Here is a 281,335-nt window from a genome sequence, read left to right on the forward strand (position 1 = left end):
AGCTGTACTGATATTTTTAAGGTGTCTTGAAGCAGTCCCCTGCATGAGAAATGTGAGGAATGTGCCATTGCAAGCTTCAATGTCGTATTCACAAGGCTTTTCTATTTTTTCTGTCACTTTGACTAAAATGGCAAGCTATTATTGGGGAAAAAAATGACATCTTTTGTTAAGTCATGTGTACAAGTTCAGAGCATATCTAAAGCTTGTCAAGGAGCATAAGCATTTCTGACAAAAGTTGACCTGATTTTGAGTTAAAATATGGTGTCAGGGCAAATCCAGAAGTTGGGCTGTGTGCAGGATCTGCTCTTACTCCTGAGGCTGCCTGGAGTGTGCCATTCACATGACAATTACACACCATTTTTTTTCTCATTTTTACCCACTTCTTGTATCTCATTTGCTCCAAAAGTAGACTCTTCCTGCAGAAATTAGCAGATTGCATCCAACCCTTTGTAGGGGTAAATTTGATTTGTGCTCTGTGTTTATTTTCAGCACTTTTGTCTGTTCCTCTTTTTGGCAAAGCCCTGCCTGGTTCTTGGCCCTGGGTGCTCTTACATAAACTCTCCTGAAGCCTTGCTCAGGTTTGCACTGCTGGGTTTTCTTTAATGTGATCTTCTGGTTAAAAGCTTTCAGTTCTTGCAATCTGTGATTATTATTTTATATATTTATATATTCTACTCACAGCCTAGAGAAAATAATAACGGCATCTAGGAGCTCGCTGGAAATGGATTTTAAAATAATAAATATTTTTAGAATGAAATATTTTTATTATTAATACTATATATGATATATGATATATATTTTATTTACATTATTTTATATAAAATATATATTTATATTATGTATATACAATATATGTGATATATAAATATTTCTAGTATATAAAATATTAATAATATTTTTTATATAATTAAATATTTTTATTGATAATAATAAAAACAATAAATATTTTTAAATAACACATTAGTGGAATAAGAATCCCAGTAGAATAGAAACTGAAAGAGGGTGGATTTGGGCTTGGTTTTAGAGGGAAATGCTTTACTCAGAGGGCAGTGAGGCCCTGGCACAGGGTGCCCAGAGCAGCTGTGGCTGCCCCTGGATCCCTGGCAGTGCCCAAGGGCAGGACAGGGCCTGGAGCAGCCTGGGGCAGCGGGAGGTGTCCCTGCCATGGCAGGGGTGGCACTGGAGGCTCCACAGAGGGACAATCCACGGCCTCCCTGGGCAGCGCCACTGCTCTGCACCCTGCATGGAGAGCAGCTCTTCCTCATGCTGAGCTGGAACTTCTTGTTTTCATTTATGGCCGTTCCTCTTCATGCTGTCACTGGGCACCACCAGAAAGAGCCTGGCACCATCCTCCTGGCACTGCTTGGAGGAGCTGGCATGGATGGATGAGATCCCCTCTCAGTGTCCTGCACACAGCTCCCACAGCCTCCGGTCCCACCGCTGCCACCCTCGGGTCCCATCAGTGCCACCCTCGGGTCCCATCAGTGCCACCCTGGGGTCCCACCGTGCCACCCTCGTGTCCCATCAGTGCCACCCTCGGTGCCCCCGCGTGTCCCGGCCCCGCTCGGGGCATTTCCGCGCCCCCTCGGCCCCGCCGTGTCCTCTTCTCCCATTGGTCGCTCCCGCTCGCCGTCGGGGCGCAGCAGCCAATAGGCGCGCGGCGCGGCGGCGCGGCAGCCAATGGCGTGCGGCGTGGCGGCAGGGCCCGCCCTCCGAGCGGCGGCCCGGCGGGGTCGTTGCGGGGCGGGGGCGGCGCGGCGCTGGAGCGGCGGGAGCGGCCATGAAGGTGAGGGGCGCGGCCGGCCGGGACAGCGCCTCTGCCTCGGCCAGCAAGGGAGGGAGGAAGGAGGAGGGGGCGAAGCGGGGAGGGTAACGGGGCCGGGAACCCGGCGGGATGTCCGGGCCGGGCCGCTCCTCCCGGCTCGCCCCAGGCCGCGGCCGCCGTCCGCTGTGAGGGGAGCCCGGGCTGAGGCCGAGCCCAGGGGCCCGCGCTGAGTCAGCGGCCGGGCCGGGCCGGGCCCGTGAGGGGCTCAGCGGCGGCTCCCGCAGCCCCGGTCCCTCCCTGAGGCGCCGCGTCCCGCCCGGGGCTCTTGGGCCGTCCCGGAAAAGCTCTGCTCGGTCCAAAGGTGGGTGCAGAGAGGAAGTTTCAGTTTAAATGAATACAAATAAATCCCTCCTATCCCACTCCTGTCGTTCTGCGGCTTGGGTAGCACACCCAGCTTGCACAGGTGTGTCAGGAGCAGCAGGTGAAATCCCTGCCAGGTAACAACACCCTTAAAGCTGAGAACGCAGCAGAGAAGTTGAACGCAGGATTTTGCTCCTTTGAGATGCACATAAGGTATGGGGAGGGACGATACCGATGGCAGCTTGTCCATGAAGTGGAGACTGAAGGTTTTGGTGCAGAAATTGGGAATGTTTTGATCAATTCTCAAGGGAGGGATTATTTCTTTTAGCGTGTTTAATTTGTGTGTTGTGTTGGTGCTTTTCAGCACGGTGCCATTTCTTCTGCAGAGCAATATGGAGAGTCTAGACGCCCTAATTCAATTATCAGTTAATGACCTGAGGGCACAGAAGGAATCCACAGGTGACGTGGGTTAAGGAGAAAATTAAAGCCCACGTAGCCCTGCCTTTCACCTTGAGTGCGTGGTTGGCAGCAAGATAAAGAGATTTTGTGTTTGATACCAACAACTTCAATGTGTCCAAAATGAGTAACAAAAAGTTCCTAAAAATATATATGTTTGGTGCTGACAGTGATGTCTGAACAGTTGTTACAGGCTCTGGAATGAAATAAGTCCAAGAAGCAGGTGTGAAACTCAGGCCAGGGCTGTGGGATCAGATGTCTCATGTCCTTTCATGTGTCCTGCTGCTGCTGTGACCCCGGGAGCTGTGTAAAATGGAACTTGAATTTTGACAGATCCATTTGGTTCATTATTTTATTTTTCTGTTATTTATATGTGGCTGCTTTAAAATGTTTTAGATACATAATTAGCTCCTCAGTTTTGAAGAAATGGTGATGAATGAGAGGAATGATTGTGTTACAGCTTTCCCTTATGAGGAGAGGAGGTATTTTTGAGAAGTTCCAAGTTTTAAACTCAGAGCTCTGCTGGACTGTCATTGGTTTTCAGGAAGTATTTCTGGAGAGTTAATTCCTCTTGCCTATTAAACCAGGATAACTATGTTTTGTCCAGGGAAAATTAATATTAATGCATTTCCACAGTGCTTATAATGGAGAAGTATAAAACAAGCTTTGCTTTGGGGCTGGGATGGGAGCTGCAGGCTGGGGTGAGCTGTGTGACTCTCTGGAGTCAGGGAAGGGCTGGGGAGCTCTCCTGGGGTGCCCAGGGCCCCGAGGCTCTTCCTGCACCAGGGTGAATTCTGCTCTTGAAATACCCACAATGATGAGTGGGTTTAACATTTAATTGGAATGTATATTTGGTGTTGTAACTGAAGTTCCTGTTCTTACCTTCTGTGCTCTGTGGTTGGAAAGGAGATGTTCTGGACAATCCCCATTGTTCTGGCATTAAGTTCCCACAATTGCAAGAGGATTGTGTTCAGTTCAGGGCAAATGGGCAACTTCACCTAGAAATTAGTGTAGGAATCTAGAAATGTCATCTAGAAATTACACCAGGACTTAAAGCACCACGTTACAGAGCTGAAGTGTGTGTGTTCTGGTTGGTTGGGGTGTTACAGCAAGGTTTTAAAGTCTCAAAAGCAATTATTTGAGAAAGAGAACAGCTGTTAAAGAAAAAAGTATGAAAAAATAATTGTGTTTAAAGGAAGTTGTACCCCTCAGTTTCCTGTCAGGGAAAACCTGATGTGATTCTGTTTGCCCCTCCGGTTTTTTCCAGCAGGTCTCAGGGAGCCACCTGACAGTGATTAAACTTGTGACCTGCCCAGCTTGGAGTCCAAATTCCACCTTTTAGTAGAATATGAGCTTTTGATAGGGACTCAAGTGCCTCAGGCTTCCAGGGATAAAAACTAGCACTTTGCTTATGTGTTCAGAATTTCCACTGTTTTATGTGACTCAAAACTGAAATACAATCAGTAGAAAATAAGTTTAGTTAGATTTATTTTAACTTTTGTTAGACATTCAGTAAGGCAACAAAACGAGGTTCAGGGAGATCTTGAAAAATGTTTCCTTGTCAGTGAAACCAGACTGTAATTATCTTCAAGTTTGAGAGCCAGGAATGTTATTTGAGAGTTTTGTTGTGAGTCACGCAGAGCTGGGTGAGCTCTGGATGGAGCAGATCCTGCAGGGACACTTGTGCATTAATCATGAGAAGTTTTCTGCTCTTTGTGCCTGTCCCCTCACCTGCCATGGGCTGTCAGCCACTTCTTCTTGCTCTGCTGTTGCATCACTGCTCAAATGCTGCCTCTGTGTGTGGGGATTCTCCAGCAGAGGAGTGTGAGTGTGAGCTCCCTGTCCTGCCAGGGCAAACCTGTCCCTGTGAGCTCCCTGTCCTGCACAGACAAACCTGTCCCTGTGAGCTCCCTGTCCTGCACAGACAAACCTGTCCCTGTGAGCTCCCTGTCCTGCCAGGGCAAACCTGTTCCCCTGTGAGCTCCCTGTCCTGCCAGGGCAAACCTCTCCCACTCTGGATTTCAGCTGTTGTGGAGCTGCTCTGGCCCATCCTGACCGTGCTGGGATCCCTGGCTCTGGGATTGGCACCCCGTGCTCTGGGTGGTGACAGATGGAGTGAAGCAGCTCCTCACAGCAGCTCCCATCTGATGGGGGCTCCACATCCTGACCCTCTGTGCTGCTCTGTGCTGTTTTCAGGCGGGAGCTACTTCCATGTGGGCTTCCTGCTGCGGGCTGCTGAATGAAGTCATGGGCACGGGGGCAGTGCGTGGCCAGCAGGCTGGCTTTGGGGGAGGTGCTGGTCCCTTCAGGTTCACACCAAGCACGGGCTTCTCAGCTTATCCAGCTCCTGCTGCAGCCAGCACCAACATCGTCTGCAAGGCCTGTGGACTTTCCTTCTCAGTTTTCAGGAAAAAAGTGAGTACGTTTCCTATTGCACTGGATTTTTACACTTCTGAACTCATCTGTGGCATAGTGGGAGATGAGTGTTTTTCTCAGAAACCTGGGGCAGATACAGGCCTCAGGGAGGGACGAATGCCTTATTCTGAGGTCTCAAAAAACTATTGTCAACCAGGATTAGGAGTTAGTGAGTCTGATGTTCATTAGTCAGCAACACGTTGGATCTGGGCTGGCCTGGAAATTAATGGGCTCTTGATTTGTAAGATAAATGTGTTACCTTCAGAATCTTGAACAAAAAGCAAATCAGGTTTTGAAGGTGGCTCCAAACAGTGGTTGAGTACTGGAGTGAACAAACTGGGTGATGAAAAGTTAAAAACTCACAATACAGTATTAGAGTTTCTTTCTGGAACTTCTCATGCAGTTCTGGTTGTTTCCTGACCAGCTTTAGTTCTGCTCAAGGCTGTTGTGCTCCAGCAGCCTCTTCCTTCTTTGGGAGGCAGGTTGGTGGGTTAATGCAGATAAATAAAACTGAGATTATTTTATTATTTCTGTGTATCACAGCTGTCCAGGATTGCTATTTTGCCCCCTCAGTGATCTAATCCTCTGCAGCTCTTTCAGATGAAGCCTCTGCCCTCAGTTTGTGGTGTTTTCTGTTTATGTGTCCTGTTCACATGGCAAGGCTTCGTTGAATGAAGTGTTGTGTGGGGAGGTTTCTGAAGCCAATATTAATTTATAATCCTGAAAACCTTGAGGAGTTTGGGTTTGCTCACAGCAGCTGGAAGCTGACAGCCTTGCCTATTCCATCTTTTGTGTATTGTGAGTGCTTTGAACAGAGCTCTCTTCAAAAGTGACATCTGGGCTTTGGGAGTGTTTCCCTCCCATGTGATTCATCACATGTGAGGTGACTTTGACTTTTTGCAATCACTTGAGGAAGCAGGAGGTTCTCTAAAGTTTGGGGGTTTCCTGTTGTTTTACACACATGAAAGGAGCAGTGACAGTATATTCAGAGGTATTTTAACAGACTATAAAATTGATTTTAGTTTTGTTTGTTGTCTAAACTACAACTCAAGTACTCTATTAGTTCATTCATAATATTTTTCACTGAAACCTCAAATCAGCTTCAGTACTGCCAGAAGAGCGAGGGACTCCCTTGGAACACTTTGCAAAACTGACAGGGCAGTTGTCTGTATGTAAATATTAAAGATTCTGTCTGTCACAACTGCCAGTGGAAGAGCTGATAGGAAATTCTGTAGCCTGGAGAAGCAGAGAGCAGGGCCTGGGTTTGTTTCCTGTGAGCCAGAGCTGAATGGTTCCCTCCTTTCCCCTCAGCACGTGTGCTGTGACTGCAAAAAGGATTTTTGCTCAGTTTGTTCAGTCCTACAAGAGAATCTCAGGAGATGTTCCACCTGTCACCTGCTGCAAGAAACGGCCTTCCAGCGGCCTCAGCTGATGAGACTGAAAGTGAAGGACCTGCGGCAGTACCTGATCCTCAGGAACATCCCCACGGACACCTGCAGGGAGAAGGAGGACCTGGTGGAGCTGGTGCTGTGCCACCACGGCCTGGGGACAGAGCAGGACACGGACGCTGGCAGCCTGCGCTCGGCGCGCTCCCAGAGCTCGGCCTTCTTCAGCCACCCCTTCTCCACCTCCGTGTCCATGGCCAGCCCAGGAGAGCTCCCCAGCAGAAGGGGCAGCACAGGGAGTGCAGCACCTTCACGGGTACAGTGCTTAACGTGTTTCACGCTTTGCTTTATTTTATATACTGTCTTTAATAGTTATGTATCAATTTAAAATAAACCACCAATTGATACAGTTTGGAGGGACAGGAAAAATGCCTTTTGTACCCTGCATCTGAAAGCTGGAGATAATTAGCAAAGGTTCCTGGTTCATGTCAGAAGTGACTTAAACTTGGAATGATTAGTAGCAGCTGGAACTTCAAAATGTCATTTCATTGTCACCTGAGATCACCTTGGAAGGAAGGAAAGTGTTTTGTAAGGGAATAACATGGGTTTTTATCCTGATGAGTTTCATTTTGTACACAGGGACAAACTGAAACATCTGTAAATAATGAAGAAGAAGAAAGTGCAGAAGAGCAGGTGAGATATCCAAAGAATGGATTTTTGGCATGTGACACCATAAAGTGTTTTTATCTCTGCCAACATTCGGCCTCGTGCTCTGGTTGTTCCAGAGTTTGCTGTGTCTAGCAATGAATGTCTGCACACACTGGCTTGAGAAAGAATGAAACTTTAGCCAAGCTGCTGCAGCTTCAGGTGCTCTGAAGTAGCCAGGGCAGTTAAAGCCTCACACGTGCTGTGTTTCAGACCCCGGGGCTGGGCAGGAAGAGAGCCAGGGCCTCCCTGTCCGACATCTCCAGCCTGGAGGACATCGAAGGGATGAGCGTGCGGCAGCTGAAGGAAATCCTCGCCTGCAACTTTGTCAACTACTCAGGATGCTGTGAAAAATGGGAACTTGTGGAAAAAGTGAGCAGACTGTACAGAGAGAATGAGGAGAACCACAAGACACGTAGGTTTATCTTTATTTCTGCTTTCTTAGGACTGCTGAGTTTCTAGTTTCTGGTTTGGTTCTGCCAGTGGAAGAACTTGGTTCTGACCTCTGTCTGCTCTGCTGGAACACCTGGAAAATGTGTTTTAACAATGCAGGGTGCCCCTAGAGTAGCTGAGCACGGCTGTAGTGATTAAACAAAGCTTTCCAGGATTGTGCTGGTTTTTGAGACTTTCCTCCAAAGTTTGGAGAGCTCAGCTTTCACAGTGAGGGTAAAATTGCCCAACTGAGAACTGGTTCCTCAGAGAACTGGAACTTGGCACCTCCCTGTGCTTTGCTGGGTTTCACAGGGCATTACACAGCTGCTGTGTAGCTGTGCAGGTCAGGGCACTTTAGAGCTGGTACTGCAGAATTAAAATCTACAGTGACAAAAGTCCAAGGGCTTTGCTCTCAGTCCACATTTTCATAAGGTGGTTCTGTGGCTGCTGTTCTGCCCTCTGTTCCACACAGCAGTGGAGTCTTTCACTTGTGTAATTTGTCCTCAGAGCCATTCTTGCTTACACAAAACTTGGGAAAAAACTGTAAACTTAAGGTTTATTTTTTTTGCCATGATCTGATGGAATGGTCAGTTGTTGATGGGGATGGTGACTACATGCAATGAAACTTGACAGGTTTTATTCACTTCTGCCACCTTTATGGCCTGCTTAAGGCTTCTGCTTCTTAGTGTGCTTTATTATTGTTGTGTTTAATCTTCTGAGGAAAGTGTTCTGCCAAGCAGTGAGCTCTGACACAGAAAACCAACATGCTCTGAATTTTAATCCAGCACATTATTGTGCAGTCATTACATTCTGAATTGAGAACAGTTTCTTGAGTTTAAAGAATGAAGCCAAATATTGGATGTTCACTTGAGGGGCTTTCTAGTTCTGATTTCTTTGCTTCTTTGTGGAGGAAAATAAATTAATTCATACTGGGGGTTAAAAAAGTTCATGCGAGGGGACAGAGCATGGCTGGGCTGGAGCTGCCCTGGCTGTGCAGGGCCCAGAGCCGTGACCTCCCTCTCTGTTGGTTTGCAGAGGGGGAGAGGATGCAGCTGAACGAGGACGACGACAGCCTGTGCCGGATCTGCATGGACGCCGTGATCGACTGCGTGCTGCTGGAGTGCGGCCACATGGTCACCTGCACCAAGTGCGGCAAGAGGATGAGCGAGTGCCCCATCTGCCGGCAGTACGTCGTGCGGGCCGTGCACGTCTTCAAATCCTAACGCAGCCCTGGCCCCGTGCCCCGGGCAGGGCTCCTGTGGGCAGGGCTCCTGTGGGCAGGCGTGCTGCGCCCTGGGCACTGCAGCTTTCTCGTGTTGGTTAAACTCAGCCTTTTCAACATCCTCATGTAGAAGTTGGTGAAAGGTTTTTCAAGCAGCTCCTGCAGCGCAGGGCTGGGCAGGCCCAGGTGCTGCCCCACTGACCTTACAGCCCCACAGATTGTTGGAGTCAAACTGTTTACAGCAGTTCTTGCTCTCTTCTGAAGAATCTCACCTGTCCTTACGCATTCAGCACTCGGCAAGTGGTCAGCAAACACCTCTGCTTGAGCCTGTTAGCCTGTGGTGTTGTCTAGTGCTTTAGAAGCAATGAATATATCAGTTGATTATTCAGCTTTTCCCTAACGATAGAATGTATCTGTCCCGAGGGCCCGGCTGCCCGCTGGGTCGGACACAGCTTAGGCAGCACTGCCGTGAACTGTTCCTGCACTGAAGCCCTTAAGCAATCTTGCTTTGTGCTGATTGCTCCCTCTGAATGTCTGTCATGGCACGTGTGCTGTCTTGGCTGTTCTCTGTCAGTGTACAAAGCACTCCATCACTCTGCAGGGCTCAGGGGCCGCGCTGGGCTCTGCCTGGTGGGCTCCAAAAACCAGTTACTGAGTGGTTTTTAGTTTAGGAATAAACTATTTTTTTAAGAAGGGTTACTCTAGTAAACCATGTTAGCGTGGTCCTTAATCCGCTCATGCCTGTTGTAACTATGAAGCTGTGATGATTGTACTCCATGTGCCGACAGCCTGATGTTACTGTGAATCCTGCCCAGGGGCACCAGCTCCGTGCTGCTAACGTGGAATGTACAGCATTACTAACCTTAACTGGGGAGGGGAGGCAGGAGCAGGGACAGCTTTTGTTTCAAATCTCTGTTCATGGACTTTCACCCAAAGCCAAGTCACCCAAACCAGCGTCCCAGTATTGCTGCCAGCCCTGGGCCCAGGGTCAGGCTGAGCTTTGTGCCATGAGCTGGGGCCCAGGTCCTCCCAGAGCAGGAATTGTAAGGGTCCCTGTGGGATGTCTGTGAGCAGTGACCTGGGGAAGGGAGCAGCAAGAGGAGGATCCTTGTGACCAAGCATGGCCACAACTGGGATTGGTGGAGCTCACTAAAAAAGAGGTGAGGAAGGACCATGTGTGTTCAGTTACTCTTTAAGGAGAGTTGGTTAAATGTACAGTTTCTTCTTTGATTTCCCATGTGGCAGCAAAGTTCCAGAGCCAAGGCTGTGCTGGCTGAGGGTGCAGGACCCAAGAACTGGACCTGTGCTGCACTGGCACCTGCTCTTATTTTTGTGAATCCTTAAGCTGGCTTGGAAGAGAGAAAGCAGCTCCTCCTCACACAAAACACAGCTCCAAGCTCTACTGGGTATTTTTCAGAAGGGAGCAAACCTCTCAATGGCTTTATTTTTTAGAAGTAACTTTTTAAAGGTACTTAATTCCTGGAGTCTGTCCAGAGGGGAGGCTAATGAAAACAGACGTGCCCTCGGTGTTATTTCCATGCTGCTCATTAGCACTCGAACTCAATAAAGGTGGGTGATGGGCTCTCTCAGCCTCTGTCTCTTTTCTTACCCAGCCCTGGCAGTGCTGGGGGTTACTCAGCTCCAGTGTTCATGTTCTCAAGCTGTCAGTGCTCCTGGAGCCTGACGTGGGCAGATCCCTGGATGTAACAATGCCCTGGAAAATGCTTAGAGCCCCCTGCAGCCACCCCCTGCCCTGACAGAAACGCACAGACCAGCGCCTGTTTTTGTACAATTGTTTATACAAATTCAACAAAGGTAAAACTGCATCAGGAAGGTCTACGAAAACAACACCGTACAACAATGGCACTTATGAATGCAGAATTTTACAATCAGGAAATAACCATGTTATAAACCTTAAATGAGAACTCAACTCACACTTCAAAGAAAGAGAGACTACGTTTGACCATTTATTCTACTGCTGGACTCACTGTATAAATTAATTTTATATTGAGTACAAGAGCTCATGCTACAGAGTGAAACCCTCCTAAGTGCAAAAGCTGAAATTGGAATTTTTTTAAAATTTTGAGAAAAAGGTGATTTCTATACAGATAAAAGTGTTTTACTTCAACTATAATTTACACCTTATTTCCACAACATGCTTATGTCACTTCTGAAGTATACAAAGCAGGATATAAACTTCCATTAAAACATGCTTTAAGTTGAAAGTATGAACCTACTTTTCCTGACCTGGGCACGTTTGGAGATAGATACTGCCTACGAAGTATAGGTTAAGTTCTCGCCTACCATAAGTAAAGATAAAAATTGGCAATCAAAACCGAAACACTGGTAATGCATTCAAACATTGCATAAATAATTTTTAAACAATTTTTGTACAAAAATAGTTCTGCATAATGTAAGATGTAACAAAACAAAACGTGTTAAGAAGGCAGAAATGCAGTGCGTGGTCCACTTAAATGACACCAACTTTTTTTTTTTCTTGTTTTAAGAAATGAAAAGCAGAAATCAAATTTACACTACCAAGCACATGCTGTGGTACTTTAAATAACAGTATTTCTTGGAGTTCAGTCTTCTTCCAGGTGTGAACAATTATCATCAGTAACAGTCGCCTTATGAATTTGCATAAGAGCCAGTGCAGGTCATCCCAGGTGGACTGAATTAGTGGCACAAGTTGGAATTCTTAACATGGGTAGTTTCACGTTGTTCTCTCCTCAACAAGAGTTGTAAAATCCAATCGCGGCATTTTCTGATATTCCAAGTTCCCAACTGAAAATAAAATCCCTACGTGTTCTTAGTCCCTTCCCCCCCGCCCCAGTATTTACACGAGTCCTTTAACTAACTCAGTTTTTGCAGAAGTTTTTCTTCCACCTGCCCGAACTGGACGCTCACGGACATCTCTGCTATGAACTGCTCACAGCCCTCCTTCGTCACCTGCTTGCAGTACCTCAGGTCGATCTGGCAGATGTTCCCACAACGTTTGAAGTAAGACAGGCACTGGTCAGTGACCTTATTGCAGTCTGGGGAGAGCAGAGGGCAGGCATTCAGCACTGATTTTTTCCTGCAGCACGAGGAATCCCCACCAGCTCCATCCCCATCCCCCAGCTGTTGTGTAACCCAAGGGATCATGCCAGGCAGCCCAGATGTGCAGAAAATCCCCGGGAGGATGAGCGTGGATACACCAGCTCCTGGCAGCTGCGGGGCCATTGCCACCAGCAGCACACGGAGGCAGCAGCTGCTGCCAGGGAGTCACAGCAGGAGCGGGGCAGGGCTGGGTCACTCCCCCTCACAGCTCTGGGCCCTGGTTCCCTCCCCCACATCCCTTACCTGATAAATTAATTTCCGTTAACGAGTCCCGCGTGGTGGTTCCGACGGCGGTCAGCAGGTTAATAGACTGATCTGTGACGTGGTTACAGTAACTGAGATTGAGTTTGGAGAGCAGGGGCATGTGCCTGATGATGAGCCGCAGCGACGCGTCCGTGATGTCCAGCCCGGCCAGGCGCAGCTCCACGATGTTCCGTAGCTTGCTCCGGTTGTCGATCTGACCTGCGGGGCACAGGCAATGGTCACTGCCAACATCTGCAGCCTCCGTGAAATGCACCGTGACACACAACACTGCTGCCCTGGGTCAATTTCAGACGCTTTTGCCTGTCTGGAGCTTTGGAGGGAACATCAGCAGGAACACTTGTCTATTTTTGGAACAGGCATGTGGACAAAGCCACCTCCTGATTTCATAACAAAAGGGATGAAAGTAACTGCAGGGGCCCAGCGGAATTACAAGTCGGGAATAAGCAGTAGGCTGTGCAGTGCATGCCAGAAAGCAGATCTGATTTGCTCAAAATTTCACCTGAGCTGAAATCCGGGCGAATGTGGCATGACCCACAGAACTGCTCCTTCCCTGAACTGGAAGAAAGTGTTTCCACACCCTCTAAAGTACACCCGTTGCAGCCTGAAGAGAAGAAAGTCAGACAGAAAACCAGCACAGCGGCTCAATGATGGTTCAGCAGCCACAGAACATCCCTGGCACCCCGGGGCTCCAGCCAGGAGTGCTGCTGGTCGCTGCCTTGAACTCCCCAGGGCAGCACGGCCCCAGCCCGGCTGTGGGGGCTCCTGCCCGTTGGCTCCAAGGGGGGCCAAGCACAGGCCAGGCCCCGGGGCCGGCTCGGGGCTCCGGCTCCTCCCGCCCTTACCTGGCCGGTTGTCCGTGGGCGGGGACAGGAGGTCTCTCATTTGTGCGTCTTTCAGTCCTTCCGCCCACTGCACGTCCAGGGTTCGCAGCAAGGGACAGCTGGAGCTACAAAGTGCCGACACTGCAATCCATGAGCACCCTGATAACAGCAGGTCCCGCAGACCTGCAGACACAGAACGGGTTGGAGCACTGGGACCTTCCCAGGCACATCCCAGTGACCTCCACTGCCCCTTCTTCCTGCCCAGCTCTCCATCTGTCCCCCCACTTGGAACTGCACTCCTTCCCTCAGCCCTTTCACAGCAGCATTCATTACTTGCTTTACAAAAATTATTTTAACTGACCATGTCAAGTAGTCAGAAAAAAAATCTTTTTGGCTCATTTTAACCCACTGATGCTTCATTATTGCACATCTCCAGCCCTCCTAATAGAGTCTACTCCTCTTCTAGTCCCCAGTCCCTGGAGACTTTTCCCAGAGGTTGCAGTTTAGACACAGACTGGTTTGTCAGACAAAGTGGTTTGTGATTTGGTGATGAAAACACATCACTTACCTGGCAGTCTGTTGATAAGCCAACTCAGCTGCTTTTTAGATATATTTGTCCAGCTAAGATCAAGGGTTACAGGCTGTCTCCTAATAATGCCACTAAGCATAAGTGGAGTGATGGATTTACAATGGTTTAAATCTATTTTGGTCCATAATCTTTTGTCACAGCACCTACCCAAAAAGAAAAAAAGCCAACAGCATTTAATTTGGCGCTTGTTTGGATTTTGGTAAGGCTTTAAAAGGTGTCATTAAACAGTAGGAAAAACTACAGCATTTAACTGAAAATTACAAAAATAAAGCCAAGTATTCACAATCCCACACAATGTTACATAAGTTTCAAGTTTCTCCATCAAATATATCCTGCAATAAAGCATGGAACTATTTCCACAGAATTACAAGTGTCAACAACTTTGGATCCCATTTTAAGTCATCCCAGCACTTACTAAAATCCGTTTTATAGCCTGAAGACAAGTCACCGCTTTTTCCTTATGTTTTGACTATGAAGTCTGATTTAAATAATATCCCCATTTCCTCTGTGTTTTCCTTACTTAAAACGAGTAGATTTGGGAAAACAGATCCTCCCTCTCCTGTTGTGTGTTTGTGTTTTCCCTGTCCATGTGGATTATGCATCTTTTTGCTCTTTATGGGTTTCTAAGTGCAACAACACCAAGTCCTGATGAGTGTGCAGGAGACTGCATTTTCTTCCTTTTTTTTTTTTTTATTAGCAAATTTTGTGTTTAAGTAGAAAATACATTTGGCAGGTTTCAGTGACACCAAGCAGCCCACGGAGAAGACTCCACACACATCACCTCACACTGAATTATCAGCCTCTCTACTCTGTGTGTGCTGTTAGCAGGCTGTGCTGGAAAGGAGCCTGTTCCAGTGTGTCTGTCCTTATGCACAGCAGGAACGTGGGACAGGAGTCAGCAGAGCCACCAGGCTGCTCTGAGGGGTCACTGAAACCTGTAAATCTGCACTAAAGCTGCTGCTGCTGCTGTGCAGCCTCAGCTGTGTCAGGGCCACACAGTGCCCGAGCACAAGGGACACGCTGTGAGCAAACAGCACCAACAAAGGATTCCTGCAGAATGTGCTCTGCTGGCACAGGGACAGGAACAGGGAACAGGCTGGCTCTCCACGTACCCTCCACAGGGAGACAATCAGCACAGCCCTTGTGAGGAGCACACGGTGGGATCCTCACTATCTCAGTGGGTATTTAATAACTGAACTGCACAAATGCTGGCAGTCAGGAAGTCCTGGGGCAGAATGACACCAAGACTGAGCCAGGCTGGCTGTTCCAGCAGCAGGAACACTGCGGTGTCTGACTCCAGCACAGGCTGCTCTGGAGCCTGGCAGGCTGACGCCGAGTCTGACACACAGCTCCACCAGAAACGCTGGGATCTGCTGTTTCTGAGAAAGCAACGTGAGACCACTGCCACGTCTGCCGGCCACCCCTCCTGCCTGGGCTCCCCAGAGCTCCAAGACAGCCCACAGCCCTCCCCAGGCGACACCGGTGCCTCCATCACCCGCTGTCCTTCCGTGCCCATCCCACCACACCTCGCGTCCCGCCCTCCTTACCATCTGTTCCAGGTCTTGCAAACTCTCATACAGATGCACAAGTCTCTATGACTGAGGTAGCTAAAGACAGCCATCCAGACTTCCCTCTGCATCACGTGGGCTGCCCCGTCATCCAGGGGCAGCGAGTCCGGAGGGGGGCTGATGGGAGGAGGCCGGATGACGTGCCGCTCCATCTGGATGCACTTGGGGGGCGACAGCGAGGGCGGGGGCCGGGCGATGCCCCGGGGGGCGCTGCGCAGGCTGGGCATGAGCTGGTGGTGCCTCAGCTCCCGGGGAGTCCCGTTCAACCCTTTGCTGAACCTGTGCAGTCTCTCGCTGTTGTTCAACGCACGCTTGGGTTCCTCGTTCTCGCTCTCCGGTTCAGATTTGATGGGTTGGTGGTTCTCATTGGCAAGGCTGTTCTCGGTTTTTTGGATCTCCTGGTTAAGCTCTTTGCTGAGCTCCTTGCTCAGTTCCTTATTGGGAAGCCGCCTTTTCCTCCTCATCTTGAACTTCTTCTTGTCCCTGGGCTCGGCGCCCTCCGTGCTGGGCCCTGCCGTGGGCGAGCTGGAGCGGGACTGGTCGCTGTCCTTGGACCTGGGGGGTGCCTCGGGCAGCTCATCCTCGGGCTCCTGCTTGAGGCGCCGCAGGGGTTTGATCATGGCGGTTCGCTCATCCGGGGCCTTCCACGATCGCCGCTGCAGGGAGAGACCAGGGCTGACTGTGGGAGCTCAGCAGCGCTTCCAGCAGCGCTTCCATGCGGATGCTCCACACAGGAGCCCTGCCCGGGGCCGGGCCCCCTGCCAGCCCCGAGCCCCACCCAGCCCAGCCCCGTCCCAGCACGGCCAAAGGTATCGGGTTCAAGAGGCAGCAGGGATGAGCAGCTCAGCTATTGGCTCACTGGACTCCAGGAGTGACAACTGCCCTGATTCACCTGCAGATTCCTGCTCACTCCAAGGCCTTGCCCATCTCCCAGTGGATCATTTACACACAGAAGATCAGCAGCACACCAGGGACAGCTTTGTCCCCAGCAGGCCACAAGAACCCAGGTTTGGGCCACATCCACTGGGCACCCACATCAAACACTGCCCAAGTGCCCTCAGGCCATTCCCAGAACCTCTGGGATCACAGTTGCCATCCCAGCTGCTGGACACCCACAGCCTCCTTTAGAGACTTCAGATTCTCCTTCACACCCAACCAAACCCCGGCCATCCCCTCCAATCCCTGCACAAGAGGGAATGTGACAGGACCTTCCTCCTGCTCCAGCTCCTGCTCCCAGCAAACTGCTCTGCACTCTTCCCCCCTCATCCACCCTTCTGATTCACCAGGCTGTGTGAGAGACACAAACCGAGGCCTGGGACGGCTTCAAGCCTACTCTGATCACCACATGCAAGAAAGAAGTCAGCAGCTGTTAAAATGAAACAGCTCCAATAAGGAGGTCTGGACTGGCAAGGAGAGGGAACTGCTGTGAGCACACTTGTTGTGTCACAGGGCTCCTGCTTTTGCTTTCCCAATAAACAAACTGGATCAAGGCAGTGGCTGTGTTCCCAAGTTTCAGGCCATGGTGCATGGTGGAGAAAGCTGATCACCCTGCCTTTACATTACCATAGAAAGGCAGAAGTCCCAGTAAGTTATTGACAGGTTAGAATAAAACATTACTGCACCAGGCCAGTGCAGCTCCCAGCACCTCTGTGAATTTTGCACCCCTGTGAATCCCTGCTACTGTGAATTTTGCTCTCTCTCCACCAGAGCAGCCCAAATCCCTACATTTGCCATCCTGCAGCATTCCCACTGTCCAGCCTTGCAGGACTGACTGACTCCCACCCTGGGAGCTTCCCAGGCAACACCTGTCCAGCCACTGATTCTGACTTTACAGCCATCAGCCACTTTAGTCATGAGACACAGTAAACTGGAGCTCTCATTTCTGCCTCTGCAAACCAGCACTTCTGCAGATCCCAAGTACCACATTTTGGAATCTGGTTCAGTGTCCCTGCCTGGCCTGAGAGTCCTGACTGTCATGTTCAGGGCCAAGTTGTCTCCCCAAGTGCTGGGAGCAGCTCCTGCTCTCTGCAGGCACCCCAAGGTGTCCTTTCCAGAGGCTGCCCAGGGTGGCACAGCCCCAAACCAGCCCCAAACAGCTGCCAGGCGCCACCACGTGGAGAGACCTGAAAAGGCTTCCATGAAAAATTGATTTTCACCTTGTTCCTACTCTGAGCACCTTGTAAAGACTTTTCAGTTAAAGTGGGATTTCCAGTATCTTGAATAAAACAAGAGCCATAGCCCAGTGTTTCTGGCCTCTGAACATCAACCTGAGTGTCCCTGTTCAAGCCACTGTCCTGTCACACCAGCAGCTTTTACCAGAGCAACAAAAACTCCCAGTTCCTCTGGGGATGAGCTCCAAGCCAGGAGAGCAGAGCAGCAGCCCCAGGCAGGCCAGGCCCTGTGCAGAGCCCTCAGCAGGGGCTGTCCCTTACCCGCTTCCTCATCGTGGGTTCCTGGGACTTCTCGAATTTCCGTTTCCTCCACAGATGCACCTCGTCAGACTTTCTCCTCAGGATGGAGTCAACCGGAGCCTTCTTGGAATGTTCCTCTGATTTCCTCCTGGGGGTCTCCTCGCAGTCCCCTTTCCGTTTGGCAGCATCTGGCACCTCCTTGTTGTCTCTGTTGATTTTCTGCTCCTTCAGCAGCGAGCCCGGGAGATTTGACGCGTATTTAAATCCTGGTCCGCGCTTTTGCTTGTACGCCAGAAAGACACAAAACACAAACCCAACTTTATACCTTATCCATCTCCCAGCTCTTCACACTGCCACCAGCACTCCAACACTGCTGGGTTGGCCACTTTTTAACTCAAAATTATTAGTAAGGAGTTAGAAGTTTTAATTTTCCTGAGGTTATTTTTCTAACTACACACTTGCAAGTGTCTGTCTCGGTCTGCAAAGAAAAGTGTTTCACTAATTCCAACAGACACTCCAGGTTTTGCATAATTGCTTGTGAATTTTTAATTTCAGGAATTTTCATTGTCAAAATTAACATGCAGCAGTGCACAGAAGTAACCTAAATATTGCCCAGATGCTGGCTGAAGTGTTGGTACAAGTATACAAAAATTACTGTAGAACAGAAAGCTGTGAGCTCATCTCCTTCAACTCACAGAATCATCATGGAATGAACCACATAACCCTGGAATGGTTTGGGTTGGTAGGGACCCTAAAGATCATCCTATTCATTAAGAACAAAACCTGAATTAAGCACAAAATAAAAAACTGGTATTGGGCTGAAGTCTATCTATCAGCTACAGGGAATGCTTAAGATTTTGTATCTCATTCCAGCACCTCTTCTTCCCATTAAACTCACTTTTCCAGTTTTCCCTGCGTGGTTGCACTTTGGACACTCCCAGCAGTTCGGCAGCTCATCGTTCACCACACCATCCGATTCCTTCACCTGGGGAGACACAACACTCACAGCTCAGCTGCACAGGCCTACAGGAAGGTGAGGATCATTCCAAGGCACACTGTAGAGCTCCTTGTTTTCTGGAAGGGACTGCAGCCCTCCCAGGCAGCAGAGGCACCATCCTGCGGGTGCTGGGCAAGCCCTGTGTGCTGCACAGCCGCCCCTCGATGATGTGGGAGGGGGAGATGCTGGCCAAACACATCTGGCAAAGGGCTCAGCCCTGGGCCTTCCATAAGGTCAGTGACAATCCCAATCCACACACTCTGCTCTTTGAACAGCAACAGAGAACTCCCCAAGAGCCCAAGCAAAGCCCCACACCCAGGGCTGTGACTGCACCCTCTCCAAATTCCCCCAGCCCTCGGCTCTGCAGAGCCCAGCCCTGAGTCCCCCAGAGGCACAGCCTGGTCCCTGCACAGGCAGGGCTCTCCCATCCATGTTCTCCTCTGCATTAACCCCATGGGCATTTTTAGCAGCATGGCACCCTGCACTGTAATCAAGTGTTCCTTAAAATACTTTTCTTTCAGGATCAGAACTAGCAGTGCCAGGCTGCAGCCCTCCAGCCCATGGGGATGGTGCTGCCAAGGCAGCTCAGAACAGGCACGTTCATTCAGATGGACACCAGAGCATTTCCAGCTTTCTCACACCCCAGATCCTCAGGCAGGCTAAGGGAGAGGCTGATGACTTCATCACTACCTCCAACACTGACATTCTGCTGTCTGAAACAAACTTATGTTCAGTGTTGTTACACTCCAGCAAAAGCACAGTCCTGCCCTACACAGCTGGAATGCTCCTCTTGTCTGGATGTTCACACAGGAGCTTTCCAAACAGGGAACAGACATTTCAGAAAGACATTTCTGTGAATGAAAAGCAGAGCTAAGATATACCCTCCACACACACACACACACTCACTGATGGCACATTCCCACTTAAGGGTTTCATTACATACTCAGAAATTAATAACTTGGAAAAAAAAGAAAAATATTGATTTATTACTATTGTAGACAACGAAAACCTGCTGCTAGTTAGTGTCCAGACTAACAGCTGGGCACTGGCAGCAACAGTGGCTGCAGGAGACAGGAACAAGCACGGGCAGGGATCTGCAGATTTTTCATGTTTCTCAAACATTTCCTCCTCTCCTCCCCGTGCAGGGAAAGGGAACTGGCTGTGCAGGAGCAAGCCCTTGGATTTAGGAACTGCTTCCTCCAGTCCCTGAGCCAGACAGCAGCCATTCTAGTTTCACCATCCAGTGAGAGTGATGACATGTCAGTCTCTCAGCAAGACTGGAGTTAATAAATAAGTAAATCAAGTGGGCAGAATTTAAATACTGGTTTTATCACAACTGTGTGCCTTTGAACCTTCTTTCCCATGGTAGGTGTAAGATACTCCAGGAGTTGTTGTATACATCTCTGCCTCAGGGGAACAATTCCTGGCCCAAGCCCAAGTTGGGAACAAGTTATTTCCCGCACTGAATATAGAACAAGTGCTGCTGAAGGGAGAGCATTACAGCTCTGTCCCTTCTGTGAAGTTTAAGGAACTGAACAGATGTGAGGAACTGTAAGCAAACTAATTAGACACACACAAACCTGCCACTGAATCTGTCCCAAGCCTTTCAGGCTGGGTGGGAGCCAGTTCTGAGTGTTTGCTGCAAACAGCAGGTGGGTGTCTGAGCACAGCGTGAGGCGTCACTGAAACCCACCTGCAGCACCAGGGCAGCAGCTCAGGCCTGAGCACCACAGCTCCTGCTGGGGACTCCTCTTGTAGGGACATGGAGACCCCAGGATGCTGATCATGAATTCTGGCAGTGCCCAGACTGACACAGGCAGTGAGACACACCTGGGCTGAGGCTGGGAAAGGCCTCTGTATCCCTGCTGCTCTGACAAGGCACCCACATATTCACTTCCATTGTTATCAGCACATTCAGCTGAGATGGAAAAGAACAGGCTCCTAGTGGAGAAAGGAACCCCCTCTCCCTAAGGAAACAGCATCAGATGCTGCACTCAGACATGCTAGCCAGCAATGCCAGCAATTTGAGATGAAGCAAGAAAAATTCACCACTCTTGGTTCAACTCAAGCACTGTGGAACAATGCAGGGCAGTGTTCATCCCAAAATCTCATGAGCTCCCTCTGGAAGCAGCGTTGTGCTTGCGAAATTCACCAAGATCATTTTCATAAGAAACCCGTTCAGCAAAACAAGCTTTTGTGTTGGTGTGGTATTTTCAAGGAAAGGAGGATGTCAGGAAGCTCCTGTGACACTTGTGAGGACATGGAACACCCCACTGTCCCAGCTCTGCAGGTGCTCTGGCACCCAGGGCCCCCTCAAGGCTCAGTGTGCCAGGGCTCACCTGAGCCACCCTTAATGTAACTCCTCAGAGAGCTCCTCTGGCACTGCTGCTTCATGGAGAAAAACCCCCAGAACACGAACAGCCTCACCAGGGAGCTGGAAGAAGATGGACTTCAAACCACAACCAACCTGCCCTGGAGAATAAATCACCCCCTGCAGCAAACTACACAAGCTGTGGGAGATGCATCTTGGAGGGAATTCACTCCACAGGGGAATAAGCCAGGAAAGGACATCTGCCCTGATGCAGCTTATCCCAGTCTCCCCCAGCAGCACGTGTGCCAGACATTCAGCTGGAGATGGCCAGCAGTTCCCATGGTGCTGTTCCCCAGTGGGACAGGAAGGCAGCTGCCCTGGGGCCGGGGCTGCATCAGAGGCTATTTATGGGCTCCATCCTCAGGGCTCAAGGGCTGCAGCAGCATGTAAACATGCCCACAGAGTTCTGCCTTGCAGGAAATCATGGAACCTGGGAATAAAGAGCAAGGGAGGATCTAAGGAAGAGGCTCCATCTTCCTTTTGCTGTTCTCCTGAGCAGTCTCATCTCACCTTCCAAGATGATTCTGAAATTCTACCAGTGCTCCTTTGCCTCAGGAAATAAACAGCACCAGTTACCCACCATTTCAGCTCAGCAGAAGCACTGAGAATTCCAAATCAAAGGCACACAGTAAATCTCCCAGCGCTTAATTGCCAGGAACAGCCAAAGCAGTGCTGTTCCTGCTTACCAAAAACACACTCAGAGCACCATGCATGTGTGAGACAGCAAACAGCCCCTGCCTGACTTCACAGACCTGACCCACATCCTGTGCTAGTCCCAAATGTAGAATGGGGAGAGGAAGTCGTACCTGAGCTGCCACTAGACAACAACTGTCCTCTAATTGAGCCCTGAGGTGCCACTGACACTGCAAGGGCAGAGATGGGGTGCACAGGGCCCTTCCAGCAAGGGCTGGAACAGCAAAAGCAAAATTAAGGTACCTCTGAAAATGAGCAGCTCCTTCCTCTGCTTCATCAGCCCCCAAAGTTTTGTTTTAAGCAGCGCCAAACAAGCAAAGCTCCTTTTCAGAGCCCATCTGTGGCAGGAACTGAGCACCAGCTCCATGAATCAGGGAGGAGGCTCAGCTCTGGTTTGCCAGCTCCCCACATTCTGCTCTAATAAATGACAGCACAGAGCTGGGAGCAGCAGCACGCAGAGCTCAGGAGAAATGAAAGGCCAGGAGAGCTTCACCCCAGGCCTGCACAGAACACACACACCTCTGCTCCCAGACAGCCCAGAAGGGCCCAAACGCTGCTTTTGGGGCACCCTATGTCACAACACATTTGCTTGGGCAAATCACTTTAACCATAAACAAATCAGCAACAGGAAATGGCTGATCAGCTGAAAGAAACCAGCTCTGGAGCAAGGCAGCTTCTCAAGGCTAATGCAGGAAGAGATGCCCAAAATGACATTTTTGTTACCAGCAAAGAATCCAGCTGCTCACAGGACTCAGCCAGCCAAGGGTGAGCACTCCTGCAGCCTGCCACTGGCTCGGGCTGTTCTCCAGAGCTCACTCCTGCTCCAACAGTTGCCCCCAACATCTTCAGAGCCAGCTGTCCCCCTAAGGCACATCTGTGCCTGGACCTACATGAGCAGCCAATTGTTCATCTGTACTTTGTGGGGCTCAGGATTTAGGAATATCTCACCCTGAAGTACAGACAGATTGCTCTGCCTACATCCCAACTCAAACACCTCACCTCCTTAAACAAGGGGCAAAAAGAAAGAAACAAACCCACAAGATCTTCACACACTCCAAAGCCAGGGTCCCAGGGAATGCTGTTACATCAAGGACCCTGCCTGCTGGTCAGGGCTGTGTGTGCCACAGAGCTCACCCTGCTCCTCACACCAACTCTCTGCTCCCTTACTCATTGTCCAAAGATGAAAAGCTAAAACATTCCCAATTTCTGTGCACCACTTTTACATTAAGGTGATAACTAATTCAGCTTTTGTTTCCAACATGTATCACATCCTTGTACTCACCTTAAGGCATCCTGGGTGTATGATTTCATTACAAATGGAGCATTCCATTAGCATGAGATTAAACTTGCTCTCCTCCTCTTCCACAGTGTCCTCTTTCCCAGCTTCTCCACACACCAGACACACAGCAGTGTGAGGCAGCACCGGCTGTTCAGGGATCAGAAAGAACTGATCAAGATATGGCAGACATGGAAACACAGAGCTCAATGTGCATTTACAGTATCCATAATTTATTATGGATAAACTATTGTGCAAACTGACATGAAGGCAAAAAAAAAAATTGTAACAAATTAAGGCTGGGTACCAGATCAAGCTCCATAGGACACGTTTCACCCTGTAGCAACAGAGGCTCAGGGAGCATTACTGGGATGGATGAAAATGCATTTTTGGTGGGTTCCTTGAATCTGTGAGCTGACACAGACATTGGCATGCAAGTCACTTCACCAGTGTACAATGGGAGGGGAAAGAATCACCCTAGACCAGCACTATTCCCATCCATTAGGTTTCACAATCCAAGGAGCAATTTGGCAGCTCCTGTATTTTACAGGCAGGGCAGACAGATGTTACGGGACCTGATCCAGGTCTCACAGCAAGCCCACAACAGAACCAAGACCAGCCCTTTTCCTGACTGTCAGTCCATTATGCAGGGCCCTGCTCCCAGCCTGAGCACTGCAAAAAGCTCTGCTCACTTAGGAAGAGGATTCTCTCCTGCAAGTGTCACAAGTGAGATCACACAGATTTTTTTCTTTCTTTGAGGCAGAAAGGGAACTGCAGCATCTCACATAGCTGTCACCCATGTCAAAACACTGAACGTCACTCTAATTAAAAAGCCACCTTTTTGCTAATGATTAACAAAATTCTGGTCTGCAGCAATAAGGTAAAAACCTCATTACAAAGAAGAAAAGGAAGGACCTGAGCTGCCCACAAAGGGAAGTGCCATTGACTGGGCTGCCAGTCCTTAACTACCACACAGCAGAAGCAGAGATGGGGCTTTCCCAGCAAGGATCTCTTGTGGATGGAGTGAATCAATCCCTAAGGAAATACCTGCACACCAACCCCAATTTCAGCACCAACAGTGCATCCTTCAGCAAGGTTCAGGCAGGGGAAGCCCAGCTGTGTGAGCCATCAGAGCACAGAGCACTTTGCAAACAGCAATACAATCTTTCTTGATGGGAGGGAGGGTGTCCAGGCAATGTCCTCAGTCCCTGGATGGGCTGGAGCAGCAGCTGGGCTGTCACAACGTGTCCTGCCAGCCCCAGTCCATGCAGTGTGTCCCAGGCACTCCTGCTTCCCTTCCTGATGGATGGAACTGGTGATGCAGAGGAGGTTCCTGCTCTCTGAAAAGCAGCACCAGGGGCTCTCTGAAGGCTTCTGAGCTTAATGAAAGTCTGTCTAGTTAATATTGTCAGTGTTATTAACCAAGGCAAGCACAGTCCCAGAACTGTAGGGATCATTACTTCCATACAGCTTCAGCATCTTGCAGGGTCTTTTTGGCTGCAAGCTGCTGGATATTATTACTGCTGAATTGTTAGAGAGCAAGAGCAAAGCCAACAGGACTGCTTACAGAAATGTAAAGCACCTTGAAAGGTACAACACTTCAATTCCTTAATTTTCTGGGCCTTTGCTGCTTTAAGAATTTGTAATAATCTCCCTGATATTTGCACCAACCTAGAAAGTGCAGAGAAGTCACTGTCAGTGCATGTGAAAGTGGAACAAGTAATCAGAGACCCCTGGCTACCTCTGTCCTAACTGAAAGAAAAACTCTGTGCACCCAGAAGAGAAATAAATCCTCACTGGAAGACAGAAAATGACTACATTCAGCTAGAAGAGAGCCCAGATCATCTCCAGAAGGCTCAGCCTGCGTTACTGAGAGTGAAACAGCTTAGTATGAAAGTTTCCTTCATCAGTGAGGATGAGAAAGCACACTGCAGCCCTAATTTAATCCTTCCACTAAAAAGGCAGCATGATTTCACTATTTCTTGCCCCTGGAGAATAATAAATTCTTCATCCATGCTGTTCAATTCATGCCACACTCCAGGAAATCAAGTGTTCAAAGAAAAGACACTTGAGCTGCAAAAGCACTCTGCAGAAAGGTGGATATTCTGTGTACTTTACTGAAAGATCCAGCAGTGCTGAACCCAATCCTCTGTGTCAGGAACAGTGCAGAGCTTGGCACAGAACATGGAGTGAGCTACCAGGAGCAACTACTGGAAACTATAAGTGCTTATCAGTTTTTTATCACTGGTAAGTCATTTAATCCCTCCACTTTGGTCATCTCCTAAGAATTAAAAGAAAAAGCCCCAAATACTAAGTGAAGGGAACTGTAATGAGAGAAATCAGTATAGATAGGGTGATATTTCAGTTATGAATAAACAACATTCCTTTCCTCAAAAAAACAACAACAACAGAAAACCAAACCCATAACAACAGCATAAACAAGACCTTCTAAAGAATTAAAGTAAAAACTAAAGCTGATTTTTAGCCTTGAACAGAGTCACTGCAGACATGAGACCCGAGAAGAAGCTCCACAAGTCAGCATGGCAGCTACAGACTCAAAAGCTGCTTGAACAACTTAATGGAAGATTAATCTGTCAATATTTGTTAAACAGAATGCTATTGCTTGTGACTCGAGAAGCTCCTAAGTAATGTATCACAGGAGCCCAGGAAACTGCCTGCCTGCTTGCCCTGTTCTGATGCTCTTTCCCTGACAGCCATTTCCAGTCCCTGAGGAAGACAAGACCCTGGACTGATGGCTCTCTGCCTCACCCAGACCAGACCCTCTGCTCTATGCCTAAGTAACAGCAAACAAATTGAAATTCAGATCTCTGTGAGCCTGGGGCTGGGGTCATCAACACCGAAATCTTGGAGGCTGTCAGTCAAGGATTTCCCTCATCCTAATTTGTGTGGATAACATGGCATAGATGACTGCAGGGCAGCTTTTCTCAGGAAATTCCAACATCCAAATCAAACACATCTCTTTGTCCTTAGAATCAGAACTTCCTACTCTTCCCATTTTCCCCCATATCCCAGAGTTTAAGGGTGACTTGAGTGCTGATTTTTGATGTACTGACAATCTCCACCTCTACACTGCTAAAAGGAAAGCTGCCCTGTTAAGTTTTAGTAGCATTCTGGTTTAGGATTTGGGGGGGATGGGAGGCACTGGGAAAGGAGATGTGAGCTGGGAGGGCAGGGAGAGCTCCCAGCCCCAAACTGGTCAGCCAGGAGACACAGCAGGAGGAAAGGACCCTGCAGGAGAGCTGCAGGCACACTTACAGCTATGCACTGCCTCATGATGCAGGACTGCTTCATCCTGCCGGGCCCCCCGAACTTCTTCATGTCCTTGCAGAAGTGGCACTCGCCGCACTCTGTCCGCAGGCACGCCTCGCACTTGCGGCATCGCGTCCTCCGCCGCCGCGCGCCCGCCGTGCTCCGGTTGGCAGCGAGCTTCACCGCGGCCGCTGCGCCCAGCTTGCCCTTGGGCCGGCCCACCGCCCTGTTCTGCAAGAGACACACACACTGTGAGCTGGGAGAGACACACACACACACAGGGTGAGCTGGGAGAGACACACACACACACACAGGGTCAGCTGTGACACACACATACAAGTCAGCTCTAAAACACACACAGGGTCAGCTCTGAGACACACACACACACACAAGGTGAGCTGCACATCCAGCTCCCTGCTGAGTCTGTGCCAAGCTGACCCCTGTTAGTGAATTACACACAGAGGTAACACAGGTAACACTCAGCAGATGTGTATGGTCACTCTTAGACATAAAGGAGCTCCACTGCCTTTCCAAGAAAGGATGGGCTGTAAAATGACACAGAAGCCAGGACAAGCCCACGTCAACAGGAGGGCAGGGAAAAGACATTTAGGCACAGCTCAACACAAGATCAAGTCCCAAGTGAGGTTCTTGGCTTGGGTCAATAGATCTGTGCCAGTGCTGAGCTCTGGGCTAGAGGTATCTTAGATTTGTGCTCAGGTTAAGCCAGAAGGACTTCCTCTGCTGAGCCCAAGGAGCAGCAAAAGTGATTTGGTGGTTAGGTGCAGCAGAGAAACACTCAGCCAATGGCTCAAGCCCCCAGTTGTATCCCTAAAAAATCAGGAGAGTATGAACTACTGCCAAGCAATAAAGTAGGAAATAAAACACAAATGCTACAAAACCCTTCCAAGGTAGCTCCCCTCCTATCCAACACCCACAAGTGCTCAAAAATAGAACACCAACTGATGATGGGCAAAGGCTAAAAAGGGCATGCCAGGTCTAGATTTCAATGACCTTTAAGATAGAAACTAAAGGAGCGTGAAAAGATTTGAAACGATTAGGTTAACTGCAACATATTCACTCTGGACATCCAAATTTCGTGTTCTCATCAGAAACTCCCTGTTACACACAGGAACTTACGGCTCAAGCCAGACATCACTAAACACCAAGTAATTGTATGGAGCTAATTATGCAAGAATTGGCTTGGCTCATACTGACCCCTGACAGCTTTCTCCATAAAGATGATAATAACAGGACTGCAAAGTTCATTTGGTTTCGCATTTATACAACTCTTCCATTTTCTGCACATCTCAGCATATGACCAACAGACCACCCAGTTTCACTTTCTGTTTCTGTTGAATTCTGGGCAATCAGCAAGGCAGGGGCAGCTTGGCTGTAAGGAGCCATGCAGAAATTCCACCACAGTTTTTAAAAGAAGAGATGTGCAAACATCTCTTGTACACTTGGTTGTACAAAAGCTTCCCCAAGTGTCCTGCTGTACAACCCTGTAAAGAAGCCACACTGCAGTGTATTTGATCTTCCTCCCAGCTGACTTAGCAAAGCTCCAGTGACTTTCTCTAAGCTGCAGAGAAGTGCTGATATTTTAACAGCCTCATCCCAGGAATCTCAGTGCTGGAAGAGCGAAGTCAGGAGCCAGACCCCTTAAGTCTTCTCTCCTACAGACTATCATTACTGAGGTGGGAGAAAACACTACTTAGTCCATGAGGGTGCAGAAATTTCTTCAAAGTTTTTAATTCCACTCCTCCAGAACAGATTTTGTTCTGTGTGCAGGCTGAGCCTCGCTGTGCTGTGTGAGCAGAGCTTCCTTCCCATCGGCAGCCGCAGCGGCCGCCTGGATTGCAGATCAATGTCAGACACTCCAAAGGATAAATATTTACCTTCTAGACCAACTTTCCAGCCTCTCAAGGATAAAGTCGGGTCTGGCAGGACTGGCTTAGAGGCAACCTAGATAAGAGATAATTTTCTTCCTCAGCATGAATCACTCCTCCATTCTATTAGAGTCTCCTTCAGCTAGGAAGGGAGGCGAGACACGAAGCGAAGGCTGGATAGCAGCGGGAACAAGTTAAACCAAAACATGCACAACAACCTTGGCAGCTCCCCTTGGACAACAGCACATGGAAGATTCTGTGTGAGCACCTGACTCCTTCCTACTGGGAAGCAACATGATTAAGTTTGAGGCAAACAACAGCTATGACACCGTGAGAATGCTGTTTTTAAATGCTTTCAAGGAAAAATCAAACTCTGTACTTTTCCAGCTGAAAGACAACTCCTGCTTCTGCCACAGTGATACGGGCCAAGTCCTAATTCTGAGGACAACAGTTTAAGTGCCAGGACACTGCAAAGACACAAGTGATAAAAGGCATCACTTGAACACAGAATTTGAGAATCCTAAAAAACCCACAAAAGCAGGAAGGTGAAAGTACAAGAACAAGCCTGAAGTCAGACCATACCACACAACCCAGATTTTTTTCCAGACACCACCAGAACACAGCAGAGGTGCAGACCTCCATCTCACTGTATGAAACATTCTTGCCTACCCAAACCTCTTCACTGCTCATTAGCAAATTGTACTAGCTGGGTTTGTACTAATTTACCAACCAACCAATCCTCAATCCAAGCCACGTTTTCACTCCAGGATGTCGCAGCCAGCAAGGCTGGAGAGGCCTTGCAGGAATTCCCGTTCGTATCTTGTTTCAAGGGGCTCCAAAAGTGGTCGCTTAAAAACCTCCACAGAAGAAAATCTGGCCTGGGATTCAAAGGGGTAGAAGGAGCCTCCAACATGGCTTGGGGTTTATTTAGCACATGGCAGACAGCCAGATAAATTCCAGGTCGATGTTAGTGAGGAGATGCTGCAGGATTTCCAGCTCAGACTGCAGTTTCACAATATACCAGGGGCTGGGTAAAATCTCCTTCGAAGTTCCTGTCCCCATCTCTGTACTGCCACTTGCCACCCTCCTAGCACAACTCCATGGATTTGTCTTGCAAATAATGAGCCCATGGCAGGGGATGGCAGCACTCCTTGTGCTGGGTGCCCAGCAAACAGCAGCTCCAGGGCCTGAGGCTCAGGCCTGGCTGTCACACCCACTGGGGTGACACAATCTCACTCCTCTGGAGGGACCCCACCATCTCCTCTCCCAAGGAGATGCAACTCTCAAGCACAGCCTGGACCTGATGACTCTGTAGCCCTCCACAGCTGTCTCTGAGAACTGTAAAGGAAACAAAGATTGTACCAAACTTGAAGATTTTTTCCTCTCTTAACCCTTACAACGAAGCCAGGGAGCTGAGACAGAGCCTGCCTGGAATACCATCACCAGCCACCATGTTCCAACATCTTCACAAGAACTGTGCTCATAACTCCTATGGCCACAGCAAGTCTGCAAAAGAGAGGCAGGGGATGCTGGAGTGCTGACAGCCACTCTGCCAAGCTCTCAACATAGGCAGAGCAAGCAGCTGCTGAAATGTATTAGGATTAATATCTTAAATTCACATCTCTATTACACTGAAGCCTAGGAAGCTGGTGGACTTGCACAGGACACCATGCTGGGTTGTTTGCTTTGGGGTTTTGTTTTGTTTTGGTTTTTTTTGTTGTTGTTTTTGTTTGTTTGTTTGTTTTGTGGGATTTTTTTGGTGCTGTCCATATTACTGCTATGACACACAAAGGTAACTTGCTCCTGTTTCCAAAGCAGACACAGCATTGGGGATGAACGTGGCCCATCACAGGTACTGTTCTATGCACCTCAAAACCATTTACAAGTCATGAAGTTGGGCTCACCCTCCCACACCACAGTGCTTAAACATGCCCACCCCTCCAACAGGAAATGCAGAGATTTTCTGAAGTGTTGGCCTCCTACAAACCCCACCAAATCCAGCAAAATTAGGGCACTTGGTGGGGTGGTCACCAGTAATTAAAGAGTCGCTCAACAGGGCTGTGCAGATCTGGGAATACACTCAGGTACAACACTCACAATCCTAAACCAACCCTAGGAAATGAGCTACCTGGAAGCCTCTCCTCAGAACATGACTTTATCCTGGTTATGGACAAACATTTGGCTGCTGGGCAGTTTCCACTGCCTTCTCACAGTACCTCAGCACACTTCCACATGTCCCAGCCCTGCCCAGCTGTCACTAAGAAACCACAGCCAGGGTCAGAAGGACCAGAGGCACTCAGGAATGGCCTCTGCCCTGAGCACAACCCTGACTGCAACAGGAACATAACCCTGACGTTTACAGCAGCAAATTTCTAACCTTCACAATTACAAAGAACAACTCAGAAGACCTCTGGCAAACAAAAAACACCCTGAACACCAAACTTTGGAGAAAACACTGCAAGAGCCATCAGCCATTAAATGCATCATTAAATAGGTGCTGATGTTCCCCAGCTGCTGTCCCAACACCAACTGGGATCTGCCAGAGATGTCACCAGGCAACTTCACACACAAAATCCTCCACCCTAGAGAGGAAGAGCAGCTGACCCTGCGACCAAGTCCAGCAGGAGGGAGGTCCTGGTTCTCAAAGCAAGGCTGACTAAACCTGCAGCCTAGAAACGAGCTCTTCTGCAACTGGCCTTTACCTGGGCACAGCTCTTATTCCACCACTCAGCTTCAGTGACCTGCTTTAAACTGCTGCCAGCAGCACCAAACCATTATTTCAGACTCCACATCTCCACAAAAAGCCCAGAGACGTGTGGGGCTGTTCTGAAGGGCTCCTCAGGGGGCAGGTCAGCGAGACCCTGAAGCACTTCACTTCAACCAAGTACAACCTGAACAGCTCATGTAGAATCCACAGTGTACATCTCCCCTGGACAACACCTTTTATGTGTGCAGTGCTCACTGCTCCAGGTGCTGTGCCACACAAATACATCCCTTGCATTTGCAAGGCAGCAGTGATTTCCTTCTGTAACACACAGACAAATTCCGATTATTCTCATTTTCTGTAGTTTGACCACATCCTCAAAACCACAACAGCACCCACAGATGAGAATCCAGGCCTTGCCAGGTGCCAGTCCTGAGCTTAGAGCTTTATGTGGCACTGCATCCCAATGCAATTGTTTTAACAGAATTAGGATAGCCAAATCTAACAACCACTTGTTTCTTTAGAAGGTCTGATAAATAAACATTAAAGAGAAGATATTTTTTACAGAAGCTGCATGCATTAACCCACAATTCCTAACTGCTGTCACCTGAAACACCACCCTAAAGGGGCTGGATCATGGGCAACACTGGGCACAGGATACACCACCGGGTGGCACAGCAAAGGCTTCTGGTCAGTTAGATCTACATCCTTTCCCACTGCATTTTTCCATCCAAACAGTGCCAGTTCTGGAGGACAAGACTGCTGTGTGCTGCCCAGGGCAGTGAGCAGCACTGTCCCCTCCTGCTCCAGTGCCACACTCCTCTCCCAGCCTCCTTATGCAGGGAGTTCTGGCATTCCCACTAGAAACCCAAACTGACAATTCCCAGCAGAGCTGCACACCAGGTAACCCTGCATGTACCCCAAAACATGGGTGCTGGCCTTGGCAGGGTCAGCCTGTTACCCTCACACTGCAGGCACTGCACAATCACAGAACTGCTCAGGTTGGAAAGACCTCAGGGATCATCGAGTGCAACCATTACCACAGCTCTGCCATGTTCACCACCAAACCACGTCCCCAAGTGCCACATCCACACCTATTTCTAACTCTTCCATAGATTCCACAACTCCCCTGAGATGCCTGGGAGTAATCACAACCAAGTCAACAGTTCTTCTGTAATAAACCCTTACATCTGTTTAGCAATTAACAGAAACCCTTCTCAAAGGAAGAACTCGGAGGAAGAAGGAAGGACAGGATGATGTAACTGCAGGAATGCAGTGGGGCCAAGGAAGAAGCAAGATTAAGAGAGCAAAAAATCCCATTGATGCCAATAACATCCTTAAAAGCTGTATTAACTGAAGAGCACATGCCAACACCATGGACCATGTCTGACCAAAGCCTATCTACCCAAAAATCTGCACAAGCAAACTCCAGGAGAGCTGTTTTCCTCTCCCAGTGAGTGTTTACAGTTACATCACCCTCCTTCAGAATACACTCCTGCTGGGGTGGAGGTGTCCTTCAAGTCCAAGGTCCCTCATTGAACAGCAGCACCGAAGGGAAAGGGAAGGCACTGGAACTTTTTCAATCCCAGCTATCCCAAACCAGCATTAATCCTCTCCAGATGTTTACTGCCACCATCTCCTCCACTTCATACCTACAAAATCCCCTTCCACCACAACCAAAGTAGCTCCTAGTGACCCTTCCAGGTGACCACACAGAACTCCACTTCTGAATCAGACTCATTTCCCACAAGAAAATAGAAAGAAAATAAAAGTTTATACTTTGCAGGTTCATCTGGGTGTTAATGACACTCCAGCAGCTTTTCTGCCAACATAGCAATGTTGTTTAGGGTGTGATAAACTGGCACATCAGTGCCACTGTCAGTGCCCCTGTTTATTTTCCTCTGGTGGTGAGGAGGCAGAAGTTAGGCCTGGAGGGTGGAATAAGATATATTGGCAAAAACATGCTTTGGGAGATAAGCTCCAGCAAAAGTAGGAGCTCTTAAAAAAAAGACCCCAGTAAGTTCCAGACTCGGGGCACAACACAGCTTTTTTACTGCTGCTTTGGGACAAATCCCCCTGCCCCATCCAGGCAGTTTTCTCTCTTTACACACAGTCAGAAATCAAATTTCTTCACATCAGGAGGAACACAGCAAGCTGGTGGGCTGGGGCAGGTGCTGCCCATGACACAGGACACAGCCCCAGCAATGCTGGCAACTGCCACAAGTGCAGTAAATCCTGTGTGCTGCAGAACCTCACCGTCTTTTTGCCTTCTTAGGTGCGACACAGACCAGGGAAAGAGGAATGAAAGTCAGCATAAAAAATGACAAAACCTGTGGGCTTCTACCCGAGCACTGAAATTGTGCTGTTCAACTGCTCCCTTAGATGTGAAGCACCTGTTACACATAAGGGCTATTGCAGTAGAAAAAGCAACATAATATTGATTTGACATGTCCTGTGTAGAAAAAGAGGGTAAGCAGACATTAAAGCAGGCCTGTATGAAAATACAGCTGGAACTACATGAGGTGTTTTACCACTGGAACAGAAAGGAAAACATTCCACAGCTCTTTGGTACATAGGTCACTGCGTTATAGTTTAGGACCAGACCAAGTTTCTTAAGAAACTCCGAAAGAAAGATTTCCCCTGTCTTGCATTAATTTTTGTTTTAAACTTCTAAGACACAAAAATGCTATGAAAGCCTCAGGTTTTAGAAGAGTTGAAGAACATAACCAACTTTCCAGATTCATCCAGCAAGAACCAGCACCTCCAAGCAACAATTTCACAGCTGGTACAATACAGCTGAGACCAATCTGCTCTCCCAACCATTAGCTCTTTTTAAAAAGTGTGCAGTGATTGCACCAAGACACAGACACAAATGGAAAAGGCCTGGCATGAGAAAAAATTTAAGAAAAGGACTGGGATATTTAACTACTACGTGTGGGAGCACAGCAGTGAACTCAAAAGCAGCACAGGCCTGCACATTCACACAATACTCAGAATTAAGTAAAGACTTAATAAAGTTACTCATGCAAACCTCAGCTCAGGCTCTTGGGCTGACACTGACCAGGCCAGCATAGCACACTGTGCCCCCCAGGGTTCCTGCATCAGCTCTGCCATCCCTGGGGAGCACCCAATGCTCCCCACCACCCCAAATTCCTTTCCAACCCTGTTTTCTACGCGCGATTCTGAACCAAAACAATGTAAAGTTGCTCAAAACAAGATGGGTTTTGGAAGATCGTCTCAACACCTGGACTACATAGAAACTTGTCTCTAAAAAGACAATATCAGGCTATTTTAAAGAGCGAAACACCTCGAGTTAAGAACAAAACTATCAAGTTTATGTTTAAATTACATACACATGTTTAATACTATTCCTGGTGCATTTTTAATTGCTTAGGCAGTTCTTAGAGAGTAAAATACGCAATCTAGAACATATGTTCTGGATTATTTTTCACAGATTACTTCATAAATTCAAGAAGTTTATTCTCCTTCCCCCACAGGAAAAAAAAAAAAATTAAAAAAAGCCTTCAGAGAATAAACCCTGCAAGTATTAATAAAAGTTCTCTTTTCATTCCAGCACACATCCTTCTCTTTCTTCTACATCTCTCGTCCCTGGGAATGGAAAGGAGGCTTTGGCTATAAATCAAACGAAGACAAGGTAGCCAGGCTCAGCATCAGACTCTCCCCCAAGTCCCGCAGCCCTCTCAGCTATTTGAGGAATCTTAATAGGAAAAAAAATAACAATTCTGCCGCGGACAGGGCAGCCCCCGAGAGGCAACAGCCACGGCTCGCGGCGCGTTCGGGGCCCTGGGAGGTGCCGAACTCGCGGTGCCCGGGGCGCCCGCGGCGGGCGAGGCCGAGCGCCCCGGGCCGGCCCCGCGGAGGCTCCGCGGCCCCGCCCGGCGCGGTCCCTGGGCGGGCGGCGCTGCCCCGGGGCCGCTCCCGACCCCACATTGTTCCCGTCCCCGCGGCCGGCGCGGCGCTGCCCGGCCCGGCCTCCTCCCCTCCCTTCCCGCTGCAAACTTCGCCGCCCGCCCCGGACCTGCTCCGGCCCCAGCTCGGGCCCCGGCCCCGGCTCGGGCTCCGGCTCCGACTCGTAGTCCTCCTCGTCGGCGCTCGCAGACATGGCCATGGCTCATGGTGGGCCCAGGCGGAGCCGAGCTGACATGGCTGGAGCGGCGCTGCTGGCGGAGCCCCGCTCCCCGCACACACACACACACATGCAGGAGGAGGAGGAGGAGGAAGGGGGGCCGTGCATATTCATGCCAGGCAGCCAGGAAGGGGCTGGCCCTGCCGGCACGGCCAATCGCGGGCCGCTTCCACACCGCCGGCCTGCGGGGACAGCGGGCACCGCGCGGCCGGGGCACCGCGGCCGCCCCCCGCACACGGCGCGGCCGGGGACCGGGGACTCGGCCGCCCGGCCGGCAGTCGGTCCCCCGGCGGTAACGAGCCCCGCGATGTGCCCAGGGCCGGCGGGGGCGGGCCGAGGCTCGGGTGTGCCGAGCGGCGCTGGGCGGGGAGGATGCGCGGCCGCCCGCGGGGCGCTCGGCGCTGCTCGGGCTGCTCAGACAAAGGAGACGCGCACAGACACACACACACAGACACACAGACACCGCACACACAGACACACACACACCCTGCACCGCGCTACCTGCCCGCTCCCCTCCCGCGGCGCGGAACCTCCATCCCTCGGCAGGAGGAAGGCACCGAGCAAACTTCCAGATTGCAAGCGGCAGAACCAGCGCTGGGATAAGATGAGGCGACCCGGCTGGTGGAGCTGCTCGCATCTGGCCTCACGCTGCTGCTCCTTGTGCAGGCACCCCCTCTCTGACTTGCTCCGAGGAACCATTTCCAGCCGTGCTCTGATCATCCTGCCCCGCTGCTGGGGTTCCACAATGAAACCCCAGTGTGACATCGTACACATCGGTCACCTGGGGACCTGTTCTGGATCCAAAGGTCCCGGGGCCAGCACCTCCACATGGACACTGCCTTGGCCCTCCACAGCTTGAGGGTCACAGGCCTGTATCTGAGTGCTGGAGATTTAAATTTCCCATTGGATTTATGGGCCTGCTTTCAGGGGAAATCCCGATTCCACTCAAGTTGTTAGGATTTTGCCTCCGGCTCCTACGCCCACAACACAGAATTAAACATGAGATTAAATATTTGCATGTGCTGAGCAACCAAGAAGCCATAAAGAAGCACATCTAATGGTCCTTGCATCAGGATTTTTGCCAAACTAGTTTCAGCTCGGTTCCCTGGTCTGAATTACCACACGGCACAACCACTTTGGGTAGTTCAGAAGAGGCAGCAACAGGCAAGAGCTGGCACGGGAGCAAGCAGGAACACAGCCCTTGTGACACCAGGATCCACACCGAGCCTGGTCCCTCAAGTTTAAGTAACAAAGTCAAACTTTAAACACATATTTACAGGCAATTGCTGATGAAGCCATGTGAATCGTGTAATTATGCCCCTTCCTTATTTTCAGTACATTAAATATCTATTGAGCGCTGTACTCCCATCCTTGCCAACTCAAACTCAAATGATGGGTAGGTGATGGTGTTCTCCCCATCCTGCTCATACACCATGCTGGGAGCAAAGCATTTACTCACAACACGTGAAGGGGCTCCCAGGATGTGCTCAGCCTCTGACTCCTCAGGTTTCTCTCTTCCCCCATTGTGCTCCTACACAACCGGGAGCAGGAGCAGACGAAAGCTGAGGCACGAAAGGCATGTGCCTAAGGCCTTAGCTTTCAGAATCACAAGGTAATATCAGAATCCAATGTTTTCTGGAGGAGAGAGGAAGGGGGGGGGGATGCACCTCATGACAGGCCTACAATGTTTTCAAGCACGAGCAAGAACGTGGCTCCAGCCGTGTTTGCGGAGCCACAATACACCTGGCCTGCAGCAGCAGCAGGAGAAGGACAGGTGACATCCGGAAGGAAAATGCTGGTCCCACACCTGCCCCTGGGCAGACCAAGTCTCCACTAGCCCAGTTCCCTGCAAGGCTCCCTCTAACCTGGCTCACACCCGTCTGTCCCTCCGGCCTTTTGGCTCCGTAATCCAGGCGGGAGAAAAAAATAACTTGTGACATCCCCCAAGGACAATCCACCAGTCACACCACGGCAAAATGTCACTCACAGCAAATTAAATCATGACAGAGATCATCCTCCTCCTCTCAACGTGCAGCACATTCCAGCACTCCTGATGCTGGCATTGGCCTCTCCTGGCTGCAGCAGGTCCTTCCCAGTGTATCCCACAGCACGGCCACGCTGCCCTTGCAGCAGCACCACAAGTGACAAGAGAGCTCTAATTACAGAGCCAGGGTTAGGACAGACAGCTCTCACATGCCCAGATCTTGGAATGATTTCCAAACCCTAGGTAAACTTTGCCGAGATGGTGTTTAGAAAAAATGGGATAGGGTATGATATAAAATAGCAAATTGGGAATCAGAAAGGGGGAAACAGCACAATAAAATAATTGTTTCTGATTATAATTGCTCTCAAAAAAGTTATCCTGTACAAAAGCAGCTAACCATTCAAAGGAATATTTAATACACAGAAGGAACTATTAAGAGAGCATTTTCCAGCTCAATTCTTTCAGCTTGTCTGCACTAGAGAACACTAAATTACAACAAATAGTGAGCAACCCTTGTGTGAACAGCATCTAGTTGCCCAGCCTGGTGGAGTTTACAACAGTTTAGAACACAAAATAAGCAGCAGTGACCCCAGTCCTGCCTGCAGTGGCAGAACTGTGTCCCTACTTCAGCTTAGTGTGATACAGTTCAGTAATAAATAACATCCTTAATTACGCTGCTGAATGAGCCATAGTGAAAACTGCATGAAAACAGACAGCACCTTCTATTTTGAACTGTTGCTTTGATTGCACCTCACCTGAAGTCATATATAAGTCTCATCAATATCATAATCTTCTCCACAGAAACCAATTATGTTGTCACAAACTGAGACAATAACCTCAAGCGAAGAATAAACAGCAGGAGCAGATGAGTGCCAAAGAACCAGATTTTATTCTCATGCAAATATCCTTAAGTAGTAAAACCAAGCTGGGGGAGGACAACTACAACCCCTGTGCTGTACTCACTCACTCCTGAGCATCTCCTGTACCAACAGATTGCAGCTGCTGCTGCCAGCCCTGAACAGGATCTGTGTTTTCCTATTACACACTAGAGTTTATGATGCTCAATAATGAAGTGAAATAAAGTTTTTTATGTGGCACAAACACACTTTTGATTTAAGCTTCCCTTGAAACTTTTTATGCATCTTTACAGAGTATTATATTTAGCTGGTATTAGAAAAAATATTTACACAGAAAGAATTAGATCTCAAGTTGGTTGATATGCAAGTCCTTGAAAAAAGAAGTGATTTGAGCTGCTGCTGCTTTTTGCAGGCCAGCACATACAGTTTTGGAAAGGAAACCCACGGAGATGTTTATGAATCACAATTATTGACCTGTATCAGAATAAGAGAGTTACCTAGTAGCTTTCTAAGGTTCATTGTTTCGGTGTAAGTGTCCATTCACATGAAATACGATCTTAACTGTTGGGCCTGGGCAAATTTCATGACACTTTTCTCAAGAGTTTTAACCAATATTTCAGTTGTATTCTCAACACTAGCAGTGACAGTCTGACAGCCTAAATACCCACAATCTCACTACTTCCCATCTACTTCATCTGAACTATGACATAAGAGTTGTCATCAGATGCACTGAGTATCTGTCACAATCTTTTCAATAGAGTCTGATTGATCAACTTTAAATCAAATAAAGTAAAACAGGATGAAATAATATTGACTGCTCCCTCCATGCAATGCTACTGCTCCTAGTTCCCTAAGCAGCGTCCAGCACTGTTCCAGGAGAACCCAAGGCAGCAAGGGCTGTACAAACCCTGCTGCAGGACACAGCCTGGGCCCCTGCAGCAGAGGAGCAGCAGCCAAACAAGAGCCCAGCAAACCCTGCTGACAGGAACTCCTCACTCATAACCCTTAAAACCCAAACAACCCTCCCCAAACCCCAACAACCTGGCTTCTTAAAAAAGTAATAAGTACGACTGCAGAATGGTGAAACATGGACTTCATCTATCACACAAGACAGACTCTTCTCTGCAGGAAGAGCCATGACATGACTGGGACTATCCCCTAGGAAATGGGGGAAATCCTGCCATGCTTCCTTCTTCCACAGAGCCTAATGGCACAAAGCATTTCCACAGCACAGTTTGTGTCTCCAAGAGCCATGTTCTGTCAGCAAATGCAAAAGCTAGAGAAGGAGGTTCCTAAGAAGATAAGCAGTGAGTGCCATGCTGTGGAGGAACATGCAAATAGATGTGAAAGAGTGGATTAACCGGAATAGGAAACCTGCTTTCCTGCAAGAGGCTCAGTGTGCTCTGACACACAGCACAGCACGCTGGGAGAGTCAGCTGTGTCCAACGTGTGGGCAGCAGCCTGAAAATCCAGAGACCAAACCCAAACACATGCTGAGCAAAGGAAAAGCTCAAGTACAGTTTGCTTGTGAGGGCTCATTGCTCATTGTTCTCACCTACAAACTTGACTTGGATCTGTGGGGTAACATCCAGGACTAACAACTAAACCACACCAGGCTAAGACTCACAGCTTTTACTGGAATGTACCCATATATTTTGTTGTATTTATTATTTTCAAAAAGGAGAGCATTGCTGTCCCTCTTCAATCTGGTCCACTGGTGCCTGCAGAAAGTCCAGAAGTTGAAACAAGCCCTCATTTATATTCTCAGCACACTTTCATTTCAATGTGCTGTGGAACTAAGAGGAAGCCATCTTCTTGGGGACAGAACATACAATTCCATTTTGTTCTGAAAAGTGCACACAGGATTAATGTCCAGAATTGCATGGCCTGTACTTCCAATGACAAACGCCTTTCCCACTGCTCTGCCAATGTGCTTGGTCCAGAAACAAAACTATTCACTTTCAGATACGTACCCAAAGCTTGGATTGCTTTGATGTCAAGGTGGTGGAGAGCAAAAGGATGTTGGAAGTCTTAAACCAGGTTCAAACCTTAGCTTCTGTTGGCCAGCTCAGCCATAAATGTAGGCCAGGCTCCTGGGGATAAAATCTGAGATCTGTCAACTCATTTCACACAGACTATCTAAGGAAAAGGTCTTAAGACTACAGTAGTTTTCATCAGCACTTATACTGTCATGAAATAAAGAGAAAGCTTCTGTCTTGAAAAATGGTAGTCAAGGCATAGTTGGGAAAAATTCATATTACTGAATATTTGTGTCTGTGGTAGAAGAATGACAATGGGGAGGAATACATAAATCTTCTTGTATCATACCTGGAGCACAACAGTTGGAAAACAGAAATGTCTGTTCATTTTTTTCCCCAATCCATTTAGATTTCTAGTCAGAGTCAAAATGGCTCTAATTTACCTGTTTGATGTATTAATCACATAAAGGCATTGGTCAGATTTCAAAGCAAGTGGCTGAGAGTTGATAAGAAGTGAAAATATTAAGTCAAAGATGGAAGATTAAGAAGGTGCTCATTCAAGTCCTTACTATTTATAATTACTCCCTGAAGGGACACAATATTTCAAGTACAGCCTCTTGAGGTGAGAAATAATCTGTCAAGTCACCAGGCAAAGGTGTTAGAAAAATACTGAGGCAATAGGCAGTGGAGCTCTTTTGTAGAGTCACGGAGTGGAGTGGGCTGGAAGGGACCTTCAAGACCATCTTGTCCCAGCCCCCCATGGCAGATTCAGTTGGATCCACATCCACCAGACCCTAGAACTGCTCAGGTCTGCACCGAGTTACTGCACAAATGAATCTGTCTGCAGGACTGATGTGTGTAAGAGACTGAAACAGCACTCAAAAATAAACAGGTCGGGCAAGGAGCTGCTGCCTTGCTGGGCAGTGCTGCTCTGGGAAAGCAGAGCCTTGACAGGAACTCCCAGCAGCTTCAGCAGCTTTCCCACCTTGGCACTGTACCTCGAGAAACCTTTGGTTCTGGTGCATCAGGTTTTTTTCCTGCCTCTATGTGTACTTAGCAGGGGAAGGCCTTAGTTCCATATGTGTACAGCTACTGTGGAATTCCCTTAAAAAAATATCCCCTAAACATCAACTATGGGGTTTTGTGTCTTAATAGATTTGTCAGGAGCCAGAACTGGGGTATTTTTCTTGAATGTATTTCATCTCTCTCCTACCACATGGTATCTACTATTCTACAGTGTAAAAGAACACAAATTATTCAAAATTATTTAAATCACTGATTCCAATCACAATTTAAATCAGTAAAGAGAAAAACAAATTTAAATTGATTTAAATCCTCCTTTTCTTTTGTACTTGTGCTATTTTCTAGGAGAAAAGTAATTATTAGCATCTGATAACTATGAAGAAATGCCTGATTTGCAGTAGATTATGAACTTTATAATCAGGACTTTTTATCAACAAAAAGGATTCACAATACACACATATTTGTATATGCAAATCTCCTTGTAGACTACTGGCATTTAAAATTGTTGTTGACACCAAACAGAGTTCAGGCTCTGCTGTGTGGGATCATTTCAAACACCTTTAAGCTGGTGCCTGGCAAGAATGAAATGTGACAGTTTAAATCTCCTCTTTGCTCCTGCACCACTTGGAATGACTGATGGAAAACTTATTTGAATCTCAACCAGAAAAATACACCATACAACAACTTACCCAGAATCTCAACCAGTAAATACATCACACAACAATTTACACCGGATTGTTTTGCTGTCTTATCAGCCTTTATCTTTTTTATCCTTTCCAAGCCTTTTCTAACACCAGATACTCTCGATTTTTACTTTAATTCTTAAGTGCTTGTTTTTAATTATCAGTGTGTGCTTTCTAATACATTTGTATTCCCACAGGAAGTTCCCTGAGCAGATCTCCATGGAACTGGCCTGTCCTAGGGAATCTGGCAGAGTTTTCCCACTGCTGCTGCATGGAATGTTGCTTTCCTGGTGGTAGCCCCGGGCAGGCTCCTGAAGCTGATGCTGGTTTGATGCTGTGCCATTTCTACGTGCTCAGATCTGTTTCAGACACCACTCTGGTTAAAACACTAATTGCTGTAACGAGTCCCTCACTGCTCCTGCTGCTCTGGGTGGAGCTGGCCCAACGATAGCTATGGCAGGAATTCTTAGTAAGCAAGCAAGTAAAAACTGGAAGCACTTATTCAAAGGTTTTCAGGAATGTTCTTTGTCCACCTCACACCTCTCCCCCTCAGCTGAAAGAATTCCTGATATGAAACAATGCTCAACACTTCTGGAAAATCACACTGGTTTCACATTAATCAAAACACTCCATTTTATGCTCTACCCCCTAATTTTTGCATATAATTGAATTTATTGTGTCCACCGATTCTTAGTCCATTTCCTTACTATGTCTTAGCTTTGATCCAATGCATAATGTCACACAAAATTGAATCCATAAATAAAGGAGCTCTGTTATTAAAAACTGGTAGATTTTCTTCTCTTCCCAGCACTTTTAAGGTGAAACACCAAAAAGAGGGAAAATGTTTCCTTGCTGGAAATGGTGGCAGACATATGCAAGTACATAGGGACATCTGTGGGGTCCAGATCTGGAGATGGTGGCTAATCCTGCTGAATTTTATTATTTAAAATACAGGTTCATTCTAAAAATCTACCATCCTTTTCATCACAGCTGTCCACTGTTCTTCTTGTGTGCTCTTCGGTTCAGACTGTGAACAATGATCTGAAATCTAACTTCCAGCCTAAATCTATTTCTGGGATGTTTATATTCACTTCTTCCCATGCCAACATTGTCCATCAGCTTCAATAACTCTTTTCCTGCCCTGATTATTATGTTCCCTGAAGTCCACACACAACAATCCCCCTACAACTCAGCTGGGCCATGCTGAACCAGGCATGTCCTGCCAGCCTCTGCTCTCCAATATCACATCTTGAATATACGTGGTTGTGGAGTCCCACATTCATCCTCACCTCAAAACTACCACGAATGGAACTAGAATAGAGTAAAAACCAAAATGCTCAAATGTATGGTTTTTATACCAGAAAAGACTGAACTGACTTGTGATTTTCAGCTTGGAAATAGAGGAAAAAATACTGAAACACAGTAATGGGGCAAAAAAAAAATCCTTGACAGTAGAGAGATGAACACAGACCTCATTCAAATTTCTCAGAATGCATGATACAGAGGGCATGAAGTGTATTTATGATATTAAAGGACAGATCTGAAACAACATAAGGAAGCACTTATCTACACAGAGCTTAATTAAACTGCAGGGGACACTGGCACAGGATGCTGAGGAGATCAAAAAGATCAACAGGTTCCACAAATTATTAGGTAAATTCACAGAGAGAAAAAAATTCTACTAGGCAGATAAGCAAAGGGAATCTCTGCATTCCTGCTTTGTTCCCATGACTCCTTTAGCAGTGGTGACAGCAGCAGCAGGAACAGGACAGTGTCACAAGGACCTGGGCTGGTGGAACATGACTTTCCTCAGCCCCAGGAATCAGCCTTTTGCTCTGCCTCTCACAGATTAGTTCATATGAGTGAATCTTTCTTTTTCAGATCCATGGATGTGTAGAATTCTCCAAAAAGATTTCTAGTAAAAATAATGGGGCACAAACTGAACTGCTGTAGGACAGAACTCACTAATGACAAATCAAATGCTGCCATCCCAGAAGGGCCCTTTCAATGTGATGCCCACCCTTGACCACCCCAATCCAATAAAAAACAACCTGAGAGATGCCTTCCTTTTTTTTTTCAATAATTACTTTTTCTTCCTGGTTCTCATGTCCTGATACAGAGCTATGAACATTATTTGCACTGCCAATTGCAGGGAAACTGGTGTTTAAAAAAACCAATAATCCAATCAAAGTTTCAGTTTGTGGCCTTTACTAATTAATAGTATTCTGTTAAATAGGAATATTACCATTTTCTTATTAGACTTCTCAGCTATCTTCTTTTTAAATCAACAGGTAAAAATTACATGGAGAAAGAGTATGAACAGGCATCAGAGAAACAGCCACATATTGCAGCACTTTTAACCAGCTCCTGAAAATTACAGCTCCATCTCCTGCTCACAGCCAGTCCTAAATATATTTGGACACACACTCTCATTGCAAATGCAGTGGCTTTAGTTTTGTGCCAGGTAAGAGAGATGAGAATCCAGCTCCCAGTCTGCATTTCTAACTCTTCACAGAACAGGAGAGTCCAAACATATTTTAGTTCTTTATAGCTGCTCTTCATAGACAACTAAAGATCTTTATCACATAAAAACAGAAGGCACTGCCACAGAGTGTAATTGCATGCTGCTGGAGTTGACTGTTTTCTCCCAGAAATAGGAAATGGTTTGAAAAACGTGGTTTCTGCTTAAGCCATATTCTGAGTTCCCTAAATAAAATACTATCCCTAATTCCTGTGCAGATAAATGGGAACTCTGGCACTGCAGGGCTGAGTAACTCATGGGAATGGGTTTGGAGCCTGGGCTTGGCAGGCACCAGCCTCCTGCTCCAGTGACCAGCTGTGAGTTGCCACAGTGGAAAATCAGGTTTAGGGTCTGCTCTGTTCACACCACCCAAAAGTTCCTGTCCCAGGGATGGGGTGGGTGGAAGTTGGTAGGGATGATTCCTTGCTCTTCTTTATCTGCTGAAGAACCCAGCATTTGAAAGCAGTGTGCCCTATGGAGCTTTTCCCAGCACAGCAGGATTTGGACAAAGGGTGGATTTGACGATCCTGGAGGTTTTTGTAACTTTAATGATCCATGACTGCAACCCCCCAGATAACTCTGAGCCCTGCACCAAGGGAGGAGAGGCCAGTGCTGCACAGCCCCCAGCCCAGGAACAGGATGGGGGCTGCTCATCCTCGGCTGCATCCGCACCAGCAGCACTGGGAATGTCCTGCCTGGAGGTGCATGGACTGTCAGCCAGCAGGACAAGCAGCCTTCACAGATCCACCAGCCCCACATTCCTGATTCCTTCAACAGGCCTCAATTAGGATTTCTGTACATGTCCTAAGACCACTGGCACTGGACTGTTGTCTCTTACTGTACAGCTAAAAGAAAAATACAGGTTCTTGCTTCTACTGAAATAGAGTTTTCAAAGGGGGGAAAAAAGGTGCTTAAATGAGAGTAATTATTGTGCTAAATAATTATCAATAAATTATAAGAAGTACAAGCAACTCAAAATAGCTCCATAAAGATGAGTAAATATAATCTGAAGAGGTGTCTATGAATCACACTCCATCTCTCTTATTACCACAAAACAATAATGGTTCCTACATTTTACTACAGAACTTTTCACTGAAGATGCAAGAGATCTTTATAACCATTAATTTCACCTCCCATCTGGGAAGCCCCATCTCCACCAGGAAGAGCTCAGGGAGCAGGAATGTGCCATTCACCTCACACAACACAAGGTGCTGCAGCAGAGCTGGGAACAGGAGCAGACCCCGGCCTCCCATTTTGAGCATTAACCACAAGATCATCAAATGTCACCCAGTTATTCCAACTACTCACTAACCCATTCCTGATCATTGCTTCTGTTTATTTTGCCAGAGAAGCACTCTGTCTGTCAGGGAGCTGCAGAGTGACTGGCAGCCCCAAGTGCTTTGGGAAAGGTGAACAGAGAGAGGCACCACTGCAGGGCCAGGATCCCTGTACTTGGTGAAATGTCCTGCCCATGACAGCTCCTCCTCTCTGGAGTGGGATCTGAGGTGAATGAACACAATTTTTCCTTAAACCCCAGCATGTCAGAGGCTTCAAGAGCCATTCTGCAGCTCTGTGCACGCTGCTCACGTCACACAACACGTGAAAGAAACTGACTTGGGTTTAAAGGGAAACATTATTTGGTGCTTCAAAAATCATTCAGGTTACCAAAGGCACATTCCTTCAAAACAAGTCAATGGAACCAAGCTCGACCTTCCCCAACTTGGGTTACTTACACAGACACTCCCTGTCCCTATTCCCTGACTTTAATCAGGGTTCTCTCCCTCTGCTCTTTGCTTTTCCCACTCCATCCCTTTTCAGTCCTTGCTTCTCTCCTAATCCTGCTCTCTTGCCATTTCTAGTCTCTTCCCCTCCTTTCTTTACAGTAATTTCCATTTTCTTTGAAATGTTTTGGCATTTAATGCTGGCTTTATTCTTCCTTCTCCATCTGCTGCTCTTGTCTTTCTAAATCTCTTCTGGAGCCTTCTCTCGGGAGAAAGCAAGAGAGATGTAACTCTGTTCCATGTACTGCTTCATCTTTCTGGATTTCAGTTCCCTTCTTTTCTTTCATGCCTTGGAATCAGACAATCCTGCTGTCCCTGGAAGCTGATACCAACTAAAATGTCTCCTTGCAGCCCCACAGTAGCAGTACTGTGCTGTGCTGGATCTCCTGCTCCCTCTGAACACGAGGATCTCAGGAGAGCACTGGGAATTAGCTGCCCTTTCTCCCATAAAAACTACAAGACTGCAGAAAGCAAAATTACTGGTAGATTTTATTCCCCTGCCTTGTGCTGAACATTTGTGGGATCTTCTGGCCATGGAGACTTGCTCCACCAGCTACAATCCATTTTCCAAGGGAGTTTCCCCCTCCCTAAGGGTTTTTCTTCTCTGTAAAATCTTCTATTTCATTATCAGGGCTTACACGGAACAAAGGAGAAATAACCAAGCTTAACTACTAAAACTGCTTTTAGACAAATCTCCCCTATATTGTCTTTCCCACAGATTTTCATTTGGAACTCAAAGGCTCAGCTCTAAGATGCCTCTTCCCAGCCTGTTCCCTTGGCCTCTGTTCCCAGGAAGGGAAATAGCTGCAACATGGAAGATGACAAGGACATTTGCCAATTAGAAGCACCACAACAAATTTCTCTTGGGAAATGTGCAGCCCTATCTGCAAGTGTACCTTTGAACTAAAACATAAGACATAACAGAAACTGATCACAGATTAAGCAAGGCAAATATTAAGAGAACTGTGAAAGCATTTTTTCTCCTGTCAATTTTTGTTTATTTCCAAACTTCAACCTAAAGTCTGACTATCTGTGAAAGTTTTCCTTGTATTTGTTATTAACTGGTATGTTTGATATTGTCATACCAGTGGGAATGATGCCTCCTGAATGTTTTTGCTTTCAGAAAGGCAGAAGGAAAATAAACACCTGAAAAAAAAATCCCTTGCAGCCAGCAAGACGGATTTTGCAAAAAAGGGTAAGATTTAAATCACAAAAATTACAAATCCTTTACAGTTGCAGTTACATTGCCAATACACAGAAATAAAATAGAAGAAATGAAGCATTTATCAAGGTTCCAAAATAAAGTGAACAAGAACATTAACAAATGCCAAAGCTTATAAAAGCCTCAAAGCACTCAGATCCTCCCTTCTCTCACAAGCTCAAAAGGGAGTCAGTTGTTCCTCAGTTTTATCTTACATGCTTCCCACACCACCTTTTCTCTGGTCACAGAGATTTTGCTTTATCCAATGCCTAGAATATACTTGACCATGGCATGAGCAGCAGCCATAAACAGAGGAGTGCAGAATCCCACACCTGCTTCTCAAGGTTTTCCACTGCTGTTTCTAAACCAATGTTTTAAACACAGATCATATTCCCATGGATTTATTACAAGCTAAAAGGAAAATATGTATTTAACAAGACCCAATTCCTCTGAAATATGCTGAGCTGAAACCCAAAAAGGGACCAAGAGGGAACATGATGTGCTCATCCTGCCCCACTCTCCTCTGGCAGCTCCATGTTCATGGTCTCCTACCTCCCACCTGCAAACAGCAAATTCTCATGGCTACACGTGCCACACCAAGTTCACCAGCACAAGAAGTGAGAAGTGAGTGAATTATCTTCCCTGATAATTATCTGAAAGGTATCTACAGGGATAACGACAGATTTTCAGATCGAAGCCTGATTTAAGCTGACCGACCCCTTCAGCATTTCTAAAGAAATAATGGATTATAAAAGTAATTCAGTGAAAAATGAAAGTAAAAATAGAAGCGATGAGACATCTTCTAAATAAGCAAAGCTGCTTTTACAGCGTGCTGAATAACTGCAGTGTGGTAAACATACCACTGTTATAAATAACAACCAGCCTTTTGACATTGTTCTTTCGGTAATTATTTCAAATTCTCTATCAGCCCTAACGAAGCAAACCTTCTGGTTCTCCTGCAAAGTGAAAAGAATTACTCCCATGTATAGGAGGAAAAATTAGGATATAAGGACAGAAAACAATGCTTCAAAGCTACAGTGGCACATGTACAGAGCACTCAGGAAGTCCCATAGTGTAAGAGAAAAACCATCTTCTCGTTCAGATGGGAGTGTTCCCTAAGTGACTGATTTGTAGCATTTACACATCATTTAATTTTATACAAAATGCATCAAAATTTTTAGATTTAACCATAATTAGTAAACGATCAAGACATATCAGAGTTTTATACTGGTAAGTAAGGCTCAAATTCTTTTTAAATGGAAACTCTGATTTCTCCCTGCTAAGGCACTTTCTTGTTTTGCTTCAAGTCTTAATCATAAAACCATTAAAAGAAACATTTTGTGTTAAAAATGCTAGCAGCTGCCAACAGATAATACACAGCACTTAGTCAAGATTATAGATAAACACCAGGCCAGACACAACAATGGTTAGTAAGAAACTGTGTCTCATTACCTTTGTGGTCTTCTTGGGCCAGCTGACCACAGGGACACCCGAAATGGCAAGATTTTGGTCATCATCAGCATGCTCCTTTAGTATGTTCTGTTGTAAATGAAAAGGCCTTTATTAACCAGAGAAACATTTTTCCAGCTCAGGAGTGCAGAGGCCTCTGCTCTCATGGCAGAGGACAAGATCTCTGCAAGTTACTTTTGCTTCCAAACCTCCAATTCCCACTGAAACTCTAGCACCTCTCATTAACATCCTAATGTGAAACTTCTTGCAAAACAGGCAGCAAAATCAGCCATCAATCACCTCAAATGTTACAGAATTCTTTATTATTGGTGTGTCCAAGACCGGTGTCTTACCACTGTCACCTCTCTCCCTCAAATCCAGGTCATTAAATCCCAGCTGACCCCACCTCTGACCCTTCTCTCCTAATCAAGGCTACAGAAGGCCTGAGAAGCAGTGAGGCTCTGCCCCTGTTATTTCAGCCATCACAGGCATCGGGTGTGCAGTCTGGAGCAATCCTCAGGTGCCTGATCATTCAGGTGAGCCAAGAATAAAAATGTGCTCTGGAGCTTTTCATCTTTTTGTACATGGCAATCCAAGAGCATCATCACTCCCACTGCCCTTCCTTCCCCCATGATGGGCAGGACAGAGCTGCTGAATCCAGTTCCTCTATGTGACCAGCTGAGGCATTCAGGTTCCTGAGAGATCACCAGGAAAGGATCTGAATGGACAACATTAAGGGAAAAAGATTGGTCTCCCCTCCCTTCCACCCCCACCAAACCCTTTTCTTTGATGCACTGTTCTAGAGATTTTGTGAGTGGGTTGCACAGGCTGACACAGCTTCCACCACTGTGAATCACTCCCATGACCAGTAACCCAACACAGAGCTGGTAAAACACTCCATGTGCAGCTGGGAGCAGTTCACGCTCCCCTCCCGTGACTCCCTACATGCTCACTAATTTAGCTACAAAACTCTTAATTTTGGACTTCAGGTGGCTGAAAAGGAAGAAATGAAAACAAAAAAATAGGAGTCAGAAGGAGGATTTTGCTGTGCTGCTGAAAACTGAAGGTCAAATCAGCACCAACAGGTTAAAGACCAAAAATAAAGAAGCTCCAGTAGAACAAATGAGAACTGCAGGTTGGAAATTACTTCAACAGAATATTTAGGAGATGACCCCAGACAATGAAGTTCAGCAGTGCTGTTCCCAAGTATATGAAAAAAGCTTAATTAGCCAACAACAGGCAGCAGGCTCTGTCAGTCCCCAGTGCAGCACTCTAGTAATTAGTAATTTCACACACTATACAAAAAGAGCTTAAAATACAGTAATTGTTTTAATAGGGAGTGCACTTGGAATTCATCTGTAATCATCCAACTAAAGCCCAGAGTGTGATGGCATGTTCCAGTCCCCAGGAGCCTGGGTTTGGATCAGTGTCCCTGGGGCTGACTCTCTCCCCAGAGCTCAGACAACCTGTGCCACTCAGCCCAATTCCCCAGGCTGTGCTTCCATGGGAGCTGTGCTACACCAGACAGCACAGCCCCAGCACAGAGCTGCTCCTGCACACAGCAGCTCCCCAGCAAGGCTGGTGATGCTGGTCAGGCTGGAAGCAGCACCAGGGACCAAAATAAGCGATGCCACAACAAGCCCAGTTTCATCAGCCTGGTGCTGTGGCTGCACTCAGGGGTTTGCAAAGCTGAGGGGTAAAACCCAGCTTGCCCCAACCTGGCTGTGATGCAGAGTCTGTATTGTACCTGCTCTGCCAGTGCAACACCCAACAACTTTTAATCATTGGCAAATTAACTCTGGCCAAGCTGAAGTGAGAACCTCTTTTCTCATGTCCTTTTCATTTGGAGAGAGATCTCTGCATTAACTGAGCTGTGACCACTTTCTGCAAGTTCAATCCTAAAACTGAGTGCTCTTTTGTATTCTTACTGCAAAGCCAAAATTCTCCAGAACAAGGAGGCAGCTTGAGAGCCATAAACAAAGGACAAATTAATCCCTTTTCACTTTGCTACTCTTAGGTTTGAAAGCCTGTAAGACAGAAAACCTTAACATTTCCACTAACAACTGTCAGAGACTCGGAGTTCAATGGAAAGCACAGTATATTCCAAGAACTTGGCAAGGTAATGAAGGTTTCTTGTTATCATATGTATCAGGTGAAAATATTATCCAAGGAGAAAAGCAAAACGATGGCAGCTTCTCATGTGAGGCAGCTGAAAACAAGGGCTGTCTGCACAGAGCCCAGCACAGAGCACACACAGAGCACACACAGAGCACAGCACAGCCACACTTGGGCTCACTGCAGTCAAGTGTCAGCTCACAACAGGCTGGGGGAGGCAGGGTTTTGTTCACCTGCTTAAAAACAAGAAAAAAGAAGATAAAGAAAAGCCATAGGGCTCCAGTTAGAGGAACAACGTGATGCTCTTCCAGCACAAGGTGGCTCAATTCATTACACTTGAGGGCTGTGGTGACAACAGCAGGTATGAAGGGAAGAAGCTGATTAACTGTATAAGAATTCAGCTTAGCCGTTAATTTCAAAAGCACAGCAAGGAATGACTCCCCTGAAATGCATTCAGTAGAGGGAGGTTTTTTTCTGTCATCAGAATGGGAAGGGGGTAAGATTTCTTGGCAAGAAAAAGTAAGAACATATTTCAGTAGATATCATCTGTCTTGCACAAGAATCTTCTCCTGCTGCCAAGGAGTTGCAGATATTTGACAACCTCTGTTCTTCAAACCGAGTTTCTTCTGCTCTAATGGACTTCCACAGGCCCTTCTGAAGAACAGCAGTGTTTTTGCTCTGAAGTGGGCAAGGTCTGTGGCATTAGTAAGAGGCAGATCTCACAATCCTGTTCCCCAACAGCAGCAGAGGAATTGCCATCCTCTGGTACCGCACAGAAATGTTTTGTGCAGAAATCAGAAGCAGCACACAGGTGAGAATCTCTGGCAGTGGTTTCATGTGTGCCACAATCCAAGGCCTGCTCAGCTTTACCTGTCCTGTGAGGTGGAGTGCAAACTACACCAAGGAGGACAACGGTGATACATCACAGTGACCTCTTCCTCATGCACAAGCCCACCCCAGCCCTGCTGCAACCACCAGGGACTGAATTCCCTGTTTGGGCTGAGGGAAGAACTGCCCTGCTCTGCCTGTTCCTCTCTGCAAATAAGCCTCCCCTGTGCTGCTGCACTCCATCGATCACGGTGATAAATGGGTGCTCAATCTGCAGAGGCAGCACTTGGCACTTCTGGATTGCTGTGTCCCCACCAGACAGGCACACTTAGTTTGGAGCTCAGATGATGTGTAAGGAATTTACACAGGCTTAGTTTAGTTTTCAGTCTCCCTTCTGGTAAGGAAAATAAATTACTTTACTTCAGAAAGTCTCACCTGCTTGACATTAAATAGCTGTAAATAGCTGTGCTTGTGTTTACCACTAAGAGCAGTAATCCAGTCACCCATCCTTCACTGTGCTCCTGCTCAGCTGGGAAAGCATGGATTCTTTGTGAGCTACCCCGATTCCTTCTGTGAAACTTCACATCACTGAATAAAATGGTTTCCTTTCTCCAGTTTAACTCTCCATATCCTGTTTTCTGAAAACATTAATTATCTTCCTGAAGCACAAAGACAGACTTGAATGTCATACAAAAAAAGTTCCTGAGTGTATTTCATTAAGAAATAAAAGTGCTAGAATAAACACTGATTTATTTGCTTCAGGAAGAAACTTGTTTAAGACTTTCCCAGCAGAGCAAGAGCCTTCAGACTTTGTCAGAGCATGTTCTTGCTATGCATTTGTTAAAAATAACTCTCAAATGGGTGCACTAAAAGGGTACTTCTAATAGGAAGCATTATTAATACATCACATGCCTGAAAGTTGGGTTGCCCATGAAATAAACCTTGTTAATACAGCCAAGCACAGTCACAGCACGGGTCATTAGCACAGCTCCTGCAGGATTCCTGCCTCCATTCAGCCACACAGCTGAGTGCTGCTCTGGGTATTCATCAGGGTGAGCTAAAGGGGCCAGGCTCTGCTCACTCCACTGCTGATGCTATCAGCAAACCCCACCTTATTATCTGTACAGGTTGGAAAAGTAGTAGCAAAGTAAGAGAGGACATGATTCAGTGGTCAAGGAGATAAATACCATTCTGGAAAATGGACTGTATTTCTTCCTCTGCCATTATGTTTTTATCTGGTACAGGGCAAATCTTTCCAGTTAAGTTTCCACAGGGTGTCATGAGTTGTGTGCTCCTGCTCTTCCTCATGCCTTGGGATCTGGTGCTAAAGATCAGAAGTCCTGCTCTGCAAAAATGTTAAGCCACGACTGTTTCAATATAATTAAAATCGTCTTTTGCACATATCATTGTTAAATACAATAACTGTCCTGTGGCATGTAAAGCCAGTACCCAAAATTATTTTTATCTGAATCTCCACCAGTTCCCTGTGATAACAACAGCTCATCCACTATGTGTGGAGCAGAGGGTGGGGATCCCTGGGAACCCCAAGGGAACATTGATTCACCCTGTCCAGCTGAGGGGCTGAACATGAGAATCCGATGGAACAGCAAGGGTGGAACTGCTGCATCCTCACACCAAGGAACCCTGGATCCTGCCAGGACCATTGTGCTGGAACATGCTCAGAGGACTCAAATCTGTCACTTGGCAACTCCTCCCTCAGCACGCCCCATCCTTTGAAGGTAAAAGCTCTAAACACACTCACACACTTGGGTTTGATTTTTTTTTTTTTTTTTTGAAGTGAATAAACTGAATAAAACAAACCTCATGCTCTGAGGAGATGGGATGCTTTGGCTCCACTGCATCCCTCCCAGGAAGGAGGGATGGCTGCTGCACCCAGGCTCCCAGAATGGGTCACACCTTGTCGCTGGCTGCCTGTGACAATCTGCTGATGAGCAAAGAGAAGGCCTTGCTGGGAATCCTGGACTCTCCCCTGGCCTGGGAGGCCATGTACTCAACTGCCCCTGACTGCCCCCATTCCTTCAGAGCCCCTGGGAAGGGCATTGTGCAACCACAGGGAGTTATGGAGGAAGCTGACTGCAATTTAATTAATTTACTCTGCCATAGTGACTTCCACTCTCTGAAGACTGGCTTATATGTGGGTCAATACTGTAAAAAGATGGGTGAGAAAGTTCTTCAGCATTTCTTTAGACACTGTTCAAGAAGATGTTTGAGTTTACGTGGTTTTAAAAAGTCTCACTCTGGCTAATCAGTCCCAGACTGGCCAAACATCCAGAGGTGATTCCAGGGGAAACAATCCTGCAGCGTGTCTGATGTTTAGATGTGGTCATGGGCTCTTTCACCAGCAGGGAACCATCAGTATCCAGATGTTGGGCTACATCCTGATGGTTACAGCATGTGCTGGCAAGGACAGAAAGTTTAGGAGCCACAACCAGTTATCACAGGAGATGGAACATCAAGCTGTACACCATAACTGGCAGGTGCTCACTCAATACCAGTTACAGCACAGTATCACCAAAAAGGTGATACTGGCCTTTTTTTAACAATCCATTTGTAGTTCTCCATCTCTGTAGTCAGTGAATCCAGTGCTCTGGAGAGGAATAGGAAAACAGATACTCCCACACAGAGCTTTAAGCCAGATTCACATATGGTACCTTGCTGTGTTCTGGGGAGATGTCTCACAGCACTCTGGAGTCTGGCATCCAGAGAGGGAGAGGATCCCACTCAGAACATCTGCACCAGCCATTAGATGCTGCACCCCTTTCTGGATTGTTAAGTGAAAATTACCCTGGGCATCAAGCTTGAGAAGTAACATGACCTTTCTTTCTGCTTCACCACAAATTCAACTTCTGGTCTTCATTTTGACTTCTGATTAAAAGATGACTGATCCCAGAGCAAGCTGGTGAATCCACATCTGCAGCTTTGAGCAGGTGTGTCCACTTTCATGTACAAAGTGCCTGATTTTGCAAGAAGAGAATTCCTGAGCTCTTGTGGTTTACCAGAACGAGAGCAGTGTATCACACTTCCAAGCTCCAAGATCAGGGAATATGGTTCCACTGCACACTGCACATGTTCAGCCTTCTCCAATGGCTTTGAAGCCTTTCTAAGCAGCTGTTACACCACTTGCACTAAAATAGTACAGGCTCCCTCCCCATTTACCACATAAACACGTATTTTCCCCTCAGATTGTGCCTTACAGAGCTCTTGTGTATAGAAAATATGTAACTGAAGATCCAGACTGTTCACAGACTGAAAATTCACAGAGAAGTTGTGGCACTAGTGAGTACTCACTCCTCACACCAACTCCTAAACCAATACATTGTACCAGTGGAGAATAATTATCAACCTATAGAGGGCAATGGAGGAAAGGAAAATGAAAAAGGTGAAAGAAAAAAAAAAGCAGCTGGAAGTGTTAGACAATCTATCTTCTGAGCTGCAATCAAGTATTTACATTTTGTATGTGTCAGCTAATGAGGTGTACACCAGGGAGACACGAGACCAAAAAGGGCTGATTAAAACTGTAAATATAAACAGATTTTTTGAGGTATAATATTTACATGTGGAACATAACAAGTGCTGAATTATGACAGGATATAAACTTCTGGCCACTACTGTGACAGTCAGAAGGGACTGTGTCACTTAAACCTGGCTGCAAACAGGAGCCAGAGACAGCTTTGGTTCAAGGAATCATTTCCCTGTCAGCTAGAGCAGCCTGACATGAGCTGGTCACCACACACCTCTGCCACCTCTCTGCAGCTGAACTCTGCCTTCTGCAAAAGAGTTTGTGTGAGCAGAGTTTGTGTGGATCACTCAGTTATCACACCCACCTTCATGTCCTCCAGGAGAGCCTGAGGGTCCTCAATGCCTTCTGGAACACACTTCTTGTTCTCTGGGAGGGATTCAAGCTTTTCCACCAGGGCTTTTAAACCCTTCAGTTCAAATTCTGTGAGGTGAGTCCATTTGGTTGAAACTTCTGTGGCTGGAGACCCCGTGGGTGTTTTGGGATAGTCCGTGGGGGTCGTTGATTTGATGCTGTCGTCTGACTCATTAGACAAAGTTCTTTTCAGGTACCTCATTACTGTGGCCTTTTGTTTCCTCCCTGCAGCCTCCTTCCCTTCCGAGTGTGTGCTGTTGGGTGAGGAGGAGCCATCCACCAAGGATTTGGAGTTCTTATCCAAGCTGTCATCCTTCTCCTCCTGGAGATGGGCATCACAAGATTCTTCATCCATGTCTAACCACGAATCTGATGAGTAGCTGTCTGTGCTGCGTTTTCTTTTTGCATCTGAAAGTTACAAAAAGAATGCTGAATTTTTAGCTAGTGTAACCTCACAGCTGAAGCACTTCTGTACCACTGGGGCCAGGTGCTGCCTATTTCAAAGGGCACTGGAGAATGGTTTAGTGAGTATGTGACAGGAATGGGCTTTATTCAGCTGATTTTTAATTTTTTTTTCTTTGAGGGGGGCGCTTGTTTGTCTGTTTTAATGCTGGTTTTCATTAACATCTACTCAGTTCAAATGACTGGGAAACATTTAAGGAAAAATTATGCTTTCTTCAAAGCTTCAGTCCTCTATGCCTTCAATTAGGAGGAGGCAGAGCTCTTAAGTCACACACAATTAATTTTCCCACAAATCCGAAAAAGACCAGATTCGGCAGCTTTACAGCTTTAAGAGGAGAGTTAGCACAGAAGGAGGAGGGGGAGACGATGGCAGAAGGCACGTTAAAATGCTGTACATCATCATTCTTCCAGGAACCCTGCACAGCACAAAATCAACTCCTCGCTACTTTTCCTCTCCGCAAGCAACAAGCTGTTGATAAAACAAGAACCCCCAGTTGTTAGTGCAGGAATACTCAGCACAGGATTTCAACTGGGCTTATTTTATGACAACAAGACAAAACACACTGAGAAACACAGCGACTGTCACAGCTACATGCTACTGGTTTTCTTAATGCTGTTCCCAACATATTTTAGGTACTTCTCAGGAAAATTTAAAGGCAAGTTTCTGAGTCTAAAGATCTATTAATCTTAATTTCCTCCTAAGAGCCCCAGTTGTTACCCAACTCCATGCAATCAAGCAGTGAAAGCAGTGTAGGAAACCAGTGGCCATGGTTCCCTCAAGCACACATCTTTTCTTATTTATTAGACACAATTTCCCTGACTAAGTGAACAACATTGAATGCAGGCTAGCAACAGCAGGAATTTCTGTGGAAAATACAGTTAACACTGGCAACACCCAGTTAAATCAATTTATTACTGGCTGAAATGGGTATGAGATCAAGCTGCAAACAAAAACACACTGCAAAGGAAACAGAAGTCACACAGAAAAAGTGAGAGAACAATTAATGAAAAGTTCCTTTCACAGCTTCCATGCTTTGCAGTAGCTTTGGATTAGGACAATGTGAACCATGCTTAAGGAAGGATTAAATGGACATTAATGAGAAAGCTCAGCATCCGGCTGTTGAACAGAGAGGTTCAAATGCTGGAGCCCAGTTCCAAGCTGGAGAATTCCTGCTGGTCACAGAGACACTCCTTGTCTGTGCTCAGTCTGCACCACCTTGTCACAAGCACACTGGTCAGAGGTGCCACAGGCAGTGTCATTGTCACTGCTCAGCCTGCCTGGCTGCTCAGCCCTGCAGCTCCCAGTGAAAGCCCTGCAGGGCCAGCTCAGCTCTGTGTGTTACTGTCCCACAGACACCATTTGGTCACCTCACACTCCCCAGGGCAAGAGTGCTGCTGCTACAGGGTCTGCAAAAACCCAGCATCTCCATCCTCTCTACTCCTTCAGACAGGCTTGCATTTTTCCTCAAAACCAAAATGGCCACAAAATGACTCCTGAAGGGCAAGTTTAAGCTGAAATGCCTGTGAAAAGATGGCAGCCACAGAAAACAGCAGCTATCAGCAAGGCAGGGTGCAGCTAAATCCAGCTCCATCCACAGGGCAGGGTAACTTCCTCCCTGCAAGCCTCCAAAAAAGCCTCACAGATTATTTTGCGTGCTGAGGTGGTGGCATCAGCACTCCAAAGCAGCTCCTCCTCTCTGCTCTGTGCTAATACACCCCCATGCTTCTCTTAGAAAAATAAACAGGATTAGAAAATATCTTAACTAGAACATTTAAAACCCACTCAGTTATCCAACTTTTATTTCACACTGTTTTTCCTTTGTCCACAGTAGCAAGCACACGTACCCACCTCAAAGGCTACATAATCAGCTTATGTCATTCTCCCATTTTACAACTGAGGAAACAGATGCTTGGGAGAAAGCACGATTTGCTCATTGTCACACATCAAATCTAGGGAAAAACCAGGAGTCAGAATCCAGGCTGCTGGATCCAGGGCTGGAGCCCCCTCCCCTGAGCCACACAGCCCTGGTGAGCTGTTTTACAACTGGCTCAAGCACAAAGCCCAGCCTCAATGGGAGAAAATGCCAGAGCTCTGGCATCAAACAGGAGAGGGTGGAAGCAGATCCACATCCCTACGCTGCCAGGACAGTGTCATCAACAGAAAGTGGTGTAAATCTGCACAAAGAAATTTGTGTTTCTGTCCTCCTATGCTGTGGCTGTGCTGAACAGGAACTAATGGCTGTAACTGGGGCAAAGCACAAGTGTAAATAAGGCCTAAAGAAACGAGGGAGATCACGTTATGGAGGTGTGAATAATTTACTCCAAGTAATGCTCTGGTGCGAGGGGAAAAAGCTTCCAAGAGACATCTCCACTTTTTGTCTCTTGCTCTAATCTGTGGAAACAAAAGGCAGGAGAGGAGTGGAGCACTAGAGCATACTGGGGCCTGCTCCCAGGAGGAGGCAGCACACAGAGGGGGTGGCAGTTCTGTGCTGCCAGCTGCCACCTGTCCCTGCCACCAGCACCAAGCAGCCACACCTGGGCAGGGACAGCAAAACCAACTCCCATCTAAGCCAAACAAACCACCCCAGCAGTGCCCTGCTCTCTGCATGCCTGGCAGGCACTCCATGCCTGGCCTAACTCTCCCCTGGGCACAGGGCTTGCTGCTAGCCTGGAGTGTCCCAGGCTATTCTGGAGCACCAGGGGATTACAGCGCTGCTGCTCCGCCGGATTAAGAGCAGGCTGCTCTCCAAACACAACAACTGTCTGCTGCTGCTGCTAATCTAAAAAAAAAGCACCAAGGGAATCAATAATGGAAGGATAACTTCAAGGTGAGGGAGATTCAATTTTGTGTTTTCAAGTGTTTTGTTGTAATGCAGCATGCCATGATTTTTATTTACTCATTTCAATGAAAACATTGTCTGACAGAGTTACTGTGCTGTGAGCTGAGGCCCTACATAAGCATAATCTGAATTTACTTTGTTGAGAAGTGCATTTTAAGCACTGTATTACCAGGGCTCCACTGACTTGGAGGTTTCTGGTTTATTAAATCTCTCTGTGGGGAACAGTACCTGCTCAGCTCAGCTGTTTCTTCTCCTGAGTCAGTGCTCCAGTGAGCCCCAGGTCTGAACCCCAGTTTCAGAGGGGATATCCAGTCTGGGCTCCCACACAGCTTAGTGCAATAATACCTTCACCCTCCTCATCTCAAAGCAAATAAAACCAGCTCATCCAGACCAGTCTGTGATCTAGCTCAATGAAGAGGTGGAGCAGCACACACTTGACCACAGGACAGAGCATCAGAAACCTTTTCTATAGCAGTTCACTTCCCTGTGGCTCTGGGCAGACACTTAACTTTTCTCACAGTTATCCACTTGTACAAGAATAATTATACAGTTTCCTTCCTTGCTGAAAATCAACTTGCTGGATTACAGAACTTAAAAGAAAGGGATGGCGGTCAGGCATAATCATGAAACCTTTCTGAACTATTTAGAACAGTCCAGTGTGTACCTTGCCATTCCCAGCTCCAAACCCTGCCACTGTGACTTGGGAGCAGCAGTTGCTAACAGTCTGCTAAAGACAGCAATGACATTTTCATTAGCAGAAAAACCCTGAGCATACTGGAAATGTATCCCATTGCTCCACTGCATGGAGCCCCCCATACAGGAGCCACTCAATATACTCAGGTACCTGTCTATCACAAGCAAATCTATTCTATCCCCTGAGGAAGAGGGGAAAAAAAGAGACATGGCTCCTTCACTGTGCCAGAGGGCATCTTTTCTATATCCATCAGGCTTAACATACAGTTAGAGCCATCCTGTTAAAATTTTAGCAATGGGAATCTTCAAAGCTGCAGGCTACAGAGAAAGCACATCTCTGATAGCCCAGGATCTTCTCCCAATTACTCTTTGTCAGCTCACTCTCAACATCCATATCTCACTGAAGGTCAACTGTGGTTGAAAACATCCAGTACAGACTCATTCATGATAAGAGTAAAAATAATGAAGACATATCCATCCTGAAAAACAGCACACATTCAAATCTAGTAGGAAACCCAAATAGGCTCCTTTCTGATTTCAGCTAGCAGGACCAATGTCCCATTTGAGAGAGACAAGCAAAAGAAAAGAGAAAAAGGGATTGTGTGCTTTTACAGCAGGCTGTGATCGCTGTCATGTCGTCATCCCCTGAGTGTTTGCCCTCCTGGGAGAGATCTGAGACAGAACAGCCTCACACACTGCCTGGAGACACAGCCTGGAAATCCATCCTGGCCTGAGGAATGGGGGAGGAAGGCACGGCCATCATCCTCCACCTCATTTCGAGCTGCACTCATGGTTTTATGTAGGGAGTGGAAGACTCCAGGTTTCAGCCCTGCCTCCACAGAGGTGGGGCTTTTTCCTGTCTGAAGCTTTGTGAGTGGAGACATTTAGAAAACACAAATACGAAGAACAATACAAATTGCTACAGCAACATACAAGTATCAGGACAGAGGTATCACAACACAATCACACAAACACACTTTCATGAACAAACTATGTCTTGAAAGTCACTCTGAATTTAACAACCTTCATGTCAAAGTGAATAAATACTATGTTATAAAAACACAGTATACGTTATAAAATGTTATAAAAACATGTTATAAAAACACAGTATGAAATGTATGAAGATATCCTTAAAATCCAACTGCTGATTAACTCAGTTTTCTGTGTTCCCCAACAATGTTCATTATGAAGACAGTAATTTTTTTTCTTTACACAGGAGAACAGAATCCCCACAAATTTTATGAGAACTACTCCCTTGTGAATCCCAGAGACTGTGGGCAGTGTCCTGCACTATCTCTAGTCAAAGTCCTCCTCTACTGATAATCACTTTCTTAACTTCAAAGATCACTACAATCATTGTACCAGAAGCTTTGTAAGGAAAGAAAGCAGCACAACTGGAGGGTGAAAAATAGAATGCCACAGCTCTAGCACCCAAAAGGAAAGGCAGAAAACAGACATTTAGAACAAATTTAGAACAAATTTCCAGTCAAGGAAATTGTTTTTTAAAAGTAGGAGAAACATTTCAAATATTCAAGAGAAATTTCTGAAAATGAATACAAGGATATGAAGATTTTTTTCTTAAACCAAGAAGGACAGCAAACAATTAAATCTACTGAGGGGTTTGAGGAGAAGTTAAGTACTTTGCTTCATTACTCTTTAAGGAGAATAATGGGAAATTCTTTGTCAAGGGATACTCCCTCATGGGAAATCAAGAAATTGCTTGCAGATAGAGAAGTCCCTAAGGAAGAGACAATTTAAGTACTTTTTCAGCTCTGAAGAAAAGCTTAAAAACAAAGAGGTAGGGCTTGGAACACTGATGTCTTTAGGATATCCCATCCCTCAGCAAGTGAATATCAAGATACAGGTTGCACAGAACAAACCAGTTTTAACTCAAAGATTACAGTTCATAGAGATTCGAGTCAAGACACACAGATCAGTCAAAAGAAAAGCAAAGCAAGTATTTGAAACTGTATTATTCACACAGAACAAAGCAATGCAGCTTTGTAAAGATAAATAATGTACCTTTACTCCTTTGAATTTGGTAAATGCCAAAGTGAAAGATCCAGCAGTATAGCAGACCTGGTCTTTTGAACCACAACCCCCACTAAAATAATTATTTTAAGGTTAAGTTTCTGCCAAGAAATAAAAACAAAACCCCAAGTTTCTGACAAAACAAAAGCATATGTCCCTCTCTGCCAGCAACTGAAGCCAGCACAGGTCACAGGACTTTGAGGAAGTCACCACCAAACCCTCTTCCAAGCAGCCAGGCTCCTTTTCCTGAAGCCTTTGGAGCTGGCACTCCTTGGTCATGCACAACAATCCTGTTCCCTCTAGACAGTGGACATCTATAGCTCCCAGTGAGTTATGTATGACTGGAATATCTCCCAGCTAACTGGACTGAGGCACATTTCGTGGGGATCACCAAACTATTATCAGTAATTATGGAGCTGGGCTGGAATTCACACTGGTGATTTAGCTGGAAAAGGTCCCATCTCAATATCCAGAACCATCCACTCTCCACAGCTAATTTGTTCTGAAATTACACGTGGCTGATCTGGCACCTCTGCCCTGCCTGCAGGACCAGCCTCTTTCCGTGCCAGTGCTTTAGACAACAGGAGATTGCTCCTTATTTTCCAAAGAATGCAGTTCTCACTTTTGTCACTGCTTTCTGAAGAGCTGATCCAAAGGGATAATTCATCCTTTCCACCTCTAGGATGATCTTATGAGAAAAATTCCTCTGGACACAGAATTTCTGCTTAATTAACCTTTCTGACCAGGATCTCAGAGCTAAAATGTGAAGCACCCAAATGCCCAGTGACTCAGGAATTCCCCCTGGCCTATCCACACAGATTATTAGCTCCCTTAAATTATTCTTGGTCACTAAAACTCACTGGAGAGTGACACCTGCCTGTAACTTCTTCAATCCCTTCTACTAAGAACTGTGTTCAGAGGTGAACATTTCCCTTCTCTGTCCAGAGCTTGGGGCAGTGCCAGCCATGCCAGGCTCACTCCAAGTGGCACCTCAGGGAGCAGGAGGCACAGAAATACTTCACTCCTCCTCCACACTTAACACTTATCAGTTAAGATTTAGCTGGTGCTTGTGCTATTTTCAGCTATTCTGTGCTTAAAAGCAGAGGGAACATGGCCCACCACCACCTTCCATCAAAAGGAGGAAAAAGAGGCCAGCTCAGCACAGCAACAACTGGACTGGCACACATTGATGCAAAGCTCACACCAGTGCCAAGGAAATGCCTCAGGCACATCTGTCTGTCTGTCCTCTGGCCCATTTTCAGCTCTTGTTGTAAAGGTTTCTTTGACCTCCCTGAACCTGGGAGGTCAGAGATGGGGATTTGTGTAGGTGTTTTCTTGGGTTTGCTTTTCTGCACAACTAGAACCCAGTCACCAGAGAATTACAGGAAAATTTAAGGAAAAGAGAAGAGAAAGAAGGCAGGTTTAGTGACCACAACGTGTTCTGTACAGGAGCTGCCCTACAAAAGGACAGAACATCCACCCCACCAGAGCACAACTGCAATTCACACATTTCTGCTACTGAGGTGCTGTGCTGAACATGGCAGTAAATCCTCAACTGTTTGGCAGATCATCCCAACACAAACATTACTGAAACCAACGAACAAACACATCCAAAAATTATTTTCTGGGATCCACTTGCTAAGGGAATGTTCAATACATACAATTCAAAGCAGGTTGGTACTTCATGGACACACTTAAGAGTCAAAAATCTTCCCCACCCCAAAATAAAGAAATTCATTAGAGAATTTCTCCAGTAGAGTTTCTAATGTGCTTTGCAGAACCCAAAGCAGCAGCTGTGAATGTGCCCTCCAAGGCTTCACTCACCAATGACCATTGATTCTCTCTGGTACTCCTTGCTCAGGTGGCAGCGCTGGGTCACACAGGACACGTATCTCTCCAGAACATACCAGCACATCTCATAGTAGAAAGGATAGCGGAATTTGGCGTGCACCTGCAAACAAACCAACACTGTCAGCCCGGGGGAAGGCAGGGAAGTTTGCAGCACAAGGGCCAGTCATCATTGCCATCGTGTTATCAAGAGCACAGACAGTGTGAGGAGGGGGAGGGGAGAGGGTGGGAGCAGGAGCTGAATGCCTCCAGCATACGGAATGAGGAGCAGCCTGCCTGCCACGACAGCATCATTTCTTGGTTCACTAATTTGTATCCTCTTGGGGTGCTGGGAGAGGAGAGGGTTTGTGGTCTTGTGAAATCATGAAACTGATGGATGGCCCCTACAGAATTATTTACCTGCTGTATAAACATAGGGTGGTCACATACAGATGTTAGTCACTAAAACTTAAAATAAAGGAGTGGGTTTTCATCTCCTGAGCACTATCACAGGATTTTTATCAAAATGGCAACATTACCTAAAATGAGTCAAGCAGGAAATTGATCTTTTTCATTTGTGGTTGTCTCAACAATTTGATTAAAGAAATGAAGACACAAATTCTTTATAACTACACATTAAAGTAAAAATCCCTTACGTGGTTCACCTTTTGGCAGCAAGTTAGCTTTTGCCACAAACAGAGTAAAAATAGAAGAGCAGGATTTTGACAAAAGATCCTGTCAAGCTGTGTACTTTTCCTTACATCTCAGACCTGTTGTTCTCAAACAAAAAGCTGAATTCTCCAACACTAGTTATTTGTAAAGGTATTGCAGATACAAAAGAAAACAAAGAGGGTTTCCTTCCTTTCCAACACAGTTTTCTATCTGTAGAAGGTCACTGTACCACAGAAGGATCTGGGAAGCTCCTAAATGCAGGAAGATATGTGTATTGTTGTGATTTGTTAAAAATGGATGCCATGCATCTTGCATGCACTTGTACTTACACTGTACACCTCTCTCTCCTGGTGGCACAGCAATCTGTGTTTTGCAGGCTCACATGCACTGCACTGGGGTTACAGGAGCTGCTTTAAAATATTCTCTGCATATTCACTGCTCCCTAAGCCCAGAGGTGGCACCACCTTTAGTGAAAAGCTGAACTGCACCAGAAAGGAGCATTACCTCAGAAAATAAACCAAAACACCACCCACCACAGTCGAGCCAAAAGCCCAAATTCTGAACAGAACCACTAACCCAGCAGCTGCAAACTCAGCCTCAGCTCTGCAAACAGGCACTGCCCAAACACCTGCAGGTGATCAAAGCGTCCACCTGAGCACATCAGTGACTTATGGAATGCCCAGATTTGAAACCTGGCCCCAAGGTGGACAGCCAAAGAACTTGCCTCTGTTCCCAGGCACAGGAAATGCAAACACTCTTAGCAGTAAAACAAAATGTAACAAAGTTAAAACGTACTGTATTGTCACACTAGATGTATCACAGTGTAGGATTAAATACTCCATGGCAATTCTCAAGTTAAAATCCCTTAAACTCAACACAAATACAACTGGCAAATCTGAACTGCTTGTTGCTACAGGTCATGCATCCAGCACTACTGCACCTTCCCAAATGTTTCCCTGTGTGGTTTGTTACAAAGCACACATATGAAAAAGGAAGGGAAAAAAGAAAAGGAAAAAAAAAATCAACCAGCCAAACAACAACCCCCTAAATGTGAGAACATTTAACCCCAGGGCCTTTTTGCATTGAATAAAATTTTTCCTTTAGTTTAGTTATTTGTCATAGAGAAGAGATCAAGTCACTTATGACTATTAGGGAACACAGGGGAAATTATCCATGCTAAAATATATGCTAATAAAGGAACTCAAATTTTTCCAAGAGAGCACTGCAGGAAACAAAATTTGCAAAGAATTGACTTACAAACAGGAAGCCGCCTTCCACCCCTCAGCCTTCAAAAGGTTTTCAGCCACATGCCTGGGAATATTAAAGACATCATTGCTCAACATTTGTTGACAGATTCTGAGCTTCACCAAATTTAGTTGTTACCAATGTTAATTCAATGTGAAAGACAAGGCAGTAATGCATGCAGTGCTCCCATTATGTATATCAATCTTTAATATTCAATTTGAGTTCCTAATTGCCTCGCTATCAATGTTCCAACCCACAGCAAATCCCTCCATGCCTCTGTAATCCACTGTTTGCCTGAGAAGGCTTTGCTTTTACAAACCTTCAGAAAGAAGAGCTCTCTACACCATCTGTAGACAGAGATACTGTGCAGAGATCTACAGGGCCTTGTGCCAGTAAAGAGACTCCAACAGTGCTTTAAAAACTTTTAAAGTTTGCCTTATGGAAAAGCATAGAGGAATATGCTCTTTGTAATATCCCTGAACATTTATTAATTATAAGGAATGTGAACTGCATTATGTGCATGTCCATACTCCTTCCATTGTACACTCACAGGCAAATGAACTCTTAAGGGCAGGGGAGGAGGAATAGGAGAAAGAAGGAAAAAAATTGAAAATGTTCTGTGATAAGTTGGAAGTGTAATATCTGAGACAGACACTGCCAGAGGACTGAATTCCCCACCAGCAGGGAAATACACTGGATCATCTAATAGGCATTTCCAGCTCTAACTTCTGTGATTAATAATTTACAATCCACTGAAAAAAAAATGTAATTATTCCTGTACAGCAAGAAAAAAATCCTCTCTGGAATATGATCCATTTCTTCAGTTCAAAGTGAAATTATTTTAGAGATTTATATACCCCTCCAAAAATAAAACAAAAACCCTAAGCAAGTAAGACACACGTTTTCCTGAAAAAAGTCATAATCTCTTCCACAATGCCCATTAAAATCATTACAAACTCCACTTGTGTTTAATCAATCTAATCACAATATTGAGAAGCAATTTATGACTATTTACAAAATAATTAAGCTAGCCACTTAATATGTTATCTTACATTCCAGAAAAGCAAGGGAATAGCAAACACCATCATCTGTGAGTGACCACCTTACGTGTATATTCACAGTGCCCTTGTTCCCACCATGTTCCAGTATTTTAAACAGTTAAATTTAGATTAATTGGGGTTAGGTTTGACACATTCTTCCTCTTCAATACTGAGAGCTGCATCACCCCTGTGCCAAATGATGAATCCCTGCATGGCATCCTGCTCTGCAGCTCCTCAGGCTGGGCTTGCAGAGCGCTAAACAGCCTGGCCTGTTTGACTGGCTGTTAATTGGCCTCCAGGAAAGCCAGGCTGCAAAATGAGAGTCTCTACCAACTGTAAGGCTGGAGAATATTTGTTTACCTCAATTGCACATTAGGAGCTGTTTCCAACAATAGACATGTTTTTTATTACTCCTTAAAACTATTTTTAAATGGCTACAACCCTCTTAAAAAGTCTCCCAGGGGTATGAGGAATTAAGTTAGAATAAGCATGACAAGTATATAAACTAGGCAATTTTATCAGGCTGTAAATCAGCATTACCATTTCAACCCTGTATTTATTCTTGTCTGAGCTAAGACAATAACAACTACACCTAGCATAAAAATGACTTTGAATATCAGCAATCAAAGATGATTAAACATTACATAGCAGGTTTAAACACAGTGAAACCTCCATAAAATTGCTCTGTGCAAAATGAAGAGAGGAAGCACACCTGTATTACACTTTGATTTGAGTGTAGCAAATTACTTTGTCAATCACATCATGTAATTTACTTCTGTGCCATACACAATGGAAAGATCAATACTGATGAGAAACTCATTTGCAGTGAGCTCACACTGGCAAATTTGGGTGAACTACACTGTACTGAGTCTGCCAGACCAGCCAGTGTATGAATGGAATTATTTCAACATAGAAATGACAAAATTTGATTGACAAAGCAAATAATGTATTACACACCAGAATCCTATTTTGAAACCATTTCCCCTTCAAGATTCCTGCACGATATTTTTAGTTGGGGGGGGGGGGAGTGTCATTATTTCTAAATCACAGTATTGATTTTCCTGCCTTCTATCAAACTTCTGTATGCCTTAGCTGCACTGCTTCTATTTTGTTTCTGTACAGAAATTCTTGCTATTCTTCAGCTGTTCACACAGTTCTGGTTTATACATCTGCCCACGAGCACAAGTTTGTGAGCACAGGTACAGCCTGTGCGTAACACGCTGCCAGCACAGCAACATCCAAGTGCTGAAATTGCTTCTGTGAAGTCCTGGATATTCTGGGCTGCTGGCTTTTTTGAAGCACTCCCATATTTTTTGCAAGGAAAATGATAAAGAACTACACAGACTTCAAAGAAAATTGAAACAAAAAATGACAAGAACAAAGGTCTGATTTGGGATCTCAAATGTTGCAGTATCCCTTTCCCAATTAATGGTGACAGGATATTTTTCAAGATGCAGGTACCCAACTCCCATAGCCTCCTCTCAGGATCAGTGTGCCAGTAAATTTTAAGAGGCATTTCAGTGTAACTGGCTGGTTAGTTCACAGAAGTTACCAAAATATTTGACTGTTATAAGGAGTTTTGCCTGCTGGCATAAAAAGCTTAGAAAATCAAAGCTGCACCCAGCTTCCCAAGGAGCAGGGCCTTGAAGCACAGCTGAGCAGCCACAACCCAAGTTGTGTGATCTTGGGTAGCTCAAGTCCTGTGTGATCAAAATGTCCATCTTTATACAACTTAAAGAAAAAAGAGCATTTCCTGCCCATCTTCCCTAAAGACTTCAATGGAAATCACTCATTTCTGGCATTGATCCTCCCTCCCAGTCTCCCCTTCTCCATTCTCCAAGTGAGCTCCTGTGCAAACATCCTCCCCAGCAACAACACACCTGCAGTGACCTCCCAGCATCTATTGCAGGTTCTTATTTACAGTCACTCTGGAAACCTTCCTGTACCTCTGCCAGGTGAGCCCCTTCCTGCTCCTGTCACCAAAACTTTCCTGTCCAAGTCCCTCTGCACTTTCTCAAGACACTTGACACTCTCACATGTTCAAAGCCAGGCTGAATCCACTCTGGTCTCTGCTTCTGTTCTCTGCCACACTCCTCTGTTCTAATTCCCCCAAATTTCAACTTTTGTCTTCATCTCTCTTCCACTAAGAATTCATTTTTTCTCCTTCTCTCCATTTAAGGCACTCCAGGAAACCCACTGCTCCCACCAGTGTTTTTCAGTGTGAAGATCACCAGGCCTTGTAGCAGCTGGGAAGCCAGGGAGGCAGAGATGTACTTCAAAACAATTTGTATTTGCTCCAGGCCTATGCACTCTGACTGCAAAGGAAGCAATTTGGGGTAAAAGCCAACTTGGAGCAAGATTTGTGCCCTCTTGTAGGGGTGAACAACAGTGAACAGCACTGATGTCCACAACACACTATTTTAAGACTTTTTAGTGAAGAAGAATTGCAATTTCCTTCTACTCTGCCCGAATCTCCACTAACACCAGAGCTGGCACCTGTGTCAGTGGTTTCAGCACTGTCTCAGAGTGAGGCCTCCAAAACAGCCCCATCTGGATTGCACATCCCTCTGGTCCATTTTTATATCAGAATGCCACAGTGGCCTTGCACAGGTTATTTAACAGCCTAATAAAACAGAGTCACTTCCTTCAGATCCTGCTGCTTTTTGAAACTCAGTGGATACGATGAGCAGGTGCCCTTTTTATTAACCAAGGATAAAACTGTCACCCCAACAAAGAGGTGGCACAGTAACTCCCCTTACTGAGCCTTTCCCTCAGTAACTCCCCAGCCTTTCCCTCAGGTAGGTGCTCAGGCAGATGAACATCACAATGTTCAGATCAATGTCCCAGCCCAGCCTCTCTGTTCCAGGAAATTCTTGCATGGTATCAAGTCCCTGTAGTGACTGCCAATTACAGAAGATGTCATTTCATACACAACTTCTGCACAGCTTTGTCAACTCAGCTATGGGCAGCAGAACCAGCCCAGTGCCATCGATTCTGCAGGATCATCCACCCCAGGTGTGCACAGAGAGGTGACAAGCAGAGGGTTACCAGAAACACTGGTACAAAGGTCTGTAAAGTGCAATGTGTTTTTGTGCAAAGGGGAAGGTGTTTTATGGAAGTTTAACAGGCAGACAAAAGACACAGAAGGGACACATCTGTGGGAAGCACATGAGTAAATCCCACTAAAAATAACCACCATTTGAAAGTCTCATTACTTCATGTTTACCTCTTGTTTCAACGACTCTGACACGGAGATCCCATCAGTTGTTGTTTGTCAGAGGGGAATACGAGGGAGAGACTGTGACAGATCACAGTCACAAAGAACTGCTCAGTTAAAAAGAGAATCAAGAATCCTTACCCTTGTTCTGTCCTCAATTTCATAGATGCGAAGCTGCATGGGAACATTAAAGCTATGCAGGATATTTCCACCAAACACCAGAGAATCTACTGGAGTATAAACCGCGTGAATCCACCCTAGAGAGGAAAGCAGAGAACTGAGAATGCCTCGTGCTATGCAGCATTACAGAGCAATTTCAAATCAAATTTTAACAACCCTCTGCATCCCACTGCGCTGGGGATGAGAGGTTCAAGCAGTGAAAGGTTAAATGGGATGCTCACAGCCACACTTCAGGACTAGTCACAGCAGAAGGGCACCTTGTGACGTGCAGTCTTACAACCCCCTGTAAATCCGTTCTATTTATTCCCCCAACACTTGCAGTGTTTACTGAGCACACGCAAGTTTGTGACTCAACCACGTCCATGACTAAGAAGTAAACTCAGCCTGTTCCGTGCACTTGGCTCTCAGACTGGCACCTCCAGCATGGATGCAAACCATCTCAGCAGTGGTGGTGGGCCAAGGGCTGTGGAACTGGACTGAGGCACACCAAACCTCCTTCACACTGCACACAACACACCTTGAGAGGTAAAAGATTGCAAATTATTACCAGCCCTCCTTAGGGGGTGAAAGTTTCATCACCCACGATCAACTTCCTGAAGTAACCAAGAAATCATTTTCACTGCAAGCCTCAAGTTAAGGGATTTAACATTTCTGATACTGGAGCTGATGAGACTGTTCTGACCCAATCCTACAAGGGACTGAATTAATTTCGCAGGCTCCAAAGAATCTTCTGTCACAATGAAAATCCAGGCACAGCAATTCAGGCAGCCACACACCAGCTCTTCTGCCTCTGCATTGTTTGCTTGGTCTGTCAAGAGCTGAAGCTCTGGCTATGCAAGACTGTAGCCTCTGATCTCTGCAGTGAAAAAGGAATTGATCCTGCTAATGATCTGGGACCCACAGAGACCTGACACTTTTTTTCCTCTTCTTTTTAATGAAAAGCATTACAATTTATAAACCAGCAGACAGCAAAGCAACATGGGGGGCAGTCAATTTTCTCCTGACTGTGCAGTACTTTCCATTGAAGCTGTGGCAGCTTTCCCTCACTTCCAGATCAGTGAGGGAGCAGGGAAATGCCATTCAGCCTAAAGGGTTTTCCAGCCAGCAGCCACAAAAGTGCTCCTCCACAACAATTTTTCAACCATTAAGGCCTGCAAAGCTCTGTCTGGGAAGTCCTTGAGCCACAGCAGATGGCAGGACTGGGGCTCTCGTTCAAGGGCAGGTTGGTAGGAGAGTGATAGAAAGGAAAAGAAATCAGCACTAGAATTTTCTCCCTGGAAACACAAGCCCATCACTCTGGATATATTTTTCTGAATGGTAGAGGCTGGAGGGGACCTCTGGAAGTCCAACCCCATGACCACCAAGAGGCAGCTGCACAGAACTGTGTCCAGATGGCTCCATGGCATCTCCTGGGATGAAGACTCCACAGCCCCTCTGGGCAACCTGCTCCAGGTTTCAGTCAGTTCAGAGCTCTGACTGCACACACTACATGTGATGCATATAAAACCATCAGGTGGCTCATGGCTCTGGCAGCTCTCAGAATTATTCCATCTTTCCTTCTCTGGTCAGCATCATTTCAGTTACAGAGATCCAGCCTGTTTATTACTTCCAAATCAAGAACAATCAACTAGAAAGGATTTTTTTTTTTTTAATCTAAGGGTAGGGTGGCAACTACACACCTCAACATTATAAATACTTCACAGCTGGAGTAGTTCAGCAGCTCACATGAAATACATCAGTCTGTACTAAGAGCAAACTACTACAAAAATTCATGATCCTTATCCCAGTCTTTGGGAGGGAAAACAGATCCAAGGTCAAGGAAATTGGGGCTACTGCTTTCACTGGGTAAACAAAGATTTTTGTGGTTGGGGGTAAGACTGGAATCCAAATGCTGAGGCAAATCTAGGTCCCCAAACTCATTGGCTGGGTGCTGAAACACAGGGTTGGTCTGCGTGACAATCCACTTTAATTGTCAGGTTTAGAGATGAACAGACTGAAACTTGAAAAAGTGAAATGACTTTCATGGCCCCACCAGTGAGTGGTGGCAGAAGACAGCTCAGAACCAGGCAGTGACCAGCAGAACACTGAGGAGCCCTCAGCACCCTTCCCACAGCAGCTCTCTCAGCACTGTGTCAATGTCCAACCTTAGTGCAGCTGTTATTTTAGTGAAATTATCAACATCATTCAAAATACAATCTGCTATCAAATATTTACAATTTGATTATTAGGAATAACTGGGCTGATTCTTGTCCTATTTGAAAGGTTAAAAGGAGATATCCCCTCATTTAATAATCAATAAAATTAAATCCCATCAATGCAGTTGTTCTTTGGGTGGGTGCTTCCACTGAAACCACACAGTAGCCTTCTCCTACAAACTGTATTTCCTCAGTGAACATTTCACACTGGAGTGCAGCTGGTTTCATTGTTTCCTGGTCTTTCCTGGTCTCTCAACAAACCCTTCTTGAGTTCTCAATGCTACCCCTATGAGATGCTGAGGGTTTTTGTGTTAATAACTGCTAGACTTGTTTGGTAGTAGCCCAATATTTTTGGGAGAAGTGTGGAAAGATCTATCACTGGCTTGAGCCAATGCTCTAACAAATGGTGTTCCAGACATGACAAACCCTGCACAGAAAGAATAATGAACACAAATATAATTTCAAGCATCCATTCTTGCAGAGCTGGTACAGTGCAAACTGAAAATCTTCTGTAAAGTATCTGAAACAACCTCTGGCTCTGTGGAGAAGGCCTTTAACTCCCTACTTGCATTTATAATCCAGGACTAAATATCTTACAAGCAATTAGTACCTTCATCTCCTAGCTGCTGAATTAACTGAACACTAGGTCCTTCAAGCTGCAAGTATTTCTAATAACAAGACTGAAAATATTGCTGTTAATGACACAGTTGTCAGTAGCAAAACCCTTTAAAACACAGCAATAAAATTCATCAGGATTGGGAAAAGAAAAATAAACGAGAGACCAAGCAACAAAGTCATCCTATAAAGTCCTGGGAAGTTCCTAGCCCTGCCAGGGCAGGGATGATTTCCAGGCACAGCTCTGAGATGGGCACAGATGATGCCTGTGGGTGCCCTCAGTGCTGGGGAATCCCAGATTTCCTGCAGTCCATGTGCTCCCACAGGCAGCATCCAGCTCAGCCCCTCTGCAGGACACAGCCCTGTCAGAGGAGTCACCTGCACATAAAATAGATTTTGGTCACTCAGCTGTGCAGCATTTCAGTCACACTGCATCCCAAAATAGCTCCCACTTGCCTGAGGAACGTACGTGCATAATTGGAACTGCAGAGACACGAGCACCAAGAGGTGGATTCCAGGGACACAGGACAAGGTTACACAAAAAAGATGGGGAAACTGACAAGGTACAAAATCCCAGCAAGATTGGCACAGATGTTACAGAGGAAAAAAGCCAACATGAAAATCTCTTGTTCTAATACTAACCAGGCTGTGTGTGGAGAAAAACTGGAGGTCAGCACCAGAAAAGTAGAAGTAGGAGGAAAGAGAGATGAGCAGAAAACAGGAAACAGTTTCCATCAGGGTAATGTATTGTGGAAATGAGCTCTGAGGAAAGAGAAGCTTGCATGGCACATTCAATCCATTCCCACAGCTTAGCTACAGAACAACTCAGAAATAAACTGAGGAGGATGAATGTTCATTGTGACCATTTGCAAACAAAACCACCCATCTTGTTCAGCTCCCCAATTACCAGGGTTTTTAAAGGAGAAGACAAACCCCCAGAGCAGGAGGTGCTGCACGTATGGGGAAGACAAAAGGGCAGCCAAGGGATTTGCTTTAATGCCATCCATCACACCCCTGCCTCACCTTCACCTGTGCTGTTACATTTTGCTGGATGCACTGAGGGTCTGCTGACATTTCAGATCATGTCACCTGTGCTGAACAGCCTGTCATGCCTGCTCCTGTGTGTCTGACTGCCCGCTCTCACAGCACAAACCTCCCACACAGCCCCGACACCTCTGGAGTGAGTTCATCAGCTCTGTCCTCAGTGACTGCTCTGTGCTGCTCACACAAACCCAGCTCCTGCTGCACAATCTTCTGTGTTCAATGGCTTCATGTGAGCCAGGAGATAACACCTCACCTCTTGGGAATTGTCTCACAAACGGAGAAAAATGCCAAAAATTTCATTTTATCCTTAATGCTAAAAAAAGCAATGGAATAATATCAGAACAACTGGAATAAGGACTGAAAAAATCAAGTCAGTGGAACGAGAAATCGTTAATTTTTGTCTGAAAGCCACAAAAAAAAGCACCTGCTAAATATTACCTCAAGCTACAATTAAATCCTACAGATGAGAGGAGGACATTGACTGTGTGGCTTTGAGGACCAGCCATGAGCCAGGAAGATTCTTGCCCGTGGGTGACCATTTATTCCCCAAGCAGCGCCAGTGACAGGAGGTGGAACCAGCTCCAGTCCTGCCCAGCACAGCTCAGCCACGTGGGATAAATGGATTTGGGAGCACAGACACTGCAGTCACTGCTCACAGCCCTCATGTCATGCCTCAATAAGAAGACCATCCACTTAAGGTTTTTCTGAAGTTGATGGTTTTTATTTCAGCTCCTGGCAATCAATAAGTGCTTTTTCCTTCCCAAAACAATCCCAGTGTATGAAGCCAAGCCAAAAACTGAGCAGGAATTCTCTTCAGGAGACTCAGAAATGCTCTCAGCTGATTTACAGTTATGAATTATTCCACCACTCCTAAGATACACTTGAATATTTAGATGTTATCATTTCTAGTAAATCAAGAAGGTAAAATTAACAGTAACAAACATTTTTTCTGAACAGTTAAAAGAAAGATATGATCTCATTATCTTCTGAATTTTATAAAACAAGTATTATTAAACATTGCAAACTTGTTAGAAGATTTCAGTGGGCTGCAAATTCCTACTCAAGGATGCAATCATCCATCTGAGAATAATGAAAAAGAATATTAACTTATAAAGCTATGGGGCAAACAGCCTACAAGCTCCAAGCCAAAACCATGCTGCATCTGTTTCCATTAGTAACTGAACTGATATTTTGCCTTGTGATATTGAAGTTGCCACAGATTTCCCTGCAATTCTACAGCAACTTGGGGTGGAAAAGATGAAATATATATGTCTCAAAAATAAAAAGTGACTAAAGAGGTAACCTGAGAGTGGGCACTGCCAGCAAATCAAATCTCAGAAGAAGAATGACTGCATCATAGCAGTGCCCACAACCAAATCTATCAAGGAAAGATCATGTTTACATTTTTAAAGTGAAGTATTTACTAATTCTGCCCCAGTAGTACAAGTAATACAGCAACTCTCAATCTTAAATTGTTTTTAAGAATGAGGCAGGGCTTGGCATTAGGAACAGAATCAAAAATCCAGCATCACGCTGTCACCTTCCATCTGAAAGCCAACACTCAGAGCAAAAAGCCTCTCCCCTCTGATCCCCCCACAATCTTCTTCATGCGGTCCCCGAGGCTCCAGGCACAGAGATTCCATTAATGTCAGTGGAAGCTCCCAGAATGGGAGAAGCTAAACAGGAACCAAACCCAGGCAGGCAGCTCTGCAGCCCTAGCACAACACCCTGCAAAAAATGTACCAGCCAGAATTTAATAGCCTGTCATTCTCCTGCTGGAAGGGCTCTGTGCCACCTTCTGGCCCCATCACACAATAATCCATCAAACTCTCACTGGCACAGCAGAGGTGACCCAGGACCACACACTCCTAATAGGCAAAATGCCACTGATAACCACTGAGACAGCATCTGAAACACCCTGAATCCCTGCAAATAGCTGCCTGCAGTCCACACAGAACATCTCTTTCTGTCCACTCGCCTTCCCAAAAACATCCATCTGAGAAAGGTCATTATTTCTGCATTTGACTGGAGACAAGAACTCGGGAGCACTCTCAGGTAACCACAATAATTAAGAGAGACTCTAACAGCATGTTTCCATGCCAAAGGCCCTCAAGTGCAGTACAGAGAACATAAGAAAAATAAAGTAAAACAAACAGCTTACTCCTCAGTGGAACACTGCCAGCTCCCAGGTGAAACACAACTGTTATGAAATTGCATGCAGCAACATGAGAAGTTTGAAGAAGAACCAGAAAGGAACATCACCCAGTTGACAGCAGGTCACCCTGTCTGGAGTTTGATCACAGGAATGTTGAATAAATCAGCACTGCAGAAAATGCTGAAAAATGCACCTTGGCTCACTGTGCTGATGATACTGAGCTCAATTCCTCCCTGATATCACAGCTGGGGTCGTGCTCTCAGTGCTCTGCAGGGTTACAAACACCAGCAGAAATCTACTGGTTTAAACTTAATCCTGAAAGGATGAGGGCAGTGATGGAGAGGAAAACACCCTGAGGCCCTGGTGAGCTCTGTAATTATGCCTTCCCTGAGAATGATCCCCATTCTTGTCCAAGTGATTTCTACTTTTGGGGATTTACTGGATCTACTGCTGATCCCAGATTCTCAGACAAACCTTCCATTTGCCAGCACACTGTGATTTCACTCCCTCACTTATCTTCTTAAAGTCTTCTCTACCTACTTCACCCTCACAGTGCTATGGTAAAACAGCATTTCTAGGACTACTCCCAGAAATTACTTGAAAGCAGAAGCAGAGCAGGATATTTCATGGGAAAGGTCCCTTGCTGAAATGTTCCCCATCCACAGCCCAGCTGAGCACTAATTCCTCTACACTTTCTGTGAGCAAACCTGTAATTAGAAGGTATTTCCTCATGGATGAGTTGAGGCTGGTCAAGGGTTTATCAGGCTCAGTTGAAAATACAGGACACGCTGGTTTTACAGACGTCCATAAACAGAATCTAAACACCAAGAACACTTCTAAAGCACATAAAAACCACTTTCAAACATTAACTAACATGATATGTGCACAAACCAGAGCAAAGAGGTCACAGGAATTGACCTGCTTTACACAGCTGCGCTCAATTCACTGACCTGGAACAGCCTTTAATTAGGCATTTCCATACTCTTAAAACAAAGGCAGAAATAATGCCCTTTCACACAAATAAGAGATTTGCAAATAAGTTTTCCAAACAACATACAGCAGAGCAAAAATCCATGAATCTATGAGGTGCTTAGAGAGAAATTATTCATAAATGCTTTTCAAATCTGGCATGGAGCCTAAAATGTCTGAGGTATTGGCATTTCTGTACTTGGGGCTTTCCTAAGAAAACAGACACCCCAGTCAAAAACCCATTTGGAATCACTTTGTGTCAGCCACCATGTTACAGCTGTGTCCTGTCCAAGCTCCCACAACCTTCAGGGTTCCAGCTGCTGGACATGACTGAACTGACACACCGAAACTCTTACTTGTAGGAGGCTTTTCACAGGAGGATGGAGATAAATAGAGGATGCAGTAATGGGATCTAAGCAAACAGCACAGCCACACTCAAACACCCAGTTCAAACAGTTAACAGCACAGTCTGACCTGTTTCAAGGCAAGATCTAATTCCTCTAACAGATTAATTCCTCCACCCTTTAAGTCATTTTTCCAGTCATCTCCCAGGCTGATTCTTACCAAATACTTACAAATGTGCACATTTGTGGCCTTCAATTGATCCTACCACTACTACCCAGATGAGAAGAACACTGTCCCTGTCTCTGCATGACCTGTATTCTCTCTGTTTCTAGGGTTAAAAAATAATAATCCTATCTCCACAGAGTAATTAATTCCAACTGAAAAATTACCAGCCTGCCTTTGTGTCATGTAGAAAGTCTACCTGTATTTACTTCCCTGGTAAGATCCAATAGACAGAGGCAATGTGTTAAATTATTGTAAACAAACTTACAGTCCCATAATAATCACAGAAAGCAAAGTCTGATATAATCTTAAGTGAGGGATGTTACACATTCCACCATCCTTAATCCAACTTAGGCAGGAGCAGACAGGGCTGAAGCATCAGGCTCCAAATCTACAACTATTTGGTGGCTTTGCAGGATGAGCCTGGACCATGCAGTACACAGCTACTGAGGTGGGCAGCAGTGTAAAACTGAGGTGCCTGGGCTGCTGGAAGATGTCCAGATTCAGCACCTCTGAACAGTGAGAACAATGAAGCTGTTTCCCCAAGAAGCAACCTGAGGGAGCACAGCACCTGCTCTGCCATGGACTGGAATCTCTCCTGAGTTCCACCAGGACCCACCTCTGGCTACAGATAGAGGCAAAGAGGCAAGTTACTGAACTGCAGGTGAAGCCTGCCAGAAGAGATCACAAACAGAGAAAACTGTCTTTCCCAGAAAGCCAACAGCAGCAGTCAGTGCAGCTCTGATGAGAAGTGGTGAACTGACAGCTCCAGAGGCCCAACTCCCCTCTCCTTTCTCCCACTACACACATGATCACTGCACACACCTCCTCACAGTACATCTCCCATCAGTCTTAATTTCTGGAAAATGAAGCACATTTAGTCCCTGGCCTTTCTTGTGCCACAGCACAAAAGGAGGTCAGTATGGGGTTTAGGTGTGAAGAATTGTTTTACACAAAGCTGTTAGTAAAGCACAATCCCAGTCATTCCAGGTTAGTTAACAGGGATACCTGAAGGAATGAAGAAGGTGTAGCCTTGTTTCAGCTCAATTCTTTGGCATCGTTCCACCCTGTCTCCCAGAAAGATATCACTTTGCTTTCCTGAGAGAACCCATTCTTCATAAAGTTCTAGATTCTGCAGAGTAGGTGGAATCAGCCAGAAGATCTAAAAACAAAATGAAGATTTAATTATTACCAACAGTCAACAAAAAGAAACAGCTGAGAGACTCCACCAAGGCTACAGTGTGTCAGGCAAATGAGCTCCTTTCTGCATGGAACACTTGTTTTCCAGGTGTTGTACACAGAGGCACACACAGACAGCAGCAGCAATTAGCCCACGTGCTGGAAGTGCCTGGGTAACTGTCACTTGTCATCTCTCCTCCAGAAATATCTTACTCAGGAGCTGCCTGTGCTTTACCTGCAGCTCAGAGCAGTGTGTTGGTACAGACAGGAACAGGAGCTGCACCATGACTGACTGCAGCTCCCACCACACACTGGCCACACTACAACTGGGAAAAACATCCTGAACCAGGAAAGATGGCAACACAGCTCCACATGCTGTGTATTTTAAGGCTTCTGTACCCTTTAATGTTTCAGTTCTGGCTTATTGTGCTGTACACACAAAGAAACGTGGAATCTCTAAAAGGAACAGAAGCTTTAGCTACAGAGACTTGTGAGGGCACTCTGACCCAACAAGGGTACAGCCACATCTCCCTGCAAGATCCCCTGGACCACAGCAACAGCGAGCCCAAAATTGCCACCACCAGCAAATAACACATTTGGGATTTCAAATAAATCACTTGTTTGTTTCATAACAGTGACTGGTGTCCTTCTAGTTCAGTAAACTCCACGTGTATCAACAAAGCTGCTGAAATAGTCTGATCACTGGCTGATACCCTCAAGGAAAAAAAAAATAAGAGAGAAAGAAAAGGGAAAAAAAGAAAAGAAAGCAACCCCTCCACTCTAAGAGGCATAGAGAAATAAAACTAAATATCAAAAAAGGTTCACCTACCTTCCCCCCACGGAAAACGTGATACCACACTGAAGTGCCACCAAAATCAATATGAAAATCAGTGAAGCATCCTTTCACACTCATCAAACAGTACCTGCAAGTAGAGTGAAGGACAAAAATGAATCAGTCTGAAACAGTATTTTTCACATCTTAATTTGCAGAGGTTAACTGCCTGTGCAATGCTGCTTCCACCAATTAAGTTTCTGCATTTACAGCACAGGAATTTGTCTCATGAAGGTAATGAGGTTTTTGCTGAAAAATACATCTCTCCATGTTTGAGTTTGCTGTCCATACAAGAGGAATTAAAGCTTCCAGAGTTAGGGAACAGAAAAACATTAAAAGTTAGGCTCTTCATAAATATTTCCTATGGCACTGCCTGTCCCTGGGGTGATCTGTTTAATGCTCTCCTTCATCACTTCACAGATACAACCTTCAGCAGAAGTTGTACACAAATTGCTGCAAAGTTTTGAAAAAATCTAATTTGCTTATAAATCCTCCTGAATGTTCTTTACCTACTTGCCACTCATGCCATTTTTGCAAGGATTAGGGGGCAGAAACCTCATTTGGCAAACTAACTCCTTTTTGTTCACATTTCTAGGCATTCTGCATCAAAACACATAAAGGACCCAGCTGGCAGCCACACTAACTATCAAATCCACTATTTTTTACGCCGTCTTGATACAGGATTTGAACAATTTAAAGTCTGCATTGCTGGAAAAGACACAAGAGCTGTGGTCTGGCTGCAGGAATCTCCAGCCTGCAGCCACCATCTGTAACTAATGGCCGAATCACAGCCGCCCTCCTCACTGTAGGCACCTTTGCAAACGCAGGAAACACACACCACTTAACCCACTAACCTCTTTTCCTTGTTCCGGTCTCCGTTTCATGGCTTTTTTTTTTTTTTTTTTTTTTTTTTTTGGTTTGCTTTGGTTTTTAAGGGGAGTTATGGAAACACTACCGGAAGGGGATTTGTTAAAAAAAATAAATCAATTTTAAAAAGGGAAAGGATTAAAAAAAAAAAAAAAAAAAGGTTTGATTTAAGTGTGTCTTTTCCTGCTCACATTCAGGTAGGAGAAGCTCAGCAGTATGCAGCCGGCGTGCAGAAGTCCCTGTAGATGATAGGCTGGGAAGGACCTTACCATGTGTCTGCAGCAGGCTGGCAAATCACAGCCACTCTGGGTCCGTAAGAGCCGCTGCCTAGCAACCACATCCCGAGCCGGAGTTGACAGAATGATACGCAATGCTGTCATGAAGACAGTCAATTTGTGGGCTTCAAAAAAGGTCCTGCGCCTTCATCTCACAATTAAAACCTCTCCTTGTGCAATTACACGTCTCTCCTCTTGCCCACTCTGGAATTTTTTAAATTTTTTTTTTTTAATCCTTCAGAAGCAGGAAGAAGCTTTTGCTGCCCCTGGGGTATTTCAGATGCTTCAAAAATCACAGCTAGCCAAGAAGCTGTCTACACTCTCAATATGCTCCATTTCAAAATATGAGTCCTTCCCTCCCAAACACTTTTTTTTTTAAATTCTCCTTTTATGTTTTCTCTACCAAGATGTTGTTGATTACAAGTCAGATAGAATTTAAAAACAATAAAAGAAGCCCAGAAAGGAAGTTGCCTTTCTTCCAGCCAAACTGCAAAAAGTCACAGATTGAATAATTATTGCTCATTAGGAAAAAAAAAATCAGCATAGAAATTCTCAGCTTGTAAGCACTGCTGAGTGTTAGAGGTTCATGTTGTTTTAAAGTAAAAAATTCAAATCCTTATGGAGTCAATTATTTTCAGTTTCCAGAAGGCCAGATATAAAATACATCACACTAACAACAAAAAATTTCTAGACAGTGCAACCTATCAACAATCACCCCCTGAATTAAGATATTCTGGAAGAGCAAACATGGCCTGGGCATTAGCTGGTTTTAGCTGTTCCTCAGTAGTCAATAATCTAAACCTGAAGCAGGCAAACTGTTTATGTTCAGAGAAGTAATAACAGGATTGAATCCTGTCAAATCAAAGCGCTTAAAATTTAGTTTTGTGAGGAAACACCAAAGCAGGTATAACTGTGAACACACAACTCTTTCTTTTCCTTGTTTTTCCTCATTTTCCCCTCTGTTTTCCTGAAACTCCTCTAAACACAATTTCCACTTCAATAAAGGTGATTTTAGTGAGTCACTTATGGCAATTAATAAAAACCTGCAAAGCATTTGGAAAAATAAAGTGTTTTTCTTTCCATCCACAAACAAGCCATGCCTTAATTTATGCTGTTAATCTCCCAGGCCTGCTTTTGTCCAAGCCCAACAGCTCCCGGCCGGCTGAGGAGCCTGCGGGAGGATCTTCCGCCATCCAGCTCTCTCGCTGGCTGCCAGAGTCTGGCACAATGCCTTTGCATTGACCTCTGCAGCTTCCTCTCCCAATGTACACCGCAGTCACATGGGCCCAGCGCACTCCATGCCACTGCTCATCTCAGGCACCAGCCCCAGCCAGCGGCTCCTCATCGCCAACAGCTGCTAATTTGGGGAACCACTCAACTTTTCAGGGTTTTCCATAACAACGGTGGGGAAAAAATAAATAAATGAAAAAAAAAAAAAAAAGGGGGGGGGAAAGCACTAACACAGCATCTACTCTGAAAGAAATCTAGGAAATACATCCCACTGTGTGCTGTGGCCGTGGCGCTCTGGGCCAGGACAGGTACAGCGGTTCCAGGAGCACAATCCCATATCAGGCATGGGGAGACAGCCTGACCAGAGTTACACCCTGAAAACACAAGCAACCCAAAAGATGCCCCAAGTTGAATATTTTCACAACTGCTACCACATCCAACCCCTGCACACTCCACTTTATCTCCCTGCACAGCCTCAGTCAGGGTTTTAAAACACGCAGCTGCTTGTAATCGGTTTGGGGGGAGCTTCCCTTCCCGAATGAAGAGTTTGGTTTGTGTTCTCCACAAGCCTGAAATTTGTCCAGTTAATGTATTGTTATTTTGGAGGAAAGATTTATGATGTGGAAAAAAAGGGGAACTTCCCCCTCCCACCCCCCCCCTCAAAAAAAAACCAAAACGAAAAAAAAACCCACAAACATCTGGGGAAATTTCTTAGAGAAATGATGCGAAGAAATATGGAGTAACCTGCAAACTCACGAGGAAGAACAAACACAGAGATCCAAAAAAAGAGAGGGACATGATACAAATGAAGCTAAACCACTAAGCAAACACAGCGAGCTGGTAACACAGGAACAACACAGACACCGCTCCATAAACCAGCGCAGAGCCCACACTCCCAGGCAAACCCACAATGCACTCGCCACGCATCGCTACAAACCCGCAAGCAAACAGAGAAACAAAGACAGCGAGAGCCGCGCCGGGATGCGAAGGCAGCGGCGGGCAGGGCAGCAGCGGCAGCGTTCATGCACATGGGCCCGGCGAGACGCGAGCGGACGCACAGGCAGCGGCGGCAGCAGCGTTACCCGAGCTCAGCTCCTTCTCCCCCGCAATAGGCACCGCGCACCATACGGCTCTATTCCCTCTGGCATTGCGAGGGCTCCCCTGCCACTGAGCTCAGCCCATAAACCACTCCCAAACCCCAGCAGAGGCTTCTGTTTTTTGTTCGGGCCAATGAGAAAAGTATAGCTCACTCTTCCTTCCTCCCAGGAGCAGCGCCGGCTGGTTGAAATCCCCGAGCCTGAAACCGAATACCACAGACCCATGAGCCAACTGCAAGTGCCAGCGCGGGGAAAGGCGCGGGCCTGGCTGCCCATCCCCGGGCGGGAGCGCCGCTCCGGGCGTCGGGGGCGAGCGGCCCCCGGCAGCATCCCGGCCCCGCGGGGGCCCTTGTGCCGGGCCTGCGAGCGGGGAACAAAGGCTACCTCGGGGCGCCTCGGCCCGCACCGACAGCGCTCCCACACTGGGGCCCTGCAACTGGAAGCCACCAATTGCGCCGCAAGACAAAAGAAACCATTGTCACCCGGCAGGCACCGGCCCGGCTGCCGCCCCCACCCTCGCCTCACCGGGCAGCCACCGGCCCCGCCGCTGGGGGAGGGCCCGGCTGCCCCGCGGGCATGAGGGATGAGCCCCGGCATCCCCTCACGGAGGGCCCCGGCTTCCCTCGGGGTGAGCCCTGGCTGCTCTGCGGGGATGAACCCGGCTTCCCTCAAGGATCACCCCGCTCCCCCGTTAGGGATGCGAGCCCCGGTTCCCCGCAGAACCCCAGTACCGGAGCAGCCCTGCCCGAGGAAGGCCGCTCGGAGCCGGCCGGAGCGGGCCCTGCGCCCTGCCGGGACCAACCTTCGCCCCGTGCCCGTCCTGAGGAGCGGTACCGAGCGCTCCCAGCCCGGGGGAACGAACCAACTCGTCACACACGGTGCTCACCACACCCCGCGCACTTCAAACGCACATGAAAGGCCCGGCTCCTGCCCCGAGGGGGTTACGGTCCGAGCCAGCCACACACACAAACAACACCGAGATAACAGGAGCCAGTTTTCTGCCATGCACCGCAGTTTGTGAAGTGCCTGCAAATCACACTCTCAGACCACACTGGCACCAAAGCAAGCGACAACACTTCCCTCGTCGCACCCTTGCCCGGTCCCAGCCCCAGTGGAACACCAAGGGTATGAGGGGTGGGCTCGGATTTTTAAATTTTTTTCCCATCACAGTGAACTGAACCAAGCCAACAACTCACTGCGAGCCAGGCCTGTCTGCCCCTGGAACAGCACTTTGGTGTCTGTGAGAGCACAACTCATTTCTTCATCCTGTGACAAGGCTGTTCGGCTCCAGGGCCACCACAAACTGTTGTAAACACTGGTGGTTATTTGAGTTACATGTGTGATGCTGCTCCTCCAAGTTCTACCTGAAGGAGGATTTGAGAACTTATGCACTGATCTGAAGATATCACATTTTATTTACTTTGCTAGCTTGGAAAGTCTTAACGAACATGCACTTATTGGTGTAAATTTTTTTGCAGAATTCTATTTATAGAGGTTTTGTATCAAAAGCAATCCACAAATGGCATACAAAGTGCAGACAAGTCTCTCACATGTACAAACCAGTGCCAGGTTGCCTTATGGGACCTGCGAGCTCCCTCGATTCCCTGTCTCCAGAGGCACCCTCAGCTTCTAATTAGACCACAGCTCAGCGGAGCATTTTAGCATCTGCTTAAATCCATCCCTACTTAGTAAAGGAATGAATAGAAAGGAACGGATGGCTGAACAACAGCCTGGGAGAGGGAGAATGGGGCTGAGGACATGCTAACAGAGCAGCATTCCTTTGAGAACAGGTAGATGTTTCACGCAACATACCCCATCCTTAACTGAAGGCCAGCATCATTATAGAGACCTGTTACAGCAGTGCTTAGATATTTAAAGTAATAGAAAGAATTTTGAAGATAAAAAGAATGTTGCAGTGACCAAAGCCTTCATTTTCATTTGTTCCACAGCACAAATATTACCAAGTTCTTAGAAATTCCTGGTACTGTTTAATGTCCTGAACTGTAGCTATTCACTGCCACTGCCTTGCAAATAATCTTGCAAGGCTACAAACACAAAACCCAATAAAGAGGATAATAATTTCAGCATGGCTCTCTCTTTTGATAAATGAAAAATCAAATTAGTACTACTTTTTTTTTTTTTTTTTTTTTTTGGGTTGACTCAGCTGTATCCAGATTGCTTCAGTTCTGGATGAATTTAAACAGAAAAACAAATCTCAGCCTGTTGTGAGCTACCTGAAAATGGTGTTGGTGATATAACAAGCTTCTGCCTCTAAAAGCTGATGTTAAAATATCATTGCCTTTTTCTGCTAGCTCTTGGTTACACTACATCTCCCCACTCTCATCCAGGATCCCATGTCTGCAGGAACTTTTCTCAGGAACTGCACCCTGAGACGTGAAAGAGGGGACATAAACTATTGCCCCACTTAATTCAGTCCTCTAAGGCTCCTGAGGTAAGCAGCCATTACCTACAGGCAGAAACAAAACTTTATTACCCAGAATTTTGGAAGGAGTGAACGGTGCAGGTCCAGGCGCGGGGCAGGGCGCTCTGGTACCCGAGGCAGCAGATGGAGCGTTCTCTAACTTCACTCCCAGCACGGAACTCGACGTGCAGGAGCCAAGACAGACATTTGTGTCTGGTAATGCCATCTGTGTCTGCGAAACTGCGGCGCTCTCGCTGGAGTGCTTTTTGTTTGTAGGGAACATGTTAATGGTGGGGATGGCATACTGCAAACTCTCAGCATTATGGGAATGCTCAGAACGAGAAAGGAATGAATCGATCCCATTTCTGAGCAGCAGTCATTAATAAAGCATATGAATATAGATGATTCACAGAAAAGAATGGGCAGTGTGAAGCAAGTGACTCCACAACTGAACATGATTTCCTTCATAAGGGCTCAGACCCTCTGGGTTCTCACAGCAGTAGCTGGGACCAGTATCTCTACAGGAAAGGGTCAAGTTGAATTCCCAAAGATGGAGAAAGCCAATCTCTTAAGGAGTTCATCTTTAAACCAGACACACTCATGGAAGAGCAATCTCTTTGAGAGTCACTGAGTGCACAGAAACCACGTCTTCCTCAGGACAGCCTTGCCTGAACTGCAGACAGTCAAAGTTCAGAAGGTAATTTTTAGGAGTGGCATCATTTTACGCTCACATCATTCTTACACTCCTGCCAGGGCATCAATGCCAGCACTCAACAGCAGACAGGTTACTGAGAGCCACAGATCTTCATCCTGATCTGGTACAGCTTCTCTTGTGCTCACAGACTGTCACTGTTTGTTACTGGTTTTGTCTTTGTGGCTTCTTGAGACTGATGAGGAGTTTGTGCCAACAGTGCTGTAAATCATCCTTCTCTAGTCTTTCTGTGAGATGACACTCAGTAGCAACATCATCATCTCTCCAGCTGCATCACCCTTGCCTTTAACACTCATGCCTTGGTAACTCCTTTTCCCAACATCAAACCCTATTGTCACTTTTCAAGTGTTCACAGTCTTTCAGTGTTTAGCTTCCCTGTACCTATCACATCTACCAGTTTATCAAGCTGTCAACCTCCACCTTCCCTTTGCCAGTGACAGCAACCTCCACGGCATCAGGCATCTCCTGCCTTCCCACCAGGCCACGCTCCACAAATGGGAAAAACTCCATGTCAAAATCTGTTGATTTGGTACGTCTCTAAAATCCCTTTGAAACCTACCATCTGGCATTTCATGATGCAAGTAGGGGACTGCAAGCATATACTCTGCTTTTTCTGCTAAATTCTGTTAGTCATGTTGCTACCTTATCCTTCAAACCATCTCTGCCTTGCTCTGTTTACTTGCTACATCTTTTTCAGCATCTGGAGTCTGCCTGCTCTAGGAGAGGAATTGTTTCCTTTGCTTCTTACCTTGAACCATCCATGAATCCTTAGGCCCTGAATCATGACTCAGTTTCTTAGCTCTGGCAAATTATAAATAATGTTATTTAGCTGACTAACCACTTGAGAAGCAAGTGCTGCTCTGCTGCTGGTTTATTGTGTGACCTCAGGCAAGTCACTTAGGACATTTCCAAATGCATGGAGACTCCAATCCACACCCAGTTACCCTAATGAGCAGTTTGATCTTTTCAAAATGTAGGAACATCTTTAACTTCCACTGAAATCAGTGGTCTGAGCATAATCCCCAATGCCTGTCACAGTCTCTTCTTTTATGGAGACCTTTACCTTCCAAAATGTTTATTTTTACAGAACAAGAGTAAATGCTACATATCACTTCCTGACTGCACACTCCTTTGTATCTGTTAGTACCAATCTATTTTACAGTTTGGAAGGAGTTCTGAGTGATTTGCAGAACACCAGAGGTCGTTTCAACAGCAGAGCCTGGGATGCTGCCAGCATTCAGTCTGGCCAATAAAACAGAAACAGCAGTGAAGGGCTTCCAGGATTACCTGGTGTTCATCAGCCCTACAGGTCATTGCATCATTAAAGGAACCCCTATCTCAGCTGTACTCATTCCCATGAAACTTGCAGTGCACATTTTGAGGCCCCCAAATAGTTCCTTTTTCCCATCACCACATAAAAAGTTTCAAGGAAGACATTAAAGCAGAAGAAAAAGCCAGGTGAGCCTATGCTTGCCCAAAACTTAGAACTGAGATAGAACCAGGACAAATTGCTCTTGTGTTCAGCCTCAAAACTGCCCTGAGCAGGTCCTGAGCCAAAGATCAGTCCAATCTTTGACCTTGCTCTTGAAAAAGTGAATGGAAAAGCAAACTGGCAGGAAGGGCAGTGACAGTTTCTAGGAAGTCACACACACCCATTAAAAATGGACTTCAAGCTCATTTCACAAAACATTTCTCAGCTAATAATGTCTGTCATTAGCAGTTTAGAACCTGGGCAGGATCTGAGCCAGCCTGCAGCAGGACTCTGACTATACTGTGTGACATATCCGTGTGACATATCCGTGTGACATATCTGTGTGATGTGACTTCCTTGGGCAGCCCTTTCAGAGAATTTACTACTTAAGGTCAGTTTGCCATTTTCAAAAAGAGTTGCTCAAAACTGAAAAATAAAAATGTACTTTTCAAAGATGCTTGATTAAAGACTGTATTCAGCAAAGTTAAAATTATTTAAGGCAGTCAAGAGCAGAACTTTTTAAAGACTTACTTTTTCACTTTGGGGTATTTCATCTCTGAAATTGCATTGGTAGCATCCGTCTGTCTCTCCTTCAAGTGCTGTGGCCACATATTATCCACCCAGTCGACTAAGTCCACCTGAAAGGCCCCAAAATCAACTGTTAGCTCCTGAACACATGGTAGGACATATTCTTGTTGGCTGAAACTCCTCCAGTGACAGCAGCAGATGCTCACAGACAGGGAGAACCTTGCTGTTCAGCAAAAGTCCTGTGCACTCAACTTGTTAAGGGGCAGCATTTCATCACCACAATTCAACCCCTTAAAACACAGGGGGAGGAGAGTTTTACAGTCAGTTTACCTGAGTGCAAATTCTGTCTCATGTGAGCCCCTTCTCTTGTACCGTCTGTGGCATTTTTGTAGCCAACAGCCTAGAAATTGCATTAATGAACATTAAAATGCAAACATAAAAGGGATTATATGATGCTAATATCTTCCATTTCAAGGAGGAAATAGGACTGATTCCATCAATATCACAACTGTATGTGAAAACAAAACTTGCTTACTGCCCTGATTCTGAAATAATTTCCACATTCTGATATTGCAACCCAGAGTTTACACAGCAGGGAACCTAAATCAGGTATTTCTGCCCTATTCTGGACTCAAAACTCTGCAGGATTCAAGGGAATATCTTATACAAATATATGGGAGCTGACTTTGGGTACTGGACTTCCACAACACCCTCTCTTCTCCTCCCATGGGAATGCAAATCTCTCTTTCAGTGAGATCTAAATATTCCTGGTTTTACAAACAACTGTGCACTCAGTTATTTAAAACAGCTATGAAATAACCATTTACACGTGATAACAGATACCTAACTGCATATTTCATTTCTAAGCACCCAGGAAATTTGCACAGATGTTTTAAAAGCTCGCTGAGCACAATGTGTTTGGGAAAACCGGGATCAACTGAACACAAGAAATTCCCCAGAGCACCCTCAAATTGCCCGCTAAGTGTCTGAATGACAGCAAAAATCTGAATGAACTTCTAAATAAGTGTTTAATATTCAAATTTGTGATCTGTGTGTAAAAGAACAAAGTCTAGTTAAGAATTATTTCTACAAATCAGCAATTAGAGCTGCCATCTATCTGTGACCTGTTCAGGCAGAAGTGTGGTGTTTCTATTGTCCTGGGTAAGAGATGTCCCCAGCAGAAAAAACTGCTGCTGTAACTAGACAAGGACTTAGAAATCAGGTAAGAAGTGTCTGAAAACAAAACATCACAGAGCTGTAGTTTTACCCCCAGCTACATGCTAGCACAGCACACATGGCTACATTTCAGAGATAAATGAAATCATCTTTACTGAGAAGGTCACAGTTTCATGCCAGTGACTGCATTGGGAATAGAATCACAAGAGCCCTCTACCTTTAAAGAGTATGTACAAATCTACCCCCTTCTACTACTGCTAATTCTGACATAGCAGTGATTATGCTGATTTAATTATGTAAACATTTATACATTTAACAATTGTGTTCCCAACTTTTTTTGCTTTGGAACCCCCTGAACATTTTTTTGGGTAGAAGGAGTGTTCATACATAATGAGTCCAAGCTTCCTGATAGTTTAAACTTCCTTAGAGGAGGAAAAATACGAGATAGTATTTAATTTTGGATGAAGTTTCCCCTAAATACCTTGAGAGGAACTGTGTATCAGTGCAAATTGCATGATTAACAGCTCATCAGGTACCTAATTCCTGTAAATTAAGTTCCACTGTCAAGGAGACCAGCTTTCTACTGGGCTAAAAATGAGATCCTGCCACTGAATGAGCAGGAGTTCCGGGCACCTCCCATCACCTTGTTCAAACTCCCTGATTTATTTCTGGGAAAAAGCTGCAATAAAGCCCAGCACCAGGGGCTCCCTTACCACGTTGGGGCGCTTGACAATGTTCTCCAGCTTGGTGTGGCTGAACTCCAGGCTGATGACGTTGTAGAGCTTCTCCCGCTGGGCCTCTGGGGTCTCGTAGTACCGCACAAACTGAGACATGCTCATCTCCACCCCCCTCTGCGTGTTCACATCCATCACATCCACGATCCTGCGGCTCCCTGCAACACAGCAGCACCTCAGAACATCTGCCTTGCCTTATTTATGTACATCTAAAAACATGTATGTATGTTATTCAATATATCCATATATATATATCAGTTCTCAGTGACTGCAGGGAAACTGCAGGAAAAGAGGATGAGACCAGTACCACTCCTTCCATGGCTCCCAAGAAGCTCAAACAGTGAGCAAGGAACTAACTTGGAACTAGACTTTTTGCCCAATGTGACACTGAACAGGTCACCTGGTTCTTCACAGAGATGGAGAGAGCAGTTTCCTCCTTTATGTGAATTGATGTGAGCAGAAGTACATTAAAAACTATGAAGAAGTAATACAATATGGTAGCAGGGGGCAGGCAAGACAAATTGCTCTCCAAATCATACTGCAATTTTCTAAACATCCATATGTCTCTCAAGATGCTTTTACTCATGTACAAAAACTATCCACAAAGAGCAAAAACTGCCTTGCATCACTGGATAGTGTAAACTGCTGAACATTCCCAGTTCCAGTGGATGAAAGCACTAAATGCCACAGAGGAGTGAGCCCCCACTTTGGATCTCTCAACAAAAACCACAAGCCTTACTTTCAGCTCCTCGAGTGGCAGACATACAAGTCTCATTAGCACCAGAACGTTGAGCAGCAGTTTTAGTCGAGCCTTCAGCTTTACACAGATTAATCCACAATCTTCTCTTCGGCCAACTGGAAGGTTTCACCTCTCCCAGCAATTTCATCATCCTAATTAGCAGTTCATTTGTGTGTGAGTGAACAGTAGCCCATGAGAGACATGCCTCATTTCCAGGAGAGGATTCCAGCAAACAAACTCGCAATGCTTCCAAAAAATCTCTCCAAAACAATTTTCACCGCCAAAGAAATAACTCAAAATAAATTGCATTAATACAAAATGTAGGGCTGCGATGCACCATCAGAGGGAATTATTAATAATTACAGCACCTGGTCTATCATGTGCTTGGGAGCAGTATTTCAGCAAGAGTAATAGCTTGGATTGCTGCTCTCCATTACAAACATCCTTAGCCCCTGATAGCAATGACAGTGACAGATGTGATAATGACTCTGCAAAGGAACTCAAGATCGTAAAGCTTTGAAATCAAAAAGACAAATTTATATAGTGTAAATCTGGAATAGTCCCACCAGCCTGTCAGTCAAACTCCTCATTCCAAGGCCAAGGAACAGAAGCCCATGCTCGGACCGGGCTTGGGACTGTCTGAAGTGTTGCCACCTTGAGGCAGGATGTGGAGAGTTTAGTTAAGTGTGAAAAAGCACAAGAGTCCTTAAATGTTTGAAACAACATACATAAAATCTAGTTATGGGTTAGAGGGTTTTGTTGTGTTGTTTTTTTTTTTGTTGTTGTTTTTTTGTTTGTTTTGGTTTTTTGATTTTGTTTTGTTTTGGTTTTTTTTTTAACTAGGGGAATGGTCTTTTTTCAATTCCTCAGGTTAGCAGCTTGGGATGGAGTCCTGTTAAACTGGCCCCTAATGAAAGCCATCCTGATCTCTGCTTCCAGGGCCTGGATCAAAGCAATGGCTGCAGCCCAGAGGGGCAGAGGACACAGATACTCAAAGATTGCACTTGAAGGGCTGTGTGGCTGAGCCCGGGTTCTGCCATATTTTAGTCTAGGTCTGATCTCAGCTTTGCTGGAAGCAACCTCGTAGAGCCTCTCAATTATCCTTTCCAAAAGAAAAATCAGCAGTTACCTGATGAATTAAGAGTATGAGGAGCAGTTCAATAGCAGGTTTGTTAAATGAACACGATTATCAATTACAGGCAGAAGAGCTTAAGATTTGAATTGATAATCTCTTGACTTCCGAATTAAAGAGTAATTTGAGGGGATGTTTTTCTCTTAAGCCACAGTACTGTCAAACAAGCCTATACATAATGATTCTTGGAGTGCTGCTCACAGAATTTGAGATGTATAATTACAGGTTCACATCCTGGTGTTCACTGCCCACTGCACAGCAGCTCTGGCTCACTGCCAGCTTTATCTCTTCTGTCCTGAAAAAATTCAACTCTTTCTTCTATCTCCTGTTCCTAGTACAAGGTGAAAAAAAATATCATCTAGGAGAGTCAAGAGCAAGGGAAAGAAGCACACAGAGGCCTAAGAAGTGATGGCAGGCTGAGAGATCTCAGGTCAGGCTGGATTTCTGAGCGGCTCCACACACATTTCACCACAATCCATTTCTGTTAACCAATTCCTAGGCATCCCCTTATCACACTCACTGTGTTCTCAAAGAAGGGACCCCCTCAAGCAAGCCTGGGGCAGCCCAGCAGGTCCCAGCAGTGACCCTGGCAGCCTCTCACCCTCTTTCCCCTGTCCCTCACTTCAGCTCATCACCCCTGACGTGGATTAACAAACCCCTGGAGCCTGGCAGAGTCTCTCCCTGCTGACAGGGGAAGCTTCAGAGCACTGTGCACCACTTCAGCCTCGACTCCCCTGGGTGCTTTTCCAGTGGAGCTCTGCACTGGGCAGTGTGGGATGAGCAGGCACTGCTTCCTCTCTGGCAGCAGATGTGACTCACAGGCAGAGTGGTGGTGCTGGGGGATTTACAGCCTAGAGAAACATCTTCCTCTCCTGCTGCTTGCTCATGGAGCACAAGTGAATCCCCAAAGGATGACAGAGACAGTAACTAAGAAACAAGCTAGTGCCATCTCTGACAAGAGGAACAGACAACAGCAAGAAGGAGACAGAAGAATCAATTGCAGGGATGTTAGCTGGAAAAAAAAATCCATCAGTATGAGCTACAGGAGAACTATGCTTTGCTTAAAACCTTAAAAACACATCAAGTTACTCAAGTTAGCTAATGTATTAGTAAAATCCCCATTAGAATTAAGGTGACAATAGCATATATAATATCAGGTGCCTTTATTTAGAGGCCTAATGGCCAAGACACTGTGAACATTCTCATAGATTGAATTGTATAGCATTTCTATATGCTGTAATATAATATTTTTTTCACATAGAAATGAACTTTTGGAGGAAAAGCAACTTGTGTAGGGTCCCTGCCTCCCACTGCCCACCCTGGACAAGCTGGTTTGGTACAGAGAGTGGGTCTTCTGGGTTTCTTGGTAAAACAAGAGCAGCGGGGAAGCAAACCTTGTCCCCTTGTCAGAGAGAGAACTGCCCTCCAAGAATGAAGGCTACACAGGCATCTTCCCTGCACCAGCAAGTGATTTCCCAAATCCCAGCTCACCAAGCCCACCCCAGACACTTGTGGGATGATGGAATGATGGGCTCCAGCTCTGAAGTCGTTCAGCAAAGCTCTTGTTGATCTCCCCTGCAGAGTCTGCACCCACACTTCCCTTCACGTACAAAATATTTTAACAATTTTCCAGAGAGTGAACAGGGAATGGGAAATTCCGGGACTGTAATCATATCCTCTGTTGTCCAGCAACTGCCATTTTTTATTTCTAACAAGTGAAGCACTGCCTTCCCCTGCCTGAGCTTCAGGTTATCCAAGCTGCCAGACTCCAGCCTTCAGCATGGCCCATCCTTTTCCATGATGCGATTTTAGCATGGATATTTGGAGCAGTGGAAGCAATGCAAACATGAACCACACAGCAGAGTATGAGAAATGCACAGGAGGTGTGAATCAGAGCTGCAAACGACACCAGAGTTTTCTAGGCTGTGGTCTCTTCTCCAGCACAGCACCAGCAGGAAAAGGTGCAACTCCCCCACAGCAGAGGAAAGAGGAAATGTCCTTTCTGTAAGGATGATTATCAAGCCTGTCCATTAAGAGGATAAAGCTACCTCGGGGAATTATTTTAACCCTCTGTGGCTGAATTGAGATCTGTGCTGAAGGTACAATACAGTGTTGACAACCAGAAACCAACCTCCAACGCCGAGGGACCGGCCCGCCGCTCCTGCCTAATCTTTATGCTTCTTATGAGGAAAAAATCCTCGGTTTGTAAAGCAGCGTTTTTGGCAGAGCCTCAGGAAATCTGCCAGCCTCGCTAGCGGGTTAACTGTACCTAAAGACTGAGGCTTTGACTTGCATCCCAGTTAATCCCCCCGCAGCTCCCCGAGCTGGGAGCACGTATTCTTCTGCTGCCCACGGGAGACCATTATGATAGCCCTGCTAACGGGGAGGGATGTGAGCCCGAGCAGAAAGTCCTTCCTCAAGTGGAGCTGTTCCCGACATCCCCTGCATTTCACAGCCAGGGTAGGAGCAAATTAAAGGCGCGTCCCGATCCCATCGCTCTCAGTGCCACCAGAGGGCACAGAAGAACAAAGGGAAGCGAGCCCGGCCACCGCTCACAGCGCTCCCCACAGCTCCTCGCCCAGCGCCTTCCCCAGCGCCGCCGGGCCCAGGAACCGCAGGGCACCATCCCCTGTGCCCTGTGCCCTGTGCTGCCATGGGGGCATCATCCCCTGTGCCCTGTGCTGCCATGGGGGCACCATCCCCTGTGCCCTGTGCCCTGTGCTGCCATGGGGGCATCATCCCCTGTGCCCTGTGCTGCCATGGGGGCACCATCCCCTGTGCCCTGTGCCCTGTGCTGCCATGGGGGCATCATCCCCTGTGCCCTGTGCCCTGTGCCCTGTGCTGCCATGGGGGCATCATCCCATGTGCCCTGTGCTGCCATGGGGGCATCATCCCCTGTGCCCTGTGCCCTGTGCTGCCATGGGGGCACCATCCCCTGTGCCCTGTGCCCTGTGCTGCCATGGGGGCACCATCCCCTGTGCCCTGTGCCCTGTGCTGCCATGGGGGCATCATCCCCTGTGCCCTGTGCTGCCATGGGGGCACCATCCCCTGTGCCCTGTGCCCTGTGCTGCCATGGGGTTACCATCCCCTGTGCCCTGTGCCCTGTGCCCTGTGCCCTGTCCTGCCATGGGGGCATCATCCCCTGTGCCCTGTGCCCTGTGCTGCCATGGGGGCATCCATCCCCTGTGCCCTGTGCCCTGTGCTGCAAGGGGGGCATCCCCTGTGCCAAGCTTCAGACACTGAAAACCTCTTAGAAAAAATTCCTTTTACAAAAAAGCATTTTACTTTTTTAATATTATATATATATATATATATATATATATATATATATATATATATATATACACATTTATGTAATTATAGATATTTATATATAAAAATATAATGTATATATAATATAATGTATATATACTTATACATATGCATTTATATAATTAATATTAATATACATTCTATAGTGCATTATTATATATAAAATATAAAAATTAAATATATAACATATATTATATGTTATATATAATATATATTTTTATATATATATATATATATATATAATTCCTTACACAAAGAAGCATTTTACTTTTTTATATAATTTTTTATAAACCAATGCATTAACCTGCAATACTCCAGGTGGCTGAAAACAGAGCACACACATAACAATTATAGAAAGAAAAATAATACAAGGTCCAAGAAAAAATGGGATGGGATATAACTTTGGTGAACTTTTTCTTATAAAATTTCTTTTAAGATTAAAAATAATTTAAATTATTTAAATGATTTAAATTAATAATTTCCTAAAATGTCTCAACATAAAGTATATCTAACAGTAGCAATATAGAAAAATGTTATAAAAATTAGAACCTTTCAGCCCTCTGAAGCCTCATGATCAGCCCATAATGAGGAAAACTTGATTCCCCTCATACTTTGCAGTTAGGAGATGGAAGAAGACCTTCCACTACACTCACATTACCCATCAACGTGCACTGTGCCAGCAATCCTGCAGCTCCCCTCTGGTCTAGAGGGACATCTGAAGGTGTCAAAGGGTTGCAACACTCCCACACATCTTGTACCCACACTTATGAGAACATCTGAAGAAATATATAGCTATGGTTACATCAAACCTCCAAACATGCGGATATTTATATATATTTTTTAGGTAAAGGCACGACACTTGAAGGTAGTTTTGAACTAAGGTATATTATTACATTAAAGAGTAACAACTGCCATCAAATATTTGGGATTTTGGGTGAGATCACTCATTTCTACTCTGGATGAGCTAAAGCAGAGGATGCTTATTGCAGAAACACAGTGTGACTGTGGGGAGTTACTCTAAAACAGCTGCTCTGCTTGGTTTTTCCACATGGACAATTCATCTTTAAATCCACCTGCAGACAGAGGCTTTGAGATGCCCGACCACACCAACACATCACTTCAATTTCACTTTCATGTCCTGACATCATGGAAATACATTCTCTTGGAGATTATATTTTTGTTGTAATGTTCATTCAAAGCAGATTTATTGCTGTTTATATCTGGACATGAACATGACTGTTTTTAGCAAAACTGTCCCAGTTTAACTAAGATTTTTTAAAAGAGTTTGCCTGTGTTAGGCAAAGGACAAACTTAAAGAGAGCTCAAACAGGAAGTTCAGCTCTAAAAATAGAACTGGTTCTTCTTCCAAAATGGCAAGTCAGCGGACGTGCTAAAGATAGGCAAGTGAGTGTTATAATATTTCATTTTTACTTCTAGGAGGGAAAAAAAAGGCATAATGAGAGAGCATCAAATGCCTTCTTTTTATTTATTTTATTACACAGAAAGCCTAATCCATGGCTCAAAGTTCACTCACCTGGCACTTCTGGTGCACAGAGCCTCAGTGGAAACTAATGACAGAGGTGGAAGGCTGTGTCCATTACAGCTTGGCCCAGCACTGGGTAGTGAGAGCTAAACAAGTACCAAAATAATGTAAAAATAATAAATGTATATAAATTCCTCCACCTTTCTGCAAGGGAGAAAGACAGTGTGAGTTTTCTGCTGGTTCAACTTCCTGAACCACCTCACTAAGAGAAGGAGGAAAGGCTGTGCCAGCACACAGGAGGGGATGGGAGAGCAATGCCAGAAGTGAGGAGAGAAGGAAGAGAATGAGCAGGATGCCAATTTAGAGTTGCTTAATTGGTATGGTAAGAAAAGCAAATTGTTGGGTGCAATAGGGAGCACAAGGAGCAGAGAGAATTCCCCTGGTCACATAACAGGCAGCAGCAGCAAAGCCAGAGCCAGTTTAGATGACAGAGGATGGTCTGGCACCAGAGCTGGTATTGGTATTAGAGGGAGAAGTTTCTATTTCCAGTCTATCAGGAACACTGGGTAAGTTTTAACCTCTGTCTGCCCTAGGTCCTGGTTTCATGATACAAACTGTTCACCAATACTCAAAAACTGATGAGGCTTAAATAATGTTTTTTAAGCGGGGTCAACTCCCTGCTTCTTCCCAGCACAGTTCCACAAACATCAGGGGAAGGATGTGCAGCCAGCACTGGGGCAAATCCCACAGTGACACCAACCACAGCCCAGCTCCCTCCTGCTATTACTGACTGCAGCTTTTCTTCTTAAACAATGAGCTGTTTAAGAGGCACAAAACCAGTGAGTGCTAAATGAAGCAACATCCTCTGAAAGTCTGCAATACAACACTTTAATAGACAGAGATTTTCATTTTATTTATGCACTTCACCTTAACACTGGTGGATGCCAAACTCCCAAAGGGTTCCTTCAGAGCTGCTATAAACCACTTCAATTTTCAATAAATTAGAGCCCTCAGACTGTAGGAAAATCACTAATGGAACCTTCACTTGAAAAAAATCCATTCAGAAACTTTGCTCTCTAGTTACTAATTTTAATTCTGCTCAGGAGAGAACACAGAGCAGCTCCACAACTTTGTAATTCTCCCCAGCCCTGGCTGAGGTGGAGGAGGTCAGGAATCACATGAGGCTGTCTGACTGACACGTGGGACTGCTGGTGTCACACAAAGGAGGGAGAGATTCCATGGGAAACAAAAACCCACCTGCCAAATCCTCCTGGCCCTGCTCACAGCAAAGTGTGCTGCTCTCTCTGTCACTATTGCCTCATGGCTGGAAAGATATCCTAACAACACTTGCTGGAGTCTGGAAGGATTTACCTGGACTTCCTCACAAACTTCTACGGAATTAGGGGGTAAAAAGTTCTGTACAGCACAGCAGCCTCCTCAAGGAAAGAGGGATACAGAGAAAACAGGAGAGGTTGCTCAAGGGAAAAGAAAAAAGCACAAAGAAAAAAGGATGAGCCAATAAACCTCCAGTGCTGTACTTTGGGAAGAGAAACCTGCTTGACAGAATTGGAATCAATCATTTCAATGAAATAGCACATTATATTTTATTTTATTTTAGTCTTATTGTCCATATGTTTTCTCTTTGCAGTACTTAAATTTAAAAATAAATGCAGCAGTTAGGAGACTCTCCAGTTCATACCAACAGTACTTCTAAACCCTTTGTTGACAGACCATTGGTTTGACTCCATCTGAGCTTACAGACACTGGGAAATTATCATTTTCAGTGGAAATATTTATTTGCTGATTTCAGGCCTGACTTAGCACATTTCTCAGTTTAGAGCATGAAGAATGTTGACAGGCCAACAGCATGACTGTGAGCAATTTGGAACTTGACTTCAAAAACAGAGCATTTAAAAAAAATAATGCAAGTTTTTAAAACAAGCTTTGGTCACAAAACAACATGACAGAGGAAACAATTTATTTTTATGAACTGGATGTCAAACACATGTTTCTGAATAACATCTGAGACAAATCAGTGGGGCCCTGATGAAAGTTGCTTTGTGATTCTCCATTTTTCCCTTTTGAAAGTTTGTAGGCAGGTACATAACCCAGCTCCCTGACAACATAGGGTTTGGGCCGGTAGCCTCAGATCAATAGGAATAGCAGTGACATTCAATTATTTTACAGTCACTTGTGAGGAACAGCCAAGTTCAGCCTCCTCCTGCAGGGATCCATCCTTATCTCCTGCTTCAAGGTGCTCTTGGATCCCCTGCTCCTCTCAGCTGTCTCTTGTGGATCTGAGTCCCTTGATGAACTCAGGGTGTGACCTGCAGGGTCCAGAGGCTGAGGTACCCCAGTTGGAATTCTCACAGCCTGAGGAACATGTTTACAAGTTGGTATAAAGCTACACAGACATGGGCCTTCCAAACTGTGGATGTTTCTTTAACTCAGTTTTGTTAATATTCCAACAGTCCCACTCACATGAAAAGCAAAAAAGCAGAACCCAGAGAGCAGGCCACAGATCACTCAGTGAGGCACAAAAACCCCATGAGAAATAAGAGGAGGAATCTTACAGTGATGGAAATATTTCATCCAAGTACCTCCCCTCCCATGAGATCAGTGATGCCTCCTCTCCCCTAGAAGAGCCTGGCCCAGTGTGTTTTGAAAAATGCATTATTTGGGTCCCAGGAGCAGAGCACAGACCTTGTTCCTCCTTGTGCCTCCACACAGGACTGCTGGAGACAGAGCAGTTCCTGACTCCTGACTCAGCTCTCTGCTCTCCCAATTGCCATTCCCATTGACAGCACAAATCCCCACACCAGGGGAGAGCCATACATCTTAATCAAGACTGAGATGCAAGTCTGGGGGCAGACTTTTGCACTTCCTTTGAGCAGGCAGTTTAATTTTGGGAAGTGCTCCTTACAACAGAGCCTCTCTAATGAGTCTCCCTCCTCACTCCTCTGGGTCTCCAATTTCACAACTTCCTTGAAACAAATGGAGCGTTGCTCTATAGAAAAAGCAACACTGAGTCCCTATTCAGCAGAAATGATGGAAAGTTTTCTGAGCTGCAGTGTGTGGCTGCTTTGTCCTTCTTTTGTATCTACAAGGCTAATTTTCTTTCACAGGATGGAGAACTGTACATTGATTAAGACAAAATTTCCCCTACTTGCCTGCAGACCACACTACGAGCCTCTCGACTCGCTTTGTAGTTGGATGTGAATTCAAGCATGATACAATTTTCAGAACAGATCAATTTGAGAGGAGCAGCAAACACGCAGGAGGAATGAACCAAAAAATCACTAGGAAGCAGCTACTCAGGGACACTTCTGTGATTTGCTTTCAGCTTTTTTGAGTAGCTGCTAACAAAAAGCTGAAGCTTTGCACAGCCAGCTGGGGGACCATTGTGCAGACACAGCACAAGAAATGTATGCTAATGAAAAAGGAGTGTTTTACACCTCTCTGCCCTCCCTCCTGCCTTTACCCACCTGACCTGCAGCCACCACCAGCACCACAATTTTCTCTTCCATGGAAACACTGCTTATGATTCTTGATTCAGTGCTGAATTAAATTTATACATGTCTGTGTGTGCACATCCATAAACATGTGTACAGTTTTTAATAGGTATATAAAACATTTTATGGAGCTAGAATAATTATTACCTACAATGTTTATATCTCTTTCTATTCCTTTTTCAATATCACCTGCTTCCAGAAGAAGGGTTAGGGGGCTCTTGTCTCTCTGTGAAGTACCTGGCATGCATATTCCCATTTTAACTGGAATTCCTGGGGACCACAGCAGTGTGTGTATTTAAGAGAACAAAAATGGCTGGATGAAAGATGCAGAGCCTCACATAGCTTATGGCTGTTTGGTACATTTGATGGGCAGCAATCCTTTCTGTCCCAACTGAATTTAAATTATTTACATCAGCCTGCTGTCATTAACTACCCAGGGAACTGGTTCCTCCCCACCACAGTCCCTGCACAAAGAGGCCACAGCTTCCTACATTCACTACATCATTTACAGTTTACAGGAAAACTAGAAACTGAGACTCCCCAAATTCTGATTCGAGCAGATCATCTCACTTTTCTGCCTGGTTCCCACCTGGGAAAACAAGGTCACACTTTTTACTGTGCACCACCACACTGCAGAATTGCAGCTCCTCCTAGAATGAGGAAAATGTTGCAATACTAAACTTCACAAACCTTACTTAGGGCTCTCCTCTGTGGGAAAAAAAAATAAATCTAAACAGCAAGGAAATACTCCTTTGCAGGTCTGGTTTCACCCAGTGATGTTAATGAAAGCTCAGATCCTCACTTCAGTGCACTGTGATGCACTTTGTGAATAAAAAAATGAGCAGATGTGGAACAGCACACAGCATCTCCTCCAGAAATTGTCAGCAGGATGAGGGAAGGCTGACCTGCCTAGCAGTGCCAAGCCCCCCCTACTTATAGGACTTTTCCCTTGAAAATATCAGGGATTTAATGATGTAACTTATTCTATTATCTTGCTCCACTGACACCATGATTATAAACTCATAGTTGAGGCACAGACCTTCACACATATTTCTTTAAACAGTCAATTTGCAACTGAAATTTTTGGCTCAGCTCCTGTTCTTTTGGTGTTTTTAATGAGAAGGCAAATCCCAGCAATAATCAATTGTTTCTTCAGCTACTCCCACCAAAGAAAGCAACAGGATATGTAGAGCCTTGGTTTTCCTTTCACCCTTTGTCTTGAGATCAAAGGCTGCTGCCAGGTCTTTAGGGATTTGACAGAACCACAGGAATCAAATATTGAAGTGATCTATTAGGTCACATCTTGTGCATCATCTCCTTGGGCAGATGAAGATTGGCCTTTGCAACAGTTACTGGAGCTTGCTTATATTTGCTCTTCACTGCAATACCTCAATGCACAAATTGTATCACAATTAAAAGCTTTGCTGCTTTCAACTTTGCCTGGATTCTTTATTCACCAAAGTCTTTCAGTGCAGTTTGTGAGCACAGCAACCAAATATTTCCTACAGTTATGAGCATCAGGGCCCAGTCCAGTCTACAGCATCAGATTTTAATAGCAAATTGCCTGACTGATGACACATCCTCTGCTGCTCCAACACTTTTTTTTTTTTGAATTCTATAAATAAACCCATAGTGAGTTAGTTAAATAAAATCAATCAGTGAGTTGATGTCAGTTGTTAGACCACCCCATGAATAGTCTAAGTCCTGTACTTGCACTGTTCCCACTGACACAATGCCTGGCTGGGCACGGTGAATTCCATAGGACAATGCTGCTGATCCTACAGAAGTGACGGCTGTGGTCACAACTTTAACCTCTTCAGCCCAGAGATCACAATAACCCAAAGTCTCTTTTCTTTCTTACAATCCTCAGCATGTTTGAAATCTCCCCTTTTGCCACCTGCTGGGATTGCAAGCTCCACTTTGGGGGTGCACAACAAATACCTACCCTGGCACACACACAAAACTGCACCAGCCCAGAGAGGGAAGAGCTGGTGCACATCACAGAGCCAGCACCACTTCCACTCATTTTGGTTTTTATTTACTTTACTTAGGTGTGAGTGTAAAAGCTGGGATTCCATAGCCTTAGACTGTGTGCCTGTGGCAAGCAAAGTGAAAATAGGTCAGCTAAAAATTAGAAATAAATGCAAATACATCCAGAGTGGCCACTGCTGTTTAGAGAGAGACACTGTGCTCCTGCAGGGCCTGCACCCCTACCCACAGAGCTCCTGGGCAGACTGGGACAACCCAGGCAGTGCAGGGTCACAGGGGGAGGCACTGCAGGTGCCACAGAAAAGCAGATACTCCTCTAAATTCAACCCATGGTGACCCAAGAAAACCTCTAACAAAGCCCCAATAAAAAGAAGTAATCAGAGCAAGAGCAAGGAGCTCAGAGTGATGAGCTGAGGCACACATCCACAAGCACCTCCTTTCTCTATCTCCCTTCCATGGTTCACAGCTTGCAAAAGTGCTCAGGGCTGCCAGCTTCAGGTTGTGTGATGTCCATGAAGGACAATATAAAGACAAAATTCAAACAAATGACAACATGGAATGCTTTGGTTTTGTGACATCAAAGACTGAAACAATGACTGCATTCAGTCCTTGAATTCAGGACTGGCAGAGGTTGGAGAGGGCCCACAGTGAGCAGGGAGCCCTGGCTTTCAGCAGCTTGCTGAGCAAGGCAGTCACTTTGCTCCTTGCTCAGCCCCAGACAAGCAATTCCCCTTTTCTGCAGAGTACAGAGAGGCATAAAACTCTCACACAGGTACCTGTGTGCAGAGCTGACAGTCTGGGAAAATACACTTTTGCTATTCTGCCCATCTGTGACAGGCACCCCTGCAGACATGACACCAAAGTTTTTGTGGAGATGTGGCAGATGTTAAGGACACTCTAAGAGGGCCAATGACCCTCAATCAAATTTTAAATCAGCTTATGAAGAGATGACAGGGACATTCTGCCCTTCAGAATTAGCAATCAAATCTACCTTATGCAATGAAATTACAAAGCTTAAAAGTTATTAAATTACAACAGAGCTTTACATCTTTCAAGAGTTGTCTCAAGTTCCTGAGCAGGCCAGGAATTCCTTTCCACTTCTCCATTTGTATTCTTGGCTTACAGCCATTTCACAGATGAGACATTTCCAACTGCTGAAATTAATCCATCAGCTCAGGTTTTCCAGAGCATCCAGGAGATGGTTTGGGTGGAGGTGGGAGTCTGGCTCTGGAAAGGAAAGCTGCTGTAGGGCAGAGTTTCACACACACATTGCACATGGTGCACAGTCAGGCACTTGTGTCACAATCAGGAGGTCATGAACATCACCAAACTGAATTACAGCTGCTTGCTGCATTTTTTAAGCCAGGAAAACAGAAAAATCCTTCAAGCAATGTCAGTGTTTCTTTGGAAGTCTGACAAAAGACTAAAAAAGAGACACCTAAGCTAGAGAAACAGCAACCAACCCATCCTTTTTTTATTCTCATTATTACTGCCACAGAGCAGAGTTTTCAATGGGAAATTTAAAGCTTGATGTTATTTCCCTGTGACTTTTAGGTTCTCCTCTGTGAAGATGGTACAACAGTCACATTAGAAATAGAAAGTAAGATTTAGAAAGTAAGATTTCAGCAGAGTTTGGGACCAAAGGCTCCCAAACTTCCCATGGAATTTATGTGCTTTGGGAAAAGCCAGCACTATGTCCTTAAAGGGTTCTGTAACAAATGTGTTTCCCCTGATTCAAAGAAGAAAAGAGAAGAAATGAGAGGTTTAAAAAGCACCAGCAAACTATGATGATGAGCATTTAAAAAGCCAACAACATTTTCCAGACTGTGTTCTCTCTCTATTACTCCCCCACACAGTCAGATGCAGAGTTATGATCATTCCACTTCACATTCACCAACATCCTTCCCTCCCCAGGTTCAGCAAAGGATTGAATAAGTTCTCAAAATACCACACATTGGAAATGCAAACCTGGAGGTTCAGGAAGATCTGAGGGATCTGCCATGACATCTCAACATTTCCAGTGACAGGAGATTTAACAAAACAAGACTTTTATGTCCTTTATTTGAACGTTAGGCAGTGAGTGTAACACATGTAACATAAAACTATAAAAAAACATCAGCAATGATATGCTATAGGAAGATGCTCACTAGTGTTTCCAGAAATAATGAGTAGATAATTTTAAAGTCTGGCATGGAGACAGGAATTCCCCCATGTGCTCTCAGTGTCAATGTGGCTGTTCCACCCAGCACAAACTCCACAGCGAGAAAAACAATTTGCCACAAGAACTCTGATTGTTCAGGTACAACTCACAGATATTTTAGATCTTTTGATTCAAAGTTTCCACCTGTGATGCCAAAAGTCATCAGCTGTATTATAAACGGGCAGGTGACAATGTTCTGGACCACATTTTGGGCTCAGCACAATGACTCCAGAGGGAGTTTGCCCAAACATGATGTTAAAAGGATCCATGATGTAAAATGTGGCCCAGAGCAGGTCCAGGGATTGCTGATCCAGCTGTGAGCAGGCACGCTCTTACATTAAACTTAATGTCAAAGTTAATTACAAATGTTATTTCTGCTCTATTGTTTCATAAATGCAATTTTATTTATAAATATCCTCTCGCTTTGCTGGCCATGTACACAGGAATCTCCACCCCCCAACACTTCAAAGGACATCAATCTTGAGGAAATGCAACTCCCACACTCTGACTGTTACACAGGAAAAACACTGTTGTTATGCAACACTACACTGTTCCAAAACACCTCAACGTCAGACCCTCAGCTCCAGCCTCAGAGACAGAAATTGAAATTTATCAGCCATGGAACAAGTTCAGAAAACTGCAACAGGGTCCAGATAATTACAGGGTTTATACAATTATACAAAGCTCCTCCTCAGCAAAAAGGCTTTTTTCTGTACCTGCAAATGTGCACATGCAGGTATTTAGGAAATCCATAAAATTTAGGAGTTTATTTTGTAATTTAATGCAGATTGACCATCAAACAACACTTCCTACCCTACTTCCCAAACCTTTTCTGCCAGATATTTGGGGCTTTTTTCCTGAGCTTATAAATGGTCATAAATTAAGCAACATTGCTGAGTTGTTTGTGAAGGAAGGTTATCAGAGATAACCCCTCTCTCACTGATAACCCCAAGTGAGCAGAAATGAGGCACAAGTTACTCTCCTTTGTTTTTCTTGCCTACATCTTTTCCAGACTTGATATTCCTATTGACAATAAAACTCAAAGAGTAATTTTTAAAAACACTTGTCTTTCAGAATGCAGCATTTGACCTAATTTTAAAGATAAACTGCTGCCACAGGACAGGTAAATAAACTGAGTTAATTCTAACTAGCAGGAATGCAGTTAAAAATCTCCAAGAAGAACTGCAGCCAACACATCCAACATCCAGCCTGCTCCACAGTGACAACTTCATGGAATGCAGGATCACTATTCAGTAACAATTTCAGATAACAATAAATAACACACCCATCTTCAGTAAAAACAGATTTCAAAGAGACATACAGTGTAATCTCCTAGTCAAGATGTAGCTTTTCTTGGAGTTAAAAAACATTAATTTTGCAAAGATTGCTAGGAAACATTTGATGACAGTCACCAGTTCTCTGGTTTATGTCTCATCAAAAGCCAGGCAGTTTGTGCTCAGCCTCTCTTTACACCCTTCCTTCAAAGCACCACCTTGGCCTGACACTGATAAATACTGAGGGGAGAACACAGGCAAAAGGTGATACAGCTCCAGTCACACCTTTACAAACAGATGCTCTACTACAGATTTAAAAATAAAAAATAGGAACTCAATGAATAGAGCTGCTGCTTTCCAGGATCACAAAAGTGTTTGCAGGACACCTGTTAAGAGCAAAAGCATTCCCTCCCTTCCAAAGGCCAATTATCCAGCATGAGATCCGAGTCCGGTGAGCACAACTACTAATTAGGGTTCTCCCAGGCTTTTTAATTTACAAATTGCTTCTCCATGCCTTCTCCCAGATTCTGAGAGTTATTACAAATGTCTACAAACACAACTGGACAAGTATTTAAAAGCAATTCTGTTCTGTATAGAGTTAATCCAGTGCATTCAAAATAACTCACCCACTAATAGCTTCACATCTCGAACGGTGAAATCCGGGTCAGGCATTCTGTAATTAGCAAAGAAAGCAAAGTTAAATACTGTCAAGATAAGCATGGCTACACTCTCGTTACCATAATAAAGGAGAAATAAATGTATGGTGCTCTTTGTCCATAGTGCAGGAGGTGGAATCAAGCAAGGCCCCTCTCAAGTGTGGACAGTGCAAGTTTTAATGACACACATGACATCTTTGCATTGGCAGTGTACAACAGTTTTTCTGCTCACAATGAAAGAGAAGAGGTGTCTTTTTGAGCACTTTTTATCAGCACCAGAGAGGGAGAGAAGGGAAGGGGTTGGGAGTGATTTCAATAAAATCCTAAATGTTTACAGCTTGTTAAGCAACTCGTGATGCCTCATGTCTGTTCCCCAAGGTGAGCATTATCACACTTGCCAAACTGAGGCACAGAGCAGTAAAACAACCTGCTCAAAGCCACATCATCACAGGTTGGAATCATGGCTTGGAAATAAAATATATTTTAAAAATATTTAAAAATAAAGCCGGTTGTTTTAATGACTGTTCCAAACCTCCTTGTCTGGCAGAAGACATTCCAGCTGTATTTGGTGGGTTGGGAAATTGTTCAATTCAATTTGGGCTAATTCAGAGCTAAATTAAATGGCAGCATAATTGGTTCAGGGATGTTGATGCATTTACAGGATCACTTCTAACACAGGCAGTGTTTTAGGGCATAATGTAATTACAGAGTAGCCTGGTCCAGAAGTGAGTTCTACATGTCAGGGAGACAGTAAAATTCTGCAGCATAGAAACTGGATGGAAAAAGAAAACAAAAACAGTGCTGAGGTTTTAAGGGTGATTGACTTCATTTTACTGACAATATTTCACACTTCACATTGCACAAAAGCTGACTAAGGAATTGTAATGAAAAACAGCCCAGTGGGACGTGCCAGCTCAGTGCTCTGCCCCTCTCATACTGCCCCACATTGAAGATAAACAATTTTCTTCTGGACTTTTGACATTATTTAGTTGAAAATTCGAATAATCCAGCCCATGGGCAAATATGCAGAACAATAATTTTTACTATTACGAAAACACTGAAAGGTAAAGTTAAAAACTACATTTACTGGCATGCACATATCTTGAGAACTACTTGCCAAATTCTCTTTGTCCACTTTCTTTTACCCTTATCACCTTCACTGGTGGGATGCAGAGGCTGGACAGTATCTTTTGTTAGTTCTCTGCCAACCCTCACATCTTTGCATTTGGCTGTGAGGGCCTCACAGCTTTGGAATTCACTCCCTCTCTGGAATGAAACAGCCTGAATCTACTGACCTTCAGGGTTCATTCAGAGCTCATCTTTTCTTTCCAAGCACTAGAAAGTCAGAAATAGGGGAAAAGAGACAGGAACCATTTGTGGGCAACAAGAACATGCCAGGCTTGTCTGCAAATGACACAGCTTGCTTGTGTTTGGTGTCAGAAATGTCCAATAATTAGATAGGCAATCTTTTTCATATTTATATAAATCAAAATAAAAATCAACTGCCACACTCCCTCTTACACAATTAGGGCTGGTTTGCTACAAAACTATGATAGCAAAAATCCCCAAACCAACTGTTTTCTTGAATGTCACCAGTCATTTGGTTTTGTGTTTATAAATCCAGAACAGCAGCAATGCAAGAACTGTGCAGAAATGTTTTTCCCTTGATGTTATGCAATTTTCAGACAAATGCATCCATGAATGCTTCCAAAGATTTCAAATATCATAAAAGGCGGTGAGGAATAGTACAGCAGGGTGACTTAACAGCAAAATGTGACTGAGTACATTGGAGATGTTCAGCAGTCTGTAATAAACAAATTGTGTTGCTGGTTTCCTCAGAGAACAGAAAGGCAAACGCCTCAATCTGCACTGGGTGCATTTTTGCAAATGTTTAAAGATTTGCTAGAGAACCTATTCAAATCCTAATGAGGATGATCTCTGGCCAGCACAGGTATCTGATTAACTACAAAACAATGCGAGATGACTGCTGCTAGATAAGAGATAACACCTCTGCAAAGAGCATTCTCTTCCTGAGTTACAATCTTGGAAACCGCCCTCCAAGAAAAACAGCTTCTCCTCTGCTGAGAGATCACAGCGGGGCTTTCCTGCTTTCAGACCTACAAGTAGCCGTTCATGATGGTCACAAGTACAGAGGGAAGCAATTTGCAGAGTTTCATTGTAAGGATTTTTCCTCATTCCTCTCATTCCTTGCCATTTCAGAGCACCTCCAAGCACAGTAACCAAACTGTTCAGCTCTGTACCCCTGCCAGGCGCAGACATGCAGGCTGATTGCTCAGCACAAGCACAAGTGGAAGCTTGCATCAGCAGATATTCAAAACGTCCAAAGTCAAAAAATCATCTTATGTCATGTATGTTGTGGACCATTGTATCTCAAAAGTCACCCCACAGATCTGGATCACCCAATCCACCACATGATGATGTTCACAGCCTCCTGTGATTGAAGCCCAGAAAAGTTTGTGTCTGCAGGATGAGCTCTCATTTCCACACTCCTTCACTCTGGAGCTGAACTGGTACAGTGGGAACTGAAACATCTTCCCAGTTTTCTTCTTGAACTGAGGGGAATTTCATGTGAACTTCCCCAACCCCAGGAGGAGGATCTGGGCACTGGGAAGGTGCTGCTCTGCCTCCCAAACACTCCCCAGCCTCACTGAACAGCTCATGGCTTCTCAGGAAGAAATTCTTGAAGCTTTTCCCACTTGTCCCTTAGAAGCAGCAGTTTAAAACCAATGCATACAGAGAGAGCCTACTGAGCACTTCTTGTTCAGAGTTCAACATGTAAAACAATTTCACTACATCACCAGAAGCACCACAGCAGCTCCTGTTTGCTGTTATAGTAAAAGGACACATGGTTGTCAAATACCCCAAACTCTGCTTGTCTCTTTCTCTCTTTAAATTATACTGGGGTGCCTTGATTCCTTTTAATTAACAATTGGGACTCCTTGTTCCCCTAAACTGGGAGGTGTTCCACAGCTGGAAACCAAGGTGAAACTGAGCAAAGTAATGATGCTTTCAAAAAATTATTTCTCTTTCTTTCAGCAATAGTCAGTTGCATGATCCTAATTTCCAAAAGTATCAAAGAACATTCATCTAAACTATGGATTAAACACTGATAATGCTTTTAATACTTCTCTTTAAGACACTGTCATAAACAAAGTTGCAGGATTCTCTTATTAAAATACCAAATCCTTTATACTGGATATTAACAAAATGCCACCTCAAAAAGGCTCTAGTAATCTCATATTTAACTAGACATTATTAAATATTTACAAAGCTGTAACATTCTGAAGAGACATAATTATAATGGAAAACGACAGGCATCATTAGAATCCCACCTACAATGAGTGAAAGAATTGAGAAGTCAAAAACTGAAGGGAGTTTGTTCTGTCATTACAGCATACATTGGCTGCAAAAACCTTTGGATTTCATTCCTAACTTTCACTGCTGACATATTTTTGACTGTGTAGTACCATGCTGTATGCACTTAACTTTTACAGACTTCATTATCTGCTTGTTTATAAGTGGAAAATAATCATTCCTCCTCTCAAGGGTGCTGACAGTCTTACTAATTGCAATCCATTTTGAGATCATCAAAAGAAATATCAGATACAAGTAAAAAGCATAATCGTTATTTTATAAAAGCATTTATTAATCACCAAAAGTTGGTTGTAACTTACTTAATGCCCAGTCCATCCTTATTTCTGAAGATGAGGGGAACTCTGAGAGCTTCTCTTTGCACATACTCAAAAGTGAAATCTGTGGAAATGAATAAGAACAACATCCAAAAGCAATTACAATGGTGTTGGCACCTCACAGTTACATTTTCTCAGACTCTCCCCATTTCCCTTTTCTCACCAAAGAACTCCCTATCACCTAAAGAGAAAGAGAATGCATATTTTAGATCCAAACCGGAAACCCAGTGACAGACAATGCTGTCCCAGCTGCTCCCTATTTTTCCTGTTCACTGATGCACATAAAATAGAAGCCAGTCAGTTTGTCAATTAAGGTCTGTGTTGAAACACCCAGGCTGTAATGAAATACCAAATTAACAGTTAAAAGATAATCCTGACCAAATACTGCAAATCGGTCAGGTATTTTTGGGCAAATGTGTAGTTTAAAATGTATGTGTAAGTTTAGATTTTCTAAGTTACACATTTCTACTTAGATAAATACATGTTTCCTTGTGAGCATTGTCTGGTTCTACCAGAGAGGTCTAATTCCATGAACACATAATTCTTTTTATGTGGGGGTTACTCTTGGTTTCAACAGAACAACTTTTAATTAATCAGCAATGTAACTCCAGGAGCTGATAGTCAGATTTTACACAGCTCCTAGCACTTAGGAAGTCTGTGAAAAATGAATTGTGGGGAGTCACAGTATAATACACAATCAAAGTGAAAATTAAACATAAATTTGTCATGTTAACACTGGCCAGAATTACCTTGTTGCTCCTCTCTGAGGATTACCCAGGACTGGCCTTTCCTGGGGATTTCTCTATGCATGGTCTGACACAATAGCAGTGATTTGGGGATTAGGGAGGAAGTTACAAGGCAGCGATTTGGGTGAGCCATGGCTACAAAACCCCACACTCAGTTTGGAGCCTTCTGCCACAGAGAGCAGAGGAATTCCTGCAGCAGCCATGGACTGTTTCTATGGCTCTGCTATTCCCCCATTTTACAGGAAAAAATTACTTTTACAAAGCCTTTCCATACACTGCCTGGCAATGGAAAGCACTGCTTGACTGTCCAGCACTACAGAACGCCCTGCCAAAGCCAGAGCCCACTCCCTGCAGTTTATTCAGGCACACACTCTTGTGCAGTTCAAGTCCAAGACTCTTCCAGCTGTCCACACTCCCTGGGCCAGCACAAACACCTCAGCCTGAGCTGCTATTCCTGATGTTTCTGTGCTCTAAAACCCACACTGAAAGCAAGAGGAGAGCCAGAGGCCAAACTCCCAAGCCTGCACATGTACTGCCCTCTATTTTTACTTTTTCTTTGCTGTATTCAGTTAGTAATTATGACAAGTAGGGATGTAATGTTCCTACTTAAGAGTTACCAAACCAGAGCACTGTAATTATCCATTTACAGGAACATTAAAACTACAGAAACTTTATTGCCACTAGTGTCAAAGTAAGTGTAATGAACCCTCCATTTAACTAAGGTTACCCAGTAAATATTTCTGTGCTAAATAAGTCATCCTTGCCCATAGGCATCCCCATTAAAGCTATTGCCTTTTGGTAAGCAAATAAATAAACTACAGAGACTTTTCACAGACACTGATCCGAGTCAGAAAGTCAACAAACATCAGGAGTAATGTTGGTGGAAGAAGCAGAGGCACCTATGAAACCTTGCAGGCTAGACAACAAGTAGCTACAACAAACTGCATTTCAAGCCAAAATTCAGACCACTTCAAGATGAGTTACCATTGAAAATAAAAACAAGGACATGGGAAAGGAAAAAAAAATATTGCCCAACTAATTCCATGTGTTCATATAACTTGTTTTATTCTTACATACTACTGTCATTGTTTCGACCAGATTCAATTCAACTCTTAGGTTTATAGAGAAAAAAAGTAAACCAATAGTAAAAATAAAACCAGAGCAAATAGCAAGGCAGATCCTTTCTTCCTAATGCCCCAACAAAGCATTTAAATCCCTTGTGGGGTTGAACAAAGCCGACACAGACCACAACAAAATAACAAAAGACACTCATTTATTTTCAAGTTCCCTAGAAAGGAGAGAGCTGCCCAGAGATTTTGGAGCTGCCAAGCCAGGGAAGATGTGGATTGTACTATCCTTAGCATGGAGCAGTGGCAACCACTGGAGTGTTTGGAAGCTGAGGGTAGAATGCAAATTAATTTTCTGGAAAATTAATTAACATTTTCCAGCTAAAAAATAGTTGCTTGTGTTTTGTTTGGAGGAAGAGGGGTCAGGGTTGAGCTTATCTCCTAAACAAATACCTTCCTAAGTAAGATAGGTATTTAATTTCTCCACCACATCAACTTTTCTAAAAGGAGCTTAAAATGCTCATGCAAAACTAAGCCTAGGGGAGAAAAGGAAATTTTCTAAACTCGATTAGTGGTTCCACACAGCTAGAGCAATTTCAGGAGGATTACAGCCAAAACTTCTTTCCTGAGAAAGCCATCCTAAAGAGGCTCCATCAGGCCGAGTTTTGGCGATAGCCATGTGGGATTAGGGATCCGTGTCAGCAGCGCAGCGGTAAATAAAGGTGACCCGCAGCCCCCCGGCCCGCGGATTCCCGGGCAGAGCTTTCCCGTTTCCCCGTGCGCCAGAGCGGGGCTGTCTGGCTCTGCTTACCCTCCGGAATTCCAGGCACCTCAGCAAGCGAGGAGCTTTGGGGAGGGGAGCGCTGTAATTTAATATATGATAGACACACAAAGAAGTTATTGACTTTAAAGTCTCCGAGCCTGGCGAACGGGCTCATCAATCGCACCCTTTCGCAAGAGGGGTCCTGCATTCAGGAGGGGGCGGAGGGGGAGCAGGAATCACCTCTGGCTAGGTGGGGGCTGGGGTTTCGGCCTCTCCCGTGCCAGGAGCTGATTCCTGCCCAGCCCGGTGCCGGCTGGGGGCACGGCGGGGGAGCTGCCACGGATCACCGCGCTCATCCCGCACCGCTCCGGGGCGAAGCCTCCCTCGGGGTGCGGGGGAACGGGCCGGGCACCCCCGGGCCGGGCCGGGCTGCAGGGCCCCACCAGCAGCCGCCCCCGGGTCCCCTCGGGCCGGCAGCGTCACCGGATCCCCGGGCCGGGGCGCGGGCGCGAAATCCGAAGCCGGAGCGGAGCCGCACGTGGAGGCGGCGGCGAGCGCGGCCGGACAGCCCCGGGCCGGCTGGGTTACCTTTGCCGTCCATGGCATGCACGAAATCCCCGTGGTACATTTTACTCTTTAATTTCTCTTCCAAATTGAAACTCCTGATGCTGACAATTTCCTCCACGTCCGAGAGGTCCTCGTTCTCATCGTACCGCCTTCGGCCGATGCAGCGCTAGAAAAGACACAAAAACCAAAGTAAAAAGCATTGTCCGGAAAAGATAAAATCGAGGAAAGCACATGGATCGTGCACAACGGTTTGATAAACACATTCTAGGGGAAATAATTAAGATGGCAAGACACGAACTGAACAAAACCTGGACCCAAACAAGCTCCAACCCCGCTGTATGCACCTTTTCCATCCCGTGACACGGAACTCGGCAGGAATAACAGGTGCTTGGCTTCAGGAAAACTCAAACTTGGGCTGCTGAGCAGGGGCTGGCGCTGGAAGGCGAGCGGGGGACACGTAACTCGCCGACAATTCACAAGCTACAGCACCGAAGCGTTTTGCAATCCCGTAAAAACCCTTGAACGGCGGTAAACGCTCGCTAACGACCCGATCATTCTTTTAATTATTATTATTATTATTGTACGTGAACACGGGCTAATTCCCCGGTGAAGGGAAGGGGGGCGAATCTTCGCATCTGATGCCCAGCATCCAGGTTTCGGTATTTACATAATCCGAGTGTTTCCATAGTCACACCGGAAGCGGCGATTTAAAAACCAGATCGCTTTATGTAACGCCGCGATGGATGCGCAGCCCCCGCGCTCCCCCCGCCGCCCCGCACGCTCCACAACGCCGAAAGCGCGGGGGTCCGCAGCACCGAGCCCAGGGCGGGGGATGTAGGCCCGGCCCGGCCGAGGCCGGTGACGCTGCCCCGGGGAAGCTGCGGCGGGCGCGGAGACGGGGCTGGAGGCGGCGGGGAGCGGCACAAGGTAGGTCCCCGGAGGAGCGGGGGCAGCCCGGTGCACCGGTTGCCGCCGGCGGCTCTGCCCCTCTCCCGGCAGCTCTCGCCCTGCGAACCCGCCCCGCAGCCCCGCGGACACGCGCGGTGGATCAGCGCAAACCCGCACGCACCGGAAAAAATAATGATCCATGATCGTCCCACCCTGCCCGTCCCTCGGCTCCATTCCGCCCCTTCCCCGCTGCCTCAGCCGCGCTCTTGCAAACTAAGTCGCTCCGCTGCCTACGTCCCACATGCATTTCTCCCTTTGCAAACAATTAAGCAAAATCAATTAAAAGGCACGAATAGGAAAGAGACCGAAGCCAGCTACACACCAATCTTCTTCCAGAGTCTTTCTTTGCCTCCATTTTTTTTGAGAGTTTCATCACTTATTTGTCAACAGTTCCTGTCCTGCATATTTGGCCCAAATGGGGAGGAGGCAAAACAAAAGCCATCCAGGGCTCGCTAAAGTTTTGCAATTTTGCACCAGGACTTTTTTTTTTGGGGGGGGGGGAGAAAGGGGGAGGGCAGGGGAGGGGGGCGGCGGCGATGCCTTTTGCAAAGTCCTAAGGAACCATGTTCAGGCGCTGCGTGCGGAGCGGGGCGCAGGCGTCGCAGTGCCCGGAACGTAAACAGCGGCGGGGCCGGGGGGATGGCGGGGGGGCGGACCGGGGACACGGCGCGGTACCGGCCGGGCTGCCCGGGGCGGGCGGGGTTGATGTCCGGGGGCACGGCACAGCAGCGGGGCTGGGCTGGCCGGGATGGGGGGAACCCCGGGGTACCGAGGCGGTACCGGCGCTGGGCTGGCCGGGATGGGGGCTGGGTGAGATACCGGGGCGGTACCGGCGCTCTGCTGCTCGGGATGGGGGGGCTCGCCGGGGTACCGGGGCAGCACCGGCGCTGGGCAGGCCGGGATGGGAGGCTGGGTGGGATACCGGAGCGGTACCGGCGCTCTGCTGGCCGGGCACCGGGGCGGTACCGGCGCTGTGCTGGCCGCCGGCCCCGCCGTGCGGTGCTCGGTCACGAGTGCGCGGCACGCAGGCGCTGAGCGGCGGCGGGGGGACGGGGACGGGGCCCCACAAAGGCGCGGACGGTCCCTGGGTTGGCACCGGAGCCCCCGGGATGTGCCCGAAGAGTTGAGTGGTTCTGCTTAACCGGGGATAATTTGAGCTCCGCGAGTATGCCCGACCCCAACGGCGTAAAGCCGGGATGAGGAGTGGCGAATTAATGCAGCAAACACTTGAAAATAATCTTATAATACACGGACTTGGGTTAATTGCGGCGGTGGCTTCGCTCCGTGCCTCCGGCACACGTGCGGTGCCGCTCGGCGCGGAACGCGCACCCGGCTGGGGCCGGCACCGCTCCCGGCGCTGCACCCACGTGCCCTGCGAGAGCCGGCCATAAAATCCAGAATGTATTGTAAATAGTGCTGAACGGGTGCTAAATAAACCGAAATTGCTCTCGCAATATGCATGTACAACAGGTAGTTAGAAATCGCATGAAAAAGAAGGAAAAAATGCCATAAAGTAGCTGGTGATACAAAAAATCTGCAGGATGGAGATCCTGCAGTTCCTAAAACTATCGGCGGGTCTCGTTTCTACAACACCCCCTAACATCTACTCTGAATTGATGCTGAGCAAGTATTGGGACCATCTGATTGCAATAGCAGGGTCAGAGTGCAGGTTTTGAACAGCCCCCAGGTTCCACAGCATGGCTCCTCTCTGAAGTGACATCCTTTACTTCCCCTCCACATCCCCCAAGAAAGGAACATCAAAGGATACCCAGACCAGGGTCGGGGCTGATGGCTTTGGCAGTGCTCCTCTGGTTTGCTTTTTGCAATCAGTTAAGCATCCTAGGTATTATATGAAATATATTAAGTGTTAATGCAAAATTTAAAACACATTAAAATTCAACTTTGCAGGCCTTGCCGCTGATCTCTTTGGAACAATCCCTATTTTAATGATCTATGGATAAAGGCAGGAGAGGATGGAGTCCTAACAGGATTTAAGGCAGCAAGCTTCTCCTTCTGATTCTGCCAAGAACTGTTTGCAGAATCTTGAAAAATCATGTAATCTTTCTCTAACATCTCCGTGTTTGCAGATGATTGAACTTTATTATGGTATGGAAGTGTTTTATAGGCTATATATTGAAGTGTGGATTCCAGATGTCTGTTGGAGCAAGTGCATTATTAATCCATAATCCTGAGGAGATATATACATATCTCGACCTTTCAGCCAAGATTACTCAATCTTAAAATTAAATACATGTGTACATCTGTAGGATTGAGGTCAGAATACAAGATAAATGGATGTTACTAGAGAATCATCAGACAAAAAACACATCATCCATCCATGCTGCAAAAGTCTACCAAAAGAGACAGAACAGAGACATAAAAGAAAATCAACTCATTTTTCTAAATATTTTTTTTGGACATGGACAATCTGAGACTCTTGGTGTATCAAGCAAACCCACCAAGGCTGTATCCATCACATACACCTGGAAACATCAGAGCACATTATGGAAGTGTGGAAGTAAATGTTTCAGAAACAACACAGTTTCTATCTATAGATCTCCAAAAATAGAAGACACTTTTTAAAGCTTGTTTTAAGACAGAAATTATACCTACTCAGCTACAGTTCATTATACCATGGAAATAATCTGTGTCAATAACAAAAAACTTATCCCAAACTTAAAAGAACTAGGGAAAAAAAAGGGGAGGGGAAATGTGTAGGTTGTGGACGATGAGACTATCCATATCCACAGCTGCATTAGACAGGATAAAAACATTTAGAATAAATATTAAATTCCCATGCTTAGTGCTGGCTGGTGAGCGTTGGGGCTGGTTTTCCTCTGAGCAGATCATGGCACTGTTTTCCAACAGTGCCCAGAGCTGGGCCCCTTCAGGCAGTGCCTGGATGGGACATCCCAGGGCTGACACAAGCCTGGCCTTCTTCACAGTCAGAAATATGGGAAAAACACATCAAAATGCTCTGCTTTTCTGACACTGTGATGTAGTGTCAAAACCACAGCATCAGCTGTGGAAAGGGAGTGGTGGTCACTGAGAAAGTGGCTGGGCTGAACTCTGAAAAAAACACTAAAACTTTTTTTTTGCTGGATGTTAATGTAGCTTAAATTATTTAAGATCTAATCATGCCAAGGCGCTGGATCCTGACCTCGTTAGCTCGGAACTGGGAGCTGTCATTTAATTAATGTTGTACTGCAGGGCTCATGCTGAAACCAGAGCTGAAGTTCTCTGCTGGGGAAGGCTCTATGAAGGCATGGGATCATTTCACCCCATTGAACTTCAGAACAGTTAGTTCCCATTGCACAGAATGGACTGGACTGATCTTAAACCATTTTTTCAAACAGTGCTTATCCTGTAAGATCTACCATTCTGTACTTTCTTTACCTTGAGTTAGGATGGAAGATGAGATATTTAAGTATTTCTCTGTTTTATGAAGGAAGCTGAAATACAATTTTTCTAGACATGGTAGATCAAAATCTTTCCCCTGCAGAAATTCCATCAACTAAATGTTAAGCTCTGCTGCAGATGAGATTTGCAAAGATGTTTCCCTTAACCTCCCTGGGACTGCTGGCAAATTTGTATTTGCCTTTGCAAGTTGAAATGTGTTGTTTTTAATGCAGATCTACCATGACTTCCACTTTGTGGTGGCTTGATTTGGTTGGGTGCAGTAACAGGAACAAATGGAAGTGCTGATTTGCATGAGAAGCTGGAGATCCGTTCTAGCAAAGCTGCTCTGCCAGGGCAGCACCTCGGTGTGCTCAGCACCGGATCACATTAATCACAGGGTACTCAGCCAGCCCATTCAGCCTCCTACAGAAAATACAGAAGTACATTTTTAGCAGAAAAAAAGAACTGTGAGTATCCTTGTGACAGTGTACAGATTTCTCAGGGCTTTCTGGAAAGAAACTTGGACTTCTGCCACCTGCTCCGATTGTGTTCATGCATAAATGATCCAGAGAACGGGTTGACATTACCTCTAATTAGGGGTAATAACAGCCTGCTGCTGAAAGGGCCCGTTCCCTTTCTCCTGCATGTACATCCCTCACTTCTCCTGCTTTGGGTCTGGTGGTGCTGCAGCCACGGGGACAGTCAGTGCAGTGACCCGATCCGGCAGCAAACTCAGCCATTAAGAAAAACAAAATAATATTTCATCAGGACAATCCAGTGAAGTTCTGCAGCCATTTGATCGGCGCGATGCACAGGCTGCAGAGGGCTGAGATGAAGGGAGAGGGCAGGACACACCCTTTTGGTGGCCTTCTGCAATTGCACGGGTCACAGGTGACAGCAAACCTCGGCCCTGAGCCCCGGCGGGACTTCAGAAGAACTCCCTGAAGCATTTCTAAGAGTTAATTAAGCATGGCTGACTCTTTTAGTTTCAGCTCACTCCGGAGTGGCAGTGTAGAGGTGTGTCATAATGAGTGATAGAGCTGGAAATAATTTATCCTGTTTAGTTTGTCCCTCAGATGGAGCTGTAAAATGGACAGAGGGAAAAGGTGCAGTGCTGTGGTCCTCATGTTGATCCTTAATGCATTTTTTCTGTTTAACAAATTCATTTTTCTTTTCTATCTTACAGGAAAGGAATGTTTATTTCAAAGCTACAACACTGAGGCTTGGAATCTCAAAATGACACATGGGTCTGGTTTGGAAAAGGGCATGAGATGAAATGCCTTTGCTGATTCTCCAGGTCCTTTTCATACTGTTTCTCTGAATGAAATACAGACTCAGCAGAACCTCAGTGTTTAATGTTGTTGTATCTTTTAAAGCCCTTTCCAATAAATAGGAATAAGAGTGATGGACAGGAAAATAGAGGAACAGTGAGTTCAAAGAGTCTGTTTTAATACAATTATTTAGAAAGACACTCGAATCCTTGTCAGATGTATGTCTCTTGCAGGTGGTTCTTTTTTTAGAGAAATCTGATTTTAGGGAACAGGTCAAGACCTAGTGCAGTGGTACTCCCTCATGATGTGACAGTTCAACCATAATTTTGCACAGAAACAAGAAGAAATAGTGAACAATCCACACTGGTTATGTACATGTACATAAACATTGGTCATAGCTTACGAGCAGCAATGCAAAATATTTTTAAGTATATAATTCCAGAGGATAGAGACTTAAATGTTTTTCTGAGATGTGGAGGAAGTTCTAGTTACTGTTTTTGAGGGTTATCATATCTCGCAAGAAAAAAGTGATAAAAAAATGATAAATCCCAATTGGTTTGCTCTTAGCCTCAGGCACCAGTGGGAGACATAGAGAATGTTGATTGTGGGGTGGTCTGTTCTGTTTTTTTTGAGGAGGGGGTTAATAATTAAAGAACACCAAAGAAAGAGTAGTGTTTTATAATCACAGACTCATTTAAGTTGGGAAAGAATTTAGGATGATCAAGTCTAACCACAAACCTAACACTGCCAAATTTTAACTTATGCTGGACTTCCACTCAAATGGATCCTACACAGCAGTAGAGAGAAAAAAGAGAAAGATTGTGGCCAAAATTCTGTGGAGTCTGTGATAAAAGCAGAGGCTTTTATGGAAAGACAAAGTCAAACTCATTCTTCTACTGAGGTGTTTTAATGCCCCTGTAGATAAAAATCTCACCCGAAGTTGTTTATAACAAGAGGGCTGTGTTTATTTCCTGAGAAGGAATGAGATCAAATCTACGTGGTACAGGCAATGCCTCTGAAGACTTCAAATCCTTACGATTATTTTTCTTGAATGTTTTCACTACATCTTTTTAAAAAGAATGCCTTGTACATGAAAAGCATCAAGTGACCTTGTTGGTATCGATTGTCGTTCCTTTGTTGTGCTTAAGGAAGTGAAAGATCTTGCAAATCAGAAAGGTGTGAAGAACAAAGCAAAAATGTTAAAGACAATATGCCGTGATTTTCCTACTTGTAAATAAGGTGGAAAATATCAAAACAATACAAACTAACGATGCTTTTGATTGCTAATGGAACCAGCGTGGATTCATCTCCTAGGTGACCCTCCATGTGCCTCTTAATAGTAAAAGTATCCTTGTCGAGTATTATTTATATTGTTAAAGTCCTATTTTTCTTGAATTCAAATTGATAGCAACAGGTTTGTTTCTTACATATCCCTTAAGTCTCCTGATGCACAAATGTGATGTGGCACAAGCAATGTATTACCTCACCTTTTCAGAAATCACCTCCAGAACTCTGCCAAGCATTCACCAGGGAGTTCTGCTCTATGCCTCAATTTTCCCTCTGAAAAACACAGAAAAAATGAATTATGGTTTACAGTGTGTATGTGAACCTGGTAATAAAAAATCTTTCAACACTGGCATGTGTAGGTGTTGAAATGTTCTGCTTAATCAACCTTATCAAGTGCTTGCTGATAAAGGCAGGCTTATCAAGAGCTCTGGGCCTACGAAATGTTGTGAAAAACCTGAACTGCGTGACAAAGGGTTAGCTGGGGCAGTTTTAATTAGAAGAGAGGGTGGTTGTTCTAACCGGTCTGGATCCGCCTGTTGTGTCCGGTCTGGACAGGTGTAGGTTGGATGTTGAAGCATTTTAGGACGGGGCACTACAGAAGGAAGAGGTTGAGGCAGAGCTTTGTGCTTTGTTCTGAGGGACGTTCTGAGGGATCGGGTCCGCCCTGGGGAGCGCAGGGGCTCGGGCACTGGGCTGAGGGGCACAAACCCACCGGAAACTGCAGATTCCTGTCAGCGGCACTCGGGCCGAGCTGCTCACCCGGGGAACGCGGCGGGGTCTCGGGCGGGGGCTCGGGGAGGGGCTCGGGCGGGGTTCGGCCCCACAGCCCCGCCGGGCCCTCAGCGCCCTCAGGGCCCGCGGCTCTCCCGGCGTGGCGCCCCCTGGCGGCGGGTGGCGCACGGGGCACAGCGCCCGCCCGGGCTGAGGCTCGGGGCTGCCGGGAAGCGGCGGGGCGGGGCCGAGGGCGGGGCCTGGCGGCGCGGACCAATGGGAGGCGGCGGGGCGGGCCCGGGGCGGGGCGCGCAGGCTCGCGGGGCGCGCGGCGGGCGCGGCCCCGGGGCGGCAGAGCCGCGCTGCCGCCATGGGGTGTTAGCGCGGCCGGGCCCGCTCCGCCGGAAAGCGCCGCCACCGCCCGCCGGCCCCGCTCCGCCTCGCTCCGCTCCGCTCCTCCGCCCCGAGCCCATGAGCCTGAACGAGCACTCGATGCAGGCGCTGTCCTGGCGGAAGCTCTACCTGAGCCGAGCCAAGCTGAAAGCCTCCAGCCGCACCTCCGCGCTGCTCTCCGGCTTCGCCATGGTGAGCGCCCGGCCTGGCGCGGCGGGCGGGGGGTGCCACGGGCCGGGAGCGCTCTCGCCGCTTCTGCTTCTCCCGCCGGAGCGTGCTGCGGTGAGCACGGGGGGCCCGGGCCCGGCGGGGAGCGGGGCGGGCGCTGCTGCTGCCGCCGCCCCGGAGCGCCCGGCCCGCCCCGCGCAGCGCTCCCGGCAGCTCGGCAGCTTCGGTAGCGCGTTTGTTTTGGAGCGCGTCCTGGCACGAGCTCAGAGCCGCCTCTTGGCTTTTATCTCCGCCAGATAATGCAAGATTTAGTTGATTGTTACGTGTTTAGCCCGTGGAGGATGCTCGGGACCGCAGAAGCCGCGTGTGCCGTGGGCAGCTCGCCGGGTGCGCGGTCACCGCGCCGTGTTCCGGTGCCGGGAGCCGAGGGCCGCGCACGGAGCCCCGCACGCTGCTCCGCTTGCGGGGTTTCCATCCCGCTCCTCTCCCAGCGAGGGCAGGGGCAGCTGTTGCGCTGCAGCTGCTTTTAAATAAACCAAGAAATAACAGCCGATTAAAGTTTGTGGTGCCGCTCAGGCTCATCCATCATCAGTCCTTTGCAGTTGCGAGGTTTCTAGTTTTTGTTTAAGGAAAACTTGATTTTACTTGGTTTGGAATTTTGTGCGTTGTTTAGAAACACTTTTATTCGTAAGTGTTTTCTTTCGAGTTTGATGTGAAGCGCAGTCTAGTTACCCGAATTATGTCACATGCGAAAGTTCCGAATAATTTGAAATACAGTAACTCACAGACTTCCTCATCTGCCCAGACATCTGACATGCAAAGCTGCAAACTGCCCTCAGCCCCCTTATTCAGCTGTTAAAAATGCCTCACGGTTCATAAATTCGCTATTTCACTCCTCTGACTTACTTTATTTTGATTTTTTTTGCCGCGCTGTTAACAAACCGAGTATTTTCAGCGGTTAAATCTGCTCCTTTCCAGAGCCATTGTTCCAATGATGCTGTTGGAAAACACAGCAGCCTGCTGACGGTCAAATAAATGTCAGTGTCCTCCTTCACCGGCTAAAAACAGCGCGCAGCTCCGGGGAGGCGGCGGAGCGCTGCCCGTGACTGACGGGCGGCTCTGGTCGCGCTTCTCCTCGGGGAGCGCACCCGGCTGCAGCTCACACGCCGCTCGGATCGTGGCTTCTCCTTGCTGAGCTCCCGTTCTGCCTCTCGGAGCGGTTTGTGGCTGCTTGAGTCAGCTCTTTACATCGAGAGAGAACGTGGGGAAAAATCTGTTTGTTGGGGTTTATAAATTTTCCTCTAAGGGAGGTCGCATCTCAATGTAAATGCTGTAGGTTTAAGGTCATACTTAACGTCTTGAATTCTTTGGTTTTTCTCTAACTATACGGTATGAGGACTCAAAATCCGTGGAGGTATGAGGTGAGGCTTCTACTTGTTCCTTAATTCAGTTCTCTAGAATTCCAGGGGTTCAGTCTCCTGCTGTTGAAAGCTGCTGCTTATGAATTTGTTGCTTAAGGTATTTCTGGAAATTCGTTCCAAGTAAGAAAATCCCTAATTGCCAGGAATGTTACATGTAAACGTTCATATTTAAGTTTTTCCAAAGAGAAAAATCCACTTATTTTTCTTCCTTTAATAAGTTCAGCATGGAAATCCACCCGTAGTGTCTTTGCTTTTGCACTGACAGACCTAGTCCCAGTCCTCCAGCTAAGACTTCCTAATCTTGGTTCAGAAGAGCTGAGTTAACTTTCAAGTATTTTTAGATGTCTTTTTAAAACTTTGCTGATCTTTTAGAGTTGTTCCTCTGCCTCGAAAAACTGGGCTGTTCTGTCACCCTGTGCATTGTTTACTGACTGCAGTTCTTTGGCACCTGATATTCGAACTGCTGAAATACATTCTAGGCTTGGATCAGAGCTGGCAACAGAAATGAAGGGTCATTGTTCCTCTCCTTTCCTTATCAGGCAAGGAAGAAAGAGCTTAAGTGACACATCCAGGACCACCCAGTGAATTGGGGAATTGTCAGAGGAGGAACGCGCTGGTTTCCATGCCAGCCCCATTGATCCTTGCTCTTTGATTAAAGAGTGCTTGCATCCTGGAGTAGAAGCTGAGTTTATCTCCGTTGAACTGCTCCCTTTCCATGGACTATTTTTATGTCTAGCTGCAGCCATTTTGCAAGGTTGATTCCCTCAGGATTGGTGATGTGCCCTGCTGGAATGAGGCATGCCAAAGGCATTGCTGGGGTCACTGAGGTGCAGTGTGAAACACTCAGCAGGTTTCAAATCCTGAAGTGTTATGTTTCCTGAGAGAAGATTAAAAACCTGTTTTACAATAAGTTTTGCTTCAGAGCTTCACATCAGGATTTGCTACCGTGTGTGAGCTTCAGAAACAGTTGCAGGGCCTGGTGATGGCAACTGATGTGAGAGCTGAGCTCCCCCAGTGAACCTGAGTATTTCCTTCACTCAGGTTTCCATGGATGCTATCATCCAGTGCCGTATGTCTGAGGGAAAATCCATAAAGTTTATAACCTCATTTAGTACACTTTTCCAGTTTATGGAGCCAGCTAGTAGTATCAATCCCCCAAACTGTTAGAGGTAGAGAAAGAAATTGTAGATTGTAGGGGATGTGTAGTGCATTAAAGAATGGAGGATTCATTCCATACACTGGTGGGGGCATCAGATATTTCTCACTTCTGTATTATAACCCAGATATTGTTGCATGATCTTGCCTCTCATGCTTGGCCTTATCTGTTTTTATTTTTTACAGTGAAGAGCCTGCTGGCAGGTTATTTTTGTCTGAACAGTTATTCTGACTTGTTGGCATCATTTTGTCACCAAGGATGCATAACACAGTAGCATGACAATTGTACAATATGGGAATCAGAAACCATAGGAAAGTTGTTAAATGCCACTAGTTATAAAACCAGAGAACTCCACATCTCCTCCTGCCACCAATTAACAGCTGTGTGGAAATAACTGAGTCAGAACTATGGGACTGAATTATACACTGTGGTTGGCTTCCTTATATGTAGGATTCAGAGGTTGATATTTACCAGCAAGCTGTTTTCTTTTAAATACCTCTATGGTCCAAGCTGGTTGGGCTTTGTCTAGATGGGGTAGATATGCTTCAAGTATTGACTATCATCAAAGAACTGTCAACTCTTGCCTTTGAAATATGGCCAGTATGGTCTCCTGAAGACAGCTTCAGTCATGTTCTGCAGAAGACTGACTGCAGAGATAAGTATTTATGAAATTGATTTCCATAAAAACAGTTGGTGCTGAGATAAGGGTAGGTGTGACCTGGGGCCACTGGTGTCAGCTGTACAGGTGTCTTTGTCTAGTAAAGGTCACTTGGCTGTTCTAAATTCTAAAACAGTCTCTGTAGAAGTTATTAAGTGGTATTTAGCTGATTGCTGGTAGAATAGCATGAAACAACGGCATTTTGTAACCTGCAGGGAAGAGTTACAGGCCCAGTTTTGTGGCTTCTGCTTCCACTTAACCTTCTGTAACACTGCTGCACTTACAGGTTACAGCTGTGCTGGAGAATCTTCCCCATGCAAAAGGTTTCTTCTGTTCCAGTGACAAAATGGAAGTTTTGTGCCTCCTTTACCATCCCTGTCTCTGTTATAGTTGAGCAAGGCAGGCAGTATGGAGTGTTTGGGCTCCTGCTGCTCTGCCTTGGAGCAGCTGTGGGTGGCTGCTGTAGTTTGGAGGATGTAAAGAGGATACTGAGCCTCTGGATAATCTGAACTTGCATTTACTAAATGGATTTGCTGTAAGTTACACTGTGTAGAAGAATTACCTCCTCAAGATGCATTTGCTCCAATCACACAGGTATTGCCTTTTCATGTTTGCTAGCAAAATAAAGTGAGATCCTGTATTTGTATTCCAGTGTCAGCATCAGCAAATATTAATGTGTTTTGCCATTCTGCAGCAAACAATAATCTGCAGAGTCAAAATCCTGCACTAATGGATGAATGATGCTTAGTTTCCCTTCTGTATGAAACCAGTAAATAAGATCATTATTTTGACTTATCTGCTTTTAATTTCCGGTGAGTTCTTCTGGCTCATACAGAGCCTCTGTATGAGTTGTTTATAACCCTTTATGAATGGTGCAGACAGTCTGTGAGAGCCTGGCTCTGTGCCTCTGTCTCTGGAGTGAATTGTACTGTCAGGAGAACAGGGAGCCAGCCAGAGGAGCTGATTCCCAGTGATGCTCTGACACTCAGCTCATTATTGAGTTTCCTCTGGGGTCCCACCCATAGCCAAGCAATGATGGATGGGCCTCAAAAATGCAGTTGTGATGTTTGATCAACACAGCTTTCTTTTTAGCCATTCCTGATGTGCTAGACTGTACAAGAAGCAGTCCCAGTTCAGGGTTATATTCCCACCAGCCTGAGCTCAGAGGCATCTTTGTGGGGAAGGGAAGGAAGTAAATGATAAATAATAGCTCATAGATAATACAGATTTACTTGAGATAAGGCATTTTGTTTCCTTTTCTCTACAGCACTGTCTACTGATCTGAAAAAGATGTAAGCCTGTGATTTTAATTTAAGAGCAGGGGCTTTATTTAAGCCCCTCTGGTCTAATAAGACATGGGAGCCTTATGAATAAGTAAGTGAAATGAACTTGGTCAGTATACTGAACTTGAATAGAAGTTGAAGTGCAGATTTTTCTAGAGGGCAAATTGTTAGTTTTCCTGCAATATGGTTGTAATCAGGCTGCTGTGACTCTGAAATCCAGGACTGTTAAAGGCTTAACAGAGTTATGTGCCAAAATTCAGTTATCTTCTCAAAACATCTGAATGCCCACCCTTTTTAGGCTTATGAGAGATTCAGTCTTGTGTCCTGATGTCATGAGTCCTTTAGTTTTGTCAAGAAGCTGTACTTCAGATGTACAGCTTTGTCAAGAGCCGTAGTAAATCTGTCAGTCATATCTGTAGGATGATCTGAAGTTAAAGTTAGCTCTTCTTTGAAGCAGGGATTAGCCCAGATGACCTCTTGAGGTGTCTTCAGCCCATGTTACACTGTGATTACGCAGCAAGGCAGGGCACTTGCAGCTCAGCAGCTGCACGGTCAAATCTGCAGCAAGTGTTCAGAGAAGCTTTGAAAGTGGTGAAGGATAAAGTGCTGGAAGTGTTGTATTGGAAAGTGTGCAGCCACTGACGACAGTTCCTGCCCTGAGCAGCTCCTCTGAACAAGCAGAGCAGGAACATGTCCTGCCTGCAACGTTGGCATGTACCTGTGAGTTCAGGCTTTGTGTGAATTTGGATCATATCAGGTGACCTCATCAGGGCCCTGTTCCTGCAGGTATTGCTTTACAAGAGCAGTTGTGATCTGTTTATTTTGAAATTGCAGCATGAACAAAGGAGGGAAGAACTTCTGACACTTTGTGTCTCTGTTAGAAAACAGGCACAGGCCCTCATGGTGAAAAATGAAACTTTTTGTTTTAGGTGCCTGGCTCAAGCTTGGCTCAGGAAGGAAACTCGGAGTTGAAAAGAGTTGGCAGTTTTTCTGCTAGTTTACATTGAAAGAGTTCCCAAGTTAGCTTTGCTGAGAGTTTGAGGAGACAGAAAACATGAACTGATTTTTTGCTTATGGGTCAGGCTGGGGTTACTCTGCCAGATATGAACACAAGGAGCTCAAAATCAGATGCTTGATTTCATTAGTATGGAGGCGTTGATAAATGGAAATATCAAATGTCTTCAATGTTTGGCAAACTAAATACAATCAGTTCTTAAAATAAAATAAAGTCTTCATCTCGTGAAGCTCTTTAGTGCCATGTTTATGTTATACTCAGAACTAGGATGAAGGATTAAAGTGTCTTGTCATGCTGGATGGCTTTGAGTCTAGGCACAGCAGAAGACTTACAAGAAAAATCTTTAAGTATGAAAATGAATCCTCAGTGGTGAAGGATTGCAATTGTTCTGTGAAAAACACAGGAAGCCCAACATCCCACGAGTACAGTGAGACTTAACAAGCAATCCTGCAGAACAGAGACCTGACAAGCAAATGTTTATCCTCTCAATCATGAAGTTTCCCACAGCTGAAAAATGGTATTTTTAAATCCTCGAGCAAGGACTGTATATGCATTAATATAATTTCAGAACACTTGGAAACTGCTTGCTAGTTGGCTGGGTTGTTAGGCTTATGGCAATAAAAGCTTTCAATAAAGGAATTAAACAATTGGCAAATGGCCTCGAATGCCTGTTGGAACACGTCTGAGCAAAACCCTGGGTTGCCTTAATGTATTGGGAGCATTGGTGATTCAGAGTTCTGCTGTCCTGGAACATGGGTAAGGTGGGATCCAGGACTGGGTTAGCTTGGCTCAGCTCTTGCAAAATAGTGAGGGTTGAATGTTCCTGCTGCTTTTGCAGCTGTCTTTGAGCCCTGGTTTCCATGCCTCCCTGCACCTCTATTACCCATGGATCTTTCTTCCTATCTGCTTGATGTGCTTATATTTCAGATTACTGTCAGGTTTCTTCCTCTGCATTTTACCTGTATTTTGTCTGTTTAATGAGTTTTTTTGAGAAAGAGCACTGAATGTAGGGACCTTTGTGCATTATTCCCTCTTTGGAACTATCCTTTGTCTCAAAGGCAAATTTATCAGGAAAGATCATTTTAGGAGAGCTGTTGGAATTAATGTCACTTATCGATTGCACATATGCACAAAACCACCTGGCACTTTTAAAACCAGCTAAAAGGCATTCTAATTAATTTTATTTGTCAGAATTATTCCAGCTGGTTTTATGAGCTTCCTAGGGCTGTTATTTAATCTGATTTTTGTACTCCTTAGGCACAGGCATGCACGAGATCTAAGGTTACAAGAAGGTCATGGCTGCATGTGGTAGTGGAGGGCTGGAACATCTTCATGAGTAGCCTCATCTTTGGGGGAGCAGTGATGCCTGGGAGCATTGTGTTATCTTTTCTGTAGATGCCTTTCCTCCAGCCTCCAACAGGCTTCTTGGCTGCCATGGGCATTTGGACACTCAGATTTTGAATCTGTGTTCCAGAGTGCATTTAAATACTTGAGTGAAAGAATATAGCTGAGAGCCCCATGGAAAGGGAATCTTTCTCATGAAAGGTTTCTGCACTTTAGAACTTAAACCCAAACATCCAAGGAGAAAGGACCACCGAGGTTGTTTCAGGCAGTCCCCTGCCTTCAGAGCCTTTCACAGATACTTCAAGTACTTCATAAGTAAAGATCAAAAGCTGTGTCTCCAATATAACACAAAAGAAGAAATATTTCACTTAGGAAGTCCAAGGATGCTTTGCTGGCCTGAGCTGAAGGTGGCAAGGTGGTTGTGGGTTTGCTCTACAACAGAACAGTAAGTATGAAAACAGTGATAGCTCAGACCTAAATTTGGACCTAATGAAGAGGATGCAGATTGACATGAAGGAAATGTAAATACAGACTTACTTTGTTTTTATCAGATGATCTTCCAGAAACATGGTGCAAACCTTGAATAACCTATGGTCAAATAATATAAGCTGTAGGTAACTGCATCTCTCTCCCGCTTCCTTTTCAGGTGGCTATGGTGGAAGTTCAGCTTGACCCAGACCACGACTATCCTCAGGGGCTCTTGATAGCCTTTAGTGCCTGCACTACTGTGCTCGTTGCAGTTCACCTTTTTGCACTCATGATAAGTACCTGCATCCTTCCAAACATAGAGGCTGTTAGCAATGTGCATAACCTCAACTCTGTCAAGGAATCTCCTCACGAGCGCATGCACCGGCACATTGAGCTCGCCTGGGCCTTCTCCACTGTCATTGGGACTTTGCTCTTTCTTGCAGAAGTGGTGTTACTGTGCTGGGTCAAGTTCCTTCCTTTAAAGAAGAAAACTGACAACACCCCACAGAGCAACAGTTCTACCATCACATCAGGGCAGGCAGCAGCCATTGCATCCACGTCCATCATGGTGCCCTTTGGATTGATTTTCATTGTGTTTGCCGTCCACTTCTACCGGTCCCTGGTGAGCCACAAAACAGACAGGCAATTTCAGGAACTCAATGAACTTGCTGAATTTGCACGGCTCCAGGATCAACTGGATCACAGAGGTGATGCTGTCACCTCAGCTGTCACCAATTTTGTGTAAATCTGTGCTTAAGAATATTAACCCACTCTTCTGCTTCTGCTTTATGGTGACTCCCTGTGGATGAACTGGTTGAACTGCTGATTACTGTTTAAAGAATAATTATAAATATTGTTCTAACCCTTTAGAGAGGGAAAAAATGTTCCTTTCATACAAGTTTTGCTATCTGAAGGAATGGATGGTGGGGTGTGATTGCACTGCGTGTGCAGCCCTCCTCCTGTGAACACTGTCTCGCATCTTTCTCGTTAGTGCTGAATGGTGGCTGTATAAATACATGGAAAATAACATTGTACATTTGGGTATTTGTTAGGAATGGATAGAGAAGTTGTGGATTTTTTTTCTCTGTTTATCTGATGTTGGCATTTACTAGAAGATACTGCTTGTCCTATCCATATTGCATGGCATGATACAAATTACTTGGGACATGCAGCAATTAGCGCTCGGTTTCAGCGCTAGCGCTGCTCTCCCTGGAAAGCCTGACAGATGGTAGGAGTGAAAGCTTTCCCAGCACTTTCCCCAGTATGTTTTGCTGCCAAGTAATTATTACTTTGCTGATTTCTCCAGTGCCTTTTTGCCGTGGCACTTACACATTTTATAACTTGCTAAACACCCAGGACTAGACTTACTGCGATGTGGTGTGGCCACATGAGTAGGAATGAGACTCGACTCTTCTCTTCCATGGAAGAAAATAAAAGCAATAACTGTTTTTTAAAGTTCTCATGAGCTGGCACATATTATCTGGAGAGATAGATTTGCCTGTTTCTCTTTGAAGAATCCTTTTTTAAAAAGAAGGAACTAGATGGAAATTATCACTGGATAATTTTTTTGCTTGAAAATCAGAACCACTGCTGTTTCTTTTCCAAGCCAAAGTAGTAATTATTTTATACTTTTATACTGAAAAAAATATTTTTAATAAATCTTCAGAAGCAAGCAGCAAAAGGTGCTTTCTCTGTGTTGGATTCCCAAGTAATTAGCTATGCCTTGGTCTTCCTTGTTTAGAAAAGTGTTCTCCTTGCTGAAGTGTTGTATTTAATAACTCATTATACATTTTTGCTTCCAAAGGATCTGGAAGACAACTTGATGTATATTTATTTATGAAAGTAGGTTATTTGTAATTAATACTGCTGCTTTCTTTCAGACACCTCTGTGACAGCAGGGCTACTGTGTTGTTCATTTCCTCTGAGCAAAAACCTCCATTTGGTCTCCTAGATAAGAGGTTTGCCCAGGAAAGATTCCAGCAGTTGTCCTGGGCTGCTTCAGTAATTCTGGCTATGTCTAGGAGATGAATTTTTTTGGAGCACAGTTCTTCTGTAGAGTAGCTTTGGGCTTTCATGGGTAAAAGCTGTTTTTTGAACACAAATTGAGACAAGCCAAAGGGGAAAAAAAAAAAAAACAAACTTAGCTATCACTAGTCACAACTATCCCTGTGGAATAGAACCCTGGGATTTTGCCATAAGACAGGAGGACTGTGACAGTCCAGTGAACTGTGCCTGACAGCCTGGGCTGAACCTGGTCTCTCACACCAAGCTCCAGCTCAGGTTATTCCAACATATTTGCAATCTGCACCAAGTGCCTGTGGAGTTCAGGTGCAGTGTGGTTACTGCTGAAGCAGATGGGAGCTGATCTCTCCCGTCAGCAGCACTGCAGTGCAAAGTGTTGACAAGGTCACCAGTGGTGCCTTTGTATTCTAAAAACATAACTATAAAAAAAAAAAAGGCAAAACAACCTACTGGTCTCTGTTTTTTTCAGCAGCAGTTGTGGTTCACAAGCAGCTTTCCACTTGGTGTTCTCACCTGTGAAGTGAAAGTCCTGGCATACAGAGGCCAAACTGGATTTTCTCAGCTCTGCCATTACATGCTTCAAATATATTCTATTCCTGATGTAAATCTGATGGTGAGGATTGTAGCTACAAACTCACAGGTGTTTGTTCATGGAGCACTGGAAGCATTGCTTTAGTAAAGGCAATAAGGAAGCAGCATTCCAAACCACAAAATGTATTTTCCCATTCAAGACAGAACTTTATCAGTTCTGTCTTGGGAAAACAGGCCCCTAAAATCCCCCACTAAATGAAGAAAACCTGACCTGGTATTCACACCAGACCAACTGATTGGAAGGGTATGGTCAGGTGTAGAAATTGTACTTCTTTCTGTAAATTTTGTATTTAGAAGTTAAATGGTTCTAAATGGAAGTCCAGAAAATCAGTTTTCTGAATTTATTTTGTAAAATTCCTTGCTGTTCTGTATAAGTAGATGAATTTTTCTTTGATTTGTGGATCTTTTACAAAGTGACTAAGAAATATGGGATTTTCATGTTGTTTTAAGACACACAGAATTAGAAGCTAGTGGGACATGGTTATTTTTAGTTTTCTCAAGCTGGTAGGCTCTGAGCTAATGGCACTGTTATTACAGCTAATTTTCTGACTATTTTCTGCACTTTAAGCCATGATATCAAGTATGTTTTTGTCATTTTCCACCTGTGGAAATGGTCATGAAAGTTACACCTTGGGTACCTTTGTCACTGTGTACCCAGGCAGTAACCAGGCACAAACACATGGATCTAAACATTGAGTGCACTTAAAATTTTTTATCCCTTATTTATACTAACTATGGTGTTAGGCATTTACCTCAATAATTTTAAACATTGGTTATTGTATGTCACTTATTTGGGTATAAAATACTTTCATGAAATAAAATATACTCAATTGTTGTGGATTATTTTTTATCTAGAGGCCTAAAATATACTTATTAATTGAAACATGATCTGTTGTAACTTCAAAAGGCATTTGGGGTCACAGGTGTATTGGGCTATGTTTGGGGGGAGTGGAGAACACAATTACTTGATTGTACTTTTTTATATGCTTTTAAAACCCTCCTCTAAAACAAAGGCCTTGAAACCACCAGGAGTGTGATTTCTTAGCAGGAACAATAAGAGGAGCTGAGCAAAGAGTCACTCTGCCTCTCTTCCATCCTTTTGGTGTTTGTCTTTTGGGTTTTCCCCATTAATTTTTTTCCATTTCTTTTCCAAACTAATGGGGGTGGGAGGAGGCTTCTGAGCAAAGCCACTGCAGAGGGAAGTGTACCTGAGCAGCCTTGAGGGAAGGGTGAGGCAGCCTGCAACACCAAAACGATGGGGTGGGTTTGACACTCCAAGGAATAAATAACCCAGGATCATGTTCTTGAATTTTTCTTTTTTTTTCTTCAGCATCTGGTTATTCATTATGGCTGTCATCAAACATTGCCTGGGCCTCTGCTAAAACACCAGCTGGATCTTGTAGTTTAATCTAAATTAAAAAGAATACAAATCAGTTATGCAGTGCAATTGAAGAAGCTTAAGGTTTTATAGATCTTAACTTCTTGAGCATTATTGAGTCTCCCACGTATCAGGACTTCAGCTCATATTGCAGCCTTTCAATTATTTAGAAACAACTACACTCCCCTAATTTTATTAGTGTGCTGAACATCACTTTATCTCCTTGAAATAGCTGTGTGAGTGACTTTAACAAAACACACTCTTGGGCAAAAGTGGCTTTGATTTGCAGCCTGTTAGGCCTCACCTATAATTATAATAAAGGGGGTGGTGGTGACAAAAGTTTATGAAAACCTGAATTCAGTTTTTCTCCTTTTATCAATTACTTCATATTCTGAGATCAACAGATCTCTACCCATTGAAAGCACAATAACAGCAGTATAAGTTGATGTTTTGTTGTTGCTTATAGAGCAGAAGAGATTTGGATCATCACTTGGTCTTCAGGGAGTTAAATAAACAGCCAGACTTGCACATCCTGCCTTAGTGTACCAATAGTTCATCCCAGGCTATTGGATTGTTGAGGCTCTTCTCAGTGACCTTTGACAAACCACATATAATAAATATTTTTAGCCACAGAAGTGCTGCTCCTTTCACTCTTTTTGCAAAATAGAGATTGTTTTTCTCTGGTGGGTATTTGGGGTTTATTATTCCGCACTGCTGTGGGTGTGCCTGGTACTTACAGGATTAACTGGTTCATCAAAACTGTGCTCAAAGGGCCTTTGGCTATAGAAAGCAGATTTGAAAAGATAGAGGCAATGAAGATGTAACAGCTGTGAGCCTTGGAAGGCTGCATGTGCCTGGTGTCACTTTGAACAGCCCTGTCCCTGTTGCAGAGGAAGGTGGGTGGCTCTACCTGCCATGGGGCAGTGCTGACCTGTGATTATCCAGGGTGGTTCTGCTTGCCTCTAACTCAGGGGGAGCTGCCCCAGCCCATCCTGCACTGACCATTTTGTTTCACATCTGTGGTTTGCACACCATGAGGGTTCAAGCTGAGACTCTTAGGGCTCATCTCTCACTTGGATTCACATCTGTTCACTGCTGATTCCCATTTCCTCTTCCTCCAAGGGCACAGTTAGGGACAGGCTCTCCTGTCCACCAAAGTGTTGTGCAAGGACCCAGTGGCTGCCAGGCTGAAGGCCCAGTGTGTCTTTGTGTCCCACCAGTGTGTCTGTGTCTCACCAGTGTGTCTTTGTGTCTCACCAGTGTGTCTTTGTGTCTCACCAGTGTGTCTGTGTCTCACCAGTGTGTCTTTGTGTCTCACCAGTGTGTCTTTGTGTCTCACCAGTGTGTCTGTGTCCCACCAGTGTGTCTTTGTGTCTCACCAGTGTGTCTTTGTGTCTCACCAGTGTGTCTGTGTCCCACCAGTGTGTCTTTGTGTCTCACCAGTGTGTCTTTGTGTCTCACCAGTGTGTCTGTGTCCCACCAGTGTGTCTTTGTGTCTCACCAGTGTGTCTTTGTGTCTCACCAATGTGTCTTTGTGTCTCACCAGTGTGTCTGTGTCCCACCAGTGTGTCTTTGTGTCTCACCAGTGTGTCTTTGTGTCTCACCAGTGTGTCTGTGTCCCACCAGTGTGTCTTTGTGTCTCACCAGTGTGTCTTTGTGTCTCACCAGTGTGTCTTTGTGTCTCACCAGTGTGTCTGTGTCCCACCAGTGTGTCTTTGTGTCTCACCAGTGTGTCTTTGTGTCTCACCAATGTGTCTTTGTGTCTCACCAAGTCCTTGGGGTGGGGATAGGGCCTGGCTCTTCCTCTGCAGTGTGTGTCAGTCGAGGGAAAAGAGGAGCAGAGGGTGTGGGCTCTAGGACACCATCTGCCCCCCTTGGGCCAAGCTGGGAAGCTGCACACACCCCTGTGCCCCCGGGGCTGCTGGGCACTGTGGTGAGCCCCTGACCTGGGGAAAGAGCTGCTGTTGGCCCTGCAGGGTCTGCTCAGCCTCAGCAGCTGGGCTTGGTGAAATCATCTGGTCTTGACACAAATCCCACTATTGTCTGTGCCTCTATTGTCCCCATTTCCTTTGTGCTGCACCAGGTCTCTGAGCAGTTCTGGTGCATGGGAACTGTGTTTTTTCAGATGTAGGCAGGTGGGAGGCTCCAGCAGAGGCTGCATGAGCTGTTAGTCCCTATGGGGCCATTTAGGATGCTGCTGGCCAAAAGACTGTGAGCACACACCCCATGGGGGAAATCTCTTGAGAAGTGAAATGCTGCCTGGAGAGCTGACCCAAGCACTGATTAATACAAACACCAACATTTCCAAGCAATTACCTCTGGGAGTGGAAGCTCAGGAGGGGCTGGAGCCTCTTCTCTGCCAAATTCAACCAGAACTCCACACTTTGGTATATCTGCTACCCAGATGCCTTCTAGCAGCTGTCCCTTATCTGGGTAGAAGAATTTCCCTGGGCCATGTTTCTTGCCGTCTTTCCAACCTCCATCGTACCGATTTCCATTTGCTGCAATTAAATACATGAACAGACCTTGAAATTTGCACCATTGTGTTAAGGGGTTACAAATTAAATCATCAACAGAGCAAACCAGCAGAGAAGATCATGTGTTTGGCTCCTCTTAGTAATTTCAAGGTGGCTGTGGTGCTGTGTGTCATTTTAATTTTGCAGTGCTCCATTTGCTGTGCCACAGAGGGAGAAAATGCTGCAGAAGGAACCCACCTTGCTCACTTGGAACCAGGACTCTGCTCAGCTGCTTTGTTTTCACAGTGATAGTAATTTTTTGCTGACACAAGGAGCCAGTATGCTCAAGGTAAGGGACTGGTCCCTGAGTCACCCTTCACAACATGAAAAATTACAGGACACAAGTTTCAGATTTGTCACTGCAACACAGGATCTCTGGCTTGAAGAGGTTTGCTTGTCTGGGCAAGGAACAGAGCACTGATTGCTGTCCAGTCAAAATAATCTTGATTTCAAAGAATAATTTTAGTTAAGTTTTTCCTCAATGAATTACGGGGTGAGAATTGCTGCAAGAGTCTGAACGGTTCTGGCAGTCAGTTACAGGCTGTTTTTCCAGCTGTACTGCTTCTCTTGGCATTTTTCTGCAAGTTGAGTGAGAGAGGCTTTTTTTGGGCTCTCTGCTGCTCTCCAGGAATCCACCCATCCATCACTAACAGGGAAAGCAGAGCTGCAAGGGGAAGAGAGCAGCCTCATCTATGGATGCTGGTTGAGAAAGGGCATCATACCCATGGTGATGCTGGGGGTTGGGACAGGTCCAGACCACCCTGCTGTCACTAGGAGTCCTCTGCTCACCCCTTTTCCTACATACAGTGTTTCTAAGTCCAAACCCATAGAGATTTCTTACACACAGTGCTGCAGAGATAACTGGGGCCTGCCAGGATGCTGTAAGGGAAGAGAGGAAACCCCAAAAGGCTTCTGGAGAATTTGGCTGCTGGGCTGCTCAGGCAGGGTCTGGTTCACAGGCTGGAGCTGTGGTGATGGTTATCTGCAACTCTGATCTGATTTTGTGCTTATCTGCAACACCAAGCTCCTTGTCCAGGCTGGCAGCAGCTCAGCTTCTGCACTCCAGCCACCAAGTGAGAAACCACCAAAACCACAATCCTGGCTGCAAGGAGAGGGCAATGAACACCCTGAGTGCACTGTGGTGCCTGGCTGCTCCCATCTGCTCTCCTCCTAGAGCACCCAAGGCTGTGCTGCTCAGAACCACGATCCCTGTGGATGTGAAGTGCTCTGGTACAAAGCTGTTGGGGAATGGATGTGGCAGAGGCAGCAGATCAGTGCAATGCTCCCAGCCAAGCTCACCCTCACTGGGCATGCTGCCACTACAAGCAATTTAATCTTGAGCTGCAGCTCATCGTGACCTCCACTGAAGAACTCCTTTTCTTTCACATGGCAAAGCTGCCGGCACGTGGGCGCACTTCCAGCAGCTGAGCTGAATGCATTAAGCTTGTGGGTATGAAATAATTGCTCTGGCTAATTTTAACCAAAAGGAATCCAGCTAACAATCAGTTGCAGGCTAGGCTGGAGGCAAGTGAGCTCTGAAATGGTGTATCAGCCACAGCTCAGCCTGCAGGGGCTGTTAGTTTAGAACTAACAGGGCCTTTGACAGGAACACAGCAGATCAGTGCAAGATTCCCCCTGGAAGCAGGTGCTGATTTCATCCAGATGAGCCATCGGTCCAAAGCGACTTTCCAGGCAGTGCAGGGAGCACAGTCATGCATGTGGTGTGCAGAGAAGGTCAGGCTCATTCCTCCCAGCTGCTTTGCTTAGCTAATTACTAGCCTTGAGATCACTTTCAAGCAAAAAAAAGATAGAATAGATGAATAATAATATGGAGATAATGTTTATTCAGATGTTCTTGGAATGCCATGCCTGGTATTGCAGAGATTGTTGGGATTGTTTGCTTTGGAGGAAAATGTGTTAAACTCCAAGGAAAATAAGGAAAAAAAAATAAAATTTCTGTATTTATGCTGAGATTGGCCCTAACATTCCCAATCCATGATGTACTTGGGGTTATTTATGGAAAAGGATTGTGTACTAATGAAACCCCTGTGTTCACTCAACACAAGCCACTGTCGGAAGTAGACAGAGGGGATGCAGTGAGCTCAAAAAGAAAACTATGTTGCTGTGGGTTTTTTCCTCTGCTGAAAACTGAACTCTTCTTTGGTATTCAGAGCTAGAAAGCCTGTCTGGCAAAGTGCCTGCCTTGAAAAGAGAGATTTGCTCTTCTCTGACCCAACAGTACATTATCTCTAACCCGAACCATCCCAGTCATTTAAATGTAAATCACAGTAAAAGTAAGCTTTCATGCGTGTGGGCTCATGGGCTTGAGCAGTGCCGGCCCTTGCTCAGCCCGTGCTGCCTCCCGCTCCAGCCCAGGCGGGGAGGGATGACACGGGGCAGTGTCAGTCCTGCTGCAAGGCTGCAGCATAGCACAGAAACCCGGCTGGCAGAGACACCCGGAGAGCAGCACGACCCCAGACAGCTCGGAGGGGGCAGGGTGAGTGAGGGTGGTCGGTACTCACGGAGCTGCAGCAGGCCCGGCCCGTTGGGCTGATCCATCAGCCACTGCCCCTCGTAGGTGGAGCCGTCCTTGTAGTGCATCTTTCCCCAGCCGCTCCGCACGCCGTGGCTCCACTCGCCCTCGTAGAGCTCCCCGTTGGGGTAAAAGAACGTCCCCCGGCCCTGGACAGCAGCACAGACATGGCTGGTTAGGAGCTGCTCTATTGAAAGGGGTCAGTGTTCAATTTTGGGACATCACTTTGATAGAATATTCCTTTATTTATTATTCTGACACATGGCTGCTGGCAGCCCAGCTCCGGGGCTGTCCTCGTGTTGAAGGAAATGAGATGTGGTAGTACAGGATTTTTTTTTTGGCAAACAGTTTTATTCCCTTGACAAAACCTTGGGTTTATATCTCAGTGTGTTATTATTGGCACGATTGCTGCTAATATTTAGCTAAAAGTGGATTTTACAAGTATATAAACCTGCCTGGGGATAGGCAGCATTAAAGGATGTGTCTTTCAACAGGGGATTTCATGTCCTTCAACCCTGATGATGTTTCCAGCTCAGTGTGTCCCAGGCTGGGCAGCTCCTCCCCTTGTTGGTTTTACATGTATGTTTGCCATTAGGAGAAGTCCAGAGGTACCCCCTATGCCAAGGAGTGATACCAATAAGAAACATTTCCATATCACTAACACATTTTCCTATTGGAATAAAATGTTCTTTTTTCTCTGAATAAATAATAAAACCAGTTCTGGAAACAACTGATTTTTCTGAGTATTAATTTTATTAAACTGCATGGATGAAAAGGGGAAACTTTTAAGAAGAAAACCCAATCCTAGTGATATTTGGATGTCATTATAAATCTTTCACCAAAGCTCAATTATGGAGAATGTAACCTTAAAGAACAGGAAGGGAAGCTCAGCTCCCTCCAAGAGACAGGAGCCATGGAGCCACACGCCCATTAAAAGCATTGGTGGAGATGAGTTTGATTTAAGAGCAGACACAAAGACAAACACAAGGTTTCCATTGGCAGATCCAAAAACGTTCCTACAAGGATTTTGCACATTACATTGCAGTCACTTCTACCAGATGACTTTCTCATTATGTTCCTTTTAGGAAAGACTGATTAATGCAGCAGGCCTAATTTCCAAAAGAACTCAAGTTATTTGCCTATTATCTGTAAAACTCCCAGAAGAAGGTGCATTTTCTGGCAGTGCTTATAATACAGGCTCCTCTAACTTGTTCAAGGACAAGAGTAGTGAAAGGGATGGGTGGGGAGGATTAAGAGACAGGATGTCAAACTTCCCATCGTGTTTGGCCAAGCTGCAGGTGAGTCTGAGCAGTGACCACTGCTCTGTGGCAGCTGGTGGCAGCTCAGGGCTGAGCCTGGTAACCAGCAGATGGCTGGGGATGAATCCCTCTCCAGGAAGGAGATGGCACTCCCATACAAATCTTGGATTTTTAGTCGTGACCATTCAATTCAGCCTCAGTATTGTGAAAGTTAATATTTTAAGTAATCTTCTTGCACACGTGCACTCAACTCTTCCCCGTGTTTTGGGTCCCACTGCCTCAGTGCTGGCAGAAAATCTCACTTACACATCTTCTGTCATTTTCCCACCAGCCTGTGTACACCCTCTTGTATTCCTTGGTCTCTGGGTCAAGAATGCTGTATGCGCCATAACCGTCCCTCTTCCCAAACTTCCAGTCACCGCTGTAAATTGCTCCTGTGCTCTTCCAAATCTGGGTGCCTTTGCCTGTTTAACAAACAACAGGAGTGACAGGGACACCATCATGGTTAGGAGGAGGGTGCTCAGGGCTGCCCTTGTGCTCCATCCCAGGCACAAAGTCAGGCTTATGTCTGGGATTCAGTTTAGCTTCCCAAGTTGGAACCATCGTTAATCTTGATCAGGGGCTTCTGGTGTGGCCTCTGCTGAATGCAGAAATCTTTCCAAACCTCAGTTTACTGCTTGTAAACAAGTCTGTCCTGCCCTGGCTGCTCCTGCCTTGGACAGGGTCTCCTCCTGCTCTGTCCCCTGCAGCCCCTGCCACATCTTGGGAATAAATTAAGATTCCTGGAACCAAGTCAGGAGCTAAGAGAGCTCCAGGGACTGTGCAGCCAGGGTACATCCCAGTGCATGGAGCTGACTTCAGTTTGCTGTTACTTGGAAAGGATTTTTAAACATCTGTAGTAGAGATATTTTGGGCAGTTGCCCCTGAGTGCATGCAAAAGCTCTTCAAGTTACCTACTAGAAATGTTTCTGCATTTTTGCATTACATATATCAAATATATATTTATATATATGGGTGTGTGTGTTTGTGTGTACATATAGTCCTGCATGAATGAATGCTCTTCCAGGAGCATACAGAGCACACAGAACCACTGACCACTTCCTACCCCTAGGAACCTTTGTAAGAACATCTAAGTTGCTATTTTTTCTCAAAATTATCTATCTTACCATGTCTCAAGTTGTCCAGCCATTCTCCAGTATACTGATCCCCATTTACAGCATATATTGTGTGTCTTAATCCACATTTCTGGGCTTTCCTGTCCCATTCATAAAAGAGAGGGTCTCTAAGCCTCGGGTACTTTATGACGGGCATATTGCTGGTATCTGGAGAAGAAAACAAATTATTAGCAGCAATAAATTAGAAAGTACAAAGGCAGGTACAGGCAGAACAGTATTTGTGAGCCATGCACAGATATACAACAAACAGGGGGCAACTAAAGATACTGAAGTTAACATCCAGAGCTGGGCTGGAGCCCGGCGGGGTGGGATGCTCTCCGATTTTGTCTCCTGGGCTCCCCCTTCTGTCCTGATCCGCTGGACTGAGCCATTTCGAGTGATTTTGCTGCGCCTGTGCTGCGGGTACCAGGGAGCCCGGCAGGGGGAAAAACCTGGGCCTTGGGAGGAGAGGGAGAAAGAAAGGTGCTCTAGGTCCTTGCTAGGAAATAAAAGCTAGAAATTCTAACTAAGAAAATACTGTTAGAGTTCAACCTCACTTCTGCATTTTCCAGCTGTGGGAAATGGTAAACTACTATTTGGAAGGATAGCACTGCCGAATACAAGTACTTATGTGTTCAGAATGAGTCTTGGTTAGAGGACACCGAGGACAGGATCTGTCCCTCGGTATGGTGGAGTCACAGCCCACCACAGAGGATGTTTCTCCAGCGATACACTAGAACTGCTGAGTTCCTCCCTCACTTTTGAGTGCTGCAGCTCCTGGAGAAGGGGGTCTTGCCAATATTTGCCAATGGCTGGGTTTTTTCAGGACACTGTGCCACTCTTTGCTGGCTTGAGCCTGTCCTGCCCTCGCTGGAGAAGCAGAAGAGCCGAGCTACAGCAATCTGTACCACCCTGACACCGGCCATGACCTCTGAGCAGCCCGTGCCTGAGACAAGCAGCCTCTTCTCTACCCCTGCCAGATGGGAGCATCGCTTTCCCACCAACACATCCCACCACTTCTTTAACTCAAAGCTCAGGATTTACAAACCGCAGGGAGGATTCCCAGCTGCGGGGGCAGCCCCATCTGCTCGCCATGTCCTGCGCGGCACAGCCCGCGCAGAGCACCCGAGGTAATGCGGGCTGCCGGGAGCCGCCTTTATTTGCCGAATCCCCTTCTAAATGTACGTCAGCGATGCCAGGTTTGCGTAAGTGATAACGCAGTCGGTGTTCGCCTCCCTGGATGTTTTCAGCCGCCCACTCCAGGGCGCGGGGAGCTGGCAGCGAGAGGCGGGCGGTGCGGTCGCTCCGGTCGCAGCTCTCGGTGCGGAGGGCGAGGCGCGGCTGCTTCCGCGCGCCTCTGCCCAGCGCTTGGGGATGGGGCTCGAACAGACCCCGCGCCCCCCTCCAGACGCTGCTCTGCTGCTTCTGTCGGGTCTCTGGTAAAATGCAGCTTTAGTCTGCACGGCCCTGCTGGAAGCCCATTTTTTTTTTCCATGGCTCTTTTCGGAACTTCAGAGCAATGAGGTGCAGCCACTTTTCTCCACCTTACATCTTTACTTAATGAAGAGCAAGGAGGGAAATACACTGGCTGCTGCCTGTCCCTGGCAGAACCCTGCCTGGCACCGCACCCCCGCGCACCCAGCCTGACTGCCCCGGCCCCGAGGGTGCCCCGGCCGAGCTCAGCCCTTGCCGCGACCCAGCACACGGCACTGCCCTGCAGCGGGGTCCCTCTGCCAGCACCCACCGGCGGAGCGGAGTCACCCCCTCCCCTCCCAGGGCGCTGTCAGCGAGCGGAATGCTCAGGGCGGCTGTTGCCGCTGCTCCCCGGCGGGGGCCGAGCAGGAGGGCAGCGCTGAGAGCGGAAAGCCCCCAGCTCGGTTTGCAGAGCAGCCTGGAGCGCGGCCGCCGCTCTCCCGCCGCTCTCCCGCCGCCCCCGGTGCCGAGGGCCGGGCCGGACACCGACCTGCGCTGGCGGCGGCCCGGGGCTGCCCGCGGCGGCGGGGTCGCCATAGCAACTCAGAGCCAAACTGCAGCGCTGAGGGCCCCGGGCGGACAGCGACGGGCTGGGCACGGCACCGCACGCTGCTCCCCTCCCGGAGCACCGCAGCCACACACTGCGCTGTGCGGATACGTGCCCTGGGCCCGGGATGCTCCAGCAGAATATAAAGTGCTAATAAACAACGAGCGCTTCACCTCTGGTTGGTTTCTCATACGCCCAGCAGCAGAAGGCTGGAAATGAAAGCACTGATTACAGCACCGATGAGTAACAAATAAATCAGCCTTGCAAATGTCAGGAGAAATAGGAGAGAGCCCCTGAAAATGCACATCAGCGGTCTTAAAGGAGAAATCTGAATAAACCTGACACTAATTCCCTCATCCATTACACTTCTTCCACAGCCGTGGTGAGCAGGGATTGCCACTCTGGCCTTATGGGTGTCTGTAATCATCTTCCCTAATGGGTAATTGCCTGTGCACATTTCTGGTATCACACCACAGCTCTTGTACGACTCCCATGAGCCGAATGCATCTGATTCTCATCCTTTCACCACATTTTTTATGCACACCTCTGCAGGCTGTGAGGTAAAAATGTTGAGGCAGGTGGGAAATCTTGTGATGAAACAAAGCAGCTGCCTGTGTAAAGATGAGATACAGCTCAGCCTTCCCTGATGGGTGTTCCTTTGTAATCTGCAATATCTGAGGCATTCAATGGGGCTTAAACGTTGTGTCCATGCTCAGGTAGGACAGAGAATGGATTTATTCCAAGTGTGACTAAAGGCAAATATTCCATTTCCCACGGCACATGTAAGGGCCATGGGGCCAAAGGAGACAGAGCCACTGCCTGGGAAATCAGGTGGAGGAAAATGAAGAGGAAGGAAGGAAGGAAGGAAGGAAGGAAGGAAGGAAGGAAGGAAGGAAGGAAGGAAGGAAGGAAGGAAGGAAGGAAGGAAGGAAGGAAGGAAGGAAGGAAGGAAGGAAGGAAGGAAGGAAGGAAGGAAGGAAGGAAGGAAGGAAGGAAGGAAGGAAGGAAGGAAGGAAGGAAGGAAGGAAGGAAGGAAGGAAGGAAGGAAGGAAGGAAGGAAGGAAGGAAGGAAGGAAGGAAGGAAGGAAGGAAGGAAGGAAGGAAGGAAGGAAGGAAGGAAGGAAGGAAGGAAGGAAGGAAGGAAGGAAGGAAGGAAGGAAGGAAGGAAGGAAGGAAGGAAGGAAGGAAGGAAGGAAGGAAGGAAGGAAGGAAGGAAGGAAGGAAGGAAGGAAGGAAGGAAGGAAGGAAGGAAGGAAGGAAGGAAGGAAGGAAGGAAGGGCTGCTCCACAGACAACATGAGCTGGTGTGGAAATGATGGAGGGAGATCTGTACCAAGGGAAAATACACACAGGGAATTTCTTGTGTTAGATCAGATGAACTGGAAGATGGCAGCTGCTAGCAGGCATTTCCAGGGATGTAGGAGAGAGAAAACCATGGAAGCTGACCAAATTAGGAAATACTTATACGAGAGAAAATGTCTCCTGTTATTAAAAATGAGATTAAGATATCCAGGAAGGATTTATTCATAGTCACTCATATTAATGTGCTCTGGTTTGGGGCAGAGCCTAAGAATGACTGAAGACAATCATTCCTGTGTTCCACCATGGCCAGTTGTAGGGGCTGGAGTGAGGACAGAGGTTTGGGGAGGAAATGAAGAAATCCATGAGGGAGAAGAAAAAAATGCTTATTGCAGCCCAAAATCTACAGCTTGAAATTACAACCAGAAATAGCCCTCTGGAAAAGTATTAACTATTATTTCACCCCCTATATAGCACTGCACTTAATAGAGAGTTTGGCAATTAAAACAATTAGCTAATTCAGACCATTTTACTTGTCTGTTTTTAAAGGGCATGGGCTGCCTGAGGTTTTTGAACTGCAAGTCCAAACTGTGTCACACCTAACCACAGCTTCTGCTAACCAGAAGTTACATACATATTTGAAAAGTAATATACATTTGAAAACAATAAAAACTTTAAAGAGTTAAAATATTTTAGTAACAAATTAAAATTCACAAATTGGGATCAAAAACTCTCTGCAAAAACCTCTGTATGTGGATATGACAGAGGGTACTGCCTCCATTTTTTGGTTGCTTATTTTAAATTCTGCTCCTGGTTTTGTGTGTTTGTTATTTTACTTCTGTGGTCCCAGAGTGGGTTATCAGCACCCTCACAGATACTCCTGCCCCTTCCAAGGAGGTTTCACAGATAACTTATCTAGGAAGAGGCTGTGTGTGATTCCCATCTTCAGTTTTCTTAGTTCAGATATAAACTTTTGAATCATACTTAATTATTTTGTCACTTGATAATATCATTCTGTACCTTTTTTATTACAAGGGTACAGAGTGGGTAAATATAAACATATTCTTCTTACAAAAAAGGACAAAATTAGACCAGCTTGAAGAGAAGTTGGTGATATTTGAAGTTTTATCAGAAAGTTCTTTTCACTCACTCAAATGAAATTTTACTCAGAAAATGTTGTTCCATTTTGAGAGAAGGAATCTCCTTAGTAAGTAGGAAGTGGGGAAATTTTTGTAAGGGGTGTTAGATATATCTAGAATATATAACTCAGTCAAAGAGTGAGATATAAACTCAAAGTGACCCAGAAATGTCCTAACCAAACTCTCTTTTTTAGGACAACAAGGGCAGCTGTTTCCAGGCACAGCATTGAGGCCACTATGAAAAGTAGGATCAAAACCTCAAACTATGATGTGCTAGGAGGAGAATTCAGGTTTTCCTTGTCACAATTCCCCTTTTCCAGCCTTGCCAGCCAAAATTTGGCTCCAAATACCCTTTTTGGCTGTTTTCTTTTCCTTGTTTCACTCTGACAGGCACTGGCCACTGACACCAAGGAACAACAGCAAAACCTTCACCAGGCAGTGCCAGGGCTCCAGTTCTGCTGCTGGTACTGTTGCTGTTTTGGTTGTCTGGCAGTTGATTAAACCTTACATTTATTAAGACTGAAAGGAAGCTTTTCAATCTGTCCATGTAAACTATGCTGTAATTCAGCCCACAGCTCAGTGCAGTGAACTTCACTTCCAGGCTGGACACACTGAGGAGCAAACCAAGCATTGGGAGTTTGTGCATGGAAACGTGCCCAGAAACACCTTTCTGCAGCAAGGTCCTGTGACAGATTATGCACTTTTTAAAATTTTTTTCCACTTTTAAGGGCAGGATTTAAAAAAACATTAATTTTAAAAAAATATATATAGCCCAAGGCCCTCAGTATTCTACATCAGAAACCAATCATTTTTGCACTGAAAGGAGACAGCTGCTCCAAGCTGAGTTTGCTTGCACTAAGCTTGGGGAATCACCCAAGTGAAATGTCCAAACCAACTGAAAACTGTCAGAATCAATAAATTAAATTTATTCTGGGAACTTCGTAGAATAAATAGAGAAAAAGCATTTAGGGAAACATATGTTGGAATTCTTTAAAGGTGAAGAGTGTGACAACAACATACTGTGGAAGTGGGATGCTCAGATGTGTGTTTTATTGCTGCTATATTCAAAAGAAAAGCCAGGGAAGAGGTGGGAGGGTCTTGGACTCCAACCAAGCCCGTTTTGGTGAGCTGAAGGAGCAGCCCCACCACTCTGCTCTAAAGAATTGTCATTAGCAGGATTTAGGAGGGATTGAAGTGAAAGGTTTGAAGTGTAAACTTCACCTGGTGCCTCTGGCTTAAGAGGCAGCCTTGTGGGAAAGCATTTAAAATTCTTCCCTCCTTTTTGCTGGGAGCAGTTATCTCAAGATAAAAACCATGTTGGTTTTACATCAAAACAACCAAAAGTTAAAGCCGTGGGTTATCTGGGATGTTCAGGCACTTAGATAGTCATGCAGACTGCAAGGCTGGAGTCCTGGGAGCTGACACCAGATACCCTCTCCCCACGAGCTCCTGTTGCTGCCGAGTTACAGCTCTTGGTCTCTGCTGAACTACCTGCAACAAGGCAGAGGTTTAAAGGTAAATCATGGTGTTAATTCCTGAAGTCACCCAAAGCTGAGAATTATTTCCTGACCATGGAGTGCTTTGCAAGACTCTTAATATCACTGGAGGCAGATAAATTTGGCCATACTTGAGCTAATGCCTCACTTCAAATCCTTAATTTATTCCTTAATTGAGGGATAAATCCAGATGAATACAAGATGAATCAGCAGTAGGAATCTCCAGCTGAAACATGTGCCAAGTATTTTATTTATCACGGCTTATTGTCACCTGATGTCAGAATAGGGACTCATCTGCATTTAGATTTTGTCCTTTCTCCTTTGCTGTGCTGGAAAGAATCTGCATTTCTAAGACAGGGGAAAAGCATCAAAGGAAACAGCCTCAATTATCTTAAGAGGAAAGAATGAATGGAATTTGCATTCAGGAATAGTCTGGAGGGTGAAGGAAAGGAACTCACATGTGATTGTACAGATATATAACCATGTGTACTCAAACAAAATCTAACACCTAGAGAACAAATAGCCACAATTTCTCTGTGATCCTTAACTTGATTTATGAACTCCATTTCTTAGACACGTTTTCTGGCAATGAAAGGTTGGTGAGCTGGGGATTAATTAAGATAAAGGCAAACCAGAGATTCCATGTTTGCAAATTTGCTGCGCAATGGCCTTAGGTGATCTCTGGCAGCAGAAGACAGCCATTAATACTTGCAAGATACCGTGAAAAATGATCATAAAATATTGAAATTCAGAGGAAAAGCAGCAATCCTCATGTGTTGCCACAGGAGAGGTGTAGGAGCCCTGAGCATCAGCTGCACAGAGCCCTGCTCCCCACCCAGGGCTGAGGGGATCACTGCTACCTCAGCTTGCTTTGGTTCCACTCACAAAGATGTGATTGAAATAATGAGATTATACAAACAGCTACAGCCTCCCAGGAGGTGGGAGAGCTTACAGGTAATTCTGAACTATTTTGTAATGGAGCAAGGTTAAATAATGCAGAGCCAGCTGTAAGGCCAGCCCTGCTACACTCACAATGTTTGTGCTTAACTAAATGTTTTTGTGGTTTCTGTTTGAAAGAAAATGCAGATCTCTTGAATGAATATCAATTAGCATGGTGTAGTTACAAAGTTGAAAGAAATCTTTTGGGGTAATCATTATGCACAGCCACAACATGGGTAAGAATTGTTCCTTGTCCAGAGGTGTAGGGGAGAGGTGGGAAAGTTTGGGATAAATCCCTTGTGTTCTGGGAGAGCTCTGTGGCCAGCCCAGCAGGGCTCTGAGTGGGAAATGCACAACATTTCCTGCCTTTGTATGTGAAACTCACACCACAGCCCTGACTAAATGTCATCAGCCCGCAGAATTCCAGCCCAGGACAAATATTCATATCTGATAAGAGTTTCCTTTTGCTCTTTGAGGTTTACAGACCAGCAGTGAAAGGAATACTTTTAAGGGCTATTGACAATTTATGATGTCTTCTAAAAACATCTTTTCCTGAACTGACACAAGCAATCCTACAAATGTTGAAATGTTTTTACTTTCTGGATTCCAGATCTGTAGGAGCGTGTCAGCACCCCAGCCTCACCAGCAAGGGGTAAGATGGAGCTGCATCTCAGGGGTGGTGATAAACTGAGCTGACAGAGAACTGCAAAGGTGGAGGGAATGTTTTCATGTGGGAAGGAAAAATAACTTTGCTGGCAGGGAATATTCCAACCTTGTGGTGAACTGGAAAGTTCTGGCACGGGTCCAGTGCAGAGTTAATGCTCTGGTCTCAGATGTGATCCTCCTTCGTCCAAAGTAATCCAAAATCCAGGCCTCCTGCAACACACAGTCCTGTCACATAGGATTGTGGACAAATGCTAGAATCCAGGCAAATTTAATACAGACATAACAAATTGCTGTGACATTTCTATTATGTTGATTAGTTTATTTTTCTACTTCAAGATTACCAAGATCTGCCACAACATGTGTTTGATCTCTGCACAATCATGGCCTTACTGGAGAAGCAGCAGGGACAATGCAACATCCCTGGGGTTGGTGGTTCCTAAACCAGCAGAAATCCCAAACCACTGCAAGTTCTGAGAGGGTTTCTCTGGAAACTGAATGCAGCTCATCAACGGCATTTCAGGTGTCCACCCACAAATGTATGAAAAAAATATACAAAATCAAACAGTGGTCCTAGAAAAGGACCAGGGACAGCGAGAACACTGAGGAGAGTCTCTACACCCAAGGTTTTTGGTTGTTTACATGAAATTCAAGGAAACGGGATCCTACATACACTCCTCATGAAAAGACAGCGTTGCAATTGTGTTTTTACTTCACTCCTCCCCTCTCCTCTCTCTTGTATCTTTTTTTTATTGCTTCCTTCCCCTCCCCTTTTCTTCCTCTTTGCCAATTTCTACCCTTGCATCATAAGAAACTCGCAACTCACAGGATGTGGTGTCAACATTTACAACTCTTCCCACCCTGCCCCAGAACATGAGGCCCAGCTCACAACTGGCCAGTCCAGCTGCTGAATGGGTAATTATAGTAAAAATAAAGACATCAGGAATCCTTTTGTCATCTTCTGTGACACCAAAGACCTGTGACCAAGGCCCAGGTGCTGCAGGGCTGAGCTGCCTCAGATTCAGCCCCCAGGTCTCTCTGAGGGGCTGGCCCTGTACAATGGAGGGTTTTATCTCCACTCTCAGCTCCGTGTGTGATGAACCATCCTGAAAGGGCAGGAAGATGCTTCCATGTCACACCACGGAGCACTTCAGGTGCTGCCACAACACAGGGGGGCTCAGGAGAGGGGCAGGGCCTCCAGGAGGTGACCGGGACAGGGCGGGTGGCAGCAGCCGAGGGGACCCCGCCATCTGAGGGGAACACAGGCCTGACGGGGGCCGCGCCTGAGGGGACCACCACGGGAGGGGATCGCGGGCCTGAGCAGGGCCGTCACAGGAGGGGAGCCCGCACCTGAGGGGAGCCTTGAGCTGAGGGGAATCTCCGGCCTCGGGGGCTCTGCGGCCCGAGGCGAGCCCAGCCCGGAGCGCTCCCTCACCTGCCGGGTCCCTCCCCTGAGGCGGGCGGGGGGGGGGCGGGGCCGCGCCCATGACCGCGCGCGATGACGTCAGCGGCGCACGCGGCGCGCGGGCCCGGGGGTGCGGGCGGCGGGCGCGCGCCGGGGCCCGGGGAGCGGGCGCGGCCCCGCGGCCATGCGGGAGCAGCTGGAGCGGAGCCTCGGCGAGTGGCGGGAGCTGGAGGAGGAGTTCCGGCAGCTCCAGGTGAGCGGCGGGGCCCCGCGGTGCCTCCCCCGCCTGCGCGGACGCGGCTTCCCCCGCGCTGCCCTTGCCGGTTCTGCTTCGCATCGCGATGCGGGGCCGGCCCCGGCTCGCCCCGCCCGGCAGGAGCGGGACCGGGGGTCCCCACACCGGCCGCATCTCCGGGGCGGCTCGGCGGGAGCAGCCGGAGGTGCGGGAGGGCTCCCCCAGCCCTCGCCGCGGCCGCGGGGTGCCCGCCCGGAGCGGGGATCCCGAGCATCCCTCCCTGCACGGCCCCGCACACAGCCCGGGCCCCGCTCCCCCGAGCCCCGGCCGTGCCCCGGGTCCCTCTGGGGATGCACCGCGATGCGGTGCCGCGGTTCCCGGTGCTGGAGGAAGGATGGGAGAAGGGGACGCGGTGCGGTTGTGCTGCAAAGAGCAGTGCGGGCAGCGCCTGTCCCGCCAGCAGCTCCTGGCCGGGTCTGATCTCCCGTGGTGGGATACGCCGGGTCCAAGCGCTGTTTTTCCATCTTGCAAAAGTGCATTGAGGGGCAGAAAGGTCTCGGAGTGGGGGCCAAGAGCTGTTCTACAAGATGCTTTTACCTTCAGAAACCTTCCCTTCCTTCCCTGCTTGTCATCAGTGCTGCACCCTATACATGTGCTTAAAATCTTAAAGCCAGTTTTAAAGTACGACAGGCTGTTCTCACTCTGGAGGCTGTTCTAGCCTCTTTTAGACTGTTAAACAGAACGTGCATGCAAAAAAAAAGTGTGATCTCCACATTTAGCTTGTTTCTTAATTAAAACTCAGTTCAGGTTGTACTCCTGTTAGCAGAAACAAGGGTTGGGTGCTGGGGGAGCCCATCTGGAGTGGTTTTGTTGGTCACTTGTTTGCTGTGTGCACCTTCTCGACAAACTCCCTGCCTTAGTCTGACCTAAACCACAGTAAATGTCAGTGATTGATTGTCCCTGCCTCAGTTTCCCCACCTGGAAAAGGAAAGTAGAAACACTTTTTGGTGGGGTGGCAGCTGCTGGTGGTCGAGGTGTGAGCATTAATGCTGTAGAGGTGTGCTCAGCTAAACCAAATGAGCCTCAGTGAGACCTGCAGTGCCTGTACGGGGTTAGTTTGGTTATGAAGGTCTTTACACCAGACACAGGAGCTTGTTTTGGATTGTTCTTGTAAATAAAGAACAGCTACCAGGTGGGTCCTAGCAAGGAGGAGAGCAAAGGTTTGGTTTGTGTGGTTTCTCCACCATGTTTATGCTCTGGGAAGAGCAGTGGGAATTTCCTGTGGTTCTTGGTGTGCTGGTAGGTGAAGCAGCCGTGTAACCCACACTCTCTTGGCACCAACTCTACAAACTCTGTTTTCCAATTTATTATAGGTCTTCAAATTGGCTCAGAGGTCATTGCTTGGTGCTTGGAGAGCCCTTCCTGAGACCTCCCTCATGGGGAAAGGGGTGAAATCCTTGCAAAGGGTGGAAAGGCAGAGCTAAGGGCAGGGAGGGGTGAGAGCAGAGTTTCCTCTCAATGGGTTTGTAGTTGGTGAGCATGTCCTCGTTATGGCTGAGCACTAATTGGGGGCTTCAGGGGACCAATGAGCTGTGATAAAGCAGTTCCTCCCAGGGAGCATCTGAGGCCACAGGCAGGGACATCAGTTCAGCTCTTTAAACCAGAATATGGGGCAGTAGGTTGCTTGAATATCCGTGGGGTTGGGACGGCAGTGATGGCCAGGACGTGCCTAAACCCTCAGCCAGGGATTTATGCCTGGTGCTGTCTTTCCCTTCCCTCCCCCACTCTGTTAGGTCCTCCTTTATTTTCTCTAAGATTTAATCTGGCTGTGAAATTGGAGTGCCTGCTCTGTGATTTAGCCACCATTTGATGGGCATGGAGCAGGATCAAATGGAGGATTAGGGGATTCAAGGATTAGGGGCTTCATTGCAGGGTGGGATGGCAGTGAGAAGCTCCTGAGTGGGAACGCTCTTTAAAGAAGCAATGAGATGAATGTAGAGGATGCTTTTCCTCTTGCAGGAATGCCATCAGTGTCCATTTAAGCCCTTGTAGCTGTACTGGTTTGGCATCTTCTCCTTGTTGCTTGATAAGGGGGTGCCTGTTGTATCCCATAAAAAAACCCTAGTTTCCCTTGGAGGTGAGGGACAAATGCCATGAATAACTTAGGAGGGCTCTTCCTACCAACCACCTCCTCTTCTCCTGCAGGAAACACACAAAGTTTACAGGCAGAAACTGGAAGAAGTCACCAGCTTGCAGACAGCCTGCAGCAGCTCCATACAGCGGCAGAAGAAGACACTGAGGGACCTGAAGCACAGCCTGCAGCGGTAACAGGAGGGTGGGGTGGAGTGGGGTGGGATAGTTCTCTTTCCCAAGGACTGAAATGCTTGGATTGTCTTTTACTAGACAATCTATATTGCAGTGCTAAAGTTGTTCCATCTTGCAGCCAAGTAATTGTTCATTACTGCATGAGAGAGGGAGCCCTGTAAATAAAGACATTTAAGGGAGCTGCTGTGGGTTTCTTCCTTGCTGTGCGTTGCAGGGCTGTGCAGCTTTTGGCTGTGCCAGGTGAGCAATGCTTTGCTCTGTAACTGCACTGGAAGAGCAACATCAGCCCTTGAACCTGAAGGTGTGACTTGCTCCTGGGTAGATTTACAGGAGGGAACTGTCTCTGGCTGCCTGACTGATCCCAGGAGGAGCCATGGGCTGAATTCCTTGTGTGCAGCACCTCTGACACCACAGGCTGCTGGCTCTGCTGCTCACTGCTCCCTGGTTAACATTAATTACTAAAACCACAGTTTGTCAGTAAATCATCAGCTCTGTGTCCTGTTAGATCCTGAAACACTTCATACCTGAAGAGCTGCAGCCTCTGCAAGGGCAGTGCCTGAAACCATGCACAGAGTTCCCAGGGTGGAGAGAATTCCTTCAGAAAAACACAATATTCCCATGCAATCCTGTCACTGAGCTGATGCAAAGAGAAGCTGATTTATAAACCAACTGGTTGAAATAACCTACAGCAACATAAACCTGGCAGTGAAATAAAGTCGTGATAAGCCAAATGGTTCCTCAGAAATACAGGAGCAAAGCATCAGTTCCCAGAGCCAGCTTTTTAACAGCCTGGATTTTATGACATTATTTTCCTTCAAATAAAAAGGAGGTGAAAACATGAACAGGAATATCTTGTTTCTGTGTTCTTGCAGGTGCAAGCCCAGAGCGAGTCCTGAGGAGTTTGCTCTCATTCAGGAGATCAGCAGCCAGATCAAGGAGAGGCAGAATGCCTTCTTTGACATGGAAGCCTACCTGCCCAAGAGGAACGGGTATGTGCTCCACCAGGGAGGTTTGTGTGCTCCAGGAATTTTGGATTTTAAATGTTCACAGAAAAGCTCTTTGTTCCCGAAGGAAAAGGTTGAAGAAAGACATGTAAAATTGGATTAGTCATAAATCTCTTGCTGAGCTGCTGTGTCAGTTGTACACAGAATTCATTAGCTGTGAGTGGATGTAAATGTGTGTGGGCAGTGCAGGTTTTCTGTTAAAATGACAGTAACCTGCACTGGCAAGGGATTGTGCAGCTCACTGTTCCACACTGATGTTTTCCTGGGCTAATTTTTTTGAGGGCTGAATCAGAGCAAGACTTTTCTCTTTTTTAATAATATTTTGTAAACCAATTTAACTTTTCCTTCAAGCGGGGTTGCTAGGACAGAATTATGTCAGTTGTCAAGGACTGTGTGATGCTGCAACCCCTCAGAAGTTTCTAACAAACTTTTCTTCCAAATCCTCCCTGTGTTTGGGTTTGGCCAGTGCACACTGCATATATCGCCCTTAGACTGTAGTGCAAAAAAGGGACCAGGAAAATGAGGCTTTTCAGTAACTTCTGGGAAATGCTGACCAATATTTCCATGTTTAAAGCTTTTTCTGTGGTATTTCCCTCCAGTTTGTATTAACTAAAAATGTCCAGCAACCGTGGCTTTGGCAGAGCCACTGTCTTATCACCTTGCTCAGATCATCCTGTGGTGTTCAAATAAAACAACTTACTTGGGTCTGCTCTTGGCTTTTGTCTTCCAGCCTGTACTTAAATCTGGTGCTGGGAAATGTGAATGTTACTCTCCTGAGCAACCAGGCAAAGTGAGTGAGCCTCCCCACGTGTGTGAGTTTTGGATTCTCTGGGGCCAGCTGTGGGTGTGGGCTGGAGCCCAGAGAGGGAATGGGTTTCTCTTAGACCTGATGAGTGAAATGCTGAGGATGGGTGACTGGACTATGACATGGGGATAAGCTGACATCTTCTGTACCTCCAATTAATTCAATTTATTGCTTGCTTTTAAGTCCAGCTCAGCCTGTAGTCTTAATTGTAAAAGTGTTTGGAGTTTTTTTTGTGCTGAAAAATGGTGCTGTGACATCTAGGCATACAGTGCTCTAGAAAATGGAGATATATATGTATTTTTAAAATCTTGTCATGCCATCCCAGAAACCAGCTCTGATGGACTTAGGGCATTGTGTTGCAGCTGAGACAGACCCTCCCTGACACTGCCTTTCACCACTGTCCACTGCTTTTCCAAGGGTTTCAGCAAAACCTCTGTCTCTGGGCTTGGTATTTGGCTTTGTATGTGGCATGGAAAGGTGAAGCCACATTCCAGTCAAACATCTGTTTGTGTCCACAACTGGCACCTGTTTCCTTCCAGGTTTGCATACAAGGACGAGTATGAGAAGTTCAAACTTTATCTGACAATAATCTTGTTACTGGGGGCTGTTGCCTGCAGGTGTTTTCTCCACTACAGGTAAGATACATTTTTGTTTCTTATCAAGTGTTTTGCATGAAATTGTGCTGGGTTTGAATTATCTAATGCACTGTTAAGGACAGTGAGACAGCTCACGTGCTGTTTAGGCTTTGAGCAGTTGGGCAGCAGACACCTGCTCTTCTTCAACTCTGGCAGGAGTTGTATTTTAGCCAGCTGTTTTTCCTTTTTAAAAGGAAACTCCAACATCACGTTTCCTGATGATGCTAAAAATTGATGTTGTTATTCTGGCATCATGCTGTCATTGGGAACAAACAGCTGATTGTACTTGTGGGCTGTCCCAGGCAGGGACCAACCCTGTGCTGCAGCTCTGGCTAACAACAAAAGCAACAAAAAAGAATTTGTGTGAAATAATCAGACTTGAAACATTACCTCTAGGTTGTGATAAAGTGTCTGAGCACCAACAAGCTTCCATTATCATTTTGCTTAAAAACCAGGAAGGTGTTGGAGCCACGCACTTCCACTCTGTGTCTGAATGAATGCAGGATTGTACCAGCAGTGATGCTGCCCCAAGTCTCCTTGGCTGCCCCAAGTCCCCTTGGCTTCAGGAGTTTGCAAATGGCAAAATAAAGTTTTGGTGTTTTGATTTTTTTGCTTCAGAGCATAATGCTCTTCCATTCTTTTAGTTGATTGGATTGATATAGATCTCATGGAATCTCCTCATTGAATTAGCCTGGAGACAGGCCTCTCTAAATTGGATCATCTGCTGCTTCTGTGGTGCTTTCTCTCCTTGAGCAGCACTTAATTCATCCCTGCATACCTGCTTATCAGCTCAGGATCTGCAGTGTTGGATCCCAGGGTAGAAGGGGCTGGAGCCTGGCAGTGCTGCCTGTGTGCTGTGCTGCTTGTGGGTTACAGATGTTCAGGATGGGACTTTGTGTCCATAGCCTCACTTGGGCAGGTTTTCATCTAGGAAAAATAGGAGTTTTTAAAATGCATCTTTATAATTAACAAGAGGGTTTTTTACTGTGTGTTTTTTGTGTTTAACAGGGTGACAGATGAAGTGTTTAACTTTCTGTTGGTGTGGTATTACTGCACGCTGACGATACGGGAGAGCATTCTCATTAGCAATGGCTCAAGGTACAGTGCCACCTGCACAAACATGAAAGCATGGAATGTCCTTAGGGAAAACCAGGCAGCAAAAGGGGATTCAGCCTGGCACTGAAGCCCAGCAAATCTGAGATGCTGATGGCCTCTCTGCAGAGTCTTGGCTCTCTCCTCCTCCCTGGTCACTTCCAAGGGCACCTGAGGTTTGGGGAGAGAGCAGCTGCAGTTCCTGACAGTCCCCAAGTTATTGGTGCAAGGTGCTGGCTGGGTTTGGTAGCTGTAGGTTGTAGATGTGTCTGGGGTGTGTGTGCTGCCTTGTGTTAGAGGTCACACATCTTTGGCTGGAAATGCCACAGCATCCCTTGTGCTTGATTTGGGGCATCTACTTTGTTGCCATTTTTGGATCATTTTTTGCCAGTAAGGCTGGACTTAATGCTGAAATCCATGTTTCTTGTCTAACTGCCATGTTTTTTACTGCTCAGGATCAAAGGCTGGTGGGTGTCTCATCACTACGTTTCCACGTTCCTCTCTGGAGTGATGTTAACGTGGTGAGTCTGCTCCTGCCTGCTCGAGGTGCTTCAAGCCTGTTTCATGGTGTTTACATCATCTGAGCATTTAAATCCAGTGTGACCATGAAGCTGTGGCCACGGGACGTATGGCAGCGTGTCAGCCTTAATATTTGTTTGATGTTCAGATGTTTTCAATGATAAATACAACACTGTAAGTTTGTATTTACATTGCTGGTTAAAAAAAAAAAAAGGAAAGAAATGCAAACCCTGTGGCTGTAGTTGGGCTGGTGATAGCAAAATCTGCAAATCTCCCAGTTCCTGTCTCTGTACTTAAGGAAACAAGCAGCACTTTGCTATAGAGGAAGGACACCACAAAATGGATATTTGGTGCCTTTACTGAGCCTTGATTAGAGAGTTTAAAGCCAAAAATTCAAGTTACCCCCTTGCAATGGGTGCTGGTCAGACAACCCACAAAATGCACTCCCTATGCAGCCTGTCTCAACTTGGGCATAAACTGATGAGTTAATTATTAAAAATTGTTTTAAAACAACAGATGCTTCTGCCCTGAATCTGTAAGGGCTTGACAGTGGCTGGGGCAGACAGTCCTTGCCCTCCATCTATCCTGAACTGCCCTCAGGATAAGCAGCACAACCACCCCTGTTGCAGTGCTGGGATTCTTGATGCAGATGATGCTGAACGATTTTGCTGCCTAGAGAAAACTGATAAAGGATGAGAGGGGACAGCATTTATCCTTGTTAGAGAGGAGAAACCTAATCAATGAGAGCACTTCCTGTGGCTGTAGCACCTCTCAGGGCTCCCAGTGGGTGGAATGGGCTGGGCACCAGCTCCTGGTTCGTTTGCTAATGGCATCAGGCCTGGTGGAGAAGGGGAAGGGGTGGATGCATTGGATGCTTTTAGCAGATTAATGGAGCTCCCCATGTTCTCTTCCAGGCCAGATGGACTCATGTATCAGATGTTTCGCAGTCAATTTTTAGCATTTTCAATATTTCAGAGTGAGTATATCTTACTTTGCTAATTCAGGGGGTAAAGTCACTTTGTGTCATATGTGCTTAAAAGAAAACACTTTCATTTAGTAAATACTGGAATATTAAACTGTGGGAATATAAAGATAGTGTACAAATATGCAATCTAGAAATATAAGCAATAATTAAATGCTGTTGGATTAAACAATATTGAAGTAGTTTGATACTTACCATATTTCTGAATAACCAATGGAGTGATGTTTTCTCTCTCCTTCTCCAGGCTGTGTTCAGTTCTTACAGTATTATTACCAAAGGGGCTGCCTCTACAGGCTCCGGGCTTTGGGGGAGAGAAACCACTTGGACCTTACAGTGGGTGAGGTGTCCTGCTGGGCTTTCTTTGCACAGATTTTGGGTGCAGTGACAGGAAGGAGAGGGCTGTGTGCCCCCCATGGCAGAGCTGTCCCCTGCCTGGCTGCCTGTGTCCCAAGGCAGGATGGGCAGTGAGACTTTTATCCCCCTCCTCAGGTCCTGTAGGTCAGGAGCAGAGGAATCTGATCTTTGTCAGCATTTGAGGAGACTAAGATGGACGTTTTGGTCATCCCTAACTTTATCCTCCTCTAACTACCCCAATTTCAAACAAATCTTTTTACTTGATAGGAATAGCCCTTATGGTGGTGATCTGGTTGGGAGGAGCTGCAGGTTCAGTCCTGGCTCTTCTGTGCTCACACTCTGCCTCTTCTGTCAACCTTTTCCAGAAGGATTCCAGTCCTGGATGTGGCGGGGGTTGACGTTTCTCCTTCCCTTCTTGTTCTTTGGGCACGTAAGTTGGGTGATCCCCTCCTCCCTCTGTGGTGCAGTTTCTGCTGCTGCACCACCCAAAGGTGCTTTGGATCACAGACGTTTCCAAGGCTTAATTCTTTTTGCTCATAATTAAATTGCCTTTTTTCTTTTCCCCTCTGCAGTTCTGGCAGCTATACAATGCAATCACTCTTTTCAGATTGTCAAGGCACAAGGAATGCAAAGAATGGCAGGTGTGTGTTGGCTCTGCTCAGAAGAAGCACAGAGCAGGGCAGAGGGGGTGCTTGACCACATCCTGGAAGATATTTGGGCATCTGACTGCATTTAAATATCTCAGGATAATGCAGCACAGAGCCTGTTTTGTGTCTGGTAGAGCCCAGCAGTGCTGAATATAATCCATGTTGTAATATCACAAGGTAATAAATGCTGCTTCCTCTTCCCTTTCAGGTTTTTGTGTTGGCTTTCACATTCCTGCTGCTGTTCCTTGGGAACTTCCTCACTACTCTCAAGGTGGTGCACACTAAGCTGCAGAAGAACAAAGACAAGGTGAAGAAGCTGTGACTGCCCCTGTTCCCAGTGTGCATCCAGCAGGGCTGGGTGTGGGACAGACCCTGCCCAGCCCCAGCCAGGCTATGGATGGGCTCAGGACTTGCCTGTCCCCGTGTCTGGTAAAGGACTCTGCCAGCACAGACTCAGTATTAATGCAAGCATGGCTCTCCAGTCACACTCCTGCTATTTATGTATATTTAATATAAAATGTTTTGCTTCTGGGGTTTTTGTTCTGTATATAGAGCAGCATGCACCTGCCTGGCCAAGCACCAGCGTTGGGGGAAATGTGGGATCTACTGTAATTCCAATTCTGGAATGATACCTGACACTTTGCAGTTTTATTATTTAAATTCTGGGTATTGAATTTATTGAGGTTTATGAACACTCTGGGTGGATCAGTAATACAGAATGAATGCTGTTTTTCAAGGCATATTCTCAGTGGCAATACTAACCTGTGTGTACTGTGAAAAGAAAATACTCATCTTTGTACCATACTGCTGCTATATACACTTCTAAAAAGCTATTTAAATAAGAGGAATTCCTCATTTGAAAACAAAATCATGTGAACAAAAGCAGTTTTTAAATGGCAGGGAAGTCTGCTAGCCCTTTTCCAGGGAGACCAGGTCATTTGTCCAGGCCTGAAAGAGCCTAAAATAAACCATTCAATATGCAACTGCCTCTGCCCTTTTTTAGTAACAAGCACATGGCCCTTGGGTTGGTTTTTGAGGTTCTGGAAAGGGGAGGACAGGCTCAGCTCAAACATCAAATACTTCCTTTAGATGCTGCACTTGTACCAATAATGAAGAGAAGGGAAATGCGGGGTCAAGGGGATGGCAGGGGACAAACACTGACTGCTACCTTGCTAAAGTCCTTGTGCTGCTTGATTTGCACTCACCCATTGGAACACCCTTCTTTGGGTGCTGTAATTTCTGTACCTCCTCAGGCAGCTGCAGCACTGAGCTGCCCTGGGCTGTGTCTTTCCCAGCAGTGAAAGGCAGCACAAAGCTCAGCCTGGGCACATCCTGTGGCAGTGTGAGTGGCAAACAGTGCCCTCCTCCCCACAGGATGCTCACCAGGGGACAGACAATGCACCACAGCCTTGAGATGGAGTCATCACTTCTGTTGCTCAGGCTAGCAAAATTCCCTTTGCTGTGTCAGTGTCCTGTGGGCATGAACAATAAACTGCAATTTGCATAATTTCAACAGTTTTCACACCAGTTGGGCTGTGTTTTGCTGCCTTTTACACACCCTGTAAGGTTTTTTGTTTTACTTGAACTCTCAGTTTATGAGATTCAAATTATTGTCTGTTGAGAGCAAACTGGAACCTCATTCTGCAGGGATGAGTAACATGAGTTCTGCAATCTGAGAAACTCAAGATTAAAAAGGGCAGAGAGATTTCCACTGGGGAGCTGATGGTGAATGGGTCACTTCCTGAACGTTGGTGTTTCAGTTTTGTACTGAGTGAGGTGAGGGATGGTTCTTTTAGTGACAAGTGGAGAAAAGGCTGCACAATTCTTCAAGGTTTTTCTATAGTCAAGGATGTGTACAAATTTCCAATTAATTTAATTTCCCATTTTAGGCTCATAAGTATTCAAAAACCTTAATTAAATCAAAACAAGTTAGGAAAAAAATATTTTTCAAGGGTCAAGACCTGTTTACCTGCATGTAAAATAATAATGGTGGCTTGCTCCAAAACAGGTTTGCACCAGCTGGTCATGTACAGTTTGCCTTACACAGAAAGCTTTCAGCAACAGCTGTACTGCAGGAACCTCATTTCCCCCCTCAGGTTTGGTTTTTGATGAGTGCAAACTAAGGATTGTTCCTGCAGTCTGAGATCTCAGTGAAAACCAGGAGATAGGAGGCACATGGACCAGGGTGTGCAGTGGGAGCCTCCCTGATCCTTAGACAACTGACACCTTCATCACAAAAGGGAAAATTTTAATTTGTACCAGCAGAGATGATTTCACAAGTGAATAAATTTTTCCTCCAGTGTGCACCAGGATTTGCATCTGTCTTGTATTAAATAGGCTGTAAATGTTTATCACAAGATTGACTTAACATTGCATGTAGTAGCTGCTTGGAGTACTTCTAAATTTGAGTGCTGTAAATTAACTGTTTCCCATGACACTCCATTATTTAATTGGAGCAACTGATGTATTTCCACTGCTAAATGTATTTCCACTTTCCATTCCAGCAGCAGGCCTTGAAGAACTCTGAGGTGCAGGTCTGTAGAGCTGCTCCAGGGGGTGGTGGATGTTCCATGTGCACTCAGGGGGCAGCTTGAGGCCAACTCCTGCCATTGCCACCAAGAAATTAACTTGAAAATTTTAATATAAAACTTCTTCTGTTTCTTCTTCTGCCTGATAAGCTGCTTTAACATTGCTGCTGAAAGATGTGAGTTTACTACTGGAAAAAGGCAGTAAATGGTAGCTCTAAGATGCCACAATTATTTTGCAGAGGAAGAAAAACTCCAACACTAAGTTCTATAGTAGCAGTTGCTGTTCATTGCAGTTTAAATAGTGAGTTGTTCACACTTAGAAGCAAAAGCCAGATGGGTGAAGGCACACAGCATGAGTTAACTGTGATAAACAGCTTTGAAAATTCTGTGAGAACAGTATAACAAAAGTGCAAAAATACTAAAAATAATTAAAATTTCAAAATAAAAATTATCCTAGGAATACAAACATGTTTTCAAAAAAGTTTTTAAAGTGAAACTTGTATGAAATCTGAATCACTTGGCTCTCGTGCAGTCCAGATCATAACACTGAGCACGCTTTCCGTTTCCTGTGGCCCTTGGCTTTCTTCATGGCACTCAGTGCAATGGTTGTGGCTTCTTTAAAAACATTTTCTATGTTCTCACGACATTTTGCTGAGCATTCCAGGTAAATTTGTGCATTAATCTCCTTGCAAGCTGTCTCACCCTGGAAAGAACAGAAAGGTAAGAAAAGATGTAATTTTGGTGATGAATGGAGGAAGGTGACTTGGGAAGAAAGGGAATTAATTTGTACATCTTTGCAATCTTGAAGAAAGCAGCTGCCTCTGAGTGCGGTGCTAGAGTGTGAGTGGCATTGGTAATAAACTGAAGCACTGTAAATAAACTTGGTGTTTTTCCACTCTGCTGAACCAAAGCCTGGCCTAAGAGTTCAGAGCATTAGAGACTCTTGAGATGCAGAGTCCTGATAGCACAAAAATATTCTCAGTATTGAATTTCTTTACACTAAATGCTGAGGTAGGTGTTTAAGTGAGGATAAGATGTCTTCATGGTGGTATTTTTTTCAGGCCTGACCTTATCTATTCTGTGCTGTCACCTTTAGTAATGAATGTCACATGCAAGGACAGAATCTGCACTGATGCCTTGCCTTGTTTTGCTGGTGCACATGCAGGAACCTTGACTTCTGCTCTGAAGCATCACAAAGGCTCAGCCAAAATCCTGATAAAAACAAAGGGGTGCCTGCATTTCTCAGCCATGCAATGGGAACATGCTTGAATCTGAAATATTTCCATGCAATGCTGGTTGTGTGGAATCACTACAGACAAAGCAGTGATTTCTTACTTGTGATCCTTTTATTGTCCCTGCAGAGCCAGCCCCCAGGTTTGACTTGTGGGTCTTTTACTGTGAATTCCATGTCTGCAACCCATGGCTCACAGACTCTGCAATTATTCATTGTAATCTCTGGGAGTGGGGTCACTTGGGCTTTTGTTGGAGGGGAGTGTATTTCTTCATATTTTAGCAGTTTGTCTCCTTCCAGTTGTTTGCAAGCTGCAGATACTGTTCAGATCCCCTGTGCCTGGCATGGGAAGCATCACCAAGGTGCCCAAGTTGCCATCAACTGTAAAAAACTGAGGTAGAGCATATTTCAGGGAGGAAAACCAACTGAGAAGGCTCACATAGGAGACAAAGTTTGTGTAACATGTGAGTCCTTGAGTTTAACTGCATGAGGCCTCAGCGGACTGGCCAGAAGTGTCTGTTGCTTGCCTGGAACCTCTCATGTGAGGATGATGAAGGGATTTATTCATGAAAACAAGGGACAATCTGCAACTGTTCACACTGACAGGCTGGGACCTCATCTTGCATGCAAGGGAGACAAACTAAAAGGCCCAGCATGGTTTTGTGGTGATGCAGTTGCAGTTTATTTTCCTGCTGTTTAGAAGAAGTGGTGATTCACTCAAGGTCACCGTGCACTTGACCCTGTTCCCTGGACGTGTGGCTCAGTCTGAAAGCTGCTGTTCTTGCTCTGAGGTGAGAGGAGAAGGATGGCTTTGTAGTTTAGAAAAAAGAAAAAGAAAAATTGGAGGACCAGAGCAGAAAGGTCTTGTGTGACATGGGACAAGCTGTTCCATCAACTGTTTCTCCTGTACCTAGGACAGCTATCCAGTGACATAACACTACTCATAAATCTAACTGCTTCATAATACTTAGAGATAATGATAATATGTAGTTTTCCTAAGATTACTTTAGAGACTACAAAGAACACTCTCTCATGTCAGAGAAACCTTGCAGATGTTCTTGCTATTGGCCTTGAAAGGATTTATTTTTAAGTGGGACTTGCAAAACACATTTATTCCAGCATGGTCATACTGGAATGGGTTTCCTAACATCTCCAGTCTTTATCACAGTACTGATCAAAGCATCAGTGGTGGCTGCAGTGTAGGCTAATAACAATTATGAAGGAAGTCCAGCAAACTTGTTAAGGCTTACAAACTTGTGACAGTAATAACCCAGCTGTGAAAGAAGAATGTCATTAGCATAGAAGGCAGATAGTTGTGTCCTTTAAAACTGCTCATATTTCTCTTTACTTTGGCACTACAAATGGGTGGTGATTAGACCACTTCCAAAAACAACTTCCAGAAAGCTCTGTTAGTGCTGCCAACCATTTCTTGATCTGGATCACCTGATTTTGCAGTGTCTGTGATCACAGCTGTGAGGAGCAATGCCATGAGGTGCTTTATCTGCTGCCAGCAGTGTAGAAGCAGTGAGGTTTACCTGGTTGTAGGTGATGGGCTCCTGCCTGGCAGCCCTGAGGCGGCGCAGCTGCTCCTTGTCCTTGCGCAGGTCGGTCTTGCAGCCGATCAGCACCAGCGGGACGCCCCGGCAGAAGTGATTCACCTCAGGGTACCACTGCGGGCAGCAAAACAAAACTTTTACATCTAGTTTTTATTTTGTTGTTTGTTTCCTGGAATCAAAACAATACAGCCAAACAGCATTTATTACAAGTTGCAATTTTAGAGTTTAGAGTTAGTCTAGTGGGGGGGCTCAACATGCATTTATTTACATCCCAGAAATGTTTAAAAGTCCTACCCAAAGTCAGCTGCTTTATAAAAACATAGTGGCATCTGTCTCTATGCCAAAATGTTTATTTACCATCTGTCTAAATTCTGAGGAGCTCCTCTAAAGTCACATTTCAAAACAGAATTTGGACTAAGCCTTGCTTTGTTTTCCTGGTGCTATGTCCAAGAATGCTTTGGAATGTTACAAAATCCCAGCACAGAGAAGTGGTTGCTCTCATCTCTCCCCTGCAAATAAATACACATGTAATGGAAGTAGTCTTGCCTCTAATATGTGCAATGTTGGTTGCGTGACATTGCTGCCAATAAAGAAGTGATTTAATTGCTGGTGTTTGATCTTTTTAGTGAGAGTCAACCCCAGTTCTGAGCACTCAGGAGCCATGGAAAGGTGAGCCCAGGTCTAAGGTCTGTGCCCTGCAGCTCAGTGCAGGATGAGTGTTCTGGGCATCCACACACCCAGGGTACAGGACACTAAAAGCCCCAGCATTTCTAATCTGACATCTTGTCATATATCAGGCATGTGTAATTCATTTGGAAGCCTCTTACCTTGGCTGCTACATTATCATAGCTGGTGGGGTTCATGACATCGTAACAAATTAACACCACGTTGGTGTTCTGGTAGGAAAGGGGCCGCAGCCGGTCGTAGTCCTCCTGCCCTGAAACACACAGCATGGTTTGGGTGAAGAAATCTCTGTCCTGAGCAAGCAAACAATGGGGATGTGTACAGACACATTCTGGAGATCAATAACAATGGTACTATAATTTCATACTTGTAAAATTCCTTCCCTTGAGTACAGGAGATTCCCCCTCACTGACAAAAGGGATGGTTTAGAATACAGAACACATCCTTGGCAGGTTTTAATAAAAACCCTGCTTTGTCCACTTGCTGAGGGCTTAGAATCAGTTCTAAACACTGACTGCCAAATTGGTGCTCAAAAATAAAGCCATCAAGAGGAATATGACAATTATTATTAAATATTTTCAGTTTGACAGTGGCAGTGCCCATAATCATTTGCACATGTGATGCTGTGAGGAGAAGAAACGCTGTATTTCCTAGACAGGAATGGTGAAGTAGAAACCTTAGTGGTAAACTTGCTTTTCCCAGCCTGGTGAGCTGAGAGGAAGCAGTGATTACACACAGGCTTGTACAAGGCATGCTGCAGCATGAGCCAGGCTTAACTGGCCTTTGAAGCAGGACTCCCCAGCACATCTGAGGGAATTCTGCTGAATTCTGGAAAAGCAGAGGATTTGTCATACTTCTGATTAGGGATATTCTAGCACGTGATGTGACAAGAGGAAGCTGATTTGCTTCAGACCTGTACTCTTCCCCTTACAGTAATCACCGTGCCAGGGACTGAAGGTGTCTTGCTCTGAGAGATTAAGTTTGAGAAAGCAGTAATTCCCAGATACAGCTGGCAGCTCAGGCAAAAAACCCAATCTTTTTCATTTAATAAGGAAGAAAGCATGATTTAAACAGTCTTTAGAAGGTGTATTTGTCATCTGAATGCTGGAATCAGGCACGTGTCTGTGATGTACTGAATTTCCACAAGGAGAACTGGGAATGCTGGTCCTTCCCATCATCACCACAATCCACAATCAGAGCAGAAACTGTTCTGCAGGGAAGTTCCACATCTCAAATCTTCATGTTGATATTTCAAATGAAGGAATGCAGAAAATGTCAAAGTGCCCCAGCTTTATAGCAATGATTCCTGCTCTCAGTCCAAAGTCACGTACTCATCACTTGCCAACATTTTTGTCTCCAGTCTGAAGAACTGCAGATACTAGAAGGCCAATAATACTACAATATTTTTCTCCCTTCCTTAATTTAAATGATTGGTTGAGATACATTTTATTCCAAGGCAATCCCTGCTGGATAAGCCATTACTCAGTTTGCCTGAGATGTCTGTCCAATGGGAATCTTGGACTTGGACCATTTTGTATCTGAGCTTCCACAACAGCCATGGGCTCTGTGGGGAGGTGCAGAACAAAGAGGGATTGATATCTCAGGGTTTAATCCAGAAATAATACACAATTGACAAAATTATGCATGTTGTATAAACATTCAGAGCAAAGATTGTACTGCTTATCCCTTCTTATTCTCCCAAACCATCTACTTGTTTGTAACCCATTTGCCATTTTTTTGCTGAGATAATCCCCTAAATGCATTGAATACATCAGGTGCCAATTTTTTTTTCCTCCTAACTTCCTCTAGTGCTGTGTAAAGTTTTCCTTGTTAAAGTTCAGGCCTCTGAGTTTCTAACAACATAACTTGTAAAATTAAAAGGTCCTGTGAGTTGTTGTTGGCAATTGGTGAGGCAGACAGGGTTGTCCCTTAGGGAGAAACATGTTTATTTGCTTGGAATCTGAACAAACCTCTAAATTCACACTCTCCTGGATGGGATAACAGAAAAAGTGTCTTTAAATGTAACACAATATGTTGTATTGCAGGTCAAAAACTATAGCTATGCCCTGGTGAACTGCTCCTTCATCTTCAAATCCATTTGCAGTTATGGGTTTTAAAGCAAACAGTAAATGCATGAGAAAATGCTGTGTAAAACACAGCTCTGTGTGCATTTGGAATGTTGGATACAGAGTGCAGAACAGGGTGGGGTGCAGAGAGCAGAAGGGGAAGGTGAGATGGCAATTGCTTAACCTGTGTTACAGCTGGGTGGTTGCAGCACTCCCAGGGAAGGAGGGGGAAGCTGCTCTTTAGAAGCTCAGAGGCAGCTCCTCAGCTGCTGAGGATGTAACAGGACCCAGATCAGGCTGTATCTAAACATAGACATCCCCCTCTCTGAAAACAATCCCTTTCACCCCCTGTCCTCAAGTGCTGCTGCTGAAATGCAAGAAAGGGCTTGGGAGACTTTTTTTCTCTGTAAATCTGCTCAGTCTGTGGTCAGAGCTAATTTGGCAGAGATTTGGGTATTTTTTCTAAGAGTTTTAAAAAGGAGGAACAGAGGTGAACCTAAGCAGTAACTGAATGTCTATGCAAAGCCCTGTGTGTGCTTCCCCAAACACAGGTAGCTCTTTCCTTTCCCCATTTAACACAAAACATGCTGTGGAGGAGTTGGCTAAGTATCTGCCTGTGTGTGAGCACATCTGTGACCACTCTGTCTTCCTTGATTCATTGCACCAACAGAGACTTTGGGTTTTTTTAAAGAAAAAACTCCACCCAACTGAATTCACCTAAAATTTGCTAATTCTCCACCAAGCTCCCAGTCCTGCGTGCCTCTGGGAGATGCTGTGTAACCACATGGCTGCAGTCAGGCCCTGTGCTGGGGAGGGAGCTCTGCTGGTGGCTGAGGGTGAGCAGAAGTGAAACCCCAGGTCTCAGTCTCATGTACATGTTCACATCTGTCTGCTCTTCCTCACCCCTCTGCCCATGCACCACCAAAGAAGTGCCAGCCTGTGAGCTGCTTGCCAGTTATGTTTTTTCCCTATTCAGTTTAAAACAAATTAGGAAATAGACATTCTTGGCAGCAAGAAAACTGATAGAAGAGGACACTTGGGGCAGGAGGAGGGGCACACATCAATTAAAAATTTAGGGTTTTGTCTTACTCAGGCATGATTTCCTGTCAAAACTATGAGAAATTATTCTCGCATTCAAGAATTCTGGCTTTTAAAATTTCTCTGAAGACCTTGTGCTTCTGTCATCAGAGACCTGAAAAACCTCTCTGGAGGCCTTGCATGTGCTTCCTGTCAGGCAGAGCAAGCACCCACAATGATGAGGCATTGCTTCCTCCCCAGCCCAGCAGTGCTCTGCTCTCTGCTCTGAGAAACTGCTGCACCAGGAATTGAGCCTCTGTCTGAACTGCACCTCGGGCACCGACACTGCCCCCTTGGCATGGCAAAACCACAGAGTTCATTTACCTCCCAGTGCCTTTGCCTCTGCCAAGCACAGCTGGAAGTGGAAACTTTTCATTGAAAAAGCAGCTGCAAAGGCTGCTTGCAGACAGACAAGTGACGTTACAAAGCCTTTACACATTGCAAATGTGCACCACCAACTTCTTGCAACAGCAAGAAGTGTTTGAGGAGGAAGACACAGTACCACAGTACAAAATGCTCACCAAAAATTATTTTTCTGGTACATTTTAGGCTAATCCATTAAGTTAATTTGTTACCTAAATTCTTGTCAAGAAAAGAACATCTTATATTTCTTGTAATGTTTGTTTCTTAAGCTTTTTGTTTGTGTCCTCCTCCCTCAGTAAGTAGGACAAGATCAAATGTTTGAGCTACACAGGACGTGACAACACAAAGAATCTTTCCAACTTTGAACAGCCCATGGAGCTGAACCTGTCCTTTACCTTTCCATGATGCTGAAGTACACCCAGCTCTATTTACTGTTGCTCCAAGCAAGATCCTAAAAATACTCAACTCTTGGTACTAGTCTAACCCTTAAGGAACTGAACATCAGTTTTGTACATTAAAAACAGGATGAGATTAAAATGTGTACTCAAGTGAGTCCTTCCTCTAGCAAAACTTCCAGTCACAGAAGGAGGCTGAAAAGCTGCTTGAATTAGAGTTTGACAGAGTTTATCGATATGAAACATAAAACTATGTAAGCAGCTTTGAAACAGAACCAAAATTCAGGTTTCCCCCCTCACAATGAAATGTCTTAATCCAGGTGACAATCTCCCTGCTTTCTTTCTTGCTGTGTCTTATGGAAAGCAGAAGAAATTTAACAGGAAGGGAGGAGACAAGTGTCAACAGCCTCAAGAAACTTGTAGCCTTGTGGCCATGGTGCTGTTTTGGGAGGTGAAAAATGTTGGGTTTCGAGGTTCCCAGAAGAGAGAAGGAAAGCAATTGCTCTTTCACACCAACCATGGCAGCTCCACTTCCCAAAGTGTCTCACAAGGCACAAAATACACCCCACTGTTCTTCAGGGGAGCAGTGCTTTAGTCCAAATCAGTTTTTACAGCTGTGAATTCAATGTGGAGGGTACACACTAAGAGTTATATGCATAAACAGGGCAATTACAGGACGTGTGGTAATGGTTTTAAACTATCAGATGGCAGATTTGCAATAGATATAAAGGAGAATTTTTTACACAGGCTGCCCAGAGAAGCTGTGGCTGCTCTATCCATGAAAACATCCAAGGTCAGCTTGGACAGGGGCCTGAGCAACCCGATCTAGTTAAAGATGTCCTTGTTCATTTTACAGGTCCCTTCCCACCCAAGCTGCCGTGATGCTGCAGTGAGCCATGAGCTCAGTGAGCAGTGCCTGGGCTGCTGGGGGCTGCAGGGCTGGTGCAGAGCTGAGTTTTGAGACACAAGGAGCTGTGCAGCCCTGCCAGGCTCAGGAGAGCTCAGTGCTGCACTGCTGCACCTGCCCAGCCCGCTGCCACCTGTGGATCCAGCCCCTGCTCCTCACAGCCTGCAACAGACTCCAAAGGCAAATGCAGGAATGTGTGGCATGGGGATTTTAAATGAGAGCTCAGAACTATGTGGCAGGCAAAAAATCCACACTGACAGCAAACAAATATAAAAATCATGAGCGCAGTGGCAGGTTCTTGGTGCCAACACCCTGCATTAAGGAAATTCCTCTTTGGTTGCTCACACCAGATTCCAATCCTTCTCTTTTCCTCTTAGACCCAAACTCTTGCCATCCAGTAAAAGGTATGTTATCCCAACTAAATGGACTTGGAACAGTAACACTGACCCAAGAAGACACATTGACAAATTGGGTGCTCAGGATCTTACTACACTGTAGTAAAAGTTAGCAGTAAAATTCACTTTTAGATTAAAAGCCTTTTAAATTATGTTTTCAGCTATCACTTGCAGTATACAAGAAGGTAAGTGTGTTTTATTACTATTAAAAATGACTGGACTGCATTTGGTTCTTATTTCTCTTGGTGTAAATTTGGAACAACTCCACAGGCTTGAACTGAAACAGATGATTTACACTGAGCTGAAACCCAGCACGTGTCAATTTTAGGGTTCATTTAGGAAAGCAGCTGGGTCTGGGAACTCTGAGTGAAGTTGAACACAAACCATTTCACAAATTCTTCAAACGAACCTGAACAACTATCAGCATTTTCAAATAACTTTTACTGCCATGGCCTTTTGATTTTGAACACAAACCAGCCTTTTTCTCCTTCCCTATTCAATCACACATGGCAGCAGATTAAAATGTTTTCCTGGTTCATTGTATTATGCTTTGCATCTGGGAATTGGGTTTTAATACTTCCAGATATGGTTGCTATTTGATGTTTTCTGAATTAATTAGGTTGTTAAGATAATGAATGAGTCGATGACCAGAACTGACATTAGACAATCAATTCCTTTTTTTCTGGAAGGCACATTGATATGCAACAGGTAGTGGTGGTTGGTTTGTTTGTACTTTCCTCTCTGGCAGTTTTACCTGCAATGCTATGGTTAAACTATGCTGGTAGAGAGGAAATTTGAAAACCCATCCAACTTCACAGTCTTCAAATATTGGGCTGATTTAAGCTGACACTGAGAAATCTGCTGGAACAGAAACTGGGGGTGCGTGCGCTCACAAGAGCAACACTTTACAATTTCTGCTTATTTGCCTGAAGTTACGAAAGGCTGGGCCGGGTTTGGGCTCAGTCCCAGGCCAATGTCCCCGAGCGCTGTCCTGGCAGTGGCCGCACAGGCGCTGCCCTCGCAGCAAAGTGGAGCCCCTTACCTGCGGTGTCGTACAGGTTCAGGGTGACCTCCTTCTTCCCCACCGTCACACTCGTCGTGTACTTCTCAAAAACAGAGGGCGCGTATTGCTGCAAAGGAGAAGGATCTCGATGATCTCAGAGGCCTTTTCCAACCTCAGTGGACTCAGCGATTGTGAGAAGCGGCCCTGGCGGGGCCCAAGCGCTGGGGCCGGCCCCGGCTGCGGCCCCCAGCCCCGCGGGGGAGGCAGCCCCTCACCTCGGGGAAGGAGCCCTTGGCGTACACCATCAGCAGCGACGTCTTCCCGCAGCCTCCGTCGCCCACGATCACCACCTTCACCTCCTTCCTGCCCGACGGGGCGGCCGCGGGGCCGCGGGGCTGCTCCGCCGCGCCCTCGGGCACGGCCCCGTTGGCCGCGTCCATGGAGCGGGAGCGGAGCGGGCCCGCTGAGGGCGCAGCGCGGCCGGGACGCGGCTCCGCTCGCCCTGCGCGCCCGGGGCGGGCAGAGCCGCCCGCGCCCCGCCGGGGATTGGCCGCGCCGCCGCCTCAGGTGCCGCAGGGCCCCGCCCGGGCCCCCCCGGACACTGGGGGAGCCTCTCCCGGAGCCGCGGCCTCATCGCCGGCCCGCGGCCGCCCGCAGGCTGCGGCTGCTCGGGGTCACGGCGGGAAGGCCCCTCAGGGCCGCCGGGGCTGCTCCGCCCGCCCTCGAGGCTCCATCCCCCGGGACCATCGGGCCGCGTCTCTTCGCCCTTCCAGCCACACACGCCATCCCCATTTATTTATTTATTCATTCCCGTTCCATTTGCTCCCACAGGGAGCCCGTCCAGCGCCGCGCTGGATCCCGCCAAGGGGCCGGCGCTGAGGGAGCGCTGCAGTTCAGCCCCGGTGTGTGAGCGGGGCCGAGCGGGGCCGGGCACGGTGAGGGTGGGCAGAGACCCCCGAGGCACCCCCGAAAGGCACCGTGGTGCTGGCACTGCCGGTGACTCACTGCTTGCTTTCCACTGATTTATTGCTTGGGAAAGAACCGACAGCTCTGCTCGTCATCTGCTCACCATCCAAGGTGAGCTGCAATGAAAATAACTGGAATTTCTCATTTTAATTGCAGGGATGTGGTGGCCTCAGGCTTCCATGTGGTGTTTTTGGTACCATGGATCGCAGGGGATCACACAGCTGGGAATGTTTGGCTCTGGAAGGGGATCATAACTGCTGGATTATGTTTGGTTCCAATGCACAGGTCAGGGGAGTGACACTGAGTTTTGGACAGACCCACTCAGGTGCAAATCCACGGCCATTCAGCACAAAAAAACCCCACATTTCTTTCCTGGGAGGAACTAGCACTGTGCTCTATCCTAAGTAAGTTTGTTTATAAGAAATAAAAATTTCCTCAATTTTTTTTTTAAGTGCCACTTGTGGAAATAGCAACAAACCCCTAAGGATATGCTGGGGTGTAGCAAGACCATTTAACTCAACTAAGGAAAAAAAAACAAAAACAAAAAAAAAAACAAAAAAAACCCCACCACAATTCGAGTAAGGCTTTTCATTTTCCCCTGCGCAGTTGTGTCACTAGATGGCCTCCAGACCCAATACAAACACCACTGCACTCGGGCAAGGAGGATCCTGCTTTGTGCACAGGGCGAACAAAAAGCTAGAAAAGGATATTTCTGCAATAGACAAGAAGAAGGACCTGTAATATTTAACACAGTGTCATATAACTCAAATTATAACAATAAAAAAAGCGGTTAAATTCACATCTATTTAAAATTCACCGTTTTCCTATGGAAAAAGTTGATGCGAGCATATAGAAATTGTCAAAAAATGCTTTATGAGCCACAGGCTTATAAATCTTATCTGGAACACAGGAAAAGCCATCAGCTCCTGTCCAGTGTAATGGCTGAGCACATTCCAATGGCACAGGAATGGATGGGCCAGGAAATAGTTTTATCCTGAAATGATTTATTTAAACCTGGCTCAAACCCAGTATCACACTATGTATGATACAATCAGCAGATAGAGTTAACAGTCATCCTGTAACTGAAGAATTCAGGGGGATTTTTTCAAGTCAATTATTTCCATTAAAAGGGGATTTTGGGGGGGGATAAAAGTATTTTGTGGTTCATTATTAATTTGTGAAGTTTTGCTTTTTGTTTTTGGGTTTTTTTTCCAAGTCTCACAAAACAATCTTTACATTTCTCACAGTTCTGTCTCCTTGTACATTCTATATAAAAGTTAAAGAAACTTTTAGATTTGTACACCTTTAGATTTGGGATGAAACAACAAAAAATAAGCAGATTACAAATACAACTGTAAACACTTCTAAGACTGCTTTTAAGTAATGGATGTGCTACTTGTAATGAGTCAACTTATTATGGATGAAATACAAAATTCAGTGTCTCAGGTACTTAATTTTAATTAGCAGCTATGCAGTACTTTAGGCATATCATTTGGGTTTGGACAAAAGCTGAGCCTGTTTTGCTGACTCCAAAAAAAGTAAAATCTAAAATGGAATTGTGCCACTGATTTAAATGGAAGAAGATTCAACCCTCTATTTCTGAAATTCAAATATGATCATTACTAATTGCGAGTGTCCTTCTCTAGTTCAGTTTTGGCCTGTACATTGATTTTGGCACAAGTTCTTTCATCAAAAGCTTCCACATCTGCAGCTCAGGGGTCAATGTGTGTGTGGGGATTCTCAGTGAGCACAATCAAGCCAGGGCATTAGGGGGGTATGGAAAATATCCCTGCTCCAATCCTGGTGCCAATTTGTTGCTCTGTGATCACCAAGGAAAAAGTTAGGAAGGAGTGAAAGGTTGGCACACTGCTTAGGAAAACTGCTGGGAGTTTGTGATTTTTAAAAGATGCTTTAACACTCTGGATGGTATTGATGGGTAATTCAGTTTAGTTATGAAAACACCCAAAACCAGACTCACAGATTAGGTTCAATATTGTTTGCACACACCATCTGCTGCATACTCCTATTGTTGGTTTATTTGGTAACACAAACTGGACAAGAATGGGGACCTGCTCTTCCTTATTGTCATCAGAACTGTGTTTTTGAAATACACTTCACTTTTTTCTTCCCAGTTTACAAAAATTTCAACATAACAACAAATCCCATTTATGTCCAAGGTAATATTCACAAACTTAGTTAAGAAAGTGCGTAACAAGACAGAGCCTTAAATATTTATTTTTTAACATTACCAGTGACATTAATTATTTGTGTTTTCAGCTATGAAGTCCCACTCCAGCATGTACTGAGCAAGAGCAATGCCTTGAAAAATTTACAGTAGGAAAGACAGACCCTAAGGAATGGGATTTACCAAGTAAGTCGGGTGAATCTCTGATAAATTTCAGATGTTGTACAAGGCCAACAATTGCTTGTCATGTGCACCCAGATTCTTACTGAGGGAGTCTCTGCCCCACAGAATTTATCATAGACAGGGCACAGAAGGAAGGGGGAATTATGATGTGGGAGGGCTGAACTATCCCTGCACACAGCACAAAGTTCTGGAGACAGAATCAGTGTGAGAGGAGAAACCTGTGACAAAGCAGGTGTACACTGCTCAAGGTGATTCCTCCTGTTTACAGAACAAATGAACAAAATTGTTTTTCAGTTGTGCTTTTGCTCACAGTGCCAACACTGCTCTGACCCTCACTAAACCCTCCACACAATTTCCAAAATCAAAGCTCCCCAGTGCCCCTGACTTTCAGCTGCTTCTCAGTCTCCATTTCTGCAGTGTTTCTCACTGTTCCTCTCACACATGCAGAGCTCAACCATCTGCTCCTCATGGCCTGATATTTTACACACGTGCCCCCACCCCGAAAAATCCCTTGGGCCACATGATTCACCATCTATTCAAACCTTGCCATGTGCCTGGTTTTTTGTGTAGTAGCTCCTACTGATGTAAATCCCTTGTTCCATAAGGGCTCTCAATTGCCTTTTTCACTGAAGGCAAGGTGGCTGTGACACCTGCCAATCCCTGAGACGTTTAACCCAACCTAAAACATTATTACATTGTTGTTTGGCTGAGTAGGAACCTTTTTTTTTTTCCCCAGTGGGAAGTGCTGCCAGAAAGGCATTAACTTTCCAGACTATTAAGTAATATGGAAAAATTATATTTCAATAAGAAAATTTCCTTTCTGCCTTTTCATGCCTTAGAAATAGTTCCTGTTTCACTTGGCTCAAGTAGCCCCTGCACTAAATCAGTGCCGAAATCTTTGGATAAACTCTAAGTAAAATCTGTCCAAATGCTACCAGGGAGTTCAGAGGGTTGGGAAAGAAAACAGGACAAGGGTCTGCAAGGGGAGGTGTGAGACAAATTAAGACACACAGCTCAGCAAAATCAGGCAGAGAATATTCAGGCAATCTAAAGTGGTTTGGACAAACTTTATTCATAAACCAAACACTCATGACTACCTGGTGAGCAGCTATTTATAGGGAACACAAACTGTTTCTTGGCTCTTTTCTCTGGTAATCTTTAAATCAAGGGTGCCAACTGTATGGGCCAACCTGATACATGCATGGCCAACGTGCTGTGTTTTGAATTTCTTCTTTCATTAGAAACCGAGTTCTTGGCTTTGCAGCTGTGGGGGAAAACCACCCCATTTTACAAACCTGAAGTAAATCATCGTGGTGACATCTCATCCTGATACAGTAGGTGCTTAGAGGCAGTTTCAAGTTTCTGTTGCTCACTAAAGCGTGAAGTCTCAAGCCAAATTCTGTTGTGAAAAATGGATAACATGTGGTTAGGATCATCCCATGCTTTTCTGGAACATCAAACACAATGAGTGATCTCTGAAAAGCATGAAATGAACAGGTGAGTGTCTGCCAGCACCTCTACAGCTCTGCCCCCATGGATCTGGGGATGTGTCTCCCAGATGTGCTGAGCCACAGGCAGGAATTTGTCACCACAGCAATGCTGGATCTCATCCCCTGCCTCTGTGCTGGGAAGGCAATCTGGGGTTTGGTGCAGAGAGAGGGATCCAGAACACCTCATTTCAGGTGAGATCTGCAGTTGTGTTTGCCTTGGGAGCTGGGCTTGGTTTGCCATGGGAACAGGCAGAAGCAGAGGGTTCAGGAGTGAGGCACAGCCTTGCTCTGGCTGACAGAGATCAGGGCTCTGCTACAGATCTGTGTGAAATTAGTCACCATCAGATGCTCTTCTGCATCCAGATCTGCAGCAGAGAACACATCCCATCAGGAAGTAATTTGGGGAAATTTAGGGAAAAGGGCTACAAACAGCTTTGCTTGCAACACAGTGTGTTCTTAGCCAGTATCCAACCAATCCCTTTAGTACAACCTCTAAAATCCCTCTGGCTTAGGCCTTCCTGTGTTTTCATTACCCAACATTCCACCTAACCAGAAAGCATGTAGATATTATTTTTTTCAAAATTGGAGCACTCTCTGCAGTATCTGCTTCCTTCAGATCTCTTTTCCCTTCTCTCATTCCCAAATTATGTAATTCCTTGTGGACAGAGATATTTTCTTTTAATGTACTTGCTAGTTCAGGACTCAAGAGGAGTGTGTGTTAATTAAGATGACCACAGCACCAGGGGAGGAGTTGCATTCAGCTGCTTTAGCTTGCACGGGAGGGATTAATATGGAGTGGGTGAGTCAACTGTGAATTGCCAAATCTGGGTTACACTCCCCAAAATTCTGTTGGAAGACTTCTCTAAACCTGAAATATGTGGAGTAGAACCTTTTTGTGTGGCTGTAGAGAACATCAAGTTTAAATTAACCCAGGTTTGGCTTCCTAAATATGCTTTTCACTATGTGAGCTACAGTGTGGCCTGAACAAGTGTGAGTTTTACAGAGCCATGAGTCAGGCTTTGATCAACACCTCATTTCTGCACTCTTGCACCTGGCCCAGGCAGGAAGCTCTCAAACCTTTTGGACAAGGATGTGAGGAAACTGGGAATGCTCATAGAGGGAGAATAAAAGATGGTGAAGCAGGCTATAAGAGAATGGGCTGTGGGTGAAATAGGGCCATGTTTCTGCTGAGTAATGCATAGCACTGGCATTGACATGAAGTTTGCATCCTCCCTCTGATATCTGTGCAAACTTCCCACAGGAAGGCAGCAATGGCAGACTGAAGAGATTATAAAATCCTCTGTTTATATGGGGGAACACAAAAATTTCTGCCTGTTTTTTGTGGAGTGCTGGATGTATGGGTAAAGCTAAGCTGGAAGCTCTCGCTCTGTCATTGCCTGGCTGGCAAGATGCTCGTTCATAGAGGTGCAGGTTTGGCAGGAGCCAGAGGAGATTGTGGCTTGTCAGAGCATGGCCAGGCAGAGCTCAGGCCCAGACTGAACATTTCTCAGACCTGAGAGCAGCCATAACCTGGCCAGAGCAAACCCTGACAGGAACAGGGATGCTCCAAGCAGGTTAATTAATAACTTGAGGCGCTGGAAATAAAACCAGGTTGTAATTGAGTGGTGTTTGCTTTAGAGCTGTGATTCTGGGCCTGTGCCTGGTTTGTGGGAGCTGGTTGGGCTGACAGTGCAGAGTGGCCTGGCTGGATGTGCTCACTGAGAGCCACCAGAGCGGGTCAGGAAGGTGTTCAAGCAGTGCTGTGGGGTGGTGAGGGCAGGCACAGAGCGCACAAGTCTCAGTGCTGGGTCTGACACACTGCCCTGCCCTGCTCCACACCACTGCCCTGCCCTGCTCCATACCTCTGGCCTTGATGGCACATTTCCTGTGCATCTCACCCTTCCTACACACATCTCACCCTTCCTGAATCTCCTGTAACAACAGGAACATTGTCATGTTCCTCATTGCTCACTGGGATTAACATAGTAGCTCTGATTTGTTGAGTTGGGGAGATTTCCTGGTTAAAACTGTTCTAATTAAACTTAGATCTCTCATAAGGCTAAAAATGCCCCTGTGTGAATGGCAGCTGGATCTGCTTGTAAAATGTCAGTGCCCCAAGACCTTTAATGGTCTTGGGAGTCTAACAATAGTACAGACAGTGCCTGCTCCAAGAAAAGGGCTCCAGGCAAATGGAAGAAGGAAGCAAATACAGCATCCCCACAAACCAGGCATCTTAGACAAAAGTTTTCTAAGTACAGAACACATCTGGCTGTGAATTTGTCAAGTATGTTATTGGCTTGAACTACACACACAGCACCTACAGCAAATAATTTCCACTGTAAGTCTGAGTGGGCACCTCCATTTTCCTTTTAGGATTCAATTTTGGACCTAGGAAGAAGTGTTCTCAGTCGAAAGGCCTCCGAGCAAGCCTGGGCTGGTCACAGCAGAGCAACAGCTGCACGAGCTTAAATTCCTCTCCCCACCCTGCTGTACAAGCCATGCCCCTCAGTCCTGTGCCTGGAGGAGAGGAATGTCCAGCTTTCCTGCCTCGCTGCCAGCTCCATTGGCATTTCCTCTTCCACAGCCAATTGCAGGTTAGGCGCCGACACCGCAAAGTGCTTTTTCATGTGGGCAGTGCTGGTGGAACTGAGGGTCCCTTGTGGCCAGAACTCCCTCAGATGTTCGTGACACTTTTTTCACTCCCCTTTATGCAACACATCAGGCGCTTGTGATAATCTACTGCCACAGGAACCTCTTCCTGCACGCTGCTGACTGCGAGCCCTTCCGGGCTGCTGCCAGGCACTGCCCAGGGAGAGGGAAGACAATGTGGAGGGGAAGGGGTCAGGAAGCAAAGAGAGCCTTGTCCTGCATCAGCAGCTCCCAGGAGAGAGACAGGCAGAAATGCAGCAACAACGGTGAGGGTTTAGTGGAAACTAACTTCAGTTGGAAACTAGCAATGGCCTGCCCTCTTGAAGGTTAAAACAACTAAAGTATCTGGAAAAGATATTTTAATTTAAAACTTAACTAAAAAAAGAAAGGGTGAAAAAAAGCTAAAGCAAATTCAAAAATAAGTCAGAAAATAGACAAAGATAAGAACAGAGCCTGCAGGAGTCAAGTTTGAACAAAAGGCATGGGCTGTGGAAGGAGAAAACCACAAATGGCAGGGGTTGAAATGTAAAACCCACAGTTCACTGTGAAACATGAAGGATGCTGTTGTATTCCACACCTCCTCTTCCTGGGTGTAGCTGCCTCCACAAGGTGAAGGGCAGTAATGAATCAAGCTCCTTTCCTCTTCCTGTATTTTCTATTCAATTATTCGCAGGCTGTGCAAGTTCTGCTTTATTTCCCCTCTCCATATGCCACACTCTCCTCCTGGTTTGGTTTGTTTTTTTTTTTTTTTTTTATAATTCTGAACTGTGCCTTTGGCCTCTCTCCCATTCCTTTCTCTTCGGTGTGTACCCCCCGCTTTGGCAGGATCTGCTGCCTTTGTAACCTCTGCTGTGCACATATGCTGCCTCTTCCCACCCCTCCTGCCACCCCCTGCTCCACCGAGCGTCCCTTCTCCTCTCTCCAGCGTTTTGCCAGCCAGGAACGGAGCGGTTTTGCCATGGCCAGGAACGGAGCGGTTTTGCCATGGCCACGGCTCCATTTCCACGCTGCCGGCTCCTCTCCAGCGATCAAGGGAAGCCGTGCTGCTCCCCTCGCCCAGCACAGGCAGAGGCTGTGCAGCTGCTTAGCAACTGCGAGCGGCTGGAGCTGCTCAGCCTTCACCCACCCTGCAGCCCAGGGCTCGGGGGACCAGCTGGGGCACTCCCCACTGTCCTGTCAAACAATAAATCACGATGCAAATCCTTAACTGCAGGATTGAGAGCAGTGGCAGCAATGTCAAGGGCAAAGCAAAGTCCCGGTCTCGTGTCGCATCGCACCAGTGGGAAGACACTGCTCTCATTTGTAAGCTGAACTCATTCCGTTTGATCTTTGTCATCGGTTTCTGGCTGCAACATTTTATACTCCAGCACTTATAATCAGAATGTTCCCTGTATGTGCTGCATGTGTTAAAATGGCTTCCAGATCCCCAGCTACCATCGTATCCAGACTGTTTAAAGAAGTGTCCAGAGACACAAGTAACTTAATGCATAAATATCTTTTAGATTACTTATTTGTATCTTCATTTCCTTCTGATGCATGCTTTGTAAGTGCCCGGCCTCCTTAAATGGAACATTCTTTTCATTCTTTCTCTTTTATTTTTGTGGAACTGTACTGTTCAGGGGCCATGAAGCACTGAACTGTTTTGTAATTCGATGGCTTTAGAATGCTGATTAGAATTGCCAGCCCTCTTGATTTATTTAATGATTTTTATAAGCTTGAAAGCATTCTAAAAAATAACCTGTTCTACATCCTGATAGGATCACAGCATTTCAATGGCAGCAGCATTTCAATAGGCAAGAAGCAACACAAAACATTCTGCTAGTCAGGTGTTGAAACAGCTTCTTTATTCTTTATAGCTTGAGAAAGATTAGATCTCTGAAAGCACTCACTCTCTGCCTTACAGAGGTGGCTTTGTCATAATACTTGCAGAAATAATATGATCACATACAATTTTAAAAGTAACACCACCCCCACCCCCCAACTATGGCAAATAGCCAACATAGCCATAAAAATTTGTCTGGATTTTAAACACAGTAAATGTTTGTTCGACTGTTGGGTGTCACCATGCATCTCTGCACCCCGGCAGCCAAACACCACAGCCTAGTGATTCCCTGTCATTGTTCAAGGCTCACATCCCATGCATCCTCAGAGCATGCTGGGACACAGGTGAAATCTGTCAGCAGGTTGCTTATTTTGGCTGACAATTCCCTAGACAGATCATCTGCTGTTCTTAGGAAGGAATGAAAAATTTCATGGCAAGAAAATCTGAACAGGCAAATACCCTGTCCATATTCCTACTCAATATTCCTTTGATATTCTTAGCCTGGTTTCCTAAAAATAAAACTGCCTAATGTGACTGCGTTGCTCTATGTAATTTTCCCCCCTCCTTCCTCCAATCTCAAATTTGGCAGGGGGGAAGACGTCCCTAATGTATTTAGGTCTTGAATGAACAGCTGGATACAGAGCATGTAGTGAGGCATCACATCTAAAAAAAATATCTAACAGGACGGTCTCAAAATGTATTTTGTAACCACGCTGCCCCAGACCTCTCCTCTTTCTTTTATGGGTCCTGCAACCACCTGTTCTGTGCTCTGCATTATTTCATGGCTACATAATAGACACCAGGGCAGGCAAGTGTTGCAGTGTGCCCCTGGCTCCCTTCCAGCTCCTAAACTGGGCTTTCTTCCCATGCAACTGGGGTGTGGCAAGGGATGGTGAGGAACCAGACCTCCTCACCTCCTCCTGACACAATATTGACACTGCTGAGGTGTGCGTACACACACCCAGAACCGGGAAACACCCACCGTGCACATAGGTTGTTTATCTGGAAGAAAACATAAAATCATAACCAACCAAGTTTGTAGGTGACACTAAGCAATATCAGAAGGGAGTATCAAATAAAAATAATAATTTAAAAAGGCCATTGCAAGCAACAACGCTGTCTGAGAGGACCAGAGCAAAGCCATACACGCAAAACAAAGAGCGCAATTCTGCAGTACCAGGTTGTCATCCCAAGAAGGAGCAGATCTGAGAGCATTTCAGCTGCCCTGCTGGGAAAGCAGCTGAACATGGGCTGGAGAAATCCCTGTGTGCCTGACAGACACATCTGAGCCAGGAGGGCTCTTGGCTCGGGCACGGTCACTGCCGATGGCTCTGTCCCCTTCTGCCCAGATCAAAAGGGTGACAAACTGGAGCAGGAACAATTACAGGATTAGTAAAGACTGACCCGAGGGGGAGCTCTGCAGCCTGCAATGGAGTGTTTAAATGCTCAGCTTGCACACAGCTATGAGGGGATGGAAATCTGGTCATGGAGCATTCCTCTGCCAAGGAGACTGAGGGACAAGCACATCCAGAAACTGAAAGCAGAAACTAGACAAGTTTAAAAAGGTACTTTGATTTCTAGTCTGTCAGGTGGATTTTTGAAAGAAACAATTTACCCTTTATTTTACTCCCTTCCACAGCCCATTTGAAAAAGAAAATCTGATCTTTATATAAGATGCAGCTATGCTGCAGTTAAATTCTTCCAAATGAGAAAAGGCCAAAAATTCATAAAAATCAAGAGCCCTGCATAATGCAGGAAGTTGAACCAGATGAACCTTGGTCTCTTTTGTCTTTTATAATCTATTAATCTAGTTTTCTTGCACAAGCAGTGGATTGTGACTTTAAAACCTACCATATAAAGGATTCTGTGTACAAGGCAGTCTAAAACAAAATGTTGTAAACAGTCAGGATCATTGTTTGGCAGAACAGCTGCATATTTTTTATTTCACTTTGCCTCTCAATCTAATTTGCTTTTGTTGCAACACTTTGCCAAAGAAATTAAATCACTTCTTATTGATAACAGACAGTGATATAATTAGCATAAGAGTTTTCCACTCAACAATGCCAGGCAGGGACGCTGTGGGCAAGAACAAACTCCTTTGCTTCAAGAATGTGCACAGAGTCACCACAAGCTGTTCAGAGAAAAAAAATCTTCTCCCCCCCCCCCCTTCCCCTGAAAGATCTCTTTATCTAAAGAGTCTCACGCAGCAAACCAGGGTCAATCTAACTCAAGTATGAAAGTCTGGTTTGACCTTTCTGGGATTTAAGCACGCTGTACCAGAACATTTCTCTTTTCAGATACGAGGCTGAAGCCATGAAACCACCCACTCTGAGAGCACGACTGGTCTCAACTGCCTTGGCGACTTTTAAACTACACTGAACATTATAGTCATTCAGAAACTCTAAAAAACGGAAAGAAATTTTCGGCTCAGACTTACAAAAACAACTTCCAGAAGTGCTGAGGACTCACACAACTCACTGGGGCGGCACGGCAGGCTCGCTGTCCAGCGCCTGCTGCCCCAGCAATTTCTGGCCCTGGTTTGCACGTACGCAGCGCCAGGCACACGCGTTAGGAGCTCTCCCAGCTGGAGCACTTCATGGATTCTACCACCGGGAACAGCCGTCCTGGACAATGATTAATCGCAGACAAAGATCAGAGTCCTGGAAAAATATGCAGAGAGATGCAAGTACAGACAAAGCTGTCTAAGCTCCCACAGTATTATGGTCTGGCTGTGTCGCTTCAAAGCTGCGTTAGGCAGAGCTGGTTTGCTTCAGGGTTGAACAGATCAACGTTACAGTTTAAATGCTGGTATTGCTAACAGCCAAATATATATTTAAACATAAATCTCAAATCCCAGGAAAGTTAATAGCCCGATGCTGTTTAAATATGCCTTTTTTAGTCGCTTCACGTGCTGACTTAACTCATTACGATGCAAGCTGCAGAAACGTTTTCACTACAGTTCAAAAACCCCTGCAAACACGAGCCCAGCTCTGCGCCGTACTTTGATCTACGCGTCGCCTCTTTCGGCCATTTCCAGGAAGCTGAAATGCTTTTCACCTCTATTGAGAGATACCAGAGGAGCATTTTAATGGTGTTCAGCTAAGAACAACGTCACCGTTCCTTTCGATTTTGCCAGCAGACGGTCGCTGGGAGCCGCCGTGACCCGGGCCGGGTGTTCAGGGCTGGCTCCAGCGCGGGCCGGGCGCTCCCGGCCGGGCAGGGACCGAGCGGCGGCTCGGGCGGCCCCGGTTCTGAGCGCCGCAGCCCCCGACAGGGCTCGCAGCGCTACAACGCCAGCCTGGCACTGCGGAAGAGCTTTGGTTTTGTTGTTGGTTTGTTTGGTTTTCTCCCCCTCCATGGGAACGTGTTCTGTTTTGTGCGGACGGTTTGTCGCTTGCTCTCGACATAGAGGCTGACCCGGTGAGGAGCGAGGGGGGGAGCGAGGAATGGAGAGATGAGCGCAGTTGTTGCGAAAGGCGCGGGTTGCGGTGCCTCCTTCGCGGCAGCACCCTGCTCCCTCGCAGGGAAACAGCCCTGAGCCTCGGCACATACCACAGCACAGGCTGTACAAACCCACGGAGCGGCTGGTGCTGAGCCGCAGGAGCTGCGGGCAGGGCGCACCCTGCCCGGCACATGCCGCTCCCGCAGACAGACTCTGCCAAGCAGCCACTTACCTTCTCCCTCCCTCAGAGTCCGCAGGACGGTCCTGCTCTAGCCTTACCAGGGAGGCCACCTCTCTACAGTGTTTGCTTTTCCTCCCTGTCCTGCCCTCTGAAGTGGTTGCTCAAGCCAGGCTTTCCTGGCTCACCTACTCTGGGTCTGCAGTAAGCACAAGCTGCAATTCCCCGCAGAGCACAGCGAGGCTTGTGAAGTTCCGAGATAACCCTCAGCCTCCACTCAATGCGAGCTGCAGCAGAATCTGCTCGGGAAAAAAAAAAAAAAAAAAAAATCCACCAAAAAAAACAAATCAGAAGGAGGGAAAAAAAAAAAAAAAAAAAGACGCCACATGTAACACCTCATCGGGCCATGGCGGCTCCACTGCAGCACGGCACCGGCTCCGCGCCAGCCCTGCCCAAGCGGGCCAGGGGAGCTCAGCGCTGCAGGCCGGAGGAGGCAGGGCAGCGCTGCCCCAGCTGGGTGATGGCGGAGGGGGGAACAGCCCAGGAGAGGCAGAGAAGGAAAACAACAAAGAGCCATGTGACGGGGAGCGGCGGCCGCGCTCCCCACGGCGCACCCGCTCCGGGCGGGGAGGTGGCGGCGCCGCCCGGCCCCTCCCGCGGCCAGCGCTGCTGGTCCCCCCCGTCCCCCACACTGCCCGGGGTTTAATTTTTTTGTGCATTTTATTTTTTTTCCCTTATGTGTGTGGGGAAGGGGGTGTTGTTGTTTGTTCCTCTTTTTCCCCCCTCTGCATTAGGCGACTTCCATGGCTTGCTGTTTATAAAGAGAGCGGGAGACTGCAGCGGGGGAAGGGCGGTGTTATTTATAGCAGCCGGGGCTGCGCCGGCATTATCCGAGCTGCCTTTGTCCTCCCGGCCGGCCGCCCCCCCCCGCCCGGCCCGGCTGGAGCGCCGCCAGCCCCGCTGCCGCAGGGCGCTCCCGCCATGTTGTGAGCGGGGAGAAAGAGCCGCCGCTCCCTGCCCAGCTTCGTCCTTGCACAGCCCCTCACAAAGCGCTGGGGGAAGGGGGGCGGGAAAGGGGAAAGAAAAAAAAAAAACACAAAAAAAAAAAAAAAAAAAAAAACACCAAAAAAAAACAATACCCCAAACCCATCATTTCCCTGCAGCGCCCGGGACGCGGAGCGCCGGGAGGCAGCGGGGGGAGAGCCCGCCGCGCCACCGCCCAGCGCTGAGGAGAACGCGGCACCGAAGGGAAGGAGAAGCCATGATGGCGGCTGCCCTCACACAACACGGAGCACGACCGGGAGCGCCGTGCCCGCCGCCGGCCGCCCCTCCCGCCGCCCGGGACACGGTGCTGCCGCAGCCTTTCACATAATAAACCCACCAGAATTCGGCGGGGAGGCCATTTTCGTGGGCTGGGTGGCGGCACTAAAGCACAACTGCTGTGAATATCAACTGCGTCACGGCTCTCCATCTGTAACACTCAGGCTGCAAAGGGTCCCTCACTTGGAAGGAAACTCCCTCATTTTGGATATACTTCCAGACCTCCTTTTTCCCCCCTCTCTCCAAGTCACTGCCTCTCGGTATGAAGGATTTTACAGTGCTTTCTAGGGAGACATCCGCCATTAAGACCGTCGTGAAAAACACCCCCCCATTTTGTTGCCTGTTTTTTGTCGAGCTTCTGTAATTAGACGGATAAAACATGTAAGGGATCCCTACCACCACCACCGCCTTCTCGCCTTTTTTAACATCAACCTCACTAACATCTTACTGTTCACAGGCAGATTTTTTTTTTTTTTTGTGCTTTCAATTTAACAGCCACGTAATGCCTGCAATGGATTCACAGCATCTCTCCGCACCAAAAAAAACCAAACCCACCCAGGGCTGAGGACGACCAAGAGCTTTGTGCAGAGAAAGAAATCAAATCCCTCCCTGAAAACAGACGTTTCAGAGGCACTGTTAGATGTTTCTGAGGAGAAGGAGATCGCCACCGCTTTCAGACGACCATTGGGATCTTTCCACCCAGGACAATACCATTAGCTACAGGCCTGGGCTATTTGTTCCTCTGCAAGGGCAAAAGGGTTTACTTACCCGCACACCATAGTTGAATGCAGCTCTGAAGGTGAAGTTGTTACTCTTTTTTAAAATAATGGCTATATAAGTATATATGTGATCTGTATCACCACTTCTCTCGTAAGTTTGCGAGCCAAAGCGGATCTTGTTAAGATAAGTTACAGATCTTTGTGTGGCAGTGGTCTAGCATCAAAAAAAAAGAGGAAAAAAAGGGGGAAAAAAGCTATAGAAAAAGTCCAGCTATGTTGACTGACCATACACAGGCGAGGACTCCTGCTCAAGGCTTAAATCTACCTTCCTGTGGCAGATTTACTCTGTACATAAAAAGGACGTTCAGTGTTTTTCCACAGAGCACGCAGACACTAAAAATATTCTCAATAGTTTTAGGCTGCACATATCAGTGTGAAAACACCTAGTTAACATTTACTGGTGCTAAACAACTTTTAAGCATATCTTAGCCAGACAGTTCGCTTTTTAAGTAAAATATTTCAGAAAGCATAAATTGGTTTAAAGAGACAAAAACATAAGACATGCAAATGAAGGCTTAGCAATAAGGACCACTTCAGTAACATTAACATGAAAACTACACTTAGCAAGGACAGAACAGATTGGGTACTTACAATGTAAGAGGAAAGAAAGACAAAGAGCTTAACATAGTAAAATTGCCTTATTTTTTTGCCAGAATTCACTATTCCTATACCTATATTTAAAACATTACCTTTTAAGCACCAAAGGAGTTAATAAAAATGGCCAGGAATCAAGTGTTTTAATACAAGAGAGAAGTCTCTCAAATTTATTGTTCAGTCATCAAAGCTGCTTAAAGCTTAAAAACCCCCAAAACAACGAAAAAAATATAAAAAGAATGTATTTACTCTTTTTTTTGTTGGCATTCGAAATTGTTAACTGCTGACATAGGGTGTGCCATGACCTAGTTACACAAGACAAAGATGGATCCCGAATCGTAAGGGTGAAAAAAAAAATCCGCATTACTTTTTTTTTTTTTTGTTAAGGGTTTGAGATATATATATATATATATATATTTAAATCCTCCTTCTTCAGTGAGTCGTCTGGCACCGTGCTAGAGGCTCCCACCACCCCGCGTGGTGTGGATTCACATGGCGGATCCCCCTTTATGGAACAAAGGAAAAGCCCAGTTGGCCATTTCGCTCCACTGCAGAAAAATGGCTGCGGGTCCCGCGGCCTCTCCTTGGCTTCTGCCGCGCGGTGCTTTTACCCCGCCGTCTAATAACTCAAGCCCCATGGAAGCCGCGCTCCCATTGGCTGCGCCCGCCGCGCTGCCGCCGCCCCAGCCAATGGCGCGGCCGCTCCCGGGGCCGCCGCGGCCCCGCGCCCCGGGACGGCCGCGCCATGCGCCCGCCGCGCTCCGCCCGGCCCCGCGCCCGCCGAGCGCCGGGGGCACCGCGCCGCCCGCCTTTAATACCGAAAACAAAATGGAACCTCCCCGCTGATTGGCTGATGAGCGCTCCGGACCTTTAATAAGCAAAGCTGCTCCCCCATCTTCTATCACCCCCTCCTCTGCGTGTGTTGCCACCCCCCTACCAGCTTTCCCCCCCCCCCCCCCCCCCCCCCCGCGCTCTCCGCCGCAGCAGCGCGGCGGGTCCGTGCTCCACCCGCCCCCACGGTCGCCCCGGCTCGCCGAAGTCTTCCCCTAAAAAAAAAAAAGAGAAAAAAAGCGAAAAAAAACCACCCCAACTTGTCCCACCTATAGGTCCATCTTGTTTAGAAACAGTTTGCTCTAAGGTAAATGCAGCGGGCAGATTCCACTCGCCCCCCCGCATGCCGTTAACCCCGCGGCGGGGAGGAAAAAAAAACCCGCGCGTCCCGGCGGCGGCCCATGCGGCGGCGCTCGGCGGCGGCGGGGCGGCGGCGGGCGGCCGCGGGCCGGGGGCTGCGCGGCGCGGCCGCCGTGAATGTGCAGGCGGCGGAGCGCGGTTAGGCGTTCGCGGCGCTCGCAGCGGTGTATTGTGGGATCCCGGCCGCCGCCAGCAGCGAGCACACACACAATATGTGGTGGCTCGCGAAAACGGGAGGCAGGAGCCTGGCGGGCAGCCCGCGCCGGTAACCGGCCCCATGTGAGACGGGAGCTCGCCTTTCGCCGCCCGGAGACGATCGGCCGCCCAGCGCGATGTCTTTCCGAGAGACCAAGGCGGGGGAAAAAGCCAAGCACCCTGAAGATCATGGCAAAAAGCAGAGTTCAAGTGAGATTGGGTCTTTTTTTTTCTTCGTCTTCTTCTTCTTCTTTTTTTTTTCCTCCTCCTCTCCTCCTCCCTCTCTGCCTCTTGTCTGGTTGGGGTGGAGGGGGGGACCCGGTTGGCAATTCCCCCATTTTGGGGCTCGCTTCGCGGTGGATTTCCTCCCTGCCTGGGTGTGTAGATCGGGCGGCTCGTTAAAAAAAAAAAAAAGAAAAACCCGCACCGAAACGAAGATGTCTTTGTTGAATATTTTTTTTAACTTTATGGTTTTTAGTATGGTTTTTCTTTCTTTTCCCCTTCCCCCTTTCTCTCTTCTCCCCCCCCACCCCCCCCGCGTTCAGGTTGGATCAACGGAATGGAGAACAGCACGCAAGCCAGCACTTCTGTCGAGAAAAGAAATCACCATTGGAGAAGTTACAAGTTGATTATTGACCCGGCTCTGAAAAAAGGACAGCACAAACTCTACCGTTACGATGGGCAACATTTCAGCATGCCTGTGAGTGGGGGGCTCCCGGGTTTCCCCCATTGTGTCGTGTCTCCCCTGCCAGCCTCTGTCTTACCGGCGTTTTGGGGGCTGGGGGTCCCTCCGGGTCGTGGTAATCCTCGGCATAGCGCTTGTGTGTGTGGGAGGGGGGTCCTGGGGGGGACACGCACAGCCACCAAAGTTACAGCCACCTGACACTGTGTGTTCAACTGTCAGGAGCCCAAACCTGCGGCTTTTTCCCTGTGTTTCCAATCTGTGTGCATTTCCCAGCAGTATTGCAATTTGACACGTGTGTGTATGTGTGTGTGTGCGCTTTCCCCTTCCCTTGAGACAGCCCGTGCTTCCTCGGGGTTTATTTTTTCTTTTATTTTTGTCTTCGATTTCAAGTCTTGTTATTGCTGTTTCTATGTTTTCTCTCCTCCTCTTCCTCCTCCTCCTTCTCCCAGAACTCGGGGATCGCTCCTGTGGATTGTGTCAGGGATCCCAGAATAGGGCGAATATGGACCAAAACTAAGGAGTTGGAGCTGTCTGTCCCCAAATTCAAGGTACTGCCCTGACTTTTGTTATTACCTCTGGAAACTTGTTTATTTGAGAGTGAAGCCTGAGTTCCAAATAGTTTAATGGACCGTTTAAATGACAGTCATATTTCTATTAACATTGTTATTTAGCAAACTGTTTAACAATAATCCTCTTCTATGAGGATAACAAGAAATCAATGCCTCTGTCTGACGAGATCACTTGAAGGTTTTGGAGCTGGGGCTCCTGGGCCAGGGGGCAGTGGGGGGGGCTCTCTGCTGACAGCACTGCTCAAAATGCATCTTTTTAGCCCAGAAAGGAGCCGGTTCCAATGAATGGCTGCAGTGGCACAGCCTCTGCTCAGCTCTGAGGTTCACCCAGAGCCTTGGAGGTTTTTTTTCCCCCCCAAAGTTTGCAGGATGCTTTAACCCCCTCCCTCCCGTGCCATCCTTAGGCTCCTCCCCCAAGCTCATTAACAATGCCGATTATTTTTATCGTTCCCCGCCTTGTGCCCGTTTCCAGATTGATGAATTTTACGTGGGGCCAGTGCCTCCCAAGCAGGTCACCTTTGCCAAGCTGAACGACAACATCCGTGAAAACTTTTTGGCCGACATGTGCAAGAAATACGGCGAAGTGGAAGAGGTGGAGATTCTCTACAACCCCAAGAACAAGAAGCACCTGGGCATTGCCAAAGTCATCTTTGCCACTGTCAAGGGTGCCCGGGAGGCTGTGCAGCACCTTCACAACACTTCTGTCATGGGCAACATCATCCACGTGGAGCTGGATACAAAAGGTAAGGGGGGCACGTTTGGGCCTCGTGTTTGGGGTGTGCAGAGCCCCTGTCTGACCCAATCCCAGCATCGAGGCTGTTGCAGAGGGCAGGGACCTGGTGATTAAAAATACGAAGGGAGCCGGCAGCGGGTCTGGTGTCTGGGGCCTGGTCGAGTCACGTGGAGCCAAATGTGTTGTCTGTTGCTAAGAGACAGCCCTGTAATTTGCAAAATGCTGCCATCCTGCCTGTCCCCTGCCTCTCCCCTGCCCGTCCCTGCCCCTGCTCGCTGCCCTCTCGTGTCCCCCATCTCCCTGCCCCAGGATGGTCCCTCTCGGCCACCTGCCAGGGCTGCTGGACCCGGTGGCACCTGCGTTTTGCAAACCTGGCGTTTTTGGGCAAGTCCTGGTGGTTCCTGGGACCCAGATCTGTGGGCTCTGGTGGCAGCAGCGGGGCTGGGTGCTGTGCCCTGCGTGCCTGGCATTTCATTGATACTTTGAGCGGGCTGGGGGCTGGCACAGCAGAGTGCACACGCAGCACTGCCAGGGTGTGCGAGTGTACGAGTGTGAGACTGGCTCTTAAAGTGACAGCAGCTCCCTGTGCTGGAGGAGCCAGCTGCCAGCCCCACTCCCGAGCCCTCAAAGCCCCATGAAGTTCCTGCAAGTGTGAAGGCATTGCATTTGGTCTGTTCTCTCTCCTCCAAGCATGCTAGTGAAAAGGCTTTCTAAAATCTGCCTGAATTTTAGAAAACGTCTAAGACTGAGGAGGTGTGGATCACTTGCTGATTGTATTTCTGCATTCTAAAGGTGGCATTTCTAGTTTAAAACTGGCTTGCTGCACTCTTTCTTGGGAAAAAAGGCTGCTAACACCATTTTCTTAAAATGCTGATATTTTTGTTCTATATTTAAAGGTTTCAACAGTTTAGTGCACAACCAGCACAGCAGTTGGTGTGCCACATGTGATAGAGTAGAACAGCATGTTTATTGACATTACTGACCACTGTTAGAAGAAAAATCACAGTAGCAGTTTAATATTTTCTATTGGGAGCTAGGCTTGACCTTGCATGTGTATACTTTGAAATTCTAGTATCAATAATTTTTACAAACAGGCTCCTTCCCTTGCTTTGAAATTTGAAGGTAAAAATCACATTTAAGGACAAATTAACCATTTGCAGATTTAATAACATAAGCTAAAGCTGTTTTGTAAGTGATGGATGTCTTAATGCAAATCATTTTAAACAAGCTGATTGTACTGCCTTCCTCCTTGTTCTCCTCCGTTTATAAACTATGCAGCAAGCCTTGAGCAGGCAGCTGTTCCAGAAAGTTTGTAGCACATCAGGGAAATGAGGGGGGGTTTCTGCTTCTGTTTCCTGGGAGAAAATGCTGAAGTCAGTTTCAAATTGCATTGCTGTTTTGTTTGCCAGCTTTTTGCTCCTAATGTATTTTTTTCACACAGTTGCTTCTCTTTCGTTCTAAGGGAGTAGGACTGTCAATGTGCTATAATCTGTCAGAATCAAGTAAAAATTGTGTTCCTAAAATAGCATCAGCAGGTTAGGACATACTTAAAATATATATGTATCATTTTCACCATTTCTTTCTAGTGTTCTGCTTTGCAAGACGGTGAAAGGTTGTTAAAAACTTTGTTTTCACAGTGTAGCAAAATAAATATTAGGAGGGAAAGTATCAAGTTTATCTGTCTGGTGTGAGCACAGGCCCGGGAATCTGAAACTAATAAATCCAGGCTCCTCATCTGAGACAGGGTTGTTTAAAGAAACTTCTCTGCTCAGTTTATCCATCTACAGACTGGACACAACTAGTAATTACCTGTCTTGGAGCAATAGCTGGGAATCATTTCACATTCATAAACCTCTTTGAAATTGTAACTTTTCCTGCCTTATGTTTGGGATCCAGGAAGAACTATGTAACAATGACTTGATATTTTTTTAAGGACAAGTGAAAATAAGCCTAACACTTCCATATCTGTGGCATTGTAGTGTCATGTGTGGGTGGTGTGTGTTAATATTTCAAGCTTATCTTCAGATTCTTGCAGTGAGAGATCTATTTTGTCATGACTTTGGTTGAACTTAAACAGTTTACATAGATGAGGCTCAGGACTTTGTGAAATGAGATTTGATGCCCAAATAACTTTTTCTGTAGCTTTTGTGCAAGATAAATAAGTCTTTTTCAGGACAGAATTGTGCTAAGAGTTGCTTTGTTTTTGAATTGAACAAGATGATTCACAGGGAGTTTGGGGTTTGATCCTACAGGACTTTCTCATAAAAGTAGTCCTGGTTTTGGGAGGTATTTCCTGAATTAATTTTCTGGGCTCAGGTGCCCAGTCTGTCCATTTTTCTGTGTATTCTTTATCTCTCAGAGCAAAATTCAGACAGTTTCAGGGTCTGGCTCTGTTGCCTTTGAAGCTGATGACAGATTTCTTACAGACTGCAAAATAAGCGGGATTAAGTTTTTGTAGTAATGAAAAATTCAATATTAAGAAACTGGGTCTTCGTAGACTTTAGGAATGAAAAGGCTGAGGCTCAGTAATGCTATATGGGACAGTTTGCTCCTCTGGCTTTATTCTTCGAAGGATTCCACTGAGTTCTCCTTAAACCAGGGGAAAAAAAAGGTTTAATTGGTGTCTGTTTGGAAAGAAAACATGAACAGTTTTGTCCTCAGCATTGCCATGCATTGTGTTTGCATTAGTGACAGGCAGTTCTCATGAGCAAGGTGTGTAGGGAGAGCTTTCTGAAGTGGCTCTGGGTGTTGGCAGAGGCTTCTCCCTTGGGTGAGAGTTTCACTTCTCAAATCTGCAAGCTTTGCTTGGCACTTTGGAGAGGAGGGGAACGGCTGCGCTCCAGAGAGCATGGTAAAGAGCAGAGCTGCCAAGGAGGCTGAGAAGAGGAAAAAGGATTTAGAAACCTCCTTGTCTTGGCTGGAGAAGGGAGTGTCTGACTTCACTTGCCCAGCAGATTATTTTAAAATGATCCCTGCGAGCTCTGAGGTGATAACTGCTCCTCTCTTGCATGGATGGAGTGGGCTGGGAGTGGGGGCAGGGTCATGTGAATGTCAGGAATGTGTATTTTTACATGAATAGTGATCTTTCTGTTTAATCAACTCTTGCATTGTGCTCTGTGCAGGTGAAACCCGCATGAGATTCTATGAACTGCTGGTTAATGGTCTTTACACTCCTCAGACCCTCCCTGTAGGCACTGAACAGGACGTGTCCCCAACTGGGAACGAAGCTCTCCAGGTAGGTGTGCTTGGCTTTTCTTAAAGAAAAACTTTCTAGAAAATCTCAAACATTAACATTAGCATTTTAACATTTTTAATTTATCTGTATTTGTCTTGCTGTAGTTCCAATGGATGTTACTAATTCACATTTAAATAGAACTTGCTCATAATTGCCATAGCAAATGTACCTCTGAATGTGGAGCACATGGCTGGTGTGTGCCTGCTTTTACAGAAAATGCTTTTTGTCTTCGTGCCCTATTAACATTAGAAATTCCTGCAGTTAGGACTGGATCAGATCTGTCCCTGAGATGAGCTTTTCCCTTGAAGTCAGGGGAATGATTTACAGTGGTACATTTGGCCTGGCGTCTGCGGTGTGCAATCCTCAGCACGCACGGACTTCAGCCTTGCTTAAAGGCTGAGGGGTGCAAGGTGGCTGAGCTTCAATAGTGGCATCAATTTTCCAGAATCTTAATTAGTTGCTGGAATCAGCTTTTAATAAAAGCAATGGACAGAATTCCTGTGGGCTTCCAGGGGTCCCTCGATATTTAGGGCACAATTCTCTCAGTGGCTTTGCATGATTACCTGCTTCCCTGTAACCCCACTGGGATGAGAGGGCCAGGGGGAAGGGAAGCCTGTTTGTGTGAAGTTACCAGCCTCTTTGGCTTGTCTGAATGTACTTTGGCTCCTCACTGGGACTTGGGAACTGATTTTAAGACATCAAATTTGAAAGAGATTTGGAAAAGATTTTTTTTTCTTTCTCTCTACTCATACAACTTCTTAAAATGCCATGATTTCATTAATTCTGTGATCAAGTGTTCTCAGGACAGGTAACAGCTGTGCAGTGAACATGAAATCCCGTTGATCTGAAAAAAAGAAATGTCTCCTCCCACCAAAGCACCCCAACAGCAGCAAGGCAAAACCCCAGTGTCCTTTTAACAAAACCATAAAAGAGGTTGGTTCTTCCTTACCTCCCAGCAAGGTGCTTTTAAAGGCAGGGGGGAGACAGGTAATGATTTTGCTGGGAGCCCTGCTATGAGTAGACCCTGACTGCTCATTCTTGCTACTTCCACATCTCAAATAAAAATGGGCAGATTTGTTTTTACTCTTTTTTTCAGGGTTAACAGCAAAACACTTAATTGATGGTATCACCCAAAGCAGTCCCTGCTGTAATTATCCTTAAGATTCTTTCTCTAGATATTATGTTCATGTGTTATATTATTGTCCTGAATTGATTTTTTTCCCAAATACCACCAGAATTATTGCTTTGTGAATAACTTTTAACTGTTTGCATCATGATTTTGACACTAGGATGTGCCAACAAACTTGTTTGCTGCTGTAGTTCAGTAAATTACTCCTGACATTTGCTCCTCCTCTCATGCAGAGCAGCAAAGATCTGACAGTTCTGCAATCCCTGCCTCCAGGCCATACACAAACCCCACTGAAAAACACTCCACAGCACATCTACACTAAAGGTGCAGCAGTGTGGATGTTGTTGAGAACCAGCCACGTGCTTCCTGCTCCTCTCTGTGGGTTTTAGGACAGTTGAGGAAGAAACTTTTTCTTGCTGTCTCTCTGGTCATGGTGTCCAGGGGGTCAAACTGAGAGCAAGTCCACACTACTGAGTGGGTGAGATGTGTGAACACAGCAGGCAGGTGAGAGTTCAGCTTGAGTTTGATGGTGCTGGCATGTTCCAAGCAGGTCATTTTACACATCTCTGCCTTCCTGTGCTTGAGAGGTCTCACCAGTTGACTATCCTGGTGTACTTTTAGGCAGCTGGAGCTCAGTCCATCCTCTCTTGCTACCAGGAAGATTCTTACTGAGCTCCTGCTTTGCATTATGGAAAATTGATTCTGGAGCTGAAGATAAGTGTGGCACTGTTATGACTCAGCAGAGTCTGAGCTGGAGCAGGGCTGCTCCTAGAAACCCCCTGAATGTGCCTGTGAAGTGAGTTACAGAGCAAGGACTTGGCTGCTCTGTAGGTTTGTAGGGTTTCAAACACCATAATCAGTAGCGCTCTGAGCATTTGACTTTGTGGGAAGCTTTAAAATGGTGTTTTTCTGGCAGTTGAGAACTTTTTGTATGTTACAGATGAGTGGTAGGGAGGATGGTGGGCTGGCTCTGCTGCACAGCTTTGGCTGCAGGCTGGCAGTTCACTCATTTGTATGTTTTGATCACCAGAAAAACCAAAAATTGACAATTTCACGTCTCAGACTTTCCTTATTTTCATCCCTGTTTGCAGCTTACACAAGCATTACATAGTTGCTAGCAACTGGAACTCTTCCAGCTGAAAGTGGTGTGGAAGTCTCCTGTTCACCTGATGCTCTTGGGGGTAGCTTACAAGGAAAACTTGTATCTTCTTTCTTCTTCCTCCCCTTGCAGATAAGTGACTGTTGCCTGACTTTTTCTTTTAAATCAAAGAGGACTGTTAGCAGTGGATAATAACCATTAGGTTTGTGTTTTCAAGGATGCCGTAACCTATTTATTTTCTTGCCGTGGAAATCAGCACAAACTCCTGGGTGCTCAACTCCTCTGAAAACCAAACAGATTGGACAGATATGGTTATAGAAGTGTGTGTTGAGGTGCTTTTCTGTGGTGTTGTTGCAGCTGACGGACTCCCTGAAGCGCCTGAAGGACAGCTCCCTCTCCTCCGCGGGATCCTCCGTCACCCCGAACAGCAGCACGCCCTTTTCCCATGACACTGCCTATTCCAGCTGCCGGCAGGACACCCCAAACTCCTACAGCCAATTCACCCCCCAGTCCCAAGGAACGCCCCACACCCCGCGCCTGGGGACGCCCTTCTCCCAGGACTCCACCTACTCCAGCCGACAGACGACCCCTGTGTACCACTTTGGGCAGGACAGCGGCTACAAACCCCGGAGGCACGAGACGAAGTTCACGGACGCGTACAACCGGCGCCCGGGGCACCACTACATGCACAACTCGGCAGGGGTGTTCCGAGGCACAGAGCATCAGTTCAGTACCTTCAAATCCCATCAGCAGGAGCCTGTTCAGTTCTCTCACACTCCTCCCCTGAGCCACTCTAGTTCTTCGAGCTATAAATCTGCCTTCTCCCCCTATCAAGCACCAGCTGTTTTTCCCCAGTCCGAGGAGCAGCAGCCGTTTCCCCAGGCTTCCAGGGAGACAGAGTACAGGAGACCTGCACCGCCTCCCACAGAGATGGTGGTGGAAAGCAGCGCTGCCCCCAGCATCGATTTTGTCCCAGTGAAGGAGAAACCGGAGGAGCCTCCGCCCTTGCCCGACTCGAACTCCGTTCCTGAACCAAGCACAGCGTCCTTCTCTCAGACTCCAGAGAGGAGTGAGACTCCTGGCACCCCCACCATGGAGACTGAGATGCAGCATAACAGTTTAGACTCAAGGATTGAGATGCTCTTAAAAGAGCAGAGAACAAAATTACCCTTTCTTAATGAGCATGACTCAGATAATGAGATCAGAATGGAAGGTAGCCCTATTTCCTCCTCTTCTTCCCAGCTCTCCCCCATCCCAACGTACGGTTCGAACTCTCAACCCGGTTTCAGGGGTCAGACGCCTTCCTCGCGCCCTTCCAGCACAGGCCTGGAGGACATCAGCCCCACACCCTTACCTGACTCTGATGATGATGAGCCCATCCCTGGGACAGCTTCTCTGAGTCAGAATTCCCGGGGGACATCAGAGGCCAGCATGACTCCCATTGATCAGCTGAGCAGGACCTCCAAAACTGAGACCTCGGAGGCTAAAGAAATGGTGCCTGGTGACCAGACTCCAACGTCAGAAAAAATGGATGAGGTAAGTGAGCTGGAGCTGAGTTGTGAGGCTTTGCATGTGTCCCCAGAGCTGGACAGGGTGGGGAATTGCACTTGTCTTTGTGTCATCAGAGTGTGGGGTTTCTGGTGGCTTTTCCTTTTACTCGAGCCAGCTGGAAATGAGTTAGATGTGACACAAAGTAATGGTCTTAATCAATTTGCAGTCTCCAGCTTTCCTTATTTATAATACCAGCCTGCTGCAATTTATAGCTTCAGGAGAGCTCAAGGACTGCACAAGCCACCAAAGTTTGGCCAGTGCTCAGGCTGTGTGAATATCCTGAGTGTTGACAGACACTTAAGCCACTAGAGGAGTTAATGGAGCACTTTCTGCCATTGCCGTGGTCCCTGAGCAGGGGTGTGTATGCAGGCACACACTTGCTTAGCAGGGCTTTCATGTTGCACTGAAGTATTGAGTGTATAGGGTGTTTGAAAGCTCTCCAGCTATTCCTGCCATCTGCTTCCAACGGGAGACAGTTGCTGGGTTTTAATACTCACTTTGCTCAGGAGAGAGGGAGTATATGAAAGGGGGAGGCAGTTGACTTGTGGGGGATGTGCTCCACTGAGTTTTCCAATAATAGAGCAGAGCTTGTTGCCTCTGCCGGGGCATTTGTGGCAGAAGGGGGAGACAGAGCTGAACTGGTGCCAGCAGACAGGAATTATGTTGCATGGTGTGTCTGTTTGGGAGGTCTTTTGCAACAAATGTGAGTATCACTGCAGTGGATGTGTTGGTTCTATTGTGCTGTGTCAAGGAACAGTCAAAATACAGATCTTTGCAAATGCCAGACCTTTCTCCTCAATGTTTATAATGGTCATGCAGGCAGATGAAAGTGCTGTCCCTGGTGTGCCAGAATGCTGCAGTCAAGAGGGCTGGTCTTGTGTAAATGTCCCGAGTATGGTAGATAAATTTAATTTACCCATGAAAGTTTATTGGGGTTAAACTGGCAGAATGGGTTTCCCTCCAGTGGATTGCAGTTGTGAGGTTTTCACCAGAGTAGCGGCTGCATTCGGGAGAGGAGGAGCTGCTCCCGCAGCCATGGGCTTTGCAGGATGCTTCCCTGGAGGGAAAGCTCTGCAGCAGTCACACAGTGTCGGTCTGGGTGCTAAATACTGAAAACAGTGTGACCGTGCTCTGGATATTTTGTTTTTTCTTGCATGCCTTTCCAAACCTGCTTGTCCTTGCAGTTGCCAGTTCAGCCTTTGAAACAGTTCAGCTGCTTGAGTTCTCATTCTTCATCCAGGCTGGCCCAGGCTCCCCTCCTGGGAGGCGAGTCCCTGGCTGGTGGGGCTGATGATGTGTTAATTAGGAATGGAGTTTTGATTCCTTAAGCTCCGGTCTGGCAGGCTTAAGAGGGGCCACTGTTAGTTTGACTGCAAACCAGTGAGGAAGACATCCCTCATCTCCTTGCCTTTCTGGGTTTGTATCTGCTGTCCCTGCACTCGTGCAAGGGGGTTGCAGCCAATTCTGAGTGTGTTTAGGAAGATGGGTAGGTGCCAGCATGGTGTGTGGGGTCAGGCACTTCTGTAGCTGACCCTGGGTTTGGGGAACTGGCTGGGATGGGATATTGTAGGTTGTGATATGGGGCAGCAGCGTGCTGATGTTGAAGCCCATGTTAAATCTTTGTTTCCCCTTAGTGAGATGCTGGTGTCAGAAGTTCACGTTGATGGGTCTGTGATACAAAATTATGTAAGTGCCTCAATCCTCTGCAGAAGTCAGAAGGGTGGTAGCAGGGTCTCCATGCAGGTCATTGCTGCTTTATTTGTCTCCTTCCCCCCAAAAAGTTGATGTTTGTTGTTGGAGCTGTTTATTCAGACTTCCTCTTGGTTACAAATCACACTGAGCTATTCTGACGTGTTTGAAAAGTTGCCTGAGCCTTTCATTGCTCCTTGTGATGCAGAAAAAATGATCTCCATGTGTTTTTGCTTCCTTTCCCCACCCTTCTCCCCACACAGTTTTTGCTTTAGAAAAAGGCTCTTCTGGCTTCCCTCTCTTTTGCTGAAGGAGCAGAGCTGAACAGTGACTTAACATAGGCTGAAATTTGAGCTGCAGCTTTCCAACTGAGTTAGAGAGGGGCATTGAGTCTGTGTAAGGGCTGGAAAGCTGAACCTCCAGCTTCAGCCTATTGTGATACCACTGTTCTACCCCAGTCCTTCACAGAGCCCTCCAGTGAAACAGAGGAAAGGCAGACACAAATATTTCTTGTGACTGTGTGGCTTGGGGAGCTGAGCAGGGGTGATATCTTGGTGCAGGGAAGGCTCATTAACTATCATAAGGAAGCAATAAAAGGCAGAGAGTTTGAACTTATTTACTTAATATTTGCCCCTTCAAGGGTCAGAGCAGCCCCAGGCCAGCTCTCTTTGGGTGGGTGCTCTGGCTGGGAGAATCACAGGATTCATGAGGATGCCAGCAAAGTCACAAGGAAGTTTTTCCTGAGGTGATCAGTGCTTTTGAAGGACCTCCTCCTGTTTCCCATCAAAACAAGCATGATTTTTGTCAATGATTGCTGATACAATAACATCTGCTCTGTAGGTGAAGTGCTGTCAAATCATCAGGCAGATTAACCCCCCCAGACTCACCATAAGTAAAGGAGGTGCAGCCAAGGCCAGCAAATGCTCTGATTTATCATGCAAGACCCTGGAGTTTGATTTCAAGATCCTGTGTGATACTCCTAAGCCAGAGTTTGGCAGGGATTTTGGGTGTGGGAGAGGAAGGGCTCTGCATCTGTCTGCAACACCTAACCCAGCTAATCTCAGAGCAGTGATTAAAGTCTGCAGAGAAAGTCCAGCTAAGCTTAGCCAAGGGGCCAGGCTGAGAGGTGGAACAGTGGGATTTGGGCAGTATGAGGTAAGGGAAGGAGAAGGATCCTTTCCAAAAAGAACAACCTGCCAGGCAGGAAGGCAGGGCAGAGTAGGCTTTTTCAAAAAACTAGAAGATGGCAAAGAAAAAAAGCTGAGCTGCATTGTTATATGAGGGAAATTTTTGAAGGAGCAATGTACAAACTTTCCTTCCTATGTGCTTGAGAAGATAAAAAGGAAAGAATTGCAATAATTTCTTTTCACAGGGTTTTTGCTGTTTCGGAAGTGCAGAGGTGAAGTACGTACAGTTTGACGTTTTGACATCCCATCTGAGCCAGGTCTTGTTTTGGCTTGGCTTGTGGCAGGAAGAGGCCCTGCCTTTGTGCTGGGGAGGGTGACAGGATTGCAGCCAGTCACTTTGCTGTGTATTGATGATGCCTTTCATGTTTCAGCTTATGAATGTATCAGTTTGTGTGCGCAGCCAGTGTGTAATAGGAAGACTGTGTGGTTGACAGTGGTATTTTTCCAGATTTATAAGTACAAAAGCACTTTTTAATTGAGGGATCAGCAGAATCCTGTCCTCCTTGTAGTTTGGCTAAGCACTGAGTTACTGAGGTGGGAGGGACGCCTTAAAAATGCCAGAGATCATCATAAAAATAAAGATCCTGAAGCATGAATGAGGTGAGAGCAGTTCTCCTGCTGTTTGCTGGGAATTTTAGCAAATGGGTTGGGGAGTGGACTGGAAGTTACACAGTACTCAACAGTCCTAGAGACCCTGAAAGCCACTGCTGTCAGCAGCTGTTGGGAGTGTTTTGAGTGCTGTGCTGGGTGCTGAGGTGCCTCTTGCAGGACAGCACCAACATCCCTGGGACAAGCTGTGTGCATGCAGTGGGTCCTCTCACAGCTGCCCAGGGAGGATTTCCCAGCCGTGCTCACACACAGACAAGGTGGGTCAGGCTCAGCCCTACAACAGCTCTGCTGAAGTCCCTGAGGTTACATCTGGACTGAATTTGCCCTTTGTATTGAAGCATCTTTGGGTTCTTGTGTGGTCACGGCCAGAACTGGAAGAAATTTTTGTTGAAGTGTCATATTGTCCCTCTGGAGCCTTAGCAGGATGTGATGACATTCCCCTCAAGACGCTGCCTCGTGTCTTGTGTGGCTCCATCCCCATCCACACTGGGCATTGTTTCAGTGCTGGTAAATGATTGCCCATTCCTGCAGAGCCAAATTCAGCCTTTAGTTGTTCACACTGGGGTGAGACAAAGCAGAGCCCAGGTGTTGTCCAGGCAGGGAGAGGAGCTGCTGAGGGTTTTGGTGCTAGCAGCACCTGCAGTGGTTGCCCCAGGGGCAGCTGATGCCCCTTGGAGCTGAGCTGGGCAGGAGCAAGTCCATCTGTGCCTGCAGGAGGATGTTCTCTCCCTGTTCCCTGCTCCCACCCATGGATTGTGTGGGCTGGAGGCAGCCCCTGGGATGAATTACATGGAGCCTCCTAAAGGTGAACCCAATCTCTCTCTGCTGAGGGATGCTTCTGGGCTGAAGAGCTCAGAAGTGATTTATTCAAGGTAAATGCACATTAAGGTTGAGAAGGTAGATCCTTAAGAGCCAGGAAATTTGATACCTTCGTTTCCACAGTAACTGTGCAAGAGCCCTTGTGCCCATTGGTGGCTGTTAGTATATATAATATATATGGGTACACCTGGGATCCAGTTTACAGCTGGAGTGGGATTTATCATTTCTGGAGGGAGATGGGGAGAGTGGATGGGGGAAATGGTTGCTCTGAATGTAGCCTTTTAATTGAAGAAGGGAGAAAAAACTGAGAGCTGTGATTTATACCCAGTCTCATAAACACTTTTTCAAATTTTCCTGCCTCCTGAGCTCTTGCAAATGCGATCATGCCTGACAGAACCGGTTCCTAATGGAAACTCAAAAAATAGGTATCATGTTATGACCATGAATTTCCAGAAATGCAGCCAGCCAATGCCCAGGCAGCAGAGATTTGGATGACTGCTGTGGTTTTACATGTGAATTACACCAGCCATGCTAAACCTGTGAAATTAAAATGAGAGTGAAGTGCTTAAGCTGTGGGTTCAGTTCTGCCCTCCCTGACCCACACACAGCAGCAGTGAGAAGCCACAGATACTTCAGGGGATCTTGTGGAGTCTGAGCTTGCTCAGAAGAGAAAGGCAGCACACAAATCCCTCAAAAGGTGATTTAAATGTGACACTACAGTGGCCCACTGGCCCCTTTGGGAGCTCAGTGTTCTGTTCAGACACTGAGTCCTGAGGAGGGAGCAGGCTGGGGCAGGACTGCAGCTCTGCATCCTCCTGGAGATGCTGAGGACCCACTCCTAAATAACCTGACCAAGGCAAGGATGTCCAGCAGTGGAAGTGAAGGTTGTTATTTTACCTTTTTTTCAGAATTGATGCTGGAAGACCACAGGCAGGGATTGCTTTCTTGTACACTGATTCATTTACCACATGACAACCTGCTGCTCCTGCAAAAATTTATATGAAGCAGAGGAGTCTGTTCATTTTTGCTAAGTTGTATTTCACTTTTGACTTTTTGTATTTGGCTCTGATGTGATTCTTGGAGTGCTTGCAGAGTGGTTAGCAGAGCAGAGAGCTTGACCAGACAAATGTTCAGTAGAGGAAGGAGCAAGAGGTAACAAGCCCAGTGTCAGTTTTTACCATCACTTTTTCAGAGCAGTGTTGCATAGGATCCACCTGGCATTCCTGATGATACACCCCTCATGCATGTATGCTTGTGGGGGGAAGGAAACCTGAATGGAAAAATATTTGACTGTTTGTGGTTTGGTTTATTTGGATAGCAAGAAGCTCCAGTAGAGTGAGAGAACGTGTCTCTGGTTGATAACAGAGCTGGAAATGGTGAAATGCTGTGGAGTGTAACTGAAAAATAGAAAGCAGGCTGTGGTTGGGAGGCTGAGTGGTTCTTTTGCTCTCACACCGGGCCAAGGCTTTGAGGCTTTTTTATTTTGCATACCTGATAGAATTGACATTGCCATTCCTTTTTATAAATCACTGTTACTGACAATACTCTCATCACAGGCTCAGTTTGTTCTGTTTCTCCACCAGTGACTTTCTGTAAATTTTCAGTTCCTGGCAGACTGACTGTGTATACTTGAACTGCTTGTAAATAGGTAGACCATTGCTTATTTTGTGTTTGTATAATCTGTAGATGCCTCTGCACTGCAAAGTTAGCTCCAAATTAGTGTTTAACCATAGCACACAACTTATGGTGGAATAATATCTTCAGATCTGGGCTCTGCAGACCATCCACAGCTAGAGAGCCACTGACCATCTTCCTTTTGCTGCTTGCAGAGCTCTTCCTATTCTTTACAGCCCTCAGGATTTAGCAGTGACGATATTGAATGTTCAGATGTCATAAATGCAGGCTGTGAAGCCTCACACTGAAGTGACACATTTTCCTCACAGTTTCTCCAACCCATTATCATTCCAGTTGCGTTTTGCATCTGATGCCTGTGAAAAGTGACCAAGGGAATGCAGACAAGTTACTGGATGGCGGCGTGTGTTGCAACATGCAGTGACACTGAGAAAACGTGCCAGTGTGTTAGGTAATCAGTAGAAATATTGAGAAAATAATTGCTGTTAACATATTGTGCTGGCAGCCACCAGAACAGCACTAATTTCTGGGTCTGGTTGTGAAGATGCCGGAGCAGCCGCTGTGTTCTATATGTGTCTGTGTCTGACACAGAGCACTGAGCAGACACTGAGCTCTTATTCAAATTTCTGCTGGCTGGTGCCTTTCCTGGAGTCCTCTAAATAGATACAGTTCATCAGTAGAATGTTTTTTCCATACTGCATCAATTTTGAGGCCCATGACTTTGCCACCCCCCTTCTGTTAATTTTAATTTTCAGTTTGGGGCACTTGTTTGTACCTAGTGAAGATGGGGCAGAACTCAAAATGAAACTTGTGAGATCGTTAAGTCTGTGCATCACATACCTGCCCACGAGGGCTCCTTTGACCCAGACGTGTTATTGCTGTCTCAGGATTTGTTATGAAAGTGCAGTGCTTGCTTTTGGAAATGCCCATTCATCATGACAAAAAGACTGCTCACATTTTGTGCTCCTAAAAACAAAATATTTAAAAAAACAAAGAAGAAAGAAAATGGTAAGGGAAAAAAAAAGTTAAAAATGTTTTTTTATTTGCATAGTGCTAAAATAAGGTCAGCATCTGCTTTCACACATTTCCAACAGTGCAGACAGGCCTCATGGAGTGGAAATAGCAAGGCAGCAGATTGAGGTTTCTCATTTCTCTCTGGGCTGGAAGAGGTTTGCTCCTCTGGCTGCTGCAGGGGTGTTTCTCCAGGAGCAGTTTGAGCAGAGGAAGTTGTTGGTGGCTTGCGCTCCGGCGGTGTCCGAGCACGGAGGCAGCGCCAGAACCGAAACTGCCCGGGCTCTGCTTGGCACCGAGCCTGCAGAGGGGACACCTGGAGCCCACCTTGCAGCTTTCCCTCAACTTTGGCTCCTTTTGGTGGGTTTGGAGTTGCTGGCTGCTCCAAAGGGCTATGTTTGGACTGTGTGTTTCTGTGGAGTTGATAACAGTGTGCTAAGTGCAATTACCACACACCTTTGACCAGCTCGCCTGCATTTTGCCCCATCTCTCTCAGTATCAGGCAGCAAGTCAGGGACATAGTTAGGAAAAAGGCTCTGAGAAATGGAGGGGAGGAAGAGGAGGAGAAACAAAGATGGTCTTGCCAAGGTCGAGTCCTCCCTGTCTCACCTCCTTGCCTGCACCTTCAAGCATTCAAGGTGGGATGTTCTCAGGCTCACTGCTGCCCAGATTCCCTGTGCCACTGAGTGCAATGGCACAGAGCCTGAGGAAGAGGAGGGCTGAGTATGGTGCAGGGTGGGTAAGATTAAGGATGGATGAGATTTTTTTTTTCCTGGGCCTTTGTGCTGTCCTGATCAAGGATTCTGATGTCTGCTGGTTTTGTGGGTGATGTGGGGTGGGAGTTACTCTCTGACATCCAGATTTTTTCCACAAGAACTGTGCTTGGCAGTGAGCAGACATAGTTTTAATGTTATGTCCAGGCAGCCTGTCCTTCTCCTGTGGTGCAGGATCAACATGTGTTGCACACACCAGGGAGACATTCCCTGTGGAGCCTGGGGAGGGATTGCTGAAGCAGGCAGCTTTTTTCCAGATTTCCCTTTTCCCAAAGGAGCTTGTTATTTCTGGTGCCTTGTGTATCCCAGGCAGAACAAAATACACTTATTTGAGGTGATGGCAGTGTTGTTTGGTGGAAGCAGGAGCTGGTGTGATGTTGGCACATGGCTCTGGGGACTGTTTCCTGTCCTTGTTGCTAAGCAGTTGCCAAATGTGGCATTTTGGTCGGCAGATGTGGCTGAGAGTTTCCAGTGCAGATAATTGAAATATTGTCTTTGAAGGATGTAGATAAATGTGAGCAACTGTTATCATGGTGCTACAAGCATTTTGCTATTGTCAGGAAAAAGGTATACTTGGAAAATATGAAAATCCTTCATACTGCATGAAATTATTCAAATTGTAGTAATACATTAAGGGCAATCTACCACTGGAATGTATGCCATGGAGATGTGTGTGAAGGGATTAATTTTGACAAGGGAATCTCAACAAATTTATTTGCTTGTTAATATAGTGTCAGGTGGGATGTATCTCCCAAATTACCTCAGAAAAGTGGTAGCAGCAGATGGGTTTGCAAAGCTGAGGTGTGTTGCAGGTCGGTGGTGAGGGTTTGGTGGCAAGGGGCAGCCCTGATGGAGGATGGTGTCCTGATGCTGGGGTTGCTTTTAAATTCCCTGGGAGCTGGCGTCATGCTGGGGCACCCAGCCTGGCTGCCAGGCACCAGCAGTGAGCTGTGAACCCTCCTGGGTTGGATGTTCAGGCTTCAGCTTGAGCAAGTCTTGTTGCATGACTTCGTCTTGGGTTGTTGCTGGGGCACACGTGCTGCAGTCAGAGGAGGGTCAGTTTTTGCAGTATTTTTGCTATTTTAACTGAGCTGTGATATCAAGAGCATTGCATGGAGCAGTTGTGTTAGTGAGGCACAGCTTCAGGACTGTGTTCAGTGAGATGTATTGATGGTGGTTGGTGATATAATGACCACTGTGCAGCTCTGGTGCTTCAAAAGGTGCTGAGGCCAAACGGTGCTAAGTAATAAATGGTGAGCTGCAAACCACCACAGCAGCTGTTCCTGCAGAACTGCTTAAAAAATAAAAAGATGCCCATGCCTTGCAGCTGGCCACTGGATCAGGGCATGGAATGCATGAGCACAGAGCTGTGCTTGCCTGCTTTTGTGCCTTTCTCACAACTATTTCACAAAACTCTTTAAATAAGTAACCTGGCTTTTTAAGGCTTTGTATATAACTTCAAACTAATGAACCAATCTGAACCAATGCTGCTTTAAAAATACCAATAAAGAGCTGTGTGATAGAGAGGGGTTTAGCTGTGTCTGCTCAGGAATGGGCTGTGCTGATGCTGTGCTGCTGTGAGTTCTGCAGGGCTTCACTCACCTCGAGCACTTTAGCAAAGCTCTTTAAAGCAGGGAGTAAAGAAGTGAGTAAAGAAAGTGTCACCAACATGAGGAGGCCCAGGAGAGCCTGAGAGCTGGAGTGATGGGTCTGAGGAGCAGAACATGGATCACCTGGTGCTGGCTCTGCCATGGACACTCTGCCCTTCACTTGAGCAGTCACCTGTGGAAGAGCTTGATTGCAGCTCTGCTGCAGGAGAGAGCAGGAGAGACCTCAGACTGACTCATGAGTAAGCAAGGAGAAGGCACATCTTTACCTTTCCTTGTCAGTGTTGTTGGGGGTTATTTCCTTTGGGTCTGCAGTGGGTGCCTTGCAGCAGCCTCTCAGCAGCTCCCTGGGTCCCTCCTGAGCAGCAGATTGGCAATGCTCAGCTCAGGAGCTGCTGCTGGACCTTCTTCCACAAACATCTAATCCATTATTCACCCCATCTGCATCCTGAGCCTGGGCACTATCCTGTGACAGAACAGTGCACAGCTGAGTTTTGTTCCAAGTGAAAAGTGTTTTCATGTGTTTGTTTAAACCTCCTGCCTGCTAATTAGGGGACAGGTGGGGGATCAGCACACTTTACCTCTTCTCTCTTTTTTGCATATTTTATGCCTGCACAAATGGCAGTGGGAGCACAGCTCAGCTGTGGGTATTTCCACTCTGGTGCTTTAGAACACTTGTGGTTTTACAATTTATTTTGCATATGGTGAGGATAGTTTGATAGTAAAAGTTTAGTGTCTTCTTGAAGGTCATGAGAAATGTTATGTCCTGCACAGGGATTATTTTTGTTAAGGGATCAGTCAGCAGTTGGCAGCCACTAGGATTATGTTTTTGTCACCCAAACAGAGTGATAGGGGGGAAAAGTTGCATTTCCCTCATTGAGCAGGCTTTGAAAAAGGACAGCTTGGAGGTATTTTGTGCTCTTTGTCTTAGAAAAAGATTTTTATTGTTTTAATTAATATGTTACATTCCTCAATTGATGCGCCTGATTCTATTCTCTCTAACTGCATGCACTTAGCTAAATCCGAGTACAGCAAGAGAAGAAAAATCTAAGCAGGAAATAAAGCAGTGAAAAATTCAAGCTGCCTCCAGAGAGAAGAGAAATGTTACCAAAGGGGAACAGTTTCTTGCTGCCCTCACCCTTACTTTTAAGGAAGAACATCTACTCAGCTGCTGGAAATAGGCTCCTCAGAGTGAAGCATCTCCTGTGGTCTAGCAGGGTTTTAATGCATCTACTGCTTTGCTGGGAAGGACTTGTCAGGTTTGTGTTGTAATGCTCAGAAAATGAGGAGCTGCTAAGCTCATTAGGGTGCCACTCATGGCTTTGGTCCCTGCTGTGAAGGACTCCCAGGCAGGGAGGGTTTGTGTCTCCTGAGCCTCCCATTCCCTGGGGCTGCTCCAGCCTGTGTCCCAGCACACCCAGAGCATGTGTGCCACCTCCAGTGGGGGCTTTGGCCAGAGTGGGTAAATGCTTTTTGTCTGTCAAGGTCCTGCAGGCTGGCTGAGCCATCTTCTCTGCAGCAGTTTTTCTGGGAGTTCAGAAATGCAGCAGATGCCCTGTTTTCCTGTCTGGGTGGTGGTGGCTGTGTCCAGAACAGAAACCCACAGGTTTCCTTGTTTGAAACCACACCATGCAGCCACCATGACTGCAGTTAGGATGATAACAAGGTCCTAAAGACCTTATTAACAGTGTTCCCTCTGTCATGCATATTTCTTTTCAAATAGCTGGTGCTGGGCTAGAACAGAGTGGTGTGGAGGGCAGGTGGGAGTGAGCAGGAGAGCTTTAAAGGATGAGACTGATGAATAATCTAACAAAAACTCTTTTCTTTTGCCCATTCTTCTTCAAGACCCAAAATTCCTTCATTTCTGCCCTCCCTTCTGAGGGGACTCAGTGTTGCACAGATCATGTTGGGATATCCAGGTCTTGCAAATGAAACCACTGTTGGTACTAACCCTGAAATGCAGAGGGCACTGAACAGGGCACTGGCAATGCTGCCATAACTGTGGTAGCCACATGATTTCAGATACTCAGGAGTACAGTGACTGTAGTACTGTGTGAAAGGGGAGGAGTATCACACTGGCCTAGTTGTGCTGATTAGAACTGTTTAAACATGTGTACAACCTATTCTTCAACATGCTGCTATCACCTGGGGAGCTAGACTGTTTTCCATGCCTATCTCCTTCCTTATCTCCTTCTTGGTAGCAAGATCTGAATTCATGGTTCCATTTGACCTAAGGTTTAAGTGTGAGGGTGAGGTCAGGGGCTGGCACGTGAGCTCCTGCCTGGCACTGAACTGAGGGGGATCTGTGTACTCTGCACACGCAGTTATTGCAGGGTGTTTTTTTTTGCTTATAGGTGGACTCTGCTCTAATGTTGCCAGTTCCCTTTATCTTTGATGGCAAAGTACTTTCTGTAGAAATGTGGGTGCATTTCTGCACGCCAGTATGAAGAGCAAGAGTTACAGAATGCTTTGGGAACTGAGTTCTCTCTGTACAGTGTGATTTCTTCTGAATTCCTTGCTTTTCTTTGCATCTGTAGAGAAGGGGATGCTGCCTTGAGCTCTGCATCTTTTGTGGGTGGACAGACCTTAGAATGAAATAATAGCTGAGGTGCCAGAAAATGACAGGAGCCCATTGCATGTGTACCAGTGCCATTCAGTTTTCAGAGAGACTGTTCAGTTCTTCTGTTGTATTTGGCTGGTTAGTTCCCAGAACTCTGCATCACTGAACCTGGGGTCTGAAAAGGGCTTTACCTGGGTGAAGCCAGTCAGGCTGTATGAAAGTCTTTGGGAAAAGCAGAGAACATTCCCTGACTAATTTATCTGCAGGGGGTATTTTCTTGCCACTCTACCATCCTTTTATGCATGACTTAGCCTCCCAGCCGACTAAAGCCTTTGAAGTTAGATTGCAAATAGCTCTTCAGCTGTCCCTTCCCCCCATCTAAAATAGGGAAACCAGAACAACCATTGCTGCCTGCCTTGTTACATGGCTTCCCAATGTTAACACCCCTCTCTTTTCCTCCTTCCTTTCCCTACCTCCTCCCCCCAATAAAGAAACCCTTTTTTCCCCCTCCTTAATAAGATCTACTTAAGACTTGAGGGAAGAGGCCATGGTTCCATGAGATGGTAAATCCAATTTTAGGGTGTTTCATATGTGATGAAAAACGCCGTGGCCACATGACGCTGGCCCTGAATTGGCACACATCACCCTGCCAGTTCCGATTTGTGCACATAATGCAGGAGGCCAGCCTCTCATGGGGCACTCACAGGCTGCCCTGGGCTGGGCTGGGGCCAGGGGCTCCCCTCTCACACTCTCACTGGGTTTTGTGACCTGCCCAGTTGGGTGTTCGTGTCGGTCTCTGCTCAGATCTGGGTGTCTGGAAGTTTCCAGTGTCAGCATTGCTGAATGGGGACCCCAGGGATGTGATGTTGGCCTCTCCCTGCAGACCCCAGAGAGTCTGTGGTGCATGGGAAGCCCAGAGGTGGTGTCTGGCTGCTCCAAATGTCCCTTCTTCAATGGTCTTGCTGACAGTAACCACATCATATGCCATGGGGTTTGCAGTTTGGAGCCTTCTCCTCTTGGGAGGGAGGAAGACCTGAATGAAGCCATCCTCTTTGTGGATGGCTTACTAACAAACAGAGCTACCCCCTCAGCCTAGCTCTCTTTGCTACTTCATCTCTTCAGGATTTCTGCTGAGGCAGGTCAGGCAGTTGTTTTCCCACTGGTTTAATTCCTGGCTCTGAGATTTCTGTCCTAGGAAGCTCTTGCAGTGGGTTCTTGAAATCCACATTGAAGACTGGACTGTTCAAAAACTCAAGAGAATGGGTTTTTGAAAGTACTGAATGATGATTTAGTGTTCTCCCCTTGGGATCACATTCCTCAAGTTTTTCTGGATCAGTAAAGATCTGTTTACCTCAGACTGTTCCACATGGGCTTCCCATCTCCTTCTTCTTGCTTCACCTAGAATTGTCTGTCCTTCCCTGCACCACTTGCTGAATGAAAGAAGTTCTTAGCCTTGTGGCAATGCCTAGCAGCTGCCTAGGTGGGTGTTTCTTACTCCAGGATCTATTTTGACTTCTGGAAGGAAGAATCTGTGCATCATTTCCTACAGCCACTGGAGATCCTATGTACAGTCAGTACCTGTTCTGTTAGTCCTGTTCAATCACTGCATTAATTTTCTCCTATTTTTGATAGGGATTTGTGTGGACCATTTCATGCCCTGTGTCACATCAAGGGCTTTGCTTTGGGAAATACTGATTTAAGCTACTGCTCAGTTCCTTTCCATGGAGATGTTGATGTTATTCCACTGTCCTGCAGGGAGACAGGATGATCCCCTCTGGAGTCTGAAACAGGGCCTGAAGTGTCAAGCCCCATTTCAGCTGCTCAGTGCATGTGAAGGCCTGCAGGAAGTGTGGTGTGGATCTGCATGAGGCTGCATTGCTCTTTGGCACTGCTGTCCATCCTACAGGAGTCATTTTGGCTTGTTTTGTCATCTTGATTCACTAGATTTTCTGATGATGGCCTGGGCTGTTGGGCAGCTGTCCAGCTCTCCTGCTGTCCTTAAAACAAGTCAATTTACTTCTGTTCCTGGTGTCAGGAAATACTGGACGTGAGTGAGGAGACCTTTTCCCTTTGTAAGCATTAGCCCCATGTGCCTTCTCTTCTCAAAAGCCCTTCCTGCCCCACACTGACAGCCCAGTTGAGCTGTCATCCTCATCCTTCCAAATCCCTACTTGTGGCATCTCCCCATGCGCAGGATGGGACCAGCACCTGATGGAGCACATTGTGAGACCCAAGACACAAGATCCCTATCCCCCTCTTCTGGGACCAGCAGGGTCTTCCAGGGAATTCTCCCTCTATCCTTCTGTGGTTTGAGATACCAACTCAAAGTTCCCTCCTGGCCTTAGGAAGGAAAGTAAGAGGCGTAAATTGGGCTGGTGTTTGCAGTGCTGTTTGTTTACAATGAGCACTTGGATATTATTGTCACTTGTTTTACTTGTTGGGCAGCCCTGTAGGTGTGGGGAGCATTGCCTGTGCCAAAGAAGTGCTGCAAGTAAGTGTCAGACCAAAAGCAAACCTGAGCCAATACAGAGTGTGTGTGTTAGGTGGGATATTGTCATCAGAGAGAGCTTGAATTCTCCTTTCAGGTAGTGAGAGGTACTTTGGCAATTGGTACTAGAGAAACTGAAACATCCAAGGAGTGTCTCTCCTTCTGTGAGAAATCCCTGCTCTGTTAGGGCCTTTTTGGTGCCCCTTTTTGTGGGACACAGCATTGAGTCCATCACTCTGATCTGTGTGTTTGTAGCCTTTGCCTGTAAGTTCATTTATGAAATGCTGTATAAATATATAACTATATAAAAACCTTGCAGTCTTCTTTACTAGAGATAGGATCACATGTTGCTGGAGGTATTTTATAATCACTGATTTGTAATATGTAAATATTTCCATTTGCCAATTACCCAGCTGGGCATTTTATTACAGTGCAAACACCAGAAAGCTGTTCCAATTAGGAGCTGCTGTGGTTGCCCTTGTGGGCTCTGACTGCAGCAGGAGGACAGGAGCTCTCCCAGCTGCCCAGAGGAGGTTGAAAGACCTGACTAACCCACGGGGAGGAGGCAGCAACCTCATCCAGCTTCAGTCCAGGCTGCAGAGGTGGTGGGCTGGCCACCACGAGCCACCACAGGCACTCAGGGCAGCACAGTGACCTGGCCAGGCTGGAAAGCTCACCCAGGAAGGTGCAGGCAGCAGTTTGCTCTATGTTTTTGCTGCTGGACTGCTGGCAAACCACCTGGAGTGGCTCTGCCCTCCTGTGCTGCGTGTGTGCCAGTGAAGCACCGCCCTTGAGCATGTTCTTCCCGAGGCAGGGCTGTAATTATGGTTAGCAAAGTAAAAATACTTGTGTGCCTTGTAAATGAGGTGCCCAGTCTGCCTTGTTCACGCCTGACAGGGCGAGGTGTGAGTGCTCAGCAGTCCCTCTGCCATGTCACCATGTCATTGAGGGCTCCTCCTTGTGTGCTCTGCCCAGAACAGGGAGCCTGCAAGCTAAAAGCAGATTACAGATGAACAAAACAATACTCTCTGGAGCCCTTGCTGGGTTTGCAATTTTTGGGCTACAAGAGGTATTTGGTATTTACTCTGTTAGCAGAGTGAATGGTGGGATTCTCTGGGCCAAGCTTGAAAGGAGTTTTTCAGTGAAGTGGTCTTGGAGGAGGAGTTGCAGGTGTCTGGTTGGTGACCTCAGGCTTCATTTTTTTTCTGGATGGTGGCGTAAGAAATGTGGCAGGTTTGAAATCTCTCATTCTATTTAATATGCTCTGCTGAAGGAGTCTGGGAAGAGAATTGTGTTTTAGAGAACTTGAGCTGGTCTCACCCAGGGATCATGGCTGTTTCCCTTGTCAAACACAGAGCACAGGCAGTGAGGAGCCTGGTGTGAGCCCAGCGTGGGGAGCCAGCTGGAGTTGGGATGTAGGAGGTCAGAGGGACCCGGGAGTCTGTTCTTGACTCTGTTAGTGACTTGGTGTGTGACCCTCTTCAGTCAGTTGTCCTCTCCTCCTCACCTCGGAAGGCTTTTCTTTCCCCGCTTTTTTGTAAGGATGAAGTGTGAGATGATCACTTGTGAATTTTTTTCAATGCTTGCTTGGACATAATCCAAAACCAAGTGATGACTGTTTAATCAGGTTAGGAAAACTTTTTTGTCCAAGAGTCCCTTCTTCTTTAAAGTTCTAGCTTTATTGAAAACCATGAAGGCTAATGCCCTTGTACTGTGCTGAATGCCATCGATCCTGCATTTCATTATTTTGATGCACCAGAGCTCAGCCAGGTAATGCCAGAGCAGTTGCTATGTTCAGTGGCACAGTTCCCTACCTCAAATATAACTTGGTACCCAGCAGACTGTTTCAGTGAAATGAGCTGTAAGCTGATGGTGTTTAATAAGTGTTCTGAAATTCTGAGTAAATTCTTTTATCAGATGGCCTTTTAGAAGGAAATGGAAGTTTCTCTGCCTGTAAAAGGAAGGTTCTGAACAACGTGAAGGTCCCAATCACTGCCACTGTGTCAGTGCTCCTCTGGGTCAGGGGATGGAGCAGCTCCTCACTGCTGGAAGCTGCCAGGGCTGCATGCAGATATTGGGATGTAGTTTCTTATCTCTGGAGCAATTAACATTTGCCTGCAAAACGCTGGGTATGGCTCTGAGGTGGGATCAATGCCCTGTAGCCAGTGGCTCTACCCTGTCACTATTCCAGCTGATGGAGTGGCATCCCAGGATGTTCCCTCACTTCACTTAAGAGTCTCTGCACACTCTGCTGGTGTTAAAGGTGGCAATTAACATTTTGGGTGAACAGTGAATGAGGCCATTTATAACCAGTTACGCTGACATGAATCTCTCCCAACAAATTTGCATCATTAAGGAACCCTTGGAAAAATGTGTCATGCGTATAATTAAATACCTGTTTTGCTAACTCTTAATTTAATTAATCCAAAGTAAAGATGGCAGCACAAATTAATTTAGCTGGAAATTGTATTTCTCTCAGTGGGCTGAAGAGAGATTTTCTGGTGGCATTGTAGCAGATGACCTCAGGAACAGACAGGTGAACTCTGGGACTGATTGACACAGGTTTTTTTTTTTACAATGATGGCTGTGACATTCTCATAGCAGTATGTATGTCATCTGTCAGCTCACTTTTTTCTGCTTGTGAGAGCAAAGAGGGAGGCCAGCTAGAAGGCCATTTCTTTGAGAGGACAGCACAGGTGTTTTTCAGCTCTACCCTGAGAGGTATTTGGTAGCAGCCATAGTAAATCCAGGTTCAGACAGGTGAATGAAAAGAAATTCAAATAACAGAAGATCTTTCTATGTCTCCCCTTGCTTTTTCTATCTGTACCTTGATCTCTTTCACTTGGTGCCTGCCTTTTTCCCCCTTAGATATGAACAGTTACAGGAAAGTAATCCGCTTTAAATATTCGTTACTCTCAACTTTCTTTAAAGAAGAATTCCTTGTAGATGATCTTTTGGTTTGACCTCTTTCCTAACCTTGTGATTCTTTTCCCCCTACCCCCTGTGCCTTTTCTGATCCTTTTCTCCCTGCCATTTAATGTCCTTCTCTCTCCCTATCCATCTTGCCTGGGATAGAACTGGAGCACAGACTGCACTGTGCAGGTGGAGGTGAGTTGAAGCCCAGCATTGGAGGAAGCAGGGAATCTGTTGTTGCTTCCTGTAGACCCATCTGAGCACCAGAAGTGGAAAAAAAAGAAAAATATTTCAATCTTTCAAACACTGGTTATTGCTTTAGCAATTCTCATTTCAGCTTAAGTAAAAATTAAGGCATGTATGGATGAAGGAAGCTCTGTGCCCTCAAGCATGGAATCCTGCTCGTCCTGCCTCCTCTCTGCAAGTTCAGGACTGGCTTTTTCTATGTGATGTTTCCTTCAAGAGGGAAATCCCATTTACCAGGTCCAGTCATGAGTACTGAGGCTGATGAGAGGCTGGTGTGGATGGCAGTGGGCTCTGGGTGATGGGCAGGAGCACAAATCTGGTGTGGTGGGACAGGCTGGGGGCTGCTGGTGCTCCAGGGGGGGAGGTTGGGAGGGTGCAAGGTCCTGCAGGAGGCACTGGGGAGAATCTGTGGCTTGACACTGCTCAGTGTTGGTCTCCCCTGAGGCCTCATGGGGTGACTTTTCTCCATATCCCATCAGATGAGATGAATGTGAAGTTGGAGCTGATTTTGTCTGTCTTTGGTAGCCTGAGCACTCCTGGCTTTCTATCGTGAGCCAACCTTTAGCATCATCCAGCGTTTGCAATTGGAGCCAGTGCTTTTAAACAGGGCCTTTTGTGTTCACTTACTGAAAACCAGGGTCTGTTTCACAGGAATCTTGTTTACACCTGCCACAGCCATCCCTTTTGCTCTTCCTCTGCTCCTTTCACTGGAGCTGCAGTGGTTGAAAGTGCAGAACGTCCTTTTATTCCCCTCCATCCTCGGCGTGGGACGTGACCGCAATAGAGCAGCTGGGGAGAGGACGCAGGGTGACAAGTGTGAGCCAGATGTGGGCAGCTCAAGGGCATGATACTACTGGCCTTTGGAAGGACTTGGGTGCAATGGGTTATCATCTCTACTTCTGTTTTAGCTGTTCAGTTTAGGGTTTACAAACAGCCCTCAGAGTCCTCCCTGCATGCACAGATGCACTAAAGTGACTCCGTGGCTACAGGGAAGTCCCCTCTCCATCACCATTACCAGGGGTCAGTAGCTCTTGCTCAGGGTTTGCCAGGTGAATGGTGTCTCCTTGCTGGGCAGTTTGGGCACTAAAGCTCTGAGTGGTTTTCGGGGGTGACCCAGGAGCTGCGGGAGGTGCTGAGCTGGTGCTGCAGCGCAGGAATGCAGGGAAGCCAGGGCGAGGGGAGGTGCCAGGGCTGGAGGATTTGCACAGCTGCTGCTGCAAGCCTCGTGCTCAGCCTGCTCTCTGGTGGTGGCTGCTGTAGCGGAGATGACCTTTGATAAAACGGGAAACATTTGGAGTGATTTGGATAGTTGTGGTTGCTCAGTTTCACACAGTGACAGTTTGTAGCAGAGTCAACTCAGCTGCTCCTGCTTTTGTTTGCACACGCCAGTGAGAAATTCACAGGTTAAGAATCAAATCACAGCGGCTTCAATGTGAAAACTGCCAACAAAGTCTGCTCCTCAGCAGCTCTTCCCAGAACTTCCAGGTTCTCCAGTGTCTGATACTGCTCTTTCCTTTCACACTGGGGAGACTGTTGGGAGAGCAGACAGAAGAGGTACCTGCTGGCACGAAGTGTGGAGCAAACAATAAATATCTTTGAGATCTACAGTCAAATTTGGCTGATAACAGCCAGCAGGTTCCAAAACTCTTGCCAGGATTGTGCCAGAGAGAGGCATTTGATGGAGATTGCTGGCTCCAGGGCAGCAGGAGGGCTCTGGCTGGGAGCAGCATCCCTGCTGTGCCCTGGGCTGGGGAACATGGGGGGTTCTTCACTGACATCAGCAATGTGAGACACTTGTTTGGAGGTTACAGGGACCTGTCCTGTGTGCTGTCATCACTCTAGTCAGAGATCAGCCCCATTCATGTTTCCTAGATAAACTGTCACCCTGTGGATATGTCTTCCAGCAGGATTTGGTTACTGTATTTCCTATCAGGGATGTGACACTCATGCATGTGAATTCTTGGTGCTGGAGACACCTTGAGGACTGAAGTGCCTGTAGGACACAGAGTGCAGGTGTGACCATGTAAGGATGGAGGTAGTTCCTGAGACTTCTTTTGTACGAGACCTAGTCAGGCAGCTTTGAAACTTCAGAGCAAGCTGGCACCCTCTATTTTAATCCAGTTTCCATCCCTTTGGCAGCAGAGGCAGGACACAGTTTTAGCATTTTCTTACAAGTCTGTGTTTCTTGTGTTTAGTAAAGTATTCATTTTGTCTAAAAACACAACATGAGCTATGTCTTTGAATCCCAGCTTTTTATGACTTTGACTCTGATGTTTAAAAGCAATTTAACCAGATTGGGGTTCTTTTTCCCATGTGAATTGCTGTGGTCTAGTCAAGACAACTTTTAGTAGCAGCAGCCTTGTGGAGGAGGTATTGTGTTTCCACAATTAGAGGTTAGGAATTGACAGCAAACGAGCCAGGGATTATAATTGAAAACCAGGATAATTATTTGTGCATGGAAAAACTAAGGAATAAAAACTCATGGTGTAATGTACCTAGGAGTAGTAGATACAAATAAGAGATAATGTATCTTGCAGTGAAGGATGTTTGGATTGTGTGCATTTCACCAACCATGGGAGCAATTCCTCCTGCTCCATAGACTGAGGGTTTTGTTCAGTTGGTGCTGATGCTCTTTTAGAAAGCTTTTACCTCTCTGGTTCCTGAGGTCTGACACGGAAGAGAAAAGCTTCAATAGGCACCAGCTGCACAGTGGGCCCTGTCTTTTCAGAGCATTGCTCGCTTTTCTCCATTCCCAATTAAAATGTGTGTTAAACTTAGCTTTTGTTTGAAGCAGCCCAGCGCTGTGGTATTTAATGTAAAGAGAATGTGCTCGTCACCTTTTCTCTCTCTTTTGTGGCAGGGTCAGCATTCCTCAGGGGAGGACATGGAAATCTCTGACGACGAGACCAACCCTGCGCCCATCACCAGCGCGGATTGTGCCAAAACCATTGTGGTGAACTCCTCCGTCAGCAACACGGCCGTGATGGCCCCGTCCATCCCCCCGCTGCCACCACCGGGATTCCCTCCTCTTCCTCCTCCTCCTCCTCCTCAGCCGGGCTTCCCCATGCCCCCTCCGCTGCCCCCGCCCCCGCCCCCCACGCACCCTGCGGTCACGGTGCCCCCGCCGCCGCTGCCCGCCCCGCCCGGGGTGCCCCCGCCCCACATCCTGCCCCCGCTGCCCCCCTTCCACCCCGGCATGTTCCCGGTCATGCAGGTGGACATGATCAGCGTCCTGGGCAACCAGTGGGGCGGCATGCCCATGTCCTTCCAGATGCAAACGCAGATGCTGAGCCGCATGATGCAGGCGCAGAACACGTACCAGTACCCGCCCTTCATGGCGGGCCGCATGCAGTTTGTGAACCTCCCTCCCTACCGCCCCTTCTCCATGGGAGCCGCCCTCGCCCGCGGGCAGCAGTGGCCGCCTCTGCCCAAGTTCGACCCCTCGGTTCCTCCCCCGGGCTACGAGCCCAAGAAGGAAGATCCCCACAAGGCCACGGTGGATGGAGTCCTCCTGGTCATAGTGAAGGAGCTCAAGGCCATCATGAAAAGGGACCTGAATCGCAAGATGGTCGAAGTGGTGGCGTTCCGGGCGTTTGATGACTGGTGGGACAAGAAGGAACGTCTGGCAAAGGTGAGTTTTCACTTGCTGTGTCCTGGGGAGAGCTGTTCTTAGTGTTTGTGGCCAGGGTGTGGGGTCAGCGGGAGTCTGGAGCTGACTTTAAAAAACCCAAACCCCTAAATTTTCATGTACAAGAGGAAACTGAAGTTTAGCTCCAAAAAACTGAAGTCAGATGCAAGAGGAATGTTTGAAACCACCAAGCCTCTGTCTTGTGTTCCCCACTTTGTGCAATGAGATGTGTGGGTATTTCCAGTTCTGCCCCCTCCCCAGTGCATGTACAAGGCAGCAAAAGCTGAACATTGGCCAAATACACCAAGAGTTCCAGGGATTAGTTGAGAAAGCAGCTTTGCATGAATCCTCTGATCCTTTTCTCACCCAATTTGAAGTGTACCTCAGCCAGCAAGCAGCTCTGCGATCTAATGTGTGGTAAATTTGTCACTACCCAAAAAACCTAACACTGCAGAAAGGTTAATGCAAACCTCAAAATTACTATTGCAGTGAATTACTGTAAAAATAACAGACCAAACCACAACCTGCAAGTATGTCAGTTTTCAGAGCAGTATCCTCACCACCTGTTTGTGTAAACCAGTTGTGTGTCAATCTGGTGCTTGGGAGAGCTCCTTGGCTTTCTGGAGGAGTTGGTCATGCTGCTTCTTAACAGCTGCTTTGTGACAGTGTAATTTACTGTGGCTTAGAGCTGGCTGGCGTGACGTGCAGCAGAAACCCCGTCCCTTCCTCCTGACTAATGCTCAGAGCTTTTCTCCTGCCAGCAAGCGTGTGCTGACAGTCTTGGAGGAGGCCCGTGAGTTTCCAGGGCAATGAAGGAAACAGATCCAGCAAAGAGTTGCAAAAACAGCAACTGAAACACTCAAGAAATTGTTTTAAACCAGACATCTGTGGTGAAAAAGCAGAAGCAAGTTGAGGTAGATCTTCAGGCTCACTGACATCCTAAGTTATGGCTGGATTTGGGGTGTTCTTCCCTCACCTGGGGTTTATAAGCCATTTTGGGAAGGGAAACTGACTGTACCACAGCAGCTCACCACAGTCCTTGCCACAGGTTATGTTGGATGTGAGCAGTGTAATTGAAAATGTGAAATTGCTGCATGGGAAACCACGTGTGCTCTCTGTCCAGGAACAGAGATGCCAGAACCCTTCCTGCCCCAGGGCATGTGTTATTGTTGTGTACAGAAAAACCTCATAGATTTCAGAGCTTTCTGCTAGGACTGAGTACCCCTGGCATTGGAGTGAGACAAGATTCCTTCTCAGGCAGAAGTTGCCTGCTTTTGCAGAAAACAAAATACAAATATTCAGCTTAAACTGAATATTTAACTGTACCTTCCCATTGCTGGTGTCTGTATGTGTGAGGGGGGGTTACTGGGCTCCTTGGTGGCAGCTAGAGGTCAGTTCCCCAAGTGCTCTGGCTGCTGTGTTCCATCAAAGGCAGCTGATTGATTGATTGATTGATTGATTGATTCCAGCTCTGGCAGCTGAGTGACTTCCAAGAGGCATCATGCCCTAGGAAAAGGGTGGGAAGGCTCAAGGATAAATCTGGTGTCCTGGGTCAGGCAGGGTGGAAATTGTGTGGGGTGAAAGCTGTGAAGGGAGCAGGTTGCTGGGGAAGGCAGCACATTCCATGGACCTTTTCTGCCTGAGCTAGGGCAAAGCTTTTCTTTGTTCCCAGATCTAGTGGTGGGTTAGGTTTGAAAGCCTAGGTAAGATGCATTAAGCAGAGTGCCAGGAGTAACCAGGCATCCTGGCCACAGAACGCTGCTGCTTGGATTCCCTGCTTGATATTCCCATTAGTCTTGTCCCTAATTAGCAGGAGAGCTGAGCTTGTGCTGCCTCTTTGGTGATTACAGCCCACTTCAGCCTGTGAGCTCTGGTAGGGTGTGCAGGAGAAACTCTTTGGGGTGTTGTGTCCTGGGCTGATGCAGGTGAGTGTCACCTCCAGTGCCCCTGCTTTGGGCAGAACATCATGTGCCACCATGTGTGACATTCTCCTGGCTTTTCCACCTCTCCACAGCTGCAGAGAGCTGAATTCCTGCTCTTCCTTCACACCTCAGCTCTGCTGAAAAAGGATTTGTTGAGGCTGTGTGTCTATTTTGTAGACCCTTTGGTGTTTCACCTAAATATTTTCATGTCCGTGTTGCCAGGACTGGAGCCTTCTGACAGGTTTTGTGGACTGGGGCTCTGGTTGCTAAGGGAACACAGGGATGTGTGTGATTTTTTTATGCACTATTTTTGGCCTGGCACTCAGCAGAAGGAAGATGTTCCCAACTGGAAGGTCTGGAGTTGCTTTCAGTTATGTGGGTTAGCAAGGGAAGGTGGATAACACATTGTTGGGCTGACTTGCCTAAAGCACACTCAAATTATTTTTATTATTCTATGCAGCTCTAGTTCCTTTCAGGTGTGGGGCACCTTCAGATGCCCTCCAAGAAACTGATGCCTGGGCAGGACAGTGATATTTCCCAAACCCTGACTATTTAAATGATTTCCAGACTTTGTGTCCTTCCCAGGGAACTTCCCCTCTCAAATGTGCCTTCTCTGTTGCAGGCATCTCTCACTCCAGTGAAGTCTGGAGGAGAAGTGGAGGAAAAACCAAAGCCAAAGGATCGAATGGCCTCTTGTCTGCTGGAGAACTGGAACAAGGGAGAAGGGCTGGGCTACGAGGCCATCGGCCTTGGCATCGGCCTGCGGGGCGCCATCCGCCTGCCATCCTTCAAGGTGAGAACAAAACCTCTCTTCCTTGTGCTGCCATCCCCCACAGGAGCCTTAGGAGGACAGACCTGCTAGGTTTGTGCCCCAGAGCCCTCAGGCTGTTCACTCCACTCTGGGGTTGCTTCTGACCCCCCAGGACCAGAGCAAGGAGCCTCTGTTCCCTTTGCTTTTCATCCTCCCCTTGTGTGAATTAGCTGTAGAGGATCTCCCTGTCTTTAGGACACAGCATTTCAGCATCATCATAAAATACATGTATGCTCATGGTGCTTTACACAGTTACTGTTCTGGCTGCAATCTCTGATGGCTTGGTAGCTGAGTCTCAGTTTGCTTGAACTTTGCCTCCTCAGAAGCACAGGGTATCCATTTTGAAAAGCATTTGCATAAAAAATTAAAATTATCTTAAAGTTTGGGGTAGGGGGCTGTAGAGAGCTTCCCTGAAATTAGGATTTTTGAATGCACAGAAGGTGCAAGTAAAAGGTTTGGGATGAGAAATTCTCCAGTCTCTATTTAGAATAAAACTTGCTTTGAGGTTCTTTGAGATGCCCTGGGCTTAGGCTCACTTTCTGTTCTACTACAATCTCAGACACATGGATTTGTCAAGAGTTTTCTCTGTCATCCTCAAAGTACCAGGTGATGACATGCACCATGCTGGTACCTAGGGTGTTTTCATGCAAATTGAAGGGGTAGAGTTTCATTCAGAGTGAAATTCTGTTTGCAAGCAAATAAAGAGATGAAGAGCTGGGAAGTGGCCCTTGGTTTCTGCTGTGACCACAGCAAAGTAAAGAAGTGGCAATTTGCTTAAGAAGTTGATTTCTGCTGTTTCTAAACTTTCAGAAATGCTAATTGTGTCTTTTGTTCAGGTGAAAAGAAAGGAGCCACCTGAAGCTGCCTCAGCAGGAGATCAGAAGAGAATCCGGCCTTCTACTTCTGTGGACGATGAAGATGAAGGTTTGCAAAGTGCATTTGTTTGAAACCCAGGAGCAGATGCAAACCCCACCAAGCTGAATCCTTTAAACTTCACAGCAGTGTGCTCACTTACAGTTAAACACAGAGTCAAGGATCTGAGCCAAACCTGCTTCTCACAGAGCTCAGATCAGCTGGGCCATGGCCCCTCTGGGTTCAATTATCTGAAATTCACTGGTGGGAAGTTTAAGATCCACATTTTAAGAATAACTCATAACCTATTTTAGCTGTGCTGGGCCCCAGCAGAAGGAGCTCAGATGGGTTCATGGGCTCTTTGGGGTGTGCACACAGCTCCCTGGGATGTGATGGGAGGAAGCATGCAACAGTTTGCTCTGCATTTGATTTGAGAAAGAAACCAAAGTTACTTGCCAGAAAAATCTGTTTGAAAATATCTTAACATTATTTCCTATTACCAGGGAAGAGTAAAGAGGAGACAAAGCTTTGAATACCCTTTGTTTTGCACATGGGTTCATGTAGAAGTCAATTCAGATTAACAAGTGGTTGTGAAGCCAAAAAATGAAACATAAAAGCATTAAATTCAGGTTGCCTGTCCTGACCTCACTCATGCTGTTGTTTCCTGTCAGGCTTGGCCACCCACATTTTGCCATCAGCACTGTTCACTGTGACATCAGCAGGTCCCTGTAAGCCTGGGGACCCTCACACCACATGGGCACATTGCTCCTGACTTCCATCTTCCCAAAGAAGTTTCCCTTATGGAGTTAACTCTTTCTGTCCTTTCCAAGGTATTAGATGGTAATTTCTGTTGCTTTTGCTCCTCAGAGTCAGAGAGGGACAGGGATGCTTCTGATACAACATCTGACCTGTCAAAGAAGGACGCAGAGGCTGTGGGGCTGCGGCGGCGACCAGCGAGGCCATTGGAGCTGGACAGCGAGGGAGAGGAGGGAGATGAGACATCAGGGAAAGAGGAAGAGTCCTCCTCAGAGAAGGAAGAGGAGCAGGAGGAAGAGGGAGGCTTGGTGAAAGCAGCACCTGGCAAGGTGTGTTGGTGTGAGGCTGCAGTTTCAGTGCTGTCTGTCATTAAAAAGGGGCCTGGTCATGCTAAGTGCCAAAGTTCCTTTTTCTGGGAGATGAGTGCTCCTGGTGGGGTCTGTCTGTCTGTCCTTACAGAGCTCTGCCAGTTACTCCCTCTTCAAGTTCTCTGGCAGCCTCCCTGAGAGTCCCTGGTGGTTACTGCAGCCAGGGACAGGCTCAGGCACTGTTCATTTTTGGCAATCTGTTTTGCAAAGGAGGAAGAAGAGGAGGAGGAGGATGATGAAGATGATGAGGATGAAAATGATGACGAAGACGAGGATGAAGATGATGAGGAGGAGACAGGCATAGACACAAGTGACAAGGAGGAGGAGCAGGACTCCGAGGAGGGTAAGGAGCTGCAGTGGAAGCAGTGTCACAAGTGTCACCTTTGGGTCAGCTGTGGTCTCCCTTTGCCTTTGTGAGCTGATTTTGTTACTTGTGTACCTCCTTTCACTGGGCAGTTTTACACAATATAATGCAGAGAGATATTTTTAATTAATACCTGTGAGGTTTCTGTGATCCCTCAGTCACTGGGTCCTTTTTGAGCTCTCCAGTCCCTACCTGATCTCAGCCCAACCCAGCCCCAGGGGCACTGGTCTCAAGCTCAGCTAAATGTGTGCTTGTTTTGTGAAACAGGAGTGGCTGGGGGAAGAAGGGACCAGATTTCTGAAAAGGGCAATCAGTTCCTGCTCTGGCAGGTGGTAGTTTCCACTTTTTAAGGCCATGTGTAAAGGCTGCAGAAAATCTTAGTAAAAAATACAATACACCAAGAGACCCAGGTTGGAGATGCCAGGCAGCACCACTACTCACTGTTGTATGGTGATTGTTGTAAGGGACAGGATTTATCAATCTCTGCAAAAATAACTGAATTGGGAGGCCACTCCTTCAAACCCACCTGCTGCTGGTGCTGCTGTTTCCACTCTTATACAGGGGAAGGGATATTGGCCCCTGACTGATTGTTAAAGGCAGAAAGCAGAGCTAATGGAGTTTGTTCTTGCAGATGTAGCAAGTCCCTCGTCTTCCAAGGCTGAAGCTGAATCATCTGATGAGAGTGAGGACTCCTCTGAATTCGAGTCCAGTTCAGACTCGGATGATGAAGATGAGGAGGATGATGATGATGATGAAGAGGAGGAGGAAGAAGAGGAGGAAGAGGTGGCTGAAGATCAAGGCAGAGAAGCCATGGTTGCTGAGCCAGAGCCTGAATCTGCTTGTCATGAGCTTCCTGATGATGAGAGGGAGACTATTTTGGACCTGTATCCTGTGGATGACTACATGGATGCCACAGGCTTGGGACTTGCTGAGCCAGCTTTGGCAGTGAAAGATGAAGGCAGTGAAGAAATCAAGGCAGGGGATAGTGAGTGTGGCCAAGTCCTGGGGGCTCCTGTTGCTGCTGAAACTCTGAAACATTTGGTTATGGAAAGAGACCAGGAGACAAAGCTTGCACTCTCTCCCATCTGTAGGACAGGTATGCCCTTCCATGTCCTTTGGAGTTTTGTTATTATGTTTCCAAGTAAATTTTCTCCCAGTATCCAATATGTATGGGTTTGTATTTCCCTTGTTCTCTTTCTTCTTCCAGTCTTGGCTCTAGGCTAGGGATTATCTGTACAGGGAAAGAGCTCTGTGCTGAACTTTCCTTCCTAGTAAGGAGCTTTACATGAGCCAGCTGCTACTAAAAATACTGTGGTTACTGTATCCAGAATCTTATCCTGGGTCAGTTTAGTTGGAGTCCTAGAGGAACTGAACAGTTGTCATCGTCTGAGGGTGACTGATCGGGTGGTGTGGTGGCTGAAGCTCAAGATAGAAAAGCTGTGGCTGCTAAAACAGAACAGGAATGCCACTACTGGCTCTTTTTGGTTTTAATATCAAAGCAGGATGTGACAGGGAAGCTGCATGGGGCAGGTGAGTGGAGTCTCAGAGTTATCTATGGTTCCTAATATTATTTCTGGGTGGTTTTGTCACCTACTCCTTTTAAATGAGTGATACTCAGTAGTTTTCTGGAAGAAGGAAATTGTCTTCAATCAATACAGAGTTGTACTTAACCCAAGGAAACTGGAAACCTTTTACTAGAACAGGAGTGAGATGCATAAAGCTTGAGTAATTTGGCAACTGGGGGAAATCTAAAAGTTAAAATTGGAGCCAACAGGGAGGGCACATCTAATGGGGCCTGCTGTGGAGCCTTGGGCAGCTCTGGTGTCTGAGGACTGGGCAGTGTTCTGACACTTGGAGAGCTGGAAATCCAATCCCTGCACAAGGTGTCACTCCTTGGCTACTGCAAAATCCAAAAGTCACAAAGAGGTAAAATGTTAAACAGGGCAGGGCAAAACTGGTTTTGCACGAATCCTTTCTAGAACAGGTCAGTGTGCTGAAAGAACATAAATTTGGAGACACTTGCATTTGAGCAACTTGACATGTGTAAGGAGCTTTCCAGGTAAGCTGTGGGAACAAACTCCAACTGCAGCATTGTCCTTGAGCAACCCAGCTCATGCAGGAGTGGCAAGGCTCAGACCCTTCTCCAGCAGCCCTGGTTTGTTCAGCACAGAGAATGCCTCCCTTCCAATTCTCCAAGCATTTTCACCTCCTTTCGTTCTCCCACTTGAAAATGTTATTTTGAGCTGCCTAACAAGATTCACCGTTGATTCCTTTTGGACCTGGCCCTAAGTGGGTAAATAAACTCCAGACAAATGAGGCTGCTGCAGGGAGAGCAGCATATAAATTGCCTCATTGATACCATCTGAGTGTGTCCTCATCCATTACAAGGGCTTCCTGTTTGCCTCATGTGTTGTTCAGGAGTTTTCTTCTATTCCCTTCACCATTCCCTCCTTGGAGAGCTGAGGGTGCTCCTTGGCCCTGCAGTTAGTTTAGTTCCCACGTTAGGAAAGGTGATAGCTCTGGGCTCTGGCAGCTCTCCTCCAAAGTCCTCACTCCACAATCCACTCCTTCCTTTAATCTCTGTACAAAAGGTTGTCAGGGCTTTTGAAAGCAGAGAAACCTTCGTTCTGGTCTGTGTCGGAGTTAATCCTCAAATTAATAGTGTGGGTTTTTTATGGTCCATTAGGAAAGTGTGTGGTAGTGTCTAATTACTCTACACTCTGTGCCTCCAAAATGTAAAGCACTGGAGCTTTAAAGCCTCCCAGTGGAATTGAGCTGTATTTTAATTGTGGCATCTTCAACATGTCTTTACTAGCAAGTGGCAAGTAACCAAGTGGAGGCAAAGCTGCTGATTCTCCTCTCTGTTCCCCTTTCAGAGGAAGAGTCCGAACCCACTCCCATGCTGGAGCCAGAGGTACAGGAAGGTCCAAAGCCTGAATCTCAAGATGAGGAGGCGTCTCTCTGTATCTCTGCTCCAGGAGGAGTCTTTGGGGAACCTCTGCCCAGCAAAAGCAGCTTCTTTGGCAAGTCTGAGGAGAGCAGCTTGGAAGGCCGGGTCAAAGCGGAGGAGGAGGAGCGGCTGCCGCGCACGCCGGGGCGGGAGGTGCTGATCCACCCGGACACTGAGACTGTCCTGCTGCCAGCCCACAAGGTGCCATCCTCCATGCTTCCCTTGCCAACCACTCCCGGCAAGGAAGAGCCTTTAGTCCCTCCAGAAAAGTTCCCTGAACAATTAATGGTGACCAAAACATCCGTGGAGGAGGAGATTCCCAGGACTCCCGGGCGGGACATTTTGGCCAAGTCTTCGCACCCCTTGACGAAGTCGCAGAGCACGGACACTGTTCCAGCCACGCCAGGAAGCGATGCTCCCCTTACAGGCAGCAGCTTGACCCTCAGTTCCCCTCAAGTCCCAGGGAGCCCCTTTTCCTACCCATCCCAGTCCCCTGGCATTAACAGTGGCATTCCTCGGACTCCTGGGAGAGATTTCAATTTCACGCCTACTTTCCCAGAGGCTGGTGCTACCATTCCTTGCCTTCTGCCTGGCAAGAAGCAGTCAGAGGATGAGCTAGAAGAGAAAACCTTTAAAGAGCCTCTTGGTGCTTCCCTTACGATCAGCATGAACAGTGTTCCTTCCCCTATCCCCTTTGCCAGCCCCCCGCAAGCAGATTTCCACATGGACATGGCTTTGCCACCTGATGAGCCAATACCTGTAGCAGCCCTGCCGTGCGTGCATGGAGATGGAAGAATGCCCATCGAGGAATGCAAGGCAGAAGTAAAACCTGTTTTGCTCTCCCCAGAAGTACCCCCTGGGGCTTCTATCCTTCCTCCCCCACCACCACCTTCTGTTCTTCCCAAAAGGAGGCCGGGTCGGCCGAGGCGGTCCCCACCTTCTGTCCTGTCTCTGGATGTGTACTCGGGCAAAACCATAGAACCTCCTCCCATGCCAGTGGCCTTGGTGGAAGGTGCCGTGGGCAAAGAGCTGCTGAGCGGACATCCTGATGCCTACTACGGACTGAAAGACCCTGAAGCCGTCACCCTGGACTTCAGGAATGACGGTTTCCACGAGAAAATAGCAGCTGAGACAGTTGCAGAGAAGCTGCCATTCAAGGAACTGGAGAACCAGTGGAACGAAGACTTCAAGGAAGAGGAGGCTCACGCCAAGCCCAAGCGCCAGTGGCGGAGGCAGAGGAAATCCGAGGAGCTGCCGGTGATCCCTTCCCCCGAGTACTCCCCGCCCCAGCCGCAGTTCAGGCCGCGCTCCGAGTTCGAGGAGATGACGATTCTGTACGACATCTGGAACGGGGGCATTGACGAGGAGGACATCAAGTTCATGTGCATCACCTACGACCGCTTGTTGCAGCAGGACAACGGTATGGACTGGCTCAATGACACCCTCTGGGTTTTCCATCCTTATATCCTTTCTCACGGTGTGCTGCACGTGTGAGATGCCCGAGAAGTTGGTGGTTCCTTACAGGAATAGAGATTGTTTGGATGAGCAGGGAATTTTAGACTGTTTCATTCTCTGAAGCTGCAATACAAAAATACTGCAGAAGTGGCTGTTCCTGCTGCACATTCAGTCTGGAAGTGCAGGGACAATCTGTAGGCACCTCTTCTGGGGAGGTTTCCTTCCTGGTTTGAGAAGCTTCTGTCTGCATGTAACCAGACTTTTTTTCCAGCTTTCCTGTGGAATTTCTAGTCTGCACATACAGAGCTTTCACTTGGAGCTAAAACTTGCTGTAAAAATCATCTCACCATCTGTGCCCAAAACAATGAGTTAGTGGTTCTAGCAGCTTTAAGTTGCTTTGAGGTTGAAATACTGATAAAATCATAGCTTTCTAAGTGGCACATCAGGGTTCTGTGTGTGTGCACCCACCAGTAGTGTTCTCCAGAGCAGAGCCTAAAAGACTGTTCTGAAAACCTCAGAACTCTCCAGTACTTTTTTCAGGAAAGATGTCCAGGTTTATGTGTTGAAGAAGACAAACACACCACCTTGTGTGTTGCTAGAGATTGTGTGAAGTTCAGATATCTTCATCCCTTGCTTCCTGCAAGACAGGATAGCAAAACCAAAAAAGCCCAAACCACCTAAAACAGTCAGTGATAACTAACAAAACCCATAGTGAAAATAAATCTCTTTCCATCTTGATAAGGATTATACTGTAACAGCAAAATTACACTCACTTTTTAAGCCACTTCCAAATCACCTTGAGTTCATCGTGTGTCACACTGCATGGCAAGTGTGAAAGTACCTGCAGGCTCCTCTGCTTTGCAGCCAACCCTCAGCACTCTGGTTTTGAGGCTGTCACCTCCTGGTTTTTATGGTCCCTCTGCTTCAGTGTTTTGGTGTCAAGGATACATTTTCCCTCACAGCAAGCATTTTTGGGTCAGTCTCGATTGTTGTAGCTTTCATGGCTGTGTTTGTGGGGTGAGCTGGCAGCAGTACAGCTCCACTGTCCTTCCAGGAGACAAAGCTCTGAAGGTTTGTAGTGTGTGTCTGAAGGAGCTGATGTCTCAAGGCTGCTGAGAGCAGCCCCTCTCCAAGGCTCTCCAGTAGTAATGTTATTTTTTACAACCCCACAAAACCTTCCCAATTTTCCAGGCTCCAGGTGTTAGCTCCATGCAACTGTAGCGAGTTTAGTCTGATATCCACCTCTGGCTGTGTTTCTCCTTAACCTCTTGGCACCCACCAGCTTTTCCACCCCCAAGAAGAAGAAGCGGGATGACGGCATGCGGGAGCACGTCACGGGCTGCGCGCGAAGCGAGGGCTATTACAAAATTGATAAGAAGGACAAACTCAAATACCTCAACAATAGCCGAGCTTTTGCAGAGGAGCCTCCAGCTGACACCCAGGTGAGGAATCCAGCTGTGAGTGGGGTTTGGTTTGACACTGTCACACACAGCAGGTGCTTCCTGCCTTTTGGCAGGGAGGGAGAGGGAGCTGTTTGTCTCCTTGATTGTCCTGGGGATGTGTGGGGAGTGTTAATGTTTGATGTCAGGTGTTCTGTGGTGATGTGCTGTAGCACAAGGGGCTGCTCACAGGGAGCCTGCAGGGTGTTGGGTCAGCTTTGATCCCCCATTTGTCCTCTCAGGGTATGAGCATCCCTGCCCAACCTCACGCTTCCACCCGGGCTGGTTCCGAGAGGCGATCAGAGCAGCGCAGGCTCCTCTCCTCCTTCACTGGTAGCTGTGACAGTGACCTGCTCAAGTTCAACCAGCTCAAGGTAAACACCCCCTGCTGCAGATCCTGGACCCAGAGACATCCTTTCCTGGTCTGTGCTGTGGCTAATTCAGGGTTGGGTTTTGGGGTGTTTTCTTCATGCAGTTCCGGAAGAAAAAACTAAAATTCTGCAAGAGCCACATTCACGACTGGGGCCTTTTTGCTATGGAGCCCATTGCAGCTGATGAGATGGTGATAGAGTACGTGGGGCAGAACATCAGGCAGGTAAGCTGTGGCTGAAATCTGAGCAAAAACCAGCCCTCGGTGAAATCCTTGAGTATGACAGCAAGGATTGGGGTCCTGGGTCGGAGGTGTCAGCTCTGTGGGATGAGCACAGGTTGGCATGGTTTGGAGCTACAAGGGTGGGAATTCCAACAATCCATGGAAACTGGAGCACTCAGGAGAAGCCTCCTTAAGAAGCCCATCCTGAACTTCTGTGTTTCCAGTTGGGTGTGTGCTCTCTTGGGGTAGTGGGGATCTTACAGAGCCCCATTGCCTGGCACAAGCAGAGCTCAGGGGAGCCTTGTGGAGGTGAGGTGGCTGCTCACAGGTGTCCTGAGCCTGCCTGGCTTTCTGCAGGTCATTGCTGACATGCGTGAGAAGCGATACGAGGACGAGGGCATCGGCAGCAGTTACATGTTCAGAGTCGACCACGACACCATCATCGATGCCACCAAGTGTGGGAACTTTGCCAGGTTCATCAATCACAGCTGCAATGTGAGTATCTCTTCTGGCCTGTCCTTGTTCCCTGGCATGCTGACAAGCCTGGGGAGGTCCTGCCAGCCCTGACTGGGGTGCTCAGAAGTGGCAGGGGGCGCAGGGTTGTGATTAAATGTTAATGAGCCACAGCAGGTCAGAGCAGGGTCTAAAGGAGTGTAAAGAGCTTGGAGAGACCTGAGGAGTGAAACATGCAGGGAGACTGAGTGCACTCAGGAGCCCTTCTGGCTGTCTCAGGGAACCTGATGGACACTGAGAGAGCAAATCTAACAAATATTTCCTTAAAACATAGCAAATTTCAGCTGTGGGAAATTCAGCTCCTTCTAGTGTCCGCATGGGAAAATAATCCCTGCTGTTTCCTGCTCTGCTCCGTGCTGCAGTCTGCTCTCAGACTTGCCTGGCCAAACTGTTAAGCATTGAGCTTCTCTTAACCTGGGACAAAATTGATGGAGCATCATCCAGGCTCTTTTGCTCCACAAATGAGCAGAATGTGGATATTTTGGAGCAGCACAAGGGGGGCTGCTCTGTTTTCTGGCTTCATACCTCCCTCTTGAGTCCAGGCTCTGAAAGTGTGGCTGGGGTTGTCTCGGGAAAGGGCTGCCCTGTTTTATTTTATCTTGAAATAATTGTATGGAGGCTGGAAAGCTGTGGCACTCTGAAACCTGCATCCTCACCTGTTGTGTCACCCTTGCAGCCAAATTGTTATGCTAAAGTGATCACGGTGGAGTCTCAAAAGAAGATCGTTATCTACTCCAAGCAGCACATCAATGTGAACGAGGAAATTACCTACGACTACAAGTTTCCAATTGAGGATGTAAAGATCCCGTGTCTCTGTGGCTCTGAGAACTGCAGGGGAACCCTGAACTGAACTCGAGGTTTCTCATCACACTTGCACCTTCGGCCATGTCAAAACTGTGGTAACCAGGTGTGGTTGCACTTTGCCAAAAAAAAGAGGAAAAAAAAAACCTACAGAAAAAAAAGGAAGAAAAAAATTTAAAAGCAAAAAAATACTTACAAAAAAAAAAAAAAAAAGAGGAAAAAGAGAAGAAAACCAAGCAAGTTTCGCACTTCTGCCAGGATCCTGAGTGAAAGCAAAAAGCGCACACGCTTACGAGGACTGTTCATGTTTCAGGTGCTTTTTCCTTTTCAGATCCAACACGCACACAAAAAGGTGGCTACCTTTTGTGGCATGGTCTATCCAAACACTAGCTTCTCTGTTCAGTCCCTGAAGTAATGCTCCATAATGGGATAATGGTACCTTTTTTTTTTAAATTGTTCTTATAAGCCTTCATTGTTTCATAAATGCTGCTACCTTTTTCTCATCAGTTTTCGTTGGTTGAAAAAGACATTCAACGTTTAAATGTGAAGCAGAGACTGAAAATGCCATATAGGGTTTGTTGGGAGCTTGATTGGCTGAAATTGCACAGATTTCTCAGAGTAAGCTGTAAATAAATGTAAGGTTGATGTTACAGAGCAAGCCAGAGGCTTGGGGGTGTGTGAGTGAGTGAGTGAGTGCGTGAGTGCTTGCGGGTGTGTGTGTGATGTGTCCACAGTGGGACTAGAGCTGATCTGTCCTGCCTTTTCCTTAGGGATGAGCCTGAACAAGGCCCCTCAGCCAGACCCAGGGCAGGGTCAGGTCAGCCAGAGCTCAGCTCCCCTCCTTGGGCTCCCCTCTCATTTTCCATGCCATGCTGGTCCATGGGGGATCAAAACCTCTGCAGCTGCACATGAGAAACCCTTGGGTACTTCAGTCACTAGGGAGAGGTGGGGTCAGCTGTGGCCTTTGGGGATGCCCATTCCTTGGGGATGGGCTTGTCTTGCTTGCAGGAGAGGCTGACAGTGAGTGGAGAGCTCAGCCCCTGTTGATGCTGTAGAAATCCTGCCCTGCTTGCAAGCAAAGACTACAGCCCACGTTTGTAGCAGGACTTTGTTCCTGTGGGTGGGAATCAGGCTGATGTGTGACTTGTATTCATTTTTTCTCACTTTCATCTGCATTTCCCTGCCCTTCCAGTGTTTTACAGGGAGTATTTGCTCTGTCCTTGGATGTGGGAGATGCCTCCTGTGATAGGAGCAGGCTGTGCCCTGCTGCTCTCCTCCCTCTGTTACTCAGTAACTTGGCCAGGGGTGGTCCTGTCCCTCCAGAAAATCATGGTAGAAATGTCCCTGAAAGCAATTCTGTCCCCCCCATCTATAGCATGCAAATGAATTGCTTCTCTACATTTGGAAGGCATGTTTTAAAATGATTTCTTAATATATTTTGTCCTTGTAGATGTGCTGAGGTGAAGGTTGCAGGTCTTCAAGAGGTTCCATTTAAAAATGGGACCAAACACCAAAAAAATAATTATTTGGATGAGATCTGGAAATGTTACACCAGCATTCAGGTATAGACAGGATCAGTTTGCATTGATTCAATTTGCATTGAATTTCTCCTGCTTTAAAAGTAGAGATTAGTTGTACTAAACCCTTTTTAATTGGCTTGTAAGGGGAAGCTGCAATGTCATTCTGAAATGGAAGATTATCTGCATAACTAAACACCTTCTCCCCACAGAGCAAATTGCACAGCTGTATTCTTGTGTTCTTTCCAAACCCCCCTCGGAGGTGACAACCTTGCAAAAGAGGTTCCTGGAAGTTTTTTCAGCTGTTCCATGGAATTGCCAGGCCTGCACTGCAGTGTGGAGTTTGTAATGTAGGTTAGACCTCTGCTCTGTATTTCTCCTCCAGACAAAAGGGCTGAGGGAGCAGGAACACACAGAGGGCTGCAAGCTGCCTTAATCCCACCTGTGTTCCTGCCTGAGGGCAAGCAAATTGGCTCTGAGATTGGACAGCCCATGGTCCATCTCTGCTTTTCTTTCAGTTCTGTTTTGTTTCTCCTCCTTCTTCCTAAATCTCTCCAGCTCCTGGGTGTTGGTGACCCAGAACCTAAAATCATGAGAAGCACAAGTTTCTCTCTCTGAATGTTGGTTGGAACTGCAGTGATGGCATTTGGGAGTTAAGCCAGCTGCTCAGTTTAGTTTGGTTTTTTTTGAGTGAGATTCAGTGTGTTGGTTGGCATCTCCACAGCTTGGCCTTTGACTGGCAAGGTTTTGGAAATGCACAGAAGTTTCCTGTGTGTCAGAACTGAAGCCCCTGTCCTTGGCCTTCTCCCTCTCTGCTCCATCAATCCAGTGCATCAATAGTGGATTTGTGGGGGTGAGGACACCCCAGCTGGCCCAGCCCTGTGTTCCCAGCACATCTCTGTGCCCTGGCTGGGAGCAGCCCCTGCAGTTTGCCTTAATCCTTGGGGAGGAAGGTCCCTGTCACCTTCAGGTCCTGTGTTTTAGGAGCACCAGAGGGATTTGGGTGCCAAAGACCATGAGCACCTAAATCACTTGGGTACTTCTGAATCTGCCTGTAATTCATCCCCTTTTAGGATCCCAGACAAATAATGTGAGTTTTTAGAAGAGCTGATCTCCCAGCACTTCCCCAGGAAGGAACAGAGCTGTTGAAGCCACAGCACTTCTGAAAAATCATGTCTGGTCTCAAAGCCAAACCTGAGAATTCTCTTTTTCCCCATAAATCTTGGCTTGCTGAGTCCTCCCTGGGAGATTTTTGTCTTGGACTGAGAAGCTTCCTGACCTCCAAACAAATCATTTTATGGTGAGAACTCCCTGGCCTGGTGCAGTGATTTCCATGGGTGCCCTGTCCCTGCCAGGGGAGCCCTGCAGCCACAGATGGGTGGGAGAGGCCTCAGATCCTTTGCCTTGTGCCTGGTAGGGCTGGGGTGAGAGCAGGGCAGGAGCTGTGGTCGCTGTGGTTCCATTCAGCACAGGCTCCCTGGGAACAGTGACAGGGACAAGGGAGCCTCAGCAGCACGTGCTGCTTACAGGGACTCTGCTTTTGTCCACTGAAAAACCCATCCCCACATTTGTTGTCACTTCAATTTGAGCCCAAGACAAAAAAGGGAGAGACATTTACAGTGCTCTCTGCAAAATTCCATCTCCCTGGGAGGAATGACCCAAGAAAAAAGAGCAAAATGATGGAAATAGAATTTAATTGGTTTGCAGCTGTGGGAGTGGAGGTGCAGGTGCCTCTGTGCTGGCAGCCACAGGAGCTGGGGGGCTGGAGGGCATGGGGCTCATCCTGCAGTTATTTATATTGTACAGAGCAGCTTATTTCTACAAGGACAGAAAAAACAACCATCATTTTAAAACCCCAACAAATACAGTAGTTTCAGTTCTGGTTTTTGTGACCTTTTTTCAGGGATCATTTCAGTGCATTTCTGTACAAAATAAAAGTTTAAGGAAAAAAAAGGATTTTGAAGTATAAAAAATGCATTTTCTGTACATAGGCGAACTCAAGAATCTTCTCTTCGAACACTGTTTCTTGTAGAAACATGTTGAAATTTTTTTGCTGATTTCTTTGTACTTCAAGAGCATGTAAATAGTTTATTAAAAGTGACTATTGTAATTTGGAGTTCTTTTTAAACAGATTCCAGCTCTAAATCATGTCAAGATGGGGAGGAAGAAGGACTGAGTATAGCAAAGGAGCTGGTGGCATTTACAGCTTGTGTCAAGCTTTGTATAATGTAAATTGTGTATAAATATGGGGTTTTTTTGTCAAATAAATAGATGCAATTAGAAGCATTAAGAAACTGAAGACAAAAAATTGCCAAGTCAAGGCTTCTTCTTTCCCCCCTCCCTCAGTCTGAAACCTTATGTGCAAAATCTATTTATTTCAAGCGAGGAAATGTGTACAGTCTAATAGACACCCTAAATTGTATTTAAGCAAATTAGCAACTGGATTTTTTCAGTTTAATATTTGTTTTGTTTTTATGAGTTTCCTCAGTTGCCACTGTAGGATTTGTCCAAGTGCAAACACATCAAGAAGGACACTCTAAAACAATGGGGCAGTTTTGAAGCAAAGTGGAACACCCAGCTCCCAATTCTTGCAGTTTTCTGGTTTTAATTCCCAGCGTGGAAATCAAGGGCCTCCTTTAAAAGTAGGCAGGTCAAATTGTTTGCAATAAATTTAATTTTTTTTTTCTTAAGTTCCTTTAAAAAAACAACTCTGCTTTGAAGATTTAGAATTTCTGCTTTTTCTTTGGTTAAGCAAATTTATAAATTTAGGGATGTTTTGTGCATATAGAATCTGTCACCAGTATGTATCTTGTTTTGAAGAAAGTGTTTTTGTTGTGGCTGTGTCATGCTGTATATATTTGTTCATATTTTTGTGAATTGAATACTATGTACCATTGTATTATAGTAACTTTTATAAAGCAAACCATAAATATACTGACTTTTCTTACAGAAAAATTATGTTGTGCTTAATATGTTACCTGGGAGCTATGAGAGCTCAAGGAGGCAGATGCAGAACAAGAACAGTGTGAAGAACTGATTTTCAGCAAAGTTTACTGAAAATATTAATTCTGGTGAGCAGGAAATGAATTTAAGCAACATTGTATTACATGAAAGAAATATGTGAGTGATTCTAGTCTGTACATTTTGTCTCAGTATTAACAATGTTGAGAGCCTTGGAGAGCTGAAGCAGAACTCTCCTGACAGTGAACCAGGAGTCCCAAACCTGTCCAACTCTGCAGGTGAGGGATCCCTGCTCCTCCTTCTCCCCTGGATTGCTCTGATTTCATATCCTTTATTTATTTATTTATTTTTAACTTTATGGAGGCAAAAGCCCTTAACCACCAAGTGAGGGGTCAGTGGTGTGTGAGGTTGTTGTGGCCAGAGGCTCTTTGCTTTCTTTCTTTTAAAATCAGTTTATTCAAATTGCCAGGAGTTGGACTTGGGTGATTCATGTGGGTCCCTTGCAGGATATTCTGTGATTGTTTGAAATCTGGATTAGCTCTGCTCCCTGGGACCCAGGGAAGGGGCAGCTGGGGAGTTTGGCACATGTACCCCCAACAGTGGGGGGCTGCTGCTGGGGGGTCAGGATGGCCTCTCTGAGCTTTTATTCACAAATAAACACCTGGAGCAGGGCCAAGGGGAATGGCTGATGGAGGAGGAGGTGGAAGAGAAAGGACAGAGGCTGGAGGAGACCTCAGCTCAGCTCCTGCATTGCTCAGGTGAGCACAGGGCAGGGCTGCAGCACAGCCACTCCTGGGGGGCTCAGCCTGGGCTGAGGGCTGGGGCTGCTTGGGGTCTGAGAGCTCCCCTGCTGGGAAAAAGGGAACAGGGGGCTGTGGAGGGGCTGTGCAGCACCCCAGGGTGTCCTGCAGCCCCTGGGAACACAGGCACTGCCCAGGCACTCAGGCCAGGTCAGAAAAGGGATTTATTGCTTTGGGGAGGAATTCCCCGTGCAAAGGACAACTCCAGAGCAACACCCAGAGGGGACTTTGCACATGCAGTCAGGATCTGAGCCAAGGAACTGCTGCCAGTGCCAGCAATTACTGCTGGAAACATGGGAGAAACCCCAACCCATCATCAATGCAGGAATTTACAGGTATTAGAGCAAGACTCTGTTGCCTTGGGAAGGCTGAAATATGTAAATACAATTAATTCTCATTCCAGAGTGTTGGAGCTACCCTAAAACCATGTTTATTCTCAGCAATTTCAAATTGAAGATTGAGTCTAAAAGCAATTAAACCAAAATCTTACAAAAGGAGATGTGCAGAGAGGAAAACGCCTCCGTGCTGTCGCAGCTTCCCGTGTAGCTAAAATTAAAACTTTGGGTAGACTGAATTTGAGCACTCCCAGTTGTTTCTTCTGTCTTCCTCTGTAGCTGCATGTCTTTGGCACATGCCTTAAAGCTGCCCTTTTGTTAAGAATTCCATGGTTTGGATCAGATTAAGCTGCTTTTTGAGAGTGTGTTTGCTATTTCCCACACCCCATCTCCCAGGAGGTCACAGAAGGGCAGTGCCAGGGCTGGGCTGGGAGAGCTGTTGGGTCCTTTTGCATTGTCCAGCTTGGCAGTGGCTTCCCTGGCTTTGTGGCACTCCAGTCTGGGCTATTTACCAAAACGCGGGGTGTTTCCCAGTTCATTTGGGATGCAGCTCCTTGGGGATGAGGGTGGCACTTGCTGCCATCCCCTACATCCTCCTGGTCTCCCCATTGGGCTCCAGCACAGTCAGGTTTCCTCTGGCATCCTGATCCATTTCAATGGCCTCAAACAGAGACTTGAAGTTGCCAGCACCGAAGCCCTGCAGGGGTGGCACCGTTAGGGACCAGGGCTGGGTGGCCCTGAGGGCTCCTGGCCAGGACCAGAGGGACAAACTCAAACCAACCTGGTGGTTGTGCCTCTGGATCACCTCCAGAAACACCGTGGGTCTGTCTTGGACTGGTTTGGTGAAGATCTGCAGCAAGTAGCCTTTTTCATCAAAATCCACCAGGATTTTCAGCTCCTGGAGAAAAGAAATGAGGGGACAGCTCAAAGACCCACAGAGGAGCGGGTGGGGCTCTCTGTGTCACTCACATCCCTGCAGGGACTGTGGGGAGCTGCTCCAGCCCTGGGCAGGCCTTTCCCCCCTGACTCACCGCCAGCTTGTCAATGTTCTCCTTCACTTTGATTTTGGCAGTTTTGAGCCTCTCCCGCAGCACCTGGTAGTAGCTGGAGGGCACATCCATGAACTGCATGCCCCTCTGCTTCAGGTTGGTGATCTGCAAGGCAGGGGAGACCCAGCAGGGCTCAGCTTGGGAGGGGTTTGTGCCAGGAGCATTTCCTGGCATGGGCAGTGTCAGGAGATGCTTTCCCATGGCATTGGCCAACCTCAGGCAGGAGAACCTGTCTCATCATTTCACTCTGGCACCACGAATGGGCAGGCCCAAGGTGTCCTCCCCAGGCACTGCAGAGAGCTGTGCAAGATCATTTGTCCTGCTCTGGCCTGATGCCTTGGTCTGGAGAGGAGCCCAAGCCTGGGTGCTCAACCCAGACCTGCCCCAGCTGAAGGTGGGTGATGGGCTGTGGGGCTCAGCCTGGGCTGGCTGTGTCCCACCAGGCACCCTGCAAGGACAAAGGTGCCACCAAGGACCCTACAGACCCCAACTGCTTTAAGCTGGAGGGACAGGCAGCTCACAGGTGCAGCAGGTCCCTTTGACCCCTGGGCAGTTAAGGCTGGTTGTAAAACAACCACAGCACAAAGGCCATGAGCTCTGTGTCCTTGTGCCCTGACAGGGTCATGGTGCACCCTGTGATGAGCAGCACCATGCCCAGAGCCAGGGCAGGGAGGTCCCAGGGCAGGGGTGGGTCCCAGGGCAAGGAGGTCCCAGGGCAGGGGGTTTGAGGGCAGGGAGGTCCCAGGGCAGGGATCCCAGGGCAGGCAGGTCCCAAGGCTGCACTCACCGCTGAGATGATGTCGGGGGTGTTCAGTGCGATGTGCTGAACTCCAGCCCCTCCGTAGTAATCAATGTATTCCTACAGGGAAAAGATGTCACCATGGCAGTGACAGCACAGCTACAGCTGTGAAGGGATGGTGTGGGCTTAAAAATGTGCAGGCAAGATCAGCCCAGGGGCACCACACGATGACAGACACTGTTGATGAGATGGGGTAAACGGGCTCTGCCCAGCAGCTCCCCTGGGGTTTGTCAGGCCCAAGCAGAGCCAGGATTCCTTTCTAGCAGGCACTTCAGCACAGCAGCTCTGCTCTGGCTCCACATCACTGACCCTTGGTCCCTGTTCCTTGACCAAGGTTCCCCTGGGAGTGGAGGCAGCCACACGGATCAACCACCAGCATCCACCCACCTGAATCTGGGATTTCTTCTTGCCAGGGGCTGGCTCATTGATGGGCATCTTGATGGTCTCCTCGTAGTTGGTGACCACGATGGAGCGCAGGGCGCTGAACTCGGTGTGCAGCTGCTTGTCATCCACTGACCAGAAGCGGTGGAAGAGCAGGTTCTTCTGGTACCTGCCCAGGTCACCAGGGCACAGTCAAGGCCTTGCTCCATCCCCACAGAAATGGAGCTGTGCTCTGGCTTCATCAGCCCTGGCAGGAGTGGTGAGACCAGCAGAGCTGTGCTGCTGCTCCATCCCACCCCCACCAGCTCTGCCCACCCTTACCAGTCCGCCACTGGGACCATCTGGAGGTCAGGCTGGTTCCCCACAACGTGATCAACAAAGCTGAGCTTGCCACTTGGTCTGTGGGGGGAGACAAGGGGGGTCTCAGCCAGGCTCAGGGGTACCCCACAGCTCAGGGGGCTCCAGGGCAAGGCAGTGGGGACCTGTCCAGCTCCTCGGTGGGATATCCCACCAGAACACAAAGGCAGAGCCAGGCAGGAGCCTCTGGAAAGTACTCACAGCTTGGGCAGCAGGGGGTCCTTGAAGAGGGGTGGGTGGTACCCAGGGAGGAACAGGCCCTTGTAGTTGAGCTTTTCTATCAAGGTGTGGGTGGTGTCACCGTACTGTGAGGGGGCAAAGTGGTTGTGTTGTGGCTTTGTTTCTGCAGGGGCCTCCCAGGTGCAGGCAGCTCCATGGCCCTGCCCTGCCACTCACCGTCTGGATCACTGCGAATTTCACCTTCCCAAATTTGTCCTGCTCCACCCACGGCTCCTTCACCACCACAGCACCACGCTCCTTGGCTTTCTGGGCAGAAGGAGAGAGATCCTGTCCTGCCACAGCTCCCCCAGGCCAGGGGGAGACATCCCCAGGCCCTCCTGCCTCCCCTCACCGTTTTGGGGGGCTGTGTGGGAGGGGACAGAGGGCCTGCCCACCTGCACGATGAAGTCACAGTCCTCCACTTCAAAGGCCACGTCCTTCACGCCGTCCCCGTGCTTCACCAGGTGCTCCCCCATCTCTGCCCGGAGCAGGAACAGGCACAGGCATGAGCAGAGCTGCTTTGTTCATTTCCCACTGCATCCCCCCCAGTGGCACCTACCCTCATTCCCTGGGTTCAGAGCGGAGGAGAAAACAAACACGATCTGCCGAGGAAGAGGAGCAGAGGTGAGGATGGAGCCACAGGTGATGGTGTTCATGGTGGGTCTGACACCACCTCACCTTTCCCTGCCCTGGCAGTGGCACCTCTGTCAGGGGCTCCCTTACCTTGTCCTGCTTGATGACATGTGACACCACCTCCCTGCTGCCGGTCTCCAGCCCGCGGTAGGCCAGCTCCTCGAAGCCCAGCTTGTTGCAGTAGTAGGATGCAGCCTGTGGGCAGGGAAGAGTCCCTCTGGGTGAAGCTGTGGTGCTGGTGGCCCACAGGCCATGGAGAACAGCCACCAAGGCAGGTGCAAGTCACACTTGTGTGTGTGAGAACAGGCAGCAGCTTCTCTGCCTCCTCCAGCAGCCCAGGGGGAACAGGCAGAGGCAAGGGCCAGGATTGAGGAAAAAGCCCAAACTCAGTGGGAAGTGCTGCCTCCAGAACTTTCTGTGAGGGCTGCCATGGAGCAGGAGACATTTCTGGGTGTCCCTGTTCTGTGAGGTTGCGTGAAAAGCAGCTCAGGTGTGAAGCACAGGGGTGGGGGATGGAGACCAGGGCAAGGTTTGGAGATCAGCTGCCACGAGCCCACGCAGCTCTGCAGGCTGGTGGCCACAGCTGGCCCTGGCCATGTGCCCTGGTCCATGTCCCATGTCCCATGTCCCATGTCCCACCCCCAGGAGCCGCCCCTCACCTTGCGCAAGGGCCATCAAGGCCACCAAGGCCACGGGTGCCAGGCCAGGGCTGGGCTTTGGGACACGGCACATCCCCGGCCCAGGGGCTGCCGGGAGGAACCAACACCCCCCGGGCAGCCAATGCCGGCAGAGCCCGGCCTGTCCCGGCCTGGGAGGTGTCCCCTGGCTCAGCTGTCCCCTGGCACTGCTGTCCCCTGGCACTGCTGTCCCCTTACACGTGTGCCTGGCAGCTGCAGCCTCTCACCTGCTTGGCATTGCCGACCCAGAAGGTGATGGAGTGGAAGTGGATGAAGCGACCTCGTTGGGGCTGAAAGGAAAGGAAAATGGAGCTGAAAGCTGCTGCTGCTGCATTTCCTGCAGCACTGCTCGGCTCTGGAGCAGGGGGAAGCACCAGCTGGGACCTTGAAAATGCATCTGCTGCAAAAGCATCTGAATTAACTGGTGGAACAGCCCCCAGATGGTGATTTTCCAAAGTGCTTTACAGTCAAGTCCCGCTGCAGGATCCTGCACTGCAGGCTGGAAGGTATAAAGCACTGATTCACTTTTGCCCACAGCCACAGTCCCAGTTCTCCCAGTGCTCCCCACAAGTGGCCATCCCAGCGAGCTGCCCACCTGCAAACCTCACTGTGTTGAAGATTAATTATTCCACAAAAGCTCTTACACAACCACCAGCACCAGGACAGATCCCCTTTGCTCCGTTCCCCACCACTGCCTAAGCTGGCACAGGACACCCAGCACTGGAAACACTTTAACAGTGAAAAAGGAGGCAAAAAATGCAGCATTTGGAAATAAATGTTGCATGGAATGAGGATTCAGCTTAAGGCTTGACTTGACTGGTAAATATCCATCTCTTTGTCACTCTCCTCCCAAACCAGAAATTTCAATGATTAATACTAATTTACAACGAGGATCTTGTGTGGCCCAGAGCAGTTTTACTTCTAATTTCAACAGGTAATCTAGGAATTGACACAATCTGCAGGAACACGACCGATGTTTCACACCAGGCAGAAGGGCAGGACAGGGACACAACTCTTACCTTTTCTCCCTTGTCTGTGTAGGACGTCTGAAAGAGAATGAGAAAAGAGGGACATTAGTGGGACAGGCAGGTACAGCAACCCCCAGGGAGCTGAATCCAAAGGTCAGGCTGTGAGAGCAGCTCTGCTGTGCCACGTCCAGCACAGTCACTGGAAAATCCGAACTCAAGCAGAGCTTAAATCTCCAAAAGTGTCCCGTGCATGGAGCCCCCGACGTCTGAATTAATTCCCATCTGCTGCCCTCACCATTTTTGTGACCTGGCGATGCGATGGAAGCAAAGAGAGCTTCAGAACGGGGCGCTTTCAATATAACGGGACGGGGAGGCTCCTCCTCGGCCCCACCTTCTCCCAGCACCAACCCAGGGAAGCTTTGGGCCGGGAGCTGCCCAGAGCGGGGCGGTGGGTGGCTGTCACCGGGGCCGTGTCACGGCTCCTGCAGCCCTGCGGGGGCACCGAGTGCAGCACGTGAGGCTCTGCGGAGGGTGGGGACCCTGCTGACCCCGCAGCCAAACCCCTGCCCCGCGTGTGTCACCGGGCACCGGGGGTGACGCAATTCGGGCAGCACATCCCCCGGCCCGCCCGCTGCCCCTGGGGACATTCACCCTCCCTGGGGACATGTCATGGGCAGCGCTGAGCCGGGACAGCCTGCAGAGCCCGGCTGGTGTCCGGGCACGGGGCCACCTTCGGCCCCGGCGAGCCCAGCGCTGCAGGGACCCCAAAATGTGGGACAGCAGGAGGAGGGGACAAGAGATGGCCCTGCCGGGGAGACATCAGTGCACAAACTCCACCTGGCTGGGAGTGGTGGGAAGTCGCAGCCACCAGCAAGGCCGGAGGGGATGAGCACGGGGGGATTGGGTGGTGCCAGCGGCACGGAGGACAGGGGTGGGGGTCTCACTGTGACAGGGCTGTCCCCTGTCACACTGCCCGGGACATGGATGCCACACTCGGCAAATGCTCTGGGCCACAGACTGGAGAGGGGCCAGCAGCAGGGACAGGGACATAACATCGTGCACCTGGCTGTGTCACCATGTCACCATCAAAGCTGCTTAACTCACTGGTGGTGACACTGCTGTGCCACCACGTGTCACCATCAGAGCCGCCCCATGGCACCACCAGAGCAGCGTGACCCAGTGACGGTGACACCGCTGTGCCCCCCCATGCCAGCGGCACAGCGGTGTGCCGCAGAGGCAGTGACGCGGCTGTGCCACCCCGTTATTGCTATCACTGTGTTCCCGCCGTGTCCCCGCTGTGTCACCCCCGTGTCACCGCTCTGTCCCCGCCTGTCATCGCCTCACGGGCCCCGCTGGCCCCGCCCCCGGCCCCGCCCCGCGCCCGTCCCGGCTCCCGTCCGGCCGCGGCCATGGCGGATCCCGGCGGGGGCCGCCCGGTCACCGTCAGCGATGTGCAGCAGCTGGTGCGGCGCAAGGACGAGATTGAAGCCCAGATCAAGGCGTGCTACGAGCTCCTGGAGGGGGTCAGTGCCCGGGCAGGGCCGGGCCGGGCCGGGGGGCGCCGTGCGGGCCCGCGGGCTCGGCCCCCTCCCAACCGCCGCCTCTCCTCTCACAGCAAAAGGGCGTCGGGATGCACGAGCCGCTGGTGGACGCCGAGGGCTTCCCCCGCTCGGACATCGACCTGTACCAAGTGCGCACCGCCCGGCACAACATCATCTGTGAGCGGGGAACGGGGAACGGGGAACGGAACCGGGCGGGGGGGCCCTTCCCGGGACCGGGCCGCGCCCCATCCCGCGGGATGAGCCAGCGAAACCGGGATGTGCGGGGCAAACGCGGCCTCTGCCCGGGAACGGGCACCGCGGAACCGCGGAGCTCTCTGGAACCCCCATGGCGCTCGTAGTAATTCCTCAGAACCCAGGCCCGGGGCTGTTCTGAGCCTGTTCCCCAGGTTCTGCTCAGCGCTCGGAGCTGCCGCCTGGGCTGAGTCAGTAAAATGCTTTTGAACACGTGTTGCTGCAGCAGCACTGAAATTCTGCCACTGCTGCAGAGCCATTTGGGATCTGTGAAACACAACAAAGCTTTTCTGAGCTGTTTGTAGAATAAAATTTGGATAGGAAGCAGCTTCATATTTATTTCATCGCAGACGTTCCCAGTGCCCATCCTCAGGGCAGGTGACTTAATGGAAAGAAGACTTAAGCTGCTTACTGAGTGCTAAGGGATCACGGGCCTCGCAGCCCTTCGGCCTTTGCATGTTTACCAAAATTTGTAGGGTGGTTTTCTCTGTGTCTTTTACTGATAAACATCTGCTGGGCTGGCACCAGGCCCCAGCAGATAGAGCAGAGGCTCTTGCTGAGATCAGAGACAGCCAGGGCACTGCTCTGTGTGACTGCAGGGGGAACAGCTGAGAGCCCTTTGGGGGAAGCCTCTCCCGCTCCCTGTGTGCTCATGGTGTCACCCACAGGTTTGCAGAATGATCACAAGGCCGTGATGAAGCAGGTGGAGGAAGCTCTGCACAAGCTGCACGCCCGGGAGAAGGAGAAACACGCCAGGGATGAGGCAGAGGCCTTGGCTGAGGCCATGAGCCAGAGCCAGAGCCTGCCCCAGGCCTTTGCCAAAGTGAACTCCGTGAGCCCCGGCTCTCCCGCCAGTGTCTCGGTACGTGGGGCACAGCTCATGGGGAAGGGTTTGACTGGAGCCAGACAGCTCATGGCTCCCTCTGCCTCTTGTTAATCAGTGGGAATAAGCTGGGGCCTTGATTAGGGTGTCAGCCCCTTCTTTTTATCATGTTGGGATGTCCTGTGAAGGGGCTGGTCACTGTACAGGGATGAGATGGATGTTCATTCTCTGAGCTGTGTCCTGGCACCACAGCTCTTTCCACACCTCACTGACCATTCCAGCCTCAGTATTTTTCCTCCCATGAAACGGAACAGAGGCATGAACACTCACCTCTCCCTGTGGCTGTAGTGATGTTCACTTGCCTGAGTATGATGGGTGTTGTAGCACATATCTCTCCCTGTGGCTCGGTGAAGGGTGATGCTCCTGTGATATTACTGTCTTTGGAGAATGCAGATGCTCATCTCTCTCTATTTCTGTCCAGGGACTTCAAGTTGATGATGAGATTGTGGAGTTTGGATCTGTCAATGCAAACAACTTCCAGAACCTGCAGAACATTGCCACGGTGGTACAGCACAGTGAGGGGGTGAGCTCATTCCTGCTGTGGCCGCATTCTCTTGCCTGTCTCTGTTAGCCACAGCTCTTTCTATGGAACTTGGATCTCTGGAATCATAATTTCCCTGTCAAAAACAGTGTCAGATTCAGTCTGTGCAGTTGTAGCCTTGCTCTCTCACAGCACTGAGCTATTTGCTCATCAATGGAAGAGCTGAGAGGTGAGAGTATTGTTTGTTCTCCCTGGGGACTCTGCAGCAGCATTGCTGTGCCACCCTCGTGGCCTGGCCAGAGAAGCTGCCACAGCCATTAAGTGCTTGGTGGTGGAAGTGAGGGATCTCCTGGAGATGGACTTCACACAAAACACTCCCTTCTTTCAGTTATGGCCACAGGAGGGGGAGTGGGCACTGCTGCAGAACAGTTCCTTGGGCTTAATGTTCTTTGTGTGCTTCAGGAAAAGAAGGGAGTTGACTTTGTATGGAAAAGTGAAACATTTTGGTTATTTTTCTATTTTTTCCTCTCTTTCAGAGACCCCTGAGTGTGACAGTGATCCGTGGGGGCAGAAGGGTGCACGTGGGGCTGACTCCAAAGCGCTGGGCTGGGAAGGGCCTCCTGGGGTGAGCTACTGTTTCACTTGGGAGGGAAGAAAGGCTTTCACCAGCTCAGGGCACATTTCCTGAGCAGGGCCAGCCCTGGCTGTGTCACTGCCCACTGTGACAGACCTCACAGGTGGGCACCAGGGAGCTGGAGGCTGCTGGTGCTGCACAGGGTTACAGGGAGTGGAGTTCCGTCAAACATGAGCACAGGCAGGAAGGTCTCAGTGGCTGGTTTGTCTGGGAAGCCAGTGGAGGAGGGTTGTGGTGGGTCTGAGCCATCCCATGCCAGGTCTTCTGTGCCTGTCTGAGAAATGAAAATTTAATATTTCCTCCTATCCTCTTTTTTCAGCTGCAATATCATTCCTTTACAAAGATGACCATGGCTGGGAGAACAATAAAGCTGAAGCTTGTTCCTGCTTTCTGGACTCTGATCTGGTTTGAAAATGTGGTGTTGCTGTGACCTCTGGTGCATGGAGGGTTCTGGCAGACTTCTGCAGTTCAGAATTGCACTGGTTGTCAGGAGGAACCTGCAGAGCTGCAAGATGTGGCTTCTCATCTCCTCCACCTTGTCTCAATTTAGAATAAGGCTCTAGAGAGACCCAAATCGCACTTGATACATGCTCCAAAGAGCTTGAAATGCTCTTTTTTGGTGATAACAGAGCATTCCTTTTTTCTCCCCTTTAAAACTCCTCACTGAATATCATGTAATATATGCTAAAAAGTCCTAGAGCACTTTTTGATGCCTGTCACAGTAGATGACAGACAAGAGATATGCAAGTTTGATACTTCATCTTCCCATGTTGCCACAACTTTTAAAGTCAGTGAACATACTGAAAGGATTTTTGGAATGCCCAGTTATTTAACACAATGAGGTGAAGAATAGGGGTTATAATTCTACTTTTGGAACTTCTAGTACTTTATGTAGTCATGATAAGAACACTCCTAGCTTCTCTCTCTATTTTCTTTTAATTTTTAAAAAATTTGTTTATTTGCAGGATTTGATTTTGGGGTGTTTTCCTGGTTCCAGCCAGGACAGGGTTTACTTTTTTGTGCCTCCCATTCTCCTCTCCATCCTGCTGCAGGAGCAGTGGGTGGCACAGGGTCTGGGGTGTTTTCAGTGGGAACAGTAAATTGGGGAACACCATTCCTAAACTACCACAGGTGCATAAAAACTGTTGGAAGGGATTCTGGGAATGACTGGATTGTTTAAAGCGTATTTCCAGCTGAACTTTCAAAATAGTCTCCCAAAACAATAAAACTGAGTATTGCCTCTCTCTGTTCTCATAGAAGTCATTATTTGGGGCAGCCTCTCCGGGTCAGGGAGATAATGGGAGCTGATAACAAATCTCCTTTCCGCTCCCAGCAGGGTGTGAGGCTCTTTCTGGGCAGAAGGAAAAACAAATTAACTTTTGAAATTGTTATTATTTGAGCTTAACAGCAAGGCTGAGGTAAACAGCTGGGAGCGTTTGGAGCTGATTATCTGCAGGGATGAAGTGAGAGCCTGGAGTGAGCCCTGGGAGTGGCTGCCCTGTGCGAGTGCCTGGGGACTGTGAGGGACTGGCAGGGCTTGGGGGATGATTTTTCTCACTTTGACTCTGCTTGTCCTGCTCAGGGAAGCCACTGAAGCAGAGCTGCCTGCAACTCCTTGTGGGGGGCATCGGGTAAAGATCCCCCATCCCATTCCTCAGGCAGGGTGAGGGTCCGGTCCTGAATGGCTCCGGCGATGCCAAGAGGGGCTTTGTGACAGCCACGAGCGGGATTTGGGCTTGGGCAGGGTGAAGGGCTGAATGTTCCCTCCAGCGCTGCCTCTTCCTGGCAGCCGGTGAGGATGAGGAGGGTTACCCCCTCTCTCCCCCCATTTCCCGATGCAGCCGGTGAGGATGAGGAGGGTTTCCCCCCCGTTTCCCGGTGCAGCCGGTGAGGATGAGGTGGTTCCCCCCCCGTTTCCCGGTGCAGCCGGTGAGGATGAGGAGGTTCCCCCCCGTTTCCCGGTGCAGCCGGTGGCGCAGCCGGTGCTGCCGGTGCAGCCGTTGCCTGGGAACGGCGGTCGCAGAGGCGGAGACGCGGGGATCGCGGTGTCGGTGAGCGGGGGGGTCCTCGGGAGGGTCTCCGGAGGGTCCCTCGGGACATCGGGAGGTACCGAAGCCTGGAGGGGTCTCGGGAACGGCTCCGTGCGAGCGCGGTGAGAGCCGGCGGCCGCTCCCGAGCTCCCGTCCCGCCTGCCGAGGCCCGGGGAGGTTTTCCCAGGGCCTCTTTCCCCTCCCGTAAAAGTTTTCTGTGCACAAGGGTTCGGTGTTAGCTCAAATCCAGAGCCGTGAAGCCGGAGATGAAGCAGCTGCCGCCCAGGAGCAGCTCTGTGCTCACAGGACTGTGATAAAACCCATACGAAAGGGAAATTTCCGTGCCCGGGCAGCCGAGGGAGGGAGCCTGAGCTCAGCTGCAATAATCGCTGGACTGGGCTGGTTCGTGCCCGGTGTGGGAGCTGAGAAGGGGCTCTGGGACCCATTCCCAGTTTCCCCTTTTCTCCTGCTGTGCCCAATTCCAGGTTGTTGTGGAGCCAAATCTGGGAGAGTGTGTGTGTGGAAGTATTTCAGAGCATCTCCACACCCCAGCTCCCTGGGAGGAGGGTGAAGCTGTGGATGGATGGTCCGTGTGGAGTTACACTGGAGTAACCCACTGAGGGAGGAGCAGCAGTGAGCCCAGAGAGATGTCCCGGGATGTGCAGCCTGATGAGGTGAGGGCAGCACCATGGAAAGTCCTGTTTGAGACAGGGTCTGGGGTAGATCCCACGGGAAACAGAGCCCTTGGGATCTGAGACATGCTGGGGTTCATTCCCGGTAGCCACAGGGCAATCCCCATACAGCACTCACCAAAACCTGTCCTCCTTTTCAAGGCTGCCCTTGCTGCTGCCAGGGAGAAGAAAAAAGCATCAGAGGGAAATGAAGAGTCACCATTCTGTCCCCGGTCATCTCCTTTAGGTATGGGGATCTCAGACACCCTGCCCAGCACCCGGGCTGGGAGCCAGGGCACCCTGGGGAAGGCACTGCTGGGACATCATGCCTGGAGGGTGCTGGAGTCCCTGACCCACCCCAGCACTGTCTGAGTGCCAGGCAGCCATGTGCAGCCCTCTCTCAGGCTACAGGGAGAAGCACACCCGGCACAAAGGCTCTGCCAGCATGGTGTGGGCAGCCACGCCGGGGATGCTGTTCCGGAAGAACAGGGACAGCAGCTTCTACCCCCTTGTGAGTACAACGGGCACAGTGCCACCAGGGTGCTCCCCATGGCACCCAGCACTCCTGCCCTGCTCTCCTCCATCACCCCACAGACCCCGTGTGCCTTTTTTGTCCTGGCTGCTGAGAGCAAGGAGCTGTCTCTTCCCTGCAGGACCTGTCCTGGGTGTTTGGCTACAACAGCAGCCTGGCTGTGCACAGCCTGATGGACGGGGAGCACCGGGTGCTCCTGTATGTCTCCTCCCACACAGTGGTCATCCACGACATCCTGCAGAACAGGCAGTCCCACCTGCAGGTCTGGCACAGCCGAGCATCTCCCTCCTCCTCCCTCCATCTCTCTGGTGCCCTGTGCTCAAGGGTCACCTATAGCCAAACCCAGGAGCAGCCCATACAAAAGGTAGGAACAGAACAGCCCCAGGTTTGCAGCCTCCAAGGCATTTTGCTGCTTTCCTCCCCCAGGGCCACACGAATGTCATCTCCTGCCTGTGTGTGAGTGAAGACAAACGCTGGGTTGCGACTGCAGACCAAGGGCCAGATGCAATGATCATCGTGTGGGACTCCTACTCTGGGTAAGCTCCCAGGAACCTCCTCTTTTGGAAACCCCCTGTGCCCAGTAAATCACTCAGGACTGACTCCAGTCTCAGCTGAGAGTAAAATGGGAGAACAGAGGGACAGACTAAAAAGCAGCAAAGGAACCAAAACCAAACCAAGTCCTTCATTGTCCTTGTATCACCCACACCCATGGGACACTGAGATGGGGCTGAGCTCCCCCAGACCGAGTACATCACATCTCCATGCTGTAGGATCTTCAAAGATCCCTGGTGAGTTGTTCCCCAGTGCTTGGGAGGAAGGGATGGAGGGGACACTGAGCCCCAGCCCGTGGCAGCACCAGTGTTTGCAGCCTCCCTCCATCTCACACAGAGCAGGGTGGGTGGGCTGTGCCACAGGCTTTGCCAAGGGACTGCCTGGCACCCCCAGTGCTGCCAGGAGCACCCAGGGGATCTCTGCTCCACAGGGTTCCCGTGCGCACCATCTTCCAGAGCCACGCGGAGGACGGGCTCTGTGCCATCGCCATTTCCCAGGATGCCAAGTATTTGGTGACCATTAGTGCTGCTGCTGTGCAGGTAAGACAATATCTCCTCTTTCACAGCTTTGCAGGATAGAGAGCTGGGAGTTGTTTGCAGTGCAGCACAGGGGAGGTGGGGATTCACATGGGGAGAATGGGTTTGCAGTGATGCTTTGTTTTTGCTGAGCCATTAGAAGACAGACCTGGATTTCATTAAAGTGAATGCTGCAGAGTTGAGAAAATGGATCTTAATTTGGGATAAAAGCTTCTGACTTCATCACTTTCATCTAAGCCATTTCTAGCATTATTTCCTGAAATTAAGCTTTCTGCTGCCAGGCTGGGCTGGGTTTTAGCCTGCTCCAGTCTTTTAGGCCACACCATCCCCTGCAGTGGGGAATGGGATTCACCTGGCTCCCCAAACCTCCACAGAGCCATGGGAGCATTCCTTGGATTCTTCTCCCCTTCTCTTTCAGAAAGTTTCTGTTTGGAGATGGACTTGGCTCACAGGGGAACCCACGTGCAGCACAGAACTGGACCCTGAGTTTGGCTATCAGGTGAGTGACCATACCAAGGGGGGCAGAGCTGGGCTGGGCAGCCCCATCCTCACCTGGTACCCCTGGTACCCCCATGGGAGGCCGGATCACACCTCTGGGGCACCTTGATCCAGCAGAGCATCCCAAGGGCTCACCCCTGTTCCTCTAATGCCTGACAGGCAAGGGGTGTCTTTTGATTTCAGTTCAGTGCAGCTGGTGAGGTGGTTATGGATAAAAGCAGTTTTGGATGGAAGAATAAGCAGAAAGCATTGCTCAGCTTGGTGCTAATGCAATTCTTTGAATTTCAGGATTATGTCATTTTTAACCCTCAAAATCCCCATGAGTTTGTCAGCAACAGCAAAAGCCAGGTGATATTTTACCTGTGGGTAAGTAGGGACATGGGAAGTCGTGTTTCTGGTGCTACAAAGGAGGTGGCAGGGGGGCTCAGGGGCTGTGTGTCTGTCCACAACTGGGTTCACTCTGCAGATCTGTCCCTTCCCAGCTCCCTGCCCTTGCCAGATCCCAAAGTGGTCTGGACAGATATCACACTCCCTCCACTCCCACACTGGTCAGGCCCAGCTGTGGCAGGGATGCTCTTCACTCTCCCACTCCTGCTTTCCCATGGGCCTTGTGCCATTCAGCAGCTTTTGGAAAGAAGCACAGGTGGATTGAGAGGATGTTTTGTGCTCTCTGGAAGACCTTGGAGCCTTTGCTGCTTTGGTCACCACAGTGTAGGGCCAGTGCCCAGGTGGTGGGGAGGGCCACGCTGGCACTGCAGGGCTTGGTTCCAAAATCCCTGTCCTGGATGTTTTCTCTGCTTTCCCCAGGATGATTCTGGTCTGCAGTATGGGGCACCATTCCTGATCAACCAGGTGAGCACAGCAGGGAGGGACACAGCATGTCACCCTCTTGGCTTTCCTGCTGGCAGCAGCACTGTCCCTCCCCATCCCCTTATACAAAACCAGTGGCCATGGCCCCAGCCTGTCCCCCTCAGACAGGGACAAGCCAGGTTTGCCCAAACTGAGCTCAAGCAGGGCTTGAAGAGGGCAGATCCAGCTCTGGGATGAAAGCACAGCCTGGCTGCTGTCTCCACAGACGTTCAAGTGCGTGGTGGGACAGTTCAGCCAGTCAGTTTTCCACTTTAACAACACCCAAGCTCTGACGGGCACGTCGGCCGGGAAGTTGGTGGTGTGGGACATGCACGAGCCCCGCACCCTCCCCGAGGAGCGGCTGCCCAAACCCCACGGAGTGACGGCCACCAAGGTGGTGACAATGCAGGAGGAGAGCCTTACCGTGCTCCAGGTGTTGGACAGGTAACGGGGCAGCCCTTTTCAGTAGCTGTAGGCACAGTCCAGTCCTCAGGCAGCTCAGCTGTAGGAGTGGCAGAGATAATGTTGCAGTTTTAATCACTTGGCAGCGTGGTCACTCGTGCAGGAAAGTGCTGCTGGTTTATGAGTAATTTTCCAGCAATGGATTTGTCTGGGGGTGGAAATGAGGTTGTAAAGTCGTGGTGATGCGATGCCAGCTCCCCTGGGATAGCTCAGACAGTGGCTCAGCCTCCTGGCTGCTACCGGCAGAGGGAGCAGACAGCCACCAAACGCCGCCACAGCCTTGGGGACACGGCAGGGTCACCGCTGGTTTCTGCACAACCCTGGCTTTCTCCTGCACATCTGTGCAGGGCTCTGCCCGTGTGCTTGTGCAGGGAAATGGGGAAGAGATTTGCTTCCACCCAAGGATGCTGCCCAATAAATATTTGGGAGTTGTCAGTCAGTGTGTTGGTTAATAACTCTCCCTTCCCTGCAGCTATATAGTCACAGGAGATGTGAACGGGCAGGTTAAATTCTACGATGGGCAGCTGCGGCTCCTCACCATCTACAGCCACGACAAAGTGGGTCCCATCCAGTCCATCTCCTTCTCCACAATCCTTCGGGATGTTCCCGGTGCCCTCCCAAGCAGCAGGCAGCCCTTTCTCACCAGGTGAGTGTCTCTTTACCAACCCAGGTCTCCTGTGTTTGCCTTGCAGCTGAAAGCTGGGGAGGTGCTCAGTGAGAGCTGCTCCATGAGCCTCTGCCTGGTCTGGAGCAGGACTCAGCCCTGTGCCCAGGCTCCTGGGCAGGACAGGGAGGGAGGGAGTGTGGCTGGGCTCCAGCACACCCCAGACTGAGCTCCAGGTGATGCCTTGGTGCACACACAGCATTGTGCAGGCACAGTGATGATCAGCTTCTCTGTCACGTACCCAGCACACCAGGCAGTGCTAATGCTGAGCCTCCAGCTCTCACTGGGCCCCTTAATCCCCCCTTAAACCTTTCCCAGGCATGGCTGGATCCAGTTGGATTTTCTCATGGCTTGGCAAGCTAATCGGGGCCATGGCACCGGCACAGGGCTGTACCACCCTGACTGGTCACCAGCCCCTCTCTGTTCCTCTGCGTGACACAGTTGTGCCTGAGGATTTACAGAGAGCCTGCAGGCCAGATGAAGCTGCTGTGTGGCTCCATCCAGCCTGCAAACCACATGTCTGTCACTGCTGTTAGGGCTTTCCTGGCGATGTCTGTTCTTAGCCACACGTGTTTTCCAAAGAGCCACGTGGGACAGATTCTTCTCCAGCCTGGAGCAGAGTCCTGGGGGAAGGTTTGGTCTCCCAAAGGGAGAGGGAAGGCCTGAGCTCATCCCAGAGGCTGCTGGGATTAGCAATGGCTGGAGAGCCCAGCTCAGGCACCCAAGGGGTGCAGAGTCCCTCAGTGCCTGGGCCAGATGTGCACAAACTGGTGGCAGTGATGGAACAGCTGGCAAAGAGGCTGTGCTTCCCCATGTGTCTGTCTGTGCAGACTCAACCTGGAGAAGGCTCCAAGGAGACCTTGTAACACCTTCCAGTGCCTCAAGGGCTCCAAAACAGCCATAGAGAGACACTACACAAGGGTAGGGAGTGACAGAACAAGGGGAAAATGGCTAAAATTGACAGGGGGCAAGATTAGATGGGATATAGGAAGAAATTCCTCACTGTGAGGGTGGTGATGTCCTGGCACAGGTTGTTCTGGCACAGAAAAGCAGTGGATGCCTCATGCCTGGAATTGTTCAAGGCCAGACTGGATGGGGCTTGGAGTAACCTGGTCTAGTGGAAGGTGTCAAAACAAGATGATCTTTAAGGTCCTTTCCTACTCAAACCACTCTGGGATTTCTGTGAGATCCTCTCTTGTCCCTTTTACTGGCTCCAGAGTCTCAATCAGGCAGACTGAAGCTGTACATATTTGTGCTGTAAAATGAATAATTATCCTGCTGTCTGCTTCACACATCACCAGTCACACAGTGAAACTGGTGGCCAAGTGGCCAAGTGAGCAGACAAAGGGCTGAAACTGCCCTGTGGCCTTGGCCATGGCAGCATGGTCAACGTGGAGCCACTGACAGTGGTGGCATGGGGACACGTGGAAAGGCCATTCAGAGTATCTCCAATTGCTCACTTGTCCATCTCACACACCAGTGACTTGCAAAGGCAGGAGCTCCCCAGATGTTATTCATCTTCTGGCTTGCCTAGCCAAGTAGAAAATGGAACTGGCTCCAGTGTTTTCCCCTGGCCATTTCCCAGGTCATGAATACAAAGTGTCACTTGCCTTCCAGGTCAAGGAGCGTTTGCATACTGTGTATCACAAAATATAAGTGATTGTCCAACTAACTTGCCAAAAAGAGACTGATGTGTAATATAGCTTGCAGGGACATGAGCCAGTTACTCTGATTCATCGAATTCTGTTTCTCTCACGCTAAACAGGAACTTTATCCTTTCAACCTCTGATGCAACCATGTTCCATGTTGCAACAGACAGCACAAACTTTGGAAGAATCATGACAGAGGCGAAGAAAGCTGTGAATGCCATTGCCTGCCACCCTCAGGAGCCGCTGGTGGCTGTGGGGAGTCACTGTGGGCTGCTCAAGGTGTGGGACTACAAGCAGACCCAGTACCTCGTCAGCAGGATATTCACTGAGGCTGGAATCCAGTGCTTATCCTATGATCCTGAAGGTATCCCAGCCCTGTGAGCTGACCAAGTGCCAAGCACTGGCCTTCCTGGAAGGCGTGATGGTGTGCGAGAGGTTTCTGGTCTGCTTGTGCTTTCCAGGTCATTTGCTGGCCGCTGGTTTTACTGATGGAAGGGTTTACATCCTTGATGCAATTTCCCTTCAGTCCATCTGCGACGAATTCCAGTGCTCGCAAGGTCCCGTGACTCACATCGGCTTCTCTCACGATTCCAAGTACCTCGCAACAGCTGTACGCTTGTTTTTTCCGCTCGGTGATTTACACGCGCTGCTGGCGGGGCAGCTTTGGGAGGGACTGGGAATTGCCGTCCGTCCTGCAGGCACAGAGCAGCAGGGCAGAGGGTTGTTCCTCCCCTGGGGCTTCCTGACTCCAAAATGCTTTTCCTGGTTTGAAGAGTCATTCTGTAAAAACGTCACCAGTCACAGCGGCTCCGCAGACCGCCCAGTCCCTAAATTTAGTGACAAGGCTTAGCTCTGCATCCATCTGAAGAAGGAGCTGGAGCAGGAATTTCCTCCTGGCTGATGCTCTGCTCCCTCAGTCCCAGGTCTTGCTGTAGGAGTATTGAGGCAGCATTGAAGCAGTTTGGCTCAGAGTTTGTAGCAACTGATGATGATCCGTACAAAGAAAAAGATTTCCCTCTTTGACCTTTGTGCTGTTGTTGCAGGATGAGACTTATTCAGTGACTGTTTACAAGAGAGTCCTGCAGAATGAGAGCAGATGCTGGGAGCACCTGGCAGGGCTGGTGTCCCACTACAAACCCATCCGGGGCATCCTCTTCGGGGTCCACCCAGACAGCCACAAGCCCAGGCTCCTGAGCCTCGGGGAGGACCGGCAACTGGTGGGTTGAACCAAAACTTTAAAGGACAGTGAAGATTTCTGGTTAAGGGGTGGGGCTTGACAAGGCCATCAAAGGACACTCCATGTTTGGTTCCATGGCTCCCAACCTTCTCCCCACCAGCTCCATTGCTATGGGTTGTTTCTCAGCCTGGTCTTGCTGCTGAGGCTCTCCCATTGCATCCAGGAGATGCAAATGCACAAAGTCAAGGGTGCAGGGAGACCACAGGGGAGTTGCTATGTTTCCTTGTCTTCCCTCCAGGTTGAATATGACCTGAACAGCAGCATCAAGGACCACTTGGTGGTCACACACAGGGACAGGCTGGAGCAGGCTGCAGTGCCCCTGTGCTTGACCTGGTTCCCACAGCTCAGCACTGAGTCCTTTTTCCTCACTGCCAACAACTGCTACAAAATGAAGCTCTACAACTCAACAACCAAAGTGTGCAGGTAGAGGATTGATTCAGGGCTGCCATTGCCTGGGAGCCTTCTCCTGACCCTGTGTTCTCCTTGGTCTAATGACCACCATACTCCCACCCATGAGCATGTGATTTCCCATCTGTGACACAGATCCTGGGATGGCTCTAGAGCCCTCAGGTCACTCCATTCTTATGCCCACTCTGCCGATCACTAATGTGTCATTTAGCATGGTTATAGCTGCAGGTGAATCTTGGTCTGCTCACTATGTTAAACCTGAGATGTAGCAGTTAGACATCAGATAAAGAGATTGGAGTCCACATGAGCAAAGACCAATAATCCCTGAGTACTAAATAAATTTCTGAGCCCCAGTGTCCCTTCTAGCCAGGGACCCTGTCCTATCCTGTTCTCTCAGCCAGTAGGACAAAGCCTCTGCACACCTCCCTTATCTACCCAACCTTCCACACAACAGCTGTTCCGAGGGGAAAAATGTTTTGGGTGGCCTAGAGTGGATAAATACATTGTTTGCCTTTAGAAAGACCCTTTTGGGACCAACCTATGGCTCCCCCTTGGAGAAGATACAAATCCTCCCTAGGACAAGCTCTGCAGACCCCCGGCAACACTACCTGGTGTACATTACAAAGGACAAGGTATGGAGCCCCACCTGCCCAGCTGTACAAGAGCCCCCCCTTGCAGAGCTGGTGGGCCTTGGGAATTTCCTTGAAGATGAAACCACCACGTGCAGGCTGCTCCTGCCTGAGAGCTGAGCAAGCTCCTGGGGAGGAGGATGTGGCACTGCCCCAGTGGGACCCCCAGGCCTCCCAGACTCCCTCTTGCCTTACAGGTGGGTTTGCAGATGCTGCCTGTTGATGGCAACCCCCACAAGTCCTCGGCCTTCATTTGCCACCCGGACGGTGCCGCTGACTTTGCCGTCTCCCACGACGGCCGCTACGTCTTCACAGCCGGGGGCAGGGAGCGCACGTTCATGAAATGGAAGGTCAACCTACAGTGAGTTATGGAAGGGAAAAGAAACCTTGTTACTGCCTTCCACAGCTGCTTGGCCAATCCATTGGGCCCCAAGCTATGTGGGGTGGCAGCTGAAACAGGAGGGATGTATTTTTAGGGGTTTTGCTCCCCTCTCTGTGATGTAGGAGGGATTAAGCCAGCAAACCTCACGGGGCTGGCCATAGTGCCTGGACAACACTCCAGTCTGGGAAATGGTGCCCAAATGGTAAGGAGTTGGGCAGAGGATTTTGTGATGCTTGTGAGGGCCTGGTCAGTGTGATGGGAGATTGTCAGGGTTAGGCACGGAGCAGAGGAGCAGCACTGGCTGCAGGAGGAGCACACAGGGCAGCTGCTGATGCAAAAGTGTCTGCTCTCCAAATGGAATAGGAATTTGCTGGGAAATCCCCCCTGTGTTTGAAGAATGGATTTAGGACAAGCCATCATAATACTATAAAGCTTTGCTTACATGAATAAATGGCCTGCAATAAATGGGGTGGTTGAAGAGTGGAGGCTGCTTTAACAAAGAAGGATCTCCAGGCTCTGGCCCAGACCATCAGTGATGAATCCTGCCAGGTTTCTTACACCATCCTCTGCAGGCTTCCCTCTGCCAGACCCCTTGGGCAGTGGTGCCAGATGTACTCCCACATGAAAGGAGGGTAATACAGCAAAGGCAGGATAGATATTTTGGTTTCTTGGCATGTCAAGGACCAAAGCTGCTCAATGCAATACAAGTTTGGGGCACAGGCTCTCCCCTCATGGCTGCAGGGGCCCAATAGATATATTTGTACATAGAAATGGAGCAAGGCAGCTGTGAATGGCATGAAAGCTGCCAGGTCACCATGGAACCACTTCACACTTCAGGGACTGGGAAGGGAGCTTAGTCCATGGCAGAGTTAGGATAGTGTGGATAGACATGGTCTCCCTCAATCTGTGCTATTTTGTTGTTTTGGTTTTTTTTTTTTTCAAATTCTGCACAACACCCTCCAGCACAGAGCACTGTGTCTCCTGGTTTCTGGGAAATAACTCCATGGGATCTGGCTTTTAGCCCTTGTTCCTATGATTGCCATTAGGTGTGCACCTGGGAAACACCATTGCTCTTCACCTTCCTAGGACCAAGGCTTTGTGGTTACGACACATGCTGGTCCTGCAAGGAACACATTTTGCAGGTACCATTTGCTCTGAGTAAGGCCCAAGGAATGCCAAGCCAGCTCACCTTCATGTGCAGAACAAAGGAAACTTGGATGGGAAAGCAATGGGTTTATTTATTTTCTTTTCCACTTTGTGTGGCTTAAACAGTCGGGGGTCAGGATAAGCGACATTTTAAGGAAGGCAATAGAATATAAATGATCCTACTTTATAATGGTTGGCCAGAGTCCAGGCAACATTGAATTTCTCTGTAATTTGTTTTTGGAGCGAAGTTTTTGATGAACTAATTATCATTTTATTGCTGCTTCTGGCATCTTGTGAATCTCCGCTGTGTTTAATACCCAAATAACTTAATTATGAAAAAAGCATGAAGCTTGCAAGAACCCCCAGTGGAAGCAGCACTACAGAGGTATGTGTGAAAGCTGCAGCCTGGCTGCCGGGCGTGGGGCATTGTGTGGCAGTGCTATGCCATGATTGCACTTCCAGGCTTGGTTTCTTTTTACATCTGCACAAGCCAAAGGGATTCTTTAGGCTCCAACTGCCTATGAAATTGAAACAAAGAGGTGGCTACTCAGGCGCTTTCAGTTTAATGCAAACTGCACCTGCGACTCCACGGCGGAGGAAGTCGGGTAATGGATTGCCCTGAGTTGCTGGGGAAAAATGTGTTGGATCAAGGAACAGGGAGTTGTGTGGTTTATTGCAAACACCAAGCCCCAGCCTTCTCTGCATGTTCAAAATGCTGATCTAGCTAATTCATCTCCCTCAATGTCTCTATAAGGAAGCAGAAAAGCCAAATGCCAGACACCAAGTTCAAGTCCATGGAAAAGCTCCTGGCTCCCAGCCCTGTACTCATTCCACTAAACAAGAGAACCATTCAGTAACAATTAATTCCCACACTGTGCTATTGTATGTAAAACCTGGGTATGAAATATGCTGTAGAAGTGCAGCTGATGATAAAATAGCACAAGGTTCAAGGCAGTGCTTTTCTTTCCTGAATTCTGAGGCCCAGGGATTTTATTTATTGAAAGTGTCTGTGAACAATGCCTAGAAAGGAACCATGAAAGCTCTCCTCACATGAACCCTTCCTGTACCTTCTTTCCTTCCCTTCTGCCAGTGCCTTGGATGCTGCTGCTTTCCTGGGTGGGGAGGACCTGATCCCATTCTACAACCTCCTGGATGGTGGCAGAGAAGGCAAATTCTTCAGGGTAATTATCTCACTGTGAACGCTGTCTGGCCACATCTGGTTGGACTTTAATTTACACGGGCCTGACATTTCTTTATGTTTTGTCCAGCTAGCCTTTAACAGCAATCTCATTGATATGGCTGTTAGAAAACCCTAAAAGGAGCCTTATCTTCCGTGCCTGTTGGTAACTGAAATTTGCTGTGTTTGTTTGAATCCCTGGCAGGACATGGAGGACTATTTTTACTACGTACAGCTGTGCAGCCAAGGTATCAAAACACTGGAGACCAGACAGGTGTCAACACATATTCCTTTGGAGGAAATTCCTTCTGTAATGAGAGCAATAGGATTTTATCCATCAGAGGAAGAGGTTGGTCAGCTGTTTTTATTGTTGTTATTAAAAGAAGAAAGAGCAAGACTGATTGCAATTCCCAAGTGTTCTAAGGGCCAGATTCTGATTATTGCCATGCTGAATGGCTATGGGATATATTTGCTGGCTGTCAATGTATTTTTATCTGGTCTGCATCAATATAGTAGTGCTCAGAGTCTGGCAGAAAATTCCTAAAAAAGTTTCCTTGCTAGCAAGTTGGGTAACTGCAGAAAAAGGCTGAGCAAACCTGGAGCTTGACAGCTCAGAGCTGCTCAACAAAGCAACCTCAGGGTCAAAATGTTACAGCAGAGAGAACTGATTTAATAAGGGTGCTGCTTCTTGCCCTTTGTGTGGTGTTTCTCCAAGGCAGTTGGTACTGTACACAAACCTCATTTGTAATGTGTAACCTGGCATGACTGAATCTGAAGCAAGGGGATTTGAATAACGGCCCCTGAGCACCAGCTCCAGCCTCAGCGCAGGAGAGGCTGCCCCAGGGGAGGAGGTGCATCACTGAGCTCCCTCAGCTCCCTCAGCCTTTCTACAGGGGAGACTGTGTTCATCTCTCCCCTGGCACAGCAACCCACAGGCTGCTGAGGCGCTGCTGGGAGTCTGTGCCACCCCATCTGCCCAGGGATGCTCTGCCAGGAGAGCCACCAGATGGGAGGCAGGACTGCTGCCACAGCCACCACCAAACTGACTCACTTGGGAGCCCCCACAACCAGCAAGTGTTGGTCTGTCCTGCCCTGGTGTCAAGTTGAAGTGTTATCTCTTCATACTGTGTTAGATCTTTTCCTTGGGTTATTAAATTTTTGCCTCTTGGGGACACAGAGAACATATTCCCTTTGGAAATGTCTCTGGAACAATAACTGATAATGCCCCACACTTCCCCAAATTAAAATATAAACAGCATTTCAGGCATGGAAACAGAGGTGCTGAGCTGTTGTGAAACCAGGCAACCTACAATCAGTAATAAATCCAGAGAGAAGGTTTGCCTCTCTCTAGAGTGTTTTAATAAAAGAAAAGCAGGAGGGAGAAAAGGTATCTTGGGCTGACTAGCAAAGCTTTTGGGAATTGGTGTTTTTCTTTTGTAGTTCAGTGGGGTTGATATAAAACCTAATCCCAGATCAGCCAGAGCCAAGTGAAAATGACTGTTCTTGCTTAGCGTGACATTCGCTACAGGAAAAATGTAAGGCTGAGATTTCCCTCTTGCCTGGGCTTCATTCAGTGGAAAAACTTGTGACACAAGGACAAAGGCCCAAGGCTGAATGCAAAGTCCTCCCTGGGGAGGTCTTGCCTCAGCTTCCCTTCCCGGGGAGAGCAGGCCTGGTACGTGTTGGCACGGGGAATTCTGCTGGTGTCTCTCTGCTGCCCGTGTGTCTCTGAAGGGGCTGCAGGGACAATGAAGGCATGGAGCAGATGCTGCCTTTTGGACACACATCTGCACAGCTGCCAACTGGGCTGACTCACAGCAGCAGACTTCAGGAAAACCACTGGTATCCAGCACAGCTGGTGCTGGCCTGTTTGTCTGAGAGGAGTGTGAGGGATCCAGCAGTGCAGGGTGTCAGCCCCACTGAGCACATTTTGGGTTTGGCTTCTGCAGCGCCTGAACTGCCCCAGACATGGGGAAGAGCAGGGGAAGATGAGATTTCTTATGAGTCAGGATAAGATTTCTGATCCTGGCTCTGTTGGGACCCTCGTGTGTGTGCTCCCAGAGCAAGGATGGAAGATGGTGTGTTGGCTGGTTTGTGGTTTGCCTGCCCACTGTCCCAGAGTGGAGCACAGCTGTGCCCAAGGTGCAGTAACAGCTGCAGGGTCACCGAGTGCCTGTCACGAGAGAGGAAATTCAAAATGACTGTGTGTGTAACCCCTATATTTACTTGTTATTGTCATGTCAGCAGGTGTGTGACTGTTGGCCATGCCCATCCTCAGCTGCTGAGTGCAGCTTCCCCCTGGGATGGGGTCATGGCACCCAAGAACCAACACATGAACGGTTTGGGGACATTGGCATCCACGGGATCAGAAACTGGCCCAATGCTCTTCAAAATAAAACATGTAACAACCTGCCTTGTCTTGATCTTTAGATTGAAGAAATGATAAATGAAGTAAAATTCAGCAAGTATGCAGATACTGGAGAAGAAGTGACAAAAATCAATTTAGATGATTTTATCAAACTTTATATAAATCATCGACCTGCACTCGGCTTGTCAATGAAAACCATACAACGAGCATTTGAGGTTCTTGGTTATGATAACAAGGAGGGAGACAAAGTTATTGACAGAGGAGACTTCCTGTCACTGCTTCAGTGCAGAGGTGAGTTATTTTGTTTCTAATATCAGTTTTATGCTTGCTAGTTCTGCCTGCAATTTCAGAACTTTCTCCCTGCAGCAAGAAATCATTCTGGAATGAGAACCTGGTAACCAGGGCAGGCGTGAGGAGCCACCTGCCTTAGGATTTTAAATTGAATAATCACATGTCCTGTCCCAGCTGTGCTTCTTTTACTGCTCTGGAAATCTCTGCTGGCCTGAGGTACCTCAGCTGTTAAATGATAAGCATGGATCTTGGCAAAATGTATCCTTCTCCCAGTGTGCCCTTATCTGAATTGCTGTTCTCTTTTCCAGTCACCAGGCTCTGGAAAAGTAGTATAAAACTGATAAAAGGGAGACCAGAAAGGAGGGATGAAATTGGTCCTGGGCTGTACCCGTGTGAAAGACTGCAAAGATGGGATGATTTGGCTGAGCTGAATCAGGGAGAACACCATAAATGTGGGTGTTAATGTGCTTCTGGCCAGTGCCACAGAGTGCTAATAACAAACTTTTATTATCTTTCTTCTGGTATAAAAGTGTGGCTGAGCATTAAAACAGGTAAAGAGAAATGCTGGTTTACTCAGTACATCACTTGGCAAGGCTCCTTGCCACAAAGATCCTCAGAAACCAGGGATTCAACCAATGTGAGAAAGGTTAGCTATTTATACAGATGGTGTGAACATCCATAAATAGGTACATCAGATAGAACAGTTTCATAGCAGATCTATAACCTCATGCTCCAGGGCGTGAGCCAACCACTGACTGGGAACAAGTGCTGTGTCCATGTTATTTCAAGACACTAAATCAAGACTTTTCTCCACCTTTCTCTTCCTCTGCATGAAAATGGCTACATGGACTGTGGTCTGTGCCAGGAATTCTCCAGTGGGAATAGAAGCTCAAGCCCCTGCTACTGCAGCATTGCTCATAGACCTGTCTGCATCAGAATTTCTCCTTTGATTGACATTTTTCCCAAAATGTTATAGGGAAGAACAATTTTCCTTGGGATCCATTTTCCTGCATTGGGACCATGTGTTCCAGCTGGCAGTGTATATGTCCATATCTCAGAGAAGCCAGATCCTCTTTTGAACTCTCCTGTTTAGTTTAATTTGAGTTGCTTTTTTTATGCTCTTGACCCCATAACCCACAGGCTGCTGGTGCTCTGTTTGTACAGGGGAGCAGATGACAGAGGATGAGCTGACTGAGTGTCTGATCACCCTGCTGGGCAAGAGACCCAGGAAAGAAGGATTTGAGCTGGACACCCACCCTCCCACAGGTACAGCATTAGCATTCCACACAGCACAGAAGCAGGACTGTTTCAATTCCCAAATGGAATAATTTAAATTTCAAACCCATTTACCCTGTTAGGCTGAGAGCTGTCAAAACTGCTCAGATGGGATTGCAAAAATAGTCACAGAGCTACAGACTGTCCTTCATCCACACAGCAATTGCATGGGTGTATCTAAAAATAAATGGACAATGAACTATAACTGGGGCCTGACAAGATTACATTGCTGTTTATCTGCTGGCTGGAACTGAAATTAGAAACACACAGGGAAATCCCAGGGCTGGTTTCACCCAGGCCACAGTGCCCATTGTAGCAGAGCTGTTGGTAACAACCACATTTGTCTGCAATTTATGTCCCAGTCCACACCAGCCTGGAACAGCAAATTATAGCACTGATTTGAGCCAAGTGGCTGAGTTTAATTGCCCATTGTAATTGGAACTGCATTTTTGTACAATTCATGTCCCAGTCCCCACCAGTTTGGAACAGAATCTGTTTAGGGTCACTGGCAATGGGGCCCATGCAGCAAAGGTGCTGCTCCCAAAGGGAATTTTGAAATCCCTGGATCTCTCAGGATCCTAAATCACATCAAATCGACCGAGTGTTAAAGTTGTCCCATGACTCCTCTGAGGCAGGGACCTGCTGCCAGGTGAGACACACAGATTTAATCCCTGATATAAACACATAAAGTATCAAGCTAGTAAACCATCACATTGTCGTGATCCCTTCGTATATCTTTAAAAACATTTCATTCACTTATTCCTGCTTCTAAATTTTACGGGAAAGCAATTGTGACATTTTTTCTGTGTGTCTTGTGTTGTTGCTACTGCTCTCCAGGTGCAGCAGCTTTGACTGAAGAAGACATTCCAGCAGAAATTACAGCAGAGGTATTTGTTGCAGACATTCTCGGCTTACCTATTGCTGAACCAGAAAAAAAAGAACAGAAGGAAAAAGAAGAATCTTTGACCTACAAAGGCCCAGAATCATAGCTACCACTAGACTTTCTGTTTGTTCCTACTTTCCAGGATCCTCTCCTCAAATATCTGCAAAATTTATGGCTTGTGTTTATTGCAAAGTAAAGGTGATATAGTTGCATTTTAGTCAAACTCTAGAATAAGTCCCCAGTTTGGCATATGCCACAAACCTGTAATTTCACACCTATATAGGGAAACACTGAATGGCTGGAAAGAATGAGGCAGGTGGCCACTCCATCCTTGGCTGGAGCCTTCCCAGAAGTCATTTCAGGTGGGTTTATGCCAGATGCAGTCTATTTTCATTACGTTAAGACAGTATTCATTTGTGAAACCTGACAGCAAAAGAGCAATATAGGAGTATTGTATTGATTAAATACATTGATAAATGCTTTGACAGGTTAGAATGGATTTGTAGTTATAAATCCAATGGACCTCGGTAAAGAAATAAGTGCTGTGGTATACATTAAAACCACGCTTCTCTTTTGGCCTTTAAACTGACTTTTTCTTTCTGAAAGTAGTAATTCCAATTAGCAGTGTAATACCAATGGGAGGCATCGCTCTGTGTGTGTGTAAACAGCATAATGAGACTGATACAAGTTGCTGTAGAAAGATCAGTGAAGTGCTGTTGAACAGCTTCCTTCTTTACATCATCCTCGGCATCAATTTGAATAATAATGTAGGCCCTTAAGAAGCGTTCCTTTCAGAAGCAATGTTTTTTAAACAGAGATCGCTGTTGTGTACTCAGAGCATCTGTGATTGTGCAATTAGCACGAACATCAAGGTGTGCATTAGGGAGAAGTTAATGAAGGAGTCCAGCAGTACCACGCCAGAGCTCACAGGTCTGTGACAAATTTCCTGCAGAGCATCACCTCCCATGTAACTCATTTAGCCTTTATGTTCATGTACTTCTATGGATCTCTGTCAGAGCTGAGCCTCCACTGCTCAAAAGCAGCCCAGTTCCATGGATATTACTGGAATTATTTAAAGCAGCTGAGAAACTTTATAACCACTGGGGAGAAAACCCATAATTGCTAATTATGGATTTATGCTTTGTGTGAAACAGGGGACTTCATTACCCATTCCTGGGTTCAAGGTCTGTCACAGCAACTGGTGCAAAGTTGGGATGGGTGTCTGTCACTGTCCTGTACAAAAACAGGTATTATCTCTATGTAAAGTGTTTGAAGGTTTTTAAAAGCCCTAGATTTGAGGACTGAATTCTGCTTCGTGGTAAAATGTAAAACTGTGCTCTCGATGCTTCTATACTGCATTGGTTTTTCACAGAATCACGAGAATGAATTTGGTTGGAGGTCTCTGGGATCATCGAGTCCAGATGATCCCAGAGCGTGACCGGTGACCACCCTGCCAAGTAAACCACAGCACCAAGTGCCACATCCACTCTTTCCCTAAGGGTGAAGGCAGCTCTTCATGACCCTTTAGAATGAGGCGAGCTGAAATGGGACAAACTTTTTAGTTCTGGGGTAACTTACGGCCTGAGCTCGGTGGAAGTGGGGAAAGAACGTTGCCTTGTGAGGAAACCCAGCGACGGGAGCCGCGCGCGCGGGGCCGGCGGCCGCCTCCGGATTCTCCCCCGCGCGGGCTCCTTCCCGCCCGGCACCTCCTCCGCAGGTCCCGCCGGGGGCGGCTCGCTGTCCCCGCGGCTCCGCGGTGTCCCCTCAGCCCCGACAGCCGCGCGGGGGTCAGACCCGCTCCCCTCCCTCACGGCCCGGCCGCTCTTCCCGCCACCCGCCGTCCCCTCACGGCGCCCGCCCCTCCCCTCCCCGCCGGCCCCGCGCGTGCGCGGAGCGCGGGCCCCGCCGGGCGGGCGGGCGGAGCCGAGCGGAGCCGCCGAGCGCAGCCGTGCCGAGCCCCGCGCAGCCCCGGCATTGTGCGGGCGGGCGCCCCGACACACGGACCGAGCCGCCGGCCGCGCCGAGCGCCGCGTTCCCCGCCGAGCCCGCCGCCCCCCAGCAGCATGTCGGGCCGGTCGGTGCGGGCCGAGACCCGGAGCCGGGCGAAGGATGATATCAAGCGGGTGATGGCGGCCATCGAGAAAGTGCGCAAATGGTGAGCGGGCCGCGCCGCGCCGGGACCCCGCGCCCGCGTCCCCCCGCGCCCCGCGCCGGCCCCGCGCGGGTCCGGGGCTCGCCGGCGGCCGCGGGGGGCGGGGAGCCGGCGGCACCCAGCAGCCATTTCGCTCCGGCGAGTCACATGAAGGCGGCGGCGGCGTGTGAGGGCGAGAGGCGGCTCCATTGTGCGGCCGAGCCCCCTCCCCGCCGCCCCCCGCCGCTCCCCGCGGACCCCGGCCCGCCGCCCCTCGCCGCGGGTCCCGGGCCGGGCGCCTCGGGCATGGGCGGGCGGCAGGGTCGGGCCGGGCGCCTCCCGCCGCCGGCCCCTACAAAGGGCCCGTGGAGCGGGCCCGGGGAGGCTCCGCCGCCCGCTCTTCTGGGTGGAAATAGTGCTCGGAGAAGTGTTCTGGAAAAAAAGAAAACATGTTAAGAATACCCCTGTGAAGCTCCCGAGAGTTTATTTTCTGTCGTTGCCTGTTTGTGTGTTGATTTCACCTCCGGAGTTCCCGGGGTTTGCGCGTAAAAGCGCAGCGAACCCGAGCGCGATCGTCTCCCACCGACGCTCCGGGAGAGAGCGCGAACTGCCCCTGGAACCTCTCGTAAATCATAAAATTAAAGGTTATACCCCGTGTGAAATAAGTCCCTTTTGTTAGGCCTTCAACGCGTTTTGGCATTTCCCTGCTTTTGTCTTTTTTTCCTTGCTTTTGTTAGAAAAACCCTCACGAGGTGTTTAAACAATACAGTACGGCGGTCGCCGCCGTGGTGTGCATGGTCGGTCCGGGATTTGGGATGGCATAAAGCGCGGTGCCGGTGTGACTCAAGAGTGAATCTTTCTTCCAGCAAGTTGGCTGAGACTGTTCAGCAGTCTCTGTGCACGTATCTTAAAATACTTTTCTTTAAACATTTGGAATCCACGGGGAAATCCTTTGCGTTATTGTTACTGTTCATCACTCAGCTGGTTTGCAGCTTTGAAATCAAGGGGACACTTCTATTGTCCTCCTCGGCTAACGCTTTGTTTTCGTTAAAAAAAAAAACGCAAAACACAGAGTTGAACGTGTTCGTATGAGGGTGAAATGGATTGTTAAGTTTTAAATGGCCTTGAGCACACGAAGGGTGTTGGGTTGGGGTGAGCCGGACAAAGGATCGGGCCGGGTGTCCGGGAGCGCCGGGCACGGGATGGGCATTGCGGAGACCCCAGGCTTTGTGTGGGAGCCGGGGCAGCCCCAGCCCCGCAGCTCGGGTGCTTTCAGGAACTCTCTTTACTCGGGTGTTGTTTGTAAGTGCAGTTTGCTGACTGCCGGGCCGGCTTTGGAAGGTCAGAACAATGTGCAGCGCTGTGACAGGACTTTTGTTCCAGCCGGAGCGTGCTTGGATGTGTGGGACTGTTCTGGCTGTAGGTATTTCATTCATGAGCGCAGCACGCTCCCTTTGAATCCTGGTTTGTGGAATTCAGAGAGGAGTAGAAACAGAAGCTTGGCCATTCAACAAAATACCTATTTTTTTTTTTTCTTGGCAAGGACTCTCTGCCATCATGCCAGTTGCTATGGCTCTTTCTGTAAAACAGAAATCTTATGGTATAAATAGATTTCTCTACATTTTAACCTTCACGATAGACAACTTGGCTATAGAGGGCTCCTGTATAGTCATGCAGTGTTTCTGTTGATTATTGTCAGAAGTATTGATACAACTTTTTGTGGAAGTATTTACATAAAGCAATTTTCTTATTTTTAAAGGAATCGTAATTTGAAGGTGAATCTCATGGTTACCCCCCTCCACCTGCAGTCAAATACAGTGGGAAATTAGCTAGAGAGAGTCTGTGTTTTGTGGTTTCAGTGTTTTGAGAAGACTTGGCTTGTTCAATTGAACTTTCCACACTGGCAATTCCTGCATCTTCAGAAGAGCCACATCGGCAATTTCCAAGTGTGCAGTTGCATTTGCATAATAGGAGCAATTTGTTGCCATCCACAGCTCTTCTGTGGAAATGCAGCCACTGAAAATTAAAATACCTTGTGTCCAGCATTTCCTAGAACAGAGTTTTGTGAGACTTGTGTGCTCGGAGCAGTGTGTGCCAGGGATGGGCAGGGGAGCTCCTCTGAGCAGACGGTGGCTTTATCCAAGGCATTATCCACCTGGGCAGGTGTGCAGCACCTTGCTGTGCCTGCTGCTCCCAAATCCCTGTGCTGCCACGTCTGTGAATGTGCCTGCTGGAAGGCAGCTTCCATCAGGGCAGACTCTGTTCCTCAGGAAATCAGTGTTCCTGGACAGCCAGCACTTGGATGCAGATCCCCTGTTTTCCTGTCGGTTCACGGAGCGCGTGGCACTTCTGGTTATTGCTGGAACTTCGTAGTAAACAGTGAAGTTGTTACGTTTTTATCTTGAGATTACTGTAACCTTATCTCCTTTGTTTAAGCCATGCTCATGAATGAGCATCTGTTTTGGAAAACACGCAGCACGTGGCTTACAGAATACATGGTTGCCTTGTGTTTGTGTGGCACAAATGTTAAATTTCCACAGTAAGAGAACAGTTCTACCTTTCTTTAACAGTACTTTCTGTCAGTCTATTTTAAAAAATCCTCTGAGATTATTTTGTCTCGATAAATGGTACAGGATTTTTTTTTGTCTTTAAAGGTTGATGGGTACATGTAGATTCCAAGTGGGCTCTCAAGAAGAGAGGGGCAAAAACTATTGTGCCCTCAACAGCACTAGAAAAATACTGAAGGCACTCTTGGTTTGTGTCAAAGTCTGATTTGTTAAATGAAGGAAAATGCATCTACTGAGAGACAAGGAGTGAGCAGGAGGAAAGCATAAGTGGTAGGATGTCTTGGGAGGGAATGAAATAATTTGCATGGGTACAGAGCACTGCTGGACTTTGGGGCAGCTGTGCAGACATGTAAGCATGGAGGTCTGGAATACCTGGTGGGGATAGGTAACCCTGGCTTTAGAGAATGCACCCGGAATCAGAAATCCCACTGTGCTGCCTTCCCTTTGAATTGCAGTATTTCTCAGGAGTCCTTTGACCTTTTTCTGATCCATCAAAGCCCTGATCTGACAGGTGATAACACCTCAGGAAGAAGAGGTGAACCTGGACAACAGGTGAAAGTACCTGGAGAAAGCTGAGGGGAAAAGTCCCCACAGGTTGTTTTACCTGGGCCATTGGCTGGAATCCTGGGCTGTGGCTATTTAGGATTTCTGGGCTGTGCTGCTGTAGCTTTTCTGTTCACTGTCTCCATTCAGACTTGCTAAAATGCTTTTGTGTGGTGTGTAATGCTCTGAGATTGAGTTTCTGCAGGTTTTGCTGCTCATGCCTCCTTCTTCAAATAGGCTTTTGCTCTGAAAAGGAGTCATGACACAGAACTCCCTAACAAGATGTCTTTGGAAAAAGGCTGTTTGCTACTCCCAGATCCCCTCCCTGCTTTAGCCTGTCTGTGGTGGGTTTTGTCCTAGGACTGTAGTTCAAGCAGTGGCAGTTGAAGTAAAAATATCCAGTGTATGTGCAGGAATGCATTGAGTTCTGTAGTGGCCCAAACACACTGTTACCATGCTTGAATTATGATCCCTTTCTTTTTCCTTGCTTGAATTATTTCTCTTGACTTCAGTGGGAGCTGAAGGTGGAGTTTTGGCACGTGTGAGCCGTGGTTCTCTCTGCTGTGAGCAAGGTGCTTGTGGCCACCAAGCAGGGCTTGCTTTAAGCCATGTGCACATTGCAGGGGACTCCCCAAATGTGCTGTACTTAGATAACCCCAGAGAAAAGGTGTCTGTGACCACATGTCCTTGTCCAGTCTCTCTGCATGGCATTTGATTGGATTTGCAGCCTGTTCAGTAAACACCATGTGTGTCTGGGGCTCCTTCACGTTAGTCACTAGACAAACATCTACTCAGCAGTAGGCGTGCTCGGAAAAGCAAGCCCACGCTTCACAAAATCAGTTTTTGTGCATCTGACAGCACTTTTTGTGTATAATAATGGCATATTCTTTCCCATCCCCTTTCTCTTTTGCTTGATCCCACAGGGAGGTCATAATTCTGTGATTTTCACCAAACTCTGTTGCAATGCAAGTGAGTGTGATGTGATAAATTCAGCATTATGACGTCACTTCGTGATCACCAGCAGAAGATGGGGTATGTGGGAGCAAATCCGTGTGTAAATGCAGCTCACTGTGATGAATGGTAGTCGTGGGAAAAGGCCAGACAAGTGGGAAAGCCTTTCCTTGAGTGATATATTGGCAGCAAAGGCTTTCTGTGTCTCTGCCATCAAATGTTTCTGGCACTCACTGCTGCTGCAGAAGCTGCCTTGACACTTTCTGTATAAGTGTAATATACACTGTTGTGTTTGCTCACCCATATATTACTTTTACACGTGGAATCTGATGTTCATCTGTGGAGCTTTAGTGTTATTAAACAAAGTATAAATATATTTGGGAGTCTTGGGTTATTTAGCATGGGGAATTGGGTATATAATGATGTAAGTTCTGAGATATTAGTATGCCTCAGGCTTAAGCACTGAAGAAGTGTTGATACTAATGGTTACCCTTTGTACCCTTGGCTGTCCTTTAAATGCTGTGCAGATATAGTTTAGAATTTAAAAATGTCTTTACAAAATTTCAGAAAAATGTAAGGGTTTGTTTCTGTTGCACTGATTAGTTTCTGAATTTACTGTAACTAAAAGTATTGAAGATACTTCTCAGTGTGGAAGATTAAAAGAAAAAATATTATTGTATATATTTAATTTTCTGTTGTTACTCCTGAGTCATTCATGGAGAAACAGGAGAGCTTTGAAAACAAGCAAAATGGGTTTTTCTGTAAAACTGTGGAGTTTATCAGCTAGACATGGACAAGTAAAGTTGATAATTGCCACATTTTCAGCCTGATAAAGTGTCAGGCTGATGGTGTTCCATTAGCCATCTTTTCCAATCCAACAGTCAGCACAGAGACCAACCTACAGAGAATAACAGGGATGGTGCAATTACAGATATTGCTCAGTCATCACTTATCAAAGGTGGAATTGAGTGATGGGAGTGGAATTCTGGTCAGGACCTCGGGGTGGGTGGGTGCAGCAGACAGGAAAACAGGTGAAGAAACTATTTAAGGTTTCACAACAGAATGAGCACAAGAGTTCATGAGTTCCTCATTCCTATTCCAGCACTGGGCCAGTGAGGATCCTCTATGATTTGTGCAGCATTTCCCAAACTCTCTGCCCTGGGCAGCAGCAGTAAATTGTCAGTTCTCACTGAGTGAAAATCCCTGATCAGCAGCTTGGGATGGTGTCTCTGCACAAAAGAATAAAAAGTGACTGTTCAGGGTAGAAGTGGGTTTGGGGTTTTTGTTTGCTTGTTTGGATTTTGGGTTTTGTTTTGAAATGGTAAGGCAGTAAGTATTACAGATAATATTCTAAGCTTAATTTGCAATAAATGTCATAAATCTTGAAATGATTTTACCCTGTTGATCTTGAATGTCTGAAAGTCATTGCGTTTCTTTGTTAACAAATTTGTGTTTGTGCTGCCAATGCTTTTATTAAGTTTCAGGGGAGGTTGTCTTCTTTTTTTTCTTGTTAATACTTTCGTGGTCTTAAACTGTCAATACTGTAAATACTTACACAAGTAAAAATATTTGCATAATAGCACTGTGATGTTGGGTTTTCTTTTTAGCCATAGGTTTGCAGGACTGGGATGTTGGTGTACTTCCATCACAAAATATTCTTATTCCCGTTGTTGTCTGAATTACTGTGTATTGAAATCAGTTAAAAAATCCCTAGAGCTGAGGGTTATCAAAACTTAAAGTGGTAAGAAGCTCAGAAGAGTTAAAATGTCAGGGCTAACTTTAATACTAGAAGGAAAAAGTTACTAATATAGGTTTCCTCCTGTGTTCTACAGTCTGTCCAGTGAAGATGCTGTGTGAGGCTGCTTTGAGATGCTAACAGGTATCTTGAACTTTTGGTTTTCCAGTGCAGCATCTCTAAGTAATATTTTGCTGTAGGAAAAGACTAAAATCTTGATTTTTAAAAAAAAGCATTTATTCACCTCTCCCCACACCCAAAACAAAACCCCAGTTGGTTTTATTTCCATAATTTCAAAGGTTTTCTTAAGTAGAAATAAATCTAGCTTGCCTTGTATCCTTAAAAAACCCCAAATTATATCATGATCATCTCTTCACAATTAAGTATGCTCTCATTATTGACATGCCCTCATCTCCACTGTCATTTTTATCGCATGTAGACCTCCAAATTAGAGTGAAATTGGATTTTGACATACTTTAGCCACCTAGTGTACCCAAATGGCTGTGTCTAAACACATTGGGGGAGCTCTGCTCTGTGAAGAGCAGTAGGAAAGAAATGAATTTGAAATAGTTTTGGACTTTAATTAAAATGTCATTATGGACAGAGCCAAAATATATCAAATAGACATATACAGTTTAGCTTTGCTTTTGTTCTTAATTAAACGAGAAAATGCCTCTTCTAAAGGAAAAATATAAGATTGGCTTTGGTAGCTAAAACAAATAGTGAGGAGGATGTTTGTGACATTTGTACAGTGGGGCTGCTTTTGATTCTGGAGGCCCTTTCTAAAAATGGAGCTATCACATATATGTAAATATATATATTTGGAGTGATATCCAGCTTCTCCCATCCTGCAAAGAACATTTTTAATTTTTTTAATCTATAACTGGATCCCAAATCTATTATTTAAATGTTTATGGGGAAAAAAAAAAAAGCCTGAGATCTCATGCCAAATTAATTTCAGATGTTCCTGAATATTTAATGGAATCGGTCTTTGTTGTTAACTTTTAATGGATCCATTTGCAGAGCTGCATTGCAAACCCAGGAACCAGCAGTGGTAATCTGTGACCTGAAAACTGATCCCAGAAACGTGATGAAATTTCTCTGGCATTGTGGACCTTCTGTAAAGCCCTGATGTGCAGAGCTCAAGGAGTGCATCCCTCAGCCCAGCATCCCTGTCCAGCCCAGCCCTGGGAGCCCCGAGGCAGAGCCACCCTGCAGCCACATTTCCTTCCCCTTTTGTCACCCCTGGGGCTGGCAGGGTGTGCACAGAGCAGCCCAGGCTGTGCCTTCCCCCCTCTGCTTTTCCCCAGAGCTGGGCTCTCATTCTGCACCACGGCACTGATGGCTCCCTGTGAGGCTCTGGAATGGCAGAGCTGTCTGTCTGTCAGGGGTGTGGAGTGAGCATTAAATTGCCAGCAGCAAATTTCTGCCCCCCAAATAAACCTCAGATGGTCAAAATGCATCTAGATTTCTAATCCCATTAAACAGCTTCATGATAATTAAAATACACTGGTCTATCTAAACCCTCTTCTGCTGTCTAGAAACTTAAGTGAAAACTGTAGGCATTAAATCTGCATTTTCAATTGCTGTTCTTCTTAACTTTATCTTTAATCCAGATCTTATTACTGCTACTGCAGTTACTCACCCAGTCAAGTAAGAGCCCTGAGAAATCTGGAGGTTAGCAGTGCTCTAGCAAGTTGTGAAATGCAAAGAACAATTTGCACAATGCAGTGCTAAAGACGATGTAATAGAGATCATCCTACTTAATAGCCTGTTTAAATTCTTGACAACTTACAATAGGAGATCACTCTCTTCTGAATCTGAAGTGTAACTCCTCCTGCATTGTAATTTTGTAGGGAGAAGAAGTGGGTGACAGTTGGCGACACATCCCTAAGGATTTACAAATGGGTACCAGTAACAGAGCCTAAAGTGGATGATGTAAGTATCCTGCAGTATCTTGCCTTTTCCAGATGTAGATGCTCCTGTTTAGGCAAAGTCAAAAGAAATGCTCTTTGATTTTCACTGAGCCTTTAAGCTGAGACTGGTGTGGGTCTTGCAGGCTCCAGGGGGATGTTGGTCTCTACAGCAAGTGATGTGCATGGGTGAGTGTGTGGCACTGGAGTCAGCTGGGATCAGTTCTCAGATAACTTAAACATGCAGCTGAAACTCAGTTTGAAACCTTTAGTTTGAAACCCTTCTCTGACTAACTGGGAGGCAGGGAGGGAGAGTTATGGCATGGATTATTTTTCCCCCCTTTGTGGCTGGTGATTTAAAGAAAGCAGCTGGTTTGGAACAGGGCAGAGTACATATTCTATGTGTGCATCAATGCTGTTCTGCTCAAAACCAGGTGGAAAACATTTGACATGAGTGTAGGAATATCCTGTGGAGCTGGGATCACTTCTATTATCATGTCCAGCCAAGGAATACAGCAGCAATGCTTCTGTTGTCCTGTGTGTTTTCTCTTGATAAATGTTCTGTCTGTGCATCCTGTTTATGTTGTGTGCACTGTTTGTGTGGTGTAAAAAGAAGGGTAAAAATCAAAGTTGATAGGACTTACAAATTGGTTTTTAAAATGATTGCTACTCTCATCATATAAATTGTAATATTGAGATAGAGAGAACACTAACCCAGGATAACACAGTAAATTAATGACACAACAGAAAACACATCCTAACTTTGGTACTCTTTCCTTGGGCTGTCATGTGCTTTTACTTTACCTGAAATATGAGTGAAGACCTATTTGGAAGAAAACTTCTGTATTAATAGATGTGTAAAATGGTGGTGTTTCAGACAAGACACTGTCATGACCTTGTCTTACTCAGACTCCAAATTTAAGACCAATTTTTTTTTATTAGGATTGCTTTAAATGAGTTTGTTTCTTTCTGTGCTTTGGTTGTCCCACAGATTTCAGGGACTGTCAGAGTTGTGGTAAACCTCAGGGGTTCTTCCAGTGCTTGGGCAGCATCTCTCTGAAGTTCCCCCTTGGGAATTGGGAAACCTGTCCATTCTTTCTGGTTGTCTAATGTTTGGTCTTGATTTTATTATTTATAGTATATAGTGGGGGGAAATTGTGCTGTCTGTGTGAGAGGGAGTGCAGGGTTTAGGATATTTAGGATCAGGGCTTCTGGCACTTTTCCTGCTGTTCAGCTGTGCCTGCAGGATGGGTGCTGGGGGACTTGGAAGCAGAATTTCTAAGTGAGCTTCTGGAGGAATTTTCAAGGTCACTGCTACCCAAAGTCAGGTTCTCTATTATGAAGAATGAGTTTATATAATGGTTTCCATGTGCAGAGTTTAATTGTGTTTTCTAAGCCATCATCTCTAGGTTGAGGCTCCAGATTTGCAGAAATTGGGACACTTGTTAAGGACCAGTTACACTGGTGTCCTATGGTCACGTTCTTTTTATTTCAAGTAGAGCCTGTTGTGCAGCTGCAGGTGTTTCAGGCTTGGTGTTGGCAAGGTTTCTGTCCTGCTGCTCTGAAAGTTCTCACAAATCACACAAGCATGTATATTTTATATAAATATAATTTAATTACATAAATTATCCCTACCTGGTATATAAGTACTAGGTAGGGATAATTTTGTCTATTAAATTTTGTTGTGGACATCTTTTTATCTCTAATTTCATCCATTCTGAAGGACCAGACAGTATATTTGCTTTTCACTAAAATAGGAGAGTGGTGCCTTCCCTTATTTCAAGTGGAAGTTGTCTTTGATTTTGGTGAACAGAAATTAAATTACTTCCCCCCCCGTCACATACTGCTCCTTAGACACTTGGACATTTCTCTGCACTTCAGTTAGCTTGGCTCTTCCTCCTCCTGCTTGTGGAAGGCTGTTCTGGGACCTCACCACTCTGATGGTTAAACCTCTTTAAAAAACACCTGTCAGCTTAAATGGCTCACAGTCACACTCAGTGTTTCTTTTGTGGCAAAAATATCCTTTTTACCTTTAAAAAGCAACAAAACCAAACCTGAGAGAGATCATGACCCCTCTGACCTTTCATTTTGCAGAGGTAAAGAATTCCATGTGCTCTCACCTCTGTTTCATGCATCAGCAAGTAAAATCTGGCTTCTCTAAGTAAAAATGCAGTTTAGAAATAAGCTTAATAATTAAAATAGAGAGAAAAGTCCCTCCAGATGTCACTTGTTGAATTTCTTCTGCAGTCTTAGACAGTGTTTGATTGTGGTTCAGTTCCTTCCCTCGTTGGAGGACAGTGTCTGTCCAAAAGGGTGGGCTCAGAGCATTCTTCCTGGAGTCAGGCTCTGAATTGTCTCCTCAGCAGGCAGGATCTCCACAAGCAGTGCAGCTGCTTCTTTTTCCTGTGAGTCTGATTACATCACCTCCTAATTGCAAATGCTGCATCCCTGAGCAGCACAGATTCCCGGGGATGGATGCCATGGTCCCTGGGCAGCACAGATTCCCTGTCATGGATGCCATGGTCCCTGAGCAGGCAGATTCCCTGTCATGGATGCCATGGTCCCTGGGCAGCACAGATTCCCAGGGATGGATGCCATGGTCCCTGGGCAGCACAGATTCCCTGTCATGGATGCCATGGTCCCTGAGCAGGCAGATTCCCTGTCATGGATGCCATGGTCCCTGGGCTGGCACAGATTCCCTGTCATGGATGCCATGGTCCCTGAGCAGGCACAGATTCCCAGGGATGGATGCCATGGTCCCTGGGCTGGCACAGATTCCCTGTCATGGATGCCATGGTCCCTGGGCAGCACAGATTCCCAGGGATGGATGCCATGGTCCCTGAGCAGGCAGATTCCCTGTCATGGATGCCATGGTCCCTGGGCTGGCACAGATTCCCTGTCATGGATGCCATGGTCCCTGGGCAGCACAGATTCCCAGGGATGGATGCCATGGTCCCTGGGCAGCACAGATTCCCAGGGATGGATGCCATGGTCCCTGGGCTGGCACAGATTCCCTGTCATGGATGCCATGGTCCCTTCTTTGTTTGCATGTGGGAGCAGGTTGGGACCCACAGCTCATGCAGGGCTTGTGCTCTGTGCTTTGGGTCAATCTCATTTTTCTTAATCCATCTTTCAGTTTTTTTAAATGAAGAAACAGCATTAGTTGTGGAGGAGGAGGAGGTTTTAGTTGGGGTTGTGAGCTGTTCTTACAGAGGTGCTCAGTGGGGAGGGTTTTACACAGCAGTGTGGATTTCTCTGCATGGCCATGGTCTCATGTGTGTGTGGTGCCTTTTGTTTTTCAGAAAAATAAGAATAAGAAAAAGGGCAAAGATGAAAAGTGTGGCTCTGAAGTGACCACTCCAGAGAACAGCTCCTCCCCAGGGATGATGGACATGCATGGTGAGTGGGAGAAGGTCACACCCAGTTCCCCTCTTACACTGCTGGGAAAGTGTAAACCAAGAGCCTCAGATCCTCCACTGCTCTGATGGATGGACTTGAATCAAAATGGAAAACACCATCAGATACTCAGTTGGTACCTTGGATCAAAATGGAAAACACCATCAGATACTCACTTGGTACCTTGGACTTCTCTTCTGTGGATGTACTTACAGTTGTTTATATATGGGATATGAGTGTAAGGGAAAAAACTTGTTAGTGGAGTTAAATGTGAAAATAAAATTAGAAATATCTACCACTCTAAGCACTGCACTCAGGTGCAGTAATACCTCAACAGTTTGCTGCTTGAAGAACCAAAAATCCCCCAAAGGCTTAGTGGGACCTACTCTAATTTAGGCAGGTTTTGTACTTATTAACTCTCTTACTGATTAAGGTCAAGAGAATTCTGCAAGAGCCAAGAAAGCAAGCTCTGGTTCTGTGCTGCCTTCCTTCTGCTGCAGCTTGAAGAAATTAACTGCTCAAGAAAACATTTTTTGTTTGCCAGTTAGGCACTATGAGGTCAATTTTATTTCACTTTAATTTTTAAAAAATGCTACTTTTGAGTGTTAGCCTGATGTTTATTACAGAGCAGCTTGCACAGCTCAGCTCTGCTTCAGCTTTTTACCTTCTGGGTGTTTGGGTAACAATTATGGCTGAGAATGCAGCACTGTTAGAGCTGATAAGAGAGGATCACTTTTTAGTGGGGTGTAAATTTTTAATTTCAGTTTTATTTGCATTTGTGCTGCCTCATGGTTGCTTTTTGCAGTGCTGACAGCAAGTGAGGTCTTGCAGTTAAAGGATGAGCAGGGGTTTTGCAGGTCTGGATTAATTTTTCATCTATTTCAAACCTTTTAACTTTTGCCTTGGTCAGATAATTTAATTTTTTAAAGTCTTGATTCTCCCATCCATGAGGTGAATGTACTACTTGATTTTTTTATCACTTATCACCTGTGTTTTTAACTGTACAATTTCACATTGTACAATTTTGTAATAAATTTAATCTGAATTGACTTCAGGCTGCTCTGGAGAGAGGTGATCCCAGCAGCAGCTCTGTGTTCCTGAAGTCCTTTGGATGTAATGGTTGTAGAGATGCAGAGGGAGGTGGATTGACTTGTATTCTACTAATTTAATTCATAATATTTTGCAGGGTGAGTTTTCTTTAGGGAGCAGGAACTTCCCTCTTGGTTATCCAGGGATGTTAGTCTGGTTTAAAGGAAGTTGGACCCCAGTGCTATGTGTAAAATAATAGCTGAGTACTTAAACCACTGTCACAGGCAGAATATTTCCTGTTCACTACAGATCTGTGCTGCAGAGAATTACTGGGATCCAAGCCTTTGAGGGCTAGAGAATATTCTGGACAATTATAAAAACTGTTGATATTGGGATTGGATGTTACATTGCACCTTGAAGGGGTTTTGGGTTGGTTTATTTTTGACCTTCAGGAGTCAATTAAAAAATATCTGCTTATCTGAACATTGGAGTGTTGGGTATTTGGAAATGTGCAGCCTGAACTTGCTCAGCCCTGTGTTATGTGAGACTGCCACTTTGGTTGATCTGCTTTACTCATATTACAAAATTCTGGGGTCTTTTGCATCAGATCTGAGTAAAACACTCTTTGGTTTAAGATATAAAATTAGAATCAGATTTTTAGTAGCTGCTTGGAAACTCTGTAGGCTGGTGTGGAAAGAAGTTGGGTGTGTAGTGTGAGTCTAAATGATTGAACTTGATCCCTAATGAGCTAAATTATATCATGTGTTATCAGGGAATAATGTGGAAGCATTCAGGTGTGCTTTGTATCCTGTCAGATCAAACTGGGTTGGTTTCCACTCTTCTGTTCACAGATGACAATAGCAACCAGAGTTCAATAGCTGATGCTTCTCCAATCAAACAGGAAAACAGCAGCAATTCCAGCCCAGCCCCAGAGCAGAACTTGGCAACACAAGCCGACGGCACTGAAGTCAAGTCTGACGAAACTCAGGCAGAGGCAAAGGAGCAGCCTGGTTCAGAAGGTGAGCTGGGAGGGCCATTTGAAAGCCAAACAAAAAAAGTTATCCTTTAGTGTGTTATTTGTTTGCTTATCCGCTTTAAGAACTGGAAAATAATAATTTGAAAGAGATGGTTTCTGAATTTTCGGCATTTATGTGAAAATGGGCCATAATTTCTCTGACCTGCTGGTGATCTTTCATACAGCTGGAAAGGTCACACTGACATTCAGGGGTCTTTTCAGGGAGAAACAAACAAAATACTGGTTTATTGTTCTCAAATCTCAGTCTTGAAAGAATAAATAATTTAAAATCATCTTTGAAATGGCTGCTACCATGTAATCACACAAGTCCTGGAAGGTATTAGTTTGTGTGGATCTCTGGAAGTTGATGCCCTAGTGTGACAGTAAAATAGAGGTGAGATACTTTGAAATTACTTTTTACATTTTGTAAACTATAATGCAAGCTTTCTTTTCTCTTAATCCTGCTTGCTACTTATTCAGAAGTTAGCTCTGAGTTCTGTCCTAATTTTCTGAAAGCATTACAAGATTCTATTGCAGTTGTGGACAGATTAAAAATACATGTGGGTTAAGGGATTGTTCTGACCCTCACTCTTTAAATGGTATTTTGGGTAATTGAAACATGCTCTGTATTTATATTCTTGGGAAGATAACTTTCTTTGTCCTATTATAACAGATAAAAGATGTCCTTAACACCATTCTAATGATTTGGTTGCAGAATTCTTCCCATACCAAAGCAATTAAATTATGCTCTCCTGATTTAGTTCTTCAATCAGTAGCTCGACTGACCAATTTAAATTTAGAAGTTTTATCTTGGTAATGCCAGAGTGCTCAAATATGTTAAGTGTTGTCATTTTTAACTGGGGTTAAAATTTGACAACAGAACTATCACCAAATTGGAATAAATCAGAGCAAATACCTCCACTTGCATATTTGGCCACAGTAAAGAGTAAGGATTTACTCCTTGGTTTAATATTATCTGAACCTGCTTATGTGAAGCTGTTGCATAGCATGCAAGTTCCCCTGGTTAAATTTAGGTTTAGGGAAAATCAAACCAAGTCCTCTGGATTGAGAGCCAGGTATTGTAAAATGAAAGGGAGACACAAAAGCAAAAAATTCCTGTTATTAATGCAGGTGTTTTCAGTTGGTTAAATGCTGTGTTAAACAATTTATTAAACATTTATCTACCTTGTTGTGATCAGTCAGAGCCCTGCAGTTGGGACATTATTCAGCTGGACAGGGTTAATGACCTTGCCTGTCTCATGTTACTCCACTGAAATGAGGGAGGTTCCTCTAAGACACTTTGTGTGGTCAGAAATGCTTAATGAGGAATGAAATAAAACAGGTGGATTAAAGCATTCTGCTGTGTGAACAAGTCCTGCAGGCACTGGAATAGTTTGAGGCTTGGTGGTTTCAGGAAGGGATCCCCTTGGCCAAAGGGCAGCAGCAGGCTGAGTGTTCCATCAGGAGCAGCTGGAAAAGAGCAGCAGTGATGGGCTGGGGCTGGATTTGTCACAGGGAGATGGGAACATGGCCAAGTGCTCCTCAGCTCAGTGGGGGCTGAGACATACACAGCAAAAATCAAAACTCAGATTTCTTTGGACCCTTGGGACTTGTTTCTGTATCAGCATGAAGATGCTTTTGTGGTGAGACACGGACAGGAAAAGGATTCTGCCCGAGTTCACTGAATGTGATCTTTGAGATGCTCATGATGAGCATCACTTTGTCTGGAATTCAGAAATGCTTGTGATGCTTTTTATACAGTACACAAAAATACCCATTACTCACTGGTTATGGCATCTTCATTAACCAAAACTGTCCAAAAATTTTGTTTGATCTTGCATTTCTCTTAATATGGAATAAATTCATAAAATCTTTGGGTCAGGAATCTAGAAACACATTTTACATGCCCCTGTCCCCTATTTAAAGAAATGTGTGCTTTAACCTTGAATCTTCTGTAAGTCTTGTTTTGAGAGAGGGAAGGATTTTAAAAACAAACAAACAACAAAAAACCCCCGAAACAAACCAAAACCCAGTGAAAGCTGGAAGCAAGTAACAGCTGTAATAGGTTTGAGGAATTCTTCACACCTGTCCACCAGAATTAAAAAGAAAGAAAAAAAAAAAAGGATTTAAAATATATGGCTGAATTTTGATTCAGGTAACTTTATTCTCTCTGCTTAGCCACAGTTTTTAGATCCATTATTTGTAAGACTTCAGCCTTTTGCTTCTGGTTTGAAGGAGTTCCCTTGCAGTCCAGACTGGTTTGCTGAGGGCTCAGACCTCATTTTTGAGGCTGTGCAGGAGCTTGGCTCCCTCTAGGGTCTGATCCCAGGGTCTGTGCTCCAGCAGCAGGAAGGAAAAACTCAGGCAGCAGCTGGGTTGTGATCCTGGAGTTTGAGCTTAATTCATCATATTCATACACTTATTTGTGTATTTTTATTAGTGGTTACAGTGTGGGTGAAATGGTTGTGCTGGGGATGTTGCTGATGGGAAGACATCCTGCAAAGCTCCTGCTGAAAGCTTTCATTTGTTTGCCTAAAATTATTTCTTGCCATTTCAGATACCTCTGATGAACAGAATTCACAGTCTTCAATGGAAAATTCCATGAATAGTTCAGAGAAAGCAGAAATTCAGTCCTCTGGAGAAAATGATTTAATTACAGAGGCATCTAAAAACTCTCAGGTAACTTTAAATGCAATAGTCCAGTTGCATGGATCTTGGAAAAGTTTATTTTTAGTTAAAAGCAAATATAAGGAGGACAGCTGTGTATTTCCATTAATTTGCAAAGTGAGGACCTTTAGTAAAGCAGCTGTAGAGTATTAAATGTGCCTGTACCTGGTTTTGTGGTCCAGGTGACTGGCTGCTTGAATCTCACAGAATTGGAACAGTAAAACCAGATTGGTCTGATGGATTTCTTGGTTTCTTAAACCAGACCATGTTTTTAAGTGAATATTAACATTTTGCATTAATAAATTGCTTGGAACAAACCTACTGGACCCTTTGAGGACCATTCAGAAGTAGAACACCTTCTATAAAGGTAAATGTTTATGGCAGTTAGGAGAGTTAATTTGTGGATGTTTGGGTGTTTGTTTACTCACTGAAACACTGAAAAATTCTGGGTGGGTGGGAGGAAGAAATGATCCTTGCAGCTGTGCCCTTCTGAGGGCAGGACAAGTGCAGATCCTCAGGCAGAGCCCTGCTCCTCCTGCTTTTCCTGTGGGTGCTCAGTTTCACTGCAGCCTCCATCGAGGCTGTTCCTTGGAATATTCACTGTGGGGCTTAGCCTGGAAATAGGATTTTGCTCCTTGTAGATGACAAGTGCAAAGCTGCTGAGGTAAGATGTGAGTAGAGGAGTGATTTCAGGCAGCACTGGGACATGTTGTGGCATCCAGGGATGCTTTGTCTGGGACACATCACACGCTGGGGAATTGTTTGTTTGATGTTTGTGGTGCCTGAACTTCAGTGCAATGATAACGTGGCTGTTTTTCTTTTCCCCCTCATTAAGGACTCTGAAGGAGTGCCACCTTCTAAAAAGATGAAAGTAGAGGCTTCCCAACAAAATGTTGAAGAGATTTAGACTATAGATTTTTCTGGTCAGTTTTTATGTAAGGTACATCAATGGGCTTAATTATAGAACAACCTTACTTAAGCATCTTCTCTTGGATGAGGACAGAACTCCTAACTTTTCAAGTTACCAAGCAAAAATCCAAGAAAGCCTAACAAAGGTTTAACTTCTCAGACACTGAAAACTTTTTCCTGTGAAACAAACATTGAGAACTTTTAAGTTACTGTCTCTGAATTGGTTGGAGTAAACAACTCAGGAGGGGTCTACGCACTGTTTCTAAAGTCAAAATTACAATTATGTTGCTGCTGTATTTTTTTTTTCATTTCTCTATTTAACATTGTAAGATATTTAAGGATGGTACAGGTCAGGTATTAGCTTTCATGTGAAGTTCATTGTTCTGGCGTGATGTCTGCTTTTGTTTTGTGCCTTGTGTTCTGAAAACAGTGCTAACTTTTAAAAGTTGTTTTGCAGCTGT

General features: G+C 46.9%; 11 protein-coding genes and 1 long non-coding RNA gene across 17 annotated transcripts in view; 7 read left to right on the forward strand and 5 right to left on the reverse strand.

Moving 5' to 3' along the window:
• The first annotated feature begins 1,737 nt into the window (after window positions 1–1,737).
• On the forward strand, window positions 1,738–10,324 carry RNF34 (ring finger protein 34). 2 transcript variants are annotated; one of them, XM_059485392.1, is made up of 6 exons: window positions 1,738–1,786; window positions 4,778–4,996; window positions 6,308–6,697; window positions 7,021–7,074; window positions 7,300–7,501; window positions 8,554–10,324. In XM_059485392.1, exons 1-6 carry the CDS (start codon window positions 1,781–1,783, stop codon window positions 8,739–8,741), a joined length of 1,059 nt encoding a protein of 352 aa, XP_059341375.1. In that variant the 5' UTR covers window positions 1,738–1,780; the 3' UTR covers window positions 8,742–10,324. The 2 variants fall into 2 exon arrangements, with proteins under 2 accessions (XP_059341375.1, XP_059341376.1); XM_059485393.1 differs by lacking the exon at window positions 1,738–1,786 and adding an exon at window positions 1,895–2,126.
• A 195-nt stretch (window positions 10,325–10,519) lies between these two features.
• Window positions 10,520–114,058, reverse strand: KDM2B (lysine demethylase 2B). 2 transcript variants are annotated; one of them, XM_059485272.1, is made up of 22 exons: window positions 113,845–114,058; window positions 112,596–112,740; window positions 109,417–109,495; window positions 105,692–105,738; window positions 89,404–89,582; window positions 87,518–87,624; window positions 78,910–79,003; window positions 77,910–78,063; window positions 69,318–69,433; window positions 63,000–63,126; window positions 55,103–55,557; window positions 48,318–48,404; window positions 26,106–26,330; window positions 22,836–22,979; window positions 18,391–18,477; window positions 17,514–17,774; window positions 15,061–15,737; window positions 13,493–13,656; window positions 12,946–13,107; window positions 12,603–12,704; window positions 12,083–12,301; window positions 10,520–11,775 (listed from the first exon to the last, which is right to left on the reverse strand). In XM_059485272.1, exons 1-22 carry the CDS (start codon window positions 113,893–113,895, stop codon window positions 11,594–11,596), a joined length of 3,864 nt encoding a protein of 1,287 aa, XP_059341255.1. In that variant the 5' UTR covers window positions 113,896–114,058; the 3' UTR covers window positions 10,520–11,593. The 2 variants fall into 2 exon arrangements, with proteins under 2 accessions (XP_059341255.1, XP_059341256.1); XM_059485273.1 differs by lacking the exon at window positions 12,603–12,704.
• A 1,557-nt stretch (window positions 114,059–115,615) lies between these two features.
• On the reverse strand, window positions 115,616–120,883 carry LOC132081311 (uncharacterized). Its single transcript, XR_009419667.1, has 3 exons — window positions 120,713–120,883; window positions 119,680–119,752; window positions 115,616–117,344 (listed from the first exon to the last, which is right to left on the reverse strand). It is a non-coding gene; the product is annotated as an uncharacterized LOC132081311 (long non-coding RNA).
• Window positions 120,565–131,552, forward strand: ORAI1 (ORAI calcium release-activated calcium modulator 1). The gene is made up of 2 exons (XM_059484941.1): window positions 120,565–120,775; window positions 128,275–131,552. Exons 1-2 carry the CDS (start codon window positions 120,662–120,664, stop codon window positions 128,839–128,841), a joined length of 681 nt encoding a protein of 226 aa, XP_059340924.1. The 5' UTR covers window positions 120,565–120,661; the 3' UTR covers window positions 128,842–131,552.
• On the reverse strand, window positions 131,471–147,312 carry MORN3 (MORN repeat containing 3). Its single transcript, XM_059484940.1, has 6 exons — window positions 147,214–147,312; window positions 139,562–139,717; window positions 138,702–138,859; window positions 137,126–137,285; window positions 134,404–134,588; window positions 131,471–132,118 (listed from the first exon to the last, which is right to left on the reverse strand). Exons 2-6 carry the CDS (start codon window positions 139,704–139,706, stop codon window positions 132,047–132,049), a joined length of 720 nt encoding a protein of 239 aa, XP_059340923.1. The 5' UTR covers window positions 139,707–139,717; window positions 147,214–147,312; the 3' UTR covers window positions 131,471–132,046.
• A 1,333-nt stretch (window positions 147,313–148,645) lies between these two features.
• TMEM120B (transmembrane protein 120B) lies at window positions 148,646–158,079 on the forward strand. Its single transcript, XM_059484875.1, has 12 exons — window positions 148,646–148,762; window positions 150,950–151,068; window positions 151,942–152,058; window positions 152,804–152,863; window positions 153,418–153,513; window positions 154,522–154,611; window positions 155,061–155,126; window positions 156,039–156,100; window positions 156,351–156,443; window positions 156,826–156,890; window positions 157,033–157,101; window positions 157,316–158,079. The coding sequence occupies exons 1-12, from the start codon at window positions 148,694–148,696 to the stop codon at window positions 157,427–157,429; spliced, it is 1,020 nt and encodes a 339-aa protein (XP_059340858.1). The 5' UTR covers window positions 148,646–148,693; the 3' UTR covers window positions 157,430–158,079.
• A 1,259-nt stretch (window positions 158,080–159,338) lies between these two features.
• Window positions 159,339–169,798, reverse strand: RHOF (ras homolog family member F, filopodia associated). Its single transcript, XM_059484876.1, has 5 exons — window positions 169,588–169,798; window positions 169,352–169,439; window positions 163,250–163,359; window positions 162,402–162,536; window positions 159,339–160,338 (listed from the first exon to the last, which is right to left on the reverse strand). The coding sequence occupies exons 1-5, from the start codon at window positions 169,750–169,752 to the stop codon at window positions 160,174–160,176; spliced, it is 663 nt and encodes a 220-aa protein (XP_059340859.1). The 5' UTR covers window positions 169,753–169,798; the 3' UTR covers window positions 159,339–160,173.
• Window positions 169,799–186,317: 16,519 nt separating this feature from the next.
• SETD1B (SET domain containing 1B, histone lysine methyltransferase) lies at window positions 186,318–233,764 on the forward strand. Its single transcript, XM_059484889.1, has 18 exons — window positions 186,318–186,516; window positions 186,852–187,006; window positions 187,441–187,539; window positions 188,033–188,303; window positions 191,416–191,528; window positions 194,114–195,292; window positions 215,702–216,472; window positions 219,014–219,184; window positions 220,039–220,126; window positions 220,922–221,139; window positions 221,389–221,521; window positions 222,174–222,638; window positions 224,419–225,954; window positions 227,223–227,389; window positions 227,629–227,760; window positions 227,862–227,981; window positions 228,336–228,473; window positions 229,168–233,764. The coding sequence occupies exons 1-18, from the start codon at window positions 186,444–186,446 to the stop codon at window positions 229,339–229,341; spliced, it is 6,003 nt and encodes a 2,000-aa protein (XP_059340872.1). The 5' UTR covers window positions 186,318–186,443; the 3' UTR covers window positions 229,342–233,764.
• Window positions 233,765–234,977: 1,213 nt separating this feature from the next.
• On the reverse strand, window positions 234,978–240,334 carry HPD (4-hydroxyphenylpyruvate dioxygenase). The gene is made up of 14 exons (XM_059484890.1): window positions 240,284–240,334; window positions 240,040–240,066; window positions 239,248–239,310; window positions 238,434–238,538; window positions 238,270–238,312; window positions 238,106–238,188; window positions 237,888–237,977; window positions 237,693–237,796; window positions 237,456–237,533; window positions 237,141–237,303; window positions 236,742–236,813; window positions 235,937–236,059; window positions 235,687–235,803; window positions 234,978–235,602 (listed from the first exon to the last, which is right to left on the reverse strand). Exons 1-14 carry the CDS (start codon window positions 240,284–240,286, stop codon window positions 235,492–235,494), a joined length of 1,182 nt encoding a protein of 393 aa, XP_059340873.1. The 5' UTR covers window positions 240,287–240,334; the 3' UTR covers window positions 234,978–235,491.
• Window positions 240,335–241,295: 961 nt separating this feature from the next.
• PSMD9 (proteasome 26S subunit, non-ATPase 9) lies at window positions 241,296–245,023 on the forward strand. The gene is made up of 6 exons (XM_059485304.1): window positions 241,296–241,511; window positions 241,604–241,706; window positions 242,450–242,643; window positions 243,086–243,187; window positions 243,682–243,770; window positions 244,099–245,023. The coding sequence occupies exons 1-6, from the start codon at window positions 241,398–241,400 to the stop codon at window positions 244,124–244,126; spliced, it is 630 nt and encodes a 209-aa protein (XP_059341287.1). The 5' UTR covers window positions 241,296–241,397; the 3' UTR covers window positions 244,127–245,023.
• A 667-nt stretch (window positions 245,024–245,690) lies between these two features.
• Window positions 245,691–263,150, forward strand: CFAP251 (cilia and flagella associated protein 251). Of its 3 annotated transcripts, XM_059485068.1 has the most exons (21): window positions 245,691–246,483; window positions 246,643–246,727; window positions 246,885–246,991; window positions 247,134–247,548; window positions 247,995–248,103; window positions 248,519–248,599; window positions 248,887–248,964; window positions 249,406–249,450; window positions 249,674–249,891; window positions 250,382–250,555; window positions 252,339–252,586; window positions 252,684–252,832; window positions 253,266–253,439; window positions 253,698–253,882; window positions 254,385–254,499; window positions 254,694–254,857; window positions 257,115–257,205; window positions 257,407–257,550; window positions 259,632–259,860; window positions 261,025–261,126; window positions 261,973–263,150. In XM_059485068.1, the coding sequence occupies exons 4-21, from the start codon at window positions 247,520–247,522 to the stop codon at window positions 262,122–262,124; spliced, it is 2,487 nt and encodes an 828-aa protein (XP_059341051.1). In that variant the 5' UTR covers window positions 245,691–246,483; window positions 246,643–246,727; window positions 246,885–246,991; window positions 247,134–247,519; the 3' UTR covers window positions 262,125–263,150. The 3 variants fall into 3 exon arrangements, with proteins under 3 accessions (XP_059341051.1, XP_059341052.1, XP_059341053.1); XM_059485069.1 differs by lacking the exon at window positions 246,643–246,727; XM_059485070.1 differs by lacking the exons at window positions 245,691–246,483; window positions 246,643–246,727; window positions 246,885–246,991; window positions 247,134–247,548; window positions 247,995–248,103 and having other exon boundaries at window positions 248,545–248,599; window positions 248,887–248,946; window positions 249,735–249,891.
• An 804-nt stretch (window positions 263,151–263,954) lies between these two features.
• The window catches only part of BCL7A (BAF chromatin remodeling complex subunit BCL7A), a 20,449-nt gene continuing 3,068 nt past the window's right edge, over window positions 263,955–281,335 (forward strand). Inside the window, exons 1-7 of one of the 2 annotated variants that reach the window (XM_059485168.1) lie at window positions 264,048–264,173; window positions 268,183–268,291; window positions 271,802–271,883; window positions 275,161–275,257; window positions 277,135–277,302; window positions 279,856–279,977; window positions 280,801–281,335. The exon at window positions 280,801–281,335 is cut by the window's right edge and continues 3,068 nt beyond it. In XM_059485168.1, coding sequence (XP_059341151.1) covers window positions 268,257–268,291; window positions 271,802–271,883; window positions 275,161–275,257; window positions 277,135–277,302; window positions 279,856–279,977; window positions 280,801–280,872 — 576 coding nt within the window. In that variant the 5' untranslated portion in view covers window positions 264,048–264,173; window positions 268,183–268,256 and the 3' untranslated portion in view covers window positions 280,873–281,335. Of the gene's footprint in view, window positions 264,174–268,182; window positions 268,292–271,801; window positions 271,884–275,160; window positions 275,258–277,134; window positions 277,303–279,855; window positions 279,978–280,800 lie in introns of both variants that reach the window. The other variant, XM_059485167.1, reaches the window with a different exon arrangement.

This window comes from Ammospiza nelsoni, chromosome 18 (assembly GCF_027579445.1).
Source record: "Ammospiza nelsoni isolate bAmmNel1 chromosome 18, bAmmNel1.pri, whole genome shotgun sequence".
Taxonomy (NCBI): domain Eukaryota; kingdom Metazoa; phylum Chordata; class Aves; order Passeriformes; family Passerellidae; genus Ammospiza; species Ammospiza nelsoni.

Coding starts and splice junctions, on each gene's coding strand:
- RNF34 (XM_059485392.1), top strand. Junction 6,698..7,020: donor GGAGTGCAGCACCTTCACGG/GTACAGTGCTTA, acceptor TTTTGTACACAG/GGACAAACTGAAACATCTGT. Junction 7,502..8,553: donor TGAGGAGAACCACAAGACAC/GTAGGTTTATCT, acceptor GTTGGTTTGCAG/AGGGGGAGAGGATGCAGCTG.
- KDM2B (XM_059485272.1), bottom strand. CDS start 113,895: ATGAAACTCTCAAAAAAAATGGAGGCAAAGAAAGACTCTGGAAGAAGA. Junction 87,625..89,403: donor TTGTCAAGCGCCCCAACGTG/GTAAGGGAGCCC, acceptor GGGGCCTTTCAG/GTGGACTTAGTCGACTGGGT. Junction 13,108..13,492: donor GCTTATCAACAGACTGCCAG/GTAAGTGATGTG, acceptor CTGTGTCTGCAG/GTCTGCGGGACCTGCTGTTA.
- ORAI1 (XM_059484941.1), top strand. CDS start 120,662: ATGAGCCTGAACGAGCACTCGATGCAGGCGCTGTCCTGGCGGAAGCTC. Junction 120,776..128,274: donor TGCTCTCCGGCTTCGCCATG/GTGAGCGCCCGG, acceptor CTTCCTTTTCAG/GTGGCTATGGTGGAAGTTCA.
- MORN3 (XM_059484940.1), bottom strand. CDS start 139,706: ATGCCCGTCATAAAGTACCCGAGGCTTAGAGACCCTCTCTTTTATGAA. Junction 137,286..138,701: donor GGGAAAATGACAGAAGATGT/GTAAGTGAGATT, acceptor GCTGCTGTCCAG/GGCCGGGGGACGTTCTTTTA. Junction 132,119..134,403: donor CTGAGCTTCCACTCCCAGAG/GTAATTGCTTGG, acceptor TTTTTAATTTAG/ATTAAACTACAAGATCCAGC.
- TMEM120B (XM_059484875.1), top strand. CDS start 148,694: ATGCGGGAGCAGCTGGAGCGGAGCCTCGGCGAGTGGCGGGAGCTGGAG. Junction 153,514..154,521: donor AGGTGTTTTCTCCACTACAG/GTAAGATACATT, acceptor TGTGTTTAACAG/GGTGACAGATGAAGTGTTTA. Junction 157,102..157,315: donor AGGAATGCAAAGAATGGCAG/GTGTGTGTTGGC, acceptor CTTCCCTTTCAG/GTTTTTGTGTTGGCTTTCAC.
- RHOF (XM_059484876.1), bottom strand. CDS start 169,752: ATGGACGCGGCCAACGGGGCCGTGCCCGAGGGCGCGGCGGAGCAGCCC. Junction 163,360..169,351: donor GAACCTGTACGACACCGCAG/GTAAGGGGCTCC, acceptor TGTGTGTTTCAG/GGCAGGAGGACTACGACCGG. Junction 160,339..162,401: donor AGCCCATCACCTACAACCAG/GTAAACCTCACT, acceptor TGTTCTTTCCAG/GGTGAGACAGCTTGCAAGGA.
- SETD1B (XM_059484889.1), top strand. CDS start 186,444: ATGTCTTTCCGAGAGACCAAGGCGGGGGAAAAAGCCAAGCACCCTGAA. Junction 219,185..220,038: donor TCCGCCTGCCATCCTTCAAG/GTGAGAACAAAA, acceptor TCTTTTGTTCAG/GTGAAAAGAAAGGAGCCACC. Junction 227,982..228,335: donor TGGGGCAGAACATCAGGCAG/GTAAGCTGTGGC, acceptor GGCTTTCTGCAG/GTCATTGCTGACATGCGTGA.
- HPD (XM_059484890.1), bottom strand. Junction 239,311..240,039: donor ACACAGACAAGGGAGAAAAG/GTAAGAGTTGTG, acceptor CTTTCCTTTCAG/CCCCAACGAGGTCGCTTCAT. Junction 237,978..238,105: donor ACTGTGACTTCATCGTGCAG/GTGGGCAGGCCC, acceptor CCTTCTGCCCAG/AAAGCCAAGGAGCGTGGTGC.
- PSMD9 (XM_059485304.1), top strand. CDS start 241,398: ATGGCGGATCCCGGCGGGGGCCGCCCGGTCACCGTCAGCGATGTGCAG. Junction 242,644..243,085: donor GCTCTCCCGCCAGTGTCTCG/GTACGTGGGGCA, acceptor ATTTCTGTCCAG/GGACTTCAAGTTGATGATGA. Junction 243,771..244,098: donor GCTGGGAAGGGCCTCCTGGG/GTGAGCTACTGT, acceptor CTCTTTTTTCAG/CTGCAATATCATTCCTTTAC.
- CFAP251 (XM_059485068.1), top strand. CDS start 247,520: ATGATCATCGTGTGGGACTCCTACTCTGG. Junction 253,440..253,697: donor TCGGGGAGGACCGGCAACTG/GTGGGTTGAACC, acceptor TCTTCCCTCCAG/GTTGAATATGACCTGAACAG. Junction 261,127..261,972: donor GGACACCCACCCTCCCACAG/GTACAGCATTAG, acceptor ACTGCTCTCCAG/GTGCAGCAGCTTTGACTGAA.